General features: G+C 39.3%; 2 protein-coding genes and 1 long non-coding RNA gene across 3 annotated transcripts; 2 read left to right on the forward strand and 1 right to left on the reverse strand.

Moving 5' to 3' along the window:
- Window positions 1-17,782: 17,782 nt before the first annotated feature.
- Window positions 17,783-209,320, reverse strand: mtor (mechanistic target of rapamycin kinase). The gene is made up of 58 exons (XM_056246740.1): window positions 209,202-209,320; window positions 208,331-208,485; window positions 200,883-200,991; window positions 200,460-200,692; window positions 192,164-192,364; window positions 191,928-192,062; window positions 191,163-191,438; window positions 188,463-188,571; window positions 188,096-188,279; window positions 187,179-187,307; window positions 185,580-185,824; window positions 181,426-181,641; window positions 179,231-179,436; window positions 177,249-177,371; window positions 176,541-176,624; window positions 176,042-176,134; window positions 171,856-171,990; window positions 170,972-171,101; window positions 164,670-164,920; window positions 159,856-159,942; window positions 157,586-157,753; window positions 154,076-154,188; window positions 150,059-150,221; window positions 149,139-149,231; window positions 147,423-147,569; window positions 145,828-145,970; window positions 145,296-145,458; window positions 137,729-137,874; window positions 105,717-105,792; window positions 104,049-104,188; window positions 96,747-96,847; window positions 95,441-95,556; window positions 89,888-89,965; window positions 89,487-89,594; window positions 81,657-81,782; window positions 80,514-80,645; window positions 74,703-74,818; window positions 69,382-69,499; window positions 65,631-65,828; window positions 64,288-64,388; window positions 61,372-61,468; window positions 60,853-60,951; window positions 58,685-58,807; window positions 54,961-55,143; window positions 53,902-54,036; window positions 52,103-52,277; window positions 51,546-51,681; window positions 35,610-35,757; window positions 34,931-35,053; window positions 33,529-33,611; window positions 33,355-33,427; window positions 33,195-33,269; window positions 28,967-29,102; window positions 26,684-26,749; window positions 25,882-25,962; window positions 18,618-18,698; window positions 18,347-18,452; window positions 17,783-18,189 (listed from the first exon to the last, which is right to left on the reverse strand). The coding sequence occupies exons 2-58, from the start codon at window positions 208,448-208,450 to the stop codon at window positions 18,174-18,176; spliced, it is 7,548 nt and encodes a 2,515-aa protein (XP_056102715.1). The 5' UTR covers window positions 208,451-208,485; window positions 209,202-209,320; the 3' UTR covers window positions 17,783-18,173.
- On the forward strand, window positions 130,900-134,069 carry angptl7 (angiopoietin-like 7). Its single transcript, XM_056246743.1, has 5 exons — window positions 130,900-131,462; window positions 132,687-132,787; window positions 132,873-133,067; window positions 133,217-133,412; window positions 133,493-134,069. Exons 1-5 carry the CDS (start codon window positions 131,093-131,095, stop codon window positions 133,660-133,662), a joined length of 1,032 nt encoding a protein of 343 aa, XP_056102718.1. The 5' UTR covers window positions 130,900-131,092; the 3' UTR covers window positions 133,663-134,069.
- LOC130082005 (uncharacterized) lies at window positions 194,857-195,452 on the forward strand. Its single transcript, XR_008806736.1, has 2 exons — window positions 194,857-195,056; window positions 195,182-195,452. It is a non-coding gene; the product is annotated as an uncharacterized LOC130082005 (long non-coding RNA).
- Window positions 209,321-255,545: the final 46,225 nt, after the last annotated feature.

A 255,545-nucleotide genomic window follows, 5' to 3' on the forward strand; every position in this document is an offset into this window, starting at 1 on the left:
TTTTTTCCATGCTTACAATTTTAAATTACGCATTACAATTTCTAGTTCTCTTACGAGAGGTTCTCTTGTACTGCGTAATATCTTACGCTAGGGGAAAACCTCTTTTCCACGAGATATTGAAGCCAAAAATTATCCTTAATTTTGTATTAATGTAAAACGCGTTGCGGCAGCATGCAGACATAGGCAAGGCGGCTTGCGTGCCTATTGGCTTTTTCTGTGGCAACTGCAGCAGCCTATCGAGAGAGGCCCTTTGGTGACGGTCCAATAGACCACTGCGTCACCTTCCCGCTGAAGTAGGCGTGGCCTAGCCCTATAAGTATAGCTCAATGGGCTGATATCACTGATTTTTCATCTGTTCAGCGAAGCTCACGCATCGCTGGATCCGGAGTGAGAAGCCGAGCCGTTGACAAAGTCTTTCTGCGGGACGAGCCTCTGCATCTGAAGTCGCTGGCCTTCATCTCGCCGCCTTCAGTCGCCGTCCTGCTACGCTATCCGGCGTCTATATCCTTTACACTCTGCAAAGTGTGTGCTCGCCGTCACGACTCACACTCTCTCGCTTTATCTAAAAGAGCAGCGTCTTTTTAAAGATGCTTCGTTCCTGTGGCTCGTGCCGAGCCGCACTCAGCGACGGGGACCGCCATTTCATCTGCGTTTCCCGCCTGGGTAAGGATCATGCAGCTCTGTTGCCATGGTGACTCTGAGGACTCGCCTGGCATTTTTTCTCCGAGTCTGCACTTCCGCCCGCTCTAGTGCCGCGCCGTAAAAGCGCCGTACTCAGCGGGTCCCCGAGCCTTCTCCAGCCCGTGAAAGCTCGCCGGTTCGCCCGCCAGCTTCACTCGAGTCGCTCACTGACGGACAACGGCCGCCGCGCACCGCCGCTTCCGCCATTAATGACGACGAGATAGCTGCATCAGAGAAGGCCAGCTGCTCTGTCCTGGCGTCAGACAGTGAGGATTTGGCGAGCTCTGTGGACCTCCCCCCTTCTGTCCGCGAGTCGTCAGGGAAACGGGCCAGCATCAAAACCGCGGCTAGCTTTCTTTACGTTATAAGAAAGCTACCCCGCCCCCCGCCCCCGTGGGCATGCATCACCGGCGATATGAGGAAAGAGTGTGTTTTAGTCCCGCCGAGGCCGGACCAATCTCCATTTCTCAAACATTTCTCAGCTCCTCTTAGTTTGAGCGGCTGAAAATGTCAATATTGCAGCAATGAGCCTGTTGTATAACACGCACGCCTGCAAACAAACGCAGACACACACAAAACTGTGATGACGCTCTCTAAACCGCGGCTAGCTTTCTTTACGTTATAAGAAAGCTACCCTGCCCCCACCCCCCGTGGGCATGCGTCACCGGCGAAATGAGGAAAGAGTGTGTTTTAGTCCCGCCGAGGCCGGACCAATCTCCATTTCTCAAACATTTCTCAGCTCCTCTTAGTTTGAGTGGCTGAAAATGTCAATATTGCAGCAATGAGCCTGTTGTATAACACGCACACCTGCAAACAAACGCCGACAAACACAAAACTGTGATGAGGCTCTCTTATCTGCTCGAGCTAGTGTCGTTTCCCCCTGTGGTTCAGTGGCGGAACCCAAAGCCTTCGCACGAGAGACCCGTGTTTGATCCCGGCTCTCGCAGCAGATAAAATTTAGTCTCGCCGCGGCCAGACTTCCGCCGAAACTCTTCGCTCGTTCAGTTCCAGAAAATGCGACTGTTCCAGTGTATTTTGCAGTAAACAAGCCGGTACCACGGCCCGCTTGCCTGCACACAAATGCCGTTTCCACGGCGACCCAGAAAAATCATATAAGCATTGTATTTTCTGGTATTCCGGCCACAGCCGATGGTGTTATGAGTGTAATAAAATGCCCACAGCCCAGTGTTCATTTCTACACACAAACACAGCCCGCCACGGTACAGGGCTCGCACAAATGAAATCGACGCATGTCAATTGTGCATTAAATGTAGTGAATGTGCCCACAACCCAGTGCCCACAAACACTACACACTGCATGTACAACGGTTTCTGTAAAACGAAACCAACACAAGTCTTCCTAGCCTCCTAGGAAAACGACGGTGTTTAAAGCTATGGTATACGATTTTGAAAATCGGTCGAGAAAGCCTAAATTTTTAAAAAACGCATCCCACCCCTCCACACACACACCCCTCCCCTCTGTGCTACCTGATCCCTCCCACCGGGAAACGAACTGAACTACGTCACTCAGTCAAGCTGTGATCATCGGTAGTAAACATCGGAACTGAGATGTAATGTCAGTTCATGTAATGTTCAATCTAATGACCTCGCTATAATGACACATCATATGTAAAATTGCCTTTAGACACTTGAACTTAGTTGCTTCATCAACAATTCAATGTCACGTTTGAGTTCACGTCAACGCAAGATTAGCAACACATGAAATGTTCTAAACTCCCCACCACCATTAGAATAATCCTACTAGTATTGCTAAGGTTTTCAGTAATTGTTATTGCAGCACACAGCGCATCTTGTTCAAATTTCGATCGGCTCGAACAGAAACCCGCTAGGCCTAAGTTACTGAAATATATTCAAGGACTTCAAGAAATATAATTACTTTGACCCGTGATAGGCGACGCTAAACGGCTAACATTCCAATGCCGACCGACAGCATGAGCAAGTTGTCAAACTGATAAAAAGCTATTTATGTAACACGTCACACCATAAAAGTATAAATAAATGTTTACCTGCTCAACAAAAAGTCAGCTGTGTCAGCGTCGGTCTTCAGTCCCAGATCTTCCTGAAGCTTTCTCCAACGGTCAATGGTGGAGGGTCCATATATTTATCCTATTCAAAGTTCGGCGTTCTTCAATTTTTTTTTTTAATCTCTGCTCGTTCCTCTAATGACTTTCTCTTTCGTCCTAACTTTACTGTAGGGACAAGCAGGGGACGCTTGATGCTGTCTTTTTTTTTTTATCCATTGCTGATATGCTACTTAGCTAGCTACCATAGACTGTCAGCTGCTTACGCGCGCAATTTCATGACGCAGGAGGGGGGCGGGTGCGGTGGAGACGCGAGCGCCAGGCGGAGTTTCAAGTGGAGCTAGTGATTGGATGAGAGCAGTTGACCAATGTAAGCTGTCCGGCCGGACAGCTTACATTGGTCAACTTCTCTGCGGCCGTACAGCCAATAGAGTGAATGGATTTTTTTCATTCTTTTTTCTATTCCTATTGTTAGGATTGTACTATATAACCATAACCAGCATCTAAACGAGGATATTAATAATGAACAATCTTTGAAATCGTATACCCTAGCTTTAAGTCTCGCCGCGGCCAGACTTCCACCGAAACTTTTCGCTCGTTCAGTTCCAGAAAATGCGACTGTTCCAGTGTATTTTGCAGTAAGCAAGCCGGTACCACGGCCCGCTTGCCTGCACACAAATGCCGTTTCCACGGTGACCCAGATAAATCACATAAGCAGTGTATTTTCTGGTATTACGGCCACAGCCGATGGTGTTATGAGTGTAATAAAAATGCCCACAGCCCAGTGTTCATTTCTACACACAAACACAGCCCGCCACAGTGCAGGGCTCGCACAAATAAAATCGACTCATGTCAATTGTGCATTAAATGTAGTGAACGTGCCCACGACTCAGTGCCCACAAACACTACACACCACATGTCCCACGGTTTCTGTAAAAACTAAACCAACACACAAACAGTCAGCTCTGGCCGACGGTGTTTTCAGTGCAGTTAATGTGCCCACTGTCCCGCGCCCACATTCACTCACAGACATGTTAAGCCCCACGGGGCTCGCCCCGCTCGCTCTCTCTCAGCAAACTGCTATAAGGGAAACGCGCCCCCCGCCTCAGTCACTGCAAGCACAGTGTTTACGTTACAGCACACCACATGGTACAGCTCCCTTGTCGTCACTGTCGCGACCAGAGCCCAGATCTCATTCTACCCCTAGCTATTCATGCAAACGCGTGGGCACAGCTTCCCGGGGTATCAGAATGGGTGCTGAACACTATAAAAAGTGGCTATTCGCTACAGTTCACTCGACGCCCCCGCCGCTACACGGCGCGCGTCGAATCTACGGTAAAAACCGAAGTAGCCCATCTACTTCGAGCCGAAGTAGCGACACTATTGAGCAAAGGGGCAATAGAGCCTTTATCTCAAGCTCAGAGCGAAGGGGGTCTGTACAGCAGACATTTTCTGGTACCGAAAAAAGACAGGGGTCTCAGACCCATTCTAGATCTAAGACAGCTGAACAAAGTGCTTATGAAACGCCAGTTCAGAATGCTCACAACCAGGAAAATCCTCGCGCAAATTCGCCAAGGAGACTGGTTGATGTCAATAGATCTGAAGGACGCCTACTTCCAGATATAAGTAGCGTCACGTCACAGGCGATTCTTGAGATTCGCCTTCGAGGGCCAGGCATACCAATACACAGTCCTAACGTTCGGCCTGTCTCTTGCACCCCGTACATTTACAATGTGCATGGACGCGGCTCTCGCACCCCTGAGATTTCGGGGCAACCCGGGGCGGATTTTGAACTACTTGGACGATTGGCTGATTCTAGCTCGATCTCATTCAGAGCTCATAGAACACAGGACCATATTACTCGAGCACCTCGAGAACCTGGGTCTCACAGTCAAATGGGCGAAAAGTTTGCAGTCAGGAAATATCCTTCCTGGGCACAGAACTGAACTCGCTGTCTATGACAGCGCGACTGTCGCCAGAGCGCAGACTGAACATTCAGCGCATCACGAAATCCTTCCGCTGCGGCACTATAGTCTGAAATGCTGGGTCTCATGGCCTCAGCATCATCAGTACTCCAGCTGGGTCTGCTTCGCATGTGCCCACTGCAGTTATGGCTAATAGCACGAGTACCGCCTCGAGCTTGGGCCTCCGGTCTGTTTCGCCTCAAGGTCGATCAGAAATGCGTCACAGCTCTGATACCTTGGAGAGCGACCGACTGGTACCAGTCAGGTGTAAGCCTGGGGACTTCCTCGAGTGTGCAGGTGGTGTCCACGGACGCCTCCACCTCGGGATGGGGAGCGCTGCACGAGGGCAGACCGTTCTTCGGCCAGTGGTCAGAACGAGAGAAGCTCCTACACATAAACTGTCTAGAAATGATGGCAGTCAACAATGCGCTGAGGCGCCTTTGTCCCCGTATAAAAGGGCACCACGTCTTGGTCCGCTCGGACAACATGTCGGTAGTAGCCTACATAAATCACCAGGGTGGCGCCAGATCCCGAAACCTTTACAGGTTGACAGAACGCCTCCTGGTCTGGGCTCAGCACAATCTGCGCTCACTGAGAGCAGCACATGCGCCTGGTCGCCTGAATTTGGGGCCAGACAGACTGTCCAGAAACAATGTTCCAGCAGGAGAATGGTCTCTGCACCCGCAGACGGTCCTTCTGCTGTGGGAGACATTCGGCAGAGCGCAGGTAGACCTGTTTGCGTCCCGAGAGAACGCTCACTGTCCGAAGTTTTTTCCAAGAGCAGGGATGCGCTGGCCCATGTCTGGCCCCGCTGCCCACTCTATGCTTTTCCCCCAGTTTCGCTCCTGCCTCAGGTGTTGGAACGAATCAGGGAAAACGGATGCTCAGTGCTCCTTGTGGTTCCGCTCTGGACAAACCAAGCTTGGTTCCCAGTCCTGATGCAGCTGACGAGCACTGCCCCATGGCCAATACCGATGAGGAAAGAGCTCTCTCAGGCCAAGGGCTCGATTTGGCATCCTCGCCCAGGGCTGTGGTCCCTGCACGCATGGGCCATCAACGGGTACCCGCAAATCTCCCCGAGGGAGTGTTAAACACGATCACACAGGCTAGAGCGCCGTCTACTAGATGACTCTATGCCTCGAAATGGTCAGTGTTTGCTGGCTGGTGCAAAGCCCGAGGCTTTTCACCCCCAGACTGCGGGGTTACGGAAGTGCTCTCCTTCCTTCAAGAGCTGCTGGATAAGGGCAGAACCCCATCCACGCTCATGTGGTTTATGTGGCGGCCATAGCTGCGTTTACAGTCACTGGGGAAAAATTATCTGGTCATCCGCTTCCTAAAATGAGCTAAGAGGTTAAATCCCACCAGACCCCCCTCAATCCCCATGTGGGACCTTTCCACGGTTCTGGAAGCCATGAAAGGTGCCCCGTTTGAGCCGATCCATCTGTCGAACATGAAACACCTGTCATTCAAGACAGCGTTTCTTATGGCTCTCGCTTCAGTAAAGCGCATAGGGGATTTGCAAGCGCTCTCTGTGAGCGCAACATGTTTGGAATTTGGGCCAAATGACTCGAAAGTCATACTCAAACCAAGACATGGATATGTGCCTAAATCGCTCAACACCGTTCAGGGCCCAGGTTATTTCCCTGTCCGCCCTGCCGGTTTATAACGAGGAGATGGACGCGAGCTTCCTTTGCCCAGTCAGGGCATTAAGAGCTTATGTGTCTCGCTCGTCCGTTTTCAGACAGACTGAGCTGCTTTTCGTTTCGTTCAGCGGTCTTGCTAAGAGACTAGCCGTGTCGAAACAGAGCCTATCCAGATGGATAGTTGACGCCATAGCGCTGGCATACACGTCAAAGGGCCTTAAGTGCCCTTTAGGTGTTAGAGCGCACTCCACAAGAGGCATGGCCTCGTCGTGGGCTTGGTCTAGCGGGATTACCTTACAAGATATCTGTATGGCGGCAGGCTGGGCCTTCCCGTCTACATTTATAAGGTTTTTTAACCTAGAGGTTCCCGACTTACAGGCTAAACTACTATCGGTATAAAATCAAGTACTGTCTGCTTCGGCGCAGAATACTACAATCGCTTGAGCACCACTCGCTGACCGATAAAATTACCCCATGGGCAAAAAGTAAGACCCATACTGTTACACAGTTCAGGCCGAATGTTTCACCCTGACTGTGTGAAACACTGTGACAGTGGTTAGCTCCTTTGGGATGCTAACTTATTGGGAATGACGCTGTTAGCCTCTCTTCTCAGACTCTCTGTGAGTCCTTGGTGATTGTGCACTATATGAGCCCCGGGCACCTGCCCTTGGGACTTTGGTGTTGGATCCCAGCACGCACGGCGTTTTACACTGTGTTCCCCTAGCGTAAGATATTACGCTGTACGAGAGAACCTCTCGTAAGAGAACGTATTCGGTTACTAACCTCGGTTCTCTCTAGAAGAGGGAACGAGTACTGCGTATCTTGCCGTGCCTGCAACACACTCTGGTTCGCTTCTGCGATGAAAAACCAGTGATATCAGCCCATTGAGCTATATTTATTGGGCTAGGCCACGCCTACTTCGGCGGGAAGGTGACGCAGTGGGCGCAAAGCGCCCCCATTGGACCGTCACCAAAGGGCCTCTCTCGATAGGCAGCTGCAGTTGCCGCAGGACAGCCAATAGGCATGCAAGCCGCCTTGCCTATGTCTGCATGCTGCCGCAACGCGTTTTACATTAATACAAAATTAAGGCTAATTTTTGGCTTCAATATCTCGTGAAAAAGAGGTTTTCCCCTAGCGTAAGATATTACGAGTACTCGTTCCCTCTTCTAGAGAGAACCGAGGTTACGTTAGTAACCGGGTACGTTTTATATACTTACCTAATCTATGAAGAAAAAGAGAGCAAATATGCACATGAATTAATAGAAATCTGGGCCTATTTGCTCAAAATTGGACTTTCCTTGGGGTAGTACCTCTAATATCAAGGCCTAATGTCCAATTTAATGCATCCTTTGTGGCGGCAAAAAAAAACATGACATGAAATGGGCTGATGGCACAATATGGCTGTGTGCATTGTCCTATTTGCTAAGTCCAAGGGTCTACAAAAACACTGGTGCTTAAAAAAAAAGTGGTCAAAATTTGGCTTTCATTAGGGCAGTACATGATCCTATTTCAAGGCCTTAGGTCTGCTTTAACACATACTCTATGGCGGCCAAGAAATCGCACAGTGAAATGTTCTAATGGTGCAGGTGGCACAGTGTCCATTGTCTATGCTAAGTTTAATGGTTTCTCATGCGCACACGGAAGTCTGCATATGTTTTATTTTGCAAAGATCCTTTTAGTGGCTCTGTAAGAATGCTAAGAATATCATGAGAAGAAACCCAAAACACTTATAACCTGCATTTTTGCATAATGAAAAAGTGCACCTTGAATTCATTCAGTCGTTTTTGACAATCACTAAACAGCTGTCATGAAAACACTTCTTGTATGATACATTTTTTGGTAACACTTTATTTTGATGGTCCCTTTTGAACATTCTGTTGACTATAAGTAACTTTGCAACTACATGTCAACTACCTCTCATTAGAATATTAGTAGACTGTCTGCTTAATATCTGCCAACTCTTTATTGTGATGCTCCTCCAACAGACATTCTACAGACTATAAGTAATTTTGCAACTACATGTCAATGTATTCTATCCCTAACCCTACCAGTCTACTAATACTCTACTAACACTAGTGAGAGTTAGTAGAGATGTAGGTGCAACATTACTTATAGTCAACTGAATGTGTTAAAGGGACCATCCAAATAAAGTGAAACCCATTTTTTTTTCATTAAATTCTTAATTTTCTATTATAGAAATCTAAATATTTTTCCATACTCTGCTTTCTTTTTTCCATACTTTTCCAGGCCTGGAAATTACTCAAATCAAATTCCATACTTTTCCAAACTGCGTTGGAACCCTGGATTGAGTTAGAGACTCCAAATTTGCTCTGGTGACAGTCCAGACTCTATCAGTGTGCCAAATTTTTGTCCTCTATCAGTGTGCCAAATAACTTTCCCTAAAACGGTTTTATGGGCTGTCACAGACTTCCAGAGTGGAATAATAATAATAATAATATGAACACCAACAGATACAATTGGTGCTATCGCAACTTCGGTGCTTGGTCCCTAATAATAATAATTAAAAATCACAAGTTCCCTTTCGAGTGGTTCCTCCTATTGCGTAATAGCTTACGCTATGGGAAAACTCCTTCTCTCGAGAAATATTGAAGTCTTTATGTAAAACGCATTGCAGCTGCACAGCATACAGCAATGAGCGAGGCAAGTCGGTCATTGGCTGTGCTGCGGCAACTTGCACGAACCTATGACGGGGCGACTCTGAACCCGCTTCCAATGAGCGTGCTTCGCGCCCACGCGCGTCAGAGCCCGCCAAGATGGGCGTGGCCAAGGGCTATATATTGGGCGCCCCGTCGTCTGAGTTCTTTAGATTTAATCTCCTTCAGCAAAGACCTTCTCTTCGCTGGATCCTCCGGATTTCTTGGGAGTCTTTTCGCCGCCGCCGTCGACAAGCCTACAGCAGGACTGCTTCGAGGACGCCGGCGCCTTCAGCCGCCTTCGATCGCCTTCTGCTAAGCCATCCGGCCCGCATCATCATATATCCTTTTTCAAAGCTTTCAGTGTTCGCCCCCGCGACACTTTCTAAAAGAGCAAATTAACAAGGCGTTGTTTCAAATGCCTTCCTGCGCCTCGTGTCGAGGCCCTCTTCAGGACGGGGATCGTCACATCATTTGCACCCACTGCTTGGGACCGGACCACGCAGAGGCTGCCCTTACTCGAGGCGGATGTCCCGAGTGTGACGCCCTGGGCCTCACCGAGCTGCGCGCTCGCTTCGCCGTTTTCACCGCGAAAGAGCCCACTGCCAGAATATTTATTTTCTGGGAATAGTGCTAGACTCAGTGCAGATGACAGCGCGCCTCTCATCGGAGCGCGCGCTCACTGACCGAGCATCCTTTGAAATCGCTTGACGGGGGCGCGCGCACCTGCTCTGAACGATGTTGCAAGGCGCCGGATAGTGAGCGCGCGCTCCGATGAGAGGCGCGCTGTCATCTGCACTGAGTCTAGCACTATTCCCAGAAAAGAAATATTCTGGCTGGGGGATAGCATGCTCTTTGCAAAATTGATTCTTAGACCCAGGGAATCTAGATGACTGATAATCCAAGACCTGTGTGTCACTAACTGGCTCTCTGATTGTGCTAGGATTAGCCAATCGTCGAGATAATTTAGTATTCGCACTCCCCGCTGCCTCAGGGGGGAAAGTGCTGCATCCATACATTTCGTAAATGTACGGGGTGCCAGTAACAGGCTCCGGTTACTCGCTTCAATTCGCTCGCAGACCGCCCCGCTTCACAGCAGTGGTCGAGACGAAAGTGAGAAAAGATGTTTCACATGTTCTACGCACCGAGATGCTCAAACTGATAGAGAAAGGCGCTATAGAGACAGTCTATGAGCGAGGCAGGTTTTTACAGCCGCTATTTTCTCGTCCCAAAAAAAAAAGGATGGCGGTCTCCGCCCCATTCTAGATCTCAGACATCTGAACAAAGCTTTAATGATTCGCTCGTTCAGAATGTTAACAACCAAGCATATCCTCGCGCAAGTTCGCCCGGGGGATTGGTTTCTATCAGTGGATCTGAAAGATGCTTACTTTCACATTCCGATAGCGCCTCATCACAGGCCTTTTCTGAGATTCGCTTTCGAGGGACAGTCATACCAGTACACAGTACTACCATTCGGCCTGTCACTGGCACCCCGTACATTTACGAAATGTATGGATGCAGCACTTTCCCCCCTGAGGCAGCGGGGAGTGCGAATACTAAATTATCTCGACGATTGGCTAATCCTAGCACAATCAGAGAGCCAGTTAGTGACACACAGGTCTTGGATTATCAGTCATCTAGATTCCCTGGGTCTAAGAATCAATTTTGCAAAGAGCATGCTATCCCCCAGCCAGAATATTTCTTTTCTGGGAATAGTGCTAGACTCAGTGCAGATGACAGCGCGCCTCTCATCGGAGCGCGCGCTCACTATCCGGCGCCTTGCAACATCGTTCAGAGCGGGTGCGCGCGCCCCCGTCAAGCGATTTCAAAGGATGCTCGGTCTCATGGCCTCAGCATCAGCTGTATTTCAGCTAGGATTGTTGCACATGCGTCCTCTCCAACGCTGGCTCAAAAGCCGTGTCCCCACACACTTTTTAATCAGAGCAAACCACGGCTGCATAAATAGTAGGGTAGGAAGGGGGGGTTCACCTGCACCCGAAAGATATATTTTTTTAACCTAGTTTTTTGTAATCCTTAAGGTGTCTAGAAAAGGAATTTTGATGTTCCCCACGCCAATTATTGTCCCATATGTGATTTTTGTATCATCTTTTGTGTCTGTGCTTGATTTTCGGCTGCGGAAAATGAAAACTTTAAATCTACATAGAATCTGAACAATACATCCTACAGACACAATCTACCCCATTTTCTCTTCGTCTTTGCATGAGGAATTGATAGATATGAGGATTGTCATGATAAGATGATGTATAGTGCATACAAACTCAAATAAACACCAAAAAATGTAAAAAAATGGTAACATTGGACCACTGGAACTCCTCCCCTATGGACCCCATTGATATGTTTTCTAACTTTTGTATTTTTACAGTCTTTAAGATGTCTAAGAAGCAAATGTTGATGATCCCCACCTGAAATATTGTCACATGTATGTCTTTTCTGGCTATATTGGTTGCCACCCTGGATATCCAAAAAAGCAAAAAAGAACATTTACATAGGCAGTCTGTTTTTTCTCCTTTAGTTTTTGATTTGATAGATCTCTTCCATTTTCCATAACTGGCTATATAAATTGTTGTTGAGCACATTACTGCTTGTTTCCAACGTCAATTGTTGCACATTAAAAATATAACGTAGATATTTTAAATAAATAATACATTTTAAGATACAATGTGTTCAAAAATATACATTAATTAAAAATCACATCGTGTAATCAGGATTCACTGGTAGTAGTGTGAGGTTTATTTAACATACATTTTAAACTAACTACACATACATAGCCTACATGATGCACCAACACACAATTAGAAAGATCTTTCTAGAAGAGCATGTAGCATTATGGAAGCCCACATTAACTGGCAGATATTGGTCTCTCAAGGTTTCTGTTAAGTTAAATGTTGCTATGGCTTTTTCAGCTATTCAACTCTCAGAAGTGTTGAGGTTAACCCATTTCTTGGCACTCTGAACAAAAGATGCCCAACTCATTTGAGAAAATAAGGTTATTGGGCTTTTTGCCTTAGAAGCAACATGTATACAGCAGTTCATATTGTCGCCAACCTGCTGTCAATCACATCCCGCTTTGTTGTTATGCGGTGTATGTAAATAAATTAGGTGATAAAAGAGGTCTTCTGACGGTAAGTGCACAATGTATAGTATAGTTCGTGTAGACAAAAAGCATATAAAGCCTATTTTAATAGCAGGATTTCGTTATCAAGAGAGCAACGTTGCAATATCAACTATGCTGGTGGTCAGGGAGATGTGACAGGTTATCAAGGAGACGGGTGATTTGTTTACGTTTTCTGACTCTACGATTTAGTAGTCCTACAAATGTGCATGCTAATCATCCTCAAAAAAGAGAAGGGAGATATCGATGGTGAGTCTGAAAAATATACTCCTCTACCAAGTTTGAAGCTGCCTTGAAGACATTAGGGAAAAAGAAAGTCAACACTTTTATACTATAATAGCTAATTGGCTAGTTGGTGATCATTGCTAATCTTGCCCAAGTCAAAGTCTAAGTCAAGGAAACCCAAGGAAGAAAATGATAGTGAGTCTGAAGAGTTCAATCCTGCTACAAAGAAATCCAAGAGAGAGGATGGTTTCAAATCAAAAGACCATGGTCCTCAAAATTTTATTTTACATGTACATGGCTTTGAGCATGCAGATTTCACACCACTTAGTAAGATTAAAGGGTCTGCTACTGACAAGCTGGCTCTGCTACACAGCATTTGTGATAGACGTCTCCAAGAAGCTCTTGATTCGCCGTTTCACATGGATCATGTCTGTAATCTCATTCCAGAGAGTCTTGTAGGTGCCAATTTAGAAACAACTGGCTATCATCGAGCCTGCTACCAAAAGTTTACAAAGAACCAGGGACGCTTACAGGAAAGACTTTTTGCGAGAGAAGCAATTTACCATCAGTCATGTCGCAAGTCATTCAACCTGAAATATGCAAACCATATCACATCTCGAGGTAAAGCCCTTGCTACCAACCCTGTCAGTGAAACAGAGCAGACTACCATGGCTGCTGCACATCAGATGTCATTTAATGCTGTACTTGATGTCATTCAAGATCAAGTGATAAGACAGAGCAAGATTGTGCGGCTTGCATCACTGCGTCTTATCTACACCCAAGAGTTGGAGAGAAATGGCTTCCCCAATCCCGAGTACAGAAGTGAGAAACTGAAGAGAAAACTTGAGAAGCATGAGGGGATTGGCATTTCTATGGTCACAGCAGATTTGAAGGGTTGTATCACCCATAGCTTGATAAAAAGCCCTGACGCCCTGGAAAGCTGTCGACTGGTATCAGTCAGGCGTGAGTTTGGGCGTGAACACAAGGAGAAAAATGATCACGACAGATGCCTCCAAAATAGGCTGGGGGGCCCTTTACGAGGGCAGGCCTGTCTCCGGCTTGTGGTCAAACCCGGAGAAGCGCCTACATATAAACTGTCTGGAATTGAAAGCGGTCGCTTTGGCTCTCAGAGCCCTGCTTCCGTACCTGAAGGACGAGCACGTCCTAATCCGAACGGACAACATGACGGTAGTCTCGCATATAAATCGTCAGGGTGGACTCAGATCGAGCTCCCTGCACTCGATGGCCAGGGAGCTCCTCCTATGGTCCCAGCGCAACCTGCTCTCGCTGAGAGCAGCGCATGTGCCAGGTGTTCTGAACCAGGGAGCGGACATGCTGTCCAGAGACAAAGTTCTCCCAGGAGAATGGTCTCTCCACCCCCTGACGATTCAGTGGTTATGGCAAACCTTTGGCAGAGCAGAGGTCGACCTCTTTGCCTCCAAGGAAAATGCGCACTGCCCTCTCTTCTTTTCAAAGAGCACAGACGCGCTCGCCCAAATCTGGCCGAGCCGCCCGCTGTATGCCTTCCCTCCGGTCGCGATGCTACCTCAGGTCATCAGTCGGATCAGGGAGGAGAAATGTGTAGTGCTCCTGGTAGCCCCACTCTGGAAGAACCAGACGTGGTTTCCAGAACTGATGCAGATGATGCAATCTGCCCCATGGCCGATTCCACTGAGGCTAGACCTCCTCAGGCAGGCCAACGGGATGATCCTCCATCCCCGCCCCGATCTGTGGGCCCTCCATGCGTGGCCCCTCAACGGGTTCCCGAGAACCTCCCCAGTGGAGTGTTGAGAACCATCACTGAGGCGCGAGCGTCCTCTACGAGGCGCTTATATGCCCAGAAATGGAAGGTGTTCAGTGACTGGTGTAAACCCAGGAACCTGAACCCTGAGACATGCGAAGTACCGAGTGTGCTCGTTTTCTTACAAGAGCTGTTGGAGGCAGGCCGAACCCCCTCCACGCTCAAAGTATATGTGGCTGCCATAGCGGCATCACACGACCCTGTAGAAGGACGCACATTAGGGAAAAACTACCTAGTTGTTCGTTTCCTGAGGGGCGCCAGGAGGATAAATCCCCCACGCCCCCCCTCGGTGCCGATCTGAGACCTGGCCACGGTCCTGGACGCACTCAAGAGTGCCCCATTCGAACCCCTCCAAACTGTGCACCTTAAACAGCTCTCGCTCAAAACCGCTCTCTTGCTGGCTCTCGCCTCGGTCAAGAGAGTGGGCGACCTGCACGCGCTGTCATCAAACTCCAGGCGCTGCCTGGAGTTTGGACCTAACGACAGCAGGGTTGTCCTCAGGCCAAAACACGGGTATATTCCTAAAGTGCTCTCTACACCTTTCAGAGCACAGGTGATATCTTTGGCCGCGCTATCGTCTCCAGCAGACGAAAGCGACGCTAATTTACTCTGCCCGGTCAGGGCGCTCAGAGTATATTTGGAACGTTCTGCCCTGTTCAGACAGACAGAGCAATTGTTCGTATGCTTTGGCGGCCGCACCAAAGGTCTCGCTGTTTCAAAGCAGAGAATATCGCGCTGGATAGTTGATGCTATAGCGCTGGCTTATGAAGCCAAGGGCCTTCAGTGCCCCTTGGGCATCAGAGCTCACTCTACGAGAGGCATGGCCTCCTCGTGGGCGTGGTCGAGTGGGATACCCATTCAAGATATTTGTGCGGCAGCAGGCTGGGCCTCACCGTCAACATTTATCAGGTTTTATAACCTACAGGTCCCCTCGTTGCACTCTAACATACTGTCGGTCTAACTGTGCATAGGCTGGAGTGTGTACATGCTGAGCATTGTCTCCTCCCATAGAATCCGTCTCTGACTGATATAGAGGATTTTTCATGCATGTTAGTACATAAAAATGTGCTTGTGTGTTTCTCTGGACGCCCATTGGGCCGTTCCACGTTGTCCTTTATAAAGCCCGCCTTCGGCTGGCTCGTTGGATAATTACTTTGCTTAAAGGCTTAGGCATCTGCCTCCGGCTTAATAGAGCGAAGTCAGCACGCACGGCGTTTTACATAGCGTTCCCATAGCGTAAGCTATTACGCAATAGGAGGAACCTCTCGAAAGGGAACGACTCGGTTACTAACGTAACCTCGGTTCCCTGAGAGGAGGGAACGAGTATTGCGTAATCTGCCGTGCTTGTGCTTGGTCAGTTTGCTTCAGTCGATTGAACCTAAAGAACTCAGACGACGGGGCGCCCAATATATAGCCCTTGGCCACGCCCATCTTGGCGGGCTCTGACGCGCGTGGGTGCGAAGCACGCTCATTGGAAGCGGGTTCAGAGTCGCCCCGTCATAGGTTCGTGCAAGTTGCCGCAGCACAGCCAATGACCGAGCTGCCTTGCTCATTGCTGTATGCTGTGCAGCTGCAATGCGTTTTACATAAAAAGTCAATATTTCTCGAGAAAAGGAGTTTTCCCATAGCGTAAGCTATTACGCAATACTCGTTCCCTCCTCTCAGGGAACCGAGGTTACGTCAGTAACCGAGTCGTTATGTTATACAGCTCGCATGATTAACAAAAAGTATGACTGTTGCTTTAATCCCAAAAGGTGCTACCATCAGTAAGAAACAACTGGGAGGGTGGACCTGCTAATAGGGCTGTAACGATACACGATATAAAATCGAAATCGCGATACTCAGGTCCACGATCCTGTATCGCGATGTGAGAAGGCAGAATCGCGATCACACCCCTTCCAACTCCCAGAGTTATCCTTCCTGTCCAGAACCAGGGCTCGAATTTCGGCGCGGGATTGCGGGTATTGCGCATAATTCTAATCATTCCCGCAGGTCTCCCATTTCGTCCTCTATCTCTTCTCATAATGTGTTGTCCAAGGCAGGCATCAAGCGCTGCGGCGATAATACACACTCGCGTTGTGGAGTCGGGACCATAGACTGTAAGGTCGAGACATGACGGAATATTCACTTGCACAATCGGGCCAGCAGTGCATCGTGACTGAAGTCTTTTTAAGTCTTACCAGTTTAAACATTCAAGCGATTTTAAACTAATCAGTGCTCGCGCGCTCTCTGAGATTATTTTCTATGCGCACATTCATAGAAAATCCGCCTCAAAAACAGCTGGCTAGTAACTATTTTTCGCGGATTATATTGCTTTAACACACAAAATTGTCAATTTCGGTCTTTATGAGTAGGCTATACTCTAAATATAGTCGGTTTTGTCTTTAATAAGCATAAAACGCATGCCAGTATAATGAACACAGGATCCGTGCACTAGCTCTTAAAGTGACGGCAGCCATATGTGTCTGTCATTAATTTTGTTGTCAAAACAACAAAAGATGGCTTTAAGTTAAAGGAATCAGGATTAATAGCCTATGTATTTAATTTATTCAGGACTAAAATACATTTAATTAAACAATTTAAATCAAGCTTCCTTGTGATGTGTGAATTCTTAACAAGGCTATTACCCCATTGTAAAAATGCAATGAGCGCAAACATTTAGGCAAGATAAATGTAATAATTTTGTTTGGAAAAAATGCCCCCCCTTTCTCCCCCTCAAACAAACACCCCCCCCCCCCCCCCCCCATGAGAATCATCTAAAGGGGGGATTTCCCCCCCATTTTCCAAAACGAAATTCAGGCCCTGAGAACTACCACATCTTTAAATTACTATTTCCACTTCTCCAAACACTTCTTTACTATTCTCCCATTTTTATAATAATATGAATGAACCGTCTTGTTTAATCTTAAAGTTTTGGTGGTCAGATGCATATCTTACGGCACCATCCCGAAATCAATTTAGTTGGAGTACAGAACACAACCCAAAAGCAGCAGCCTACACTGCCTAGTATAGTTTAATAATTTGCATAGTTATTATTGTTCTTTGCTGTTTCGATTATACAGGTTTTTCCTAATGTTATTCAATAAAAATACCGGTATTTTTCTTCTTCTCTCAAAATCTCTTTTTTTCACCACAAGCCCCGCCCCCTCAAGCCACGCCCCCGTGATAGAATCGCGATACGAATCGAATCGTGGGTCAAAAATCGTGATACGAATCGAATCGTGGGTTTGGTGTATCGTTACAGCCCTACCTGCTAAGGTAATATAGTACAGTACTATAGTCTTCTCTTGGGGCTCACCCATAATATTATTATTATTATAAATTTTTTTTAACAGGGCCCTGGTAATTATAACAGTGACACAGCTCTTGCTGTTTCTCTAGCTAAGATTATCAGAGTTCTTATCATAATTGGACATTGTTATGAATTTGGACGAAACCAATTAGACTAATGGAATTCATTCACAAATATTTTTCTTAAGGAAGATTTTTTCTTGTGCAGGAGAGGTGTTTTTTTCCACTATTCTTATAAATCAATGTAGAATAGAAGTAAAAAAAACATTTTGTTAATATCAAGCGTATCTTAACATGACTATTGTTACTGGAACACTGACATTGCTAATGGAGGAGACACTGAGTAATATAAGATTGTATTGTCATCATTTAATATTCAGGTCGTCATTTATACATTTTTATTGTAAAGAACATTTAACTGTCGTGGAGATATAATAGGTTTCATTTTCTATATGAAACAGTCTCTTAATTTTCTTTAATTCTTTATTTTTTGGTGATATTTGTCCCTGTACAACTTGTACAAATCATTTCAAATAAAATAAAACATTGACAATGTGATAGTCATATTACACAATCTCCACCAAGATTAATTCTTCAGATTTTTCAGGGGTTTGCTTAGAAGAGTGACTGCTTCATTTTTTTCAAATCAATGTCAATTATCAAAGTCTGTGCTTGCATCACTGTCCAAGGTGAAGTTAACAACAAAAGAAAGAAAAATAAAGCAGTAGCAATATGAAGCTCTACCAAAAAGGGCACCTAAAGAGAATAAGAGAGAGAAAAAAAAGACTTTACACTACACATATCACAGGATAAAATAACACTTTCTTAACTATGTTGAAAAAAAAAATCCATACATTTAAATATCTGTTTTACACTCCTTACAATCTCTTAAGGAAGACAATAAAACACATACCATCCAATGTAACACTGGCACAGGTTTTCATGCGAAGTAGCTTGTTTGATGAGCAGCTCCACTTGAGTAGGTACGTCCAGGGTCTCATCATGGGAAAAGTCTCGTCCTAGGAGTAAAAAACATTCACATGAATCCATTAATATTTGTTTTACTAGCTATTGATGTTTGATAATGTACTGTATGTTAGTGCTAGAATTGTGAATGAAGTCACTTAGAAATGTGTGCTCAGTCTTCTGTGGTCTAAAAGAGAAAAGGCCAGAGTTTTGCTTACCAGTTAGCTTGTCCCGCACCCTGTTGATAATTTGGATGGCTTTCTTGTTCAAGGCTTCAGGTTGCACAAGGCCATCTCCAACTGAAGGAATAAAAAATGAAGCAACAATGTCAATGACAAACACACGGCCTGAAATCTGATTCTTACAGTAATTTACAGAGTAAGCAGATTCTTTCTTTTCTTTTCTTTTCTTTTAAGACTTAATTATTGGCTTGAGAAGCCAACATACTGATCTACTATTTCCATTCAAAATTATTATTAGTTGTGCTAGCAGAGCAAGCATATTATCATATAATTGTATCTCGTACTTTAGATAATTACACATGAAACAGGTGTGCATTATTATTTATTTATACTACGGGGCTGTTAAATGCTTGAATCTGATTGGTTGAAGAATGTTCTAAGGTGTGCAATTATTTCCAGGGTAACGCACGGCAAAATTAGAAAGCATAAACTCTTTCTCCCACTCTCTTTCCCCCTCAAACGCACAAACAAACAGTACAGACACACACTCGCACAGTAACATGTTGTAAGTGCTGGTTTGAAGATTTTATCAGTAGCCTACATTACATTTCTCACTAGCGAGGTAATAATGGCGTTTCTTTGAGCAGATAAACTTACAGTTTCGCTATTGGTCACCTGTCGTCAATTATTCCTTACATAATTGAATGAAATGAAATTTCTGCCATGAAATTTTTTCAGCCATTTTGGATTTTGATCAAAAGCTACTTTTGCGAACTAGTCCAAGGTTTTTAGCCCAATCGGAACCAAACCAGAGCAGAAATATGCTCTGGAGTCTAAATATCCATAGTTATCAATAAACACTTCAAAATTTCGATTCACGTTTGCAACAGGACGCCAAGATGTTTTAAGTGGGCGGGGCTACATTTACTAAAATGGTTATAAAAATGGTACACATATCTGAGCTCAATCTGAGGTCACAGCAAAAAATAAAATAAAAAATTGTTGAGTTTGGCCTCTTGGTGGCGCTATAACAAAAAACATGAAAATGGCTATAAACATGGGCCTAGACCCCCAAAGCATTAATGTCATAAAGAACTTGATGCTTGAACCCTGATAATTGCTGCTCGCAGATATATTTAGGGGTTCAAGCGCGTAGCGATCTAAGTGTATTTGTTTATTTGGATCCCCATTAACCCTATTGTTATTGTTAATTTTCCCATGATGCAGCATTCTCCATCTAAAACTGATCGGGCAGACCGAACCCTAAGTCGTAGAGACTTGAAACTTTGAGGGCTGGTAGTACTCACACCGCCTACAACGTCACCAAAGGCGCCCCGAACGGCCTGACGGGGGCTCTACAGCGGTCAAAGGTACAAAATGGCTCATAACTCCTAAACCGTTGGGTGTAGGCTAGAGTGTCTTATATATCGTTGGAGTCCTTGGCTCAAGGCGCATAAAATACATGCCTCGGATTTGCTCGCCCTTCAGGCACCATTTTCGAGTAAATTGAGGGTTTTTGAAAAAAACGTTTGCGAACTACTCCTAGGTTTTTGGCCTGATCGGAACCAAACCACTGCAGAAATGTTCTCTGGAGAGTGACTATCAATAATCCTTGAAAAAATCTGTTCAATAGGCACTCTCTTTACAGACAAATTTAACTTTTGATGCAATCAACTTTTGATGCAATTTGATGCAAACACAATGCTTTTGGTTTTTATCAAGTTTAGAACCAACTTATTATTCCGTACCTACTTTATGACTAATTGTATTTTCTCATCCAAAGCAGTGACAACTGCTTAATTGATGTTGCAGGTAAATATAATGTTTTATCATCAGCACACATGACTGTCCATGCACACTTGAGGAAGATCATTGGTCTTAAACAACTTCCTTGAGGCACACCACATTGCAGCTCTTTCACATCTGAATAACTTCCATTATAAAATACACATTGTCCCATTAGACAGTTAACTTTTAAACCAATGTACATTATGAGAAGTAAATTTGTAACTTTTCAGTTTCTCCAGCAATAATTTATGATCCAGTACATCAAAAGCTGAGCTAAAATCTAAGAATACTGCTCCTAACAATACTGCTCCAAGTTATTGTCATCAGTCTGTGCTCTCCTTAAAGAATAATTGAATTTGCTCACAAACTATCATTTTCAATACTTTGCTAAGAACTGGTAGCAAACTTATTGGTCAACTATTATGACCATTAAAACCCAGTGCTGCATTTTTCTGTAGATGAATAACCTTTGCATCTTTCCAAGCTAAAGGAAAAATCCCCTTTTCAATACTGATATTAAAGATGTGGCAAACTGGTTCTGCCAAAAAACATTTCTTCTCTTAATTTATAAAAAAAATCATTCAAATAATTTCCAATTTCATGTTTAAAAATAGTTAAAAATGAGTCACCTGTATCAATAAAAGAAGGAATTTGACTTGATTTCCTATCCATTATTTCATTGCGTACTCCACATTTTTTTTTACAATCATATTTACATTCACTTATTTTAATTTTGTAAAACATTCTTTTCCTTTTCCTATTAATTTTAGTTACTTCATTTCTTAATTTGCAATTGACGTCCCAGTCCTCCTTGTTCCCAGTTCTGTTTGCTGTACCCTTTGCCACAACTCTATCATACATAATGTTTTTCAACTCATTAACAATCCTTGGTGCCCTAACATTCTTCACTGTACATTTTTTCATAGGTGCATGTTTGTCCACCAAAGGGTAAAATAATCTTTCAAATGCTGACAAAGGATGAACTTCCTTATAAACATCAATCCAACATACATTATTTACGTCTGTACAAAATTATTCTTGACTGAATCTCTTATATGATCTTTTATAAATTACTTTTGGTTTTCTAAGTTTTCTAAGTGTTTACATGCTTGCTAAATAAAACATAATATCTTTTTACGCATGTGCTTAAAGGCCTTAAACCGCTTGAACCCCGATAAATGCTCCTTGCAGCTTTAATTATTTTAATGATTGTTGTTCCAACCCAATAAGACTTTCATTGATCTTGGGAAAACATTTGAAGATATTTAATTATTATTATTATTATTTAAAAAAAAATTTTTTTATTGATTTAATATGACCAAGATTTAAACCTGTTCACACTGGTGATTTAACCCACTATCTTTTGACTATAAATTCACTTTCTCTAATAATAAAATAAGCACATCGCAATACAAGTCACAATTAAATGCATTGTAATGTATCAGTGACAATAACATAATTGGACATATATAAACTGCACTAGAGAGAAATAGAAACTGGGCCAGAGAGATTCAGCATGTCCGTGCGAGTGAGAGAATCTGCGGATTCTGTGTAAATATCTCTTGAGCAGGGGCAGAAAAGAGTATCAGTAGTTTATGAGACGTTAAATTGAAATGTTATGAAACGTTAAAGGTTTGTTTAACTATACTTATTTGTACTTAACCCCCTGGGGTCGGCAATCGCGGCAATATATTTTTTTATATAAAAAACAACTATTCTCAGTTTATGTAATCTGTATGAAAAGAGAGAGATGTCAGTCTTTTTCCTTTCAGCTAATTATAGCGTATGACGTGTTAATGTGACCACGCCCACTGAGAGCGCGCGCTGTTCAAACGCAAACGTTGAGGCAAGCCATGAAAACGCCCACATCAGCTGGATAAAACATCCAAAAAGTTACCTCAGAAGTGCTGGTAGTTTCATTTCGAGGAGCGCGGATTCAGCTGATGAAGTAAGTTTATTCTTAAGTGCTTTGTTCTAATCGCGTTATTGAATAGTGTCTGTAAACTGCACAAAGACTGTTTAAATATGAATTGCGTGTCTGTGTGTGAATGAATGAATGAATGGCACAGAGAAAGAGCACAGAGAAAGCGCGCGACGTTACTACAACATCTGTGCGTTCATTCACTCTCGCTCCTACATTAGTAAACGTTATTTTTACTTGAACACATCCAAACTATATTGCTATAGCCAACTGAGATTTGTTCTAATCACGATATAGAATAGTGTCTGTAATGACAACATGTCGTTGACTAGTTTTGGATAGATTATAAAGTTTTTACTCTAAAATAGATATCAAATAAGCTTTTGTTAGACAGTTTCTGCTCATATGTTAAATATATAGTATGTTTTGTCAAAAATAAACTAATCAACTGTTATAGTGTTTGTTCCAATGCAAGCTAGGCTATATCAAAATAATGAATCCTTAACTTTGAAATATGTATGATAAAAAGTATTGGCCTACTTTAAAAAATAATACTTTATAAGAGATGTATGGAAAAAGACAATTTTCTTTTCAAGATGTTTCCAACTCTAACTTTGAACCAATTCTATAGAATGGCCCATATAACCTATTTGAACAGGATTTGTTTCCAGGTATGACTAAAAATGTGCTTTTGACTTTCATTTATATTTTGATTATTTATATATATATATATATGTATGTGTGTGGATATATGTATATATATACACTCACCGGCCACTTTATTAGGTACCCCATGCTAGTAACGGGTTGGACCCCCTTTTGCCTTCAGAACTGCCTCAATTCTTCGTGGCATAGATTCAACAAGGTGCTGGAAGCATTCCTCAGGGAGTTTGGTCCATATTGACATGATGGCATCACACAGTTGCCGCAGATTTGTCGGCTGCACATCCATGATGCGAATCTCCCGTTCCACCACATCCCAAAGATGCTCTATTGGGTTGAGATCTGGTGACTGTGGAGGCCATTTTAGTACAGTGAACTCATTGTCATGTTCAAGAAACCAATTTGAAATGATTAGAGCTTTGTGACATGGTGGAAGTAGCCATCAGAGGATGGGTACATGGTGGCCATAAAGGGATGGACATGGTCAGAAACAATGCTCAGGTAGGCCGTGGCATTTAAACGATGCCCAATTGGCACTAAGGGGCCTAAAGTGTGCCAGGAAAACATCCCCCACACCATTACACCACCACCACCAGCCTGCACAGTGGTAACAAGGCATGATGGTTCCATGTTCTCATTCTGTTTACGCCAAATTCTGACTCTAACATCTGAATGTCTCAACAGAAATCGAGACTCATCAGACCAGGCAACATTTTTCCAGTCTTCAACTGTTCAATTTTGGTGAGCTCTTGCAAATTGTAGCCTCTTTTTCCTATTTGTAGTGGAGATGAGTGGTACCCGGTGGAGTCTTCTGCTGTTGTAGCCCATCCGCCTCAAGGTTGTGCGTGTTGTGGCTTCACAAATGCTTTGCTGCATACCTCGGTTGTAACGAGTGGTTATTTCAGTCACTGTTGCCCTTCTATCAGCTCGAACCAGTCTGGCCATTCTCCTCTGACCTCTGGCATCAACAAGGCATATCCGCCCACAGAACTGCCGCTCACTGGATGTTTTTTCTTTTTCGGACCATTCTCTGTAAACCCTAGAGATGGTTGTGCGTGAAAATCCCAGTAGATTAGCAGTTTCTGAAATACTCAGACCAGCCCTTCTGGCACCAACAATCATGCCACGTTCAAAGTCACTCAAATCAACTTTCTTCCCCATACTGATGCTCGGTTTGAACTGCAGGAGATTGTCTTGACCATGTCTACATGCCTAAATGCACTGAGTTGCCGCCATGTGATTGGCTGCTTAGAAATTAAGTGTTAACGAGCAGTTGGACAGGTGTACCTAATAAAGTGGCCGGTGAGTGTATATTGTCCTTGCATTCTTTCTTGTGTGACACACCTGAATGAAAGGCTCATTATTATGCAGGTCTTTGTCTTCTCAGGTGAGAATCCCCTAATTATACATGAGGGGGTTGGGCCGTTCACACCCATTCGCATATTGCCTTTCCAAACAAAAAAATATTTTTCACAATTTATAACAATCTATTGTTTTATGTGAATGATTAGGCAGGATGATTTTCAGATCATTTTGAAGCAAAAACTCTAGGCCACAACATCCATTAGTCAAAAGCCTTGTGGACACATATTTAGTATGTGTTTTGTGGCCTTATTTCAGAAACTTTAATTTTTAGTTTTATCAATAACCATGCATAAACAATATTCTCTCAAAAATACAAACATGTACATACATGTTGCTCACATATTATGGTAGCCCTGTTTGTGCTAAATAGAGTGTAATTTCACCTGTGCCATTAATATGTTTATAAGCAACTGAAAAAAGCACAAATGTCAGGGCATGTCAAAACATCTCAAGGACCCCAAAAACACCTTAGACCCCAGAGGGTTAAACCAACAGTAAACATTAGCTTTCCTATTATGCCTGCGTTGCTAATAATTTTTTAGTTGCTAATAATTTTACTATTAAGTTCTTATAATTTTTAATTTGTGTTGATGAATTGCATTTCGTGAAGAAGTTGGAAGAAATTTTGAAGAAAAATAACACAATTTTAAAGGTTAACTTTGTTCATATCCCCTGATATTTTTGATTATCGCCTAATAATATCGATTGATTATCGCCTAATTATTAATATCGTAAATAAACTGACTGCTGCAGTCAACATTGGGACACTTGTGAGATATCTTCAATATACTTTGTATTGTCCAGCTCTACATGGTATGTGCTACGGATGTACTCGAAGCTGAATACCTTATTCAGAAATGAGCAGATAATGACTGACACGTTCAAATGAATAATGCAAAAAGTATTCGTTAGATGCTTCGTTAGAGCCAGGTGACAGCACAACATTTTACAACACAAAAGTGAGTGTTTAAAATGAATGAGGGTAACACTTTTATAATAACTTTCTTTAATAAATCATTAGCAAACATTATGTAATGCTTAACAGATCATTAGTTAATATATATTCACATAGCTAGAAATATGAGATAATATGCGTGTTAATGTTTACTAATGAATTTATTAAACATTACATGGTGATTGATTAACAGATCATAATTTAATGTACAGTCAAATTTAACGTACAGGTCTTTTAGAAGTGGTGTTTAGATGAATATGTAAATTTGTGCTACGCTTACCCAACGAACACAAGAATGAGAAAAGTGCAGTTGAGAAAGCATCTGATCATAGGGATGTAGATATGTTTGGACCGGCTCTGCAATTCGGCAGTCAGATCAAGCCAAGTCACGTTTATTTCGTAAAAAAAAATTGTTTTCCGGAAACTAAGTTATTCAGTTTCCGGAATTATAAAATAATAAACAGAAACATTCCAGGGTCCTCGCACCATTCAAACCAAAATCACTTTAGATCATAATCATGACTTCTGAGTTTGTAAATTGGAACTAGCAAGGAGGACTAGAAAGCAGCATAACTTTAAGGAGTGAAGTTAAGTCTTCAAGGACTTACTGAAGGAGTGAATTGACTCAGGCACTGTAGTTCCTGGCTTTTTGTGGGTTGTTTCTCCCAGGTCAATACCCTCCATGGCTTCTACATGAAACATAGCAAAAACATACCACAAAATTAAATCTATTACCATGAACATGCATTAGTTTTGATTTAAATTCTGGATGAGTACATTAGATACCACATCATAACGTCACTTAAGTCTTTACTGTTTGTGAGTTGTTTGTGAATGCAAGCATTGTATACAGGAAAGCTCTGGCAGTGTGAACAAAATCATGCAATGCCAGAACAGTTGCCGCAACAACTTCTCAGTACATATTTTGTAATTTCTGTGTGAACAAGACTTTAGCTTGAGGTCATCTATATACTACTGTGCTTCTAAAATAAAAAAATAAAAAACAAAAAGAGACTGGTAGCAAAGTAGCAAATCATGGATCACTGCTGTGATGTAAATTAAAGGATACTTGCTACCTTTCCATATGCCCCAACTTCCTATTTCAGAAGGAAATAAGACACATGAAAGGAAACTGGGTTTCACCTTATTTTGATGGTCCCTTTAACACATTCTGTTGACTATAAGTATCGTTGCACCTACATGTCTACTAAATCTCATTAGAGTGTTAGTAGACTGGTAGGGTTAGAAAAAATTGACATGTAGTTGCAAAGTTACTTACAGTCAACAGAATGTTCAAAAGGGACCGTCAAAATAAAGTTTTACCGAAAACTGTGCTTGTCAAGGTATTTCATAGGGGAGTTTAACCTATTATGGTATTGGTAATTAGAATGGGTTAAGGTCAAGACTCACCAACAGACTGTCCTGCCGTGTAGGAGTCAGTTCTGGTCCTGGAGCGCTTGTTTCCTTTAGTGTTTGCTGTAGGAGAGAACAGAAACATTCAGTTACTTGACATTCACACACATCTGAGGATTGACTGTCAACCTAACATCAATATTTTAGGTTAAAAGAAAGAAGAAAAAAGAATGGTGTAAGAAAAAGTATCTTTTTTAGTTGTTGTTGCTAGTTACCAAGGGACCAGGTTTTGACTGGTTTGTTTTAGTAGTTAGACTATTCCTGCTGGAAGATGATACAGTACAGTAACACTATTTTACAGTGATTTTTATTCATGTTACATGTACTTACTATAGTAAACCCAAACAAACCCTAACCATATAGACATATGAATTATTCAGCACTTCTTTGTGTTGAATTCTAACCCTAACCCTAACTTCTAACCCTAACTTGTAACAATGACACATTAAAATAGTGTATTTATCCATCCATTCTTCAAACACTTGTTTAATTACTGATAAACATGGTATCTACTGTGATTTAATGAAATAGGTTGTTTGCAACAACAACAAAAAAACACACAAAACAACAACAACAAAAGTTACAATATTTTGGGCAACATGGTGGCTCAGTGGGTAGCACTTTTGCCTCACACAAGAAAGGTGCCAGTTTCAAGTCCTGGCGGAGCCAGGAGGTGTAGCTCAGCCTGGACATGAAGGCGTCCCTGGATACACGGCCAGTCACACACAGAAACATACATTCATAACTACAGATAATTTAGTCTCCAATTCACCTATGCTGCTGTATGTTTTTATACTGTGGGGGAAACTGGAGCACCTGGAGGAAATCCCCACAGACACGAGGAGAACATGCAAACTCCACACGCCTCCTGCTTCAGCTGGGACTCGAACTGGGCACCTTCCTGCTCTGAGGCAAAAGTGCTACTCACTGTACCACCATAGCCGTGTTAAAAGGGAACGTGCTAGTGCATGCCAGGGCCAGTCGCATTTTTAATGTTGCTCTCGGGGCAAACGACCAGGGTTTTTTTGGCCCGCCGAATACCTTGGTCCAAAGTGGGCCAACTGAGGCTTGAGTTTATCATAGTCAGGAGAGGGTCAACACCACTGCTCATTTCCCATGCTTTCATATCCAGCTAACCTCGACATTTAAAATAATTTTCAGCTCAAAACACCAGCGAGTGTGTGAAAAAAAAACTTCAGATTTCGATCAGATGTGGATTCTGATCACCGTATGAGGCAGAAATATACATTTATATGTGATAAAGGCTACTTATGCTAACCATTGTCATAACACATACACATAGGATCATGGAAAATATCATAGAGTGCTTGAAGAACTTAGACAAAGCATATAGGGTGAATTCAGGTTGATTGGGACACTTTTTGCCATTGCCTGAATTCACCCCATTATAATAATTGTGTATTTATTAGGTTTCATGTTTTCTGGTTTCTGCCTCTTCCCTGTGCCTTTGTTGATACCAGACTTCTGCATCCGCAAATGTCATATTACGCTCCGGTTAAGTCATATAACTCATAACTCCTGTTTTCGGTCCGTGAGCTGCCTCTGTTGCTCTGATCCCTCAGATCGCATAATTTCGTGTAAAATTAATAGAAATGGTCATTCTCAAAAATCCCATCTCTCCCGGAAGCTCTGTGAGTCTCTTGATAATGACTCCTTGATGAGCGTGCAGGAGAGATGCCTGTTTCCACCTGGTTTTAAGATGCGTTGTTTGTGATCCCATCACAAGTGCTCAGCTAAGATGCATTGGATGCATTTCACCTGGTGTTATCATGTGTTTCAAATGCGTCGCCTGTGACCAATTGCGTTCAGATTTCCTATTATTTTATCATACTACACGGTAACACTTTACAATAAGGATCATTGCCACATGTCATAACAACCATATAATAACCACGTCTACTGGTATCTTTACAGATGGTTTTACAGATAACATGCATGGGAGAGAGATTATAACATGGATGGACGTTACAGTTCTGTCTAGCTTTATTTTCACCAGTCCATTATCTGTGAGTGATTTAATTACAAAAGCTAGTTCTTCTACCTGTCAATTAGATCTTCTTAGCCTGTTGAATGTTCAGTTTGGCTCAATTTGAAACCTTAAACAATGCTGTTTAAAAACGTTTTAGATGGAGTATAGCAAGTCACACAGCAGGTCAACTTCCCTAAAGTATATGAGCAGAGATGTTTACGACTCAACAGTAGGATTGTGTGGCTCTGGTATGTTTAAGTCTTTTGAATAAGGAAAAGTTGTGTGCTTACTATCCATAAGCCTCCAGTTGAGTAATGGGTCATAGACAAAGGCCTCCAGCACAGCCATGACACTGTCCCTGTGTTCACGCAGTACCTCCATCACCGTGTGACATGTAATACGGTAGTTACCATCCAGTCCAGTCACCTAAGAGGAAACATGATCTGTTATTCAGCCAGAAAGATAGGGAATGTCAATCATGCAAAATGGACAATGCAGGGGTTATTTTAAGTGGAAATCTGAGGCTTAGAGTGGATGTGGATGTTTCTAAGGCCATGGGCCCTATCATACACCTGGTGCAATGTAGCGTCAGGCGCGACGCAATGTCTTTTGCTAGTTTCAGCCCGACGCAGTTATCATTTTCACGTCCTGCATGGCGCAGGACGTGAAAATGATCGTCCAAGGCCTTAGAAACATCCACATCCAGTTGTTTAAATAGCAAATGTATTTTTAGCCAATTTGTTCGCCCATGGGGGTGCTGGTCTGAAAAAGAGGTGTGTTCAGGCGCATTGTTGGAGCGTTGCTATTTTGAGGCAACTGATTTTTTTTGTTATTTAAAGAGCGTGTTAGTAATGTGCGCCTATAGGCGGGTCCACAACGCGCGTACACTCTGCTTATTACACACACAGGGACGCGCAGCAGCACACACACTAGCCAAATACTAAAAAATAACCTTTGACCTTTGAATATTTAGTTCTCAAAGTTTCTGGTACATCTCCAATGCTCTTGATTCTCCTGTATCGTCCACCTAAATCTATCTAAAATTTCTTCAGTGAACTGCATGAACTGTTAACCCTTTCCTTTGCCTTATCCCCTTGTGTTATATTACTTGGCGATTTCAACGTACATGTTGATACTGATTGTGCAGAATCGCATAAACTCTTGTCATTGTTTGAATGTTTCAATCAACATGTCGATTTTGCTACTCACTCAAAAGGTCATACGCTGGATCTTGTCTGTGCTGCTGGTCTACATGTTTCAGTGCTTGGTTCTCAGATTGGACTGTCTGATCACCTCCTCATCGAACTAAACTATTACTATTACCTACCGTAACCTCAATTCTGTTAATCCATTACTGTTTTCTGAATATGTACAAACTCATCTCTCTAATATTACTGAACACACTAGCTCCCTCGATATCCTAACCAAATATAATGCCTGTATTCCCACTGCCCTGATATAATCCCCTCTTAAAAGTAGATTAGTGCCTTCTACACACACGTCTCCCTGGTTTACCCCTGCACAAAGGAAAACTGGTTTGACTGTTCACCTTACTGCTTACACTGACCATTCAGTTATACAAATCTGCTATAAATACTGCACGCTCTAGTTACTACTATTATTAATAATGCATCCTCTCGACCTAAAACACTGTTTTCTGTAGTCAAACTCATCAACCCTCCTGCACCTGTCATAAGTAACTCAGCAGACCTCTGAGAGTCATTCCTGCATATCTTTCAAAATAAAATCGATAGAATTCATAATCTCTTCCCATCCATGATCTCTCCTGTCCCCACACACGACTTCCCCACTGCTTTTACATTCTCAAAAATCCCATCTCTCCCGGAAGCTCTGTGAGTCTCTTGATAATGACTCCTTGATGAGCGTGCAGGAGAGATGCCTGTTTCCACCTGGTTTTAAGATGCGTTGTTTGTGATCCCATCACAAGTGCTCAGCTAAGATGCATTGGATGCATCATTAATGCTCTCACTAATTTGTACTTTATTGTAAAGCGACTTTAAGTTTTCTGAAAGGCGCTATATAAAATAAAAGTATTATTATTATTATTATAAATAAAAGGATTACGATGTAAAAGATTAATATTGTGTACATAAAGAAATGTTGGAATCCGGCTTGTCCCGTAGATGGTCTGCTGGTCTGCTTGCCTGCTTTAACCTCGCGCACGATCTGATCCGTTTCCTCTCTGGAGAAGCGTTCAGTCTTTCCGCTTGCAAATTCCGGCATGTAAAAAGCAATCCGCCATGGCGCAAGCACAACTGGATTTTAAAGGGAATGGGAGATGAGACTCTGATTGGTCTATTGCACATTACGCCCACAAGACACCCATTACTCATTAAGAGAATACACAAGTTTACGCGCCAAATCATGGGCGCCGCCATAACTCTACTCAAATGCACTTCATTTCCGCCGGAAGTGGTTTGCACAGCGTCTGCCGGTGTAAACACAGCGACGGTTCCACTACTTTGACTGGAGATGGCGTTACTATCCCCCACCCGAATTCAGTGCAGAACACTAACATGACGACGTGGCCCAGCATAACGTACAGCGAGATTTGCTCCTACTTCGTGCAATCCATGGCAATAGATGGAAAAGCAATTGGACAATCTGAAAGCCGAGGCATATCAATATCTGCACAGCAACAAAGTCGGTTGTGTCATGTCATACACAGCTAGATCAAACAGTAACGTGCAAATAACTATCAGTTTATGTCCGTGGTAATAGCAAATGTATCTGTGTGATACTTTAATGTTTCTTTTAACATAATAATAACAATTGTGGCCAAATAAGTGTTTGCAGTTTATAGCTTAATCAGGGATGACATTTACATGATTATAGGAAATAAAAGAAGCCTGTTGTTGCGGATGGAATACGTGTTTGTATTTGGAAAACGGACTGTAACCTATAATAACATGACTTACTGCTGAGCTATAAATAAAGACATGATCTCTTTTGCAATTATCCTTATGACTCTGCATTGTTTTGCCTGCTGTCAAAATCCAGCCCTTTTACCTGTTAAAATACCTTTAAATGTCGAAACTAACCCATAAAATGCAGTAGCATGTTCTTTCTGTCATCCTTTTGCTAGGGTTATGACCATGCTCTTATTCACGCAAATGCTTTAGTTTAAACCACTCATGCGCGACAAGACAAAAGAGAACGCGCTGTCAGTGAATGTCTTCCTGACGTTGGTATCCGAACTATATCATAGACTTCTTAGCTAGAGTGCAAAGTGTTTGTGTGTGCCATGATGATAATAATTAGGCGATCGAACTGTGTATGTGAGAGAGAGAGGCGCGGGCGCGATACTGTGTGTGAGTGTGTTTGTGTGTAAACAATGGAGCGCATGGACATTGCCTCTTTGTAGCTGGTTTGCGGTCGTAGCACTCTCTATCTAACCACTCGTTCAGGTGCTTTCTCGAGTGTTTACAACCAACTACCACACACATCGTTCCGGAACCACCTTTCTTCATGTTGTAATTGTTATGTCACTGCGATATCAGCGCTTTGTCAGAGCTAGCTAGCAAAACAAACCCAGCCCGCCAGAACGGAAGTGGGTTGCATCGACGGGAGGAGTTTAGGATGTAGAGCGGAAACGGCTCTTAAACTTGTGTATTGGGACAACCCTTTTAGACCAAGCGCCGGGCACGCCAACCATTTTTCCTGTCGATAAACTAGAAAAAGTGGATTCGGACACGTCCTAAGTGCTTGCGCCATGCGCTTTAGACCATGCTCTTAGATCGTTAAAATAGGGTGTTTTATGTACCACTGTATAATGGCAAATGCTAAATCTCCAACATCACGGAAAACTAAATTGTATTTTGCCTTAGTTGTGAATATGTGTTTGCCGTCTAAATGAAATGTACCACAAAATAATGACAAGAAAACACGTTTTCTATTGGTTGTCCTCACAGGCTGCAAGCAAAAACAAACAGTACAACCAGTGTAGTCTTCTCCCCCATTATTGACTCATTAGAGTCAATGGTTATATTTGGTGTGATTGCTGTCGTGGAGTGAAGGAGAATTACTTTAGGAAATTTTTAGTAGAGCTTCAGGTGTGCCCTGCTTATATTTCAAGTAAAATAATTATAACATATCTCCTTCTATGACTCTTATATGATCATAAATTTGTCCCGTATGTTTTTTAATGCATAGTTTGGTGTGGAGTTTGGGTACCTCAGCTTGTAATTGAGGTTATAAAAGTTCTATGCTCCTTTTGGTATCAGTGTTTACAGCAAAGTCAGTGTTTACAGCAATAAACATTGACTTTAAATGAGTAATCGTAGAATCGCAGACATAGTGGTCTGGATATGCTGGTCCATGTACAAAAAATTTAAACCCTCCTGGTTAAAGAATAGAACAAAATTACAGTGCTGAATGAATTTTATAGTGATTTTGATAAAAATTAACAGGCATGAAAAGTAGCTAGTAAAGACAGGGTGAAAAAGCTTTTAGAGCTTTAACACTCCAAATACACTCACATAAAAATGACCATCTTACCTCCATGGCATTGGTCAACATCCGGGTTAATCTGAAAGGTATTTTCTCAGGGAATTTTTCTCTGGTCATTGCAACCTTAAAATATAAAACAACATTTCAGTTATGAACGAACAAAACTACTGTATTTTGCTTATTTGTTGTAGTTTCTAAGAAAAACTACCTCAAAACAATCACCAAAATCGATATGCAGTATCTTTCCACTGAGCCTGTCCAACATTAGATTGGAAGGATGTCTGTGGTTGGAGGGAAAAAAGAGATTATTCATAATATAATAAATAATGAAACTACTTTGATAAATGCTGATAAAATGCAATAATTTTTGTTCAGTTTGTACCTGTCCCCAAGCCCTAAGATATAACCAACCATGGACATGACAGCTAGTGAGCGGGTGTAGTTGGTCCTCCTGTCGAACCAAACCTGTATAAAGAGGAAGCTATGTAAACCCATTTTTCATTTTGTAAATTAAAATAATAAAATAATACATAAATAATTGATAGTATCTTGTAGATACAATGGTATCTACAATGGCATAAATTTCACTACTAGAAAGGAGGAAAAAAGTGCGCACATCCAAAGGTGCAAGATCAAAACAAAACAAAACGAGGAAATTCTGCACACAGTTTAACTATTCCCTTTATTTGTGAAATAAAACAGCAACATTTCAGATTTTCTTGTTTATTTTCACAATTTTCACCACTCAGTATAATGCTGAATCTTTTGATGAAATGCCCAGGTCAGATTTCACACCAAAATCAAACAAAACTATATTTTATAAATAGTAAGTAAATCCTAATGTTACATAAAATAAATCTCATTTTCACTATTGTAATACGTTAAATACATAAAAATAATCCTAGCTGGACACAGCACATTTTTTAACAATACAAATTTTCTGTATTTATGGTAGTACAATTAAATGCTTAAAACTGGTACTACAATAGGCTGGTGGCTTTAGTTTCATATTTAAAATATTATTTTATTTGTTTATTTATTTTTTAAATGTAACATTTTAATGTTCAAAATATTATTTTTAAACCATCAACCATCATAGCATTATTTAAGCAATTGTAATTGCAGTGTAAATACATCTAAATGCTGCTTTAGATGCACTGCAGAAGTGACACAGAAGCAGGATTCCTTATTATTCTAATTGAATTTATTGACTAAATGCAAGAATTTGATATAATAGATAATGCATACATCTAATAAAAAATTGCCATTATAAAGGTAAAAATCCCCTGGAAATCGGTTTTAGGTTGTACGTAGTGGAAAAGTTAATTTCTTTCACTGCTGTAAACAACCCACCACACAAAATATGAAGAATATGAAAAGCTTTTGGGAGTAAGCGGTCCACAACCAGCACAAAAACACACACACTAATTATCGGTATTATCATACAAAATCTCAGAAAATATTGATATACAGTATTTTTTGTCAATATCGCACACCCCTAATTCCTGCTTTATTTAAATTTAAATGTGCTTATACAATCCTTCCCATCAGACACTCAGTAATGTTCTAGTGTAGGTGCCCTAAGCAGTCATGGAACAAAACATGCAGTGAAAATATATCTGTACTAAAATCTTGCCACATGTCGCAATGTAGAGGGGCTGCAGAAAGAGTTTAATATGAAGTGACTGGAATGGACTCTGATCACAGCTAATATGACCACCATATGCCTAATATCCAACACAACAGTTTTTTGATGAGAAGGAGAGAAGATAATGAATGCGAACCTCTGAACTGGGACTCTTAAGCCAGAGCAGTTTGGCCAGGTCGTCTCCTGCTGTATTGTTCACGGCATGCTCAAACACCTCCACCTTCTCCATGAGAGTCAAGTGATCATAGTCAGGGGCCATCTAACATAAATTACACAGTTTTAGTTAACAATTTCATTGAATAAGTTATTTCGGAGATCAGTTTTACTTCTTCAATTCTTCACTTCTTCCTACACTTTCCGCATAATGCAGACCTTTTATTTGGTCCATTTTACAGAGTGGCATAGTGTCTAAAGCTCATGGTTTGTAACCAGAAAGCATGTTGTCTCTAGCCAAGAGTTAGCACTTATGTCCTGATTTAAAGAATGTAACTCCACATTACTTCACAGGGAATTGTCCCTGTAATAATTGCCCCCACAGTTTGTTTTGGATAAAAGTGTGTACTTGACTTGATTATTTTATTTCATGCCTCACTAGCCATGTTTCCATCTAAAAAAAAAAAAAAAAAAAAAAAAAGGTTTAGCACTTCAAAATGGTAACCGATGTCGACCACAATATTTAACTTTAGCACATAAATTTTATATAGGTACTTCAAATAGTGCAAAAATGTGTTATTTTGTAAAGAAAAGGGGCTTTATCACAAATAAATGTGGTGTCACATCAGGAAGCTGTATTTGTTATGCTTAAGACGTGTTACCCTAAGCATAATGCGGTGTTCAATGTTGAGTAGGATCTTCTTCTTCTCTCGGTAGTCTCGAATCAGTGCATGCAGCGTGTCACAGTGAGGAACCCAGCCGATCAGACCAGAGTTGGTGGAAAGTGGGATCACAGCATAGCGCTGAATACTGTTAAAAGACACATTCATTAGAGGAAACATGAGCATTATATCATCATAACCTACCTACAGGGCTGGGTGATATTTTTTTAATTAGTTTTGAAAAAGCAATGCAAATAGACTACGCTTATGACTAGTGAGTATGAGCATTGTATAGAATCATCCACAAATATAAGCACCCTTGGTAAATAAAGGGCTATGCAAATGTGCCCGTTTAGACAAAAAAATCTAAGAACAAATTAATGTGAAGTTTTTTCTCCTAAATTTGAGCTACAATTATTGGCACCCCTAGAAATTCTTATGAGTAAAAATCTGAAGTATGTTTTAATTTATAATGTTTGTTTTTATGTCCTTGTAAATTATTTCCTGTTTTACTGGCAAAAATAAATATTTGGTGATAAATAGGCCAAATTCCTTTAGTCATCACTATGGGAAAGACCTGAGAACAAAATATTTACTGTTTGTAAGATGAAAGGCTGCACAAATTAGGAAATGGCTATAATTTTTTTTAATTTTTAAAAAAAATCACAACATCTATTTAAAAATAGATCCAAAATAGAGCTTTTTGGAGATGCTTTGTTGTACACACAAAGATAGCCATGCAGAAAAGTACCTCAACCCTACAGTGAAGCATGGTGGTGGATCTTTGATTTTGTGGGGCTATTTTTTAATCAAAGGTCCTGGACAACCTGTTAGGTTACATACTATCATGGATTCAAAATGGTATGACAAATTCAATTAAGCTCTTGGGAAGTCGACACTTCAGCCCAAAGTATACTTTTCATTTTCATCTTCAGGAGGGTTCGCAGACGTCCGCACACCCCGTCCGCGTGCAGCCCAATTTTTGACGGTGCACGTACAACAGCGCATGCGCAAGAAAGACATAGAAGAGTAACAACAAAAGTACTGCACATGTGTCGAAGTCAGCCATCCGCGTTCATCCGTGGTTGATTGTACTTTGAAAGCTGTGCGGACACGATTGCAAGCGAGATGCATCCAGATGCGGAAATTAAAAGTACACCTCGCCCTTTAATATAACAACACTTAATCATCTTAAAGCTGCATTTCGTAACTTTTTTGGGTTAAAAATTATCCAAAACAAATTTTTGAGCAAGTACATAACCAGCCAGTGTTCAAAACTATCTGCTTGCCTTAGCTCGATTCAAAACGGTAAGCTTGTAATAATGTTTGTAATCCCAGTGGTACTGGTGGATTTCGAACAGAGATGGCAACAAAGAGGAAAAACTACGGACTGCAGCTTTAAGTTGTGACAAATTAATACATTTTAAATTTTGTTTAAATTTAGTGCTGAAGTTGAGTCGCAAATATGGCCAAGACAAAAGAGCTCTCACAAAAGCTAAGAGAAAAGTTTTATTACATCAAAAAGGTTATAGCTATAAGAACATTCCAAGACATTAAAAGTTCCTAGAGAACTCAACCCTGGCAGCATCATTTTCAGTGCTCTGGCGAACCAGTACGCACTGGTACGCAGTACCAGCACTTCTATATGTTAAGCTGTAGTGTGCCATCACATGTTCTTGAGTACCAGAATGACGAGACCAAACTAAAAAATTTTGGACCCAAAGATAAAGAAATATGTCTGGCACAAAAAAAGGAATGGCTTATGATGAGAAGAAAACCATCCCCAAGGTCAAACATGGAGGTGGGTCAGTCTTGTTATCGGGGTGCTTTGCTGTGAAAATCTTGACCATGCGACTAGCATCATAAATTCTCTAAAGTATCATGACATTTTGGCAATTTGTTTAATGTAGAATATGTGTGTCACACAAATCCATAGATGTAGGATGGCTGAGAAGATTATTGGTTCCCCTGCCCAACCTTAAATTTCTCTATTATATTGCATTATTTTTTTTCTTATATATTTTTTTTTTTTTCATTTTTACTGTATATGCCTGCACTATCATGTTTGTCTGCACTATGTCTGTACTTTCTTCTGCACTGGAAGCTCCTGTCACCAAGACAAATTCCTTGTGTGTAAACTAGGGGTGGGAATCTCTAGGCACCTCACGATTCGATTCGATTACGATTCAGAGGGCTGCGATTCGATGCTAAATCGATTATCAGAATCTTTTTTTTGTGTGTGTGTGACTATAAATACTTTGCTTTAAAAGTACAAAGTAATGACCCATAAAGAATTAACGTACAATATATTTTATTAACATTGCAAAGAACCAACAGGAAAATACATGTGTGTCTGAACTAGCAGCAGCATATTTGTAGTAAATTAATAATATAACAACGACCGGTAACGTTACAGCCGAGTGTTTTTCCTCCTCTGGCTGGAAACGTGTCATTTGGCTTCATGTGTCTTGTTTCCGAAATATTTTAGTTTTACTCTACAAAGCTTACAACTAGTGTGGCTCTTGTCCAGCTCCTTTCCCCCTTCAACTTCAGAAGCCAAAATATTTCCACACGTCAGCTTTTAACGAGGAGGGTGTTTGGATTTGGCGCTCAGCCATCGCGTCCGCGTCTGTTATGTGCACGCCACAGACGGTCCGGCCACTGCACTTCCGCGCTTCAGAGTTCCGTCTTTCGCGTTCCGTCAATATTACGTTATTATAAATATATATAAAAATTTTTTTTTTTTTTTTTTGAAAATCGATTTTTGACAATTGTGAATCGATTCAGAATCGTCCACGTCCGCATCGCGATGCATCTAAGAATCGATTTTTTTCCCCCACCCCTAGTGTAAACATACTTGGCAAATAAAGCTCATTCTGATTCTGATGTATGGGACCCATACATTTTGAAATGGACATGGGGGGAAGAGACTGGGAGGATGAAAGTGGGTGAGGACAAAGATGATCCTGATGTGTTAAGAAATTTTATGAGATTTGCTTGCCGGAACAGAACATGATAATAAACAGACATGCATAGACAGAATATCATAATGTAAAAACCTGATGAAAGAATTCAATTAAATCATAAATTAAGTGGAAAGTGAGGACCACCAATAGATATGAAAATAGACATGAAAGTTGCCCAAGAGTTGGAAAGGATGGCCAGACTAGGAATTACTTCGGCAGTGGAGGAAGCTACTCCTTGGGTGTCTGCCATGGCAGCTGCAGTCAAAAAGGATGGTCCAGTACGCATATATACATTGACCCCGTGCATCTTAACAAGGCTCTCTTGAGGTCTCATCACCCATTAAAGACTGCAGAGCAAGTGATCGTTGATATGCCACAGGCAAAGGTCTTCATTCAGCATTCTAGATGCAAGGTATGAATTTTGGCAATTTTTTATTTATTTTATTTATTAGTTTATTTATCAGGGACCATGCACAGTTCAAACCCTGTACCAGAGTTAGCTATACGGCTAATTTACATCTGTGGTCCCTGGGCAAGGAAAAGTAAAAAGACAACATAAACACACAGTACTCACATAAAAACCAGAATACAAATATACAATATATAAAAAAGTCAATGATCACATATCTGATTCGCCTTCAGCCAAGTCTTTACGGACATTTTAAAACTGCTAAGGCTTGCACAATCTCTAATGTAATGTGGGATTAAGTTCCACTTTTCAACCACTGCAAATGAAAAAGCTGATTGTCCAAATTTAGTTTTCCTAAATTGAGTGCAACAGTCACCTCTTACAGAAGCCCTGGTGACCCTTACATTATCTCTGCAAAATGACACACATTGCTTGAGTGGGGGTGGTGCAAGATCATGTATCAATTTATACATCAGGCACATGTCAGCAAAGCTTAAAAAACGGTCAAATCCCACTGGACGTGGAATCATTGAAACTCACGACATTTATGACCTCGTTCGGGAAGATACAAATTTTTACGAATGCCATACGGGATACCAACTGGAAGTGAAGTTATTCAGAGATGCATGGAACAGCTCTTTTCTTGACAGCCACGTGAAATAGTCGTAGATGACATCTTGATCTGGGTCTCTTCTGTAGAGGAACACAACAAACCTCTTAAATGTGTGTCAGAGCCATCAATATGCAGCTGAACCTGACAAGATGAAGCTTTAGGGTCTCTGAGGCGCCATATGTGGGCCACCTTCTCACAGATAAAGGTGTCAAGCCCGACCCAGACAAAACCAAGGCAACCCTGCCCCAGAGGGCAAAGATGGTTTGCAGAGGTTTCTTGGCATGACCAATTATGACCCAGGTCATGCTGAGAGTTAAGACTGATGTTCAGGGCTCCTTTGTTCACACTTAGACAAAAAGGAAAGATCAGCCATGACAAATCGGCCAGACACCTTTCACTTCTGGAACCTGGGCATACAGTATGGATGGAGACGACCAGTAGGTTTGACAAACTGGTTACGGTTTCTGGAAAGGTCCGCCAACCCAACAGCTACATCATCCAGTCTAATAGTAAGACCTATGCAAGGAACCGCCGTCACCTTCTACGGGTAGCTGAATCGGACGGTCCTATCACTACAATGTCAGTGCCCACGATCTCTCCAGAACCCCAAGCAAAGCCATCTGCTGCGGTGCCACATGACTAGGGTTGGGTATCGTTTTTTTTTTTTTCGATACCGGTGCCAAATCGATACTTTTAAAACGGTACCGGTGCCTAAACGGTGCCTGAACCGATACTTTTTTTTTTTAAAAGAGAGCCTCATAACGATGGTGAATGACATTAAAGAACTTTTTTTATTGAAAAAATATATAAATATAAGTAGTCTAAATACAAAATACAACAAATTTACATAACAAATTCACAATAAAACCACCTAACCCAAATACAATAATTTAACACTAAATAACACTACAGTATACTTAAATACATGTAAGTGAATGTGTTTTGTCATTTAAGAAACCTTTATAATGATCATGATTCATGTTAGTTGATCTAGCTATAACACACAATGGGCGCCATGTTAGTACACACCGCAGTTCAGAGAATTGTATCTGTCAGGCTACAACACGTCAATTCATCCACTTCTCCCGACAAATACATTAAATTAAGTGGCTGGTGAAGTGTGAGAAGAATAGAGTAAATTTTATAGTTACCTACACAATGTGTATCTAAACACGTCATCAATTTATAATTGAAAGAATTGTTATTGCCGCTTCCATAGACATCAGTGTGTATTTTACAACCCCAAATCAGAAAAAGTTGGGACAGTATGGAAAACACAAATAAAAAAAGAAAGTAGTGATTTCTAAATGTACTTTGACATGTATTTCATTGCAGACAATACAACAGCACATCATTTAAAGGAGCTGTATGTAAGATTGTGGCCAAAACTGGTACTGCAATCACTTTCAAATTACTGTAGAGTGGTGTATCCCCTCCCCCTCCTCCCTGACTCGAGGTTGCCAGATCGGCTGCAGGATCCAGCAGGAACGTGACGAGCTGCAGCTGTGGTAACTAGAGCAGAGCTGGCAACCCGGATGCCGCAACACTACTGACTTTGTGTTTGGTAGATAGGTGGAGGGAGGAGCATCAGACCAAAACACAACATGACAACATCAACATCAGTTGAGGGCTGCAACTTCACTTTTTAAATGACAATATCCTGGCCGGACTACTGTTGTCAGTGATATAAGTATTTGAAATGAACATGATTTCTTAATGTCTAGTGACATATCAGGGCCATTTTATGATTAATTGAAATAAATGTCTTACATACAGCTCCTTTAAAGGTGCTCTAAGCGATGTCACGCGTTTTTTAGGCCAAAACATTTTTTGTCACATACAGCAAACATCTCCTCACTCCTCCTATTTTGGTTCTTGCAACACATTTCAAAAAAAGTTGGAACAGTAAAGCATTTACCACTTTGTAATGTTGCCATTCCTTTTCACAAGACGTTTAGGGACTGAAGACACCAAGTGATGAAGTGTTTCAGGTGTAATTTTGTCCCATTCTTGCTGCAAACAAGTCTTAAGGTGGGCAACAGTACGGGGTCTTCGCTGTCGCATTTTGCGCTTCAAAATGCGCCACACATTCTCTATTGGAGACAGGTCAGGACTGCAGGCAGGCCAGTCAAGTACCCGTATCCTCTTCCTCCGCAGCCAAGACTTTGTAATGTGTGCAGAATGTGGTTTTGCATTATCTTGTTGAAATATGCATGGACGTCCCTGGAAAATATGTCTTCTTGAAGGCAGCATATTGTGCTCCAAAATCTCTATGTACTTTTCAGCATTAATGGTGCCATCACAGAAGTGCAAGTTACCTTTGCCAAGGGCACTGACACAACCCCATACCATGACAGACCCTGGCTTTTGGACTTGTTGCTGGTAACAGTCTTGATGATCCTTTTCTTCTTTGGTCCGGAGCACACGGCGTCCATTTCTCCCCAAAAATACCTGAAATACTGATTCATCTGACCACAGTACACGTTTCCACTGTGTGATGGTCCATCCCAGATGCCTCCGAGCCCAGATAAGTCGACGGCGCTTCTGGACACTGTTAACATAGGGCTTCCTTTTGGCACAGTACAGTTTTAACTGGCATTTGTGGATGTAACTACGTATTGTGGTACTTGACAAAGGTTTGCCAAAGTAGTCCTGAGCCCATGTGGTGATATCGCTTATAGATGAATGACGATTTTTGATGCAGTGCCGCCTGAGGGATCGGAGATCACGGTTGTTCAGCTTAGGCTTGCGCCCTTGTCCTTTACGCACTGAAATTCCTCCACATTCCTTGAATCTTTTAATTATGTTATGCACTGTTGAAGGTGAAATAAGCAAATGTCTTCCTATGTTTCTTTGAGGAACATTGTTTTTAAACATTTCAATAATTTTCTCACGTATTTGTTGGCAAACTGGCGATCCTCTGCCCATCATTGCTCCTAAAGGACTAGACCTTCCTTGGATGCTGCTTTTGCACCAAATCATAATTACAATCACCTGTTGACATCACCTTTTTCAAATCACATCATTATTTAACCAATTTACCTGATTACTAGCCCTAAATTGCTCCTGTCCCAACCTTTTTTGGAATGTGTTGCAGGTCTGAATGACAGGAAAGGATGTATATTTACAAATGAAATTAAGTTGACCAGACAAAATGAAATACAAGTCAAAGTACATTTAGAAATCACTACTTTCTTTTTTTATTTGTGTTTTCCATACTGTCCCAACTTTTTCTGATTTGGGGTTGTACAAACTATAGCCTAAATGTTGTTTTGCAAGTACTTATGTGTATTTAAATGTCTGAAACCTAAAATAAAGCTTGTGTGGTTGAAAACACTAAATAGTTGTGATGACACAGCGCTGAGCGCGTCTGTCTCTGATTCAGCGCCAGCCAACATGCGAACACAGATTTGAATTCAGAAGTTGATGATCACGCGTTCTGAACATTAAGCACACCAGTGTGAACGATCGTATGCGTCAAAGAGTTAACTAGCGATCACATGCGGTGATGCTGTTTCTTGCGTCCGTTTCGGAGAACCAGAGGGCAAATATTTCAACCGACAGCTGAGGCGTTTAAGTGGCACACACACACACACACACACACACACACACACACACACACACACACACACACACACACACACACACACACACACACACACACACTCACTATGGGAAATTTAGAATGTCCAGTCCACTTGTATTGTGGGGGAAACGAGAGCACCCAGAGGAAACCCATGCTAACACGGAGGGAACATGCAAAACTGCACATAGACTTCTTGCTCAGCTGGTACTCAAATCGAGGACCTTCTTGCTGTGAGGCAACAGTGCTACCCCCAATGAGGCACCGAAATCTGCGTTTTGATTTGGTCCGGTTACATAGCGGTTACTTAGGTACCGGTTCCATATCGGTGCCCTGTTTCGGTACCCAACCCTACACATGACCCTCTAAAAAATGGATGTAACATGCCGTTACCACAAAACACTGACAGTGCCAGGCAAGATGATCCAGACTCACAAGCCCCAATTTGTCACACACTGATTACTCATACAACATGTCGTGTTTACAATATATAGGAGCACATGCTTCATGTTGTTACTGTTTATTTCTATGCTGCATCCCTTCTTTCTTTTAGTTTATGCTATGTTATGTGTTAAAAAAGAAGAGAAGATGTAGAATATGTGTCTCACATATTCATAAATGTATGGGAGCCAGATGTTTTGAAATGGACATGGAGGGCGGAGACTGGGAGGACGAAAGTGGGTGTACATCACAAAGTTTATATAACGACTATTATTGGGCACATCTACAGTTTATTTGAGGTTATAAAGTGTAAACTATTCTCTCTAAAAAATACTTTTTTGGGGGTTGAATATTTTTTTAAATATTTTACGTTTAGAACCAATTTTTTTATTTTTTTTTCATTTGAACTCAGTACCTCAACTTTACATTCTCAGATTCCATCAAATGTGTATGAATAAACATTCTATGATGGTTTACTGGTGACTTAGTGTTTTCATAAAAAAAAAATTCACAAAACCAGAATGTCTTGTCAAGGGGTTCAATAATTTTGATTGCAAACATATATTTAAATTTTTTTTTTTAGTGAAACAAAAAGATTTAGTGAATATATATATATATAAAAAGACCAAACCAACAAATCAACAACAAACAAGTTTTGCTCATATTTTACAAAGGTGCCAATATTTGAGGAGGTAAAACCAGCTCTGCTCAGTGGGTAGCACTGTTGCCTCACAGCAAGAAGGTCCTCGATTTGAGTACCAGCTGAGCAAGAAGTCTATGTGCAGTTTTGCATGTTCCCTCCGTGTTAGCATGGGTTTCCTCTGGGTGCTCTCGTTTCCCCCACAATACAAGTGGACTGGACATACTAAATTTCCCATAGGAGTGAGTGAGAGAGTATGTGTGTGTGTGTGTGTGTGTGTTTGTGTGACTGCATCCCAGTACTGGGGTTGCATGAGTTAGTGCACTCCACACCCAGAGCTGGGTTGCGTCGGGAAGGACATCTGGTGTACAACCTGTTCCAAATAAATATGTGGATGATCTATGTGGTCACTGTGGTGACCCTTAAAGGGAGCAGCCAAACGCGAGAGAAAGACTGTAAGGCCATATATGATTAAAAACATTAAAACATTAACATTAAAACATTAGTAAATTCAGTTCCCTTTCAGTCGTTCACATTCGACGTAGTCGACGTCGACTGAATGGGATCACGCCAGGGAGCCTACTGCCTACTGGTGAAGGACGCGATGCAGCCGCTCCCTCCAGCCGATATGAAGGCCGGCTTCTATACTTCATTGTACTCTAGAGAGGTGGGTCAAGACCATCTTGGTCCTGTGTTAATTGAGACGGGCCCTTTTCCGAAAGCCTCCGTTCAATTTGTTACACAGAGATGCATTTCCAAATGCTCCGTCCCCAAGATTGGTCTGCAGCGTTCGACCTGAGAGACATGTACTTCAGATCTCTATCCTTCCGCACCACAGGCCATCCTGTGTTCGTGCGTTCGAAAGGTGTGAATTATTAGTACAAAGTCCTACCCTTCAAGTGCCCATAGCCAGTTGGGTCCTCAGGTCAACTGGGAAAGAGTAAACTAGTCCACGGACTGAGGATCTCTTTTCTAGTTTGGAGATGGATTTGGTCCACCGCATCTCTGAAAAAGAGGGTGTGGTTAGTGCTGTATAGAAGTGAGAAAGGGTCCCACTGAAACTCTTCAGAGGCTCCTGGGGCATATGGTAGACGCAGCCGCTCGGCTTCCTCCATATGAAGACCGGTTCAGAGGCACGCTCCATGGGAAATCACCCTGGCCTGGCGCCAAACCCTCAGTCCGTAACAGACCTTTTGTTTCCCCGGGTCAACGGTCTGTAGAACGAGTGTCCATCAATACCGGCTGAGGGGCCAGGTACAAAGGCCATGCAGTAACGGAGGTCTGGGCGGCCCTCCGACTGCATTGGCATCCATTGCCTCGAGTTGATTGCAGTTCACCTTGCTACTCGACACCGCTACTCAGCGAATTTGTACTGGTCTGAAAAGACAACATTGCGACCGTTGCGCTACGCTTCCGTCGCATACCACAACGGTTCTAAAACGGTTCTAAAAAGAACGGGACGCAGAGGTTCTGGTTACCACCGCAAGAATTTTTATGCTGTAGAGACCATCACTTCTGTGAGAGCACCCTCTCAAAATAAGGCATGCTCCCCCTTAGAAGTGGAACCTATTCGTTGAATTGAGTCTTCTCTCTGTGAGGAGATCCCGAAGGTGTTCGATCACTTCAGTGCTTCTTTCTTGCTAATGGGTTGGAGTGAGGGCTGTCTCCTCCACCTCAAAATGTTGTTGTTTCTGTATTGACGCACATCATGATGCAGTGGATACAAATCCGTGGGAAGCACGACTTTATCGTCAGGTTCCTGAGGGGAGCAAGGAGACTGAATCCGCCTCGTTACCCTCTTGGGACTTATCTCTGGTGCTACTGGACTGCAGATACCTCCCTTGAGCCACAGGCAGTGAGTTAAAAATTAGGGATGCACCGATCCGATATTCAGTATCGGTATCGGCTCCGATACTGCCATTTTTGGCGGATCGGGTATCGGTCAGATGAGGCCGATCCAAATCCGATATTGTGCATATACTATTCTGTGTTATTGTTAAGCCCCACAAAAGGCACAAAAACATTGTAAAGCACCATAAAGTTTTCATGGACTATATTATAAGTGTTCTGAAGCCATTATATAGTATAATGTGAGATAGAAATGAATATTTAAGTCATTAAATTCAAGATCACATAAAATGTTCCCTCCGCTACAGCTGTCAATCATTCTCCATTCAGCATCAAACAGTGTGTTGCGCTCGGTTACGACACGATGAAACTCTCTCCAAGATGATTCAATGTTACTATTATTATACTTGATCTGTAGATAAAGGTCTATGGTTTCGCATAAAACCACTTTATCTTGCTGGACTTTATTGCTGTAACTTAATCATGCTACTTTCTACCGGTTGTCTGTTAGATCACATCACTAGAGTGGAGTCAGAGCACTATAATTGTTCTTCACACGCACAGTAACTGAAATTTAAAACTGTTAAAAGAAAAGGCTCAATAAACTATTGCATAGATAGATACTGTATAATACACTACGCATCAATGTCTTTCCTTTGTGCTTTGAACTTCAATGCGGACTCGACGCACTGCGCGCTGTGACTCCATGTTGCTTCAAGCGCTTTGTGCCGCACTGTATTGGAGCCTTTCATATCATAATACAGTGATGCAATGAAAGATTATTAATAGCCTTTCTGTCCTATCTATCATGTGTTGCTGCCTCATTAAACAGCTGTGCTATAAATTTAAAACATGTATCACTTTTATAGTAGCCTAGGCTATATCTAAAATAATTTATCTTTTTGATTTTTGTTATCTTGTTTTTCATGAATGTATTTTACAACAATACAAAGAGCAATGTGTAAAGTTTTACCAGATTTACACTTGTCTCTTATTTGTTCCCCACTAAATGTTTTTTTTCACTAAATGTTCAGATTTTATACAATTATTGTGCACTCATGATTTTTCCAGACAAAATTTTACTGCTGAATTATCCACTAATCTAGCATTATAATAGTATTTTTGTCATAGATTATGATCATATATTTTTTTGATTTGTTGTTTTTCTTTATAATGAAGTTGTCTGTATTAAGTAGATTGTGTTTAACACACAAAAGAGTGATTATCAGTTCAACACAGAGTTATAGAAATTCTACTTGATTTAAAAAAAAAAATGGTATCGGTGCATCCCTATTAAAAATCCTGTTTTAAGAGAAACAGTTCTCCTGCTTGCTTGGTCTCTATCTAGAGCATTCATGGGCAATATACGGCCCGGGGCCGGATCCGGCCCGCATAGTGCTTCAATTCGGCCCCCGCGATGCGCTCGATGCGCTCACAATTTGGATGAAACACACGCCACCTTTATCTGAACTGCGATCCTGAATGCGTTTCTATCTTGGAATGCATTTCACATTAAAGAAAGAGAAGGGAGAACGAAATATAACTGTGCAGTGTAACCTCTGTTTGCCAGCAACCAACCTCCTTACAGTGTCCAAAGACTCCATCTCCAACCTGAAGAAGCATCTAAAGTACTTTTTTTTTATTAGCTAGGGGTAGTCGTCTCACTCGTCTGCTGTAGTTTTACTGGTCACCTTGCTATTTTTTAGTTGTATCAGCTAGCTACCAGGGCTGTAATGATATGCGATATGAAACAGAAATCGACACTCAGAACCACGAACCTGTGTCGCGTGTGAGAAGGCAGAATCACAACATACCCCTTCCAACTCCCAGTTATCCTTCCCGTCCAGATCCAATGCTACCTCATCTTCAAATTACTATTAGAAGGCTATTATTTGAAGGTAACATTATAAAATACGTAGACCTACACTACACCACACAAAACTAGTTGAAGATAAATTCTTTAAAATTGGGCAATTCCAGCGTTATGGACGTGACATTTGCAGTCAAAACTTGAAATATAAATTCTCAGAAAATGCATTTAATACCAATATATTGAAACGTCTGTTTATATCCATACTCCCTAAATAAAAGAGTCCAGATATTAGAAAAATATCTGTCTACACATGCATTTTATATTTAATATGAGGGAAATAATCATGCGTGACACAAAACAATCTTTAACTTTTAGGTGGCAAAATATTTTTTAGTAATTCTGTGAATTACACTGCGCAAACCAAAAGTAATACTACCCACCGGATGAAGAAGGGTTGTCTCTCAGTCTCCACAGAACATAAAATATTTATTTTATTTTATTTTTTGTGTTCGCATTTATGAGGAAAAACAATGTTACGGACGTGACAGTTCTCCGTTAGGGACGTGAATGCTCTGAAAGCGGCACTAAAAGATGCTTTAAAACTTTCACAGAGACATCAAACAGAAAGCACAAAACCTTTCTTTAAAGTGAATTTCGTTTTGTATTAATTGTATCTTAATTTTAATCAATGTTTCATCAACCAATTACCTGGATTTAATAAATAAGAAGTAAATATAGCAGACGATAGATAATCACGACGGCGACGGCGCGTGAACTGGAGCTCGTCTCATAAATGAACCGAAACTCAGCGTATAAGGTAACCTACTTGCCTCACAGACATGTCTACTTTTAAACAGAAGAATTCAAAACGAAAGAAAACACTTATTTATTAATAAACAATTAAAATATCTCCTTGCTATATTTGACATATTCATAATCATTACTTTTGCCGGTTCTTTGTGACAGCTTTTAGGTGCTTTATTGGCAGCGCCACCCTTAAATGTTACATGAGCGGCCTGTTTAGTAAGCAGGATTTGATGGCCGCATTCTTACACTTAAGAAAGGCAATTCAATATGGAAGTAATCCAAGTATTCAGAATACGTTACTCAGATTGAGGAATGTAACGGAATGCGTTACAAATTGCATTTTTGGGCATGTATTCTGTAACGAAATACGTTTTGAAAGTATCCTTCCCAACACTGGAAGTCTGTATGTTAATGTAACCTGCACACATACATTTGCAGTTTTGTTAATAGTTTTCTATCTTGAATAGCTACAGCTGGTATGAATGACAGTTGAACAATATACAGGGTAGTGTAGGAAAGTAAATCAAGTTATTGTAACCTTAGAGTAGCCTAGGTCAGACAGGCCTATAGCAAAAATAAATATCAGGCAAAGTCAAAGTAACTGTAGAGTAGCCTTATACATATTTGCATTGAATTAATTTGTACCATTTAATCATGTAACCATGTTTAATTGCAATTGTCCAAAGTGTGGCCCTCACTTTATATGTGGCCCTACACAAAAATAAATATTTGTGTGTGCAGTAAAGTGGTTAGAAAAAATGAAATCGGAATCGGCTAAAATCGGTATCGGCAGGTCAAACTCAAGGAAAAATCAGAAATCGGGATCGGCCTAGAAAATTGTAATCGGTGCATCTCTAGTTCCTACCTCTCCTACGGGACCAGGTGGTGAGCCTGCAAGCGCTGCCCCGGAGGAGGCAGACCCAGCCCTGGCTTTTCTCTGTCCGTCCGCTCCATTGTGGTTATACGTGCTCAGAATGCAAAGCCTGGACCTCAGACCAGCTCTTGTTTGTTACGGAGACCAGCAGAAGGGAAGGCTGTTTCCAAGCAGAGGTTGGCCCACTATGTGGTTGCCTTCATCTTGGTGAGAAAGTTTTCCCAAGATGCACATGCCCACCTGGGTGGTGAGCTCTTCCTAAGTGAGAGTTTGCTAGGCGTTGACACCGAGTGCCTCGCTGAACAGATGTTAAATAGAGTTGGGGGCTGGGCGACACCTATCACGTTTGCTAGAGAACTAGCCTATGTGTCGAACCGCTGCCTTTCGTGGGCTCCCTTCACATGAAGCCAGTTTCACCATAAACCCGGTTCGAAGTGTCAGCTTGCTGCTCCATTCCCCTCCTATGGACTGGATACATGCGCAATTCTTGCTCCAGTAGAGTTCCCCTTATTAGCCGAACCCTGTCGAGTTCCTCCATACCCTTCAGCAACGGACGTGGCGGCCAGGCCTATCACTCGTATGCACTGGTGGAACCTGTGTTAGGCTGGGTCCATATGTTGTGATCCCTACGGCGATCCCATATGTGTATTCTTCTACGGTACAGCTCCCTGCGGCGAGCCCGTGTCTTCCCTCGGCAGAGCGTCACTGTCCGGTTGAGTCTCCCCCCTGTCATAGGTTGGAGCCACCCCAGTGACATTCCATATGTTGTACTGCCCCGTCCATATGTGTATTCTCCATGTTACCTCCCTTAGGGCAGGATGTGGTTTCTGCAGCGTCCCTTCCTTCCATTGATAGGGTACGCTTTCCCAGTGGTCCTGTGGAACAGCAGTGACTTCCCTGTCCCATCTCCGCCTCAATCGACGTCGACTATGTCTCTGTTCCCTCCTTCAGGGAACGAGGGTTGAATACGCAACCGAGACGTTCAGTTCATTTGTGGGAATCTTTTTAAACTGGCCACTTCATGGAATCAATGCAAAAGATGTTCACTTAAGTCCTTGCGTGGGATTTTTTATTAAAATGTTTTAGTAAAAATATGCAGTTGCACTCACAAGTTTGAATACTTGTTGCAGAATCTGTAAGCTGTTTTGTCATTTAAAAAATAATAATGGGGTCATACTTTTTTTTTTATTTAGTACCACCATGAATACGCCATTTCATATAACGTATGTTTACATATATTCCACAAGACCAAATAATAGCTGAAGTTACACAAACTACACAGTTCAAAAATTTACATTGCCTTGGTTTCATTTATTATGGTGTGCAGCTGCCTCGATGATCAATGATTGTGTGCATGAGTCCCTGCTTTGCACTGAGTAGTGAAGCTGCCCACTATCTGAAGCCTGCATTGGCTATATGATGATGAGATCCAGCTTTTCATACTTAGGACAATTGAGGGACTTTTACACAACTATTACAAAATGTGAACATTCATTCATGCACGTTCAAGCAGGCAACACACTACATTAATATGTTAACTTTGAACATGATGATCTGTGTAAATTGTTATTATTTTGTCTTTTGAAATATATATATCTCATCTTCCTGAAGGGCAGTAAGATGTCTGCATATGTGTCAGTGATTAAAAATGCTAAATGGTGGCCGATACTGCAAATCGGTCGACTACTAATTTGTACCCTATCACACTTCTTGCATCAAACATTCTGAATCCACTTGACAACGTCAATTGGTGATTCCACTAATCAAAAACCAAAATGATCTTTTTAAGCCATTTCAGAGAAAATACATAAAGTGAGATTATCAATGAAGATCAATATCAATATATTATTTGCTTTAGCTATGTCTTATTTGCCTGATATAATTTGTTTTAAAGAATGACACTGTGTGAGATGCTCTGATTGCATGAATGCGAGAGGCTTGCCTTAGATTCTTGCGTAAGGAGGCTGGGTCATTAGCCAGTAGAGTGTTCACTAAGCCAAAAAGCTGCATGACCCTCTCGTCTTGCCGTAGATCTTCATGGCCCTTCAGCAGGAACATGAACTCATGACCGTTGCTACCTACAGGGTGCAGAGGAGAACAGAGAAAGCTTTTGTTTCTCCATATCAAACTGAACTCCAACTTCACATTTACAACCAAGATTACAGCATGTGTATGGAAAAAAAAAAACCTCATACATCTTTACTTTGTATCTTGTATCTTTACTTTACTCTGCTTTAATTTTTTGTTTTATTTTTGCATCGAAATGCATGTGAATATAAGTGAATTTAATTTGTTAAAAATTAAATTACCTTACATTAAACAGGCAGTTTGGAAAGATATGCTGTCAGACAAACTGACAGTATAGTTGGCCATTGCTCAGAGCAAGCCATGAGCCTGATCAGATGTAAAACTGTGTCTTTTGTTGATCATTTTCTTTGCCCCTAGTATTAACCAAATTTACAGCCTATGCAAAACTGCAATTTTTTATTTGGCTCTTACCCATGATGGTGAGTTTGCGTGGCCGCTGTTTGGAGGTGATAACCTGCAGTGAGGGAGCAATGGACTGGATACGTATTATTGGCTGATTGGGGTCATATGTTCCGGGCACAGCCAACTCCAGATCACGACACATAAGCAGTTTAGGTGAGACGTACTGAAGCTCTAGAGAAGTGAGCTGTGGACAAAGCAATATGCAAGAATGTTTCAACTTTTAACACTTTTATGAATAAACATAATTATATCCTGGCAGAAACAAGAGGTTAATTTTAAAAGTACACCACTTTTATACGATTTCACATCTGACATCTTATCAACACTGTCAGATATACATGATATAATAAAATAATAAATATATCAAATCTGTGGTAACACTTTATTTTAAGGTGCTTGTAATAAGCAGTAATTAACAGTTAATAAGACACTTATAAGACCTTATAAGATGCATATAAGATGCATAATAAGCATTAACTAATGATAATAAATAAATTAAATTAAATAATAAATTTCTCAAGTATCAATACATTGCACTTTTAGAACAGCCGAACAAACATAAATGGTAACACAAACTCCCAGTCACTTAAAAATTGACCTTCCCAAGAGGGAGTAGTTTCCCTGATCTCTTCAGGGCCTGGACCTTTAATTAACCCTTATATGAAGTAGTTAATGCTTATATGCATCTTATATGCATCTTATAAGGTCTTATAAGTGTCTTATTAACTGTTAATTACTGCTTATTACAAGCACCTTAAAATAAAGTGTTACCAAATCTGTTAATATGAAAGCTAGTCTATAGTTCACCTGCTATGAGTTCAACAACATCACATATGCCTCTAGTGCAGTGGTTCTCAACTGGGGGGTTCTCACTAGATGGCCTCAGTGATCCTCCAGGGGGGCCACAAGATAACTTTAATTTAATTTAAATATATTAATATAATTAATTTTATTATTAATATGTAAAAAAAAATTGTTAAATTCTGTACGTATTCTGTAATTGTTTCAGAGCAACCCAAGCCGTTTCTCATCGCACTGAGTGAAATACAGGCTGAACTGCGGCTCAAAACACCCAACCGCTTCATTAAAGAATATGAAAACTATATCTCTCATGGTGCGTGTCCACTGCCGCAGAGCAGAGCGAACATTTTCAATTTAAGCGTGCGTGAGCGTGAAGCTCAACTTCCATAGGAATGAACTGAAAACGCTCGCTCTGCTCCGTGACAGTGGACAGGACAATCAGTTGGGTAAAGTTGGATGACAATTGTAATGAAGGTAAAGACAATTACATTTACATACAGGAGTCGTACATTAGACATGCGCCAGTCTATTATAATTGATGCGCAAACAAACCATGTATGATGCTCTCTGCATGAACACAGTTCAATATATTCGCGCAGTTGTCAAAATTAACTCAACTGTGACTGTTTTATAACGGATGCTCGCCGAAGAAGCGTGTTTTGGAGATGTTTGTGAGGATCAGTGGTGTTTATGTACACATGGGCATCAGACGAGTTGTAAAGAATGTCTGCAGTGAGATTTTTGCAAAGTATGTTGAATTTATTTTGTTTAAAAATAATAACATGGAGTTGAAAAGTAAGTAATAACACTAGAATAAAATGTTTTTGTGAATAAAAAAGGTTGAGGGGGGGATGGGGGTTGGCTGGCAGTATTGATTTGGAGAGGAGGGGGGCCTTGGAGTAAAATAGTTTTTATATGATTATGATTTATGATATTGCTGCTGGCTGATGTAGATGTCTAATGATTATTCTGAGCACTACATCATTAGGAAACAACTGTTGGCAGACCTGTGGCAGCTGTTTGGAGATCCTGCGGAACACGTGGTAGTACAGGTCCCAGGCCTGCGTCAGGTCCTTCACGTTTCCTGATCGCATGTACTTTCTGCACCAGTCCTGCGCCTCCATCAGGTCTCGGCCATAAGCCTGAAACAACAGTTATAAAATGAAAAAGTGATGCAGGTCAGCATCTTTATTCTCAGTAAAGGACTTTCTTGTATGAGATGAAAGTAGTTAACGCCAAATAAAGTGGCCATTCTAATCCAAAGAATACACAGATACGTAGTTAAGAGAAAGAAAAAGAAAAGGACAATTTTTTTATTATTTTTATTATTACATTTATTAATTGATTGTAAACTATAATTAATGTTGCATGGCAACTTAGATTGCTTTATGTTACAACATAAATGTTTACAAGGTTGATGCAGCGTAAGTGTGTGTCATTATAGAAACATTAGATTGATCTATGTCTATGGTTCTCAACCTTGTTTGGCTATACACTAGACAGCATCTTAACAGTGGATTTGACATTATTGACAACTACACTGAGAATAATTACACCGCAAACCAATTTTCACTGTGTTTTTAATTTAGTGCACTCTGATTCAATATTTTAGGACAGAGCATACTAAATAAAAATATAATAACAACAAAAAAATTCAGATTTTTCCATGACGATTTTATTCTTTTCAATAACTTTTCCAGGTCTGGAAATCACAATTTTACAATTCCACAATATTGTAGTTATCCAGGTTTTCCATGACCGTGGGAAACAATGGTAATAAATATTTGAAATGAAAGTAAAAAAAATATTTTTTCATCTAGTGGATTTTTTTCAATGATAGGCTAAGAAAGCACACATTTAGTGAAAAATGGAAACATATTACTGAAGATTAATGTATATGCACAAGAAGTCATGTGTTACAGTGGTTTTATTACTGTTGTAAACTCAAAACATCCATTAACTGAGGTAAAATAATTCCTTTAGTACATTAAGCACATAAAGGTCTTATCTTCTCAACTCTCTTACATTTTGAATAATATTCTTTTGTGAAGTATGTGCATTTTTACCTGATTAAAGGACGTTTCTTTCAAAGTTTGTGGCCCTCTCTCCATCATGGCATGAAGGGGCTCCAGGACGGCAAACATTCCCTTGACATTCCTCTCTCCAAAGTACAGACGTGACGCCTCCTCCAGCCCTTCGTGCCACATTTCATGCCACAGAATAGCCACCCTGATCAGCTCCTCACTTACCTGAACATGGACAGAAACAGGGGTCATGTGGTGCTTCTACTTAGACTAATTTCGCTTTTAGCAGATGTTTTGGATAATAATTGACCCTTGGCTAAGCTCTGCCTTAAAAGCATTGCTTACCAATGCTTCTCCTGTACCTTAGCGATTGTTGTTATTTACCATGTTATCAGACAAGCTCTTTCTCTTTTCTATTGTAAGTCTCTAGAGGATCTGCGAGTTTGAGAAGGGTCTGGCTGCTGACTTGAACTTGCACTCTCAGACTTGCGCTTCCTCTGCCAGTGACATCACTTGTAATCACTACCTGCATTTTCCACTGACTGCAACACCATCTTATATCAATGCATAGTGGGTTATGTCTCATTTAGTTAAAAAATCATTGCTGTTTGTGTACTTTTTCCCAATACATAATTATACGCTGTGTTTAGACTTTATTGCCGATATACAATAATTAAAATTTATATTGATTTATGATTTGCAGCTCCTTCTGTTTAGACATTAGGTTATTTATTATGATTTTGGTATGATGCCACTCCTTTACTATCTTGAATACATAAAATAAACAATTTGAAAGAATGGTATTCATTTTTATATTGTCTTAAGCAGTGTTAATTTTGTCAGCAAATTTTGATTTAGTTTTAGTCTTAGTCTTTTGACTAAAATGCCATTTAGTTTTAGTCATATTTTAGTCATCTGAATTGTTTTAGTTTTAGTCGACGAAATACAATAACATTTTAGTCGACTAAATCTACAGTAGATTTAGTCGACTAAAATATAATGGGTTTAGTTCAATTGTAATGCGTTAATTTAGAATTTCTCTAAAATTTCTAAACCCATATACTCCCGGAGAAAACATCTATTAACCTATTAATATAAATGACTTTTAAGTTTGAACATGCAATACAGATACAGATTTAACTGCTGTTACTTAAAAAATATCTTAAAATGAAATAAAACCACTTTTCCTAAAGTACAACACAGTCTTCTTTACAATGAATGATATATTCATTCCTTATAACTACTTACACATCATTATTTATTCTTTCAAGCAGACATATTTATTTGTATGAATTAAATATAATTAATCCTTATTAAAGCTATTAACAAACAGTGAATGCTTTTCTCTTTTTCTTTTGTTGCTTGATCAAAATTAAGGACACGGACCGCATTAGGTTTATTGCCACTGTCACTTTAAGACGTCGGATCATGTCCAATGACATGCGGATACAATTGCACTGATGCACATCCGACACACTCACAGTTTAAGACATAACCAGCATAGTTTACATGAATACTCTCCAAAAAGGACATTTAGACATACTGTTGTGTATTTCTCCATTCAGACACGAAAGAGAGCTCAATTCAGTAGCCTACTCGCGCGCTGTATTGTGCATGACTGCACGCTTCGGGTTAGGTGTGTGCGCACAGAAAACCGCACCGAATAGAGCTCTTTTTTGCATCGTCACTCTTATTCAGAGATCTATATGTCTGCCCTACTCAATCTCCCAGACTTTCACATTTTTTAACGTTTTATGACCGCGGGGTAGATCACGTTACAGTAGCCTACAAATGTGCGCATCTACCACACACGCAGGACATCAGTTCTGACGGATCGCTTCCCAAATCGTCACTATCTAACATTTTCGTCTAGTTTTTATTCGTTGACGAAAATGTCAATAGATTTTCGTCATAGTCTTTGTCATTCAAAACTAGGTTTTATTTAGTTATCGTCTCGTTTTCGTCTGTGAAAAAATGTCGTTGACGAATAATTTTCGTCGTTATTTTCGTCAACGAAATTAACACTGGTCTTAAGGTTATTATATCACTTACACATTAGCACTGTAGGCTATAGTTTACAGTCTGTTTTACTTTACATTCTCACAGTAAAAATGTGGCAGTGGAGGCAATAGTACATGTGTGAATTAAACAAAATGGAATTAAATTACAACTAAATGTAGCGTCTTTAATAGGGAAATCTGTGATTTTGGAAACACAAACACAACATTTAATGTTTAATAAAAACATTTTATATATAAAGAAAATTGCTATTTGTCTTAAAAAGTCATAAAATTAAGACAGACTAAATGTAATATACATTTGGTTGTATTATTTTTTAGGCAGATGATGGTAATATAGACATACTGCATCCTATATTGGAGAATGCACCACTTCAATCACCACAAGCTCACTACTTCTGACTGGTTTTCAAAGTTCCCTAAATGATTACAAAATATTGTGAATACTTTTAGTATGACTACTGGGCCATTCGGCTTCTATAAATACTTGATGTGGACCAGCTATGTGGTTTCTGACTTATTTCTGCCAGTGGGCTTATACATTCTAATCATTATATGAGTTTAATGATCATGACTTTTAATTAATTTATTTTCACTGTAGATATTATTTCTTGTTTTATTATTATTTGTTCTCATTTTTCTTTATGGTATTCTGATTGATGTTTTTAATGATGTGTTGTAAAGCATGTTGGTCAGCTGCTGCTGTATAAATGGTGTTATATAAATAAACTCTGACTTTGACTAGCAGTAAAGTGAAAGTTCCTTTAATATTTTTTTTATATCATTATTGTTTTTGGTTTATTGCAATTAAAAATGCCTTGTGTCATGTGTCATTAAAATAGGTGCCATGACTATTTATCACATTTTAGAATAATAAGTCCTCACAACTATAAAATAACACAAATGGTACTATAGGTGTAATATTTCTAGGTTCTTTGTCTAGATTCCAAATCTGCAAACTCATTCTGCTCCTTAAATGAGCATTGTGCTATATATTTCACAGAATTCATTCATGGTGGGTTTGAAGACAGACAGCAAGCGGTGTGTGGAACACACAAATGTCCTTGGTTCTGTTCAACTGCCCAAAATACTGTGGGCAGCTGAACAGAATCTTGTTACTGTGTAACAAGACCAAGGCAATGGCCAAGTAACTGAAAGCTGAATGTCCAGAGAACAGGAATAATGCTCTGGAACCCCTTCAGCTTTGCTTTTACTCATATGCAGGATATGCTTATGTTCTTTGAGCAATTTGTTGATGTAATGAAATGTATTATATTCCTGCAATAGACACAAGAGAAAAGCCACAAGCAGAAACAAAAATCTTTTTTGAAATAAATAAATAAAAGATAATAAATAATAGTCCGTCTCATTTTATTAATATATAACTTTTAATCATTTAACCATCTCAGCTTCTTGGCCCCACTGGCAATCCAAACAAATTGTTGGATAAATATTTTCGGTTTATTTGTGTCAAGTGTAAGTGACGACGCAGGCAGCGGAGAATGCAAGTGACGACTGCAAGTGACGAGATGAGTGAGAGTACAAGTCTGAGAGTGAGTTTGAATAGTTTATTAAAAAAATCTCAAATTCTGTTTATGCAAACCTCTAGCTCATTCTTATAGCACATTCTGTAAAGGTTGTCTGAGCAGGCAAAAGCAACCAAGAGGGAGAGGAACATAGCCAAGGGCCAATGTGTACCTAATAAAACATTTATTATTCAGACAGTCAAACTGAATGTGCACTCGTACCATAATGGCTTGCTGGACCAGGGTGTTGCAGTGCTCACACATGTTCTTCAGGATCTTGTTGGCTGCATTGTGGCGGGCAGTGGTGGTGGACTTGGAGGCCACAGTGAGTGGATAAATCAAAGCCTTTAAGTGTGCAAACAGAAAGCCTATGAATCAAACTGCTGCTAACAAAGGTCACAGGCCATATGATTCATGCACACTACCAGTAAAAAGTTTGAGCACACCTACTCAATCTTTGTCATGACTATTTATCACATTTTAGAATAATAAGACCTCACAACTATGAAATAACACAAATGGTACTATAAGTGTAACATTTGTAGGTTCTTTGTCTAGATTCCAAATCTGCATTCTGTCAAAAATCTTGAGTTTTTGTCTCTGAATTTTTCTGAGCTTTTAAAACAGCATTGAATGACTTCCCATGTGTGCTTTTTTTTTTTACTCCTGACTAAAATGTCAGTTTTGTAAAGAAATTCATACATAGACATAAACATACTGTATGTTTGTCTAATTAAACTAAAACCAGGTCAAGCAATTTGTCCAGAACCACATCACCTTAACCTCCTTATTACACACAACATCGCTGGGACCTATTATACAGGGAAATGGTTTTCCTCACTATTGCTACATGTATGCTGATGACACACAGCATACATTTTCATTGAATCTAGACAATTGCATGGTTGTGAAGACAGAACTTCGTGTCTTCCCAGCTACTGTGATGGTACAATTAAGTTTCACCATCCAGCTAGGATCATTAATAATAATGCCAACCAGGTCAGCCAGAAATCTTATCTTTAATGACCAACTGACCTTTAAAGACCACAATGCAAAGACAACACAGTCATGCAGGTTTGCATTCCACAACATCAGGAAGATCAGGACCTTCCTTAATTAGTATGCTGCAAACCTCTACAAATGATCCAAGACGCAGCAGCACGACTTTTCTCTAATGAGCCCAAGAGAGAGCCCACATCACACCTTTCTTTACCTCATTGCACTGACTATCGATTGCTTTATGCGTACAGAAAAGCCATGAGCATCACAAAATCTTACCTCCACTTACCGACTACAGGATTCTGGAGATGATGTAGACTTGAAAGAGTTTACATCCCCTCCAGAATCCTGTAGTCAGTGAGTGAGCGCCGCCTCAAAGTACCATCACATAAAGGCATAAAATCACTTTCCAGACATTTTCATTCAATGCTCCTTGGTGGTGGAATTCCTGCTAAATCCCTGTGAAAGCTCTGACAATATTCAAGAAACAGCTAAATACTCATCTCTTCTGTGAGCACTTAAAAGGATTATTTTACTACAGAATGAAAATTTCCTGATAATTTACTCACCCCCATGTCATCTCAGATGTTCATGTTTTCCTCTAAAACTTTAATTTCTTTTCGGCTGAGGAAAGAAAGACATGAACATCTTTGATAACATGGGGGTGAGGAAATTATTAGGAAATTTTAATTCTGGAGTGAACCAATACTTTAACTGCATCCTGCTGACTAAAAATAATTATTTTCTATGCTTTCACTATTTCCTATATCCTACTATTCTAGACAATGTTTGAGACCTTATATTGTTAGCTATGGGTAAAAGTGTCTGGTAAATTAATAAATTCAAAGTAAATGTAAATTCACATATTTCAGATGTCAAAAGGCGGCCATCATGAGAAACAAATTTGAGTTAGTCCAAACTTATGACTGGCAGTGTATGTGAATAAAATACCTTTACAATAACAAAGAGCAAGGAAATAAACTTGTTGGCCTACATAATCTGGAGCTTTGGTTTTGCTTGTGTTTTTAAATGATAGAAAACTATCAAGTACACAAACTATAGTCAACAACAAAAAACTCTTCTTGAATAATGTAAAAATATTTATTTTTTGCTATATGCAGTAATTAAATACACTTTCCCTTACATCACCTAATGTAACCGAATGCACTGGGTATCACTGTGAATGTGTAAAGTGTATCAAACCTCTATTCAACAGTATGTAGCTTCCCAACATAGTACTTCTAACAGACCAACTTACAGATTTTCACCAGATTTTATTTTTAAATAAGAAGATGTGAGATGATAAAAATGTGCCTTTATCATGGAGATGGAGCTTCTATGTGCATTACTCTAACAAATGCATAGTGATCATTACTCATTTTTATGTATACCTGGGGGTGGTAGCGGCCAATGTCGGTGAGTAGCTGGTGAATAAGACGTCCCACCAGAGCACGTGGGGTATCAATTCGTGCTATCAGTTGAGGGATGACCTGATTACAAGGAGGAAGATAATATATGTTCTTTTTGCAGCGATTTTAAGCTAAATTCTGCCGTTAAGCAATTTTCTTTAATATCAGTATTTTTCCCTTGTTTTCCAGTAAAAATATGTAAACATCCTTTAACGAACATACATTTGTTTGGGAAGCAAAATTGTGCAAAATAATAAGACTTCATAAATTGAGTTTATCTTTCTTACCTCATTAGCAAATTGATCTTACTTATTTTAAGCATAAAACCCAATACATTTAGCTAGATGTGTGCAGATCTACAAATCTAATCAAATCTGATAAAACCACATTTGAACACAAAGTGCTGCTGCCAATGGTAATAGATTTTAATTATTAAACGTATGAGCATTTTTGTTGCAATCAGGACCCTGCTTATGTATAGAAAGCTGGAAATGGCCTTACCTGTAACCAGGTGTCTATTTGAATGGTCTTAATACCTTCAACTAGAGCTTCATTCACCTCAGGCCAGTGGCCATAATCAAACCATAAGGTCAGGACTCTAAATGTAAAGGAACAAAGACATGATCATACACAGTCTGAAGTTACTCCATGAATTCTATTTGAATTCAATATATTTCAATTGTTTTTTGTTTGGTGCTGTACAGAAGTATCTATTGCTGCATTTCAGAGAAAGCATCTCATATCATCCCACAAGTGCAGTTTCATTCTTCCACTGCTATAGGTCAAGAAAAACCAACAATTTTTTTACAGCGTCAAAATGCCCACTAAACTACTAAAAAAGGTGCTTCCTGTAGTTTTAGAACTCTTCTCAATTCTCAATACTATGAACTGTATTCTTAGGACATGTTCCGAGAACATTCATGCTGGCAGTTATTTAAGTTGGCATGAAAAGGAAGTTGCATTTGTCTTTTCTTCCCTATTGTAATGTATATCCAAGTAAAATAGCTTCTGAAATGAGAAAAAATATAAGGTGGAACTTAATTTTGTTCATTGGGAATTGACTGGAACATTGAAATCTTTGTCATCTGCCACTGCTGTGATCTCATGTGAGTGACAGGTTGCTGGAGGGGAGAGGTTCCCCTTGTGCAGGAGAACACGTCATAAGAGAAAAGATGTCCTTGCAGGGGGAAGGGGAAGTCATTTTGATTAAAGATTATGAGGGCATAAGAATTATCCAAGTTGATTTAATGGTTACTTTAACCACTCATCAAGAAACTATAACTTAATCCTTGTTAATTATACACCCATTTCAAATTGCATTCCCTTTCTGTATAAAATATTCTAGAAAAAGTTGTGTCTGCTCAATGAGCTCTTTTTGTTGATAAATGTAATTTATGAAGAGAGTCAGGATTTAGACTCCATCAGAGGACATTGTGGACACCTGACACAAAAACATTTATATTATTCATATTCTATGCGGTGGTCAGTTCACAGCAGTGACAGAAATTAACTTTTTTTTTTTATTAAGGGGGAATATTGGCAACCCTAAATTGATTTCCAGAGGCATTTTTACCTATATAAGGTCATTTCTTTCTAAACTTAATATATGTATACATCACCTTTTATGTCAAATTCTAACATTCAAATTCAATTCAATTAGAATAACAACACAGTACAAGGCTGTTACCAATCAAATGAAATCATTATCAACAAAATCCATCTTTACAGTGCAAAATTTTAATTCAGTATTTAAATATAAAATGATTTCTAATTTTAACTTTTTAATTAAAAGGTACTTTAAATATGAAACTAAAACTGCCAGTAGATGGCGGCAAGTCACTGTCTTAATGAGTGAGTCATTCATTCAACCGATTCGTTCAAACGGCTGATTTATTCAGGAACGAAGCAAGTGACCATCTTTATTGAATGGGTTATTGAATCATTAATTAAACTGATTCGTTCAAAACGCGGATTCGATTCAGTCAGTAAAAAACAAAAACTGCATTGTGCGTCCACAGTGAAAGCATGAGTGACAAACTCTTGCATAGTTAAAACAATAATTGCGATATCATCATAGACGATACATATCACACACAACTTTTACAATTATTGAATTTACATTTACCCATTTTCTTCTCTTCCTTTTGGTTGCAGGACACAGTACATAGCCAATACGCTTTCATAAATGCTGTGAATTGTCAAGTGAAGAAGCAAATACACAAAAGAAAGAATAATACAAATAATATGTGTGCTAATTTGAGTTTTAATTTGGTAAAGGATTTAGATATGTCTAAGACAAAGTGTCATCTAAAATGTAAGACCGCAGCAGATCTTCGTTTGTGTGTGTGACAGAGGGATTCCTTTACACATTTTATAAGATCTTCACGAGTTCTCAGCCAGTCAAAATACCATCATATGCGGGCTATGCACATACAATGAGTGCATTAAGCCCAGCACACATCATTGTTTTGGAAGTTCGGTAAGTTTTGTGGCGAAATATATAAATCGGACCAAACAAACCAAGAGAACCGAACTACAAGTGTGAACACACTCTAAATAGCTGGTTCAGTAGTGTTTGATCAGTGCTGGACCTGAACTGTGCAGGAAGGTAGATTTCCAGGAACAAGATTGGGCAACAAGATTCTAAGTGAAAACTATAGTGTTTCAGCACAATTTAAAACAATATTGCAGCCTCTAAACAGACTCAGGAATATACATACAGGAATATAGTGTCACCTAGACTACTAATGGCGCTTTTCCACTGCATGGTACGGTACGGCACGGTTCGGTACGGCACGCTTAGGCGCTTTTCCACTGCATGGTACGGTACGGCTCGGCATGGCTCACTTGTGGCGCTTTTCCACTGCACGGTACGGTACGGTATATGGCTCGCTTTAAATGGTACCACCTCTGTTGATGTTCCAAGCGTACCATACCGATATTAAAATGTGACGTAAACACACTGCAGATCACTGATTGGTCAGACAGAATCGTCACTACCAGCGCCATTGTATTTGCGAGACATCAAACCCGCTAGATTTAAATAGCCAGTAACAGCCACCGCTGTAGCACCTGTTTTAAAACTACTTGCTTGAAGAAAAAAAGAAAGAAAAAAAGAAAACTTCCGAAAAAAAAATGGCTGAATCGTGGTCAGTGGACGAAGTGCAGACGTTCCTCTCGTTGGTTGCCGAGGAGCGGATAAACTATAACGATCAGACTATAATCCCACCCACTTTGAAGCGGTACTAACTGCAGTGGAAAAGCGAACCGAGCCGTGCCGTGCTGAGCCGAGCCGTACCACGCAGTGGAAAAGCGAAGCGAGCCGAACCGTGCCGCGCCGCGCCGAACCGTACTGAGCCGAGCCGAACCGTACTGAGACGTACCAGCAGTGGAAAAGCGCCATAAGTGCTGACTTACCTCAGAGTGTCCTGTAAGTTATTTCCACGTGAGAGTGAGATAGATCTGAAGAATCCTTGCACTGCAGGTACTGTGTACAGAAGGAGAGTCTTGGACAAATCCTGAAACATACAAATCATAGAATTCAACCATAAACTACATGAATGCCAACATAAATAAAAATAATTTGTAAATATTGTATATGTAAATCCATGTTATTCCCTTCGCATACCCTTTTAAGTGTGTTGCATGTGCTAACTTCTGACTTTAAGCCCTTGGGAAGGAATGGCAATGCATTTGCTGTTTATTTGCTCAAATGTCTGTTGATAAACATGATTTTACTTTCCATGCAATTCCGGGTTTTAAACTGTTGATACCTTGTTAATAGCAACGGTCTGTAGATTTGTTCATATGGCATGAAAAACACATCAGAAGATAAAAGATCCCAAATCCATTTTATTGTTTAAACTTGTTTATTACCTAGTTCTGGCAACTCTAGATGGCGCAGTCTGATAGGTCTAAAGGCTGATTTATACTTCTGCGTCGGACCTACGCCGGAGCCTCTACGCTATAGACTACGCGTTGGTTTTAATTTATACTTCTGCGTCGTTGTCCGCATTGACGCGCAATTACACATGCAGAGGGAGCATGTGAAACCCGGGGAGCGGTTTTAGCAGGCCAATTACAGCGCTTGCGGTACGCGTAGAATTGACGCGTTGTTACATTTTTGGAGAGGTGCACGTCAGGGTACGCCGAAGGGTACGCACGCTACACACAGCCTACGACGTAGCTACGGCGTGAGTTCGACGCAGAAGTATAAATTGAGCTTAACTCATTTGGTAGCAATCACGTCATTATCTACATAGCACAGCTGATTGTTTGTTGTTGCATCAACGGCCAATGAGCTGCGGCTCAACATTCTAACAAACACTGGTAGTGTTGCTGGTAGCAGTATGCAGCGAGCTTTCCCTCCAGCTTCCCCAGCTCCACCTGTATAAATCTGCTACGGGGGTTAATTCATGTATGCTGCATGTGCAGCAGCAGCAGAATGTCTTACATACTCACAGCAATGTCTGTGAAGGTATTGGCAGTGGCAAGTCTCGGTACTTGCTCTGCAGCAGCAGCAGCAGCGTAGCAGATCTATTCCGTCAAGACCAAAAACATTAACATTGCCATATCCCTTACCATGCCAATCTCTATTACCATACCAATCTCCCAAGAGTTGTTGTCATGACAGAACTTGTTTTAGAAAATTGTTTACAAGTTGTTTGGAAATGCAGTAAAGGCGAATATTGGAGAAGCTTTGCACACAAACTTCAAATAATACTTCAGTGTTTGATGTCTGGCTTTGGTTTGTTCCTCACCTCATTGACTTTCTTCTGTCCAGGGGAGGGTACAGGACTGTGCTCTGTGCTGTCTGCCTCACTGTCACTGTTACTGGCTTCGCTGTTGGCACTGGCACCACTTAAGTGTCGTAGTTTTTTCTTTTCATCCCGGCCCTGGTTCTGGTGCTTGTAGTGAAGCACAGCCTCAAAGTTCATTACTGCCCAAGCGTGCCAGGCCTGCAGAGGCAATCTCTTTTATCTCAGGTTTTGACAAAATTGAAAACAACATCACAGATCCAAATACACATAACTTTACTGAACAGTTTAGTTGTTAGCTTGCTTTTTTTTCAATCCATGTGATAGTGAAAAAAACTTGGTGAATGACTTGAAAAGGGATGTACACAGGAGATCCCCTCGCAATATGATTTGAAGCTCTTTTGCAAGGAGTGGGAAAAAAATTTAAACAAAAGTGGGATGAGCTGATGGACTCTTATTTAAAAAGATTGGCAGCTGTATCATAAGCAAAAAGTAATTAAATCAAGTATTAGCTGAGGGGGGTGTACACTTGTGCAGCCAGGTTATTTTAAGTACTTCATATTTTTGATTTTCCTTTTATATTGTTTTGCCTATATTAATTCAAAGTAATGTTTTAGAACAGCATACTGTAGTTAACCAAGATCACATGTATAGTATGTTTGGTATCTTTGTAATGCAATTTTTAATTTCCTGTATGCTCATTTACATTATATTTAGCTAACTCTTTTATATATTAGTATTGAGGTATATAGTATATGAGGATGCTGAGCTAAAAGTCTTTGAATGAAAGTTTGTGCCGGACTCCGGCGTTGATGATCAAAGATCTTCTGCATCAACCAGGTTCTGTCTCATCAATACAACGTCACTAAAGATCTACTGGAGCCCCAACAAATGGCATTAGGATTCCTTTTCAAAAAGGCAAGATGTGCAAGTATCAGAATTTTTCTTATGATTTGATATATTAAAGGTGAAGTATGTAGTTTCTGTGACACTAGTGGCAGCTAACAAAATACAAAAATAAAGCATATTTTGTAAACGCCCCCTTGGCCTTCTGCAACTAAAATATCACAAATACAGCTCTTACGGGTGCTTGTGATGGCATGTCTCAATATGTAAATGTAGCTAAATGAAATAAAAGTCCAACATATTAGGAATTTACTTTTTAGGATTACTTTTAACTGTGGTGCAATATGTTATGTGTAAGCAATTGTCTATTCTAGACTAACGTGTCTCGCTTATAATAAACCCATCCAACATATCTGCACCAGACGCATTTTTAACACAATGCGCCACAACTTGAGGCTGTGTGTTGCATTGCAATGCCCTGTTCGCTTTGATGTGTTCATGAACCAGTTCATATTTAAAGCAGGGCTCCGAACCAGTTCAAGGAAAGAAAAACAAAAACGAATGAAATTTTAACAGGAATATAAATAAAAATGAAAACAAAATCAAGTTTAAATGTTCTGAACGGACACCCTTATTCGAAATTACCATTAACCAGTTAATAATGTTATTTTATTGTTCTGCTTAAGATTTTAATTTGGTAGTCAACCAATCATGAATTCAAATAGTACGGCCTATGCAAACGTGACTTTGACGCATCCAACGTGAGTGAAATGCCCGTGCTCAGCTGTCAAGTCATCCTATGTAATTCGCGAGGCAATGTGCTGGCATTAGCAGTTGGATCGCAGAAGTTTATCTGAGGATATGTTAGCATGGTAGGTTATATCCAGCGTGGAAATTGCAGGTTAGTGTAAAACTTTTTCTTTTTCTTTTTTTTACACGATTAAACACCTTGTTGTCAAAGTTAGTATTGTGGCTTTATGTGTGGTCAGACATGTGTGTCGCTATATTATTAGCATTTTTCCAAAGTCAAGCTCAAATGGAGTTACAAGGTTTTTCACCAGCGAATGTCAGAGATTTGTGTTTTGTCCATCATTAGACAGCCACATGATCTGAGGCTGTAAGGGCATCACATTATGTTTTTATCAACTTACAGGTTACAAAGGTTATTGTAGCTATGTGGGTGGTCAGTTTTTACTGTCGTTTAATATATTTGGCAAAAAGCTTGTTATAAAAGACGAAGTGTTACGCACATGGCTACGTATTGGCTATAACTAGACGGCAAATACCAGACTAAGGCACTGTTCTCCGCTCCTCAAATACATATAACATTAGTCTTTACAGACATCGTGTTTTGAATAAAGAAATCACTGCAAACAAGCAGAGACAGTCTCTAAAATACGTGCAGGACTTAATTCACGATTGAGGCGGGTGGAGCTACTGTATGAGGTTTTGCCGACAGTTTGAGGATCCGCTGGAGTTACGAGGTTTAGTCACAAGCTCTTAGTATAAAGTTAAATTTAAGCTCTGTTATAAAGTAGAGGCAAAATTTTAAATAAATAAATAACGTTATTAACCGTATTTCTTCTAATCAAACAGAAACGTTAAAATACTGATTCTGCTCGGAGTGAACTGATTGAATTTATTCCCGTTTTTAAGCCCTGCTTTAAAGAAAAGCTGAATTAATTTTTATATTTATTTTTGAATTTATTATACACGTCAGACACGGTCCCACACCAGCTAAACTCTGAATATCAAATACTGTCAGAACGTCATGCTTTTATTCTTTACTCTGCTTCAGCTTTAACCCGCTTCCAATACCAAACTGTATACATATATGTTAGAAAAGTTTTTAGTGTTGTTATTAAAATCTTTTTTGTATCGCACTTGAGTTGTTTTTCGTTTTGCTCATAAAACGAGTCCATAATCATGCTGATCACAGCTACTTGCCCTTTAAAAAAGTGCTGGATCAGCATTAGGATATTATTGTCTATGGCAAAGAGAGTAATATCCTATAGATGTTTTCACTAGACTTCCATGGACGAGTGTTGGCAGGACGTCTAAGACCAATTCAGTCAGAAATCTCCCAAATTAGTTAAATGATCCAAATACTTTTATTGATCATAATCAAATATACATATTTCCATTTTTGGGCTAATTTGCTAAAAACACCTTCTTATTATTCAAATTCTTATTTTATTGATTAAATTTAAGGTTGTCAAAATACGATGGCTGAACTTTATAATGTTAGAAAAAAAATGTTTTCTGAAGCTTAATGAAAAAGTTAGCTAAAACAAAAACCATTAAAAAAACAAACAAACATTTTTTTTTTTTACTTGAAATAAAATAAACATTAACTCAAATAAAAGGCTAGTATCAGTTTCTGATGTGGTCTCGAGGATAGTGAAATTTCAATTGTAAAAACTTAGAAACTACAATAGAAACAAATAGACCTACTCATATTGTGATATCATATTTTGGTCAATACCGACCACTCCTACAAAAGCGAAAAACACGTACTGTCCTACAGACTGGGGTGTCTAAAATGCATTAATTTTTTGAAAAAACTCCTATACAGGTGAACTGACCTCTTCGGGGTCTGACCCCTGTTTTTTGCTATTTTCACTGGCCAAGCAAAAACCGACTGACAATGTCCATAAAATTACTACTTACTAATATTTTCATTGTTTTAAATGTTTCCTAAAATTGCTAAATCCTACATTGTTATTGGATTTGTATTTGTGGTCACAAACTGTTTTATTTAAATTGTTAAGTATTTATGCATCATGATATCATAAACATCTAATGAGGATCAATGAGAATCAGATTTTGGGGTGACAACGTGGACATGTTCTTGACAGGTTTCATGAGATTGATCCACATACATTTAAAGTTTGTGAGGTTGACATACCTTGTACCAGTTGCGATCATGCTCCGTTGAATGACTGTAATATTGTAACACTTTAGGGATGGTACTCTCATTGATACCCTGAAGGCTGAGCTGCCATTCTCCCAGCTTCAGAAAACACCTGCACAGAGGAGAAACACATTAGAAAAATGTGGAAAATGTCTTGTGTATTTCCAGTTACCACTACACAAATAATCTCACCTTAATAAACCATGAAAGCAGGGACAGCATCCTACTAAAAGTATAAGGCTTCATTCATACATTAGGTGTTTTTTTCATGGTAGGGTGTCTGACCTGGCACTGCTTTAACTGGACGGAATTTGATGGCTATGTAGGCAAGGAGCCCAGACTGCCAGGAAACTTCCTCAGAGTTTAAAGCACATCAACTGTTGTTTAAGCAATTTATTTGTTCAGCCCTGAATTGACTACTTGCACTGTGCTTTGAGATGTACTTCCGATTTAAAATAAAGTGACTCACTTTTTACCGATGTGGTGATGTGAATGTGTTGTAGTCACCAAGTTAAACACCCAAAACACCACTTAAAATCATAAAAAAGTGTGAATATGGAGCTTTTCAGAGACAGAAGTAGTAGTTTTCAGAACATCTTCAGAAATCAATGGAAGAATACATTATCAAAGTAATAATTCAGCCCAAGCTGATCTGAAAAAGCAATGAATGTCACTGCATTAAAGGAATAGTTCACCCAAAAATGAAAATGATCCCATAATGTACTCACCCTCAAGTCATTCTAGGAGTATATGACTTTCTTCTTTCAACCGAACACAATTGGAGTTATATTATAATATTCACAGCTTTGTAAAGGCATTGAATAATGCCCAACGGCCGTACTCACATTCACGAGAGAGTTACGTGGTTTCCGCAAGAGAAGTCTATTCTTACTTTGTGAATGTGTACAGCCATTGCCGGAAGCCAGTGATTATAGTTTATAAAGTTTTAAATATGGATATTTTACTTTTGTTGACGTGAACTGATAAATTTGCATATAGCACGGGAATTAAAGTTCAGAATTATATTAGTTTTGCGGAGACTCATTTATGTAGCCAAGTGTAAATGGAACCGTATTAACAAATCAGATAGCCATCCGATCAGTACAAATGCATGAAGTGAACAGGTGTTAACAGGCCCTGTGTTAACTCTGTCAGTCTAGTTTTGCTCACATTTCTCCTTTACCCAGTTTGTCCTGTGGTTGTCCGTCTCCTACAGAACACACCGGTCTCAGACTGCCCAATATAACGTTCCTGGTTCTGGATTCTAGATCCCCTTCCTGCTCTGCCTGTGGGGGCCAGTTGCATAACATAGCCATTATCTTTAGACTGTGTCTTAAGAACTAGTATGATCAACTAGAAGTTAGTTAGGGGTAATCAGTCTTACTGTTCTGTGTCAAATTAGACCAATCTATGTTTTTATGTTACTGACTTAAAAAAATTATTAACAGTCTTAAAGAAAAAAATTGGATGACTAACTTGTAAGACTAGTCTTAACTGTTTATGCAACTGGCCAACAGGTATTGCTCGCTTCTCTGGACTGTCTAACTTTCTGACTTGCGCTCGCCTGTGATTCTATATTGACCGATCTCAGGCTCTGATCTGCTTGCCCGCTTGTCCTCCTCTTTCGCTGATGATTCAGATTTGGTCATTGTTCGAATGGATATCTGGGTTGACCCTCGCCTGGCTGTCTCTTTTGCCTACACTCCTTGTGTTGGCCTGGAGGCAGGAAGCTTGTGCTGTTTCGGTTTTGAACGTTCTCGATAAAGTCTAATTAAACATCTGTCTGCTCTTGGGTCCTTCAGTAGAAAACTACAACAAAAACTACTAGCCCAACTAAGTAAACGGTAAGTAATAAACTTACTTACTAAAAAGAACACAAGAACAAATTACAAGCAATAGCAAAAATAAATACAGTAGAACAAAGATACAAATGAAAATTCAGCTCCAAGTGGCAATCATCAGGGTCCAATGGCTCATGTGGATGATTAGTAATCAAATAGAAATGTACCTTGGAAATATTTAAATTTATTTAAGAAAAATGTAAATGTATCTTTAAGTCCATCTTGAATCTTCATTGAAAGTAAGTGACACACAGCAACACACAGGTGTCAAAAGGGGCAAATTACTTGCAAACCACTCCCTCTTACTGTTAAGAGAAGAGAAGTTTGAGTAAAAAATAGTGTAAAAAAGTTTACTGTCGTAAGGCATGTGATCATTATTTGTTCTATATGTGTGGACTTCAAATTAATGTAAATTTCAAATTAATTTGAAGATATGATCTGCAGCTCAAAACTTTATTTTATCTTAAGCAGTTATCTTAAGGTCCTAAGGCATTCAGGGCATTTCAGGGCATCATAACATGCTCTTGACAATAAGGATGTTCCAAAATTAAGGGATCACCCTCATGCTAATAACTCATCTTGGCCAAATTTAAAAAATGTGGGCTGAAATCAACCACAAATGTACTTATATTTCACACAGTAGTTAGAAGAATCAATAATTGAATATTATACCCAATTCTTTGTGTCATTAGCTTAGCAAACATGCTACTGAATAAAGAGAAATGCAGACATTAAAAACATACATTTCATTCAATAAAGAAAAGTATTGCAAAAATGGACAATTTGTAATTGAGTGTGCAAATAATTTTTCTGTTTACTAGAGTGACCATCACATTGTTAGCTTAAATGTTAACATCAAACTTTTCCGTAAAGTTGCTGCTTAAAGGGATACTCCACTTTTTTTGGAAATAGGCTCATTTTACAACTCCCCCAGAGTTAAACTGTTGAGTTTTACCGTTTTTGAATCCATTCAGCCGATCTCCGGTTCTGGCGGTACCACTTTTAGCATAGCTTAGCATACATCATTGAAGTGGACAAGACCATTAGCATTTCTCATTAAAAAATGACCAAAGTGTTTCGATATTTTTCCTATTTAAAACTTGACTCTTCTGTAGTTACATCGTGCACTAAGACCGACGGAAAATGTAAAGTTGCGATTTTCTAGGCTGATATGGCTAGGAACTATACTCTCATTCCCGCGTAATAATCAAGAAACTTTACTGCCGTACCATGAGTGCAGCAGGCGTAATGATATGACGCAGCGCTGCGTCATATCATTACGCACTCAAAAGTACACACTTAAATTATTATAAAGATATATAGCTCATGCCTGGGAGAATAGTATTCGCTGAGTTTTGTTTAAGTTTAGAGACGTGCTCCAAAAAAAAGTTCACGATGATGGGGAGCCAGAAAGCACACCCTGTTTATTTTCTTTATTTTACAAAAGCACAATGTTTTGTTTCGATTGTAAGTGGACACATAAAAAAGAAGACATTTAACTGTTTATTTTTTCATATTTCTTAAGTCTATATGACCAAAAATGACAGAGTATTTTAAGTCTATTTTGCTGCTATGTGAAAAAAAAAACGAGCAAAACGCGCCGGCGCATTTGCTGACCCCAGAGGGTTAAAGGAGCACTATGCAGGATTATCCCAAAAAATAAAGTATAGACTTGGACAAAAACAATCCCTCTCAATCATTACTTGCGATCCACTAGAATTGTGTGATGTTTGCTTTTACAGAGAGACTGTCCTCTGCCTGTATATTCTTTTTTCATTCTTCTATTTCTATGCTCGGGATGTTTCTAGGCTGCAAACCAGTGTTGTCTGTGTCTGAAGCTCGGAAAGCTCTGCTAAGTTGTCGTGTCTTCATATAAAAACAATTGGCCAATGTTGCTATATATATATATCATTTAAATATTTTATTTAAATTGTAATTATATATACTTTAAATATAATAATTTTTTTAAATATTGGGTAGTGAAACCAAAAGAATATGAATCATATTAGTTGGCTTAATACGTTTAACAAATAGATATTTCCTTCTGTTATTTTCATGCTTAATTATGCCTGTTAATATGTATTGAATGAGTTTCTGTCACTTTCACTGTTCATTCTATTGCTCTATCGTATTTCATCAACAGCTCACATTTAGAGCTGCTCCAGTGCAGAGTGCAGTAATCACATGACATTTTTCTGTAATAATGTAGGGAACCACATGCTACTGTATACATAATCCACATAACAGTTCATATTTTTAGGCTACATATGAAGAGTTTGGTTCCAAAACGCGATAAACGCCATTTTGAAAAAAAAATTAGTTACTGCAAAAATCAGTATTGTATCTGGTTGGTATTGAAAAGTCAATGTTTAATCTTAAGTAAAATGCGATATCCGCCGTGTTATTCTGTCATGTTTTCTCCCTTTCTTTCCAAACCGCGACAAACGCCAGCTCTGCAGAATGCGATATATCCGCTCTCAACCAATCACAGCGCACCATTCCACGCAATGTAAACAGTAACGGAAGCGCTTTAAATACACCCGGCTTCCTAGTTTTCTTATTGATTTTGTACTTTTCGATCAACAAACAAACAAAAAAATGAATAATTTTGAGGCATTGATGAACCTGTGGTTGTTTCTGCGGTGGGTAAGAAACGCAAGGCATCGAAATCGAATCATTTACGTGAGGAGATTAAGAAGATGAGGCACTCGGGAGGAGGAAACATGTTTTCAATCTTCTTTACAGTTCTTAATAAAAATATTATACTAATAAACTTACGTTGTTGTGTATTTTCAACAGTTTCAATATGAAAAAAAAAACTTTTATATTGATTCAATGGATTAATTGCATTTGGATTATTTTTTTAAATGGATTTATTGCATTTTGGGGAAAAAAATAATCCGTTTTTATACTAAATCTTTGAAAATCAAAACCTGGATTTTAATTTTTTTTGTTATTATGACCTACAAATGCTATGTGAACGTTTGAAACAGAAAATAGTGGTTTTCATCTTTCCACTTTCTTGGTAAAGAAAACACATCCCTAAAGATTAATACTCAAATTAATCTAAATGGATTTATTGCGTTTTGGAACCAAACTCTTCATATACAATTTAGTTTTAATCTAGTGTGTGTGATGAGTGAGCGATCAGCAACCAATCGCATGCAACACTTTGTCTATCTCGCGCTCTCTCTCTCTCTCTCTCCATCCGTCAAGCAACTTTAGTAACAGGTGCACCGTGCAAAATACATTGTAACATTGAAATGTATTGTTTAATTTCTTCTCTTCCAATTTTGTTTAAAGAATGTATTTTATACAATAATCTCAAAATCAAAATAGTTTAATTATAATTCAATTACAAGAATAGACTAATATTAACAAATAATTTTAAAGTTTTGATTAAGTTTTATTTGCTATTAAATACGTTTTGTATGTTAAAAAAAGGTTTGAGATATGGTCGTGAGTTGTACTTACCGTGCCATTAGTTTGTGCAGCTCCAGTTTGTGCTGCTGGTCATCGGCTGCGATGGCGTGTTGTGCTTGCTGTTGCATCCCCTGCACAAAGTGCTGCATATGCTGGAATGCATCAATCTGAGAGAGATGAAGATAGAACAAATGCCTGAATATATCAAGTAAATCCCTGGAAAAACAGTGATGGATCATGCTCAAACCAGCAACTTGCTAGTTGCCAGCCATGAGCATTAACAACTATGCCACAACAGCTGATTTTCTAGAGACTTGAATAAGCTGGCCATTGCATTATGTAGATACAGTATTTTACTTGAGTAATACACATTCAATACAGAAATTGTTCAGCTCATTCAACAACAAACAACTAGTCAATTGTGTTTAGTGATTTCTATTAAAGTGACCATTTGCAATTCACAATTCAATATGTTTTAGTAATTTTGTGTATTTGTTTCTCATATCTTTACAGGAATATTTCAATGAGCCTGATGGCTCCAAATGTGTATGCCAAGAATTTTTAACACAATGCTGCGCTGCGTGCAGGAACTGGCTCTCTGGTTTGGTCTGGGATTTTTAGTGCCTTGCACTTGCATAGACTCTCACAGACATAACATAACTGTATTATGGGACATTGACGTGACGTCATCATACTGTCTTTAAAAGCTGCGATTTTTCCTCTTAAATTTTCACCATTTGGCAGAACAGACAAAAGTACACACTATTTTCCATCAACAAACTTGCCTATTCAAATTGTGTAGTAGTTCTTTAAACATTTCCTGAGGTGTAACAGTCCTCATAATGAACTGTAAAAAACATATTCTGTCTATTCTACTATTCTGTCACCAATGATTGAGTCTTGTGGTGCAACACAAAACAACTTTCTAACCGGGTAATCTTTTTTCATCCTTGAAAATCCTTGCTAATCAGAACCCCAAAAAGAAGCAAGCATTTTCAAGCTGCTATTACTTAATTTTTTTTATGTGGAGATATTTAAGTTTAGTTACATTTATATGGGAGCCTAAATGGCGGACATAGTGTGTCAAAATATTGTAATAGCTTGAAATGTCCTTACAACATTGTCATGTGGTGCGGCTCCATCTATTGATTCTACACTGCATTATTCTTAAATTAAAATAAGTTAGTTAGGTCTTATTCTGATTAGCTAAGAGCCTTTGCAATGCAATATTCTAGTTATAGTTTTTAGGTGAGAATGTAGTTGTTTAGACCTCAAATATGTGATTTATACTGTATATAAACATAACTGTATATAAACATAACTCAAATATGTGATTTATACTGTATATTAATTATTTATACTGTATACTACCCACCTCTGGAAAAAAGCTACATAGTAACAAAGTATGTGTACTTCGTTACTTTACACCACAGAGTTGGGGGCAATGCATTACAAGAAACTTGAGTTATGTAATCAATTACTTTTTTCAAGTAACCAGTAAAGAAATACATTACTTCTAAATTTACAACAAAATATATGAGTTACTATTTCAAATAATTAATGCAAGTTACTTGAAATCAGGAGTAAATGTACTGTGTATTGTGTACACTGTGTAAATATGATGGTCATTGTAGTTCTAGACTAAATGTGAGCATGCATTTACTCATCTCACTTGCACAAAACAGATTAATTATTCCTCAAAATAAATAAAGACAGTGAAATGCTTTAATTATTGCAGGTTTACATAAAATTCTATGTTAAATAACACAAGTATACTTTATGTTTTTAGTCAAATTTTATTAACCAATGTCTTTGCTGCAGACCTTTGATGATTCTATAAATCCAATTCAACCATATGAATAAGCAAAAATGATTTTAGATAAACATCACATTTGTGTTTATTTTTTATTTATTTATTGTAAGTAAGAGTCGAACTTCTCCTGCATCCTATTCTTCTACAATCCAGAATGACAGCACAGCTGAAAAATGGTTTAAGCTGTGCCCTGTACTGTACAGATGTGAACTTGCATTTCCTTCAGCCTGAGGTTTATTTATTTTACTTTTGGAGAAAAAGGGACTTTACATTTGCCAAAAATAGGACTTTTTTTTTTTAAACAAACAAGCAAGCCCAGGCCAGGTGAGAAAGTAACACTAAAGTAACCTTGCATTACTTTCTATAAAAAGTAACTAAGTTATGCAATTAGTTACTTTTTTAGGGAGTAACACAACATTGTAATGGATAACTTTGTATATATATACAGTATGTCCATGTTAATTTTTCATACGCTTAAGCAAAAGGCAACAGCTCTTTACAGTGCAGTAGAGTAGAGAAACAAAAAGACTGGGAAGCTGAAAAGCTGAATGTAAAGCCACACGATCTTTCCACTCGTCATAACAGTCAGTAGATTTGTTTTCTGTTAAAAAACAAGGATGTTTTTAAGAAACAAGTGTACTTTTGTGAAGTTTTTGTGAGTCAGTCTTTCTCTCTTGAAGGAATGCTTCCATTTATTTAAAATGCTATGTTAGGCACATGGAATGTTCTTGGCAAGGCAGGAATTTCCCAAAACTCACTACAGTCCTGTTCAATTAAGCAGTTTTCTTTTGACAAACTAAATGGAATCCATAAATTTCACACGATTTTGTCTTAACCTCTAACACATATCGCCTAACGCAATAGAAAATATCTATTTGACATATTTTATAATTAAAAATCCCTGCATTCCACAAACTGCTAAATTGATCTACTTCATCTTATTTTATGAACATTGCATTAGTGTTTGTTGCTATGACATCCCAGTCTTTATAATGAATACAAGGCTCAAAATTAACTTTTTTACTTGGTAGCACCTCAACAGTGCAACCTTGTTACCATCAGTATATTATAGTACGTACATTATATATTATTATACTATGGGCTGTTGAATGCTTGATTCTGATTGGTTGACGGACGTTCTAAGGTGTGCAATTATTTTCAGGGAAACGCATATCTAAAGTAGTTCCAGGCAAGTCTTGACCGCATTAAAGTTCCATATCACTTTGCCAAATGATTTCAGTTATTTCAATGGTCTTTACAGCCTACAACAAAATAATCAAAACCCACAATGACTCTGACCCAATGTTCCCTCTAAGCTGCGTGCGTGCGCGGCCGCGCACTTCTGAAGCGGCGGCCGCGCAGAAAAGAATAAAATGCCACGCAGAGGACTGACGTGAAATGTGTGGGGAAATCCATTTGATTGTAGTTTAAGTGAGAAATAATTTCAGTGCTCTGGTCAACCGCTATAGAGTGAAAACTGGTGAATGCAGTTTACAGGTTTCATAGAAAGAGAACGATGTGAGCGCGTGTGATTGGCAGTGAGTCGTGTGTGCGGACCAAATAGCTCAATATGAGAGGCAACGAGAAACGCAAAGACATGTGAAATAAAATCACATCATAATGTTTTAAAGAAGAGTGGTTTGATTAAAGTGGTGGAAATAACGGTTGACAAAGAAAGAACGGTAACAATTACACACCCACCCGCGTGCAAATTCAAAATACATCATTAGTTTAAATAGATGTTTTTGTGTGTGGGGGAGTTACAGGGATGGTTAGATTATAAAAGAGTTCGCATTCACTTTTCTTGAAAATATTTAGCTATTAGATCTATTTAAATGCTTCAGTTTGTTTTCATATTATAATAATATAATATGTAAACAAATTGAAGCATTTAAACTGATATATTATATCACTTCAAATACTTAAATTCGTTTTTTTATACTATATTATATTATATTAGGCCTATATTTTATTATATTATAAGCCTAAATAAAGAATCTCACAAGGGTATTGTTTAGGGCTCCTTGCCATTAAAAAGTTTGAAACCCCCTGCTAAAGAAACTATTGGAAATTCATAAGCAATAAACAATCATTTAACTTTGATGGTTTAATGCTTCCTGTACACAATGAATTGACTGTACAAAAACACTTTATGGTTTTCCCAAACCATGTCAGTGTAACAGCTTATCTTTCATACTATATTCTATTATTGTAAAGAATTGAACTGTCCTGCAGAAGATTTTGTAAATAATTTTTCATAGGATTTCTTGGTAAAGACTGTACAGTTAACAGCACTGTAAAAAAATATCAGGTAACCTAAAATGTGCTTCATTTAGTTACTACTTAATTAACTGCTTGTTTTTCGAAAATATGATTTAATACCAATAAGTTACATCAAGGGTCAAATAAAATAGAAATGGCACATTCAAGTTAAAAGTTACAACTGAATGTTGAAACCATTGTGTTTCTACGTATGCTGTACAGGTCAGGTATAAAGAATATTTGGTAACGCTTCCTTTTACAGTACAGTACTTACGTGTACTTACAGTGTACTTACCTAGAAAGTACTGGCTAATATAAGGTAAGTACATGGGTTAGGGGTAGGTTCAGGGTTAGTACCTAGTTATTACCCAGTAATTGTAATAACTATAATAAGTACATAGTATGTACATGGGTAACAGGACTGTAAAAGGAAGCGTTACCGAATATTTTTGCTCAGGTGGTGAAAAATGTCCGCCCAATAGGAAAAAGTTTTGCTCAGCAAGAAAAAAAATTAGAGGGAACATTGCTCTGACCAAGCAAATAAATATAGTAAACAATAGGATAAAAACGACAAATTATTTCCAAGTTTTTTACCATAAAATTACGTGTTACTATGTATTATGCATTTATTAGTTATTACGGAAAAGCACATAATCTCTTTCTTGAGCTCTCTCTGTCATTCAAACGCACACACACATACACACACATACAGTATGGACACACGCACGCACGCACGCACGTGTCAACGCTGCTCTGACGATTTTATCAGTAAAATAGTTTAGCAACTTAAAAGCTACATGACATTTCTCGCTAGGAAGGTGCAGATATAAGTAGTTTTGCTATTACTGAACACTGTTGAGAGCAGCACAGACTGAGGTAATTCCCACACGCTTAACCTCTCTCTCTCTCTCTCCCCCCTCTCTCTCTCTCTGTCTCTCTCTCTTTCTAATAACTGCATTATTAGACTGCTATCAGTGGCTCAAGTCTCCGTTAGTAGCTCTAAAATGACATTTTGGAATTAGCAACGGAGGCTTGGAAATGCATAAGAAATTAGTCCCACACACAAGAGAGTTAAGGACGAAAAACCTGACAAACATCTTGAAATACATCATCTGAACAATGTTTTGAGGTGTGGTAACCGTAGTATAAGCGGAATAATTGACTCCGGGCCGTTGAATTGTTAGAAAAATAATGCACACCGAGGTATAACAGCCACTCGCATTTCCACCTCGGGTGTGCATTATTTTTCTATTAATTTAACAGCCCAGAGTCAGTTATTCCTTACTTATCCACCACCGTCAATCGCCATTACATTAAATTAAATAAAATCAGAATCATTATTGCATTTTGATGATTCCCTAATTATTTTGATATATTGATGGTCCTTGGCAGTATGAGCTCTAATTCTGATTAAATTGTTTGCAAATTTTTTTAATTGTAAATATTTATGTTATATAGATTTTTCACCAGTGAAAACACCAATTAGCGTTGTCATGACATCATTTTCCTGTGACACCAGAATCGGATTAGTGAATAGCATTTATGTCTCCTATGAGTAGTCTATAGTCCCCATGAGCCAAGATTGCAGCACACAAGTCATGTATTTCCAGGGCTGAATTTGCTAGATACGCAACTGCTTTTAAGATGAATGGGAATGCTAATAGATGGCTTCCTCCAGATATTGCACATTTATTATTGGAGATTTTTGCACATTCAAGCAGACAGAAGCTGTACTTGACTGTACATGACTGGAAATACTGCCCAGAGGGATTGATTCAAGTGTTTACCTTGCGAGTGCTCTTCCACATGTACTTCATATAAGCGTAGGTGACATGAGGGTGTGCGGTGGGCAAGGGATGGTCAAGCTGTTTGGAGGGATCCACACCGAGTAGGAGAACAAGCGTCTTATGGGCTAGTGCCTGAGGAACACAAGATTTGACATTACATTTTTAGAAACTAACAGTTTATCAGGGTTTTAAAAATGTGTTATTGCCATTTGCCAAACTATGTTAGTTGATCAGGCTTATTCTTAATATTGATCTTTTATTTATGATGTTTCTAAAACAGGTTTGTGTGGGAACTGCAGGGGGTTTGTGAGTTGATGAAAAGCAAGTAATTAATTAAATCATACAAATTGTAAAAATCAAATAAACATATAGGGCTGCCAAATTATAAATAAATAAGTTTAAAATAAAAACAATTAAAATAAATATTTACTAAAAAAGATTTTATTTGTTTACCTGCATGTCATGTGACCATTAACTGACATCACAGAACCGTGAATGTGCAAATGCTAAATTGTTGCTAAATTAACTTAAAATCTCATGGGGGGTACTTCATGACAAAGGGGGTTCAGATGACGAAAAAACCCCAAAACAAAACAATAAATGAAAAAGCAAAGTGTCTGCTTATGTCTCTAAACTGGTGTAACGATAAAAATAAGATGGCAAACATCGACAAACTAATTGAAGTGTAAGTTCAAGCCCTCTTTAAATTTTTGTTGCCGTGTGTTTACCTTATGAAACCTTGCAAGGTCTATGTAGCAACTGATTCACGTTGTGCCTAACAAAGCCCCTTAGCTATTCTAAAATAACTGTAAACCATGGTTTATAGGGGCATATTACTGTAAATGTATAATATATCCTTGTTGGCAAACTTTCACATCAAAGCTCAGGATAGTCAGAATTTATTTAAACATGAGACATGACAAACGTAGGCATACACATAGGTACAATACAAACATCAGTTTTGTGCACAGGTTTCATTTTAGCTCTAGGTTCTAAACACTGTGCCACATTTTGAAAGACATTTAAAACTTCCACAACTGAGTTTTTTCTTTTGTGAATTTGAGCTTTGGCAATGATGTTTTATGTGTTACATAATGAGTTCAGTTCTAAGCTTGTGATTGGATGTGACACTGTTGTTCTTACTAGTCTTCCACTTTTTCCACAGAGGCTAGCGTACTTCAACCACGTCCTCATGTCCTCATGTGGACTAATGACCAGGGAGCGCACCATCAAGATCCTCTGCCAGTCCTCCACAATACGCTGGCAACCCTGAAAAAAAAAATTCAAATTTTTAGCACTTACATTTATAACCTACGCTGCAACTTGAGTTGGTTAGTTTAGATGATAAGAAATTGGTAAAGAGCAGCTGACAGCTCTAAAAATGGTGTGTTTGCCTTTAATGTAAGACAATTTGTTGACAGAGAGATGAAGACATTTTGCGTTCTCATTACCAATAGACATAGCCTACATAGCCAGACTTGACTATTGGCAAAAAGTATGGGTTAGTGTTGAGGTTATAAAGTGGGCAGTCCTTGGCTAGAATAAACTGCTTCTACAAATGACATTTAGGGTTGGGTAAAGCTGAGATTAGAGCTGCACGATCGCGATTCTCCCACGACAGACAACTAAACAAAATAAATACATGTAATTTACTAGAGGTTCTGACAAAATGTTAATTGGTGCAGTCTAAGTGTTTAAATGATTTGAATGAATTATTTATTTAAAAAAATCAGCTTGAATGAATGATTCAATGACTCACTCATGAATACTTCACTTGTTTTATTACTGGACGAATCAGTGATTTTGAATAAATCTCTTGAACAAATGATTCAATTACAAATATTTTTTTTAACAGTCACTTGTCACCACCAAGTGGCATAGCGATGCAATCGATGCAATCAATGTAATCGTTATTTAAAGCGTCAAGTTTCTGTCAAAAGTTGATTTGCTCTATTTTGATCGCTACCAAAGACATCAGTGTTTTTTATCCGAACTATCAACTTTTATCCCAGTACTTCTGAGATAATTTGAATATTTGTAACACAGAAATAACTGTTTACTGTTGTTGAAAATACTGTTTTTGAAGCTGTACTATACATGACAACTGCTTTCTATGGGTCAGTGGCAATGCCAACGCAGATCTGAATGATCCACTGTGATTTTGTTAAAGGTTTAATAAGATTGTGTGGATGTTTGAATCAAGATTGAGATTATTTAATGATTAATCGTGCAGCTCTAGCTGATATCGATGAAAAGCTGACTGTACATTAACCACTACTAATACAACTGATCACAGTGTTCTTTGCCTGTAATTCTCCTAAACTGGAGCTGAACAATTAACCGTTGACTTTGTTTGTCAATGACAGTGATGGAGTACTCGAGTCCTGGACTCGGACTCGAGTCCGACTCGAGTCCTTATTCTCTGGACTCGAGTCCGACTCGAGACTCCATTCTCTGGACTCGTGACTCGACTCGGACTCGCGGACTGATGACTATACTTGGACTCGGACTCGAGAATATATAAAATCGGACTTGAGCATTCATCAAATGAATGACATTGTTTCTGACTAAATAGGTTCTAAAAAATAGATATAAGATGTTACACTTTTCCTGTTTCGGGGTCCAAGACCGGCCGTGATCTATTTTTTCCCTCACAGACACTGCTACCGCTCGCTCTCCTTGCTTGACAACACACTCACTGACGTCACTCACTTTACGCCGCATTCTCGTGAGAGAGTTAACGTAACACTCATTTAACACTAGATAAGTTCCTCTACATCTAATCAGCAATTTCGATTTTGGCACGCTTTGCAGCAGCTGAGCTGACCACTAAAGAGCGAATGTACAGTGACGTGACATTTAAAGGTACCAGATTTAAACTGTGCTTTCGTGCTATGGCTGGCGCTGAGCCAAAATCAGACGCGCTCAGCGCTTAATTCCGCTTATCATACAATAACACAACACAATTATGTTTATTTTAGCTAACAAACTAGACGGCGACCTTGACTATGTCACACATCGCAACCACTCTTTTCCTGCGGAGTTACAACTGCTTATAGCACTGTATTTTCTGTTTTTTTTTGCCACAGTTACATTGGGATTTAGTTTGCTTTTCAAAATTTTAAAATTGTTTTTCTTTTACCATATTCGTCAAGAAGAATGCATTTCTCCTCCTCTGTCCAATTAGGCTTTCTTTTTTGTTTTCTTTATCCATTCCAGTTGACTGATCATCCAAAAATGTATTTAAACAATTAAATAAATAATCGTGCCACAGCTAGTTGACAAAGATTTGAACTAAGGTCAAAGGCAATTCTAGTGATATCATACACATTTCTAGCTGCAAGAAAGAGTGCCTGAAAAATGTTGCAAGTGTATATAATTTCGACTCGGACTCGAACACGGGACTCGAGACTCGACTCGGACTTGAACTCAGGTAATGGTGACTCGACTCGGACTCTTCTTTGGTGACTCGGACTTGGACTCGGACTCGAACACTGGGACTCGAGACTCGACTCGGACTCGACAGTTGGTGACTCGACTACAACACTGGTCAATGATACATCAGTTCTGCACTCTTACGCCTCTGTTTATGAATGGAAAAGTCTGCAGGTTTGCACCATTAGTTCACATTGTTAATGGTTTGTTTTTCCCCAGTGGCACTAGCTGAGCATATAAAAGAAATGCATGCTGACACTTCATCAAAGCACCCTGCTGAGCTTACGTCAAGCCAACCACAAAATGTTTTCTTATAAAGCCTCAGCCAGGTCAGGATAGGATTATTGATGCAGGAACACAACCACAACAACAACAACAGCATATGGAAGTTATTGGTTTGAATCAGTTTGATGAGCCAAAGTTTGTAGTTCGGTCGGATATGGCAATAACAAAGAAAGTAAAATGAGGAGCATATTACTAACATGAACTGACAGTAGAGAGAGAGTGCACTTCTGTTGCATGCTCTTGATTGCTGATCGTTCACTTAGCACACGTGTCATTTGAATTAAAGTAAAAGTAAAAACATGAACTGTTTTTTTTTCTCTATGAAATGTTTTGTTTTTGTCACAAATTGTGTTGTGAATTTTCTAGTAATCAAATGAAAACATAAAACATTAATTTAATTTATCTTTTATATGAAATTAATTTTTTTTGTCAAACAACATGAGCTTTATACTGTTAAAATTACAACATAGAAGAAAAAGAGGGATTATTCCTTAAAAAATACATTTTTGATAATTTATTATTATTAGTGTTAGTATTATTATTAAATTGAGATATATAAATTCTACTGTACAACAGTAATATATTATCAAATTAAACCGAACTTTTATTTTGACGGGTTGTGGTGAAGACCTTTGAGTTTCTGTGTGTTAATGATATAATGATAGTTTTTCTTAAAGGGACAATGTGAACTTTTTTATGTATTTTATTATTTAAAATCAATATTTTTATTCATAAATATGTCCTCAATGGTGTACAAATACCTCTGCCAATTATCTGACTTATCCTCAAAAACGAAGAATTTATTATCTTTATATACATGGGACGGGTAGGTCCACGGAGGCTTCCATGTAGTTCCGCCATCTTGAAAAACTATGATAGCAGAGAGGGACAAAAAGTACTAGGCCAACACGTTTCCACAAAGCGTTTTCGTTCAGAGCCAGCGTGACGTAACTGAAAGCAGCAGAAACGGAGGAGCAGTGCAGTGAGAGGCGCTTGTCACTGCCCCGGCAAGTTTAAAAGGCTGCATTGCAAATCCTCTTCGCCAGAAAAGTCCAACATAGATCATAAAAAGAAACGTGACCGGAGATTACAAAAAACACGAGTTAATGTCGGGATAGCTTTTTCCAGGTGAATAGAGCTAATGCAGGAGAAAGATTTCAAAAGAGAAAGCAGACGCTGAAGTCCTGCTTTCTTCTCGACAGGTAAGTCAATGTTACAGTCTTAACCCTCATGTGGTGTTCGGGTCAATTTGACCCGGAGAAGATTTTCTTTTTCCCGAAAATACTAGTTAATGTTATCGCTTTGGACTGAAACTTAGTGACTTTGTTCCCAAACGGTTTAACTAAATCTCAGGGTTTTTTTTGAAAATTTTCTTATTTTTTTGTGGGAGTTTTGTTACCTTGTTACACTTGTGGTGTTCCCGGTCAAAAATGACCGGCCTATAAAAAATAGCTTGTAAGTCACTCATTATACCATATTTTCACCCAATCTTGGATTCAATCTTTTTGTCAACTTGTTCTCTTTCAATTAGGACTGGTTTTATATTTCTGTTTGCATCTGATTAATCGTGGGCCTCATTTATCTGTGAGTGGGCATCTCATTTTTTGAGTAAAAAACAAATAATTTATGAGGAAATTTGGAAATATGAAAAAAAAAATGAAAAAAATGGCTACTGTTGATCACACTAGTCTACTCTAATGTTTCACCAGGAATTTTGTTTTGAAACTTTTGTTTTGTAAAAAATATGGCACATAGTCACACTTGTGGTGTTCCCGGTCAAAAATGACCGGCCTATAAAAAATAGCTTATAAATCACTCATTATACCATATTTTCACCCAATCTTGGATTCAATCTTTTTGTCAACTTGTTCTCTTTCAATTAGGACTGGTTTTATATTTCTGTTTGCATCTGATTAATCGTGGGCCTCATTTATCTGTGAGTGGGCATCTAATTTTTTGAGTAAAAAACAAATTATTTATGAGTAAATTTGGAAATATGAAAAAAAAATATGAAAAAAATGGCTACTGTTGATCACACTAGTCTACTCTAATGTTTCACCAGGAATTTTGTTTTGAAACTTTTGTTTTGTAAAAAATATGGCACATAGTCACACTTGTGGTGTTCCCTGTCAAAAATGACCGGCCTATAAAAAATAGCTTATAAATCACTTATAATACCATATTTTCACCCAATCTTGGATTCAATCTTTTTGTCAACTTGTTCTCTTTCAATTAGGACTGGTTTTATATTTCTGTTTGCATCTGATTAATCGTGGGCCTCATTTATCTGAGAGTAGGCATGGTCAAAAATGGTCACAATGGCCGACCATTGAAAGTGAATGGGAGAGACTGAAAATAACAGAACAATTTAGTTTTCAGGAGCATGTTCATTATTTTCATGTACACATATGAGCATGTGTGCTTGCAAACATTGAGCCCTTGGACCTGTGCATGTATCGATACATTTATACACACGCTACCCAGACACACACACGTTAAAACACACAAACTTTTTTGAGTATTACACACATTCTTTTCCACAGAGAGAAATTTGATTCTACCCTAACCTGCATCTAATATACATTTATCCATCTGACATTACCACATGCACACGCACACACACGCGCACACACACGCACACGCACACACACGCACACACACGCACACACACACACACACACACAAACTGGCCGTGACTGCAGGCTTCAAAAGAATCATGGTCTTGTTTCATCACAGCTTCCAGACAAAATATTATGACATTTTGTTTTGGAACTGTGAGGTTCTCACACAGAACTAGACAATATTTACAAATATACATCATGTGATAGCACAGGCATATATAAAATGCCTCACAGCACCTTGCTTGTCATTCATTTGTGGCAGCACAATGGCAAAACAGCTCTGCACATGATGTTATTCATCAGATTTTTGACTCAGAAACTAGTGAGGAGGAGGAAATGCAGGATGCATCTTGCAGTGAAGATGTTTCTGAAGAGGAAGGCCTTCAGAAGAAAACCTGCCTTGCCTCATAGGTGGGGATGAAGGCCAGGACAAAGTTCCATCTTTTGACCAGAATGAAACGGTAACCTCAGCTGGGCCCTCATCACTGGAAGACTGCTCCTCATCAGTTGTTTCAAGCTCCGTAGCCGATTCAGTGGTGCCTTCCTCTTCAGAAACATCTTCACTGCAAGATGCATCCTGAATTTCCTCCTCCTTACTAGTTTCTGAGTCAAAAATCTGATCACGGCCTGTGTGTGTGTGTGTGGTAATGTCAGATGGATAAATGTATATTAGATGCAGGTTAGGGTAGGATCAAATTTCTCTCTGTGGAAAAGAATGTGTGTAATATTTAAAAAAGTTTGTGTGTTTTAACGTGTGTGTGTCTGGGTAGCGTGTGTATAAATGTATCGATACATGCAAAGGTCCAAGGGCTCGATGTTTGCAAGCACACATGCTCATATGTGTACATGAAAATAATGAACATGCTCCTGAAAACTAAATTGTTCTGTTATTTTCAGTCTCTCCCATTCACTTTCAATGGTCGGCCATTGTGACCATTTTTGACCATGCCTACTCTCAGATAAATGAGGCCCATGATTAATCAGATGCAAACAGAAATATAAAACCAGTCCTAATTGAAAGAGAACAAGTTGACAAAAAGATTGAATCCAAGATTGGGTGAAAATATGGTATAATGAGTGACTTATAAGCTATTTTTTATAGGCCGGTCATTTTTGACCGGGAACACCACAAGTGTGACTATGAGCCATATTTTTTACAAAACAAAAGTTTCAAAACAAAATTCCTGGTGAAACATTAGAGTAGACTAGTGTGATCAACAGTAGCCTTTTTTTTTTTTTTTTTTTTTTTTTTTCATATTTCCAAATTTACTCATAAATTATTTGTTTTTTACTCAAAAAATGAGATGCCTACTCTCAGACAAATGAGGCCCCCGATTAATCAGATGCAAACAGAAATATAAAACCAGTCCTAATTGAAAGAGAACAAGTTGACAAAAAGATTGAATCCAAGATTGGGGGAAAATATGGTAAAATGAGTGACTTATAAGCTATTTTTTATAGGCCGGTCATTTTTGACCGGGAACACCACAAGTGTGACTATGTGCCATATTTTTTACAAAACAAAAGTATCAAAACAAAATTCCTGGTGAAAATGTTAAGTTGACTAGTGTGATCAACAATACCAATTTTCTCCAGATTTTATTTAATATTTCCAAAATTATTCAAATTTTTACAAAAAATTACTCAAAAAATGAAATGCCTACTCTCAAATAAATGAGGCCTATGATTATTCAGATGCAAATCAAAATATAAAACCAGTCCTAATTGAAAGAGAACATGTTGACAAAAAGATTGAATCCAAGATTGGGTGAAAATATGGTATTATGAGTGATTTATAAGGTTTTTTTTATGGCCCGGTCATTTTTGACCAGGAACACCACAGGTGTTATAGGGTTTTGAACACCACAAGCTTTTTTCATTGTTTGGTTGTGTAGAACATGCAGTATTCGTATTTAAATAGGCTTACTCTTGCACCCAGATGCGTTCTCAGGTACCGAAATTTGGCACCGATTGATTTAATGAGAATCGGTACTCGGTATTACCGAAGTAATTCGGTCGGTGCCGTTAAAAGTACCGAGTTCGGTACCAAACCCTAACGAGTGGTTCCCTACATTTTTACAGTAATCACATGACGTTTTCAAGAAGTTTTCTGTGCGCAAACATTCAAAGCGCGTACCCAGAATGCTGCCTTAGACAGCGCGCGAATAGCCTATTCAATTTAGTTATTTTTCATGTCTTGCACGTGAACTGACAAATTCACAAAAAATTATGTTAAAATGCCTGTAGAGGCAAGTATTCTTGTGAAACATAGTCGGTTATGTCTTAAGTAAACAGTTGAAAAGAAAACGTGCGTGTAACAGTATGTTGGATATGTGTATATGTGTATGGATGTGTGTAACAGTATATATGGATATTCTTTTGGTTTCTCTGTCCAATATTTGTAAAAATTAAAAATGCAATGAAAATACAGGTATCGGCAAGCACTAAAAATAAAAGAATCAATATCGGACTCGTTCTGGAAAAAGTGGTATCGGTGCATCCCTAGTTTGCATCATTGAATCATTTTCCTGTTATCACTGTAAAGCTGCTTTGTTTGAAACAATCTGTATTGTGTAAAGCGCTATAAATAAAGGTGACTTGACAAGGATAGAGGGAATAACATTGCTGTTACCTGCAGCCTCTCCCACCACGTTTCCCTGATGATGTCCCTCCTTTCAGGAACCAGTTTATACTGGATCACCTCCTCTAACTCAGACAACATCTGACATGACACCATGGCCTATAAGAGAGAGATAAGGAAAGAAAAAAATCATAGATTAGAAATGAAGTTCAATTATCTCACCCAATATGAGATTATGTGTGTGTGTGTGTTCATTAAGCTGAAATACTGTAATAGTCGTACTATGTAATAGTCTTTCCTGAAATGGTCTCGACTTTACCTCACATCCTGAACAGCATTTTTATCAAAGCAGTTTATGTGCGATTAAAAAGAAAATCTTTTTTTGAGTTGAATGATCATTTGACTTAAGCCTAAAAAATCAAATGTATTAAGACTGAGGTATATGTTTTTACCCCATATGCTCTACTGTAACTCTCTCCAGCCATGGCAGTGAGCTCAGCATCCAGTAGATCTCTGGCCTTGTCGATGCACTGAAATCACATGAACACACAACATTATACCCAGTGGTTAAAGTGGGATTTGGCAGGTGGGGGAACCCTAAATTTTTTTGTAGGTGCAACAGGGAAAAATGGCTCACCGTGGGACAACATATTGAGTATCGTGGTATAGCAATACTTTTTGGTATAATTATCATCCACAGCCCCACCCACAGACATGTGCATTAAAATGTGAGGTATTTAGGGGGGTTCGGGGGCATGCTCCCCCGAGAAACCCGAGTTTCTCTGACCTACAAATGTGCAATTTAAGACTTTTGAAGGCCCAAAAAATGGATAATAAATAGCTTTAAAACCATGTCATTGAGTGGGCATTAGATTATTTTGTCAATACCTTCTCTCTCCTCATCTACATCTTTCTTTTTCTCTCAGTCTCCTTATCCTGGCCTATTTCTTCCCCTCCTAAAGCTGAACTTTGACTGATAGTCTTTTCATTTTCGTCTGTGTCAGTGAAGAAAGTAAACATATGCTTAACTGATATTTATATGTTTTATGAATCATTTTCTTAAACAGGTTAATTTACTCAAGGCTACCAGGTCAGTATTGCCAATAGGAACCTTCTAGCTTTGGAATTTGAAAAGTAATTTTAAATAATACAAATTATAGGCTACGTTTAATGCAGTTGGTGGAATTGGCAGATGTTCCCTCATCATGCGCTGTGCAAACGCGTCAAAGCATTCTCAGGTATAAATATGCAGCATTAATGCACGTAGGTGATTTTGAACGAATATTTCATGTCGATATACAATGGTTACATAATGTTAAAACTAATCCTGCTATTGATATCTTTGTAAGACCCTATAGAACAGTGGCTAGGGAAAACAAATGTCAGGCGAAATATCGAACCTAAAACTAACTTTACCCCGCTCAACCACCGTGAGTGCATTTCACGCATTTGTAATCGCTCGCGTTCAGCGATGAGGGAGGGAGGGAGGTCGGTCGGTCGGCCCAGCTCGGGACCACCGAGATTCGTTGAGATTAATGAATCTATTTATTTATTTATCTGAGGTGCCGGAACACAGTTCCGGACCGTTCCGGCCCACTTTAACCCCTGATTATACCATTGCTGAATATTTTATTCTAGTTGTTTCACAGGCCTTTTTTCAGTAAACGTACATCTATGAAGTAGGTCTGTTGACTCCATTGCAGTTATTTCAGTCAGTTGACTGCAGTACAGTCACTTCAAATTATTTCAATTATTTTAAAGGGCCTTATAGCCTATAACAGCAAAAGAACCAAAAACTCACAAAGACACTGACAAAGCAAACAAGTATGACATACAATAAGAAAACTTGCCTGACACTTTTGTGATAATCAGCACAAGCTGCGACACAAACACAACATGATATGTGAACATTAGATGAACCTAGATGAAACCAGACAGAATAGCTCTGACCACACGAACTGAAGGGTTGAAGTGTAAAACTCTACACAATGGTAATTACAAGCTTATCAATCCACACAACATCAAAATATACCATGCAATACCGCTAGCACCACCTGTTTTATTTTTCAAAGAACTCAACGCGGCTATCTCTAGTTTTATCTGGATTAAGAAAAAACCCAGAATCCGACTTAAAACGATGCAGCGTAAGAAACTTGATGGAGGTCTTTCATTCCCTGATTTTAAGATTTATAATCTAGCCTTCCAAACAAGAACAATCCAAACCTGGGTTAACCCTGATTCCCGGGTTCCGTGGCGAGATTTAGAAGTGAATATCACCCATCCGGTTCGCCTACAGGATTTACCCTTTGTAAGTGTTTCTAAATCCTCTAAGAAAATGTATGGACCAATCATAGAGTACTCCCTCGAGGTATGGAAAAAGGTTGAGAAAAGTATGGGAGGCCCCTTCTTATACACTAAAGTTACACCTTTGTGGCACAACTCTTGTCTGTGTACTGGTAAAAAACCTTTTGTCTATAAAGCTTGGTCGGATGCTGGAATTTTTACCTTGAAGGACATTTTCTGTGAAAATGGCATCAAATCGTTTCAGGAATTAACCTGGATTTTCTTTTTTTTTATATTTGAGACTGAGGTCAGCTCTGAAAGCATATGGCGTTCCTTGGACCACTGACATTTTACCTCATCCATTATGGAAATGGCTGGACCCTAATACCTCCTCCAAGGGCTTAGTTTCTAAGATCTATAATTCAATTCTTGTTCTGCAATACTCATATATTCCAGCTGTCCATTCCTGGGAAAGGGATGGTTTAGCTAAACCTGACTGGGATGTGGTATGGGCCAGATGTTTCACTGCATCTAAGAACCTGGCTCACCAGATGATTCATTATAAATGTATTAATAGGGCTTATATTACTCCTAGTGTATTATTTAGGATGAAGGCTAGATCTGATCCATACTGTCATTTATGCAACTCTGCTACAATAGGTTCCTATTTACACATGTTTTGGGAATGCCCAAAGGTGGTTCCTTTTTGGACCTATGTAAATACTGTTCTTTCAAAAATCCTTCTTTTGGACATACCTCAAGACCCCTTGATTTTTCTACTTTTAGATGACTCCGCTCTTCAGCTGAATGCTCATCAAAAAAGGGCCTTACTGTCAGCTAGCACGGCTGCTAAAAAGACTATTTTAAAGCTATGGATAGAGCCATCCATACCAACATCTTTCATCTGGTTATCGTATTTCAGAGACATTGTATTGTTGGAAGGCACCACTGCCAAGGTCAATGGCGCAAATGACAATACTATTCAGAGCTGGACAAAAATTGCAAACATTCTGTTAGAAGAACTAAGATTTTGACATCCTACTGTATCTTGGATCCTGACACCCAAACACCTCTCTGTAATTCCTTATTTATATATATATTATTATTGGTATTACTATATATTTTTATTTTTTTATATATATTTTTTTATTTTTATTTTTATATACTGTATATATATATACTCTTATAGGTGGAGAGTTTTCATGGCATCTGTTTGTATATAGTTCAGTGAGCTTTGATTTGTATCTGGTATGTTAACTTAAAATAAAAAATATTGATCACAAAAAAAAAATACCATGCAGTACTTCACACTGTATAAATATGGCATTATGGCATTTATTATTAATGATCCTATTATTAGCTTTATATTAAATATTGGGCAATATAAGCCACTTTTATAGAGGTTGTTTTTATAGCTTAATGCTATTAAGATGTTTTTCATTATACCATAGTTTATTATTCATGTTATTATTGTTGTTGTTATAAAACTGTTTTTTTTTTTCCTGTGTCATGAACTTACAGTCAAACTCTGATGCTATGCAAGAGCTATGTTCACTTTTCATTAGGGCAACTAAAGGAGAATTTAAGAGCTTGTATCCAATGAATTAAGGATGAAGCTATTACATTTTCTTCTGTGTAGATATGTGCAGTTCTAATAAACTTTATGAAACTTAATTATTGAAACTATGAATTCAATAATTAAGAGCCCGCAATATTAATATTGTTCAACACATTTGCAGTATATTCAAAAATATCTATTATTATTCGTTTCTTATTTTTTCTGAAACATTTATGGAGGAACGTGTGGGCTGGATGGGCTGAATTTTAGCCCTAGTCAGGGCTGATGATTCTTCTCTTCTTGGGCCAGAAAGAAGACCTTCTAATAATAAAACTACTTAAAGCTGCAGTCCGTAGCTTTTTTTGGGTTAAAAATTATCCAAAATACATATTTGGGAAAATACATAACCAGCCAGTGTTCAAAACTATCTGCTTGCCTTAGCTCGATTCAAAGCGGTAAGCTTGTAATAATGTTTTTAATTCCAGTTGTACTGGTGGATTTCCACGGGAGATTCGAGCATGTCTTTGCGTCATTACTCCACATCTGTACACATAAAGAAGGAGTCTCGGCTATTAGGCTATATTGCATGTGAGGATGTTGGAGGTGGAGATTTATAGCCTTTTCTCACAGCACTTGATATAATTAAACTTATCAATTTGATGGCGGATCCAGAAAGGTTCAAATGACAATCACCAGTGACAACTAGAGATTCACCCGCTGTAAAATGCAAAAGACTTTTGTTCGGACTTCGAAGTGGCTACAGAAAAAAAGAGACTCCAACCGGACCCATGCGAAAACAAGGATACATATTGGAAGGACATTACATGTAGTCACGCAATGCTGACGTTGTTAACTTTAACAATTTGAGTGACCGCTTTGCACACTTTCCAGATGTTGAAAGTCGCCAACTTATTTTAGGAGATGATTTTAATTGTATACTCCACCCAGTACTGGACCAATCAAAAGCCACTTCCAGGGCACTTAGTAAATCAGCTTGATGTGTCAATGAGTTTCTGCAAACTTGTGGTATGTTTGACGAATGGACATATAAAAAACCAAAACCGCGGCAATATTCTTTTCTTTTTTTTCAGCAGTTCATCAGATCTATTCCAGGATTGACTTCATCTTTATAAACAAGAGAATGTTTCCATTACTTAGATAAAACTTTACGCAGCCATTGAACAACTGAATCAACACTGAACTGACTTCAGACTACTGAACAATGACACTACTGTCTTATTTTTTAGAGCTGCTTTACAGCATATATGAATTCGGTTTGCATCATTAATCATTACTTTCTGTGTTTATTAATAAAAATCTGCTTTGAAACAATCTGTACAGTATAAAGCGCTATATAAATAAAGGTGACTTGACTAGAAACAATGTGTTCGAATTTTTAAGACGATGCTGCCGCAGATACACAAGCATTTCATATTCTCCACACAGTGTGTACAGGCTTTGATCTTTTGCGCATGCTCACACGTTTTTTTTCTGCTATCTATCACCATAAACAACTTTTTGAAGAATTAAAATGATTGAGACCTTGTGATATGCATATTGAGATATGCACATTGGTGATATTTCAATCATTTCAATATATCATGCAGCTCTACTAACCAAAATGACCTGCTCTGACCAGAAGCACAGTTTCATCTGGATCTCATCCTGTGAATGGCTACTTTCCTTTCCAGCATTAAACTCGAATCATGCTGGGACTGCGTTTCATCATAATAACCTTTGTTACAATGTCCTCATGAGTAATAGAGCACGTGGTATGACATGATAATATTGATAAACACAAAGAGTACATGGACGTGTCTGTGATGTTCTCCATGTGTATGATCTCATCTCTCTCTCTCTTTCTCCCACACACATTCATTTTGGAAAAAGGAACATTAAATCACCACAGGGTCCAAACATTAGCCAAGTAATTTTATGTGCAGACTGAGGGTAGCCTTTTACCAATACTACATAACAGACACAATGCACCACGCCAACGTTTGTACTCCTCGTTTTGACTGAACAACTTTTCCCTTCATCTCCCTCCTTGTTGTTTCTTCCATGTACAGTGAGTTGGACATTTTAGATGATGGAAAAATAAGTTTAGAGGTAGTTTAAATCCAGCTCATTTAATAACTCTCATTAGTTGTTCATTATGTAGTACCTGTTGAGCCAATGAGAAGAGATCCTGATGTAGAGCAAGCACTGCCCTGTAAAAGGCTCCATCATGGGTGTCTCGTGGGATCATACAGGTATACTCTTCCATACTGTCCCAGTGGCCTGACAAACACACAAAGAAGCAAATTATATATATATATATATATATATATAACTATTACATCTGCTACAAAATAAAAAAATTAATAATATAAACAAATATCTGTATGCAATATCTGAGAAGAAAAATCTTTTTCAAGATAAAGTTTCCCAGCAATGTGGAGATTTTAAAAGCAGAAGAATACTCAATATAATATCCAAATGATTTCAAGGAGAAAGTGAGTATGATGAAACCACAGTAAATGCAAATTTATAGTTGTCTGTCCTCAGGTCAAAAGTCACAATAGAATCTTGTTGCTTCATTAAAACATATCTTCTCAAAAAGTACATGAAAATGAAAATCCACTTTTTTTGTGGCTGTTGTTAATTTTGCGTATTTCATATGAACTCACCCCCTTGAAATATGAGTTGTGAAATGTAGCTTTTTTTTATTATTACAGGTAAGCAGAGACAAAGACACCTACATTAGGTCTTTACATTTAAATAAATATTTACAATTTTCTTTTGGGGATTTTAAAACACAATGTTAATATTAAATAGAATATAAAACATGAACATTGCATGATTGTATGATATTTCTGTAATAACAAATATTCTAATTTGAATGGCCTTCAAAGCACTTACATTAGGAAGTTGCCTTATTGCTTCATGTAACCAACTGTAGTTAACATATAGCTTAATGTTGCTATGAATATATAGTATTGTCAGACTTGCAATTGGCTGCTGTTGCCGTCTGACATCAAGAATGTGTTGTACGTTTGTGCACTAACCCCTTGTCGCACCCCAAACAAAAACTCTAAACTACAAAAACTATGGAACTGCACGAATTATGTAAATAACCAATTTTGCTCAAAATTTTTAACAGTAAACTTTATTCTAAAGGTGAGCAGTTTGCATCTCTGTCCAATAGAAGTGTAATTTTAATTATGCATCATTGTGTTAATGTGATTATAGTGCTACCTTGTAAGTGGAAATTAAACAGGGGCTTGCTAGCAGTGTTTTATAAAAACTAGAGAAAATTGGATAAAACTGACAGTTGAAGTTGCCAGATAAACTTGTATCACACACACGTTACAGAATTCACGAATTCCTGAACTTTAACCTCATTTTAGTACAACGCAAAACACAATGATGTTTTTTTTTCTTTCTTTAATTATAATTAGGTGAAAGGTCTCATTGTTTCCTCCCCTCACCCAGTCCCCATGCTGCAGCTGCTGCCATGCGGGCCATCTTAGCTTGAGTCTCTTCACTGACCAGAGTCCACTCCTCACAGCACTGCTGATGCAGCTGACCCCTGACAAAGAAACAAGAGAAAGAGAATGAGAAAGAAAGACAGAAGAGGAAGCAACCTCACATAACCAGAATTTTGACTATCGGAGTAAAGTCTGATCCACAATAAAGCTTACTCTTGTCAAGAACCTTGGAGATTGCAATGCATGCTCATTGCCAATACTCTTCTAGTTTGCACACTTAAGAGACACTAACTAGTAACAGACGCCACAACAGATTTTTTTTTTTTCGGTTACTTTTCTGTGAAAATCAAGGTAAAAAATAAGCATAAGCCCTTCCTCCATGATGTTTGACAACATTGTCAAACTTAATCAACTCTCCCATTGCTATCTGTGTGAGTATGAGTGAGAAGGTTTCATGGACATAGCTTCGTTCAGAATAAATAAATAAAATAAAGTTGCATCAGAGTCGGTGAAACGCAATTCAAAGATTCATTTGAATCATCACTCAAAAATGTCCCTTACAATACTTAAGCAAAAACTATTAGTAAATAATAAACAGAGCAATTCCAAGAGGGTCCTCACACCATCGGTGCTCGGGCCCTAATAATTCTGTTTATTAGTTGGTGCATTCATATACAGTGCCTTGCGAGAGTATTCAGACCCCTTTATTTTTTTCACATTTAGTTGTTGCAGCCTTATATGCTACACCGCTTTACTTTTTTTCTATACCCCATAAAATCAAAAAAGCAATAACAAAAAAACAGATTTGTGATAAATGTACATTTATATAAAAAAATAAAATAAATAAATAAACAATTACATAGCATAAGTATTCAGACCCTCAGGACTCTGTATGTACTTTGGCACCTTTGGCGATGATTACAGACTCAAATATGTTGGGGTATGAATGATGCAACATATTTGACCAAGTTGTCCCTAAGTCACTTTGCATTGTCTTGGCAGTGTGCTTAGGGTCATTGTCCTGTTGGAAGGTGAGCTTTCGACCCAGTCTAAGGTCCTGGGCACTTTGAACCAGATTTTCATTACAGATATCTGTATTTTGCTTTGTTCATTTGTTCATATTCATTCTTGCCTGACTAGTCCCCAAGTCCCTGCCCCTGATAAACACAACCACAGCATGATGCTTCACAATAGAGATGGTATTGTGCAGGTGCTGAGTGGTCTCTGGTATCCTCCAGACATGATGCTTGGAATTGAGGTTAATCAGACTGACCAACTATGTCTTTTAGGTGGTTGTTTCAAGTGTGGGTATTTGCAGATCGGAGTAATGAGATTGCCGAAAGGTAGTGGGTGTGCTGAAAGCTTTACAGTTGGTCGCAAAAGCTGCCTGTTAGGGTTTGGGGTAGGGTTAGGGGTTAGTTTCTCTTTTAGCACTGTGTACCTTTCAGCATGCCCATTACGACCTGCAACTATCCCCGTCTCGTTTTTTTGAAAACTTCAACAAGTTCCTCATGTCTACACTGAGGTGAGGCTTCCATCTAAACAATCTGCTATAAAGTTCAGATCGGTGAAGTGCAGCAGTGATCTGATCCTTGTCCTTCCGTAAGTTTTTCTCATCTCCACATATGATCTCTGCGATCAGGTTCTTGGTCACCTCTCTTTATAAGGCTCTTCTCCATTGCTCAGTTTGGCTGGGCGGCCAGTTCTAGGAAGTGTCCTGGTTATTCTAAAACCTCTTCCAATAAAGAATTAAGGAGACCACTGTGGTCCTATAAACGTTTAATGCAGAAGTTTTTTTTTTTTTTTTTTTTTTTTTTTACAAAATGCTGCCTCTGTCAGTTCCTGCAGTTAGTTCCTTTGACCTCATGGCTTGGATTTTGCTCTGATATTTTCAGCTGTTAGACCTGCATAGACCTGTGTGTCTTTTTCCAAATCATGTCCAATTAATTGAATTTGAATTTCCATTTAAAGTGTAGAAACATCTCAAAGATGTTCCAGAGAAATTGGCATGCTCTTGAGCAGATTTTAAGTTTCAGAGAAATGGGTCTGAAATCTTATTTATCTCAAGTCTGAAGTATTTTTTCAGTTTTTTTATTTATTTATAAATTTGCAAAGTTATTACAAATATGTTTTTTTCTTTGTCATTATGGAGTGTGGAGTGTATACTGATGTGAAAAAGTAATTTAAAGCAGTTTAGCAACGCTCCAAGCGTGCAATATAACAAATGTGAAAAAAGGTCTGAATTTCTTCTCACTGCCTTGTATATTAAAAATTCAGTATACAATATGAAAATGATTAAATACAAATAAACAAGAATCATTATTGTGTTTATTAAATAAAAAGGGTGTTGAAAAAAGAACAGGATTTAACACTCCCATTTTTTAATGATTGTTTCTGGCAAAGCATAAGCACACCATCTAACAGTTCATAAAGACCAAAAGCAATGAACAGATGTGAAAAGTCAGTTACTCCTCAGTGAGAGCTTCTGTTTGTGTCCAAGCCGGGAACTTTTCACCCAAAAAATCCCTTGCCACAGCTCGGGCTGTGATAAACTGCAAAAAGTATTGACATCATAACACATTTAGGAATGGTGCACCTTTAAAACAAATGGGCCCTTTGAGGCTAACAGTGCTGACATAGACACAAGCAAACCATGTGTGTCGTTGCTGGGGGTTGTGAAGAAAGGGTCCCCACGATTAGCCCTGCGAGACACTGCTCATATGGGTTTCATGAGATGTGGTGGGGGATCTGAAACAAATGTGCTTTCCCTGCCACCTGGAAAAAACATTACTTATGGGGCCTTGCAAAATACAAGGTTCCAGGCTGCAGACAGGCCTAAAACACAAAGACGCACATTAACAGCGAGACAGGAAAAAGGGCTCCAGTACCTTTAGACGGGAACAGTCTATTACTCACTGGAATGGAATGTCACATGGAAATTTGACCAAAAAAAAAAAAAAAAAAACCCCTGCAGAAGTTGGATGGGCGTCACGTGAATTACACGTTTAGAGGAGAGCTGGATACTTATAGAGGTGTGCAATGTGGATACTTATGGGTAATTATGCTAGAGTAATGTATGCAGACAATTTAAACCTACATACAAGCGCTTCATTTACAGTATGGAGCGTCCTACAATACATATAGGGAAATACAATACAACGAAAGCAATATGTCGGGCCTATAAACAGCTTATAGTATAAACTTCCAGTAGACTAAATTAAATATTGGTTTGATAAAATATGTAAGATAAAATATAATAGTAAATACCGGTATTAGCTAAAACAAACAAAAAAACTAATGTTGTGAATGCTAAGGATGTTTAAAAAAATAAGTCGGTGGGGTCTAGTATTGATTTGGATTTTTGATACAACACATACATTTTTATTTTTGGTCATCTGATTCTATTTCATTTTTTTTGCTTAATGGTGTAGAACCTTTCACAATGACCAACCTTGTATAATGATTTGAAGGCTTTACCATGCAATACATAGCTTCAAAAGCAAAAATATTGTAGAGTCCAGCATATTTTTAAGCAGCATTGGAAGGAATTCTTGATAACGGATTCAGGTGTGAAATAAAAAAACGTACTACTGAGCAACAAACCATAAATCTCAGGATGATAAACCTCTGAGCTCATGACACTAACAATCATTAATCAGCTCAGTGTACATAAGAATATCATATATATATACATATATATATACATATATATCATATATAAGAACTAGAGTTAATACTGTAAGTGCTTTTATATGCACACATCAGAAAGCTGTTTTTAGTAAGATGTAAAACGACATTCATGTTCGCATTACATGCACTATGTTAGCGGTGTACTAATGAATCGCTGTATGCATGCGATTTTTAAATTTTTTAAATAGCCTAAAAAAAACATTTTAATGCAATGCGAGCAGATCTAAATGTAATGCTGCAATGCTGTAATCAAGACTTTAATTCATTTTAGCATTTAACTTTAATCATGACAGTCACAATGTTTTTAGTTTAATTGTGCGGGGCATTTTCTTTTGCCCCCATATCTTGAATTTGGGGCCATTTATGTTTATTTTGTTTGACACTTTTGCCACAAGCCCCCATTAATTTCTGACTCTGTTTCGGACTGATATATGTGTAAAAATCACCTATCAGAATGTAAAGTTAAAGGCTCACTAAAGTGACTTCAAATGCAGCATTATTCAATATGTTGACATAATTTCCACTGAAACAGGAAGACAGGTCGGGACATGTCGAACAGCTCCTCTTCTTTAAAGCTGCAGCCTGTAACTTTTTTAAGTTAAAAATAATCCACAATAATTATATTAAAAAAACATATTCTGCCAGTGGTCAAAACTATCTGCTTGCCATAGCTAGATTCAAAACGGTTAGCTTGTAATAATGATTTTAATTCCAGTGGTACTGGTGGGTTTCCGCGGGAAATTCGAGCATGTCTTTGCGTCATTACGTCACATCCGTACACATAAAGAAGGAGTTTCGGCTAGCCGGCTATACTGCGCGTGACGAGATGTTTAAATGTATAGGCTTTTCTCGCAGCACTTTACATAATTAAACTTATGGCATCCAGAGAGATCCAAACAACAATCATCAGTGTCAACTGGAGATTCAGCAGTTATAAAACCCAAAAGACTTCGTACTTCGGATTTAAGGTGGCTAGAGAAAGAGAAAGAAACCATCTCATGCGAACACAATGGATTTAAACATCGGCGGGGCTTTTGAAAAGTGCGTGAACTCCGTGTTTTGAAGGGGTTCAAAACGGAAGAAGAGACGGCTTTTTTCTGCTGAACAAGTAAGACATTTCAATAGTTCAATCGTGTAACAGTACGTTTTCTTAATTCACACAGTTAAGTTATGGAGTTTCCTTTGTTGTGCCTTTCTCGTTTTGCTATTATGGAGAATATGAATTCTGAACTACACAGGTAACCATAAAACAAATTAAATTTAACATTAGTCACGCAATGCTGATGTTGTTAACATGAACAATTTGAGAACAAAGTAGGCTATAATTTGCACGGTTGCTGTAAATCGCGTTGATTAAATCTAACGAAGCTTATCATGTCGAATGCTTTTTCCCCCTTAGTTGGTCAGAACAAAAATGGATGTTACTTACCTGTTCAGAAGACATTTTCTTATGAAAATTCTTATGTTGGTCAAACTTTCAAAAAGTGAATCTGTGATTCTGTATGCAGCACGGTGACTGACAGCACCACTCGCCTCAAAACACTGTGTTCATCCGCGCTGTTTCATGGCGATTTACAACCCACGTAAAGATGATAATTCCGCGAATCACTGCAGTTACAGATTTCGAACAGAGAGATGGCGACAAAGAGGAAAAGCTACGGACTGCAGCTTTAAAAAAAAAGGCAATAGCGTTTTGTTCATATCACAGCTCGGCCAGAGCCGTTGAGCTCAGTAAAGCCACAGTTTCCTCCTAATCTCTAACCGTTTCTCCTAATCTCCTCCATATCACTATCAAATAGCATTCTGTGTAGAATTCAAATGGGTCCGATACGTTTTGTGGTCTGCGCCGTCTCGCACATACGATCCACTCTGTCATCATTTACTTACCCTCATGTCATTTCAAACATATTATTCAAACCAATTTCTAAACCTAACTTCAAAACACAAATAAAGATTATTTTAATGTGACCTGAGATATTGTTGTCCTGGCACATCAATAAAGTATGTTTGATCCCCCCATATTTGATGTACTCCATTTATGTGCCTTGATCAATGTTTGTATGTGAATAAAAGCATAAATTCAATCTGTTTTTATGATATTTTTGAACGTCAAAGTTTTGGTAGAATGAAATCTCTCAGGTTTCAATAAAAATATCTTCATTGTGTTTTGAAGATGAACGGAAGTGTAAGTTTGGAATGACTTAAGGTTGAATAATTGATGACAGAATTTAAATTTTGGGTGAAATACACCTTTAAAAAACAAAAAGCTAACTTCTAGCACAGTGTCTACACTGGACTTATAATCAGTGATGCTGTTACACTGGATGCAGTGGTGCGGTAAGCAATGCAACCCGACAAATCCCGACAGTAAACTAATCCTCTGTTCTATTTCTGACATACTCCAAGCACCTGTGCTACACTTCTGACAGAAATGACAAATGAATTTGCAACGGCCACTTTGTTGCATCCAGCATCAGCTGTTGCGATGCGGTTTAAGACAGCATCATAACTGAAATGGCCATTTATAAGAGAGTATTTTGGAATGTTCTACATAGGCAAAATGTTTATCATGTGAAATGCACAAGAGACTTGGCTCACCAATATTTCCCAACATAACTTGCTGTTAGTATGTTGCCAAGCCAAAAGAATTATTCTTTTAAAGGCATAAAAATACAGCACAGACAAGTATGGGGCAAAATAATCATTATTAATTACAGCTAACTATTGCTATTGATTTCCTATTATTCCCCGTTTCCACTGTTGCCATCTATTCCTGTCCTATTAATGGATTCACTGACTGCAACAAATCCAGGAAGTCAGCCCTCATGCCAGGCACTCTCCCAAACAAACTGTTCCCAGTAAATGACTGTCAGTAAGATTTTTTTCTTTCAAAAGTCGAGAAAAATAATCAAATGACAGCACTGTGTTTCCATGAGGGCAAAAAGAGACGCATTAAGAACACATACTCAATCTCTGCTTTTACTCACTCCATCATATTCTCACCTCATCGTGTCACCCTGTATTAAGAATTATATTTCACATTGGAAATTGCTTTCCATAGTGTAATTTTGAATATATCAGGAACTAGAGTTAATACTGGAAGTGCTTTTATATGCACACATTAGAAAGCAAAGAAAGCTGTTTATAGTAAGACGTAAAATTACATTCATGTTTACAGTACATGCACTATGTTAGGGGTGTACTATTAAATCGCTGTATACATGCAATGCATTCAGTAACCAGAATTGTCCTCATCTTTCTGTTCTTTTATCTTTTATCGTTTGGCACAAATGTAAAATCAGTTCACAAATGAATCAGTAACTAATAACATCTGGGTAACATCTGACAGCACTACAAACTGCCTGCTTAGAAACATTGACCTGTCCATCCTATCTAGTCACAAAAAATAGACATTTACCTTCAATAAGAATATGACTACATAGAACTGTCTGAAAAAAGGGGGGTATTCAATAAATTTATCCTGCAACAAAATGTACAAATGACATGCATGAACTGACAAATGCAAATTCCAAAAAAGAACCAAAGTTGTATAAAAACAAGAATGAGCCTGCTTACTTCCAGAAACTGACAAGTTATGTAATGTGTGCATACCATTCGCCTAGCGCTTCCAGACATCTCATGCGACCCAGAATTAGCTCTGGATCATCTTTGTTCATGTCAATTTTTTTATCGTAGGCGACCAGAGCATCTTCCCACTCATGAAGTTTCTCGTACCAGGTGGCCTGAATCTCCTGTAGTGGAAGACAAAACATAAAGGGATGAATGATGGAAATAATTTAAATGAACCAAAATCTCATCATAGCACACATCATATCATTCCTAAAGGGAGCAGTCAGAAAAACCAGGGACTAAAATTTCTTTTAGATGGGAGAAGGATGAAAATTACAGTTTTTCACAATTGCTAAGACACTAAACCTCATTCTCTGAACCAAATTCTCAAAGGCTCATTTGTTGAGTAAATCACTCAACCTTAAACAAGTCCAGGCAGTTAGACACCATTTGCAAATTTCATGCACTCTTTTTGCAAAACACATTCTCACTCACTAATACTCAATACACACATTTTGCACTGTGATGCACTTGTTGCAAAAGTTACACAACTACAACACAGTTGTCATCGTTTGCACACAACGGCTCAAAATTGTTCACACTTGTTTCTAACGATGTGATCAAACCAACTGTACAAAATATAAGCCAGCTTACAGGTGGCACAGGTGCACTTAATATTGATACAGACAATGGATGGAAACAATCTGAGAATGAGAGCAGAAGAATATGTGCAAGAGGAGGTGGATGAAGAGGAATGAGATTCAAATCAGCATTCAAAGCTATTTTCATGGCAAAAATTCAATTATAAAAATACAAATATCATATAAATACAATAAAACAAAACAAATATAAACAACAAGTCATTTTATACAATATATATTTTTAAATTAACAAAAAATCCAAAACCTTTTCAGGCATAATCTCATTAAATATGTCCTTTAATGAAGTAACTTCATAAAAGAGCATTCTGCTCAACTACATCAGACATTCATAATAATAACAGAAAAAAAACTTGCCATAGTTTTGTCCTTTTGTCAGTAGCCAGTTTTGGTGTAACAAGTTGTACATTTTGTTGCCAGTTAGTAAATGTAGTCGGTGTATTAAGAGGCTACAATTTCCAAGTATGCCTAAGTGTAACTTGATTTACTCTGTTGTGTAGTGTAACTCTGATGTTACTCTGCCTTATTTGGGAAAGATGGCCTACAGTAGCCTTAAGACATCTCATTTTCTAAATACAATTAAATAAACACATTTCTACAAATGGTGCAAACTCGGCTAGATTATAGATAAAAGATTCCCATTCCCCTGCTATTCTGTGATCGGCAGTGATCGGCAATCGGCAGATCATGATTTTGGTGATCGGTAATCGGTGATCGGCCCCAAAAATGCTGATCGGAGCATCTCTACATATGATGTCTCAAAACTTCTCAACATTTAAAAAAATATATTGCTTAAAAAAAAATAAAGGTTACATAAATGTGAACAAAAGGCTTAGCTATTACAAAATGACTTTCAGATGAAGAGAGACAAATAGCTACTATTTTCCCTTAATTCCCTTAAAATAATGAGGGGAAAAGTCACAAATATTTTTTTGAGGTGCAAAATGACCAAAACCTTTCTTGACAGGCTTTGTGAAATTCACCCCAGTGCTCATCTTATGTAATCAATGCATAAATAATAAACAGATGAATAAGGGTTTAAAGCTCTTACCAGTTCTCCAAAGTGTTTCATGGCATACTCCAGCACTCCTGATGCGGCCTCTGGCTGCTGGAGCTTATTATTGATGCTATTAAAAGAAAGAAAAAATGTTTTAGTCCAGAAACACTCTAAATCTACTCTAATACTACACATATGATAATGGATACAAGTTTCAGGTTGGCTGTAAACAACACAGTCTCTATATTTCCTTCTCAGCTGAGGTCCAGACAAATACTTTTTTGTAATAGTTATAATTTCCATCTGGGCAACAGTAGTGCTTTGTAAAATAAAAATAAAATCCAAAGAGTCAAAATAGTTATCAATATGAGCTCAGTGAGTACAGCTCCGTTGTTTTGACGAGCTGCTCACTTTAAACTGTATAAACTGTAAAATAGTGCTACAGATGTCAGTATGTATCGCAGTCCAGTTGGAACACAGCCAGGATCCACTATTTGAATATGCCTGGAATAGACCCATTCAGAGACATTTTGGCATTAGTATAGTCTCAAGTTTACAAGGAGGAAAGGTCATTCTACAAACGCAGAGCAAAATCAGCTGACACGAAACAATATAACTGTAATATAATTTATAACTGTAAAAAATGGTAGTATCTCCAAGCAGATGAGCAATTACCCAGTAAATTTGCACTATAAATGTTCTGTCAAGTATTTCATTTTTATGTTTATGATGCTTCTAATGACCAATTCAAAAACTTCCCATCTGGAAGTACTCTTATGTACTGTAACACCACTCTGAAGTTTTCCATGACTGACAAACTTGCTAATACATCTTGTTTTAGAAGGGTAAGGGAATCCCAGTGAAAACAAATGATGCCATGAATCCAAACCAAAAAACGCATACATAACTAAATAGTAAAACAATAATATTTATATCAAAACTCCATCAGGTGGCAGAATGGAGAAAAAACCTTGGGAGAACCCAGGCTCAGTAGGGGGTCCAGTTCTCCTCTGGCCAATGAACGAACAGAGTATGATTATGATTCAGGCAACATTATAGGTCAAAAGTCAGATTGGTTTGGAACAATCAGAATATTATCCAGTTCCATCTAATGTGACATGGTATAACAAGAATACCTATAGTAAAGGCTCTTTTCAGTAGCTGCATTAATTTTTTCTTCTTTTTTTTCTTTGTATTCCGCTGTAACAGTATGAAATACTGTACATACATACATATACATATGTGTATATATATATACACTCATGTGAGTAAGAAAGGACACCCTTTATAATGTTATGGTTTTACGTATCACAACATAATAAATATCATCTGGTCGTTAGCAGGTCTTAAAATAAGGTAAATACAACTGCAGAAGAACAACAACAAATGACAAATTACACGGTGTCATTATTTATTTAACAGAAATAAAGCCAACTTGGAAAATCCATGGGTGACAAACTAAGTACACCCTTTGATTCAATTGCTTGTAGAGACACCTTTAACAGCAATAAGTTCTTTTTCTGTATGACAGTATCAGTCTCTCGCATCGTTCTGGAGGAATTTTGGCCTGCTCTTCTTTACAACGTGGCTTCAGTTTATTAGGGGCTTTCGCACCGGCTAGTTCAAGGAACTAGTCACCAGGGTGGTTCCCCGAGAACAAAATGTTCCCTAGGGCCATTTTCCTGGTTGCATTCGCACCGCCAGTAGGAACTTTGAATTGACGTAAGCGGCACTTCATGTTGTGACCTTTATTTTGACGGCGCTGAGAACGCCAGAGCCTGAGAACGCCAGAGCCTGAGCACACAGTGCTCGCATTCTCCGTGTTCATTAGTTTATGATCTGTTTAACAGTCCCGTCTAATACATTATTAGATAGAGCTGCAATACAAAGAAAGTAGACAGTATATGAAAAAGTATTACGGCTGTTTCACACCGCAAGCTTGAGCTTCATGTCAGCGTGAGAGTATTCTGGAAACACTGGAAGCATTTGTACAGCATCACAGCAGCGGCTGCAGGGCTAGGCTACGTATAAGCGAGCATTTCTTTACAAAGACAACTATAAAATTGTTTTTAGAAGTTGGTCTAAAACCATTTATAAACTTGATGGTCTTGAAAGTTTGTTTGGATGGGGAGGTGTACAACACTCACATGTAAATGGTAAACAACAAACACAACCAAGAAAACAGCTCCGATCTTGTCGTTTCAGTCATACTTCGATGTTTACAAGACCCAAACTCAAAAACGCACACTCTAGGTTGATTTGGGTAGTGCTAGCCTATATACCTGTCTGTGTATTACATAAACTAAAAGAAAGTTTATATATAATATTTTCTGGCTAGTTAACTTCAGTCTTTTTTATAATACACTATACTTTCACCCAAACTGAATAACTAAAAACAAGTTTAAATGGGTAAATCTTCCATTCCATAAATATTTTTGAGTCTTCATTGTCTTTTCTTATTCATTGACATGCTTATTCTGTGCATTTTGGGCACTTTTTGTGTGAAATCATATTTATTTTGTCCATCAAAAATGTGCTTTCACTTTAATTGAGCATGAGCAGCGCAGCAAAAAAAGATTCAGCGCCAAAACCCCCGCTTCACTGCTGCTCACGCGCTGCTTCTGCTCCCGGTGTGAATGCACTCATTGGTTAACATATACGCTGAAAAAAAATACATGCTGCTCACGCTTGCGGTGTAAAACGGCCGTTAGCGTTTGCCGTGTGGTTGATGATCAATGTCGCTAGCTGAGCAGAAATACATAATCATGTTTCGCTTGGTCCCCTCAAAGTTGCGTTGGATTTTTTCCTTAGTGTAATGCATAAGAGGTCCATCTTTTACCATTTTCCATGTTCATAGAGTTAGATTGTGGAGTAAATATATTGGCTATAATCTGTGTGTTTAAAAATGCTTTTTTTTTTTTTTAAATGGCGGGTGCTAGCCAATCAGCGTACGCTAACGTCACTGGTAGTTCCTATTGTGCTGGGTTAGACCCTACTCTGAAGTAGGAGCTAATTTAGTTCCCCCAAAAGGAGTTCCTAAAACTAAAATCGTTCCCAGTTCCTGCGGTGCGAACACGCCAAAAGGTGGGTACTTTCGCTATTAGTTCTAAGAATTATGAAAATGTTCCTCCGGTACAAAAGCCCTAATTGAGATGTCTTGGTCTTTGTGTATGCACAGCTGTCTTAAGGTCCAGTCGCAAAATTTCAGTCGAGTTGAGGTCTGGACTTTGACTGGGCCAGCGCAACACCTTGATTCTTTTCTTGATTCCCAATTTCGACCAAGCTTTAGCTGTCGGACAGATGACCTCACATTTGTCTCTAAAATAATTTGGTATACAGAGGAGTTCATGGTTGATTTAATGACTGCAAGGTGCCCAGTGCTGTGGCTGCAAAACAAGCCAAAAATCATCAACCCTCCATCAGCGTGATGGATAGTTGGTAAGAGGTGTTTGTGCTGATATGCTGTGTTTAGCTTTTGCATAACTTGGCGCTGTGCATTATGGCCAAACATCTCCACTTTGGTTTTGTCTGTCCAAAAAGGACATTGTTCCAGAAGTCTTGTGGTTTGCTTAGATGCAACTTTGCAAACCTAAGCAATGCTGCCATGTTCTTTTTAGAGAGAAGAATATTTCTCCTCTCAACCCTTCCAAACATGCCATAATTATTTAGTCTTTCTAAAGGTACTGCCATGAACTTTAACACTTAACATGTTAACTGAAGCCTGTAGAGTCTGAGTTGTAGTTCTTGGGTGTTTTGAGATTTCTCTGAGCATTGCACGGTCAGACAACTGTCACGGAATGGTTGTGGAAAGGAGAGCGAGGACTCAAATGCAGAGAATGAGTATTTAATTAAGATAGAAAATAAATCCAGGTATAACAAAAACAAAGCAGGCACGAAACGGGTCATAACTCAGAACACTGGTGAACATCAATAACGAACAAGCACAGGACTACAAACACAGGGAGACTAAATAGGGAAGCAAACAAGGAGGGTAACGAGAAAAGCAGGCGGGACAAATTAACCAATAATCAGATAACAAGATGGGAGGGGCTAGACAATAGACAGGGGGCCACATGGCACAAGGAAACACATGACAAGCCATGTGCTCACAACAAACAAGACTATAACACCAAAACATGGCAAACCGGGAATGTCAGAGCTCTGTCACTAAACAAAGAATAAACCAGACTGAAGTGACAGAACCGTAACATTACAATGCTCATTAGGATGAATTTGCTGGGACGTCCACTCCTAGGAAACTATCCAAGGGATTTCAGAATGGGTGCTGAGCACAATAAAGCAGGGCTATACACTTCAATTCATTCGCCGTCCCCCGCGCTTTCGAGCCCGGACCGCGACGATAGTGAATGCGGAAGTACCACAACTACTTCACGCAAAAATAGCAAAGCTGCTGTGCAAAGGGGCTATAGAAAAGGTACCGCCTTCTCTGAGCGAGTCAGGCTTTTACAGCCGATATTTTCTCGTACCCAAGAAGGACGGAGCCATCAGACCTATCCTAGATCTGAGACATTTGAACAAAGTGCTTGGGAAAAGACCGTTCGAAATGCTTACGACCAGGAAAATCCTCGCGCACGTTCGCCCGAGGGACTGGTTTATTTCTCTAGATCTGAAGGATGCCTATTTTCAGATTCAGATAATACCCCATCACAGGCAATTTTTGAGATTCGCCTTCGACGGTCAGGTATATCAATACACCGTCCTGTCGTTCGGCCTGTCTCTAGCACCGCGTACATTTACGAAGTGCATGGACGCGGCACTCGCCCCCCTGAGAAGTCAGGGGCTGCGAATAATGAACTATCTGGACGATTGGCTGATATTGGCACAGTCAGAGACAGAACTGCTATCTCACAGAACAGTGCTTCTCAGTCACCTGGAAAGCTTGGGTCTCACGGTCAACTGGACCAAGAGCTCATTAATGCCCAGCCAGTCAATTTCCTTTTTAGGAATAGAACTGGACTCGGTTACCATGATGGCTCGTTTATCGACACAGCGCGCCACCTAGCCGCATCTTTCCAGAAGGGCAGCTTTCTCCCTTTGAAAACATTTCAAAGGATGTTGGGCTGTATGGCATCAGCTGCAGCGGTGCTTCAGCTGGGCCTACTGCGCATGCGCCCGCTCCAACGCTGGTTGAATGCTCGCGCGTCCCGCCGAGCTTGGGTTTCTGGCGGCCAGAAAATCAGAGTGACTGAGACCTGCATAGTGGCTCTGCAGCCCTGGTTAGTAGCCGACTGGTACCAGCAGGGAGTGATGATGGGAACCATCTCTTATCGGAAAGTCATTTCGACAGACGTGTCCAACTCGGGTTGGGGCGCGCTGTTCGAGGGCACACCGGTCTTCGGCCAGTGGTCAGACCAAGAGAAGTATTTTCACATAAAATGTCTGGAAATGATAGCGGTCGAGAATGCGCTGAAGCGCTTCCTCCCGTTCATACAGGACCAACATGTTCTTGTCCGCTCGGACAACATGTCTGTGGTATCCTATGTAAACCGTCAGGGCGGTGTCAGATCCAAAAATCTCTGCAATCTGACGGAACGCCTCCTTATTTGGTCTCAGATGCACCTGCGCTCGCTGAGGGCGGCACATGTGCCTGGCCATTTGAACGACGGCCCAGACAAACTGTCCAGGGACAATGTTCCCCCAGGGGAATGGTCCCTGCACCCCCAAACGGTCCAGAAACTGTGGCGCCTATTCGGCAGAGCGGAAGTCGACCTATTTGCGTCAAAAGACAACGCTCAATGCCCGACGTTCTTCTCGAAGGACGAGGACGCGCTGGCCCAGGTTTGGCCCAGCCTCCCGCTATATGCTTTCCCTCCGGTCTCTCTGTTACCACAGGTGATCAAGAGAATCAGGGAAACGCGCCACTCGGTGCTCCTCATAGCCCTGCGTTGGGAGAATCAGATTTGGTTCCCGGAACTAGCACGACTGTCACATACAGCTCCGTGGTCGATTCCGGTGAGGCAGATCTCCTCTCTCAGGCTCGCGGCGTGATCTGGCATCCCCATCCAGAGCGCTGGTCTCTGCACGCATGGTTGATCAACGGGTACTCGTTGCCCTGCCAGAAGGAGTGATGAACACGATCACGCAGTCTAGAGCTCCTTCCACGAGAAGGCTCTACGCGTCTAAATGGTCGGTGTTCTCCGGATGGTGCACCGACAGAGGTCTGGACCCACGGACATGCGGGGTGGCGCATCTGCTCACTTTCCTAAAAGAGCTTTTGGATAAGGGGAGGTCCCCATCCACGCTCAAAGTATACGTGGCGGCCGTGGCAGTGTTCGCAGAATCGACGCACGGCCAGTCACTGGGAAGACATGAGTTGGTCATCCGCTTCCTTAGAGGAGCTAGAAGGATGAACCCGCCGCGCCCCCCGTCGGTTCCTATGTGGGATCTTTCATTGGTCCTCGAGGCCCTGAAAGCCTTTCCATTTGAACCACTAGACTCCGTGGGGTTGAAATATCTATCACTGAAAACCGTCTTTCTGACTGCACTGTCGTCAGTAAAACGTGTGGGGGACCTGCACGCGCTGTCTGTCAGCGCGTCGAGTCTTGAGTTCGGGCCGAATGACTCTAAAGTCATCCTCAGACCTAGACATGGCGATGTTCCTAAAGTGATGGGCACTCCATTCAGAGCGCAAGTTATTTCGCTGTCAGCTCTGCCAGCATCTGACAGCGAAAGTGATGTGAATCTCCTCTGCCCTGTCAGGGCGCTGAGATTTTACATTACGCGCTCCGCCTCCTTCAGGCGTTCAGAACAGCTTTTTGTTTCGTTTGGTGGGCGCACCAAGTGTCTCGCCTCCTCGAAACAGAGCCTGTCCAGATGGATAGTGGACGCTATAGCAGCTGCTTACGCGTCAAAAGGTCTGCAATGCCCTCTGGGCATCAGGGCTCATTCCACGAGAGGCGTGGCCTCGTCGTGGGCGTGGTCCAGTGGGATTTCTATCCATGACATATGTGTAGCGGCGGGCTGGGGCTCCCCGTCTACCTTTGTCAGGTTTTATAACCTAGAAGTTCCTGCCTTGCAGGCTAAACTTTTGTCAGTTTGAAGGAGATGTGTATTCTGCCCAGATCTTCCTGCTCAGATCACTCTCACATGACTCAGCTCTCCTGGTTGAGCTGCACTAGTAGGGTATGTGCCATGTGCCTATACAGACCGGCGCGCTGCTCTGTATTCCTTATGTGTGCTTATGTACAAGTGATGGCCCGCGTGGCTGGCCACCTTATTTTTTCCACTTATGGGGTTCCCCTGAAAGTTCGGGGTCTCATGGTGGATGCTTGGCGCGCACGGCGTTGACAAAGTGTTCCCGTAGCGTAAGCTAAACTTACGCAGTACGAGAGAACCTCTCGTAAGAGAACGATACTCGGTTACTAACGTAACCTCGGTTCTCTCTAGAGAGGGAACGAGTATTGCGTAACCGGCTGTGCTCGCGCCACGAGCGACTTCGCTTCAGTCGAAGAAAAACCAGGGAAGTCAGCCTACAGCCCCTACTTTTATACGCTAAGCCACGCCCATTCTGGCGGGCTGTGACGCTATGAAGGCACGGGCGCCCTTCATTGGGCGTGACGTCACGCCCGGCTCACTGGTAGGCTGCAGCAGTTGCCCGCAGGGCAGCCAATGAGCACGCGAGATGGCCTGCTCTAGGTCTGCTAGCTGCTGCACTGCGTTGACAATGAATACAAAATTAAGGATAATTTTTTGGCTTCAATATCTCAAGAAGATGAATCTTTCCCGTAGTGTAAGCTAAACTTACGCAATACTCGTTCCCTCTCTAGAGAGAACCGAGGTTACGTTAGTAACCGAGTATCGTTTTTTCTGTTCCTTCTTGTATTAACCGATGATGGTGAGATCAGATCTCCGTGTGGTGCAAAACGGCTGTGCAGACTCCTTGTGCATACAAAAATCTCACTGGATTATAACAATTAATGGCAAAATGATTGTTTGGAAATGTAAACTGTAAAACAAATCCCTTGAGGATTTCCAGGAAATCCCTTATATGCAAAGTATATAAAATGCAAATGAATTACTTAAAAATCATACAATGTGATTTTCTGGATTTTTGTTTTAGATTCTGTCACTCACAGTTGAAGAGTACCTATGATAAAAATTACAGACTTCTACATACTTCTACTACATGCATGGGAAAACCTGCCGATTTTGTTCTCCCCACTGTATATATTTCCTTGAGTCATTGTAATGCTTACGCATGTTAAAATGTATTGTATGAGCTTCTGTTACTTTCACTGTTCATTCTATAGCTCTATCATATTTTATCTATCATTTAATTGCACAGCACATATTTAGAGCTGCTCAAGCAGGGCTCAGTGCTAAGGATTGGGTCACTGGATCAAATATTTTAGACACCAGTGAAATATAACAATTATCTATTTTAATTTCGATACTACAGCAAAAACTACTAGCCTAATGCATTTAAAATTAAAACATTATTAAAGTAAGCAGTCAATAATAAAATAAGAATGGACAGACGGACGGATGGATGGATTTGTTACCCATATTGTCATTATTTGTTGTATGGTCTGTGATATGAAAAGTGTGATATGAAAAGTGTAGTGCAGCTTTAGCTTTAGTTAAGTACAATGAACAATTTTTTGTAGGGTGTGGGGTGGAATTGGCAGCACAACCAGTTCTCTCTGAGAAACGTCTGGACATTAAAAAGAACATTCAAACCATTGCATGCTCGATTAGTTAGAACCAGAACACAATTACCTGCTCAGGGCAGTTTGCTTTAAAAAAAGAAAGAAGGAACCGCTTAAAATGAGAAAGAGGTTAGTCTAGAGTAGTGCTTAATTTGTAAATAAATAATTGCCGGATAAAAAACAGCAATTAAAAGGCACTGTGACCGACACTGAAGTTTTCCTGGAACATACAGTACAATAACGCCACTAAACAGTGAAAGCACAACTGTAAAATATCATTCACAAGTTTCTGCACAGTCCTAACTACAGCTTAGTGTATTATTCTGTCACGTATGTAGCCATGTTGAGACCAAAAATCATTCAGTTGATCAGTGATATTCTCTCACCGACGACGTCATTGCCTTTTCCATTATCGATTTCTGATTCTGACTGATCTAAACCCAGTTGCTCGTTTCTCCTGCTATCCTGATTATTATTAGCAGTTCTATCTTCGGGATCTCTTTTGATCAGAAATACTACCAGCTTTACTCGTGGAAATGAAAAATGAAAATATGCTTGACTGTCTTTTTAACATTTTGGCGATATGAACTTATTTATAATAGAATAATTCATCAGGTACACTCTCTTTAAACTTGATGCTACTCTACAAACGTTACGCATTACTGCGTGCAAAACAATAAGCAGTAAGAACCAAACAATGATAGTGATTTTGAACTTAAGAGAGCTTATCAAAAATATATTTGCTGAGGGCCAATAGCAAAACATAACCTCCAAATAAATTTTTGCATTAACCCATGCTCGCTCTGTCTCTCACGGTGTGTGCACCCTGGCGCGAAGTGAGCGGTTTCAATTAATTCCAATGGAAACTGAGCTTTACGCTCACGCACGAGAACTGAACTGAAAATGCTCGCTTCATGCACTGTCACCATGTAATGCACTTGTTTATGCCGGATCGTTTAAAAATAAAGCCGGAACACAAAAATCCAAAATCTGACATTTTCCAAAGCAGGATCCGGCTCAAATTAAGTACTGGTCTAGAGAAAACAGTAATGTCACACTTGCACAAAAATATCCTTGTGCAAGAAGTAGAAGTAGAAAGCAGGAAGGTGTCTGGTTAAAGCTCCATTTAGGTTAAATGCCCATAATGGTGATAGTTTCACAAATCAACCTTTGCAGAATCTAGACTAAACCTAGATTATTTTGTGGCATTATGTCATTTTTATTGAAAGCAATATTGCAGAGAAAACATTAAGTGAGAAGGAGAAGCCTGGACTCAAATTTGTGTTGACTGTTAGAGCACTGCTTAATGTATCGGACCTTTAACCACAAGATTATACCATCGCCGTAATAAATACAAAGGAGCCAACATTTAAGTGATGTTTCTGACAAAACCTCGATTTTTATGTTTTTTCCCCCTCTATTTGATAGGTTGATGTGATTATAATAGATCACAAACAGAAGAAATTTAGTATTGGTATCACAGTACAACAACTAGTTCAGCTGCTTGTTTCTACACTTAGTTTTAAAATAATTGTGTTTAACAGCAGAATTTGTGGTGAAAAAACCATGATGCTGTACAGAAAGTTCCACCACAGAGTCGAAACAAGCAAAATGTGGCAAAATATCTCGTTAGCTCCCATGAAGCACACTGCAAATGACGTAATCGAGTTGGTCTTCCTATGCTCTCAAAATACTTAAATGTTTGAATATATATGCATATTTTGCACTAAACTTAAAATATTTAGTTTTATATATATAATCAACATTTTTAAATCAGTAGTATTATATTTCATACTTTATATAATTTGATTATGTTGTTCACAATGGTTCATGGGATTGAAGTTATTTCTATCACTAAAACCGTATTTTTGTCCGATTTTCAAATAATTTTTACTTTTAAGTTTGTAACGTTTCACCTCGTAGCTGGTTGGCTTGGTTCGTTGCTTATAACACTTTAGTGAAGACTTTTTTGAAATCCCAATGGGAGAAATGAACGGAGAAACCTGAATAACAAGGCTCTCACACCACAAAGACTTTGTGCTATTGGTCTGTTAATTCAACCTTCACACTCTGCTTTTACTGATGGAATCTGTAATCAGTGAAGATTGGTGGAACGGTGGAAAAGCAGCTAAATGCCAACATAGAATATTTGTTCTCACAATCTGACAGTCTTTTAGGGGGTCATCGGGTTTATGCTCACCTCTCCAAGGCCCTTTTCTGGCCAGGAGTCCAGGTCAAGGAAGATTCCTGGTTGTTTCAAACTTCTTTCATGTAAGAGTTATGGAGGCCATTGTGCTCTTCAGAACCTTAGATGCAACAGATTTTTTGTAGCCTTCCCCAGATCCCACAATTCTGTCTCTGAACTTTGCAAGCAGTTCTTTTGACCTTATGGCTTGGTTTTTGCTGATATGCATTTTCAGCTGTTAGACCTTAAAGACAGATGTGTGGCTTTCTAATCAATTTACCACAGGTGGACAAAAAAATTAAATAAATATGACTCTGATGACAATGATGGCAGACTGTATGATGGATTAAAAAAAAGTACTTGCTTGAACAGAACAAAAACAACAAGGATACTTTTATGGTACTGTTGTGTCTCAGCTGACAGAAAGTAAATAGTGTTTTTAAACCAGTTAAAGACTATGGGCCCTATCATACACCCAGTGCAATGCGGCGCCAGGTGCGACGCAAGTGTTTTTGCTTTTGCAAATGCATTTGCGCCGATTTGTGCGCCCATGGGCGTGCTGGTCTGAAATCTAGGTGTGTTCAGGCACATTGTTGGCACGTTGCTATTTTAATGCAACTGAAATAGACTGCGCCATTGACCAACTGAAACCTGGTCTAAAGTCAATGACCGAATATTTTTTTTTGTTATTTAAAGAGTGCGTTATTAATATTAGCCTATAGGCGGGCCCACAACACGTGTACACTGCGTATTACACACAGAGGGACAAGTCGCAGCACACAAACTAGCCAAATATTAAAAATAAAAGTTACAATGTAAAAGATTAATATTGTGTACATAAAGATATGGTGGAATCCGGCTTATCACGTAGATGGTGTTCTTGCGCACTTTAACCTCGGGCACGAGCAGATCCATTTGCTCTCTGCAGAAGCGTTCAGTCTTTCCGCTTGCAAATTCTGCCATGTAAATAGCAATCCACCTTGTGCAAGTGCAACTGGCTTTTAAAGGGAATGGGAGATGAGACTCTGATTGGTTTACTGCACGTTACGCCCAAAACACACCCATTACTCATTAAGAGAATAGGGACACACGTTTTAGACCATGCGTGCCAACCATTTTTAAACTAGCAAAAGTGGAATCGGACACGCTCTAAGTGAACTTGCGCCGTGCGCTTTAGACCATGCGCTTAGATCGTTAAAATAGGGCCCTATGTAGTCAAATTCCATGTCCATGTCTGCACCAGAACAGAACATGTCTGCTGCTACAGCTGCATGAAAGCACTTATGTTTACAGTATATTATATGTTCATCAGTAGCAGTGGCTGCCCATCGTTTGAACTATATTATGGGTAGGACTAATAGCATTAGTGGTCACAATATGTCAAAACTGCACTGTAATAGAGGACAGATGTGTTCACCTTTGGCTTTAGTGTGATGAAATAGTCCGGTTATGATGTCTTTCTCTGAGAATTACAGTATCAGCGCAATAAGACTCGAAAGATTAGTCCAGTATGCAGGCGCTGTGACAGGCTTTTAGGTCCTGTGAGCGTCGCGTGTACGCGCTCAGAAAAGCGGATGTTAGAACAGCGCATCAGCACGTGAATGACATGTTTACCTAGCAAGACTTTGACGCACATGCAAACAATGAACTTTTGTGAATTGCAGTGTCCCGTGAGTGTAACTCTACCTCTGCGTTTACATGTGATGTGAATGTACGTCGCGTTGTACAGTATGTTGAGATGAAGGCGCCAGAATTGAACTGATAGAATGCACGATAATATGATTTTTTTTCAAAAGCAGATCGTGGAGACATTTTAATCGTCCACGATCAAAAACCGTGAGACGCGCACCCCTAGTTGGAAGTTTAAGTTGCTGCCGCTCATGCTTCGTTCACGGCCGTCACGTGCGCATAGGAAACGCCACCCTATCGGCAAGACTCATCGGCAGAAATATTCATATCGGCCGATGCCGATGATGGTCATTTTAAGCTTTTATCGGCCGATACCGATGTTGTCCCGATATCATCGTGCATCCCTAATTATTAATGAAGCTGACTGCACAATGAATCTTTCATAATATCCACACTTTGTTCGTTATAATTAGAGGATTCGCCAGCATACAGAATTCAGCACTGAACAAAAACGTCAGTTTTGAGCGGTGAGGGGAGTCTATCTTAAATGCTTCTGATTGGCCATTGCGTTCAAGAAATCAACACATATGTCTGTGATTGGCTATATCGCTCAACGCTGCAAACACGTTATGAATAGAAATTCTGGCCAGTAAATCGTTTCTATTTGGTTTTAGTAGAGTGAGTGCATTACCGCACGCGCCCGCGCTCGCACTCGGCCATCAAATCTAGTCCCGCGCCGCACTCTATTCCGTTGGGAGTGCTCAGCTATCTTTCTCTTTTTCCCCTTGGGATCCATGGCCCATGACACACCCGCCTGTTTGTTTGTTTGTTTGTCAGCCACCGGTCTAGCATCACGCCGATCTGACAGACACGTGTGTCACAGTCTATGACGTAAATTCTTCGTTGACAGAAATGTTGAAATTAAATATTTATTATACACATTTTTACAACGTTGAAAAACTTTAAGAATATTTGTCATGTTTTTCCTCCTACAGAAATTATATTAAAACAAAAAATATTTTTTCCATTTTCAAATTTTTGAAAAAGCTCCAGGGAGCCACTAGGGCGGCGCTTAAGAGCCGCATGCGGCTCTAGAGCCGCGGGTTGCCGACCTATGCTCTAGAAATATTCATGAAAGGTGTGACATGCAGCTTAGACAATAGTTTCCATTTGATTCCATTTGATCCAATGGCATTTTTCTGACGTGCTATTTCTGACACAAGGTTGTACATGTGGATCTACTTGTGGTCTGACCACAAACACCACTGGAAGAAGTGATATTGTGTTATGTAAGCTGTATTATTGTCAGGGTCATGTTCAGTTTCTTAGTTTTCATTGTGTTCAGACTATGTTAGCATGTTTTTCTTTTCTCCTGTGTTAACTATTGTTCAATCTCTTTCACCTGTGCCCTGGTAATTTTGCCCTCTTGTATTTAACCCCTCAGTTTCTGTTTGTCCCTTGTCCTGGATTGTTTTGCGTTGATGGTTATGTGGTCATTTTATCTCCAAGTTATTCTCCTGCTCCTTGTTTAAAGTAAGAATAAAAGATTATTCCCTTGGACTCCTTCGTCTTGCGCTTTGTACAGCTACTAACCATTACAATTATAGCTAGTTCATCATAATAATACGCCTGCTGGAGAGGTGGATATAAGAACTTAAGACTCAAGCATGCACAAACACACGCCACAATAACCACAGGTAAAACAATGAATAGCACCTCATTACCATGGTAAAGCCTTCAGATACGCGGATGGGCAATATGTTATTCAGTGTTGCTATTGACGACGGTTGTTATCTTGGAATTACACACCTCGGAATGTCATGACTGACTAATCAGAATCAAGTATTCCAGAGAGCCATGTAATAAACTAGTTTAAATCACAGAGACTTTTGTGGTTTGTATTGGAGAACACTGCACCGAACTCGTACACTTCTCACTGGATCACACTGCGCTCTTTAGTGGTCGCTTTCGTTCTAAACAAGCGCTGAACTGTCTTTAAAGCCAAGCGGATACATGGTCCAAGTGGTGGGGTTCAAACCAGTAGTGCTGTTTCGTTCTGCTTTTGGCATATTTGCTGTTTGTAGTTTCTTATACGCAACAGAAATGGCAGCGCTTACCAGTTAGTCAAATTGTTATGGCACTAGTGCAACCTCTGTATTGTATAACAGTGCACAGTATTGCATAACTATAGCATAGTATATATTTTTTGTATAGCTTCTTTGAAATAGTAGTAGTAGTTTATTGTCATTCCAAAACATGCGGTACATGAAAGGAACAATTTCGTACACAGGTCTCAGCAATAACAATAGATAACAACATTAATAATAATAATAGAATACAAATTTGTATAAATAATAATATGCATAAAATAAAAGCTAAATAAAGCATATGTGTGCGTGATGACGTAAAAACTTATTACAGATAGCGAACTGTGCTTGATGATTTTCTGGGCAGACTTAACTACTCTCTAGTTCCCTCCGGTCAGCAACAGAACAATTTCCCCACCACACAGTGATACAACAGGTGAGGACACTCGACCATACATCTGTAAAAGGATGTGAGGACTGTAATGCTTCAATTTCCTCAAGAAACAAAGGCCTTATTTATCAGACTGGCCTTACAGATACTCCAAGTGAGTTCCTTACTATGCAGTCCCAAGTAGCTGGAGACCCCCTCAACAGCTACTCCTCCAATATCTAGAAGAGGAAGGATGTTGCAACTTTTCCTAAAGTCCACAATCATCTCTCTTTTGACTTTTTCACATTAATGCAGAGGGTTGTCTATATTACAGAGAATACAAATACATTTTACTTGACAAGCAATAAAATACACTGTTTTGCTCATAATACAATACAAAAAACACATAAAAAATGTTTCAATCATTTAATTAATCTAGAAACGAATTAATGTAATAAATGTAATGTGGCATCATGAAAAATTTGGAGAAACCACCTTCTCATAAGATACTGGAATATTCTTCTGTTCAGTAAATGCTCAAAAACGCGTGCACCTCACTATCAGTTTTTTGATGGAATACTTCTCCACATGTAGCTTTAGAAATAAAATTAAACATATGTTGACTCTTCTATATTGGTTTGTGCATCTTATGTTTGGCTACTGACAGACTGTAGCACCTCACATAGTTATTCTGTTAGAGAGTATTTAGTCCAAAGGAAAAGATAAAATAGTTCAACAAAACAACAAACAAACTTAGTTCCTCTAACTGCTCTGACATGAGAATTTATTTTTGAAGTGGAAAATTGGAAAATGTAAGAAATTAGAAGTGGTCACAGAAAACACCAGGGACCTAATGTATAAACGTTGTGTACGCACAAAATGGGCATAGAAACGTGCATATGCAATTTTGCACGCACATATTGTATATATACACACAATACATTTTTTTATGGAAAAAATGTAAATAAAAAATAAACTAGGCGTAAATATGCACGCACCGTACGAACACTCTAGGCCGTGCGTACGCACTCTTTTACTGGTGCTAGCAAATTAATGAAGTAAACAGAATTATTTTAAACTCTGGTTTCATTTTGATATACACATTTAGATTAAATATGCCACTCTCATTAATGGAGTTATGCACTCAAATTACATGAAATCAATATCCAGATTTTTTTATTATATATATATATATATATATATATGAATATAACTACAGCGAGGATTGCAGCGAGGATACAGCGCCTGATAATTCTGCTTTAAATTGTGTTCTAAATAGCAGAACTCTGAGAAAAATATTATGATTTTATATTATATTATGAAATATTATGAAAAATACCACTGTATTTGAACAATAGAATTTGAAGGAAATAACTCTTCTTTGAAAACTTTCTCTGAAAAGTATTTTATACAAATTTGATTTAATTACTCTAAAACAAGACAAGGATACTGAATGATTTTAGCAATGTAATGTGATGGCACAAATTGCATTTTTAGTCAGTATCTTATATTTTCCTAATATCTTGTATCGTTAAACATGGTATCACGTGGATGGCAATATTTATATGGAAATGATATGCAGATGACGTTATGCATGGTAAAACTAGGCATGGTAAGCTCCATATATGGTTAGTTTGCGGAAGAGACGGGGTGGAGATGCATGTATACACAATCTTCCGCTGACTGGGAATTTTGTGCAGGTTCTGGCGTAATCTAGTGTGCACTTTTAGCATGAAATCTACGGAAAGTTTTATACATGAGGCCCCAGGTGTAAAGAGTGATGGGTCTCAGATGACCACTTGTGACTGGATCACCCACAACGCATTTCATTACTAGAGGTAAACAGAATCTAAAAGTTTATTGTGGTCCGATTGAAGAAAAAAAAAAGAAAAGAAAAAAAGAAGTGACCAAGAAATTATACTGAAAAAAGTTGCACCAACCTCAAAGTGGTTTCAACAGAAAAATTTGACATTTCAGAATTGGCACAAGCCTTACCCATTGGGTCAGTATACAAACATACATGACAGTGAAATGCTGAGGGTCAGCCTGCAGATGTCTGGCTGAGGATGTGAAGATAATAATCTTGATTCATTTCATGGTAAAATACTCACAGATGTGCAGACTCTGAAAATAAATCGTTGCATGATGTTTGGAAATAAGCAAGACACAGCGACAGGCGATATGACATCAACACCTCCAGACTGTTTATGTCATTCATTTGGTAATAAATGTGGGGTGTCAAGAGAATCTCTAGCGCCATCTGTTCCACTGTTAATGGTGATGTGAACAGATACATTGTGAACAGCTACAGAATCAGTTTTTTCTGATAAATTTTTTTTAAAGGGGAGCTAATGCAGAATTCAAGTGTTGTGTTTTGGGATGTACCAATGCACATAAGAGTCTCCATAGACTCACGCCATCTGAGTCACTGAGTCACAATAGTCTTATACGTTTGCGCCAATCATTTTGCGCTGGACTGCTTCACAAACAAGGGTCATTTCAAAGCTGGATTTTCAAAAAGGTTGATTCTGAAAGATGGGTCAAAACCAACGCTTTGTGCGCAAACTTCAGATTCAGACAAAGTAAGTATCACACGTCATATGTAGTGAGTCCTTCCAAATTGCCCTTTGAAAGAGCTTGTTGGCTCAGCTAATGTTGCTTAAACTAGTTAAAAATTGCGCATGAACGCCCTTTGAAGTCGCCCACTTGAATGTGACGAGCTCGTAATCCCGTCTTCGGAAGTAGAAATTATGAAATTTCTGATAGCACGTGAAGGCACCAGGAAACCATAGCTATGTCGTAATTTTTATCCCGCCATTTCTGTGTAATTCATAAACACGCATTATACTTTTGAACATATAAGGCTGAACACAGCTACTGACAGTTTCTGACATTTTCAGTTTGTGAGATTGTCTTGCTTTGTTGTAGCGGGTATGCCGGAGCATGAGCTCTTGAAGCTCCCCCCTCTTCTTGAAAGGGGGCCAGGAGCACCAGCTCATTTGCATTTAACCCTCTGGGGACGGCAAACGCACCGGTGCGTTTTGGCAGATTTTTTTCACATAGCAATAAAATAGACTTAAACTACTCCATCATTTCTGGTCATACAGAGTTAAGAAATATTAAAAAATAAACTGTTAAATGTCTACTTTTTTATGTGCCCACCTACAATCGAAACAAAATATTGTGCTTTTGTAAAATAAAGAAAATAAACAGGATGTGCGTTCTGCCTCTCCGTGTCCGTGAACTTTTTTTCTGGAGCACGTCTCTAAACTTAAACAAAACTCAGCGATTACTATTCACCCAGACATGAGCAATATAAGTTTATGTTCATTTTAGTTTGTACTTTTAAATTATCTAATTTAAAACTAAAATAACTATTCTCTGTTTATGTAATCTATATAAAAAGAGAGAGGTGTCAGCCGTTCTCATTATCGTTCTCTCAGCTCATTATTTTCCTAATGTGACACGGAGAGCGCGCGCTATTCAAACGCTAATGATCTGAAGCAACACATTGAGACGTGTAAACGCCCACATAAACTCGGTAAACACACTATATTTAGTCAGATTAATGTACTGTCGTCTTGCGCGGCTGTGAGGAATAATTCTGGGACATTTACCTCAGAACAAGTGCTGGTTTATTTTCACTTCGAGGAGCGAGCTGAGCTGTAAGTGTTTTATTCTTGTGCTTTGTTCTAATCGCGATATATAGTAACGTTAGTGTCTGTAAACGCAAAAATAGCCTACTGTTTAAATTTGAATCATGTTTCTGTGTGTGTGTGTGACTAGTTTTGGATAGATTATAAAGTTAACTCTAAAATAGACATCAAATAAGCTTTTGTTAGCAGTTTCTGCTCATATGTTAAATATATAGTATGTTTTGTCAATAAACTAATCAACTAAGATGGTATAGTGTTTGTTCCAATGCAAGCTATATCAAAATAATGAATCCTTAACTTTGAAATATGTATGATAAAATGTATTGGCCTACTAAGACATTTATGGAAAAAGACAATTTTCTTTTCAAGATGTTTCCAACTCTAACTTTGAAACAATTCTGTAGAATGGCCCATATAACCTATTTGAACAGGATTTGTTTCCAGGTATGACTAAAAATGTGCTTTTGACTTTCATTTATATTTTGATTTCATATATATATATATATATAATATATATATATATATATATATATATATATATGTATGTGTGTGTGTGTATATTGTCCTTGCATTCTTTCTTGTGTGACACACCTGAATGAAAGGCTCATTATTATGCAGGTCTTTGTCTTCTCAGGTGAGAACCACCTAATTATTAGGGACACACACAAATGCGTTTTTGCTCACCCCCAAAAAGTGGCAATTTTAACATGCTATAAAAAATTATCTGTGGGGTATTTTGAGCTAAAACTACACATACACACTCTGGGGACATTAGATACTCATTTTACATCTTGTATAATAGGTCCCCTTTAAGTTTAGTTTTTATGAGTTAAGTTAAGGATACGTTTTGTTAGTTTGAAGCTTCAGAGGCAGATAGCTGGATAGCTTTGTGACTTGAAAGATAAAAAATGCAGCTCTTCAACCCGAGTACATTTCAGGGGTACTGAAGAACGTTAACCCTCTGGGGACCAGAAACGCGCGGGCGCGTTTTGCTCGTTTTTTTTCACATAGCAGAAAAATAGACTTAAAGTACTACCATCATTTCTGTTCATATAGAGTTAAGAAATATGAGAAAATAATCTGTTAAATGTCTACTTTTTTATGTGCCCACATACAATCGAAATAAAATATTGTGCTTTTGTAAAATAAAGAAAATAAACAGGGTGTGCGTTCTGCCTCTCAGTCACCGTGAACTTTTTTTCTGGAGCACGTCTCTAATCTTCAACACAACTCAGCTAATACTATTCACCCAGCCATAAGCAATATATCTTTTAAATCGTTTGAGTTTGTACTTTTAAATGATCCGATTCAAAACTAAAATTAATATTCTCCGTTTATGTCATCTATATAAAAAGAGAGACGTGTCAGCCCGTCTCATTATCGTTCTCTCAGCTGATTATCCCTGGTAATGTGACACGCCCACGGAGAGCACGCGCTATTCAAACGCAAATATGTGAAGCAACACATTGAGACGCGTTAACGCCCATAAACTCTGAAAACACACATTATTTTTTAGTCAGATTAATCTACTGTCGTCTTGCGCGGCTATATGAGGAACAATCCTGGGACATTTACCACTGGGTTTATTTTCACTGCGAGGATGAACAGATTCAGCTGAGAAGTAAGTGTTTTTTGCAAGTGCTTTGTTCTAATCGCGATATAGAATAACGTTAGTGTCTGTAAACGGAAAAATAGCGTACTGTTAAATGTGAATCATGTTTGTGTGTGTGTGTGTGTGTGTGTGTGTGTGTGTGTGTGTGTGTGTGTGTGTGTGTGTGTGTGTGTGTGTGTGTGTGTGTGTGTGTGTGTGTGTGTGTGTGTGTGTGTGTGTGTGTGTGTGTGAATGAATGAATGAATGAACGCACAGATACGCACTGTTACAGACTAAATAACATTTCGTTGACTCGTTTTGGATAAAGTTTTTACTCTAAAATAGACATCAAATAAGCTTTTTTTAGGAGTTTCTGCTCATATGTTAAATATATAGTATGTTTTGTCAATAAACTAATCAACTAAGATGTTATAGTGTTTGTTCAAGCTATATCAAAATAATGAATCCTCAACTTTGAAATATGTATGATCAAACTAAGACATTTATGGAGAAAGACAATTTTCTTTTCAAGATGTTTCCAACTCTAAATTTGAACTTTGAACTGAAATAAAACCATGTCTATATGGTGAAGGGTGTGTGATAGAAGTGTCCAGACTTATGGTAAATGGTAAATGGACTGCATTTATATAGCGCTTTCACAGACCCAATGGCCACCAAAGCGCTTTACAATTTGCCTCACATTCACCCATTCACTCACTCATTCATACACCGACGGGCGACAGCAGCCATGCAAGGCGCCATCCAGCTCGGGGTTAGGTGTCTTGCTCATGGACACCTCGACACTTGGTCAGGTGGAACCGGGGATTGAACCACCAACCTTCCGGTTTGTAGACAACCAACATGAACCACTGAGCCACTGCCGCCCCACCTTATGCCTTATGCACCCTGTATTTTCCTTATATAAATCCAAACAATCTAAAAGCCATTCTTTTTTAAATCTCCTCATTCTTTGTGCAAGGCTCCTGTAATGATATGGCCTGATAGCACCTAATAGGGCCATTATGGGGAGGGTCTTTGTCTTTCTCAGGTGTGAAATTCCACACATATTAATGAGAGACCACGCCTCCTGCATAAAGCTTTCTCAAACAAAACACGTCATTAAAAATGTAAAAGACTTTATTGACTTATCTGAATGAGTAGTCAGGATGATTCTCACATAGTTTTGGAGCAAATATTCTAGGCTATGTGATACAATTTTCAAAAGTCTTGTGAAGAAATAATCAATATGTGTTTTGTGGTCTTATTTCAGCAACTTTCATTTTTATTTTTTTCAATAACCACGCATAAACATTATTCTATTAAAAATACAAACATGTACATACATGTTGCTCACTCATCATGGTAGCCAAGTTTGTGCTATATAGAGTGAATTTACACCTTTGCCATTAACATGTTTATAAATAACTGAAAAAAGCACAAATGTCAGTGCATGTCAAAACATCCCAAGGGCCCCAAAAACACTCTGGTCCCCAGAGGGTTAATTAGCAGACACTTGGGGTCTCACAACAGTCTGAAGCTCACCAAAACTGCTGGGAAAACATCTGGATGCCTGGCTGTGGCCTATGGCAATCAGACAACATCCTCATTGACTTCAGCTGTGCTAATAGTACCTTTGAGTTGTGGAGCACATTCCTGAATATTTTCTGCAATAAAATATATTCAAAAACAAATCTGCTTTACTCTTTTAAAAAACGTACACTAGTATACAAATTTGAATGAAATTGATAATCCTGTTATGTACACACAGTGCGTAGATGTGTACATATAGCTCATTATGAGCACAATAAAAAAAGAAAACAAGCTTGCATGCAAAGACCCTGTCTAAGATGTTTTGCCATTTGCCTCTTTTGCATACTTTCACCAGACTTTTGCAGACTCACACAGCAGTATGACATCGTAAACAGCTTCCTAACACCCTCTCAAGAGTATCTTTACTGCTACAAGAGCATGTCTTGTATATAAGTGTTTTTTTTTTTTTTGGAGTCAGCTCCCTGACATCTGTTTTCTTTTGTTGTCTGAACCAGAGGGAACATCAACCTGTGATCAGTGTTGTCACGATATCAACATTTCAGTAGTCGGTACCAATACCAGTAACATTTCATGATTCTCTGTAATGCGACCATAGCATATTTTTTAACGGTTTAGAAAATATATTAAATTAAATGTAAATTATTAACGTTAATAATAATAGACAATAATAAGTAATAATACATTAATTTGGAATACAGCCTTTTCATACATATTTATAAGTAAACACTGTTTCATAAAGGTTAAGTGAAAAGTCAGTAATAAAATAAAGAACAAAGCTTTTATTCACATATAAACATTGATCAGCAAACATAAACAGAAGATCAACCGTACTTGCTTGACAAGTGAGAACAAACCTCATTGGTTCTTGCACGTCAAGCAAGCATGCTTGGGCTTTCGTTTACCACAACTAATTTAGCACGCTAAATATCTCACGGGACAACTCAGGATTCTCTCCAAACCCTGTCATCAAAATCACTTGTTTGCTCCCTCATTTAAGAATACAATATTTGATTATTGGTTTGAAAAAGGAATTCATAGCTTTACAGAAATATTTATTGATAAAGTATTTCCATCATTTGAGCAGGTACAAAATAAATACATACCTCTGTGACATTTAAAACAAAAATACTTGCCAGTGCAAAACTTCCATTCTATCCTAACTCTCCAAACTAATCCATAATGGAAATGATACTTATGCGCAATCCCCACAATAGAGGAGGTTGTAATGGATTTTCCCTTGACCTAACTATTCTGCCAATAACACTTACTCTAATCAGATCAGCCAAGTCCTACTCTATACCCTCAGCGCATCTACACATCGACGTCCGCCGGGTTCTAAAACTATACCCTAGCGCGTCTACTCATCGACGTCGGCCGGGTTCTAAAACTATACCCTAGCGCGTCTACTCATCGACGTCGGCCGGGTGCTAATAATTCTAACTTACTTGTTCTCTTGCTGCGCAGCTTTAATGACAGACAGACTTGAGTAATTGTCCTTTAAATGTTCTTTATTACGGCCGGGAGTCTCGAGCAGTTCTCAGAGAATCTCCCAAAAAGAAGCAATAAGCATGGCCGGTGGATCTCAGACAAATCCCATTGAGTATCCCCCAAGTAAACACAAATACAACAGTTTTATAGAATAAGGAGGTATGGCAAAATGACATGAAACATTACTTAATTTGATTGGTTCTTCATTGACAATCTCTTCTGTTACTGGGTAGAGGAGACTTTGTTTTAATGATTACTTCATTGATCACAAGTTCTAACCTAGTCATCTGTCTAGTTTCATTTCCCAAATTATGTTATTTATACACACAGTCATGGGTTTTCTTCCAAGAGACATATATACATTCATCCAAAGGACAAAACGTCTTAGTACATTGTTTCAGAGTGTTAGCATGTCAAATAAGGTCAAATGTTAAAACATGGTCAGCCCAACATTCAGCCTAAAATTTCCACGACAAGGTATATCATATATGAGAAGCTATTTCAGTTGACAAGTACATCAACTTTAGAACACTTAAAATCTGCCTGGGAGGATGATTTTGGATTTGAGATTGCAAAGGGAAAATAGCAGGTAGTCATTAAACAGATATACTGTATAGCTCATCAGTGTGTGCAAGACATGGCCTCATACAATTGAAAGTAATACATCGGTTACATAAGTCTAAACAAAAACTCAAGGATATTTCCAGATGCAGCCCCTTCGTGTAATGTGGCTTGCACCGGCATCATTAGCTCATTCAGTGTGTTTTCAATAAACCAGAACAGTGTTTTTGTCAAGAATACTGCATAGGCTTATTGATTTAGATCCCCTGATGGTGGTTTTAGGAATTGTTGAGTCAAATATAGTTAAAAACAGTGCAGAACATAGTATGGTTTCATTCGTCAATCTACTCTGGGGTTTAATATTATTTAATTGAAAAGCTACAACAAAACATATAAATCTGATAAGGGATAATGAAATATTTGGTGCTAAGGAAAATTAGTTTCTCCATGAAAAAGAAAGAATGGTGAAAGTTAAATTGGTCACATTGGTGTCACATTAGTACAAGTAATAAGCAAACTAAGAAAAGGAATAAATGAACAAATAGAATGTTGAGGTATCCATTAACTCATTTTATGAAAATAGGTTTCCGAAGTCTTGCCTTAATTTAACTTAAAGTTACGTGTCAGTAACTTATTTAATCAGTTAGATCATTTAGTCTGAAGTATAGTGCTCTAGTTTATTATATTGAAATCTCTACATGGCATAAAGATAAAGATATTACAAACATTAACATCATGATTGTCTGTAAAGCTCTTTTAAAATTATAAGTTATAAGCATAAGAAGTAGTTATATTTATAATTAATTATAAGAAGTTATAAGCCCTATACAAATAAAATCAACTTGGCTTTACAATAACAAAACAGCAGTTTCAGCAAAAGTATGGATCGTGGCTCAAGACAGGATTGATACCAAGGATGTCAATTGGAAAATTAAGCAGTCCGATTTTTTGTGGTACATCACCTGAAAAAAGTTTAAGAACCACTCTTTTAAATCTTATATTTAAAATCTAATATCGTCTCAATAGTTATCTAGCACTTACTCCAATTATTACAAGTTGTTTTTGAGAAATTAAAAGAATGAAAGCACATCTTCCTCTCACGAGTCTTCCTCTTTGATAAGAGGTCGTCACACAGAAAAGTACTTTTCTTTTAAAGGAAAGGTCAGAGTATAAGACAGTGTATGACCTTCACAGAACAAAGAGTCTTCATGCAATCTTCAGTTTACAAATAAAGCATTGTGCGGTGCATTGCACACGTGTTGACGGGTGGGACCAGACAAAAGGCGGAGGAAAATTTTTTGCAAGGGGGAGAGGGTGGGGAGGGCCGAGTGGTGGTAGGTGGTGGGGGGGTCAATGACTGTGGGCCTGACAAAAAGGGGAGGGCACAGCACACGTGAAAAAAATATTTAAGCTGCATCCGCTGCAGGCCCTCGGTGTGAGCAGACATTTGATTCTGAACTGAAGAGAAGAGACTTGCCTGGAAAATATTCTACAGTTCTAAAGAGTTCTATTCTAAAGAGTTTTTCTTACATTTTTCTTGTGTCACTAAAATCTGACAAACATTCAAAAGAGCAACACAGCCAGGATCAATCAACATCTTCCTCAAAGCAAGAGCACTCAAACTTTCTCCACACATAAGAATAATGAAAAGCATGAAGATGACAGCTACAGCATTGGCTCTTTTACTTCTAGTCCTGGGTCACGCGATGGCTCAGGGTGGCCTCAAGAAGAACTTGGCAACAACCAAACCGGCAAAACCAGCACAATGCTGCGATGAGGTGCGCTCCCTGAAGGTCCAGGTGGCCAATCTGAGCAGCATGTTGGAAGAAATGAACAAGAAACAGGAGTCTGATCTTATGAAGGTTGTGCGGCAGATGATGGAGCTGGAAAAGCACAACCAGCAGCATGAGGCCCGTGTCACAGAGGCCGAGAGCAAATATTCAGAAATCTACAATCAGATTGAAATCATGCAGCTGCAGGCAGCCCAGTCTGCCCCACAGCAGAGCACCTCAGGTGAGTCTTGACACAACTCAACATTTGTTCGAAAGCTTTTTTTCAAGCACACACCATGTGTTATTCTACTCTCTGCAGGGTCACAGGTCACATATGCTGGTTGTTGACATACCTCAGAGTGTCAGTGATTGTCCTCTAAAGTCATGGGATAATGTAGCCCACCTACTTAGAATGTGAGATTTGCTATGTTAAAGAAAGATTGAAAGATTGTAAATATGGCTTGGGCAATCTATGTATAAGTATGGTACCCTGTATGTTCATTTACCAGGCATTATTCATTTTAAAAATAAGCCATATTTCCTGGCAAAATCAAGCAAGAAATAGCAGAAGACTGTTGTTGTACTATTCTCTTCATTTAGACCATTTAATTTAATTTAAATTACATTGGCAGCCATTCACAACTCTCCAACTCTCTCCAAACTGTTGGGTAATAGAGGGTTATATCTGAATTCATCTTTGCCATCAAGTCTTTCCTGCAAAGCTACATTTCCAAATTCTACTTTGGAAGCAGACCTCTACTTTGGAATGAAGGATAGCAGCTCTATTATCATGGTACACTATCCAGTAAACGTCAAGATTACAGAAAAGTGTAGTGTACTATAAAGACATAGAAACTCAGAGAGGAAAATAAAAACAAAGGTTTGTGTAGTTTTATCCGGACAGAATGCTTTAATGTATTTACATTGGAATTCTTCAGACACACACGTTTCATTTGAAGAAATTTTAACATAGTTGTACCCAAGCTGTGAAATGTCTGGGCAGCAGTTGGAGGTAATTAGTAGGTAATAATACAGGTTACCTTGTGCAGGAATGTCTGGCTTTCCAACAGTAGCCAAGTCACAGCAGGTAATGTGGGCTTCTTACTCTGAACCCACAAGAACAAAGGAGCCTTTTTCCCTCAAAACTATTAGACTAATAATCTTTCAAACCAGAAAGAGATGTTAAACGAAGCAAGTTGCAAAGCTGTAGTTTAATACCCAATTAATTATTTGTCACGCTGTTTCCTTTTTACTAGCGGCAACCGCACACACAGTGAAGCTTTGTTAGGAATGTGCTAGTTTCACAGAGACACATAGCCTAAAGTCAGCAGGAGTGCACACTAAATTAAGATTCTTCAGTTGGTTTGAAGGTGGATCCTGATGGATCCCATTAGGGTTAAATCCTTTGTTTTTCAAAAGCACCTGGTTTTTGAGACCCTAAACTAAGGAATTCTCCCTCCCTTAGATGCAATCTATGATTGCGCATCCCTATACAGCAGAAGCTACAAAATATCTGGAGAGTATAAACTACCAAAAGATGACTTCCTTGGAACACCTGAACTAAATGTAAGTCTGAATATCATAGTCTTCATACAAGAAGCAACTTCAGTTTGAAAGAAGATTTGTCATTGACCCCAGATTGTTTCTTCAGGTATATTGTGACATGGAAAACAATGGTGGTGGCTGGACTGTCATTCAGAGACGCAAGATTGGTCTGACAAGCTTCAACCGCGACTGGAAGCAGTACAAGACTGGTTTTGGTACAATCCGTGGTGACTTCTGGCTCGGCAACGAACACATCTTCCGTCTGACCAGACAGCCCACAGTGCTGAGAATAGAGATGGAGGCAAGTATGCACCAAGCACAACATTAGGATAAATGTGGAATCACACAAAGTAACACTTCATCCTCATTAAAGTTGATCTTAATATTAATCCATGAATAATGCCTAAAGCACGACACATTAAATTACACATTATTTTTATATTCTGCTAGGACTGGGAGGGTAAGACACGCTACGCTGAATACGGCTTCTTCACGGTGAGCAATGAGATGAACAGCTACAAGCTTTTCATTGCCAACTACAGCGGGAACGCTGGTGACTCTCTGCGTTACCACAATAATACCAACTTCAGCACTAAGAACAAAGACAATGACAAGTGTGTAGACAACTGCGCACAACTTCGCCACGGTAAAAAGAAACAACCACCAGACATGTTTCTGCTGTGCTAATGAACTTCATGTTTTAACCTTAACAGCTTTATTTCACAGGTGGATACTGGTACAACTGCTGCACTGACTCCAATCTGAATGGTGTGTTTCACCGCTATGGGTCACATACCAAGAATCCAGATGGCATCTCTTGGTATGGATGGCATGGACCAAACTACTCACTGAAACGAGTGGAGATGAAGATCCGGCCCCAGAGCTTTGTACCGTAAAGACTTTCCAAAACCAAACTTATGTTCCTGCTCACCACTAAACCTTGGATCATCATATTCTACAGCTTAAACTGGGCAAACATTTCAGGGGGAATGCATTTGTAAAACAGAGTTTTGAATATGTGAAAAAAGATGTTTGATTGTAAATTGCATTTTATACAAGGTATTTATCTCTTAAATATTTTTATTTTCTTTAGCCTTTTCTAGAAGATTTTATGCACATGATCATTGAGTACAGCAAGACTTAGCAAAAGCTGATGTAAGTCATTCAGACAATATGTTCGATTTTTGTAAAATTACAAACAATTTGACAGTTCAGAAACATTACGGTAAATTCACTGGTAGAGTAAATGAACTCTGTAAAAAGTAAAATATTGAATGATTAATAAATTGTATTTAAAAAAATCTTTTTTGCTTTACCTAAATGATGTGTGTCTGCATTAGTGCAAAATGAACTAACACATAGTCAAAATTAGTAGTGACAAACATGAAAAATACAACGAAATACACAAAACAGTGAGATTGTCCCTACCTAGGAGTACTAAAAGTACTTGTCTGGACCTTCAAGAATGGCCACCCTATTCATTTGACTTTGTCAAGATTAGGGATGGCCCGATACCATTTTTTTTCAAACCGATACGAGTACGAGTATTTACATTTGTGTACTTGCCGATACCGAGTACCGATACCGATATTTCTACCGCAAAAGTAATAGGCTCCCAGAAAAGAAGACGACTATTTTAGAACAGAGGTTAGAAGACTGTTTTTATTTTCTTCTCTGCTTGTTTTAACAAGTCTAAAAATAAATAAAAATTAGTAAAATAATAAATGTATTAACACACAAACCACTGTTAATTTAACATAAAAGCAAGCAGGCTACTGCGTGCATTGTCTGGCATGACTGAATGCGCGCAAAGTGCGCTCCCTTAATAAATCCTAAAAGCTGACAGTTCATCGCGATCTCACACATCTCTGTTATTATCAATGAAGCTGACTGCACAATCAATCTTTCATAATATCCACACTTTGTTTGTTATAATTAGAGGATTTGCCAGCATACAGAATTCAGCACTGAACAAAAAAGTCCGTTTTGAGCAGTGAGGGGAGTCTATCTTAAATGCTTCTGATTGGCCATTGCGTTCCAGAAATCAACACATATGTCTGTGATTGGCTACATCGCTCAACGCTGTAACCATGTTATGAATAGAAACTCTGGCCTGTAAATCGTTTCTATTTTGTTGTAGTTGTTCTTGTTGCTTTTCTGCAAGAGATGAATAAAAATCTTTTAGTTTTTATGTTTTATTCATAGATATTTCTAGTTTGCGGGAGTCCCGCGAATCGTTTTATTCTCCCGTAACCCGCACACACAGAGTGAGTGCATTACCGCCCGCGCGCGCGCTCGGCCATCAGATCTATGATGCGTCTTCAGATGTTTAATTAGATTGCTGGTGTTAAACGATGTACTTTCTTTCCCTCCTCTCGACACCTTAGCTGAACATAACTCACAGTCTGCCTTGCTGTTGTCATCATCCCTTATCTTGAAATGAGCCCAAACCGCCGACATTATACTTTCCTATGCCTCAGTTCACCTCGACAAAGCACTCGCGGCGGCCAGTTTCGTTTTGCAAAATGTACGTGGTATCGGTGCGTGGTATCGGCGAATTTTTATGAGTACGAGTACGAGTATATTAGGACAGTATCGGCCCGATCCCCGATGCCAGTATCGGTATCGGGCCATCCCTAGTCAAGATCAGTTCACACAACTATAACAGGCCAAATAAAATGGAGCAAGCACTTTGGTTATGCAGATAGCATGGCCATAAACCTTCAAAGGGCAAACACAAAAATACATAAAGATTACATTCAAAAAGCTAATAATGAGCAACCAGCAAAGGTAAAGGGTGAAAACTCATGAAGAAACCACCACAGCGATTAAACTAAAACATATATCCATTAATTCCTTGCCATTAATACCCAAAACCTGGGTCAACATGAGCAGATTCCACATGATCATTTTAACTGATGCAGAATCTCTGGGCATTTTGTGAGGTCCAGATAAGGTTACACTTCCAAGAACTGTATGGCCTTACATGACCTTTCAGTGCATTGGAGGACTTCCTGTGCCCAACTGGTTGACACACTTCGTTTCTCAAAGCCGTTTTTCATGTCATATAAGACCTGGCACGAAACCCTAGCTTAAGTTTTTTTTTAATTGACTATATTAATTGAGTTCTTAATAAAATACTGATCAAAACTAAGCATATAATCTAGTTTTAAAAAAATACATTTCTTAAAAGTTTTTCAGTTAAGGAGTTTGCCACAGAAGAGTCCCTTTGTGAAGCAGCCAAGCAGAAACTATGTGCTTGTAAACGTACAAATTTTGTTCAACAGAGAGCACCATTTAACACTTAAATGCAAAGCAAATTTGATCATCATCATGCGTAGAAAAAAATAAAATATACCAGAGCAATATGCAAATGAGCACTGCCACTTACAGTACATTTTGTTTAAAGACACAAAAGTTGAAAAGGAACCATTAACCATTTGATTACCCTCATGTCATTGCAGACCCTTATGACCCTTATGAGGTGTATATTAATCTTGCAGATATATTTCTTAGGCAATAAAAACCAGAAGTAAATTTCAAAAGACAACATTGCATCTTATTTCAAATTAGACTTTTTCTCTAATGTTCTCAGCATTGCTCAGCATCTTTATTCTGCCACACAAAAGAATATTATACTGACAAAACAAAAAAGACCAAACAACACCAAGGACCCAAGACAGAACTCAATCAGTACCAGGACTGAGGACTGGCTCAGTCTTCAAAGTGTATTTGAAATTCCATGAGAAAACGCCTTACCACCAATTCAGAGACGCATTATTTGACAAAGGTGGACAAAGTTAAGTAAAAAACAGCAACAAAGCACCTTTAATTTTATATCAAGCACAACAAAGATAATAAAGGTGGTTTTGTTACTGCCAATCTGGACAGTATCAAATGTCTATATGTCTTTATATGTATATGTGGTGTTTTTAATGTGCTTTAAGACAAACCATGTACAAATGCATGTCAACACCATTGCTGAGTATTTTCTCCTTAAAACTGTTGTCTCAAAAATGCGGTTTGAAATCGCTGGTGTTTCTGACGTCACAAACTACCTTGTGACAAATCACGTCAACGTGCGATCGTCAGCGAGTGAATCTCTGAGCTGGTGTGAGTGAGTGGAGGTGGGGCTAATTTGTATATTCATAGAACCGCTTATACTAAATGAGGCACGGGTGAAGAGTTAAATTCACGCTATTTTAAGGCATAAAGAATTTTTTTCAAGGAATAAACTTTTAAATATGTCATTTTGATTATCAAAGATGATTTTTGAGGTATAAATTATAAATCAATTTTAAGGGGCATATGACCTTTTTAAAAACTCAATGAGGAGAGAGTACAGTGTACAAGAGTTTGAACGAGAGATGCAGTTTACAGCTTTCTTATTCTTGCTTTTAACATTTTTCACACTGGTCTTTTTTATGAATCATTACATGATTAAAACATTAAAATATAGAGAGAATATTATATACATGAATTTTGCACAAAAAAAAGTTAAAAGTTAATTGTTAAAATATTCTACATAATTTGTTAATCACCTGTACAGGGTATCTACAGGGCTTAAAATAGATTTTTAGGCTTTTAAGACCTTTTTCAAGATCTGCACAAATAAAATTAATACCGTGTTAGGGGGGAGAACAGGGTTTATAGTAACATCCTAAACCATAAAATGACTGTAAAAATTATGATTTAAACAACTTTTATAAAAATATATATAAAAATACTTTTTGTAATAGCACCAATGCTACTCTATCAAATTTATTTCACTTTCAAGGACCTACGTTGGTTTTCACATACTATCCAGTCCTTGAATCCATGTATCAGAAATTTAAGTACTTATAAATACTTTCAAGAAGCGTGTGAACCCTGAACTGACAATTTTTTTTTTTTTAAATAAACTTTCATAACGCTGAAATACTTCTTTGGAGGACAAATTGGGATATACTTTAAGTTTCCTACCTGATCAGAGATTCTAAAATGAGCGGTGAAGGGCCCTTTTGAAACTCAAGTTCCTTGTAGTGCAGGGCCTTTGCGTAGGCCCGACATTTAGCAGCTCTCTCCCCCAGCAGAACAATCCCATTGTCATCTCTCAAAGGAAGTGGGCCCTGACAAAATAAAGAAAAGAAAGATTTTGGATATAGAAGAGAAGAACTGAATGGAATAGCATATTAAACAGGCCAAAAATGAGCATCTAGCCCTGAAAATGCTGGAATAAAACTGAACAAATGTACCATTCATTCAGACTTCAACACAATGAGATCATTCTAAATATGGAAAAAAAATGTAATCGCCCAAGTGCACAGGAGAAGAACAAACTATTGTGCTCCTTTCAGGCTTGATTCGTGCTGTAAAAAAAAAAGATGTATATTTATTAACATGAATGACCTCTCTGGATAGGATATATAAATTAGGGTTCGTTCACATTTCTACCAATAAACTTTTGAGGGAAATATTATAACCTAACGTTCCATGAAATGTCTGTGTATACATGCAAAATAAGAATAAAAAATCCATGTTCAAATTTCAAATCACAGCATATCTCAACTTATTAACGACAAGCTTTAATACAAAATAAACACTGACACACAAGTAAGACGGTTAAATAAAATACTGTCTGACCCTCAGAACTCCACTATGTAGCAATAAATTGACATGCATCAATGGAATGCAACAATGTTAAACAAGTAAATAAAAGACTCCAGTAACCCTGAAATTTACACCCAAGTACAAACTGCAACTGCCAGGCATTACTCCATGCCAGGGTCAGAAATGAACATTTCCATTAAGGGGGCCCTTGCAATTGATTTCCAGGTTCCAGGCAATTTTTATGATTACCTGCGTTGTCTTTTATGTCAAATGCTGAAATTTAACCAATTACTTAAATCAATCAGAATACTATATAGACTCCTACCAATAAATGTTTTATCATTAACATAAGCCATCTTTACACTGCAAAGGTGGAACAGAAGCTGCATCTGAAATAGCATAAATGTTTATTTACACAGATTGTTTAATGTTACTCATAAATTATAAAATTATCAGGAACTCATTACAGGATCATTATTGTCAATTAATGCTCTTGATATTGTAATAACGATTATTAATGTCGATTAATAGAATACATAAAAATGTTTTTGTGTTTGGGGAAACTGCACATCATATTCTGGCTACACAGATAAAACAATCTAAGCATCGAACCATTTATTTAAATGCTTTTTACACATTAGAAAACAAAGACTTCACATAATCTTGTCAGCATGAGGAATAACTATATTAACTGGAATAAACTGTATACAGAAAGGGAGTAGAGAATGTGACTGACCGTGAGGCTGTTCATAACTTTGGTGTATAGCGCGAGTTTAAGCACTCTCACAAACACTACTGTTAATATCACAGAAGGTGACTACACTGCGACATGAATCTCTTACATCGAATCTGCACTTTGTTGTGGGAGAAGTTAGACGACAAGCAGTGGAAGGGTTGAAGAGCATAAACAGCTGTGCTCTACCTGGCAAACTAAAACTCTGGTCCTTTCAGTTTGGTCTACTGCAGAGGTTGCTGTGGCCACTGACCATGTACGACGTTTCTTTGACAACAGTGGATAAGCTGGAAGCGTTGATAAGTTCATACATCAGGAAATGGTTGGCAGTTCCACGCAGTCTCAGCAGAGTGGGACTTTATAGTAAAGGAATATTGCAGCTGCCAGTCTCTGCTTTAACCGAGGAGTTTAAGTGTGCCAAGGTCAGACTGGAAATGACCTTAGTAGAGTCACGCGACAAATGTGTAAGGGAGGCAGCCCCTGTGTTAAAAACTGGTAGAAAGTGGTCAGCAAAGAAATCTGTAGTAATTCAAATTGGGGATATCGTGGGACAGGTACAGCATGGAAGAGGGGGCTTTGGGCTCAGTTTAGCTCCTCCTAAATGGCACAAGGCAGGCCCAACTCAAAGGAGGAAGCTGGTAGTCAACGAGGTGCGAAAGCAGGAGGAGAGGATGAGGTGTATAAAGGCCATTTCCCAGGCCAAGCAGGGAGAGTGGATGAGATGGGAGAGTGTGGAACAACGCAAGATGGGCTGGCAAGACCTTTGGTCAATGGAAGAGAGTAGGATCAGTTTCCTTATTAGGTCAACATATGATGTTCTCCCATCACCGCAGAACCTAAACCTCTGGGTAGGAGAGGATCCCTCTTGTCCTTTGTGTTCATCACCTGCCACAGTAAGGCACATTTTGACAGGATGTAAGGTCACTCTTAGCCAAGGTCGGTTTACTTGGCGCCATGACCAAGTACTGCGATGTTTGGCTTTAACATTGGAAGGCAAGCGTAGTATGACCAATAAGTTGCCACCTGTTCTAGCAAAACATTACACGCAGAAGACAATATTCCTCCGCCCAGGCGAGCAACCACCAAGAAAAGGTGTTAACACCAATTCTCGCCCAGGACAACTGGAAGCTGCTAGGGAGGTGGAAGATGCTGGCTGATCTTGATCAACGGCTTATTTTTCCACCTGAGATTGCCACCACTAACCTACGACCAGATATTGTTTTGTGGTCTGGATCAGCACGCATTGTTCAACTGATAGAGTTAACAGTGCCATGGGAGGATGCGGTAGATGAGGCATATGAGAGGAAGAAACTGCGGTATGCTCATCTGGCCACTGAAGCAGAACAGCGAGGATGGAGAGTCCAGGTTTACCCAGTGGAAGTGGGTTGTCGAGGTTTTGTGGCACACTCTACAACCCGGTTCCTCAGAGACGTCGGATTCAGCGGCCAAGAGTTGCGTCGCACAGTAGAGAACTTATCTGAAGCAGCAGAAAGGAGCAGCAACTGGCTGTGGTTGAGACGGAAAGATTCTAGCTGACTGTGTACAGGCCGGCACGCTACGGTTTCGTAGAATTCTTGAAAACTTGAAGAGTCTGCTGGTTTACGATCCTGTGGATATTGCGTGAATGACGGGTAGTTGGGCAGATATTGTGTTTTGCGGTAGGTGGTATGCCATACGGAACCGTTGCCACTGAAACCGCATATTAACGCACCAGTGGGGCTCGACAGCCTTAGTCAAACGGGTTGGCGCGTATGGTTGGGTTGCGGAGAGTTTGTGAGATTGTGGTTAGGTCTCAGCAGCAGGAGGGATGTAGAGGTCAGTAAGCTGGGCTGAGTTGAGTGGGGGACGGAGGGGGGTGACTCTGGGACGCCAGAGTCACTGTCGAGCCCTCTTGAGGTGTCGTGGGCTAGTCGACGAAACACTGAGGACGGAAGGTGCCCACTTAAAGACCCTAGAGATGTCCCCTACTCGGCTCAATCCAGACGGTTGTCGTGCTGGTCCTGTAGTTGCAGCCGTCGCGTGTGCTGACGCGCCAAGTACACTGCAGCCGTTAACGCCGGACAGAAGGGGAGTCACACCACCATATGGAAAGAAGCGTAAATGGATGGAGAAGCATAGTTTACTGTAAAGCTACGTCTTAGTTTTGCTTATCTTGGCGAAAGCCGAGTACAAATCAGCATGAAGTTTTAACATCTACTCTCGTGTAATGGAAATCATTTATGATGGGAGGATTCACAATTTCTTTCAGTCAGAATTCAGTCAGAGAGAGCGTGCACTGAACAAAACTCTTCGTTTCAGCGATGACTAATCTGAATGCCTCTGATTGGTCCTCACATTCATAAGCTCAACAGAAACATGTGTGATTGGTTATAATGCTCAACGCTGCAAAACGAAATCTGATGGAATGCGGCAGTTAGATGGATTGAATGAACGTTGTAGTTTGTTTAACCAACATTATCACTTATAACATATATTCTATTATATAAATATTTTTAAACTAATTTCTAAGACTTTCCCAAAACTTTCTGGCTTTATTTATTTTGCCAAAACTTTTCCAGGCCTGAACATTGCTATTTTGAAATTCCATGACTTTTCCAGGTTTTTCATAACTGTACGAACCCTGAGAATCATCTGGCATTTAGTTTCAAATTTAGTTTTTTAAAATTATTATTATTTAGTTTTGTTTTTTTCTTCACTATGAAGAAAAATCTTCAAACAGTAGCCTTCATTTGCGAAATGATACTGAATGCATGAAGATAATGCATGTTCTTTTCAGGACAGAAGTGTCTAAACTTAAAAGCTGTATTTATGCCTTATTTTCAGATGTTTTAACCCCCTGGGGTCGGCTATCACGCCGGCGCGATTGTCTCTCTTTTTTTCTTATCAGTGCAAAAGAGACTCAAATAATTGTTGAGATACAGGCAAGTGTTATACATCATTCAAAACTGTTAAATGTCTACTTTTATTTGTGTAGACTAATAATAAAAACAAAATGTTGTGTTTTTCATAAAATAAGCGCGTTCTGTCGTCTCTCTCAATGTGAAGTTCATTCTGAAACGCGACAGAAAATTATCTTTAACTCTGCAAATACTTGCCACCCACACGTGAGAGTTATGTCTTTACAAAGCTTTAAGTCTCCATTTTTAAATGATGTAAATCATACCAAAAACAAATATTCTCTGTTTAAGTAATCCGTATGAAAGCAGCGACATGTACAGTTTCTCAAACGCGTCCTAATTAACTCTAATGTGACCCCACCCACGCACGCAAGAGCTGTTCAGATGCAAATGATCCACGCGGAGGAACGCAGAGCTGTTAACGCCCTCTTCACCTCAAAACAAAGAATCGGAGACTAGACTTCAGTAACTTACTCCTCTCTGCTTTTCATCGAGTTTGGATGTGTTTGTGCTGTGTTGTTTCACTTGGATTTACCTCAGAAGAATTAGAAGAACGCAATTTGAAGATGAGAAGATTTTTAAGGTAAGACATGTTAAACTGGTGCCAGACTAAAATGGACGTTATGAAATGAAATTGGAGTAAAAAGGCCTAATGTCGTACATGTATGTGTATCTATATGTAGACAGAAACATGTTGAAATGTGAACTAGACTGGTAGGCAACCTTTCAATGCTAAATGTATATACATGAACCACACGAGGATATTTTTATGTTCGATAATAAAACAGCATGATAAAAGTAGGCTTGCGAGTGTTTACTCTAACATGGTGAATATTATAATGTTTAGACCCGTGTTTACTGTTAAATACTGTGAATGTGGATATCTGCTCAAACCCCAGATGTATAATATGGTAACAATAATGTTTAATAGTTTGGAGCGGCTAGATCGCTTCAGTAAATGTTATCTGCACGCGCTGTGAGTTTGAGTCAGTTTGAAAGGAAAACGCGACAAACATTAGGCTTTATGTTTTTACTCCAAATGTTTCCATTCGTTATGATGTTATGAAATGAGATGTGTATGTATGTGTGTGTGTGTGCATTTTGTACATTTTAAAAAGCAATTTTAACCAGAAATATCTAAAATGTATTCCCAAAATCATGCAGCCCTATAGTTTCTCTGGAAATCAGCATGTTCACAGCTGGTGTTTTTTTATTTTTATTTTTTTTATACAGGGACCAGATGCCCCACTGATGAGTCCTGCTGACTTCAACATTCACATGAGTCTCTGTACATGAACATGGTAAAGTGAAAAATCAAACACCTTGGAAATGACAGCTATGTACTATGTTTCAATGGCACAAAGGTGTGTGACTGTTCAAGTCTCTGTCTTTAGATCTGTCTCTGTTCAATAATGTGCTTTTTTTGTCATTTGTTGCGTATCTTTGGATTATGTTGTGTTGTAAATAAATCCAAACAATCTAAAAGCCATTCTTTTTTAAGTCTCTCCTCATTCTTTGTGCAAGGCTCCTCATGATGATAGCACCGTATAGGGCCATTAGGGAAGGGTCTTTGTCTTTCTCAGGAGTGAAACACTATATATTAATGGATGGTTAACGCCTCCCCGCATAAAGCTTTCTTACACAAAACATGTCTTTCAAATTTTAAATCATTATAATGTTTTATCTGAATGAGTAGGCAGGATGATTTTTACATAGTTTTGGAGCAAATATTCTAGGCTACGTGATACAATTTTCAAAAGTCTTGTGAAGAAATAATTAGTATGGGTTTCATGACCTTATTTCAGTGACAATTACGTCATTACGTCATGATAAACGTCATTATCTTAAAACTACAAACTTTTACATACATCCTGCTGACATATTATTGTAGCAGAGTTTGTGCTGAATACAGTGTAATCAGACTTTAGCCATGAAAATTAGGGATGTCCCGATCAGGTTTTTTTGCCCTCGAGTCCGAGTCCGAGTCATTTGATTTTGAGTATCTACCGATACCGAGTCCCGATCCGATACTTATATAATACATAAAAAAAGAATAAAGAAGAGAGAAAAAACAGTATTTTTTATTTAATTCACCTTATTTTAACATTCAACAACTCTGTTAACAAACAGAGCACTTCTGTGAGGTAGCTTGAACAATCAAGTAATAAATAACATAAAATCTTCACTTTTGGACTTTAGTGCAACAGTAAATATAGAAAAAGTCTAATATAAAAACAAATAGCACCTCAACTTAAAATACCCGGCAGGCATGTAAACAAAAAAGTTTTTAAAGTGTATAAAAAAATAATGAGAATATATATATACATTAGGGGTGTAACAGTTCACAAAATTTGCGGTTCGATGCAATACAGCAAAAAGAAAGAAATGCCAGAGAAATTGCCTATTTATTAAAAGAAAAACTATTTTTAAATAAGTTTGAGTTTTCCTACATCTTGAAACTTTCAGGTTTATAAATGGGGGTAATCTTTGAAGGATGAACAAATAATGTTTTGGTAATCACATTAAAAATAACATTTAAATATATATTTATATAATATTTGAGTTTTGAAGTGCAACATTAAATCCATGTTCATTCACGGCACATGTTTCTCCTGGTTCCCACGTCAGCGCTGAGATCTACAGTTAATAACGGAGAAATGTGAATGCTTCTCACTAGATCTTGCAGCAATGTTATTATACATCAGTGGCGAATTCAAATGTTTTCTTTACTGGATCTCTTAGCGCTGTGTAGTAACAGTGTCGCTTGATCAAGATCGGCTCGCGCTGCACAGATGTTGCTGGTCCGAACTGATAAACAGTCCGTGAAGCACAATATAATGAGTAGCGCAGTTTCGTTCCTCTTTCATTACGTTTGCCATTTGATGTTGCGCAACGTTGTGGTGATCGCGCCAGCGCGGATTTTGTCTGCAGGAAAAATGGTCCTAGGAATCGTTCGGTTTGTATGCGTACCGAACCGGAAGCCTCGTACCGAAACGGTTCAATAATTACGAATACCGTTACACCCCTAATTTACATATATCCGAGTCCTGATCGGGAGGTAACGTCCGATTCCGATCGCGTGATCGGATCGGGACATCCCTAATGAAAATGTCACAAGTATCAGAAATAAACACAAATGTCAGAGCTTGTCAGAACACCTTCAGGACCCTGAAAACACCTCAGACCCCAGAGGGTTAAAAAGCCTTTACTCTCTTGGCTTGTAAGGTTAGTTATTTGACCAAACGTACGATGTGGATCAGACATTATGCCTAATGTCAAATGTCTAGAGACAATAGACTTCTTTACTGACCTTATCACTGTGCTCCATGAATTCTGCAAGATTGAGCAGCGTCTGTGTGACCTCAGCAATATCCTGAGAAGTCAGAGCCAGCTCAATACTGCGTATCAGTTCATCCTGCTGGTCTTCACTCAGCTCTGACCAGCAGGATAAAAATGCAGCATTAAAAAGATCCCTACAGAAAAGAGAAAATGTACACACAGGCTTTGATAATTGTGCAGGGTTATGTCCATACAATAGTCTACATAGGTTTTTTTCTGTGGTATTGTCCAAACAACATATAGCAAAGATGGTTGTGCTGCTATTTGAATGAGATGGCACTCTGTTGTCACATTGTCAACCTATCACTGCAGGTATGATTACAGATTTAATTGTCCCAAACAGCCCATTCCTGTCCAAGTTAGCGGTTCTTGCCGAAAGAGACCGTACTCACAGAATTAAGGCTACTGAAAATGTTGCCAATCACAGAAAAATTCTACAAAAATAATGGGTTTCTGAAATGTTAATTTAACAGAAGAACAGAGACAGAGGAGGGAAGGTTTACCTGGCGAGTGGTATATATGTCTGCGCCAGAGACCAGCAGGAGCGCAGGGCAGGTGAGGATGATTCTTTTAGCAAGACCACACTGAGACGTCTTAACCACTCCAGCCAGTCATCTTTGGACACCTTTCTGGCTGCACCCCAAGCCTGCACATAGCAGAAACAGGACTAATAAACAGATAAAAGAACCACTAGAGCTCTGTTCTAGCTATCTGCCTCAAAGCCTACATAGAGAGCTGCCTTCTGGAACTGCATATGTGACTGATTTGAAATGCTCTATATAGACTCCAACTTCAACACAAAATGGGGCTGTTGACATAAAGTGCAGGGGAGATTTGACTCACAATTGATTACAATAGTTTGATGTTAGCATGTCTTAAAGGTAATTGTACATATATAAGATTTAAAATACACAGATCTCATTCACACACACAAACGCATATACTAATATATATATATATATATATATATATATATATATATATATATACACAGTATAGTATCTTATGCTCACCAAGGCTGCATTTATTTGATCCAAAATACAGCTAAAGCAGTAATATTGTGAAATTTTTGTACAATTTAAAATAACTTTTCTATTTGAGTATATTTTACAATGCTATTTATTCCTGTGATGGCAAGGCCGAAATTTCAGCATCATTACTCAGTCTTCAGTGTCACATGATCCTTCAGTAATCATTCTAAAATGCTGATTTGCTGCTCAAGAAACATTTATTATTATTATCAATGTAGAAAACAGTTTTTTCCAGAATTCTTTGATTAATAGAAAATTCAAAAGAACAGCATTTATCTGAAATAGAAACCTTTTGTAACTTTATACACTACCGTTCAAAGGGGATGTTATAATTTTTTTTTTTTTTTTTTTTTGGAAATAAATTAAGGAAATACGTACTTTTATTCAGTAAGGATGTATTAAGACTAAAAGCCAAGACACTAAAGTCCATCCATGGGTGAATGTTCAACATTTAGGCAACAGAAAACTGAATAATGAAGGTAATGGTGGAGAAGATCAGGCAACTCAGGCAACACATGTAAATGATTATGATGAGTTCATGAATCAGAGAGAACAGACAATCCCTTCAACACTGTCCCCCGAAAGACACATCAAAAATCTCTGTCTGAAAAAGACGATCAAGTGTGGTGTTGAAGACAGATGTAGCTATGTTTCAAACCATACAAAATACAAAAAAGGAGTTCAATGAATATACTGGGCATGCCTTTAAGGGGAATCATTTCCTCCAAGTGTAAACAGTTTCCCATTCTTTACAAACTTAGGAACAAGTCAAATTTATTTTATGAAAGACAGTGTGATTCAATTTCATCAATTCAATATGTGATAAATGAGCACTCATTCAACCAATACACCACAAACAATACCATTATGTTTAAAAAAAAGTAAAAAAAAAAAAATGTGAATGAGGACATTATAAACTAGATATAATCAGATTTCCAACAGTAGAGCCGAAGTTGATTTTATTGAGATCAGAATGTCTGATATTAATAGACTGGTCTGCTTCAATATCTACATTAATACCAATCTATTAATGGCACATGCAAATATTAACACATAATTCTACAAACCTTCTGCAGAGCAGTTGTGCTGACGTGCAATTTCTTCATGGGTCCTGATTCGACCGGGTTACTAACCAGAGTGTCGCTTTGATTAGCACGTAATTGTCTATGCTGAAATATTAAAGGGTCCTCTTCCTCTTCCGCCAAAGTATAGCCCTGAGAAAGAGGCACACAGGTCAGCAAAGACAAATCAAACACACACACACAAATCTACATTTGTGTCAGCTTGAAAAAACCTAAATGCCCAAAACTTTCCACAGATAAGGGACATGTAGGTCTTGAAACTCTAAATATAGTGTAAAATGTTCATTTTTTAACAAAACGTCTACTGACCACTGATTTGTGTGATCATTTACTAGCAACATGCATAAAAAAATAAAAATAAATAAAAATAAAACGCTTTCATTCAATTTCCCCCTTTAAAAAAAAGTTACAAAAATAAAATAAAATACATTCGACAGCAAACAAACATTTTCATGTAATACTGATTTTACACATCAAACATTTCAAACATATGAATAGCATCAAATCAGCATCTCTATAATCAAATCTGTGCCTTTATGCTTTAAAAAAATAATGGGACACCAACTATTTAGGTTTTGTTGGCAAAAGGAGACAGAAATATATTTGTAATTATACTGCGGGGCTGTTGAATGCTTGACTCTGATTGGCTGACGAACATTCTAAGGTGTGCGATTATTTTCCTGGAAACACACGGCTAAAGTAGTTCCCGGAAGGGCTTGACCGCATTACAGTTCCATTTCACTTCGCCAAATTTCAAAGTATTTCAAAGTTCTTTACAGCCTACAACAGCAAAAAGAACCAAAACCCAATAAAAGCAAATAAATAACAAATAAGACAATAACGACAAAAACTAACACATATACTTTGTGTCAGCTCTGCCCCGGGACTTTATCAAAAAAAAAAAAAAAAAAGTTTCTCAACTGAAAAGCTACATGAAGACTTACAGCTTTGCAATTAGTAGAGACGCTGCTGCTGAACACTGTTAAGATCTGCACAGACTGAGGTAATTCACACACACTTAATCTCTCTCTCTCTAATAACTGCATTATTCTGCATATTAATAGATTAAGCCTCCATTACTAGCTCTAAAATTATGTTTTGGAATTAGCAATGGAGGCTTGAAATGAGATGCATAAGTAATTAGACTAACACACAAAAGCGTTTTATGGACAAAAACCTAACAAATGTCTTGAAATAAAACATCTGAACAATGCCTTAAAGTGTGGTAGGCATAGTATAAGCTGAATAATTGACTATTTCCCCCTCGGGTGTGTATCATTTTCTAATAATTTAACGGCCTTTCTTCAATTGTTCCTTTCATTAAACACTTCTTCTTGAAAGAGGGGCAAGAACCTTTCTTTTACACCAGCATTCCGTGTTGGTAATTCTATGCCAGTAGGAAAAACCATACATCTCAAAGCCAAAGACAAGATTAGATATGGATTCCAAGAGGCCACGTGCTGGAACAGGAAGTCTGGGTTCACTAGCAAAGAATGAGTGGTGGTTCACACAGGGGGCCAAATTTAGGAAATGGAGGCAGGCTTCTCCATCAGAACACACGAGCTGGTTTGTTTCAGACAAGTTCTTCTAACAAGAACGTGACTGAATAGTCATCAGGGACCTAGTTTATGTAGAATTTTTTTAATGTTCTTTTGCAAAGAAACATTATATCCACAGACGTGGAGAGGGTAGGATGCTGACCTTGACAATTCGACAGATGAGCACATCGTAGCGCTGGTGATTGATGCGATGTTTCAACATCACTTTATTAACCATAGGAATGAAGATCTGGTACTGTGAAAGAAATATGCAGAAAAAAAAAAAATTTTGTACTAATACTAATATTCATGTCAACACAGCAAAAAACTATTATGCTATTAAACATACTAATTTATTTAAAAAGTTCAATATTAATATAAATATTAACAAATGAAATTAAAACAATTACAAAGCCTTCAAGTATTTCTCAATTAAGTTAATACTGCTTCATGTTTTTAAATAATTATTCAAGACAAGTTTACAGCCAGTAAAAAAAACTAAAAACAAAGAAAAAAAGAAGTACCACATGTGTACTGAATCAAGTCATTGTACTCAGTACTAGCATTGTAGAAATATTTGTATTGTTACTTCTTTTTATTTTAGCATCAACTTGGTAGCAGTACTTCTCACATGAAGAGGAGGAAAAGCATACTGGATTTATTTAGACTAAAAAGCTTTTGAGTATTGGGAGTGCACATGTGTATACATGTGACTAAACCCCATCAACTAGGAAGTACACAAATAAAGTGTTGTTCCTCTAACACAGGAAACTGAGGATTGTGGCCAGCAGTGATCAAAGGAATCAGAACTTGTGTCTGGTGCTCATGGTGGCCACATGTTGACTGGTAATTTTAAAAGGATTTTAAGAGGAATGGTTAAAGCAATGACCTCATCCCTCTCTCTGATTGAAAACGTCTTTGTGCATTAGCGAGACACTAGGGAATAATTAGAAGGCTACTTCAGAAGATCAGTTAATGACATATAACTATGAGAATTATGGTAATTTAATAGTTTATTTCCGAACGATGAGGACAGCATTACAGATCCACTCCCTAGACTTGAACTAGGCTTTAAGATTGTACCTTTTTGCCAAGCTGAAAGACTAGTGAGGACAGCGTGTCCATGGAGGTGCTCCGCAGCTCTGGAGTAACGTCGAGTGCGCGCACAATGGGGTGAATAATTCTGGAAGCATAATCCGTGAAGTCTAAAGACTCAGTCAGGCGATCTAAAGTCTCCAAGGCAACCCTAAACACCAAAAATAAAACAACCAAACGTTCATTGAAACATTTATTGGCATTTTGTCACATTTTGTTAATAAATTGTAAAATAACAAGTAATAGACTGATATATCGGCCAGTATTTAGACATTTTAAAAATATTGGTAGCAGAAACCATATTGTCTTGGCTGATTTACAGAAGTGAACATTCCACCAAACGTTGGTTTCAAAATTTACCAACAATCTTGTTCAGAAATTTTTATAAAAAAATAAAAATAAAATAATAATAATAATAATAATAAAGTCAAATGACAAAAATAAGTGTTTAACCCTCTTCACGTATTGGTCAAAAATGACCGAAATTATTTTTTTATTTCAATGAAAATAATGTTCTATATTTTTGTCCGATAATGTTTTTTATTTATATGTTTATGGTACTAAATTATATTTATAATCCATTTATTCACTTTCTAAGCATAGACCTGAAAATTAAATTTCCAACTTAAACTGTCATAAATCTTGAATGCTTTACAGTACAGACTTAAGTTTGATCTCTTTTCAAAGACGACACTTGGCAGATGAACTTAACAAAAGTTACAGAATTTTGTTTATTGTTATGAAAAATTGTTATCAAAAATAGTATTTTAAATTTTTATATGAAATATACAGGTCCTTCTCAAAAAATTTGCATATTGTGATAAAGTTCATTATTTTCTATAATGTAATGATAAAAATTTAACTTTCATATATTTTAGATTCATTGCACACCAACTGAAATATTTCAGGTCTTTTATTGTTTTAATACTGATGATTTTGGCATACAGCTCATGAAAACCCAAAATTCCTGTCTCAAAAAATTAGCATATCATGAAAAGGGTCTCTAAACGAGCTATTAACCTAATCATCTGAATCAACTAATTAACTCTAAACACCTGCAAAAGATTCCTGAGGCTTTTAAAAACTCCCAGCCTGTTTCATTACTCAAAACCGCAATCATGGGTAAGACTGCCGACCTGACTGCTGTCCAGAAGGCCATCATTGACACCCTCAAGCAAGAGGGTAAGACAGAAAGAAATTTCTGAACAAATAGGCTGTTCCCAGAGTGCTGTATCAAGGCACCTCAGTGGGAAGTCTGTGGGAAGGAAAAAGTGTGGCAAAAAACGCTGCACAACGAGAAGAGGTGACCGGACCCTGAGGAAGATTGTGGAGAAGGACCGATTCCAGACCTTGGGGGACCTGCGGAAGCAGTGGACTGAGTCTGGAGTAGAAACATCCAGAGCCACCGTGCACAGGCGTGTGCAGGAAATGGGCTACAGGTGCCGCATTCCCCAGGTCAAGCCACTTTTGAACCAGAAACAGCGGCAGAAGCGCCTGACCTGGGCTACAGAGAAGCAGCACTGGACTGTTGCTCAGTTTTGCATGTCATTCGGAAATCAAGGTGCCAGAGTCTGGAGGAAGACTGGGGAGAAGGAAATGCCAAAATGCCTGAAGTCCAGTGTCAAGTACCCACAGTCAGTGATGGTCTGGGGTGCCATGTCAGCTGCTGGTGTTGGTGCACTGTGTTTTAACAAGGGCAGGGTCAATGCAGCTAGCTATCAGGAGATTTTGGAGCACTTCATGCTTCCATCTGCTGAAAAGCTTTATGGAGATGAAGATTTCATTTTTCAGCACGACCTGGCACCTGCTCACAGTGCCAAAACCACTGGTAAATGATTTACTGACCATGGTATTACTGTGCTCAATTGGCCTGCCAGCTCTCCTGACCTGAACCCCATAGAGAATCTGTGGGATATTGTGAAGAGAAAGTTGAGAGACGCAAGACCCAACACTCTGGATGAGCTTAAGGCCGCTATCGAAGCATCCTGGGCCTCCATAACACCTCAGCAGTGCCACAGGCTGATTGCCTCCATGCCACGCCGCATTGAAGTCATTTCTGCAAAAGGATTCCCGACCAAGTATTGACTATTGAGTGCATAACTGAACATAATTATTTGAAGGTTGACTTTTTTTTTTTTTGTATTAAAAACACTTCTTTTATTGGTCGGATAAAATATGCAAATTTTTTGAGACAGGAATTTTGGGTTTTCATGAGCTGTACGCCAAAATCATCAGTATTAAAACAATAAAAGACCTGAAATATTTCAGTTGGTGTGCAATGAATCTAAAATATATGAAAGTTTAATTTTTATCATTACATTATGGAAAATAATGAACTTTATTACAATATGCTAATTTTTTGAGAAGGACCTGTATATTTTCAAAAACATGTTTTACTCTAAAACTGTGAGAAAATCAAATCAAACAAGTTGTGTTAAAAATTAGAGCCTGATATCTAAAAAAAAAAAGAGCTTTCAGTAAGATTTTGTTTGGCCACAGTACCAAAAGTTTTCACTAAATGAAATTTGTCTCCCATTCATTTCTAATGTGGTCAAAAAATTGACCGCGAGGAGCATAAGTGTGACTATTTTTTTCAGGACCAATTAACCTGTTTGAATCATGTCCACGATTGTTTTTGTGTTCACATAGCAAGTGCCAATACCTTTACCAAGTTTCGTACAATTCCGATGAAGAAGAAAAAGGGAGGGGGGGGGGGAAAGGACAGAAGAGCACCATTGCAGCAAATGTGCACATATTTGCTTTTTTAAATTATATTACATATAATTTCATTTGGCCACCCTGCTCTGTATATTGCCATTGGCATCCGAATAGCTTTTAAAAAAATATTTGTATCAGTAAAGGAGACACGATCTAGTTAATTGTTTGAGGTTTTAAAACCGAGTTTCCAAATATAAAAATATAGAAAGCCCTACCAACACACCCGCACTGTGGTGCAGCCAACAAAATCAAGCACATTAATAAAATAAGATCCGTCTACCTTTCTCTTCAAAATTCTTTCTTAAACTCAGCCCATTACTTATTCAGTAAAACAATACAGATTCTGTAAAAAAAAAAAAAGTCTGTAAAAAAAACGCTTCACTGAGAGTAATAGCAGAGGAAAAGCTGGCCAAAGCCACTTTGTTAATGTGATCCTGTATTCATAGACTGGGGTTACCCGATTCACATTCGTCCTTACCACTGCTGCCAAAACACTCGCACTACCTCAAATGACCTATGCCCACATTTAAGTCAACATGAAATCAAAATTAAACACATTTACTTTAATATATGTTCTTGATCTCATTGTTTATCAGTGTACATCAGGGATGGGCAACGTCGGTCCTGGAGGGCCACTGTCCTACAGAGTTTAGCTCCAACCCTGAAAAAAATCACCTGCCTGCAACTTTCTAGTAATTCTGAAGACCTTGATTGGCTTGTTCAGGTGTGTTTGATTAGGGTTGAAGCTAAACTCTGTAGGACAGTGGCCCTCCAGGACCAAAGTTGCCCATCCCTGGTGTACATTATAATATTTTTTTTTAATCCCTAAAAAAAATGTCATTTTTTTCCCCACTAATGTACACAGAGCAAAATAACTACTTAGGCATTTCTTAATTATTATTTAATTAACTATTTAATTCAGGTGTGGCTCCAATCTGGTAAGCTTCTTTTTTTTTTTCATCACACCAATTCCCTAATAATTAAAATCAAGCCTAGTCGCCCTACATTTTTGAATTTAATATATTCTGTTTTACTTGCAAACATTTCATATCACAGTAATAACATGGGTTGCAAATAGTGGTTCATGTTGACCTGAAGTTGAGACTTTAGATAGTATAGCAAATTAAGTAAAACAAACACAACAGTTTTCCACATTTCAAACCAACTACTGTAGCAACACACAATTTATGTTTACTTTCACTACTTCACTGGTTTGAATAACACTTGTTTGAAAAGAAAAGTGATTTCTTATGGAGCTTGACCAGAGCAGAAGATTTTCATACTGACTTGCGGGCCTGCAGGGGGACATCGGGGGCATCGAACAGTTTAACTACAGGAGGCAGCAGAAGGTGGAGGTAGTCGTCCAGGTTAGCTCCAAACAGCTGGATGGCCATGAGCAGCTAGGACACAGAAGGAAGAAAACTGCCTGAAAACTGTGAAACTGGTGGTGCATCAAGAAAAACAGTACATCTCTGGAAAAAAACGGTTAAATACATCAGAGCTGCATATAGCACTTGGCACACAGTAAGCCATGATATAGAAATCCATTATGTATATCCGCTCATGAATTTGTTTTAAAAATTATTGAAAAAATAATCACAATTATTAAGAGTCATCTACATCGCAATGAACACATTAAAGCATTTGTTTTAACCCTATAGCAAACCACTAATCACAAATTTCTTTATCTTATCCACAAATGAGGAACACAAGAAAGCGAACAAGTGCTAATAGGAAAACTTAACAGCATTAGAAACAGTGACTACAGTGAGTAAGGGTTTAGTGGAAGGTCAGTTCTCCGTCACACAACTTCTAACAAGCTTACCTCATTTTGTGACTGGACGCTACAAACCAGTACTTAAAAACAGACTTAATTTACAAAAAAAAATTATTATAATTGTTCCATATTAATATGAAATGTGACTTGAGGATACTTTTCCAGAGAAATGGCTATAAAGGGGCCATCTTTAGAATAAACCCTTTTTTTTAAAATCAAAATATTGTCCCTCACAAGGTCAAAATCTTGCCAGCGCAGCTCACATGACTGATTGAGCTTTTGTTTTCTTATTCGGCCCATAACAACTGGTAGGCAGTTTAAGAGCTCCTTTAGGGTGACCTCACTGCTCCCAGTGATGCAGACGGTAGTTATGGGCTCTACAGGCGCGCAGAGAGAAGACTCATGTGGATATAGGAATTACTGAATTACTTGAGTGGGATTTGTGGGTTTGGCCTGGAGCAACACACATCTGTCAGGAGCTGAAGACTGCCGGAGAACATGTCTAATGATGAAGGAGCTCTGGGAAGCTCTGATATTCATTGACTTTTTAAAATGTGAAGGGGGATTATATGCATGTATGAATGTATGTACGCATGCATGTATCTATTTATTTATTTATATTACATGTCTGGAATACATGAGTCTGAAGCATTGTCTGCATAATCATTTTAGTATAAAATGATTATCTAGTACTGTACATCTGCTAGTCACATCACACTTCATCTATAATCGAATTCATCTGTGATGGTGGTCAACCAATGTACAGTTTCTGGTGGAGATACTGAAATCTTGACATTCCAATCTCTTTGAGCCGATATAAATATACTATTTAATTATAGAGAGTAAATAACACATGCTGCAATGATATTTATATTTATTTTAAATAACATTTACTCAATTAGAAATAAATCATTTGTAAATGAAACAATATAAAAATGTAATTTCAACTTCTTTAGACAGCAACTTCTTGATCTTGTAATTGTATTTTTTTTTTAAATATATAAATAAAAGAACCGTTAAAAACATGAATTTCAAAAAGTAGATTGTAATCTCATTTTCTGGAGAGAAAAAAATAAAACTAATTTTACAAACAGTACACAGTGAATGATTATGATGACAAAGGCAAATTGGATATAGAGCAACATAGTTTGAAATCAAGATTTTAAAGTTTTGCCAGAACTCTCCTGACCCCACTGAATTCACACAGATGGACTGTCACGCAGAGTACACATACTTTTGTACAATATGCACACTTCAGAGAATCTAACAGCTGGATTAGCAGAAGTTTGCAATGTTCATTGAGTAAAAATATTTATTAGATATTTCAAGACTTCTTTACATGAAATAAATGCTAATGTACAGAATGACGATGGTATATGAGAAAGATATTATAAATAACAGAAAGACAAACACTATTATACATTTATATATATTTAAATATACCGTTTAGTCTGTGGATATTCACTAGTCTGTGAATACAAAAATGATGCCTCCTAAACTGTTCTGAAATACAGGTTATCAGATTACCTAAATACAGACAGAGGGGAAGGTTTGCTGGTCGTCAGAGGACCGCAAGGTTTAGATCACAAGGTTTAGATGAGATCATCCGACACCCGAAGGTGAACTCAGCACATATTGAAATAATGTGAAACAGGTGGCACAGACAGCAGACGTAGAGTGCTTACACACATTAAATTACCATAAAATACCATAAAATATCCATATTGACTTTTTAGGTAAATCCATAAATGTGTTTAGACAAGCAGCAGCATTCCATCTTTTTACTGTTAAAATACCATTTCACACATCAGAACTAAAATACCAGTAAACTCTGTTATATCAATCAACAGAAATGATCTTTAAACGCTGCACTGTTTTCTTCATCTGCCTGGGTGAGGAGAAGTGCTTTAGTTTTACTCTCGGTCTAATCTGGCAACACTGTTTGACTTCTTATGGACAGGCATAGGGGGCTCACAGAACAAATTTCTGCTTTTAAAAATGAGACACTAAAATAGTTTGAATATGTAAATTGCCAAGACAAAACACGTCCAAATGATAAACTTACACTCTATGATGGTTAAACTTAGCAGTTAATCCGCGAATCACATGCGTGCCGAACGGTAAGGCCTGATCCGTATGGATCACAGATCAACTGCGATCCGTTGCACCCCTAGTAGATGCTCAGTGTGATAAACTCCCGACTCCCAAGACCATATAACTGCATGACGTAAATTACGTGAAATGCACGTCATCAGATTTTAATAGTCTGAAGGACAATATGCAACCTGAGACGTTCTAGTGGAGTCTTAACTCCTAGAGGCGAAGAATGTGACCGAAGCGGGGGCACGGCGTCACATCTCCTAAATTGATTTCCTGACATTTTACAGACTAACTCCTATTCTTAGTCCAAACACACACACTTAACAATCATATTCTTAAACACACGCTGAACAGACATGTGGCTCCTGAAGACAAAGAAGCTGATGACGTGCATTTCAGGCATCTATTTATGGCTTCAGTGACGCGCTGTGCCATGTCATCACGCCATACGCTCACAATTGACTTGCCGCGTGTATACACTTGCTTCAGACACTGGTTCACACAGAAGTGTTCCCATAGTGTCAATGCATGAAGCAGTGGCAAAGTTCCTATTCGAAAAGGAACACTGATTTTGAAAAGAAAATAGAAAGTCACCTCTGAAACTGTGACTACGCAAGAAGTGTGCACCACTTTGCTATATGACAAAACTCAATTGCTCCCATGGAATTTAAACCCTGATTTAAGAAAATTGTGCATAAATATGCATGATATTGATGGAAAACAGAACAGAACTTCACATAATGTTAATATAAAATATGTAAAAAAAAAAAAAAAAAAAAAAACATGTAGGCTTATATGCAGTTGTAACAATACTATGTGTATCAATCTAGAACATTTTTGATGCATTGGTAAATCAATTATTCCCCAAACCTAGTAAGAAGCATTGCTACTTTAACACTCATATCAGTGTATGCATTTACCTTAATGGTGACGCTACGTCCAGGGCTGTTGTCGTGCATGAAGACTCGCAGCATATGTGGGATGAGTTGTGGCAGGTAGAGTTTGAATTCTCCACCTAGAGCCACCACTATCTGCTCAATCAGCAAAATAATGGTGTTCTGCATGGGATTGTTTGGAGTCCAGTATTCCTGTAGAAGAGAAAACACCATATCCCAGTGTTCCCTACATGAGTTTGTTTTTGCAGTGGGGGCCAACATCTCCCCCAAGTTGTATGTTATGTTATGAAATATATTTTGTTTTTTTAATAATAAAATACTATTTACACAAACAAATAAAACTCCAGAACTGTATAACTCAGTCTAGACAGTATTCACACCACTGATTCTTGGTTAATTGCATTTTGCAAGTCGATTTAGCTGTCCAACTAATCTAGTTCATGATTCAGACTGCTTTGATTCTGCCTCCAATCAGTTAAACCGGTTAATTAAAAAAAGAATCAAGTGATAAATTCGCAAAACATTGAGCTATATGTTCCTTTTAGCATTCTTGTAATAAAGCAACTTAATAGAAATTTGTGTTGTCAGTATATTACCGCATATATTAATATTGTTTTTTCGCAGCACAGTTTTTCTCTCTCATTACACACAGTTAAAAAATTCACAAACAAATTAAAATAAATAAACGAATAACTAGCAAATTAATAAATAAATATTTTTTGTACTGTGGCATTGCAAGTTCAACAGTGAAAAAAATGTGGAATTGGGAGTTGTGATTATGCGAGTGGAAAGAGTGAATGAGGTACTTCATAAAGCTCCCAATATTCTCTACTTGTTGAGTACTAAAGACAGCCACAAAAGGACAAAGTGTCAAAGACTCTAGGGGCCTATTGACACTTGTCACTTAATGTGTTTTTACTAATAAGTTAAAACAGCTAAAATGGTTTCATTTACACTTTTCCACATAAATGTCTCCACAAAAAGAATACAAATCCGATCTTAAATTCACACGATATATGCAAATTCAAGAGTTCACGTTACTGAACGCAACAGATTGGTGACATAAGCACTGGTGAGAGAATATAGTGCTCAACACTTTTAAAGGGATCATGAATTGAGAAATTTTCTCTGATCTTTTGACATTTAAGAGGTCATTGTACTATTAAAAATATCCTGTAGGTTACAGAACTCTAAACTGTCTTGTTAGTCCAAACACAGCTTTTAAGGAAACCTAGCTCAGAAAACGACTTGCTTCTGATTTTGTCACATTATTACATCATAGTGCAACGAAAGACTGCCTCTGCAGAAGAAGATCAATGCCTACTTCTACATCATTTCCTCTTTAGCCCCGCCCACCGATTTGCGCATGTCATGTGCACTTTGTTGGCAAATTTTTCAACTATGTAACTATTTTTTTAAATCAGAAGTTTCCAAAACAATTCCACCTGTAATGGTAGGGAATAGGGATGTTGAAAATGATTTTAATATGCAAAACTATTACCCAATCACAGCAGTAGGCGTTTACTTCCAAGTCTTGAATGCGCACACCTATCAAAACGGAGTGTTCGAAAGAGTGGCTCAAAAACAGGATAGAAAATAGCTTGTTTCTTCTAAATTAGAATGTGTTTTGATGTAAAAATCTTGCAGTAGCTCAGTCATTTCTGGCTACCGGGAGACAATAATACGCTCTAAAATGTGTCCCTGTTAAACTCTTCTGTTCACTGTATCATATTTCATACAGCACATATTTTCCTGTAATAACGTTATACAAAAATCACGTAACAGTTTTTACTTTACATGTCCAATTTAGTTTTAATCCAACTGACACGTGTGCTGAGTGAGCAATCAGCAATCAAGCGTATCCAACAGAAGTTCTCTCTCTCTCTCTCTCTCTCTCTCTCTCTCTCTCTCTCTCTCTCTCTCTCTCTCTCTCTCTCTCTCTCTCTCTCTCTCTCTCTCTCTCTCTCTCTCTCTCTCTCTCTCTCTCTCTCTCTCTCTCTCTCTCTCTCTCTCTCTCTCTCTCTCTCTCTCTCTCTCTCTCTCTCTCTCTCTCTCATCTCGGTTTGTTCAGTTGTCTGTGTTTCTTTGTCTGGACACAACACTGTACTCTGCACATACTGTGTGGTATCGGTTTTTGGTATTGGAGCATTTTAATGAGTACGAGTACAAGTACATGAGCGCAGTATTGGGCCCGATATCGATACCGGTACTGAACAGTGCATCCCTAATTAAGTGCACAATTTTGAGGCCTAAAATTTTGTTTCAGTGGGAAAATGTGTGAATGAATCTCTCACCCGGATTAGTGTGAAGATATCATCCATGTACGGCCGGATATGGATCTTGACAAAGCACACAACCATCCCCATCTGCTGGAAAAGGAACTGAAAAAAAAAAAAATCTGATTAAAATTAGAGAAAGACACACAGAGAAATAGACGACGGAATAGGTACAACCAAAACTTGATTGCTAAAGAAATTCCAAAATCAGAAGTAGGCTACTCAACATGAGGTTAATTTGATGTCAAAATGTTAAATGCAATTTAATTTCCTCACATAATGAAGCATCAACTATATATTTTATAAAATAAAATGAAATATTTTGTGTATATTTCATTATCAATCCAGTATAATCCTGTCATAATTAAATGTACATTTCAATGTCTGGTAACAATTTACAATAAGGTCTCATATGTTAAGAAAGCTGTTTATGTTAATGTTAAGCATCATTAATTAATGTATTAACTAAGATGAACTAAAAATGAGCAATACATTTGTTGTAGTATTTATTCTTTTTTAAAATCTTTGTTAGTAAATAAAATACAGCTGTTCATCGTTTGTTCATGTTCATTCAACTTTTGATTTTAATAAAGTATTAGTAAATGTTGAAATTAACATAAACTAAGATTAATAAATGCTGTAGAAGTATTGTTAATTCTTAATTCAGGTAAACTAAAGTAGTTAACTAATGTTAACTAATGAAACCTTATTTTAAAGTGTTACCCAACATCCAAATGATAAATCAATTATTTAAACCATCTCAAACAATAATATCAAATGCTCAAACCGACATTTCAAATCGCAAATCAAATGCTCAAAATAACAAAGCAAATGATAAATAAAATTAAAACGAGATATTCCCCTGAGACGTCAATCAAGGGCTATGGGGGGAGCTCGTCAACATGACTAGCCAGTGCAATGGATTTTTAAAGTTATTTATTTGCCCTGTCCCAATTTGGTAAGACCAACTCACAATATTCCCGCACAGACCATCGAGGCATACCTAAAGAATCCTGTCAATGCTGCAGAAAACGAAAAGTTGTTCTCTATGAAGATCGAGTTGCTGGCTACTTAAATCTAGTTACTTATTCCATTTAGCCTATGCTCGCCATCTATGTCACATGAAACTAACTGTATGGACCTTATAACAAGTCCATTGGGGCTAGACACAAAGCTAATCTGATGGTTAAACAAAATCCACAGTGATTTTTTTCAGTACCAATTTTTTAAAGACTCTACAACGTCATGTATTGCATGAAATTAACGACCCTCCATGCTTTTGGGATAGGCAGCCGAGGTAAATTCGGGGACAGCCTAAGTTCATGAATCACAATGATTCATTAAATGGCAAAAGTGCCAGAAGCGGGACAAAACAGAGCTGCTCGTTTGAACCGCGAGCCACATGGAACATTTATCAGCTCGGCTCAAAACATACGGCAGTGTGAGCTTTGAGTCGGTCAGTGACCACTAAACAGAGCTGTGAGATCCAGTGAGAAGTGCTCGAGATCGGTACAGATTTCTCCCACACACCCCACAAATCAAATTGTATTCTATTATTAATGTACACGTTAAATTTATTAAAGGTAAAGGAGTAAGGGAATAAGTAAAAGTAAGGGAATATAACTGCAGTATATTTTGGTTACTAAGCTATAGCTTTTGTGCATTTGTATTCATAACAAAATACCAAAGCAACAAAAAGTTACTATTTTACCATGGTTGTGAGGTGCAATGCATGGTTATAACTGTGGTTAACATGATCCGAACACTATGGAAGACCAAATGTTCTGCTATAAAAATGAGTAAAAAACAGATGCTACTGTTTTCGTTAATGAACATACATTTTCATTTGCATCTCAACTCAAGCTACTGCCACTCCACTCAAACTACTGTCAGAGACAAAACATGTTATATTAATTTGTGAAACATTCACTCTTTGGCAAGTGTTTGTCATGTTCTGATAATAAAACCTGGTTTCTACAACTTTCACTCAGGAGCAAAAATGTGCCTTTAAACTTGAAAGAAATAAAGAGTTAACATTTATCATGATAATTATCTATGGTGATAAAAAATGGTGATAATTAGCCTTAATTTGGCCATAAGCTCCACCCATAGCCCTTGACTGACACTCCTTAAGGTGCATCTCATTTGAATTTGATTCGTCTTTGGTGATTTCAATTTAAGCATTGACTCTTTTGAGAACTAAATTATAGTTTAATTGTGACAGGTTTATACTGAATTGATAGTGAAAATAAAATATCAAACACAAACAAGATTGTAAAGTTTGACCAGAAAAACTTTGATGATGGCTTGACAAAGCTTTGTCTAAAAGTTTTAAATTGTTTTAAAAGCTTTAAGTTTAAAAGAAAAAAAACATCAGATCCTAAGAACCCACATTATAAAACATTAGAACCCCATTAGACATTAGAAATTTCTAAGAGTCTTCTGTTTGTTGGAAAGTTAGCATGTTTCTAGCATGTTGTTAAGCATTGCTAGGATGCTTTAGGGTTTTACTAGATTGTTTTTAACATGTTAAGCAGTTTGCTGGTTTTTCAGTATTTAGCTAAGCATTGCTATGTTCATTGAAGTTGTTAAAGTGGGAATGAAACGGAATTTGCGATAGTCTTGTCTATACTATTGTGATGTATATCCGAGTATAATGCCTTCTTAAACTATAAAAATAGGCGGGAGTAGATTTTGTCCACAGGAATTTATTGGATCATTGGATTGTTGTTGTTTGCTATTGCCACATTCTCATTTGAGTGGCAGGTTTTCCAGCCCTCATGTTGGTAAACACGAGAAGAGAAAGGATGTCTTTGCAAGAGGGAGGGGAAGTTATTTTGATTAAAGATTACAGGGACATGAATTTTAAACAAATACTGATGTGCACGGATAAATCATTTATAATAAATACTGCACTATTTATAAAAAATAAGAATTGTCCATTTTGATTGCTAGCATGTTTTAACATGTTGCTGTAAGTTCACATGTAGCATTTTGCAAAGTGTTGTTCCCATGTTCTTGCATGAAGCTAGCACATTACAAGAATGTATTAGTATGTTTAGATAGATAGATAGATTAATTCATTATTTATGGTTTATGGTTTTTGATTTGTTTATTATGGTTAAGACTATTTAAATGTTTTATATAGGTTTATGTTTTATATGTTTTATATAGGGTCTATCTTAGTATTGTAATTGTTATTTATTCTGTATTTACGCTGCTGGACCTGGGAAACGAATTTCGTTCCTTCATGTTTGAATGACAATAAAGAGAACTGAACTGAATTTACGCATTGTCAGCAGATCACTCGCAGAACTTTCCCCTTCCACTGATGCTTTTATTAGATTGCAGCCGCATTGTCGAACATTGTATTGTAATTACCGCATTGTAATTTGCCCTGTTCAGTAATTTATGAGAGACAAAACTGCATTCTACAAACAAATTAACTCCTGAAAAAATTCAGGTAGTGACAACAGCATTTACAAAATACTACGCAGTGTGTACTGAACAACTAGTTGCTAATGATTTATATAAGCACGCATCAGAGATGTCTCTCTTATGTGCAAGAAAACCACAGGAAAAGAGTTACGAGCCTCGACTCATTGGTGTTGCCAGATATTGCTAGAAAAAAAATAGCAAACAAAAACAAACCCATTTATTACAGCCCTGCCCCCTTTTTTTCCTCTTCAGTTTCTTTAGTGAGACCTCTAGGACAGAGACTCCTCCGTAGTGGGCGGGACAGCACTTGTGGCAACCAATTTAAGAAGCTGGATTTTGAAAGTGAGAGTGATAAGTGAAAGTCTCAAATTTGTCTTTCAATTTTCTTTATTGAAACAATCTTGTGAAGTGTCCTCTTTATGTTGTGAATTTGAGCTGGGTCATAACACCATAATAATAAATTCAAATGCTTTATATTGGAAATAAGACCAAAATATTGCAACCTGCACCTGCCCCCTTTATTAACTCTATAAACTGGATTGCTTTATGAGCCGAGCAAAAATATCAAGCCAAAAGACGCTTATTATAATAAGTGGACATACCGCTAGTATTAGTTCAAGAGAGTGTTCTGTGAAGCAGTCTTCCAAGCATAAACAAAACACAGTGCATCTTTCAAAGGTGGTTTGGTAAAATGTGCCGAACATAATGAGTTTTTAGTAGCTATAATATGACTTTTGTCAAAAATAGTGGATAACAGGGAGCGAGTTGTTCCGTACACACACAAAAACTGCAAATTAGGGGATTCAATCCAGTATTTAAATGTAGCTGTTGCTCCTGAAACTTTACAGTCTGTGCTTGGCCAATTTTAATTTAAACTGCTTTACAGATCAAATAATACACAAGTTTTAACAGAAGAATGAATTTAAATGCTTTTATAAAATAATTATCTTCACATTTATGCTTTTAAATCCTTCAAAATTTAGCCCCAATTTACTGAAAGTGCCTCACTTTAACCCTGATTTTTTGCTAATAATATAAATAGAGGGTCAAACTTATTTTTTCTGGTAGCTAACATTGTCATAAATAATGTTGATTTAGCTTAACTTGTATTGAACCCAGATTATTCCTTTGAAAAAAAACAAGCCTCATTGACTGATTGTCACAGACGATACACCACAGTAAAAGAAGAACATGTTATGTGTTGCAATGCCTTGGCAAAGCATCAACATGTTTTTGCACTTCTGTTTGATACATTTCTGGATTTCATTTGATTTATGCTTTAACGTTCAATTCTAAATATTTTTTGTACAAAGCATTACCTCATAAACAAGAGAGTGTCCAGAAAGATCAACAGATACTCATTGCACTGAAAAAGTACATTTACAGAACTGTACCTCTCTGATGCTGGCATCACACACTCTGATGACGTTGAGAAAGGTGGGCATAACCTGAGGCAGGAACTGCACACATTTCAGGCCAAGCGATTTGAAAATGAAGGTGACGGCCTGCACCACCATGGTGTGGTGATTGGACAACGACGGGTCACGCAGGATACGCATCAGAGTCACTATGGCAACTGCTGGGTAAAACTCATCTAGTGGCAGGTTGCCCATGTTGACCAGCATCTCACTGGTACTGTAGTCAGCTGTTGAGAATAATAACATTCAAAATGTTAGATGGTAAAGAATATTTTGTATTCCCAAATCATTCGTTTCTAATGAATATTCTCAACTTTTTTAAAAAGATTGTTCTAAAAACAAAACTCAAAAAGAATTTAAATTCTTGAAAAGGATATTTTTTTAAATCAGCATAAATACAGTATCTCACAAAAGTGAGTACACCCCTCACATTTCAGCCAACATTTTAGTATATCTTCTCAAGGGACAATACTATAGAAATTAAACTTGGATATATTTCAGAGTAGTCAATGTGCTGCTTGTATAGCAGTATATTTACTGTCCTATGAAATAACAGCATACAGCCATTATTGTCAAACAGCATCGCCACACATGCTGGACACCATCTGAGCCAAACAAGTTTAGCTCAGTCTCATCAGACCACAGGACATGGTTCCAGTAATTCATGCTCTTGGACAGGTTGCTTTCAGCAAACTGTTTGCGGGCTTTCTTGTGAGCCAGCTTCAGAAGAGGCTTCCTTCTGGGACGATGGCCATGCAAACTGACTTGTTGCAGTGTGCGGCGTATGGTCTGAGCACTGACAAGCTGACCGTCCGCTTCTGCAACCTCTAAACCTCATTCATCACATATGAGAGCACCCATACACAAAATGTGTTTACTCTGGCAGCACACACAATTTTTTTCCCTTAACAGTTTTCAAATATGTTTATTAAATATTCTTCTCCAATCTTGACAGAACATTATACTACAACTGCAATATGTAGTATACTATAATTCATGAATATATACGGTACAGTGCAAAAGTCTTCTGTGCTTTTGATTTTTCAACAAAAATGTTAAGAATTGTAAGATATATATTTGCAATTCTTAAAGCTGCAGTCCGTAGCTTTTTTGGGGTTAAAAATTATCCAAAATACATATTTGAGAAAATACATAACCCGCAAGTGTTTAAAACTACCTGCTTGCCTTAGCTCGATTCAAATCGGTAAGCTTGTAATAATGTTTTTAATTCCAGTGGTACTGGTGGATTTCCACGGGAGACTCGAGCATGTCTTTGCGTCATTACATCACATCTGTAACGTTACACATAAAGAAGAGTCTCGGCTAGTAGGCTATATTGCGTGTGAGGATGTTGGAGGTGGAGATTTATAGCCTTTTCTCACAGCACTTGATATAATTAAACTTATCAATTTGATGGCGGATCCAGAAAGGTTCAAACGACAATCACCAGTGACAACAGATTCACCCATTGTAAAATGCAAAAGACTTCGTTCGAACTTCGGAGTGGCTACAGAAAAAAAGAGACTGCAACCGGACCCATGCAAAAACAAGGATACATATCGGAAGGACATTTCATGTAGTCACGCAATGCTTGCTTACGTTGTTAACATTAACAATTTGAGAACAAAGTATAATTTGCACGGTTTTGCATGATAACTTATAAGCGATTGTTAGAGTTAATCAGCGCGATTTACTGCAATGTCAGAACCAGAACAAAGGTGGATGTTTCTTACTAGTTCAGATGACATTTTCCGGTGAAAATTCTTATGTTGGTCATACTTCCAAAAAGAATATCGTCTATATCGAATAACGTCGTCATCGTCTTGCTGCTCCCTCCCCATTCTGTGATTGGTCCCCGCGCTGAGGCGAAAATTTGGTCCATGGTATCCAGACTGCCTAGCAGCGTGAATAAAATCGCGCTGCGCAAAGGCAGTATGGGGAAACCCAGGCTAGTGTGCAGGTGTACCTTGGAAAAAAGCAGACTAAAAGCCAGAATGTGGTTATACTAAATATCGATTTGACGGCATTGTAATTTGATCTTACGCAGTAGTGGCGCCAAAACTATGGGATAGCCTGTCAGTTAGTATTAGAAATGTCACAACAGTATATAATTTTAAATCAAACCTTAAGTCTTATCTATTTGCCATTCTTTTAATCAATAATGCAGTGTCATATTATTTGGTTTATTGTTTGTTAGTTGTTATATTCTTAAGGCCCTGATATACTTCAAGCGAAACCGAAGAATGAACTGATGTGACGTCATTTCGAACAAAATCAGGCTGAAACAAAGTTCGTTTGGAGTTAATTTTTGGAGTTCGAAACAGCTTGCCAAAGCGAACTTTCCGGAAAAAATAGCTTTGGCTGGTAAACACCTTTTTACTACCATTGGTCTGTGGTGATTAGGTAATCGGTGTAATCGGCTCCGCCTGCTCTCACATGAAAATATTTTCTGGTTCATTGGCCCTGTTCAGTCGGTTGAGATGAGACCTATTTTTTTACAGTCTATGGGTGAGACATCAGCGAGTGAAAACATGAACGCACTGATATATAAATAGTGATATATAAATAAATGTGAAGTGACTTTACTGGAGGGCCGTAGAGCTTGTGCAAACATATCCACATTGCTATGATCATATGCTTTCCTTAAGCTTTATTAAAATGCTTGCTGTTTTCTCAATTTTGTTGTGTATTTAATTTTGTTACTGAAAGCATGGGAAAACGTACAGGAAAGCGTGCAGCACATATTTACATATTCATCTAAACACCACTCTCAGCAGAGTAGGCGGCGTCGGATATTCGATAACAGTATATCGCTGCTCACGTATTTCGAAATTCGTTTTACCCCTAAACGAAGAACGAAAAAGAACTTCGCCGTAAGTATATCGGGGCCTTTATTGTGTTTTATGCTATATTATGTAAAGCACATTGGTCAACAGTTGTTGTTTTAATTGGTGCTTTATAAATAAAGTGACATTGACTTAGTTAATAGAAGCTAATTGATAAACAAAATCTACTAAGAACATTATTTTTGAAAACATTCCTCACATTATAAATTTTTTCACAAGTGGCTAAAATGTTATACAGTACTGTAGCTTTGCAGGTAGATTTCTCCAATTGTCTTGGATATGCTGCCAAAGTTCTTATGGATTTAGTCTGTATCAGTTTTCTTCTGTCTCTTAATGAGAGAGTTATTTTATATGTTAGAATTGGAGAAATAAAATATTAGTAATGGAAGTCTTCTAAATAGGCTACTGACCAAAATTATTCAAGATCCTGAGAGCCGTGTATAAACTTTCTTCCTGCCCACCATTCACTGAGCTCACCTTCAGCACTAAACTTCCCATTGCTCTGTTATCACAATAAGAGGGTCAGCAGACAGTTCTCAGCCTATGAGAAGATATTTTTCTTAAAGTGGGACAGGAGAAAAAGTACAGACCCAGACAGAGCTTCCCCAGACGGTGACCTTTACTTTATCCTAATGCATCACTGGAGAGATATCTATACTTCCTGCTGCATGCTTCTTTATGAGGCCCTGCTGTTAAAACTATTTATTCTCTCTGCACAACAGGAGATGAAGGTTTGAGCTGCTGGACACTGATACTCTGAAGAATGACTAATGAGGCCAGACACTTGCCATGAGGAGCTGTAATACATATAATGACCCACTCAATCTTCGCTCATGGAACCACGAGCCAATATTTTAAGCCAATATTGTCAAGTGTCATGTGACTAGTACAGCTAAATGTATGTGACTCTAGAGCCTAAATAAAATGGCATCAAAACGATGGTGATCTGGTGGCACCTTAGCAGCCAGATGGTGTAGTTACAGTATCTACCAGCTGGCAGGGGCCAATGGAGCAATGATAATCAAGAAAGCCTTAACCCCTTGGTTTTAAAAGTTCTACAAATTCATACAACTGCAACAGTAATTGTTCTTTTCAATCTCAATTTCAAGTAGAAAGACGAAATATATAGCTAGCTATAAGCTATAACTTGTATTCAGGGAACATCTATCTATAAATTACAGGAATGTCTGTCTGTCTGTGTGTGTGTGTGTGTGTGTGTGTGTGTGTGTCTGTCTGTCTGTTAATCGCATATCTCTCGAACCGTTAGTCCGATGGATCTCAAACTTGACAGGTGTCTTGCTACGGGCACGAGTAAGTGCAGTGCCGAGTTTGACGTTGTTTGGATTAGAAATGCAAAAGATATCGCTAAATATATCGCTAAAAGAAGCACACATTGGTTTTTGCCGCTCTAGCCGCTGGCCACTCCCCCTCTCACACTGCACACTGAGTGAGCACAGCGCAGGACCAGAGACAGAGGGACGAAGAAAGCAGATTTGCTCCCTGAATCGTCGCGCTTATTCATTTGTTAACTGAATCTGTAAGCCTCCTGTAAGTTTACTTCTTAATATTATATTTAATGCGTTCGCAGTCTCTTTCACGGCCATCATTTGTAGTAAATGCTATTAACGTTATGTGTCATGCGCGCTGAAGTTAGCATGTATATGTTAACTATGTGATGTTTAATGTGCTATGTTAACTATGTGATGTTTAATATGCTATGGTAAATAGTTGCCCTGCCTATTCAACAGTATATAGAAGGCTTTAACGAGCTTAACGAGTATAGTAATCCTCTTACCGATCGTGTGACAGCAAATCTATGAAGGTAAAATTATGACATAAAGAATCGCATGCACAGGGTAAGGCCATTGCACACTGAGTCCGAAATTCGTGTCCGAAATTTCCGCACGTTAAAAAATAAATACGACCTCACGTTATGTCAATCACGCTTGCACACTGCCTCCGAAACTTTCGTCCGTCATAAAAAAAATCGAATCGGGTTCGATTTTCTGCGTTGTTCGCATCCGTAGCAAGCAGTTTGAATGGTGTTTTGACAATTCAGAGCCACCTAATCACGAATACGAAAAAACGCATACGAAAATTTCGGACTCTGTGTGCAATGGCCTTAAGATTTGTGAAAGCGTACATAAGATTGCAAGCGTAAATTAAATTTGCATGTGGAAGAGAAGATTTGTAAAGGTGTAAATCGCCCTTCAAGTGTAAGAAATACATATTTGCAGCATTTAACTGTTATTCGTAAGTGTAATTCATGCATTTTGAAGCTGCAGCTTCATGCTAATGCAAAATAAATAGGATCTGTATTCTTCAAACTTTCATTTTTCCGCGCTTATACTTTTGGCACGGTTTTTGCGCACAAATGCGGCCAAAAGCACTGCAAGCCTGTGAACAGCAATTTGCAACCGAAAACAACAAAGGCACGAACTGCAAAACAGATTAACTGCGTAAAAGTTTAATATGTTTATTTAAAGCTACGCTGTTTACTTCTTAATATCTATCTATCTATAAATAGATATTAAGAAGTAAACAGCGTAGCTGTTTTTACTTCTTAATATATTATTTAATTATGGTGCGCTTAACATTATCACTATCTTTCACGGCCATGTAAATATATTACTGTCATGCTTAACATTATCGCTATCTTTCACGGGCATGTATCTGTATCCACTCTAAATATATCCTCCAATGCATCATTATGTCAGTATCAGTATGCTTTCTACCATGCACAAATAAAAATGTCACTGAACTTTTGCTGTGTAATTGTAATAATGAGCACTCAAACACACCAAACCAACAATTGCTAAAAACACACACAAAAAAATTCTTTTGCACGGGCATTTTGCACTAGTTCCATTTAAATTCTGGATTAAGAAATAGTGAACATGTTGTACTTAGGCACTGTGTTCACAACAGTGGGAGAAGAAATGTCTTCGTCTAATAACTGAGAACTGTTTGTTCTGATTTTTGGGCACATGCATATGAAATTAGGAAAAGAATGATATGGGTGGGAAACGAGTGTGTAAAACGACTTATGAAAACGGCATTGTAATTTGATCTACTTTAATTATACCTTTAAAAGACTTTATTGTACTCAGGCAGAGCACGGAATTGCAAAAAAAAAAAAAAAGAAATTCTACAAAGAAAGTCACCAATAAAAGGATGAAATGTTTGTACAAATTTTTGTGAAAGGCCAAACAATCTGTGAGCACGCTACCCAGGAGTATTGGCTGTCTTTCTGGAAAGAAAAGGATAAAATGAAGATGTGCTCTGTTTGCTCTGGAGAACACGTGTGTTGGATGACCGGCCTCTTCTATGCATCTGTGATTAATTGTGTTGATGTGAACTCACATTGGTGTGCTGAAAACCCACTGTGTCTAGATGTGCATGCTCAAACAAGCTATGGGTGCATATGATCACCTGAATCCTGGCTGGACTTGGACTCTGAGAGGCTGACAGCCGAAGCATCACGAGACTGGTCAATCATACCGATGTTCACCTTGTGTTTGTAGGGATCCAGAGCTCCAAGCAGACCTAACACACGTATAGCCTAACAAAAGTGACAGAAGCACAACTTCAACTTAAAAATGGAAATGGTTTCATATTCTAGGGTACAAGTGCAATACATTTTTTAAAAGCAAATTCCATCTTCTATATAGAGTAAACTATTAAATATGTAAGAAAAAAATATGAACTAACATAAATTTAGCATAGATGAAAAGCAGCCATTTTAAGCACATTAAATGCATGTACACTCTTGTATTAAACAATTATCAATTATCACACAACAGTATCATAATTTAAGATATGTTCTACTGATAACCAAATTATAGTAACATTTTAATGATTTACCAAAAATAATTTGTAAGAAAATTGAATGAGATATATTTTGCATACATCCTTGTAAAAGCATAAATTCCCCCATTAAAAAGTAGAATCACATTAAATGGTCTTAATTTTTATACAAATTGTATTGACTACATTCATCAAGCTAAAAAAAAAAAATCTCTATTGAAAAAAAATATTTTATCAAAACCTACAAAACAACATTTGGTCCCAAACTATCTAGCCCCTAATGAGTAATCGTTGATTTTATGCTAAATGTGTAAGCCCATTATCCATTCTTTTTTTTGTTTTATTTATTGCACACGTTTTCTTCCTTTTTAAGGTTAATCAATGATCATTGCTAAAATAATAATAATAAAATAACTAAAACAACTAAACTTTAAACTGAGGTGGAATTTCCTACATTGAACCCCAATTCATGGAATGTGGCATTCAATGACAAGAATAGAAATCAATACCTCTCTCCTAATCCCCTGGTTCTGTTCTGTCTTCAGGAAGTTGAGTAGCACCTCCAGTAGAGATGGGTACTTCCTGTATGGCTCCACCACATACCCAGTACTGGCTACTTGTTGACCCAAAGTCCAAAGTGCCACCTGGTGGGACAGAAGACAAAAGTGTGTTATTGTGTATTTTATTTATGATTACCAAATATTCATTATAGGTGTTTGGCTATCATGATGATTTTAATAGGTTTTGTGTTTGGTCTGTAACATTTCTAAATGCTGAATCATTACATTACTTCACTATCTTTTCCCAGTATTTCCTGACAGTGTATGAGAAATATATATTGTTGGATATAAATGAAAGTGGAAAACATGTCACATCATTTTTTATTCGATTTTACTGTTTTATTTCTCAATACATTAAACATCGAAGCTATTCTGCAACAGTTAATTTGTTGAAATTATGGTTTCTCTGAGAGAAAGAAAAAAGTAAATAATTTTTAAACAATTTTAGAACAAATGCATAAACATCAAGATAATAAATATCATCAAAATAATTAAAGATATTCAAATATTTTTTAGCAACATTGGTCAGCTTTATGTGGCAATATTAAAAGTGCACTCCGTGTGTCGAAATATGTCTACTTCCCACCTATATAGTAGGTGAAAATCCGTATGTGGAATGAGTTAGTATGTCCGAATTCATAGTATTTATAAAACAGATAGGGAGAAAGTACTAGAAAAACCTAATAGTTCCGTCGAGATTCTGAAGTATGCATCCAATAGACACTTTACTATCCCATGAGGGAACTGACGCTGTAGATCACATGAAAAATACACATGGTGGATATAATGTATCTGGATTTCATTCCACATTCAAACTATATAGAACATACGTTTTTAAGCTTGTTCTTCATTAAATGTAGTACTCAGACAGTATTGGATTTCAGATAAATAGTTTTGGGTTCACTGATATTGCAGTCATTTTGGACTTGTACTGAAACCATGAAACCAACCTCATTGAAAAGCTTCCTTCCAAAGCTGCAAATTTAACTTTGTGCCAAATTGGAATATCACATAAAACATTTGCGAATAAAGCACTGTTTTCCATCCCATGTATTCAAGAGAACAAAATCATCACTTCCTGGGAAAATGGTGCAAAATATCTGTAATAAAACTGGAAGTTGCTGTAATCGGTGAAGCCACTGTGGCTTTGCATCCCTACATAAATCACTTGCGTCTCAGAGTGCGCAGACGAAACGCAATAAACGCTGTCATGTTATCTTGCGTTTAGATGCCTGGTGTTTGGTAATGCAATGATGTGAGACACTTCTGGGAGGGAATTACCCCAAATCATTTTGATGACAAACTTTGGCTCAGGCATTTCAGAATGATCAAATCAACATTTAAGATGCTGTGCAATGAAATTAGTCCGCTGGTTAAGTTTTCCAATCACATCCACTGTTGAGGCAAAGTCACTTGAGTTTTTTGTTGCATATCGAGGAATTTAGCCGGTAAATGTATTTTACTATAAATGTATATTTTCTATATACTGTAAGTTTTTTTTATGTGCATTTTTAGTATTCTTGTCTTTCCATCCAGCATTTTTGAATACAATATATCAAAATGCGCATAAAAATAGTTGAAAACGGCTACTGAGATGAAGTGAGCTGTATTCAGCTGGTCATCTGATCTCAATATGCTTGTCTTCATGAGGTTACCTGCTACTTGTAAATTTTTTATTTTATTCGATTAATCTACTGACAGGACTGGAGCCTTTATCATGTGAGTGTGCATTATTTTAAACCTATTTAAACAAAAGTACTATACATTTATTTCTTTGTTTTTTTTTTTCCAATAAGGAAATATTACTGAGTGCACTTTTAAGCTGTTTTATTGAGAAAATGACTTTTAAAGATTGATCTAAAAAGACAAATAAAGCCCCAGACACAGTCCAAAGAAGGTAAAGTATTTAGTTACATGAGCTTCTGTGAACCTCAGGCAACCTAAAACATCCAAACTACAACACTCCTGATTGCTAAAGCAGAATCTCACAACGTCACACCAAGAATGAAAGCCTTGTGTAAAAGTTTTGTAAATGTTGAAGACATCTGACCGCACCTCATAACGGGACTATAAAACCTTTTAGACTTAAAGTGTGCACTCTAGACTGCCTCCAAATATTACTGAAGTATGCAAGTATGTCAGAATGTTTCCATTGTTGTTATGGAGAAGGGAAAGTAAAGTGCCTTTAAATAACCCATAATGCTTTGCAAAGGACAAAAACCAAACTGCTTCAGAGGCAAGAAAATAGATGTGCATAAAAATCTAAATGTTTTTTTTGTTATTAATGAGTTAAAAAAAACATTAACATGTTATTAATGAGTTTAAAAAAAACTTTTCCATTCAAACCATGTCTTTCCTTTACCCAAATATACTTTGATCAACCTATAATAACGTTTTACATTTTAGAGCTGTTAGGACAGATTTCGCTGGAAATTGCATACATTTGTTTCTCATTACAATTGGCTGCCCTCCAAGCACCAGGGAATTATAGGTAGCACTGTTGCTCTTCTGTATGGACCAGGTTTTTAAGAATACTGAGCAGGTGTTGATATATAAATGTCGTCATATGTTAATGAGCTAAAGGTTGTGACATCTAAAAAATGATGACTTTTGAGTCATTTTTGCAGTTTAGCTTTAATAAATGGTCAATAATTTGATAAAGAGCAATCCGTGACATATAACATTGAAAGCAAACAAAATCTATTTTCTGAGTTTTCTACAGTATTGAGAGAGTTTGGCCCAATCTCACTAGCCGTGTTTCCACTGTCGGGCCAAAAGTGAGCGTGCTAGTGCGTGCCAGGGCCTGTCACTGTCACTTCCGGGGCTTGATTGGGCCACGTCGGAGCTTCATCGCGGCCAGGGTAATTTGGCCCGCCGAATACCTTGGTCCAAAGCGGGTCAAGTGGGACTTGAGGAGTGGTAATGAACAAAGGCGGAGTTTATTGGAGCAGAAGACGGTCAACACCGCTGCACATTTCCCATGTTATCATACCAGGCTACCAGCTAACTTCAACATTTTAAACAATTTTCAGCTCAAAACTCACTTTCAGACACCAGCGAGTGTTTGAAATAACGTCCTTGCGATCCGATGGCGGTTCTGATCACCATATGAGGCAGACATATATTTATTTGGGATGCTAAAGGATACCGTAACCATTGCGATAATAAATACAAGTTTATGAAAAATACCAGAGACTGCTTGAAGAATGTAGACAAATCATATATGATTATTTTCGTGTATTTTTTCAGTTTAATGTTTTATCTGTCTCTTCCCTGTGGCTTTATTGATACCGGACTAATGCATCTGCATATTTCATAAAAAACATGCACTCCTGTTAACTAGTATAACTAATAACTCCTGTTTTCTTCTCGTGAGCTCCCTCTGTTGCTCTGGCAGAAAGGATAACAGTATAGTGAGGCAGGAGAGATCGCTCAAATCTCCTCAGTTCGCATCATTTCATGGAAAATTAATAAATGCTCACGCTTTCTAAAGAAATGTGACGTAAACATATTTTATCATAATATTTTTCTAATTGTGTAAGCCTTTGAACTTAAACGCCTTATTGTAGAGTGTTTTGTGCATTCCTGTGAACAAATAAATGAAAGCAGGTGCAACTGAATAGGTATATGTTCTTTTATGTGAAATGGTAAATACCAGTTTGATTCAGCATGATTGATGTGCACTCCTGATAAAAATGAATAAATTACTGTCACTGTAAAAAAAAACATTTGTACAACATATGTCAAATATCAATTCTGGAATTTTAAATCTTTAAGTAAAGACTAAACGTTTGCTTCTGTCATGCTCATTTTGCGATCGAGATCGTTTTCAGTCAGCTGGTAAAATGATGATGTCGTTCTATGGAGGCGTGTTTAAGGCGGGCTTTAGGGTTGTGCTGCGGGGCTACTGGCCCGACAGTGGAAACCGAACTTGATTTTGAGCTCGGTGCTTGAGGTCCGAGGCTATTGGCCCTGACTGGCACGTCTTTAGCCCTGGCTTGCACAGGCCCGACAGTGGAAAAGCGGCTACTGAGGTTAATGAAACTGCCAAATCTCAGATCACACTACCAAATGAAAAAATATAAAAATACAAGCATAACGATGGGCCTAAAGTTTAACATGGGAATGAGCAAACCTGTCGCTTGGCTAATGAAGATGAGTCCTGCAGCATGTCCATAATGATGGGGAACAGCTCATCCATCCATTTCCTCATCTCCAGTCCACTCACCTGGTACATATTAAATAAAGGGACACGGTTGACAACATTTCAACTGAACAAAATCAATGAGCTTTCAGGGTTGACTTTTTGAGTGTTGTGTCATTTTGAATGTGAATCATCCAGGTGGCTCTAGTCCATTGTTTAATACCAAACGTAGTAGTCATATCTAACGTCACCATTTATCTGCTTTGGAAAAAACTATTCGCTCTTACACTTAATCCATTTTCTCCAACCTCCTTCTCACCCATTGTCCAAAAACATTCACTCTCTATGTTTGTCTTCTCAACAGAGCTACCCTGACCATTCTCCTGAAAGTTTCCTAAATATTGTGCAGCACTGAGTAGGAAGTAGACATGGTTATTTTAAAGGTACTGTAGATGATGTCAAAAGATCAGGCTAGAAAATGATCAATTACCTGGGCAAGTTCTCCAATGGTAGCTAAAACACTGATAACGACTGCAGGGTTTGGATCGGGATCTTTCAGCTTTAAGATGAGGGCCTGTGTGAAGAACAAAATTGGAAACCAAACATTTAGTCACACTTTCAGACCATCACAATATCTACATCCAGAAAAGGGACTGGCAAGTTATATGGGAATCATAATGAATAAAAAATTTACCTCAATAATTATGCTTAGTATAAAGCACTATTAATAGCAACAAAACTATACTGAAAACAAATTCTTAAACAACACATTGTCACATGAACGAGACAGTAATTAATCTGTTGCTAAGCCCCACTTTGCAAAAAAATACTGACCAGTCCTGCATTATATGCTGACCATATTAAACAAGTTTTTCTCTTTTCTAATGAAAGTCGGTGTTTATCTAGTTTTACAAAATTTTTGAAAAAATAAATAAGTTAAAACAATGTTTACAGGGCACTTTAAGAAAATTAATATTGATTCTTGAAAATTCATGCTGTGGATTAAACTGTGAAAGTCTTCATTCTGAAATTAACGTATAATACTAGTAGGAACACTAACATTTCACGAATCTCAACTGCAGAAATTATTTTGGCTATTTTCCAAGTACAAACAAATAAACTTCCTGTTACAAAATTTCACAACACATTTGACAACATCCCTAAAACACATGCAGAGGTATTAAGGATGTGACTGTACCTTGAGAATGGGCTCCATGTATGGGCGGATGAGTCTGGGGGCATTAGACACCAAGTGACCCAACATGCGGGCGCTTTGCTCTTTGTTTCGGCCCACACCGCTATGTTCCAGCTCAGTCAGGATCTGGACAACGTTTTATTGCATTGGACAGTACCGAGTTTGACATTATTCAGTGTTACTACAGACACATTCATTACAGATGTGTGACAAAACAATTAATATTTGATCTAAACAGAGACTGTATTATATTATAATAAAAACAAATAAAACAATAACTCTTCTAATGAGAAGGCAGTAATAGCACCACACTTAACATTAAAGGTTTCCAAGCAATATGAAATCTGTATAAGTTGCTAGCCAACAGTTAAGTGAATTTGTTGAGGTGCCAGGGAAAACAGAGTCAGACAAGCCTGACTAGAGCTATGGTGAAACAAAACAGCTGCTATTTCAGCAGAAAAACATTTACTCACTGCCATCTGTTGGTAACTGAGATGAAGTAAAGTCATAGAAAAGAATGGCTACAACTCCTCATAACAATTCTGCAGTGTTTAGTATGAGTATATTATAACCTACTACATTTGGCAAAATGTGCAGTATATAAAAAAGAGAACATTGTGTGGAATAGTCCCACAATCTTTAACATCTCTATTTTAACTAATGTTATTGGTCTTCCAAGACTGAAGACATTTTTACACTAAATTTAGATACAGTAACTGTACTGCAGAAGTGATCTGTACTGAAGTACCTTTGAACCTAAGGCTTCCCCTACTAGAGGATAACTCTGTGTTTAAGAAACAAAATTATATTAATTTTAGTTTTGTAGAAATGACAAAGTGTCTTGGTTTATATTATACATTACATATGATGTATAATATATAAAAATTGACATAATTAACAGTTTTCTGAATGTATTAACTGTATGTTTAAAGTCATTATTTCGAGAAACTCACAATACATTTTTTTTTACAAATATTTAGTAAAAGGATTTGAAAAATCTATTAATTCCAAATTCACGTGGTTTCTGCAGGTATTCACAAGATAATGTACATAAATATTTCTCAATTGAGCGAGTTGATTTAATATTACTATAAAACTACAACAACTTGAGTGATGCAACAATTGTCTTATTTCATGCATATTTTTATCCAATCTACAATCACATTTGTACTAAACGTCTTTTCAAGTGAGTTATTTCTAAAAGGGCTTTAAATTACATTCACTTATAATTACAAATTACAGTTACTTTATAATAATGAGATCGCTAGGTTTGTATAAAAAGTTATTCTTAGAAATTCCTAAAAATACAATACAGTATATATCAGCAGTTGTCCTAAAATTTTTACTTTCTTTCAAGTGTTTTTACAAACACATTGGGAAATACGAGATAAAATAAGTATATAATAAAAGACACAGTTGTGAGATATACAGTGTCAAGTGGCAATTTCAGTCTCAAGCCAAATAACAAGACAATATCACTAGGGCTTGTGTTGTTTAATACACTTAAGAGATGCTTTTCTCCAGCGCACAACTAACATTTTACCTTTATTTTATATACTCTATAAATGTTATGAATTGAATTTCATGCATATATTTCCATTTTGCAAAACAATTAGTCATAACAGCAACAGAGTCATTGTTCAACTTTAAAGATGGAGAAAAATAAGTACAATAAGTTAATCTAAAATATGCATTTTAAACAAATATTTGTTGTTGGATATCAAATTTACACACTGATTAGAATTATTTTTTTTTTAAAATAAAAACCATTTGGCTGTATTTTTGTATTATCGCTAGTATTATTATTAGTTCTGACTTTAATTTTTTTAATGCTGGTGCTAACACATCAGCTGTTGGTGATACCATCTGTACACTCTCATATGTTAGTCAGGAGCACTGAATATTGAAAATATATAAGAGTAGTATGAGTAGTATGGTAGGATGCCATTTCAAATATAGCCATGTGCTGTGAAAAATGTAAATACCTGAATAAGCATCTTGCGCAGGAAGGGCATGACAAAGGCAGGGTTCATACTGCTAAGACGGCCAATAGTGCAGATGGCCAGTTCACGAATCTCAAACACTTCATCATTAAGTGCCACAAACAGAGCCTGGAGGTTCTCTGCTTGTGCCAGGTGGGCATCAAAGCGTTCGTCCAGGGAGGCCAGCACACAGTATCGAATATCAGGGTCTGAGAGGAAGCCACATGTACAGTGCACAGCATAAATGAGTACACCCCCTCTGAACTTACAATTTAGCAATTTCTTTTCACAAAGAAGATTTTACATTAAAAATCTGGTAGATCAATTACCAAAAAAGCATGTCAATATTAAAGAGGAAAATAAGATATATATTTTTTTCAAAGTGATAAAACGTTGTTTTGGAAAAATGAGTAAACTCTCCAGAAGTTACAAAATTAAAACTTAATAAAACATGCAAGTTAAATGAAAATTTTTGAGTATATTGAAGTAAAAATTAAAGTAGGAGTGCTTTCTTCGTTACGTATCTGTTACTGAATCATTCTTAGATTCATGCTGACAACAAAGAAACCACATTGAAGAGAATGGTCAGATTTATTTATTTATACAAAATAGGAGAACGGTCAAATAGTATTAAAAATCTTGTTGCACAATGGTGAGGATTCTATAAAATAAAATAAAAATGGGAAGGGACTTGTAACAAGGTCCCTGAAATAATAAGGCCTTCACTTTAAGCTTCTTGTGATTTTTTGCTAAGAAAAGAGCAGTAAAATGCCAAGCAAGTGTCTAAGAGCTGGCGAAAGCTATGAGAAGTGTATCGACTATTTCATCTCACACAGTAAGACGCAACAGCAGTGAAATACATGGTTGTTGTCCAAAAAAAAAGAAAGTACCTAAAGTACTCTCTCTTCAAGTCAAGCATTTTGGATCGAACAGCATCCAAAATGTATGTCGTTGTAAGGGGGAGGAGTACAGTGAGAAGTAGCTGGTCCTCACAGTGAACATGGCAGTTTGAATGGCAGTTTGTAGTTTAAATAAACCATACATATTATATATTTCAACAGGACATCTTGCTTTATTAATATTTATTGTGAATTCTCTAACCAAAGTTTGACAACATAAGGGCAAATCCCTTGAGCGGAGCTGATGACGCTTTAAAATGATGCTTAAGTGATCAAGAACATTCCAATGTACAAAAAAAGATTTCTTTTTATTCCTACATCTTCATCTTTCTTTCCTTGTATACTTCCCTCACATCCTAAGGTGGTGGAGTTAGGAAGCGATGAAAAAAAGCAAGGGTGCACAAATAAGAAATGAGAAGCACCCATTAACTCTATTCTCCCAAAGTGAGAAGTATTTCACCTGACCTTAACACTACTGAGCACCATTTTGTAGAGACAAGTTGAGCAACACTTCCCATTAAACAAGGAAGTCATCCTTGAGGAATTAAACAGGATAGATGTGACAATCTTTAGGGCTTCCGAAAACGAATGACATTAGGAATCATTGGTTAGGTTTTATTTTTTAATGGTAACGCTGTACCTGAGTGGTACAACCCAAAAGTTAGTTTGTGTACAGCGCATTTTATGGAGTACAGCTTCCTGAACCTGGGAGAGTACAACGCCGGCACTACACAAGTCGTGCTTGCAAGGTTGCTTCCGATCGATCTGCTTGATCATTCACGTTTTCAGAATCTGACTCGGGCTTGAACTGATATCGTAAAACCGACGACATTAACTGTTTGCCGTTTACAATTGCTTAAGAAGCCATGGAAGCTGAAGCTTGTGTTATGGAAAAAGGGGCTTTGTAGAAACTGGAACTCAATCAAAGTGTTTCAGACAAACTGGGAATAGAGTTACTGCAACAATGTACAGTATGTGAAAAATAATGTGTTTTTTGAATATTAAAGCATGTTAACCTATTCTAATACACCCAATAATCATAATTATGAACTTTTAAAATAGCATTATATGACACCTTTAATAATTTAAACTATTAACAGAACCCCAGATTATATGCATTAAACCTTACTGGCTAAAACTCAACTTATGTAATTCTATTTCTTAAGTCTTCTAGTTGTTAATTTTCTCCACTATGCAACACGTTTTCATTAAATTTATGGTATAAACCTATTTGCACACAGAAATGTGTGTATATATAATCTATAAGCTAACATGCATGTAAACAGCTGTGTCTCTCACCTGGGTCAGTGATGCCAACCACCAGTAACTTGCTGAGAACATCAGCCACCACCTGTACAGCGGTTTGACTGACCACATGTCCGTGGCCGCTGATCAGGTGAATGGACGGGGTGAGCAGACGTGAGCAGGTACGTGCTGCCTCCATGCGGATCTCCTTGTGCTCGCTGTTTAGGAAGTGGTCAGCACAGTGGCGCACAAACTGGGTCAAGGAGTGACCTAAAAATGAACCAAACAGGAAAGAAAAAAACATTATATTTTCTAAAGAAAATGTAAGTGATCAGTTGAGCCCAATTAGATATGAATATTAAAAGGTAATACATATGCCTTACATATGTATTACACATGTAAGGCAGAATGCCATGGGACAGAAAATAGGGTTCAGAGTTGTTTTTCTTGAACTCTGGACTATTTTTATATTTTGCTTAAAATAAGTATCTACAAAAAACAAACAAACATTGTACATAATAATCTAAATGCCCTTATCATGAGCAGAAAAAAAAGTGAACTAGAAATTTCAAAGTTTTTGTTGTCTTTCCATCTACAAAGAATTTTCCCAATTATAGAAATCATGTGTGTGTGTGTGTGTTTTTTAATGCTCTTACATGCTGATTAATAATGCTAAATCTAAAAAATAAAAAAACGTCTTGTCACAAACCTGGTTTGAACGGTCAGAGTCATATATGCCAGATAAAATAACTATCTTTGCAGCATTGCTGTTTTCTGCAGTGTTTTAGCAAAAGTATCCATCTATTTTACTGATCAGTGTGTTTCTACTACTGTTGTTAAAATAACCACGTCATCTGCAGCTCTTCCAGGTGCTTTAGTGTCTTTAGCAAGGGAAAACAACACGCATGGAACGGAAAGAGCTTGAATGAAGCGATTTTATTTCTGGATAAAATTATTAGAGCATATAGCGCCGAAAGCTCATTACCATAAAGGACCCTGAGCACTTGTGGTTTGAACCGCTCCGTTGTTTTGACATGTTGCTCACTTTAACTGGAAATGGTAAAATGGTTGTCATTAAGTCTCGCGGGACGGTTGGAACCAAGCCAGGGTCCGGACCCGGATCGCGGTCTGCCATTTGAATATGTCTAATTTAGGGAATATTAGTGTCTATGTCTAGATTATTTATTTTTTTAAACTGTTGACTTTGCAGTAAACAATTTGTATATACTTTACAGCAATAACTGTTCTATCCAGACCATCAAATCATAATTTGATGATCATTTTTTCAGGTTGCTCCTTTGCGCTTAAAGAATTGTATACTGTTCTGAAGAATTGAATACAGTATTGTATACTGTTTTAGGCATGCCTTATGATGGAATACTAGTTATTGTAACCTCATCTATATCTTGCTGCCTATCAAAATCATCTTTGTTTAACATTGGTGTATATCTCCTCCTTGTAACATGCATTGTACGCTTGTTATATTAATCAGACTAAGGGACACAAAACTGCCAGCCCACTCTGATCACGCAAACAAGTCAGCTTCCAAACAAAGGAACTTTTCCCGCTTGAAAATTACACCTTTCTCGGTCAAGCCAAATTCGAGAGGTGTGACCTGCACAGAAGTTAAAGGGCACTGTTTTAGTGCTCTCCCTATTCCGCCGCCTTCTGGTTGCTGTTCGTGTGAAAAGAGTGGCGACATCCGGTCTAATTGCGGGACCTTTCCACCAGTGCGCAAGTACATGTAGTAAAATGTAACTACATCACCTTAAAATAAAGTGTTACCAAAACATCTATTTAACCTGGCATACACATAACACATGATCAAATTTCTATAATTCACCTCCGTTAAAGGATTGTTAGGTTGAATAAATTAGGTCAACCCAACCGGAACCGGGAACACTTCCCATAACACCCAATGTACTTGTTAGATCGTAAGAAGAATGGCATCTATCCTAATATTAGTCTCTCTGTTTATCCTGAGGTTACCGTAGTCAGCCATATCCACTTTGTACCCAGATCAGATGGTGGACCTGCACCTAGACACGACCACAACACAGCCCTGAACATCAGCTGAGATCCTGTCAACTAAACAATCCCCTGTGAAGGCCTCGTCGACACGACAGCCATTGGCACAGATCCTTAGCAAAGACCACAAGAGGCAGACAGGCCCTCTGCACAGACCTATGACCAGTTTCGTCTCCATACTGGCATGATGAATCCGATCTTCAAGAAAAAGTAACTGGATGAAATATTTGAATGCTACGATCCACAATCTGATTTCTGACGAGTGATGCTGCCTGAATCATAATCACACCGTGTTTGTTCTTTGGCCAAATGACAACTGGCCAGGTTCTCTCAAGGTTTTTTTCCCCATTCTTTCACCTGATGGAATTTGGGTTTCTTGCCACTGTCCCCTCTGGCTTGCATAGTTGAGGTCACTCAATATTCAACAATATTATTGATTTGACTGAACCACTGATCTATATAGAATGACTGGATAGCTCATGACGTCATAAACAGTGAAGCCACCGCGCCGCCATATTGTGATTCCCTAGTGAGCTCACGCGTTCTATTGAATCAATAGGAAATTGTATGATTTGACTGAGAAAACATTGCATAACGAGACACCGTCTTTAAATCTAAAGTCTCCCTGAACAGTCTTACAACGCAAACATCCTAAGCATTTAAATGGGTATTTGTTTAAAGTCGGAAATTATTCCTGCTTAATAAAAATTAAGTATATGTGAATTGTGAACTTTTAAAATTTAGCTCTTTCTGATTGTGTTTTACAGATAGATCAGTAGTCTGTTCAAGTATTTGATTAGTTAGCAAGAACATGTCCAGGAAATGCATAATACAAATTGTATGGGTTAATGTACACCTGTTTCACCTCTTATTTACACCTTATTTACACTGCACACGTCTGCGGCGCGTTTACAGCTGCGACACGGCTACCGGAGCTGATCGCGCCCACAAATCGGCAAATTACGTGGAAATGCTCCTGGTGTGAGTTGACACCGCGTGAAGGTAGGAATAAAACATTGTCGGAGCCATAATGCGCCGCAGATGTGTGCAGTGTAAATAAGGGGTTTACACATAGGTCTACTCCGTTTGCAGTGCATATTTTTTACCATACCCATGTCAACAGGTTGGAGCTTTCACTGCACGCGGATGCCCGTTTGTGCTGCAGGCGCTGAATTAAAGTGACAGTGCATGGTTCGTGGTCAAACTGAGCACGGATTGACATGAAAATATTAAATATATGCATTTAATTAAATTTATAAGAAGTAATGCATTGAATAATACGTTTATTGGGTTTAAACTTGAATACGTCTGTGAAAGAATGCATAGTAGGCTATACATTTTTTTTTTAAACAACACGGAAATAGCGACAATTGTGCATATAAATTACTATATATGGGCTTAAAGTACAACCTGTGAGCAGTTTTTCAAGATCCTTTTGTGATCTTCGTTTTACACTTGTTGATGCGCAGCGGGTCATCTTAAAAGTGCCGTCGGAGCTACCTATCTCTGTATAACGGCCGTTGGAGCCCTCTGCTGGTAGGGAATCGTAAGATGGCCGCTCGAACACTTCCGGTGGCTTCACTGCCTGGTGGCAGTTTAGAACGTCATGAGCTATCCAGTCATTATATAGATCAGTGGACTGAACCGACACTATTGGAAGAGATCTAAACTGAGCTGGACGATGACCTCACTATTTTCTGCAGAAGTACTTTATAGATGAAATTAACTAATTTAATAATTAATGATCTTTACACTGGAACTGAATCAACACTGAACTGACTTCAGCTGAACAATGACAGTATTTTCTTTTAGAGCTGCTGTACAGCCGAAATGAACTGTTTGCATCATTGAATCATTTTCCTGTTATCACTGTAAAGCTGCTTTGAAACAATCTGTATAAAGCGCTAAATAAAAAAGGTGACTTGACTACAGTAGGTGATAGTCCAGGTTACTAGAAACTTCCAGGCTGGTGTGTTGGGAAAAGGTTGTAGTAAAACTTTGCAGGACATTGGTCAGCAAAAATATCTCTGCCCTTGACCAATATGTGCCTTTTAAGACACTATTAATGAAAGTACATAATTAATAGTAGATCTTTGCAAAAAAAAAAAAGTCATAATTTATAAATAAACTGAAAAGAAAATGGCATTTTAACCTAAAGTGTCATCTAAAGTGTCTTGTACCTTCAAATTCAAAGCTGCCGAGAGTACGCAGTGCCAGGGTGATGCTGCCCACATCGCTAGCCTCAGGGATGTTGGTCAGGCTGGGTGATGCTAACTGGTATGCCAGGCCCTTGGGCATACCTGGGTGACGCAGAGGCTTATGCATGAGCACAAGTGAAAGCATCTTTAGCAGACCGTCCTGTATGTCCTTCTTCAGCTGTGGGATCTGCCTGCTCAGGTCGTAAAGTACTGCGGTGAGGGCAGGACTAAAGAGAAGAGAGGGACAGAATCAGATAGATGACACAGGAAATGATGTCTGAATCTTCTGGCATGTAGAATAGAGGTCTGCACAGGACCCGAACCCGTTTGACCCGACCCAAACGGTAGTGTTAAAGTTTAAGACCGAACCCGAAATCTCGCTGTAGAGATGTAAGCCAAGACAGCTTTGTAAGACCTACACTACAAGTAACCGCTGAGCTTTTATTGGTTGAAACGACAAGATCATATGGTACAAGGTTTAAAACATAATAGACACATCAAGTGGTAGAGACACAGAGAGACGGCAACAAGGTTATTTGACTACCTATCGCGCTTTCTTTCATGCATATAGTTTGAACTCATTTATTTATCATATCGTACAATGATTTAAACATTTAAATACACATATCAAACAGTAGAAAATGTGTATGTATGTATGTAGTTTTAGTTGATAGCAGCCTTTTGACAAAGTTGATTTCTGAGAGAAGCGAGAGAAACAAGGCTATTTGATTTACGAAAGCACGTGCTCATTTCATTCATAGTTTTCACTCATTTGTGTATCATAATATCGTCTATCATATCGTCTCTCAAGGTTTAAAACATTTAAATATACATATCAAATAGTAGAAAATGTTTATAATGCAGTATTTTATTGATAGAAGGACTACTCTTGACAAAGCTCTGATTTCTGAGAGACACAGAGACGGTAGCGCAGCTATTTGATTTCCACTGTGCTTAGTTTACACTCATTCACTTCACACACACATTATTGCGTAGTAATTCTAGAGATTTATGTATAATTTTGTGCTATCCCCAAGCTCACCTGTTATCCAAATATTTTTCCTTTTAGGCCTATTCAGTATTATTCGTTGCAGTGCAGCTTTCCTTGCATCATTTGGCACTGTAATGCGTTTTCCCTCAGTAATTGTTTGCTTTAATCGCACTCATAGTTAAGGTTTGAGTGTCGTCTGCTGTGTTGTGACTGAAAGGGCGCGCGAGGGCACACGCATAAAACAGTTCTGTTATTATATAAATAATATATATATGTAAGCTCTTTCGGTCACAACACAGTAGACGGCACTCAAGCCTTAACTACATATAGTTTTTCTTAGTTACAAACCCGAACCAGACCCGAAGCCGAAGATATTCATGAAACATTAACCCAAACCCAGCCTGAAAGCCGTAAATTCTTCGGGACACGTCGGGCTCAGGTCGGGTAGCAGACTTCTGATGTAGAATTCAAGCAAAACGTTTTTGCACAATCAACTGCATTTATGTTTAGGAGTTTTATTATTAGTTAATAATAACTAAGAAAAATTTTGAATAAAACACTAACTCAAAGTAGTTTGACTGGTACAGTACCTGAGACCAACAGCTAACATTGGCTCCAGAAGTTCTTTGACATCCTGTTGGATGCTAGGCCCCATAGCTCTGGACAGCATACTTATACAAGTAAACACAGTAGCATCCACCTGCATAGTCTTCTGCCTCCTAAAAGATTACAACACAGGAGAAAAAGAAAAGAAAAGACAACATTCTTAACTTTTCATGTTTAGTTAAACAGTAACAATACTAGTACATTTGGAGAGATTCAAAATCTGATTGTGTTTGTAGGTTCAAAGTCATGATTTAACATATATGAGCTAAATTTTATATTGAACTCCGATCATGTTGCCTGGCACTAATAAACATTGGACAGCAAACTTACTAACTTAATATTACTAAAAGTTGTACTCCTAGAAGTTGACGAAATGAAATGTTATCAGATTTTGTACTTGTTAAAATTTACAGTCTTTTGCTTCCAGGGAAATACAAAATATTCTCTAGAATGAATACGCCCCCCATTCTGAAAATTATAAATACAGGCTGCAGCTGAACATAGCAAATAATGCTAGCAAATTAGCAACAAAAAAAAAGCAAATAATAAATCAGAGTATCTGACTCTTGGTTGTACTAACAGTTGTAATAAAACATTATGATAGTGGCTTCATTACTTTTGTCTATGGTACAAGCTGTCAAGTGAAAATGCTGTACATGAACAAAAGAAATAAACTGATCAACAGCCAATTGCATGGGATCAACTGTAATTTATTTAGCATGGATCATAACGTTGCCATAGTCTTTAAACAAACAATAAATCATTTTAAGCTGTATGGTTCATCTGCTTAATAATCACTGTATGCCCTCTTATTGCTTTCATTTTTTTGGCCTCTATATAGTGCTTGGATCAGAGCTGTGCACTGAAGAAGGTTTGGATTTGGATGGTTTCAGATTCTTACTTGTGTGCAAAGTCTTTAGGTGGCAGTGCAGCTTTAATAATCTCCAGGATCTTGGTGAGGAAGGGCTGAATTTCGGCCCTCACAGCCACCACCAGCAGACCCAATGCTTGAAACGCTGCCGTCCGTTCCTTTTCTTTTTTCAGGCAGCCCAGCAGGTGCCCCATAGTGTCCTGCAAATACTGATCTGAGGGTAGAAGAAAAAAACACATAGTCAATAAAAAAAAAAGTAAAGCCAAACTAAAGTATTATTGTAATATGCACAGTAGCACCACAATATATTAAAAAAATTAAGCTTTGTTAAAAATAAAGTGTCACTGAATTAGAAAGACATTTAATTATTGATATCAAAAATCAGTTGGTGGGTTACCAGTAAAAATGTGAGGCTGGAAGGCAGCGAGTCGAGGCAGAAGGTTTAGGATAGTCATCTGGATTAGTGGATTCTTACTGGTCCTGTATTTTAGCACCCAACGGCACACCTGATACAACAGCAGAGCCATAATGTCATAACATTTGTGCACTTTGTTCTATTCATGACACTATTCAGAAACATAATTGCAACATAAAATTCTATTATAAATGCGAAAAGTTCAGAAACTGAAACACAGATGTTTTGGGCCATTTAGACAATATAGATCATTTCTGAATCATATATTAGCTCAAATTTGACAAATCAAAAAAAAATTTAAAAGATTTTAATCTTTAAATACATTCCAATTTCCAAGTGAGTTAGACAATCACCCTTTTTTGAAAAAGTATGTTTTTCAGAAAATTTTGGAATTCTATATGACCATTTGATTTGAGGGTATTAATTCTAGCCCATACATTTCTGCAATCATTGGCACACATGTAAATTTGCTTATTATAGCGCCAGCTAGACTCAGTGGGAAGAAAAACGTCATATGATAATGGCCGCGTGGAATTGTGATAAACCATTTTTTAGTTGCAAAGGGTTAGTCAAATGGTTGGTAACAAATGGTTAATAACAGTTTACAGAACTTTTGAGGACATAAGAAAAATTTATATTTTTTTAAATTTAAAGGAAATCAAATATAAACAAAAAAAAGTTTTCTAAACTCAAGAACCATTCACTTAGAAAAGGACACTGCAAAAACTGTAATTTAAGGAACAAAGTAATTTCAAACAAACTGAAATCACCCTTTTTTGTGCACTTTTGAGGCTATATATATAATATATATATATATATATATATATATATATATATATATATATATATATATATATACACTCACCTAAAGGATTATTAGGAACACCATACTAATACTGTGTTTGACCCCCTTTCGCCTTCAGAACTGCCTTTATTCTACGTGGCATTGATTCAACAAGGTGCTGAAAGCATTCTTTAGAAATGTTGGCCCATATTGATAGGATAGCATCTTGCAGTTGATGGAGATTTGTGGGATGCACATCCAGGGCACGAAGCTCCCGTTCCACCACATCCCAAAGATGCTCTATTGGGTTGAGATCTGGTGACTGTGGGGGCCATTTTAGTACAGTGAACTCATTGTCATGTTCAAGAAACCAATTTGAAATGATTCGAGCTTTTTGACATGGTGCATCATCCTGCTGGAAGTAGCCATCAGAGGATGGGTACATGGTGGCCATAAAGGGATGGACATGGTCAGAAACAATGCTCAGGTAGGCCGTGGCATTTAAACGATGCCCAATTGGCACTAAGGGGCCTAAAGTGTGCCAAGAAAACATCCCCCACACCATTACACCACCACCACCAGCCTGCACAGTGGTAACAAGGCATGATGGATCCATGTTCTCATTCTGTTTACGCCAAATTCTGACTCTACCATCTGAATGTCTCAACAGAAATCGAGACTCATCAGACCAGGCAACATTTTTCCAGTCTTCAACTGTCCAATTTTGGTGAGCTCTTGCAAATTGTAGCCTCTTTTTCCTATTTGTAGTGGAGATGAGTGGTACCCGGTGGGGTCTTCTGCTGTTGTAGCCCATCAGCCTCAAGGTTGTGCGTGTTGTGGCTTCACAAATGCTTTGCTGCATACCTCGGTTGTAACGAGTGGTTATTTCAGTCAAAGTTGCTCTTCTATCAGCTTGAATCAGTCGGCCCATTCTCCTCTGACCTCTAGCATCAACAAGGCATTTTCGCCCACAGGACTGCCGCATACTGGATGTTTTTCCCTTTTCACACCATTCTTTGTAAACCCTAGAAATGGTTGTGCGTGAAAATCCCAGTAACTGAGCAGATTGTGAAATACTCAGACCGGCCCGTCTGGCACCAACAACCACACCACGCTCAAAATTGCTTAAATCACCTTTCTTTCCCATTCTGACATTCAGTTTTGAGTTCAGGAGATTGTCTTGACCAGGACCACACCCCTAAATGCATTGAAGCAACTGCCATGTGATTGGTTGATTAGATAATTGCATTAATGAGAAATTGAACAGGTGTTCCTAATAATCCTTTAGGTGAGTGTATATATAGCCTCGAAAGTTTACCGTTTCAGTTTGTTTGAAATTTTTCTCAAGAGTTCACCTCTGATTAAAGCTACAAAAGTTATTTAGTCAAGAGCAGTGATTAAGTTTCTCTGTTCCCTTTGTTCTTTGAATAACTTTACTGACAGAAAGTCAAAACTGATATTTTGGCATAATTGTGTGTGTTATTGTTCGTTCAAGGGTGAAAGAGTCTGTGCGCACGATACTGGCGCGTGTCTTTCTGTGCGTCTTGTGTGTCACAAACAGGACATTCACAGGCAGCGCGTTCTCTTTTGTCTTGTCGCGCTTGAATGGTTTAAAAGCATTTGCATGAATAAGAGTGGGATCAAATAATGCAACGCTACCCAAAGGATGACAAAAATTAATGGATGCTGCGTTAATTGCGTTAAATATTTTAACGCGTTAAACTGGGAAAAAATTAATCGCATGCGTTAACAGCCCTAAAAAATATATATTTTCTTCAATGCACATACAACGTACCCTAAATGGTAGACTGACTCAAAAAGAAAGAAAACAGATAAAAATGCTACAGTCTCTTCCAAAACATTAATTTCCTCTTCACTACAGTAATAAATACAATCACCTGGTCAAAACGCTCCTCCATCAGTTCTCTGCAGTACCGGCTCTCCACCAGCGTGCTTTTAGAGGGAACAGGTGCAGCTCCAAAACTTAGAAAGCCCTGTGGTGTGCTATATCCCAGCAGCCCCAGCAGAGCATTGGACTGCTGTGGCTGCACTGACTGAAAGCTGGTGAAGGGTGTGATGTGCCGAGGCTTAGTGCTGAAACCCATCAACTCCTTACAGTACTTATCATGAACCATCTGCTGCTGCGTGATCTCCTCCATCTCTTCTCTCATACGCTTCAGGAATAAAAGAACCAAAATCATTAATCAAATAAGTGAAAATATTGAAGCAATGAATAATGCCAAATGAGTGAAAGATCAAACAAAAAGAAAAATACAAAGAAACAAAAATAAACAAAGCAAGCAAAAATTGTGAAACAAAAGTTAAATAAACAAACAGAAACGAACATGCAAAAGGAAAACAAGATCAACCAAATGAACGACTGAAGATGGCAAAAGATAACAAAGATAACAAAGTAGCACGAAAGAAAGAACAAAGAAAAAGTAAAAGGCAAAAAACAAGAGAAAGAACAAACGAAAGAACCAAATAGAACAAAGAAAAATAAGAAATTAACAAATTTACAATAAAAATAAGCAAAACAATAAGAAAAAGAACCAATAAAATAGAACAAAGAAAATAAAAGAAACAGTAAAAAAGCTTTAGTAAGGCAGTGTAACGTGAGGTAATCATGTGTCATGCTGCCCGTAGCATGTTCAATGTCATACCTCTCCCTCCATACTGCTTATTCGCACTAGTTCATTGAGAATGAGTAGAGCTCCATGCACACGGTCATCCTTATTCATGCCTTTCTCTTTAGCCAGAGTTTCATCAAAACCCTTCTCGGCTTCCTCAAATGTTTGCTGTTAATGACAACAAAACACATAGAATGTGTGAGTGCCCATATACCCATAGCATTCATGCAAACATATTTGTAAACAGGTAAAGCTGTGTTGATTCTGACCTTGTACCACTGTGGTTTCTGCATCTCTTTGGTCTCTCTCTGTGTGGTGAGGATCAGACAGGCTCTGAGTGCAGATACTGCACCCTCACGAATGGCCTGTTTGGAGTCCCACACAGCATAGAAAATGTTATCAAAGAACGGTTGCACCTGCTGGAAGAAGAATGTAGGTGCGCTAACGGCGAGCTCTCGCAAAACCAGCACCTGAAACAAAAACACAGTGCCAAGTGGGGTCAGTGGAGTCACACAGTGGTCACTGAGGAGAGCAATGAGATCACATAGACTGAGACTAGTACTGTTCAGGAAACAAAAATAACCAATAAAATTGAAGAGATTCTGATATTAAGTTTGTATCGCAACATATCCGTGGCATTACCCAAGTGGAAAAAAAGTATACTTTATTATATTTGAAATATATTCCCTTTTTCAATAGTACATTGCAAATATACTAACAAAAAGTGTACTATCTTTAAATATATTAAAAGTATATTAGCATCATCCTTTTTACCTATTTTTACAATACAACTTTTAACACACTTTAAAATAATTGTACTTTAGTATATTTTCTAAAAGTATATTGAAAAACAAGCATACTTTTAACATATTTCTAAAAAGTCCACTATAAGTACATTGGATAAAAATATATGCTTTGTTACACTTTTAAGAAATATGCTAAACACAAGTATACTTTTAATATATTTCTAACAAGTGCACTAGAAGTGCATTGGTAATAAATACATGTTTAATTATACTTTTAAAAATATGCTAAAAACAAGCATAATTTTAACATATTTCTAAAAAGTGCACGATAAGTATACTTTGGTAATAATAATATGCTTAGTTGCATTTTTAAGAAATATGCTAAACACAAGAATACTTTTAGTCAAGTTTTAGTGCATTTAAAGAAAACATACTTATGTTGCTCTTACTTACAATACATTTTTGGAGTACTTTGTGTAAGAACATAGCAAAATGATTAAGCTTTTAGTGTGTTTAAAATATATGAACTTTATAAACACTTAGGCCTAACTGCAATATATTTTAAATATGTATGTATTTATCATTTTAATATTTAAAAATATATATATTTACAATGTACCAACTTATAATGTATTAGAAACATTTGTCAACTATTATTAAGCATTGCAATAAGCATACCTAATTAATGTTGTTCACTTTTACTTGTTTTAGGCTACTTGTAAAAGGCTGTTGTCCACTGCATGCTACGTTTGTACTACTAAAATTCCCACAAGAATTTCAACATCATATTATTTGAAATTGATCATAGATACATTTTCCAGAGAAGTTAAAAAAAGTTTGTACTTAGTTAAATTCAAACAATAGCATAATACACGTGACTAGTCCTGATTGGTTCCAGAGCCGTTAAGTGGTTGTGATTGGTTCTTATGATAATGAGCTCGTTCGCACCTCACTCAGAGCTTCCGTTTATCAGATAATATGCTGTGCGTGTATGTTACTTGAATGTGATTAGATTTAGAAGTCTAAATTTAAACTGTTAAAAATATATAGAGCGATCGTGTCTCTTTAGAGGAGTAGGAGGAAACCACGCGATTCATATGGATTAGGTGGTATTTTTTGTGATTAACTTTTTGAAACGTAGCGTTATGACAAACGTGATTTTACCCAGCTTCTTCAAGTTTGCATGGCGTGTGACATTTGGAACCTCATTATGTTGTGATTCTTCTAGGTAAGATTTGTATTACATTAACGTTACTTGTCTTTGCCAGTCGTATTTTTGACACAAAGTGTAACAGCACGTCTTTTTCAGTTCAGCTACATTCAATTTGACCAATCAGAGCCAAGCTTTTCACGTCAAAGCAGACTCGAAGAGATGAAGATACTGCCTCAGAAGTTACTGGTAAGTTTTAGTTGCTGTTTGCATAAATAAAAAGCTCACTGTTTAGTTTTTTAATCTTAATAAATCTATGTGGAGACATTTGTTTGTCTTAAAACAAATATAAAACATTGTCCAATGCATCTGCAAAAAACATAATTAGTCATTATAACATGTACAACATTGCATTAACATTATTTTTATTTGCAAAATGAAGCTGTGTGTTTATTTCTGATTTCCTGAAAAATGTGGCTTCATTATGTAAATGATCTTTCTTTGAAAAGTTTGGGGAAAAAATACATGTTATGAACAAAGTTACTTTGTTTTAAGCTGACCAGACAATTATGGTAAGAGTGTGTTGATTGGTGTTTATAGTAGTTCAAGCTTGACAACATTATTGCCATATGTATGCATATATAATTTTTTTTTTTTTTCATATTAGTATTTGTTGTTTTTCAGACCAGCTGCTATAGAAGAAAAACTGAAATCTGAGAGCAGAGACAAGCGAAGAAGAGAGTAGTAAGTATGGTTTGATCTCATATCACCTCTATTATAGAGATGTTTGAATCCGGCCTATTGAGCGGTGGTCGACAGTTAGGAAAATGTTAGCGACGCGTGTCCATTTCAGGTGTCTAATTTGTGCTGCCTTTGAGTCATTCATGTAAAAATCTGTTTATTTAATTGTGTTTTTTAGTAAAGCTGTAAGTCACTTGTCCTAGTTGTCCTTGCATACAATATTTTTAACAACTTCTAATTTCCTTAAATCTTTAGATCTTTCTTTACAATAGACAGGTTCATGGGAAATACCCTAGGTTTTAAATAAACCACAATTATCAATATAAAACATATCCTCTAATACTCACAGGTCGCTTTATTGCTGCAAATAACTATATCTGTAACTTTTTGATTGAACTTTGCTCACTGTAAATTGTGTTGGGCTTCTTCTAATCTCATGTTCAATGTAACTCATAGAGTGCTGTACAGTGACGACAGACAAGAGGATAAAGCTTGCTGAGGAGGATATAGCCAAAGCTTTTAAAGGTAAACTGAGAAGTCAACAGAATTCTAATGCATTTCTATGCAAATTATTATACATATATTGAAACATGGATACAAAAATGTTAATCATTGGTTAATTTTATATTAATTCTTCTTCCCTTTCAAAGATCCTCTGATAAAGCAGTCTTCAAATACTACAAGCCCCAGTTGCAGAAAATGAGTCGAACTCAGAGAAGTGATCGTCTACTTGAAGATGAAGATGTGACATTCAAACTCTTCTGTTTCTTTGGTTCAGCCATTTGTAGGCCTAAGTTTGTAAATAATGCATTATTCACTTCTGCACATTATTTTTCTGAAACTTTTTTTTTTTTTTTTCAGAAAATTGCATTGTGATGCTTATTTAGTGATGTAAAATTCATAGTGTACTTTTCAGTAATACATGTATAACTGAAATGTTCTACAAAAAAATTATAAATAGCTCTGCCATAGCATTTCACTGATCTTTTTAATTTACTTTTATTTCTTTTTTTACTCTTATGTAATTTACACAAGATACTATATTAAAGTTTTCTTGATTTTCAAAGTCTGTGCATGTCTTAATGTTTATATTTAATTATTTTTGCACTTTTAATATACCATTTTTAATACTGAATAAAACAGCTTTATAATAAGCTATTAGTGTAATGCTAATACACTTTTAATGCTATTTAAATGTTCTTGAAGTACATTAAAATTATGCTTCACATATATTATAACTAGTTTAAGACATATGAAAGTATATTTTTAATGAACTGCAAAGAAATACACTTAAATGTACTGGAAGTGGTTCCATTTTAGCATAATTTAGTATATTAAAATATAGTACAAATATGTTTCGAAGACACTCATAATGATTTTGTAATGTACTTGTAACACAAATAAAGTACACTTTAAGCATGAAAATACACATGTACTTAAAGTGTACTAAGTATACTTGAAATTGTCTCAATTTAGCATCAAAAAGTACACTAAATACACTTAAAGTTACACTTTAGTATAATTTAATTATAACTAAAATACACTTAGTACAAAAAAAATGTATCCAAAATAGCACACTTCAAGTTAACTAATCATTAACACACTTGAAGTATACTGACAATTAGTCTGGCTGCAAGTATACTTAGCATACTTTTTTTTCACTAGGGTAATCTAAAATAATCCTAGGAAAAATGCTACTTTTAGTCTACTGTATCATATTTGATACGGAAATTTCTATGGCCTATAAATTATCAACATGATCAAAACTGCTGAAAATGTATTGACCACAATCTACTACATGCCTTCTGTTGTCTGATGTGGTAGTTTATCATTTTTAGCAAGTTAAAAGCCTTTTAGTATAATTTTAAAATGACCCACTTCAGGTTGTGGTACAGACGTCTTTTTGCTGTGAAATCTTTACTGATATTTATAAAGTTTATGTAAGAATAACTTTTTTATTGTTCAATTACAAGATGTACACAATAATCTGATCCAACTTAAGTTTACTTGACTATCTATAAAATACTTTTTTTTTAAATCATGTAAAATGCGAGTATCAATTATGAAAGATCAAGCTTTTGAGGAACGTTTGTTTGTACATCTCTAAATCATCATGGTATTGCATTGCATTGCATTACATGTTTGCACCCCACAATAAAAACTACATAGCTTTAAATCATAACACTAAGCATTTAAATATCATCTTACTAAGACAAATTCTTGGAGAAATAGAGTGACAACTGATATGTCTATGCATTTTATGTTGTCTGCTATACTGCTATACAGATCTCATTGTTTTACATTACAAGCGATCAGAATTTAATCTTATTTTTGGCAATATGAATATCGGTATTCGGTAACCACACCAAATCTCCTATTTTTGCTCAGTTTTGCTCAGTTTGGACCTCTGTGTATTTTTTTTCTTCCTTCCTTGAGTGTGAGTTTTATATTCTCCTATATCATACTATCAGGGCTTGACATTAAAGCAACACTAAGTAAGATTTTTTTACCTTAAAATAATGTTTTCAAAATCGTTTCAGTGGTTCATCAAGTCGTGACATGGTGAAATGCACTTATGCCACCGCTGTGCGGTCCTTTATCTGATATATCCACGCTATGTAAGATTGCCAGATCGGGTCACGTTTCTGTAGTCCGAATGAGAAATAAGAAAACTACAAATTTGACTTGCTTACGTCAAGCGTTACAATTGCCGTTAGGTGGAGCGTACTCGACAGTAGACTACAACTACATGTAAGATACCTAGCAGCCGGGTAGCTTTTGAATTGTCATCATGATTCCAAAGCCGGTGCTGGATACAGAGAGCATGTGCGTGCGTGCGTGTGCGTGCGACAGTAGGATGCGGTAGGCTAAATTATTTACGACAGCAGTAATGGACAATTATGCTTCCAACCTGTAGGGCGACCGCAGAGGAAAAGTTACTTGGTGTTGCTTTAACACCAGCCAACCCGCTAAATGCAGGTGGATTGTAACATACCGTAGTCACACCTATTAGCCACTTTGGCTGGTCGAATTTTATATAACATTTCTCAATTGTAGTCTTTTAAAAAGGCATCTGGAATATAAAACTAAGTGCAATGTAGTGTTGTCAAAAATAAATAAAAAATAAATACATATCGATACTGAAATATCTGAAACGCTTCCAATACTTATTTTCCGCAGAATAGATACACAATACCAGCTGCGCTTTCTCTCTCTCTTATCTCTCCGACAGCGAGCTACACACAAACCTCCTTCCCCTCACTCACTCTTTTCATTTGCTCCAGATAAATATTGTTGGTGTTAAAGGGGTTGAATTTTGGTGTGGGATTGCGCGTATTGTGCATCATTTTGCTCACACAAAGCCGTCTCTCAGTACTAAATTGAGTATTATTTTGCTGCTTATTGTGCTTAAACAGTCAAATATACACAAAATAATGTCAAAAAATGCTGGTCTTGGTAATTATTCACGTAAACACATTCAGTTCTGTTTTGAATGAACGTAAACATTTGAGAAAGAAAATGCATGTGTAACAGTATAATGAATCTGTGTGCCAGGTCTTAAAGTGACAGCAGCCTAATATATCTGCTGCCAAATTATAATTTGGATAATACCGTAAAACTTCAAATAATAGCCGAGTCCCAAATAGACGCCTGTCTCTTTTACACGCCTAGTGTGGCTGCAGGTTTGGGTAAATAAAGGCCGGTCTCAAATAGAGGCCGGGTCTGTTTTTTAGTTTCGGGTTATATTTAATCCTCTAAAACCGTCAGATCGTCCGCTTTTTGGCGGCCGCCAAAGCAAATTGTTGTCCCTCCAAAGCATTTTTTGATCGATGAGTGATGTAGAATAGAATGACTGCTGCGCCTGACAGGGCGCGTTACGAGCAGAGAGAGAGAGAGAGCGCCCCGGCCGCGCGCGCGCACTCTCACGTCTTCAAACAACACGAGCGCTGTCTTGCTCTCTCTCCCTCGCGCATATTAATCAAAATCAATTGACACGATAGTAAAAGGTCGGAAGACCGCAGTTTCACGTGGAGCATTTGGAGATTTTTAGAGATTAGAGACAGGCCTATACACTCAATGAACAACATCTCAACACTAAATTATAAAGGCCTGTCTCATATAGACGCCTGTCTCAAATACAAGCCGGTGCAGTTCGACGATTTGGGAAAATAAAAGCCCGGGCTACTATTTGAAGTTTTACGGTATTAAAAATATCTATATGGCCCCATGGTTTTTCCCCATGGTATGGATGTCAAAATTGTGGCCAGTGAAAATGCTGAGTGGCTAGTAACTTTGGAAAACCACTAGCCACAGTGGCTAGTGAGTAAAAAAGTAGGGCTGCATGATTAATTGCAACGAAACTGCAACGTGATTTGCGATTATGTCAGTGCAGTGCGGCTGATCGGTAGTAAATACTGCTTCATCTGAACGCCAGAGGGCGCTCTCACGTAGACACGCCAAATATGAAGTACAATAACACACACATCATTCCAGGAAATCCCTATCGGGCATCATCGCTGTAGCTGAATAAACATTAGATTTAAATGCTTTGTTACGTTCCACGTGTGTTTTGTATGTTCTTTCTCTTGTGTTTGTAAACTCTTTTTGTTAGGTCGCGATCATTGGATCATCTGGCTGTCAATCATACCTGTGACGTCAGGAATGCTCGACGTCATGACCGGCGCGACCCATGGGGCGCGACCAATCCGCTGGCGTGCCGGCAGTTTAAAAGGCCGTGCACCATGAATGTGTAGTGAGGGATCAGCGTCAGACCTCACTCACAGCCTGTGTCCTTAGTCGAGCCGATCAGATGTTTACTGTGTTTATGGTTTGTTTGATGTGGTTTTGTTGCTGGGTGATGTGGATATTACACGCTGGTAGACCAGGAAAGACGTGATGGGTTGTAACAAGCCACTCGGTTTAGTTTAATTTATATTTGTTTCTGTTTGCCAGTGTTCAAAACTATCTGCTTGCCTTAGCTCGATTCAAAGCGGTAAGCTTGTAATAATGTTTTTAATTCCAGTGGTACTGGTGGATTTCCGCGGGAGATTCGAGCATGTCTTTGCGTCATTACGTCACATCTGTACACATAAAGAAGGAGTCTCGGCTAGTAGGCTATATTGCGTGTGAGGATGCTGGAGGTGGAGATTTAGCCTTTTCTCACAGCACTTGATATAATTAAACTTAGCAATTTGATGGCGGATCCAGAAAGGTTCAAATGACAATCACCAGTGACAACAGATTCACGCGCTGTAAAATGCAAAAGACTTCGTTCGGGCTTCGGAGTGGCTACAGAAAAAGAGAGACTGCAACCGGACCCATGCGAAAACAAGGATACATATCGGAAGGACATTACATGTAGTCACGCAATGCTGACGTTGTTAACATTAACAATTTGAGAACAAAGTATAATTTGCACGGTTTTGCGTGATATGATAACTTATAAGCGATTGTTAGATTTAATCAGCGCGATTTACTGCAATGTCAGAACCAGAACAAAAGTGGATGTTTCTTACTAGTTCAGATGACATTTTCCGGTGAAAATTCTAATCTTGGTCATACTTCCAAAAAGAATAATCTGTGATTCTGAATGCCAGTCTCCACATCAGCGCGGTGACTGACAGCTGCACAGCACACTCTCCTCAAACACTGTGTTCATCCGCGCTGTGCCGTGTCAAGGGTGTTGAAGTACAACTCACGTAAAGTTGATAATTCCGTGAATGACTGCAATTGCAGATTTCAAACAGAGATGGCGACAAAGAGGAAAAATGCCGGACTGCAGCTTTAAGCACGTAACAGGTTCAATAAACTGTTCCATTTAAAAAAACAAAATGTATTTCATGTCAGGGTCTACAATGTTAAGAGCTTCAAACAGACTGCAATTCACTGTTACTATATAATATGATGCAGTTAAGTGTCTCTACGCACCGCTGCATGCCGTCTTCCTTCATTCCTGTCTGCTCCCAGCCATTCGAGAGCTCTCTTCACCTCAAACTCCACATACTCTGCAGTGAAGGTGTCTCCCGCCATGGACAGGTGACCCATGGCCTTAGAGGCCATCTCCATGACCACTGAGTCACTGGAGGGAAGCAGATTCCGTAGGTAGTTTGCAAATCGGCTGATACGGGTGGCATTTCCCCCCTCCACACCAATCAAACTCACTGTAGAGAAAGCCATTACACAATAACATCACTTCAAACCAAGCAATGCAATGGTGAGTCACTTTCAAAGCGAAATTAGTTCAATCCGGCAAAATGGAAACATAAGGTAACATAAGTTTACATGTTCCATTATTTTATTAAAAATAAAAAATATGAAGTAGAGAGTGATTTTCATTTGATTCATACTCACCTATGGCAAGGATACCGCCTTTTTTCTCATTCACATCTGAGCTGGAAACCAACTCGAATATGTGGTGGTTCAGCTCATCATAGAAAGTAGTGGCTTCGTCTTGGCTCAGCTTGAGTCAGAAGTAAAAACAGAACACAAAACATGACTTTTCCTAATATTTGTGTACTTTAAAGTAAGGACGTACTCACATTTGGCACAGTTACATTGTACCGTGCTCAAGCACAATTGTACCCCCTTCCCCACAGGCCTGCACTCACATTGCACTTAACGTTCCGGGCCTGAGCATGCATACGTCATTAAGATGAAACTTCATGTTTTGAAGAAAACAGGAAGAAAGGAGCTCTTGTCCAAGTAGTAATAGAAGATGTTTGTTGTAATGATTACAGCAGAGCACACACAAGTAGTAGCTGTTCAATGCTCCGGCACAGTTAGTGATCACACTTCATGCATACCTCAGCCCACCTCTTCAAGCAGGCCAGGGCACGGTTCAGCATATTGCACCCATGACCAGTATGGAGTGATAACACTAGTAAAACAAACTGGACCTTGGGTGTCAAATTGGGTGCTCGAGCACGGTTCCGATCACCAAGTGTGAATAACACCTAAACACACTTCAAAAATTCTCTACTTATATACTGTACATGATGTGCTCAATTAATCAATCGCAAATAACTGTATGTTAATATTTACTAAGAAAATCCCACAAATTAAGAAAATTCTAAAACATTACATTAGTCACAGAAAAAGCACTAAACAGACATTACAAACATTGGCTTTAGAGGTCGATATATTGTTTGTTGTATTTACATATGAGAGAACTTAAGCCTGTCACTGGTCTGCGGTAAACAGAAAATGAGCACAGCATTATTTTTTTTAAATAATTTGTAGTTCAAAGTAGTCAAAACTCCCATGTTATGTTGCATTCTGTTTTTGAATACAAGTAGGGGGGTCTTTCGGAATCTCACAATTCAAATAAAATCGATTCTTGAGGTCCCGGTTTTATTTTTTTATCGAATTTCGATTCAATATATGCATAGATTTGATTCCAAACATGATTTTGAATGTTATTTTACTGTCCCTGTAGACCCCGATTGATTGAAAAAAAATCTAACCGTACCGTTCACCACCCAAGGTTCGGCACGCACTTGCACCGCGGTTCATCTTAAATCTGACGTTGCACCTATAATATGCTTTGTTGAAAATAACGTGTAAAACAGACAGACAGAGTTCCGCTAATGGATGTTGCAGTCGATGGATACGCATTCTGGCTTCCCAATACGTTACAACTAGGGTTGGGTATTGTTTAAATTTTAACGATTCCGATTTCAATTCTGCTTATCGATTCCTAATTTCGATTCCAATAAGGTAAAAAAAAGAAAAAGAAAAACTTACATATTCACATTATCATTTAGTCTTATTGCAAAACTTTTAATTGTAGCTGAATATCATGAACAAAAATAAACAGACTTAAGAACACTTAAGCAAGGAACGTTTGCTTGTGGTTTAAAAAAACATAGAAAAACAACTAGCCTAACTAATACAATTTTCAAGAATTTTATATTATATTAAAGACAAGTCAAATATTAAAGAAAAAGTAAACACTCAGTAATTAAAAAAGAACAAACAAATTTGCAATCGCAACACACATAGATACAACTGAAAGATTTTAAGATTTTCAGGTATTCAGGTACAGAAACTGTAATCAAATAAAAAAATAACACTGCATTTCATAAATAAAATATACATTACACATATAGTTACAAAAGTTATTCAGTCATGAACGAGTGAATTTTCTCTTTTGTTGTTTGATTAGTGTTATTATAGAGACAGCTGCTGTCACTTTAAGAGTTGCACAGATCCAATATAGTTACACATGCCTGCAGCACTGAAAACAGCGTGAGTCGTCTCGCGCTTGAATGGTTTAAAATCACATTAAAATCACTTTTTCTGTACGCACGTTTTGGATGTGTGTGCAGCACATGAAACACCTTGTGAGTCGTCTCACGCTTGAATGGTTTAAAATCACTTTTTCTGTGAGCGAGCTTTGGATCTGTGTGCAGCACATAAAACAGCATGTGAGTCTTTGATTTTCGATTCCCAACCCTAGTTACAACAGATATGATCAAAAACAGGCAAAACAAAACTGTGTTCAATGCGAGTGCCGTATGCTCTAATTATATGACCAGTTGTTTAAGCAGTCATCACCCGGCGTGAGAGCAGGTGAGACCTGAACGGTAGGGATGCACCAATATGAACATTTTGGTCGATACCGATAATTATTTACATATGAAAGCCGATAACCGATATATTGGCCGATAAATCTAAATCCAAATTTTTATATACATTTTGAAAGCCTGATTCCAAAAACAAAAATCTCACCATTAAAAGCCATGCCCCAAGCACACAATAATAATAACGTTCTCATTATAATTTTATGTAGCCTAAATGCCAGACAAGCGCTGGACATGTTGCACTTAACTGTATTTTCCTTTTTTAAAGTGATTTCAATCATATTTCAAGCAATCTGAAGTGGCTCAGCTGAAGGAAATAATCCATTATTTATCTGCTTTAATATATCAGCCAAATTGTCTTATCGGGCCGATAACGATAACATAAAAAAATTATTCATATATGCCGATATTTCGTGCATCCCTACAGATCAGCATGTTGCTATCAGTGTTTAAACTAAACTCATTTGTGTGTGTTTTAAAACCATGTCAATTTAAACAAACGCAAAAGAGCATGCACGCACTGTGAGAAGATTTGCACGCGCACATATCCGAAGAGCGCACAGGGAAATTCGCGTTTCATACAACGCGCAAATATATAAAAAACATTTAAAAAGTGTTCTTTTTCAAGTCTTATTGCGCTTTAACAGACAAATTCACACAACAATGATGTCAACATGCCCGTCTTGGCGAGTATGTCTTAAGAGAACAGTTGAGAAAGACAATATTCCTGCTGTGTGTTTTTAATGTTAATTAAACAACAAAAGACAAGGAAATCACTCACTGCTCTTGACTGAATAGCTTTTGCAACTTTAATAAGGATTAATCTTTATTTAATTTATACAGTGCAGTGTTATTTTACATTTGGTTACTTTATTAAATGTCTGTACCTGAAAACTGTTACATACCTGAAAAACACAGTTTATTTTATTTGTATCTTTGCTCTATTGTATTTATTTGCGCTATTGCTTTTAGTTTGATTATTTGTTCTTATTTTTATTTGACAGTAGTCCTTTTTTCCCCCTGAACATAGCACATCCCGAACGTACAGAAACCGTGACTCTAAAACCGTGATACAAACCGAACCATGAGAAATTTGAACCGTTACACTTCTAATATCTTGTGAAAGAAATCGTGTGTGTATCAGATTATTGGATCCGTGCAGGTCTGAATCAAGTGACAGCAGCCTAATAAACCTGCTGCTGACACAGCTGCTATCTGTGTCATTAATGTTAATCAAACAACAAAAGAAAATAGAAAATTTCCCACTGCTTGACTGAATAACTGTAATATATTTATCAAGAATCAGTGTATAGTTCATTTATACAGTGAAGATTATGCAGTGTTTTTTTTTACATTTGATTAATTAATGTGAATGCTACTGTTAAAGGTCCCATGACATGGGGTTATTTTATTATTTTATAATGTTTCCTGGGTTGCCCTTATAATGTTAGTATGTTTTTTAGATCAAAAATAGTCATAATTTAGAAATAAAAGGCATTTTTCCTAGGCTGATTTTAGCCTCTGATTTGAACGCTCTGTTTGAAGGGGCGTGTCTGCTGTGGGATTCAGTGTAACGGCCACTGCTGTGATTGGCTGACATGCTTGCATATGAAATAGCTACGTATTACATGTGAAACTCTCTCAAATACTTTTACTACAGCTATTATACGTTTTTACTATTACAGCTATCGAGATTAACGAATCGTGAGAAGTTTTTAGATCTATTCCCATCACATAAAATGTTGCCGTGATGAGCATTGAGCAAGCAGATGACAGTGTTGATCGCGAGAATGAAGATCTTATCATTGCAACGCAGTTTCTGCACTCTCTCTAATGCTTTCACCAATGCAAACACGATGATGTACATACAGTAAGAGCTTTGTTGCGCAGTGTAACGTGCGTCATTGATTTCATAACGAGTTGTGCAGATAAACTCGCGCTGTGTGGAAAGATTGTTCTTTGATCGCTTTCTGTATATAATTTGTTCACAATTTAAATAAGACTATTTTCATCCTACTAAAAGAAACGATGTGAAGTTGATATTTTAGTCACTGGCTTGACTTACTGATGCATAAACAGTATTGAACGATTTTGAGAGAAAGATTACCTGTCTGAACTTGAACAATTAGGCTACACATCAGAAATTGTTGCTTGGTAGCTCGATCGATTTATTTTCAGGCGTTCATCGAGGCAAGCTCTGTATTAGCCGATGTTGAGGAAACAGTCGTCGGTGAAATGTTTGGACCATACAAAACTTTGGGAAGTTGTGTCGGCGCATTTCCAGAGAAAATAAAATTAACCCATTGTTTCTTCAGAGGCTCGGATGAAGGAACTACTAAAAAATACTTTTGTGTTCATTTGTACATCCGAACACTGATCAACTGCCATGCTTCGCTCGTTTGCATGCCATGATATCTCTTGAGGAAAAACTAAAATCGCGTTCGTACTTCCTAGCTCATTTTCTCATGGGCGAGCCAAATTCTCTGGGCGGGCAAAGCAGAGAAAGAGGAGGTTACCTTTCCTCCATATGACGTCATACGGAGGAGATTCAAGATCAGCCCATCTGAGCTTTCATTTTCTCAAAGGCAGAGAAAGATAGCCAAAGCTCGGTTTACACCGATTGAAATTTCTAGCCACTGAGGGACCATATACAGGCTAGGGGAGCTCATATTAATGTTAAAAAAACTCATTAAGTGAAAATTTCATGTCATGGGACCTTTAAATAGACCTACTTTAGCATACCTAAAAAAAGCACTGTTTATTTAATTTGTATCTTTCTTATATTTAATGTCATAGTGTCTGTAATTTGCATTTGTGCTTATTTTAAATACCAAAGATAAAATTAAACTAAATGATTATATTATGATATAAAATTACAAAAGAAAAAATTACATTACTCATATTGTGAAATAAGATTTTAGTCATATCACCCACCCAACCTCTTCAGAACTGTAAAAGGTTAGCGAATGTGATTGATAACATGATTTATAATGTGATTGTAGCAAAAATCTCTGTAAGGATGTGCACACTGGCATGCAATTAATTTTTAAATAAAGGTGAGGGAAAGCAGGGCAGGAACATGTGAGTTTTTTTATTTTGTTTATTAATTTAGAAAACAATGAATTTTAAGTTGTTATATTATTAGATTGCTTTTACTGTTTTCTTTTTTTGCCGTGGTATCGATTCAATATCAGTTTAGAGGTATTTTAGTCAGGTATCGTATCAAAGTCATAATTTTGGTATTGTGACAACACTAACCCGGTCCGCAACACACCACAGATAACACCAACTCATTCTGCACAGAGCAGTTTTTAACAACGTTTACTAACTTAAAAATATAACACAATAAAGAAATATAAATTATATTTAAAATTTTAACTGAAATAAAACAAATATTTTTTGTGTACCATTAACATTAATAAATGACTGGCATACTTTGTTATAATTTGTCTAGTCTTTCCTGGTGATCATTTCAAATAGAATTTTGAAGACTTTTTACACAGCTCTTTCCATACAGGGACAATTTATTATCAATAAAGCTGAACTATGGAATACCATAACATCAGTTTAAATTTGACAAATTGCCCTTTTATGGTCTCAGAAGACATTGAATGTACTGCAGAAATTATGTGGACAGTCTTTATTGTGCCTTTCTAGTGGTTATAGTATTTGTCCACCTTTGGAGAAATTCGCTAAAGGTGAGCAGTAGTTTGCCCTGGACATTACTGTCAATCATTTAACATTAGGGAGGCCATATCTATAAGACCAAAAAGGAGAACACTTTGCAGAAAACAGTGATGCCAGGATAAAAACTGAAAAATAATCCCAAACCTATAAGCAGTGACAGAAACTTTTCCAGAACATTTCCATTAAGACTAAGAGGTGATTTCTTTAATCGATTTCCAGGGTCATTTTTACTTTTATAAAGGCAACTTTTTTAACCTTTTTAAATGCGTGTCCCCATTTATTTAAATGTTTTAATTTAATCAATAAATGCAATTAGAATAATAAGACATTATAGGGCTATCAGACTAAATCTATCTTTGCATTGCAGAGGTGGCACGAAAGCTGCATCTGAAGTGGCATTTAGATGTATTAACACAGACTGTCTACAAATGCATAAATAATGGAATAAGATAAAATATATAAGAAAAAATATATTGAATATAGGAATATAAAATTGAGAAAAAATGTTTTAATTAAAATTAAATATGAAACTAAAATCGACAATAGGTGGAAACAAGTCACTGTCTTAATGAATTAGTCTTTCATTCATTCCTTCAACCAATTTGTTCAAATAGTCTGATTCATTCAGGAACGAAGCAAGTGAATTCTTTAAGAATGGGTCATGGGCTGCATTTAACTCCACTTTTTGACATACACTAGCAAGCAAACTTCCCTATACATACTTCCCCTCGGGGGAATCCCCACTGCCATTATGAAGTGCATTCAACTTCGTCTAGTGGACGAGGGAAGTTTATTTGGACAGATCCTCGAACAACACTCGAATTTGACACAGGGGTTGAGTCTACTCAACATGTACACTTTAGGCAGATCCATAGACCACAAAGCAACACGATTGTGACGTCACAGTAGAGCGCACTTAATTAACCCTGTGGTGGAAATTTTAAACTATATATCAAACCATGTTAGACTAACATCTAACCTTATTCAACATCTAACATTTGAACAAGATGTAGAATGTGTGTGTGTGTGTGTGTGTGTGTGTGTGTGTGTGTATAAATATCAAATATGGAAAATGAAACAAGACAGATGTCTAAACTCGAAACCAAAAACAGAGTTTGGTTACCTAGTAACAAGAGGGCTTGTCTATAAAGAACCAATCAAATTAAGTAATGTTTCATGTCATTTTTATGTCAGTAAATAGCTGTAAAATCAAAATCATCCTATTAAAGTAGTACTATTTGTTACTGGCAGTATTCCTGTTAATGGATCTTGCAGAACATCTACAAAAGCCTGTGGTCATGACTCATGCACATGCAGTTATGCTTCCATAAGTGTATTTACTGTAAATATGTTTCCTTTCTTGTTTGTTTAAATACACTGAAGGACGAGTCTATGTTTTCTGACAGCCACAGATGTGGTACCTAAACATTACATTTAGTAAAATATATAGAATATTCCTTTGACTGTGGTCAAACCTAGGCTTCTGAGTCTGCTGATGAAGTTTAATTATGTAAATAGATCAAAGTTTACCTCTCTTAGTTCTGTAGTGACATAGTGCTGGAGGTCTTTGGCAGATTTGGCACGTGTGTCTTCATTGCGACTCTTAAGACCACTCACAAACTGCTGCAGAACTGTGGCAGTGCCAGACATGCTGGCGGCTGAGATACAGCTATCAGTAGATCTACCTGTAATTCAAACAACATGTCATATCAGAAACAACTGTTATTGTGACTGTAGAAACTAAAGTGAAGAAATATTTTGATGTCCAGGATAAGCAGTGCTGTCTGAGACTGTACTTCGGAAATTAAGAAGCTTTTACAACTTCCAGGAAATAAAAAGCATTCCATTGAACATATATTTGACATTTAGTATCCCTTTATGAAAAATGTGTCAATTCAATTAAAGTATATAAAAGTACAGTATGCTAATGTCTACAGTAAAACTAATTCAACCCTTGAAGGGTTTGAACCAACAGTCTTTCGGTTAACAGCTCAGATTTTCACCACTACAAAGCCCATCCCCATTTCATTAATAAATAGACACATTAGTTACAGGAGCTTACAATTTTAAGTGATTCAATACCCAAAATTAGGTGTCCTGATCAAGGATTTAACCTACAATCTCACAGCTCCTAGCCCAGATCTTTAACCACAAAGGCTACAAAATCTCGACTGTATAACACGTCATATTATCATTATCAAAGCATGCTCAGATGAAAATAAGAGACGCGCATGTAGAATAATATAGAATAATGGAAGAACACAATAACAGGACGCATAGTGGTTAGCCAAAGGTGCTAACCTACAATCATCATTTAGCACCAGTGACTGTTAACCGTTTACGTAATATCAAACAGAACATTAAAAAGGATTCATGTATTTTAAAATGCAATATTTCTTACTTGTGTTAAGGGTTTTGCAGTAGATGTGTTGCACTCGTGAAACCGCAAATACAGAAGGCGGGCACACAAAAACTAAGTGACGTCGCTTCCGTCTAACCAACCATTCGCTCGGACGGAAACAGGAGGAAAGACACATAGGGGGATTTCAATTCACATACAAGCACTACGTACTAAAAATGAGTAAATTATTGGTAATGGCATAAAAAGAAGCAATAAGGTAGTAAGACAGAACGCCAGTGTTTTGAATAATAAAAGGTTCAGTTAAAAACTGCGAGGCCAGCCTCTACTTTGAAAAACGGTCAACCACCGTTGTTTTTGTGGTACGTGCAGATAGACATTACGGTAGCATGTAAAAACCAGGTAAAAACTAATTTCAAAAATGAAAGCGATCTTCCTCTGAACATGATTTCGCATACATTTATTCAGTCAGTCTTTCTGTCAAAAAATTAATTAATTATTAAATAACGTCATAAAGTAAATAAATATAAAATAATACAAATGCAACGCATGATAATGTTCAAATAAATGTAAATATTAAATGTTGAATTTCAAAATTACTGTCTGATGTGGAATTACAAAATAAAGCCCATCCAAAAACTCATATAACCTGTTTTGTCTAAAAATGAAACTTATAAAGTCAATGTAGAATTCTTATTGACACTTTTTATACCAATCAGAATTTATAGGGAAAAAACAGCTTATAGGCCTATATGAGTTTTTAGAGGGCTTTTCTTTTTTTCTTTTTCTTTTGGCTACATCAGACAGTGCCTTTTTGAGTGACACTCTGAGGAGGTATTAGCAGGCATATTTGTATTTATTTATTTATTGACAGACAAACTGACTGAATAAATATTTTATGTATGTAGCTCCGCCCCTTTTCAGCGCCACGCTCATTGGGTCTCATTCATGAAACACGAGCAGAACGAATTTTTGTGTAAATCGTGTGTAAAGTGGTTCTGGCGTAAATTTTCGGATTCATTAAAATGTCGTATTTTCCAAATGTTAGTTGGTACACAAGAAATCTACACCTGCTCCCAGCCACGCGTAAATAGTGCGCTTAACACCCGCACGTTTTGCTCATTAATAAGGCTGCATTTTAATTCACCTTAACCGGGTACATATTTGCACAGCATTTTGAAAAAATATTATATATAGTAATTACATACGGTTTTTCTTATTATGAGAGCCAGTAATAGCATCTGCGATGGTGGTCCTTCTCCAGTTTGAATACTATTTTTCCAAAGTGAACTAATTCGTTTTTTGCTCTCAAGCTTAATGTCGAACCATTTTCTTCTCACTTCTGGGAATGTTCGATTAACAGAAGAAACTCCATTTAACTGCATCTAATATGCTGCCAAGCTTCCTTTTTTGTAGGACCCGATACGCCACTATGTACGCTTGAAAATAAAATGTGGCGTTTTGAACGAACTTCTGAGAATAAAACTTCAATTTCTGCATCTGAGAATTTTTTTTTCGCATTCATGTCATATTATAATGCCCATATATAGTTGTCAGTCGGATTTAATGGGCGGGATTTATGGTAATTGAGAATGAACGTGCACGCGCATCCCATTTACGACTGATTGGAATTCATTAACACACACACACATTTCACTATCACATCTGACGTTTACGAAGTATTTGTGAATCAGGAGAAGAGTTTTCGGGAAGGTCTCTTTACGCGCAAATCACTCGCATATTTACTCGTATATTTACGAATGTTTCATGAATGAGACCCATTGTGTTTTGTCTTCCGATTTCTCTTTCCACAGCATGACAGTAAGATCTTACAAATTTATGAATTAACCACTCGTTTTAAAGAGGTCACTGTTAAGTCTACAATAAGTAAATCCATTTCATCAATTAATTAGCCTACTTTTCGACAGTAATGCCACAGATTGTTTCTCTGGCGAATAAGGTCTATAATGAAAAGTCTCAGGTCACTTAACGTTACATGGTTCCCTGAGAGTAGGGAACGAAACATTCCGTCGTAGCTGATGTTTTGGGGAAATTCCTTCACCGAAAATACTGAAGCCTGATTGAATTGCGCTATTGCAACTGCAATAGCCAATGGCACTCACACGATCGAGCGTGGGGTGAGCCCAACTGCTATTTATCTCAGTCAGCGCTGAGCGCTATTGCCTCAGAATCTTTCTACGAGTGAGAGCATGCAAAGACTCTGAGGAGGTTTTACACTGCAACTTATGCAATGTCTCATTCCCTACTCCCAGGGAACCATGGTTGCATTAAGTAATCTGAGACGTTCCTTTTCGAGGTAGGTATCTCGAAATTACGTCACTAGCTGACGCTTCTGGGAATGTATAAAATCCCTGCCGTGAGAGCGGTGTGAAAAGTTTGTAAGATACGCCAGGTCTAAAAAGTCCTTGGTGTGGTCCACAAGGCTCCGTTGCCCTGCTCTATAAAGATCAGATGGACAGCTGGTAAGTCCATTATTTTATTTTCGGTTCAGTCTTCTGTCACAGCTGGTCTGGTAAGCAACACGCACAAACAGGGATACAAACTCAGGAACACACAATCAAGTCAATACACAAATCAATACAAACACACAATCAAGGGAAAACAGACCAGGTGTGGTACTAATTCGAAATTACAGAAACTAATGACCAGGAACAAATAGGAACAGGGAAAACAAAACCAAAACACAATGAAACTAAAAAGAAACAAGGCTGTATTTTATGTATGGGAGTTTAAATAAGTTTCATTAGTAATGTGTTGAATAGTAGATATGTTAGTTAAATGTGACTATGCAGAGTCCAAAGAGGAGACAGCAAGTTTTAAAGTTGAGAGACACACTCACACACACACGTCTGGTTTACAATCTTTGTGGGGACGTTATTGTTTTTATACTGTACAGACTGTATAATCTATCCCCTTACACTAACCGGTAACGCTTCCCACAGTCCATGTACTTACTATTTACTTATTATAGTAATTATAATTACTGGGTAATAACTAGGTACTAACCCTGAACCTACCCCTAAACCTACCCCTAACCCATGTACTTACCTTATATTAGCCAGTACTTTCTAGCAGGGATGGAAATTAGCACCCGCCACCAGCCAAATGCGGGGTGATTTTGTGTTGTGGCGGGTAAACTCGCTTCACCTACCGGCCACCGTGGCGGGTAAATAAAAATAGCATACTGTTTCACCCGGACGGCGGACACTTTTAGAGGAGGCACACCTTCAAACAAAAATGTGGCGTTTAGAAGGAGGTCTCTGCCTGTCTATGGTCTCTGCAGAGCAACAAGGGGCGTGCCTCAATTTGGGGGCGTTTTACAACCAGGTAGGCGTTTTACAATCTCTCTGCCTGGTTTGCTAAAACTTGAGTGGGCGATACTTGAATACGCTTTCCCCATCAGATATTCAGATATTAGTGATAAAGCGAGAAAACGGTACAGTCTATGGGTGAAATGAGGAGAGAGGTCACCTGTCCTGCATATTATGGATGTAAGTGGATTTGTGTAAATTCTCATTTTACGTCAGTTAACGTTAATTAGTTTGTGTAAACTTGCTTGCAACACGATTAAGTAAAGCTCAAATGAGGTCCCAGCAAACAAGGGACGTCCCCCGGACGTTTCAAACGTCCCCTTAGGTCCGCATTAGGTCCGCTTTGTAACGTTCCCGATCGGACGTTCGGAGGACGTCCGCACTTGGTCCCATTTGTAACGTTCGCTGACGGACATTCCGATGACGTTCGCATTTGGTCCGCTTTGTAACGTTCGCTGAAGGACATTCCGATAACGTTCGCATTTGGTCCATTTTGTAACGTTCGCTGACGGACATTCCGATGACGTTCGCATTTGGTCCATTTTATAACGTTCGCTGACGGACGTTCTGAGGACATTTGTCCGGGCCAGTTTGCGAACGTCCCTATTTCGTCCCTCACCTGGCATTTCCATGACAACACTTGCAAAATCCAGTCGCCCATGCGTTTGCCATCATCAACTGACACTTTGCAACTCAGACAAACGAATAATTAAACTAAAATATAAATGCAAATATTTGCATTAATTGTAAAATTAAGTTCATGCTAAAAATGTTAGTGTTTTAATGTTAAGATAATAACTTTCATGTTACTTCATGTAAATTATATCACTAATTAAAGATGTAATAAAACCACGAGTCTGTTTTCACCCGTTATAATTTAAACATCAAAAACATGAAAATTGATTCAATTGAATATGAGCTACAATTTATAAAGGCTATTCCACATGCACGAAGAGGTTGAATCCCAGGAGCTCTAAAAGAATGCATCGACTTCAAATGATGAATGCAGCCAAGGAAAACATGAAGAATGAAAAAATGCTGGAAAGAAAGTGGAAAGTACACGGTAAGACAAATAAAAGTATCCTTAACATTTACCTGTCAAACTGTTGGTCAGGCGAAGGTGACTGGTTTTATTAAAAATAATATATTTTAGGAAAAATATTGTTCTAATTATTGATAGCACATGCAGATCAAATAACACAATTTTTTTTTGGAGAAACAAGCAAGTGACGATCAAATCATAGGATCAAATGCACCTAAGCGAGTGACGTCATTCCTTATGTACGCGGTTTGTATCACAGTCTATGGTTTGTATCCATGGCAACGCTCAGCTGCGTAGCGTAGTGACAGACAGTTAACGGTCCTCCTCAGACGCAGCCTTATTGTGTTTTCTCTGTCCGTCGTCTATCTAAAGGTATTTTTAATTTTTAGGTTATTATAAATTAGTTACCATAACCACTGTCCGTCTTTAAATTATATGAAAATGTTACCTTTTAAAACGTTTGCTGAAGTTGTCCGCAATGTAGGCCTACCGCTGATAACCGTTATGCCTAACACTACGAAGCTAACGTTAAATGTAGCTGAAATGAGACAACGTTATATTTCACTTGGATAAAATCATAACTGAATATGTTTATTTTGTTGTTTTAGGGCCAAAGGGGGAGAATTGCCATCGGATTAATCCCACAGCTGACCGACAAACACACACACAGCTGCCAGCGCATTTGAAGACACATGTGAACTTCGTTTCAGCTGGAAACTTGGCAACTAGACACGCAACACACACACACGCACTTTTTTTGTTTATGAAAATAAAAGTATTTTTGTTTCCTGATATTCCTTGTTGTGTGTTTGTTCCTTGGTTGTTCGATTTTGTGTTATCAGACTAATGCTACACTATAGGGTCTTAAGATGTTAAAAGGACTTCTAGTGAACGTTCCGTAAAGGTCCCCGAAAGTTTTCTAAACGTCCCGCGAAGGTCCCTCGGGACGTCCCGCGAACGTCCCCCACGACGTCCTGCGAACGTTTAAAGAACCCTACACGAAGACGTTCAGGGGACGTTCGCAGTGGACGTTCAGGGGACGTTCTGGGGACGTTTTTTTGTTAGCTGGGGTCTGCCACTTACAATCTATCGCTAACCACTATTAGCAAACATTCGCTAACTTTTTGGTGCATGCGTTTGTTACTTTAGTGTTGATAGTGGTAGTTTGCTTACTGTCGGCGTATTGTAATATAAAAAAATAGTTAACGTTAGCTTGTCAGACTAGAAAACAATAGTTGTAAACAAATATTAGTGGGCTATTCCACCGAATTATGGCCCGGTTTCACAGACAGGGACAGGGTTTAGCCTAAACCAGGATTAGTCCATAGTTCAATTAGGACATTTAAATAATTTTCATAAACATGCTTAGAAAAAAAAAAAAAACATTACTGGTGTTCATCTTGAGACAAAACAAAGACACTGATATATTTTAAGATCAGTCAGTGCAAGTGTATTTCAGTTGGAACAGCTCAGACTTATTTGGTCTAGGACTAGGCTTTAAAATTGTTTGTGAAACCAGGGGATATAGGTAGCCTACTAATATGTACTATAAATACAATAATAAAAAAATAAATAACTATAAATACATTTTAAGGAAAGTGTTGTGCACATTAATCTAACTGCAAATTCTGTCTAATTAAAAATGATTAAAAACGATTACATTTTTTTTTGGATAAATTACGTTTTCATTCAGTCCAGAACCCACTCCCTTCATATAAGAAATGGTGTTTGAGTGTGAGGTGCGCTGTAAGAAAACAAGAAAAGCTGAAAAAGCATTGCTTGTTAAGTTTATTATTTTTAATATCAATTTTAATGTAATATTTATTACATTAAAATTTAATATTTATCTGTTATTTATATTATATCTCATAACCCTAACAAAAACCTCTGCAGACACCTAGATTTAAATAGAAACATGATTTGACCTTTTTTAGCTGTGAGATCAGCTCACTAGTCAATGTTCAACACTCTTCATTATATCAGTGCAGGCATTAATACCTCACATGTGTAGTCAAACCTATAGACTAACATAATTATGTACAGTGGAGGAAACTTTTTAAATTAAAATGGATGAATTTGTTGTCTATTCACCACATCACAATTCAGCGGAGAGGACAAAAGCCTCAACCACAGCGCTACCTTGCAGGTACTAATTTATTCACATGCCCCTTCTGCACATCTCAAATATGTAAACCCAGACAGTATCATCAAATAGTGGCCCATATAGCTGGGCATAAAATAAGGCCCCAGCAGCACCTGATCCACCACAACAAACTCCTTCGCTGGCCCCAGCAGCACCTGATCAATGAAACTTGATATACTGTATTATTAATGTGTTTTTCTTTTTATGTCATAAATTTATCAAGATCGGTCATGGAAATCCAGCAAAGAAAGAGAAGGCGGACTGACAAGCCACACAAAACTGGTATGATTTATTTTGTTTGAGGTGCTCTATTATTTATAGTAAATGTTGACTGTCATTTACTGATGTTCTTCATTTGTCCCTTCATAGTGGCAACTGTTGACCAACCCCTGAACATACAGGAAGCATGTATTTGTTATTACTCAATTTATAAAATGCAAGGGAATCATTATAACCACAAGAAGTTCAGATTATGTTTTGTTCATGTATAGCTTCCTCCGCTGGTCCTTCGTGAAATCTTACTGGAGGTTGTGCTTCAAGATGGTGATGTTGCAATTGGCTCCCTTGCCCTCACCTGCAGGTGCTTCAACAGCATTGTGAGCATGGAAAGTTTCCGCCGAGAGGCTCACTTTCGGTGGTTGGACAGTAAGTTTTATTAGTGTCACTGTTTGGTTAATCACAGCTCTCTCTGTTTTTTCTCAGTTATGTATGGTTGAATATTAAGACAATGATGAGGTCAGCTGACAACTTTTTTTTTTTTAGGTGTCGTGAACTGGAAGGCATTCAGTGAAAATGTCAGAAACCTGTACAGGGTTCCATACAGTCTATCCAGATGTCTCCATTTTGATACTACATACAAAGACTGTGGCTAAGGCTACAGAGGAAGAGGGCAAAGAGGTGTGTTGCAGGGGTTCTATGGCTCTGATGACTCCCCAGGATACTGCGGAGACTGTTTCTATGTGGCTGGAGGGAGCATCTAATGTTTCATGCAATGTGTTCCTCATGTTTGAACTTGCCACATTTATTGCTTATTTTATTTGATTGGATTGGATGCTCTCTTTTTTACTATTACATTAAATAGAGAATGCTGCATTTATCAATACAGTTTTTCATCATATTGGTTACAGTATCTATACGGTCAATAAAGTGATGCTAATGTTTAAAGTTTTCAGAGTCATTATTCTAAGTAAACACATTTTACCTTAATCTAAAGGTCAATACGTTTTACTTTATATATCATTTAATGTAAGCTACAAATATCACTTAAATATCAGTCATTACATATAAATATATTTTGAAAAATACAGGTGAGAAAGACCAATACAAACATTTTCACCATTGCTTTACAGTAGGATTTGGTAACTTTATTGGAAATTAAATTTTTCCTTGTTAATCACCGTTACAACTTGATTTATGTTGTGTTGTTCTCACACACACACACACACACACAAAACGAAAATAAAACTAATGTAATTATAAATAGTTGAGTAATAAAGTAATTTTTAATACTTTTACCTTTTAAGGTTTACATTTAGAGAAAAACTGCATGTAGGTAGGAGAGAATATTATAAAATATAATACACACTCACAGGCTATAACAACATTTACATATACATCGCGATAACATTTATGTCAAAATAAAATCCAGCTACCTATTTTCTTTAAAAAGGAATTCTTTCATAAACCAAATTTCCCGTTATGTTATAAGATACAGATCTTGTATAACAGATCTTATGAAAGAATTCCTTTTTAAAGAAAATAGGTAGTTGTAGCCTGTGTTTTATTTGTACATAAATCAAATGTTGCGATATAGACATAATAGTAAAAATCAAGAAAAAAACCCGAGAAATAATAATAACGCATTTCCGCTTTTGAAAGTGCTATAATAATAAAATTTCCGCTTCTGAAAGGGCTTCCGAATCCGTACGGTTATGATTGGATGGTTGGAAAATGCCTAGACCGGTTTGAAAACGCCCATTAATTGGGAAACACCTTCTTGTTGTTCCGCAGAGACCTCTATTTGCATCGCAGGCGTAGAGGTCTGCAGAGAAAACATCATGGTGCGTTCACACCAGACGAGAATAGAGCGTCTGGCGCGAGTGATTTCATTGTTATGGTGTGTTCACACCGAACGCGTTTAGAGCGTCAAATACGCGTCTATCGCGTCTAGTTAGACGCTTGAACATTCGCTCGAGTTCAAATTGTTCAACTTGCGCGGAAGACATTCGCGGCAAACGCGTCGCCCAATTCGCCTCATTCGCAACGCCCGGCGCGAATGATGCGTCTATTCGCGTCTTTGCATTGACTTTGTATGCAATCTACTCGCGCAAATAATTAAATTCGCGTTCGGTGTGAACACACCATTAAGTCAATGCAAAGACGCGTTAAGGGGCTTTCACACAGGACGCGGAATGGGCTGTGCTGCGCTGCGCTGGCCGCTGGGTTCAGCGTTGCCCTTCAGATACAACGCGATTTGCGCTGCGCTATGCCAGAGCAAAGTAGGCGGAGTTTTCAAAAACCTTTTAAGCGGGAGTTCTATTTATTATATATATATATATATACACACACACACACACATATAACATCGAAATCAACACACGAATCATGAGCTCAGTTCTTTTTTAGAATAAAACATTTATTCAAACATTAAAGCTGACACAAAATAACAAATTATATATATATATTAAAACACACCTGACATGCCAACTTGAATGGAGATATGTCTCCATGACACCGCTTTTCTGCCGATGTCCCTATACGACCTCAAACTTGTATCATAGAGCTCAGGAAATTCCGATACACACAGTACTAGCCGTTCATCCATTTTGATTTCCGTGTTTGTTTGGATGTCCCGTTTCTATTGGCCGCGCTGATAATCGTCACAGAGCGCAGCGGCAAAAGTTAAACTATTTTGAACTTTGACCGCGGCGTGCGCGCGAGCAAGTCAATGGTGCGCACCGCTGTGCTTGCACTTTGCTCGACACAGCAACAAAACGTATTCGCGCGGCGCAAGCCATTGAAATGAATGGGTTTCATAGCGCAGCGCAGCGCTTTCCGCGTCCTGTGTGAAAGGCCCATTACGCGCGTAAAAAATTCCTGCGGCGCGAATGAGGTGTAGAGCGCGCCGTGGTAGATCCGAATACGCCTCATTCGCGCGGCAAGTTCGAGCGTCTGACGCGTTCCGCGCGCATGATTTTATTGAGTGCTTTTGTGCATTCACGCGTTTGACGCGAATTCGCGTCTGCCGCCCGAGTTGAAAATCTGAACTTTGGCGTCAATTCGCACCGCGTTGACCAATCAGGAGCCTAGCTGCTGTCACGTGGTGAAGTATCTGGATGCTTCAATAAATTATTTTGTACTAAATGCCTGATGTGGTTTTAATGCACAACAAAGCAAATATTTTATCACATAAAACTTGATTTCAATATATGAGACATATTCATTTTGTATTGAATGCTATTTATTCCATTTCATATCTAGATTATATTAAATATTATTCTAATGTAAAGGCAACCAACATACTATAGCTCATAAATCCGTGTCTGGAGAGTGTTGTGTGAGAGAAAAAAAAATCACAGGACAGGTTAATTACTTTTGGAGGCTGGCTCAATTTATCATCAAAACAAAAATAAATGACAGATTAGGTGGATGAGGCCGAGGGTGAGAGAAAGAGAAAATGTCAGTATTTCATTGAGACTTGAGATTAAATAAACTGCTTAAGTATTCTTGTAGTATTAATTTTCACATGCAGTTACACATTGTCGGTTAAAAACAAGAAAGTGGCTGGTAAAAACATTGAGTGGCTGGTAGATTTTGAAATCCACCAGCCACAGTGGCCGGTGTACAAAAAAGTTAATTTCCATCCCTGCTTTCTAGGTAAGTACACTGTAAGTACACGTAAGTACTGTACTGTAAAAGGAAGCGTTACTCACTAACCCTACCCCAAAACCTGCCCATCACATAAAGTTTTCTGCATTTTTACATTTTCAAAAAAACTCATTCTGAATGATTTCATTCAGAAGCTTGTTTCTGCATGGGGACCTCAATTTAGGTCCTCACCGTGACACACGTCCCCATAAGTCGTTGTGCATTCAGTTTGAAGTCTCCACCGGGATAGAAAAACATGTACAATCTCTAGCTCCTTACCCTAACTTTACCCATCACAACTAACTGCCTAACCCAAACCCTTACCCGGGCCTTAACCTAATTATAACCTTATCCCTAAAACAAAGTCTTGAACCTCACACAAGCCTTTAAAGTTGTTTCATGAGAACCACCCAACATGTCCTCACTTTACTCTCTTTCCTCACTCCGATGGTCTCAAACCACTAATGAGGTGGTGGACGCCACGCTGCGTTCCAGGTGAAGATAATGAGGAAATTGCAATGTCTTTCATCCCTTAGAGTTAACACTTTTGGAAAAAAATACTTTTTTAAAAAAAGTCTTATTATTAACTTGCTTTCCATTCATTTAATACAGTGAATGACAACTGTCTGTGGTGTCCCAGTGGCTTACATTATTGGCAGTTTAGTGTGAAGTGATTAATTTACATCAAAACAAAAGATAACATGTATGCCTTCATCTCTGAAAACATTATTTTTTCTAGCATTTAACACTTCATAATAAACTCAGTTCCGACTCGTTTTCCATCAATTCCTTTTCATGTGTTATGACTGGACAAATCAAACACACCATTGTTACACTTAATCTTCACAACTCCTCACCCAGGCAGACTCCGTGATGTCTGGTTGCCCCATTGTGAATTATCACTCTTTTGCTCCACTCATACACTTCAAAAGACACTTAGGACATTGATTGTTCTCAATGAGAGACCAGTACTGGCTACAACAAACAGACATGCAGTCCCATAGAAATGAAATTATCTCCACTAATTCATTGACAGTCTGTCTAATAAATGAACATGCATTTCCCCAGTACATTTTGTTTATTATTACTGTTTGTATATTGTCTTTTTATATAGTTGCACAGCTGTTTCCTGTCTGCCTGAGTGAATTGCGTTGTAGCTCTGTATAGCTTTGTTTTTAAACTCTATTTTCCATCTTTCCTGTCGTTTATATTGCTTAAAATTTAATCATCACAGTTGACGAATGATGGACACATAACTCAGTTTTGAATGACGTTAATTCTTTTCTAGAGAACTGGGTATAAATCACATGTAGTTTCAGACAAACTACTGTACACCTTCGGGGCAAACACTGACGTCATAACTATACCCATAAGGTACAATTGCGATTAAATAATATATATAATATATAATCAATGTTCTACATCCCCTTTCTTTAGTAATCTTTCATCAGTTCATAACAACAAATATCCACATCAATTCAAAATCAAAGCATGTATAACTAAATATGCTATTGGCACTTAGTGTCGCATTTTATGATCAAATGAAACTCAGAACATTTTACTCCAAATGATTTAACAGTCTCTCACAAATGCTTAACCATCTCTAAGCAGGTCACTGGATATACAGTTACAGTACAGTTGCCTCCTATGTTAATTTAGAGTCAGTAGATGTCACTTGATGAAACTTTGATCTTTTCCTGGTGTACAAACTTTCGGGTGATCCGCAGGGTTGTATTCATCATTTTATGATGGCAAGGTTTCAGGGACAGGCAAGATATGTCACGGTTCGTGAATCTACTGTGTCCTTCTTGTCTTGTGTCATTGTTATTGTGTGTGTGTGCAGGCCCGCCGACAGGGGGGGACAAACGGGTCTGTTGTCCCGGGCCCAGGGTAGGTAGGGGGGCCCAGAATTGGGCCCTCATTAAAATATGGAATAATTGTAAAAAAAAATAAAAAAAAATAGGCATATTTGTTGAAAAAATATCTAATATTTGAGTTACATAAAAGCTTTTTATTCGTTTTCTTCCTAATTGTCCTTGAAATAGTGGTCAAGATTACGCGTTGGGCGCGCAAGACCCCATTTCGCTTGGCTGTGTGCACAGCTTTTTTTGTAACAGCGCGCGCGGCGCCGCATCCGAGGATGAACGACTTCAAGCCGAATCTGCCCGAGCATGTACGGCTCACACAATCAGAGCGTAAAAATACGGGATATTTTACGGGAAAATAATAAAACGGGAAGACAGCGGGAAAAGAGCTAAAATACGTGAGAAACCCGGAAAAAACGGGAGGGTTGACAGCTATGTAATAGATAGGAGGGGACACACAACTAGTAAAGTTGGATCTGCTGGGAATCCTTATAAATGCTGACAAAGGGTCGGCCAGGCTTGGAAAATAATACTCTTCCCAAATCCCGTCGGCAAACAGGCTAAAATATCTCTTTTTGTCTCCACTAAGTGCCTCAAACAAAACTCCTGGACATCTCTTAAAGAGTCTACGCCGTGAACCTCGCATACTTTTGAGAATCCTACGTTTAGCTGATCTTGATAAATGCTCATTGTCACTCATGTAAACACAACAGTTTTTCTTCCGCAATCACACGTCTGCGCTTTGTTTCCCGGCAGACCGAAAATAAACGCGACACTCGCACCCCCCGGAAATCCGATAAAATTCAACCAATCAGATGACGACTTCGACATTCCTGAAGTGTTTCCAGTTAAGTGTACCATATGCATCAGACGTTTAGCCAACGTTCCGTGGGCGTGACGTCTGAGGCTGAGACTAGGTTTTCTCAAACCCGGGATGCGCGTGCATGCCTAAAGCACGTGCAGTTGCGTCCTCTTCATAAAAGCGCTGAGACATGGCGACCGGCGGTGCTGCTGCTGTGGTGGCTGTATGCTGTAAATCCACTTGTTGATAAGAAAGGAGGAAAGAGCCACATATGGAAATATTTTGGATATTAGCTCATAATAGCGACGCGGCGCGCTCGTTTTTACAGGCGCGCCTAAGTTCATTGTTGCATAGCAACGACAGACGCCACGGGAGAGCAAACGCTTGTGGAAAGGAGAAAGCGGTGCGAACGGCGCTCTCCATGATGACGAGGAAGTATTAGCAAAGAATTCATTGATTTCTAGCCCTTGGATTAGCTTTACTACTATTTATGGAGATGAGAAATAAAAAGCCGGCTGAAATGCATCACTGTCATCATCGGTGAACAGATAATGGGTCAGATCCGAGTCTATTTTTGCTGTGCTGCTCATGCTTAAAAGTGAAAGCACACTTTTGATGGACAAAAAATAAATATGATTTCACACAAAAAGTGCCCAAAATGCACAGATTATGTATGTCTAGTGTGTTTTAACAAGAACTGCAGTAGGCTATGTCAGAAAAGAAAATGAAGACATTTATAGAAAATGTACCCATTTAAACGTGTTTTTATTATTCATTTTGGGTAAAAGTATATGGTGTTTTATAAAAAATAAAAAAAAATCGTGGGGGGGGGGCCCATCTAAGATTATCTTGTCCCGGGCCCAGGCAAGACTGTCAGCTGGCCTGTGTGTGTGTGTGTGTGTGTGTGTGTGGGCGTGGTCACTGATCACTACCGCTGATCAGCGGCGCTAGCTGCATATCCTGCGTGGGCTGGCTGACCGTGTCCAGAAGGAGATCTACGCGCTGGATATACCCACAAGCTTGAACGGCCTCGTCGACCTGGCTCTCAGGGTGGACGCATGTCTTGCCAGGATGGAACGTCGTGTTCTTCCGGTCCGTTTTCCAGGAGGCACAGGGGATCCCAGAACCAGCGGCGGGGACACGGTCAGCCCAGTATTCGATCACGAGCCCATGCAGGTGGGTAGGGCTCGGCTTTCCTGGGAGGAGAAGGAGAGGCGGAGGTCCCTCAGACTCTGCCTTTACTGTGGGGAGGCGGGCCACTTCCTACACGCCTTTCCGGTAAAAGGCCAAGCCCGGTAGTAAACCTGAGGCTACTATCGGGTTTTATCTCCGCCGAGAAGACCTCATCACTATCGTCCACGCTCAGACTGAGATGGACAACCGGCACTCATGACTGTCACGCCTTACTGGACTCAGGAGCGGAGGGGAACTTCATGGACCGTAAGCTTGCTCAGAAGCTACTCATTCCTGTCACATCACTTACTCACAGCATATCCGTCAACGCTCTTAATGGTCAAAGACTTCCCAACATTGCTCTCACCACCAGACCCATGACACTCACCACATCAGGCAATCATTCTGAAACTTTGTCATTTCTTCTGTTGGACTCACCCTTGGCACCCGTAGTCCTTGGTCATCCCTGGCTCACATTACAGATTTACTGCCAGTTAAGTCTCCGCCTAAGGGCAAACTTTATTCGCTTTCTGTACCAGAAAGGGAGGCTATGGAGAAATATATTTCTGATTCTCTAGCATCCAAATTCATCCAGCCTTCCTCTTCACCGGCGGGGGCGGGGTTCTTTTTTGTGGGCAAGAAGGATGGTTCTCTGCGACCTTACATTGATTACCGGGGGTTGAACAACATCACGGTAAAGAATACTTATCCTTTGCCGTTGATGTCTTCAGCCTTCGAGAGGTTACAGGGAGCATCGATCTTCACAAAACTGGATTTACGTAATGCCTATCATTTGGTTCGCATTAGGGAGGGGGATGAATGGAAAACCGCTTTTAACACCCCCAGGGGGCACTTTGAATATTTGTTTATGCCGTTTGGGCTGTCCAACTTCCCAGCGGTTTTCCAGGCACTTGTCAACGACGTGCTGCAAGATATGGTAGATCAGTTCATATATGTTTTTTCCCATCGGTTGTCTCCCGCTGAACGTAACCATGACATTGGTAACAGAGAGTTGTTGGCGGTCAAGCTAGCGTTAGAGGAGTGGCGTCATTGGTTAGAAGGGTCGGGGGTACCTTTTATTGTCTGGACCGATCACAAGAACTTAGAATATATCAGCACTGCCAAAAGACTCAACTTCAGGCAGGCTCGGTGGGCTCTTTGTTTAGGTCGTTTTGATTTTTCTCTATCGTACCGCCCGGGTTCCAAGACATCAAACACGATTCTTTATCACGTATTTTTGACCATTCCGAATGCCCGTCCACTCCCGAGTGCATTTTACCAGAGACCCTATTCATCTCCACACTCACATGGGAGATCAAGTCGAAGGTCAAGACGGCCTTAGAAGGGGTAACGCCTCTGCCCGGTAGCCCACCGAATCGATTATTTGTGCTGGATTATTTGTTTACGGTCTGACATTATTCGATGGGGGCATTGTTCTAACGTGGCTTGTCATCCAGGGGTTAATCGCACCAGTTTTTTGGTTAAGCAACGATTCTGGTGGCCATTAATGGCTCGTGACATTCGCAGTTTCGTCTTGGCTTGCTCGGTTTGTGCCACTGGTAAGACTTCCAATCGACCCCCAGATGGGTTACTCCAACCGCTGTCTGTCCCTTCGAGACCCTGGTCCCACATTGCGCTAGATTTTATCATCGCCCTCCCACGGCAAGACGGTTGTTTTGACCATAGTGGACCGGTTCTCGAAGTCGGCTCATTTCATTCCCTTGCCCAAATTACCCTCTGCCAAGGAGACAGCGGAGACTGTGGTTGACCACGTTTTTCGCTTACATGGCCTCCCGATTGATGTGGTTTCCGACAGGGGTCCCCAATTTGTGTCCAAATTTTGGCGAGAATTTTGTAAATTACTGGGAGCGACTGTCAGTCTGTCCTCTGGGTTTCATCCCCAGAGCAATGGCTAAACCGAGAGAGCCAACCAGGATCTGGAAAGAATGTTGCGATGTTTGGTATCCAAGAATCCTTCCTCCTGGTGTCAGCAGCTCTCAATGGTTGAGTACGCTCATAACTCGCTACCAGTGTCATCCACGAGCCTATCTCCGTTTGAGGGTAGGTTAGGTTACCAGCCACCAATTTTTCCTAGTCTGGAATCCGAAGTCGCGGTCCCCTCTGCTCACGCCTTCGTCTAGAGGTGCCACTGCACATGGACCAGAGCCAGAGAGACTCTGCTCCAGGTGGGGGCGCGCTCTAAGGCTAAAGCCGATCGCCACCGGTCGAAGCCTCCCGTATACGTCGTTGGTCAAAAAGTGTGGCTTTCAACTAAGAACATTCCACTCCGCTCCGTTTCTAATAAATTAGCTCCTAAATTTATCGGCCCGTTTACTGTCACCAAGATTATTAGTCCGGTGGCAGTCCGACTCAAACTTCCTCCTGCGTACAGGAGAATTCATCCCGCCTTTCATGTGTCTAAATTAAAACCAGTGTTTTATATTCACTTTAATCCGCCTGCCCCGGTTCCTCCCCCGCCGCGACTCGTAGATGGGAAACCTACATATTCGGTTAATCGCATTCTGGACTCTAGGCGGAGGGGACGCGGATTCCAGTATCTGGTGGACTGGGAAGGTTACGGTCCGGAGGAGAGAAGTTGGGTACCTGCTAGGGACATCCTGGACCACTCCCTTATCGATGATTACAATCGACAGGTAAGGACGTCTGGTAACGCCAGGAGGCGTTCCTAGGAGGGAGGGTACTGTCACGGTTCGTGAATCTACTGTGTCCTTCTTGTCTCGTGTCATTGTTATTGTGTGTGTGTGGGCATGGTCACTGATCACTACCGCTGATCAGCGGCGCCAGCTGCATATCATCTATGGCGCCAGCTGCATCTGATCAGCGGTGCCTATATAGACTCACTGTTTGCGTCTTGTCTTTGTCAGATCGTTGTGGTGTGTTCCGGTGTCGTTCCTGTTCCTGTCTGGTCTTCGCTCGTGGTCTCTGTTCCCGTCTTGGATTGTACGTCGTGTCTTCTCACCTGTTCATCATCAGTACTGTCTGGATCTGGATACTTCTCATCATCACTCATCACCTTCTGTCCGGTTCCATCGAGGTCCCTGCGTCACTTGCCCGTCCTGTGTGTCGTTCTTGATGTGGACCTGACCCTGATTGTTTATTTAATAAACGTGATTATACCTGCTTTTGCCTTCTCTCCATTTCTCCGCGTGACAAGATGTGTCTACGATTCCTTTATTATCCCTCCCCTCTGATTCCACCACATACAATCTTGGTTTCTTGCAGATGTCTTTGATGATTCCCACTTTATTGTACCCTTGAGGTGTTTGTAACCTGACTACTTCACCTTTGAAAAGAGGACGGAGAGGCTTGCTGCTTTTGTCATAATACAGCTTCTGTTGATGAAGCTTGTGAGCAAGTCGTTTTCTGACCGAGACATGGCTGCTGGGATTTTGCGTGCAGGTTTTACAACTGGGTGCCCTGCTGGGTTCAGTTTCATTGAATATATGTTACTGGAAGCTTACCAATCTCATCCTTGAAAAGGTCTGAATATTCAGAATGAATTTGGCTTGCAAAGCTTGAAGCTTCATCTGCTGCCACATGATGAATTTCTTTGTTGAACGAGACCAGTTTCATTTGTAAGCAGTCTGGCAGACCTATCAATGGTTGCACATTTCTCTTTATAACGTAGAACGAGAGGTCATATGCCCTTTCTGATGAGTGGCAGGTGAAAATAGCAAAGCCTGCTGTGCGTATCTCCTCACCCCCATAGGCTATAAGCTTGGTGTTTTTCGATGAGCTTAAATCCTCTCCATTTTTAATCTTCATGAACAAAGCCTCAGAAATTACATTACATTTGGCCCCTGTGTCTACTTTAAGATCAACTGAATGTCCATTTATGTGCACAGTGTAAATTAGCTCAGTCTTTTGGGGAGTTTTCTTTTCCACTGTTTGTACAGCAGCCTTTTCAAGTGACACTCCATCCACATTGTAGGATTCATCTGCAGTATCTGTGGAAGTTTCTTTTGGTTTGAGCTGGTCTACTGCTTTTCTCCATCTATTCGGCATGTGCTTTGCTGTAGTTCTCTTACGAGAGGTTCTCTCAGTTAAGTACACTGTAAGTACACGTAAGTACTGTACTGTAAAAGGAAGCGTTACTCACTAACCCTACCCCAAAACCTGCCCATCACATAAAGTTTTCTGCATTTTTACATTTTCAAAAAAACTCATTCTGAATGATTTCATTCAGAAGCTTGTTTCTGCATGGGGACCTCAATTTAGGTCCTCACCGTGACACACGTCCCCATAAGTCGTTGTGCATTCAGTTTGAAGTCTCCACCGGGATAGAAAAACATGTACAATCTCTAGCTCCTTACCCTAACTTTACCCATCACAACTAACTGCCTAACCCAAACCCTTACCCGGGCCTTAACCTAATTATAACCTTATCCCTAAAACAAAGTCTTGAACCTCACACAAGCCTTTAAAGTTGTTTCATGAGAACCACCCAACATGTCCTCACTTTACTCTCTTTCCTCACTCCGATGGTCTCAAACCACTAATGAGGTGGTGGACGCCACGCTGCGTTCCAGGTGAAGATAATGAGGAAATTGCAATGTCTTTCATCCCTTAGAGTTAACACTTTTGGAAAAAAATACTTTTTTTAAAAAAGTCTTATTATTAACTTGCTTTCCATTCATTTAATACAGTGAATGACAACTGTCTGTGGTGTCCCAGTGGCTTACATTATTGGCAGTTTAGTGTGAAGTGATTAATTTACATCAAAACAAAAGATAACATGTATGCCTTCATCTCTGAAAACATTATTTTTTCTAGCATTTAACACTTCATAATAAACTCAGTTCCGACTCGTTTTCCATCAATTCCTTTTCATGTGTTATGACTGGACAAATCAAACACACCATTGTTACACTTAATCTTCACAACTCCTCACCCAGGCAGACTCCGTGATGTCTGGTTGCCCCATTGTGAATTATCACTCTTTTGCTCCACTCATACACTTCAAAAGACACTTAGGACATTGATTGTTCTCAATGAGAGACCAGTACTGGCTACAACAAACAGACATGCAGTCCCATAGAAATGAAATTATCTCCACTAATTCATTGACAGTCTGTCTAATAAATGAACATGCATTTCCCCAGTACATTTTGTTTATTATTACTGTTTGTATATTGTCTTTTTATATAGTTGCACAGCTGTTTCCTGTCTGCCTGAGTGAATTGCGTTGTAGCTCTGTATAGCTTTGTTTTTAAACTCTATTTTCCATCTTTCCTGTCGTTTATATTGCTTAAAATTTAATCATCACAGTTGACGAATGATGGACACATAACTCAGTTTTGAATGACGTTAATTCTTTTCTAGAGAACTGGGTATAAATCACATGTAGTTTCAGACAAACTACTGTACACCTTCGGGGCAAACACTGACGTCATAACTATACCCATAAGGTACAATTGCGATTAAATAATATATATAATATATAATCAATGTTCTACATCCCCTTTCTTTAGTAATCTTTCATCAGTTCATAACAACAAATATCCACATCAATTCAAAATCAAAGCATGTATAACTAAATATGCTATTGGCACTTAGTGTCGCATTTTATGATCAAATGAAACTCAGAACATTTTACTCCAAATGATTTAACAGTCTCTCACAAATGCTTAACCATCTCTAAGCAGGTCACTGGATATACAGTTACAGTACAGTTGCCTCCTATGTTAATTTAGAGTCAGTAGATGTCACTTGATGAAACTTTGATCTTTTCCTGGTGTACAAACTTTCGGGTGATCCGCAGGGTTGTATTCATCATTTTATGATGGCAAGGTTTCAGGGACAGGCAAGATATGTCACGGTTCGTGAATCTACTGTGTCCTTCTTGTCTTGTGTCATTGTTATTGTGTGTGTGTGCAGGCCCGCCGACAGGGGGGGACAAACGGGTCTGTTGTCCCGGGCCCAGGGTAGGTAGGGGGGCCCAGAATTGGGCCCTCATTAAAATATGGAATAATTGTAAAAAAAAAATAAAAAAAATAGGCATATTTGTTGAAAAAATATCTAATATTTGAGTTACATAAAAGCTTTTTATTCGTTTTCTTCCTAATTGTCCTTGAAATAGTGGTCAAGATTACGCGTTGGGCGCGCAAGACCCCATTTCGCTTGGCTGTGTGCACAGCTTTTTTTTGTAACAGCGCGCGCGGCGCCGCATCCGAGGATGAACGACTTCAAGCCGAATCTGCCCGAGCATGTACGGCTCACACAATCAGAGCGTAAAAATACGGGATATTTTACGGGAAAATAATAAAACGGGAAGACAGCGGGAAAAGAGCTAAAATACGTGAGAAACCCGGAAAAAACGGGAGGGTTGACAGCTATGTAATAGATAGGAGGGGACACACAACTAGTAAAGTTGGATCTGCTGGGAATCCTTATAAATGCTGACAAAGGGTCGGCCAGGCTTGGAAAATAATACTCTTCCCAAATCCCGTCGGCAAACAGGCTAAAATATCTCTTTTTGTCTCCACTAAGTGCCTCAAACAAAACTCCTGGACATCTCTTAAAGAGTCTACGCCGTGAACCTCGCATACTTTTGAGAATCCTACGTTTAGCTGATCTTGATAAATGCTCATTGTCACTCATGTAAACACAACAGTTTTTCTTCCGCAATCACACGTCTGCGCTTTGTTTCCCGGCAGACCGAAAATAAACGCGACACTCGCACCCCCCGGAAATCCGATAAAATTCAACCAATCAGATGACGACTTCGACATTCCTGAAGTGTTTCCAGTTAAGTGTACCATATGCATCAGACGTTTAGCCAACGTTCCGTGGGCGTGACGTCTGAGGCTGAGACTAGGTTTTCTCAAACCCGGGATGCGCGTGCATGCCTAAAGCACGTGCAGTTGCGTCCTCTTCATAAAAGCGCTGAGACATGGCGACCGGCGGTGCTGCTGCTGTGGTGGCTGTATGCTGTAAATCCACTTGTTGATAAGAAAGGAGGAAAGAGCCACATATGGAAATATTTTGGATATTAGCTCATAATAGCGACGCGGCGCGCTCGTTTTTAAAGGCGCGCCTAAGTTCATTGTTGCATAGCAACGACAGACGCCACGGGAGAGCAAACGCTTGTGGAAAGGAGAAAGCGGTGCGAACGGCGCTCTCCATGATGACGAGGAAGTATTAGCAAAGAATTCATTGATTTCTAGCCCTTGGATTAGCTTTACTACTATTTATGGAGATGAGAAATAAAAAGCCGGCTGAAATGCATCACTGTCATCATCGGTGAACAGATAATGGGTCAGATCCGAGTCTATTTTTGCTGTGCTGCTCATGCTTAAAAGTGAAAGCACACTTTTGATGGACAAAAAATAAATATGATTTCACACAAAAAGTGCCCAAAATGCACAGATTATGTATGTCTAGTGTGTTTTAACAAGAACTGCAGTAGGCTATGTCAGAAAAGAAAATGGAGACATTTATAGAAAATGTACCCATTTAAACGTGTTTTTATTATTCATTTTGGGTAAAAGTATATGGTGTTTTATAAAAAATAAAAAAAAATCGTGGGGGGGGGGCCCATCTAAGATTATCTTGTCCCGGGCCCAGGCAAGACTGTCAGCTGGCCTGTGTGTGTGTGTGTGTGTGTGTGTGTGGGTGTGGTCACTGATCACTACCGCTGATCAGCGGCGCTAGCTGCATATCCTGCGTGGGCTGGCTGACCGTGTCCAGAAGGAGATCTACGCGCTGGATATACCCACAAGCTTGAACGGCCTTGTCGACCTGGCTCTCAGGGTGGACGCATGTCTTGCCAGGATGGAACGTCGTGTTCTTCCGGTCCGTTTTCCAGGAGGCACAGGGGATCCCAGAACCAGCGGCGGGGACACGGTCAGCCCAGTATTCGATCACGAGCCCATGCAGGTGGGTAGGGCTCGGCTTTCCTGGGAGGAGAAGGAGAGGCGGAGGTCCCTCAGACTCTGCCTTTACTGTGGGGAGGCGGGCCACTTCCTACACGCCTTTCCGGTAAAAGGCCAAGCCCGGTAGTAAACCTGAGGCTACTATCGGGTTGGATCTCCGCCGAGAAGACCTCATCACTATCGTCCACGCTCAGACTGAGATGGACAACCGGCACTCATGACTGTCACGCCTTACTGGACTCAGGAGCGGAGGGGAACTTCATGGACCGTAAGCTTGCTCAGAAGCTACTCATTCCTGTGACATCACTTACTCACAGCATATCCGTCAACGCTCTTAATGGTCAAAGACTTCCCAACATTGCTCTCACCACCAGACCCATGACACTCACCACATCAGGCAATCATTCTGAAACTTTGTCATTTCTTCTGTTGGACTCACCCTTGGCACCCGTAGTCCTTGGTCATCCCTGGCTCACATTACAGATTTACTGCCAGTTAAGTCTCCGCCTAAGGGCAAACTTTATTCGCTTTCTGTACCAGAAAGGGAGGCTATGGAGAAATATATTTCTGATTCTCTAGCATCCAAATTCATCCAGCCTTCCTCTTCACCGGCGGGGGCGGGGTTCTTTTTTGTGGGCAAGAAGGATGGTTCTCTGCGACCTTACATTGATTACCGGGGGTTGAACAACATCACGGTAAAGAATACTTATCCTTTGCCGTTGATGTCTTCAGCCTTCGAGAGGTTACAGGGAGCATCGATCTTCACAAAACTGGATTTACGTAATGCCTATCATTTGGTTCGCATTAGGGAGGGGGATGAATGGAAAACCGCTTTTAACACCCCCAGGGGGCACTTTGAATATTTGTTTATGCCGTTTGGGCTGTCCAACTTCCCAGCGGTTTTCCAGGCACTTGTCAACGACGTGCTGCAAGATATGGTAGATCAGTTCATATATGTTTTTTCCCATCGGTTGTCTCCCGCTGAACGTAACCATGACATTGGTAACAGAGAGTTGTTGGCGGTCAAGCTAGCGTTAGAGGAGTGGCGTCATTGGTTAGAAGGGTCGGGGGTACCTTTTATTGTCTGGACCGATCACAAGAACTTAGAATATATCAGCACTGCCAAAAGACTCAACTTCAGGCAGGCTCGGTGGGCTCTTTGTTTAGGTCGTTTTGATTTTTCTCTATCGTACCGCCCGGGTTCCAAGACATCAAACACGATTCTTTATCACGTATTTTTGACCATTCCGAATGCCCGTCCACTCCCGAGTGCATTTTACCAGAGACCCTATTCATCTCCACACTCACATGGGAGATCAAGTCGAAGGTCAAGACGGCCTTAGAAGGGGTAACGCCTCTGCCCGGTAGCCCACCGAATCGATTATTTGTGCTGGATTATTTGTTTACGGTCTGACATTATTCGATGGGGGCATTGTTCTAACGTGGCTTGTCATCCAGGGGTTAATCGCACCAGTTTTTTGGTTAAGCAACGATTCTGGTGGCCATTAATGGCTCGTGACATTCGCAGTTTCGTCTTGGCTTGCTCGGTTTGTGCCACTGGTAAGACTTCCAATCGACCCCCAGATGGGTTACTCCAACCGCTGTCTGTCCCTTCGAGACCCTGGTCCCACATTGCGCTAGATTTTATCATCGCCCTCCCACGGCAAGACGGTTGTTTTGACCATAGTGGACCGGTTCTCGAAGTCGGCTCATTTCATTCCCTTGCCCAAATTACCCTCTGCCAAGGAGACAGCGGAGACTGTGGTTGACCACGTTTTTCGCTTACATGGCCTCCCGATTGATGTGGTTTCCGACAGGGGTCCCCAATTTGTGTCCAAATTTTGGCGAGAATTTTGTAAATTACTGGGAGCGACTGTCAGTCTGTCCTCTGGGTTTCATCCCCAGAGCAATGGCTAAACCGAGAGAGCCAACCAGGATCTGGAAAGAATGTTGCGATGTTTGGTATCCAAGAATCCTTCCTCCTGGTGTCAGCAGCTCTCAATGGTTGAGTACGCTCATAACTCGCTACCAGTGTCATCCACGAGCCTATCTCCGTTTGAGGGTAGGTTAGGTTACCAGCCACCAATTTTTCCTAGTCTGGAATCCGAAGTCGCGGTCCCCTCTGCTCACGCCTTCGTCTAGAGGTGCCACTGCACATGGACCAGAGCCAGAGAGACTCTGCTCCAGGTGGGGGCGCGCACTAAGGCTAAAGCCGATCGCCACCGGTCGAAGCCTCCCGTATACGTCGTTGGTCAAAAAGTGTGGCTTTCAACTAAGAACATTCCACTCCGCTCCGTTTCTAATAAATTAGCTCCTAAATTTATCGGCCCGTTTACTGTCACCAAGATTATTAGTCCGGTGGCAGTCCGACTCAAACTTCCTCCTGCGTACAGGAGAATTCATCCCGCCTTTCATGTGTCTAAATTAAAACCAGTGTTTTATATTCACTTTAATCCGCCTGCCCCGGTTCCTCCCCCGCCGCGACTCGTAGATGGGAAACCTACATATTCGGTTAATCGCATTCTGGACTCTAGGCGGAGGGGACGCGGATTCCAGTATCTGGTGGACTGGGAAGGTTACGGTCCGGAGGAGAGAAGTTGGGTACCTGCTAGGGACATCCTGGACCACTCCCTTATCGATGATTACAATCGACAGGTAAGGACGTCTGGTAACGCCAGGAGGCGTTCCTAGGAGGGAGGGTACTGTCACGGTTCGTGAATCTACTGTGTCCTTCTTGTCTCGTGTCATTGTTATTGTGTGTGTGTGGGCATGGTCACTGATCACTACCGCTGATCAGCGGCGCCAGCTGCATATCATCTATGGCGCCAGCTGCATCTGATCAGCGGTGCCTATATAGACTCACTGTTTGCGTCTTGTCTTTGTCAGATCGTTGTGGTGTGTTCCGGTGTCGTTCCTGTTCCTGTCTGGTCTTCGCTCGTGGTCTCTGTTCCCGTCTTGGATTGTACGTCGTGTCTTCTCACCTGTTCATCATCAGTACTGTCTGGATCTGGATACTTCTCATCATCACTCATCACCTTCTGTCCGGTTCCATCGAGGTCCCTGCGTCACTTGCCCGTCCTGTGTGTCGTTCTTGATGTGGACCTGACCCTGATTGTTTATTTAATAAACGTGATTATACCTGCTTTTGCCTTCTCTCCATTTCTCCGCGTGACAAGATGTGTCTACGATTCCTTTATTATCCCTCCCCTCTGATTCCACCACATACAATCTTGGTTTCTTGCAGATGTCTTTGATGATTCCCACTTTATTGTACCCTTGAGGTGTTTGTAACCTGACTACTTCACCTTTGAAAAGAGGACGGAGAGGCTTGCTGCTTTTGTCATAATACAGCTTCTGTTGATGAAGCTTGTGAGCAAGTCGTTTTCTGACCGAGACATGGCTGCTGGGATTTTGCGTGCAGGTTTTACAACTGGGTGCCCTGCTGGGTTCAGTTTCATTGAATATATGTTACTGGAAGCTTACCAATCTCATCCTTGAAAAGGTCTGAATATTCAGAATGAATTTGGCTTGCAAAGCTTGAAGCTTCATCTGCTGCCACATGATGAATTTCTTTGTTGAACGAGACCAGTTTCATTTGTAAGCAGTCTGGCAGACCTATCAATGGTTGCACATTTCTCTTTATAACGTAGAACGAGAGGTCATATGCCCTTTCTGATGAGTGGCAGGTGAAAATAGCAAAGCCTGCTGTGCGTATCTCCTCACCCCCATAGGCTATAAGCTTGGTGTTTTTCGATGAGCTTAAATCCTCTCCATTTTTAATCTTCATGAACAAAGCCTCAGAAATTACATTACATTTGGCCCCTGTGTCTACTTTAAGATCAACTGAATGTCCATTTATGTGCACAGTGTAAATTAGCTCAGTCTTTTGGGGAGTTTTCTTTTCCACTGTTTGTACAGCAGCCTTTTCAAGTGACACTCCATCCACATTGTAGGATTCATCTGCAGTATCTGTGGAAGTTTCTTTTGGTTTGAGCTGGTCTACTGCTTTTCTCCATCTATTCGGCATGTGCTTTGCTGTAGTTCTCTTACGAGAGGTTCTCTCAGTTAAGTACACTGTAAGTACACGTAAGTACTGTACTGTAAAAGGAAGCGTTACTCACTAACCCTACCCCAAAACCTGCCCATCACATAAAGTTTTCTGCATTTTTACATTTTCAAAAAAACTCATTCTGAATGATTTCATTCAGAAGCTTGTTTCTGCATGGGGACCTCAATTTAGGTCCTCACCGTGACACACGTCCCCATAAGTCGTTGTGCATTCAGTTTGAAGTCTCCACCGGGATAGAAAAACATGTACAATCTCTAGCTCCTTACCCTAACTTTACCCATCACAACTAACTGCCTAACCCAAACCCTTACCCGGGCCTTAACCTAATTATAACCTTATCCCTAAAACAAAGTCTTGAACCTCACACAAGCCTTTAAAGTTGTTTCATGAGAACCACCCAACATGTCCTCACTTTACTCTCTTTCCTCACTCCGATGGTCTCAAACCACTAATGAGGTGGTGGACGCCACGCTGCGTTCCAGGTGAAGATAATGAGGAAATTGCAATGTCTTTCATCCCTTAGAGTTAACACTTTTGGAAAAAAATACTTTTTTAAAAAAAGTCTTATTATTAACTTGCTTTCCATTCATTTAATACAGTGAATGACAACTGTCTGTGGTGTCCCAGTGGCTTACATTATTGGCAGTTTAGTGTGAAGTGATTAATTTACATCAAAACAAAAGATAACATGTATGCCTTCATCTCTGAAAACATTATTTTTTCTAGCATTTAACACTTCATAATAAACTCAGTTCCGACTCGTTTTCCATCAATTCCTTTTCATGTGTTATGACTGGACAAATCAAACACACCATTGTTACACTTAATCTTCACAACTCCTCACCCAGGCAGACTCCGTGATGTCTGGTTGCCCCATTGTGAATTATCACTCTTTTGCTCCACTCATACACTTCAAAAGACACTTAGGACATTGATTGTTCTCAATGAGAGACCAGTACTGGCTACAACAAACAGACATGCAGTCCCATAGAAATGAAATTATCTCCACTAATTCATTGACAGTCTGTCTAATAAATGAACATGCATTTCCCCAGTACATTTTGTTTATTATTACTGTTTGTATATTGTCTTTTTATATAGTTGCACAGCTGTTTCCTGTCTGCCTGAGTGAATTGCGTTGTAGCTCTGTATAGCTTTGTTTTTAAACTCTATTTTCCATCTTTCCTGTCGTTTATATTGCTTAAAATTTAATCATCACAGTTGACGAATGATGGACACATAACTCAGTTTTGAATGACGTTAATTCTTTTCTAGAGAACTGGGTATAAATCACATGTAGTTTCAGACAAACTACTGTACACCTTCGGGGCAAACACTGACGTCATAACTATACCCATAAGGTACAATTGCGATTAAATAATATATATAATATATAATCAATGTTCTACATCCCCTTTCTTTAGTAATCTTTCATCAGTTCATAACAACAAATATCCACATCAATTCAAAATCAAAGCATGTATAACTAAATATGCTATTGGCACTTAGTGTCGCATTTTATGATCAAATGAAACTCAGAACATTTTACTCCAAATGATTTAACAGTCTCTCACAAATGCTTAACCATCTCTAAGCAGGTCACTGGATATACAGTTACAGTACAGTTGCCTCCTATGTTAATTTAGAGTCAGTAGATGTCACTTGATGAAACTTTGATCTTTTCCTGGTGTACAAACTTTCGGGTGATCCGCAGGGTTGTATTCATCATTTTATGATGGCAAGGTTTCAGGGACAGGCAAGATATGTCACGGTTCGTGAATCTACTGTGTCCTTCTTGTCTTGTGTCATTGTTATTGTGTGTGTGTGCAGGCCCGCCGACAGGGGGGGACAAACGGGTCTGTTGTCCCGGGCCCAGGGTAGGTAGGGGGGCCCAGAATTGGGCCCTCATTAAAATATGGAATAATTGTAAAAAAAAATAAAAAAAAATAGGCATATTTGTTGAAAAAATATCTAATATTTGAGTTACATAAAAGCTTTTTATTCGTTTTCTTCCTAATTGTCCTTGAAATAGTGGTCAAGATTACGCGTTGGGCGCGCAAGACCGGCAAGACCCCATTTCGCTTGGCTGTGTGCACAGCTTTTTTTGTAACAGCGCGCGCGGCGCCGCATCCGAGGATGAACGACTTCAAGCCGAATCTGCCCGAGCATGTACGGCTCACACAATCAGAGCGTAAAAATACGGGATATTTTACGGGAAAATAATAAAACGGGAAGACAGCGGGAAAAGAGCTAAAATACGTGAGAAACCCGGAAAAAACGGGAGGGTTGACAGCTATGTAATAGATAGGAGGGGACACACAACTAGTAAAGTTGGATCTGCTGGGAATCCTTATAAATGCTGACAAAGGGTCGGCCAGGCTTGGAAAATAATACTCTTCCCAAATCCCGTCGGCAAACAGGCTAAAATATCTCTTTTTGTCTCCACTAAGTGCCTCAAACAAAACTCCTGGACATCTCTTAAAGAGTCTACGCCGTGAACCTCGCATACTTTTGAGAATCCTACGTTTAGCTGATCTTGATAAATGCTCATTGTCACTCATGTAAACACAACAGTTTTTCTTCCGCAATCACACGTCTGCGCTTTGTTTCCCGGCAGACCGAAAATAAACGCGACACTCGCACCCCCCGGAAATCCGATAAAATTCAACCAATCAGATGACGACTTCGACATTCCTGAAGTGTTTCCAGTTAAGTGTACCATATGCATCAGACGTTTAGCCAACGTTCCGTGGGCGTGACGTCTGAGGCTGAGACTAGGTTTTCTCAAACCCGGGATGCGCGTGCATGCCTAAAGCACGTGCAGTTGCGTCCTCTTCATAAAAGCGCTGAGACATGGCGACCGGCGGTGCTGCTGCTGTGGTGGCTGTATGCTGTAAATCCACTTGTTGATAAGAAAGGAGGAAAGAGCCACATATGGAAATATTTTGGATATTAGCTCATAATAGCGACGCGGCGCGCTCGTTTTTACAGGCGCGCCTAAGTTCATTGTTGCATAGCAACGACAGACGCCACGGGAGAGCAAACGCTTGTGGAAAGGAGAAAGCGGTGCGAACGGCGCTCTCCATGATGACGAGGAAGTATTAGCAAAGAATTCATTGATTTCTAGCCCTTGGATTAGCTTTACTACTATTTATGGAGATGAGAAATAAAAAGCCGGCTGAAATGCATCACTGTCATCATCGGTGAACAGATAATGGGTCAGATCCGAGTCTATTTTTGCTGTGCTGCTCATGCTTAAAAGTGAAAGCACACTTTTGATGGACAAAAAATAAATATGATTTCACACAAAAAGTGCCCAAAATGCACAGATTATGTATGTCTAGTGTGTTTTAACAAGAACTGCAGTAGGCTATGTCAGAAAAGAAAATGAAGACATTTATAGAAAATGTACCCATTTAAACGTGTTTTTATTATTCATTTTGGGTAAAAGTATATGGTGTTTTATAAAAAATAAAAAAAAATCGTGGGGGGGGGGCCCATCTAAGATTATCTTGTCCCGGGCCCAGGCAAGACTGTCAGCTGGCCTGTGTGTGTGTGTGTGTGTGTGTGTGTGGGCGTGGTCACTGATCACTACCGCTGATCAGCGGCGCTAGCTGCATATCCTGCGTGGGCTGGCTGACCGTGTCCAGAAGGAGATCTACGCGCTGGATATACCCACAAGCTTGAACGGCCTCGTCGACCTGGCTCTCAGGGTGGACGCATGTCTTGCCAGGATGGAACGTCGTGTTCTTCCGGTCCGTTTTCCAGGAGGCACAGGGGATCCCAGAACCAGCGGCGGGGACACGGTCAGCCCAGTATTCGATCACGAGCCCATGCAGGTGGGTAGGGCTCGGCTTTCCTGGGAGGAGAAGGAGAGGCGGAGGTCCCTCAGACTCTGCCTTTACTGTGGGGAGGCGGGCCACTTCCTACACGCCTTTCCGGTAAAAGGCCAAGCCCGGTAGTAAACCTGAGGCTACTATCGGGTTGGATCTCCGCCGAGAAGACCTCATCACTATCGTCCACGCTCAGACTGAGATGGACAACCGGCACTCATGACTGTCACGCCTTACTGGACTCAGGAGCGGAGGGGAACTTCATGGACCGTAAGCTTGCTCAGAAGCTACTCATTCCTGTCACATCACTTACTCACAGCATATCCGTCAACGCTCTTAATGGTCAAAGACTTCCCAACATTGCTCTCACCACCAGACCCATGACACTCACCACATCAGGCAATCATTCTGAAACTTTGTCATTTCTTCTGTTGGACTCACCCTTGGCACCCGTAGTCCTTGGTCATCCCTGGCTCACATTACAGATTTACTGCCAGTTAAGTCTCCGCCTAAGGGCAAACTTTATTCGCTTTCTGTACCAGAAAGGGAGGCTATGGAGAAATATATTTCTGATTCTCTAGCATCCAAATTCATCCAGCCTTCCTCTTCACCGGCGGGGGCGGGGTTCTTTTTTGTGGGCAAGAAGGATGGTTCTCTGCGACCTTACATTGATTACCGGGGGTTGAACAACATCACGGTAAAGAATACTTATCCTTTGCCGTTGATGTCTTCAGCCTTCGAGAGGTTACAGGGAGCATCGATCTTCACAAAACTGGATTTACGTAATGCCTATCATTTGGTTCGCATTAGGGAGGGGGATGAATGGAAAACCGCTTTTAACACCCCCAGGGGGCACTTTGAATATTTGTTTATGCCGTTTGGGCTGTCCAACTTCCCAGCGGTTTTCCAGGCACTTGTCAACGACGTGCTGCAAGATATGGTAGATCAGTTCATATATGTTTTTTCCCATCGGTTGTCTCCCGCTGAACGTAACCATGACATTGGTAACAGAGAGTTGTTGGCGGTCAAGCTAGCGTTAGAGGAGTGGCGTCATTGGTTAGAAGGGTCGGGGGTACCTTTTATTGTCTGGACCGATCACAAGAACTTAGAATATATCAGCACTGCCAAAAGACTCAACTTCAGGCAGGCTCGGTGGGCTCTTTGTTTAGGTCGTTTTGATTTTTCTCTATCGTACCGCCCGGGTTCCAAGACATCAAACACGATTCTTTATCACGTATTTTTGACCATTCCGAATGCCCGTCCACTCCCGAGTGCATTTTACCAGAGACCCTATTCATCTCCACACTCACATGGGAGATCAAGTCGAAGGTCAAGACGGCCTTAGAAGGGGTAACGCCTCTGCCCGGTAGCCCACCGAATCGATTATTTGTGCTGGATTATTTGTTTACGGTCTGACATTATTCGATGGGGGCATTGTTCTAACGTGGCTTGTCATCCAGGGGTTAATCGCACCAGTTTTTTGGTTAAGCAACGATTCTGGTGGCCATTAATGGCTCGTGACATTCGCAGTTTCGTCTTGGCTTGCTCGGTTTGTGCCACTGGTAAGACTTCCAATCGACCCCCAGATGGGTTACTCCAACCGCTGTCTGTCCCTTCGAGACCCTGGTCCCACATTGCGCTAGATTTTATCATCGCCCTCCCACGGCAAGACGGTTGTTTTGACCATAGTGGACCGGTTCTCGAAGTCGGCTCATTTCATTCCCTTGCCCAAATTACCCTCTGCCAAGGAGACAGCGGAGACTGTGGTTGACCACGTTTTTCGCTTACATGGCCTCCCGATTGATGTGGTTTCCGACAGGGGTCCCCAATTTGTGTCCAAATTTTGGCGAGAATTTTGTAAATTACTGGGAGCGACTGTCAGTCTGTCCTCTGGGTTTCATCCCCAGAGCAATGGCTAAACCGAGAGAGCCAACCAGGATCTGGAAAGAATGTTGCGATGTTTGGTATCCAAGAATCCTTCCTCCTGGTGTCAGCAGCTCTCAATGGTTGAGTACGCTCATAACTCGCTACCAGTGTCATCCACGAGCCTATCTCCGTTTGAGGGTAGGTTAGGTTACCAGCCACCAATTTTTCCTAGTCTGGAATCCGAAGTCGCGGTCCCCTCTGCTCACGCCTTCGTCTAGAGGTGCCACTGCACATGGACCAGAGCCAGAGAGACTCTGCTCCAGGTGGGGGCGCGCACTAAGGCTAAAGCCGATCGCCACCGGTCGAAGCCTCCCGTATACGTCGTTGGTCAAAAAGTGTGGCTTTCAACTAAGAACATTCCACTCCGCTCCGTTTCTAATAAATTAGCTCCTAAATTTATCGGCCCGTTTACTGTCACCAAGATTATTAGTCCGGTGGCAGTCCGACTCAAACTTCCTCCTGCGTACAGGAGAATTCATCCCGCCTTTCATGTGTCTAAATTAAAACCAGTGTTTTATATTCACTTTAATCCGCCTGCCCCGGTTCCTCCCCCGCCGCGACTCGTAGATGGGAAACCTACATATTCGGTTAATCGCATTCTGGACTCTAGGCGGAGGGGACGCGGATTCCAGTATCTGGTGGACTGGGAAGGTTACGGTCCGGAGGAGAGAAGTTGGGTACCTGCTAGGGACATCCTGGACCACTCCCTTATCGATGATTACAATCGACAGGTAAGGACGTCTGGTAACGCCAGGAGGCGTTCCTAGGAGGGAGGGTACTGTCACGGTTCGTGAATCTACTGTGTCCTTCTTGTCTCGTGTCATTGTTATTGTGTGTGTGTGGGCATGGTCACTGATCACTACCGCTGATCAGCGGCGCCAGCTGCATATCATCTATGGCGCCAGCTGCATCTGATCAGCGGTGCCTATATAGACTCACTGTTTGCGTCTTGTCTTTGTCAGATCGTTGTGGTGTGTTCCGGTGTCGTTCCTGTTCCTGTCTGGTCTTCGCTCGTGGTCTCTGTTCCCGTCTTGGATTGTACGTCGTGTCTTCTCACCTGTTCATCATCAGTACTGTCTGGATCTGGATACTTCTCATCATCACTCATCACCTTCTGTCCGGTTCCATCGAGGTCCCTGCGTCACTTGCCCGTCCTGTGTGTCGTTCTTGATGTGGACCTGACCCTGATTGTTTATTTAATAAACGTGATTATACCTGCTTTTGCCTTCTCTCCATTTCTCCGCGTGACAAGATGTGTCTACGATTCCTTTATTATCCCTCCCCTCTGATTCCACCACATACAATCTTGGTTTCTTGCAGATGTCTTTGATGATTCCCACTTTATTGTACCCTTGAGGTGTTTGTAACCTGACTACTTCACCTTTGAAAAGAGGACGGAGAGGCTTGCTGCTTTTGTCATAATACAGCTTCTGTTGATGAAGCTTGTGAGCAAGTCGTTTTCTGACCGAGACATGGCTGCTGGGATTTTGCGTGCAGGTTTTACAACTGGGTGCCCTGCTGGGTTCAGTTTCATTGAATATATGTTACTGGAAGCTTACCAATCTCATCCTTGAAAAGGTCTGAATATTCAGAATGAATTTGGCTTGCAAAGCTTGAAGCTTCATCTGCTGCCACATGATGAATTTCTTTGTTGAACGAGACCAGTTTCATTTGTAAGCAGTCTGGCAGACCTATCAATGGTTGCACATTTCTCTTTATAACGTAGAACGAGAGGTCATATGCCCTTTCTGATGAGTGGCAGGTGAAAATAGCAAAGCCTGCTGTGCGTATCTCCTCACCCCCATAGGCTATAAGCTTGGTGTTTTTCGATGAGCTTAAATCCTCTCCATTTTTAATCTTCATGAACAAAGCCTCAGAAATTACATTACATTTGGCCCCTGTGTCTACTTTAAGATCAACTGAATGTCCATTTATGTGCACAGTGTAAATTAGCTCAGTCTTTTGGGGAGTTTTCTTTTCCACTGTTTGTACAGCAGCCTTTTCAAGTGACACTCCATCCACATTGTAGGATTCATCTGCAGTATCTGTGGAAGTTTCTTTTGGTTTGAGCTGGTCTACTGCTTTTCTCCATCTATTCGGCATGTGCTTTGCTGTAGTTCTCTTACGAGAGGTTCTCTCGTACTGCGTAATATCTTACGCTCGGGGAAAACCTCTTTTCCTCGAGATATTGAAGCCAAAAAATTATCCTTAATTTTGTATTAATGCAAAACGCATTGAAACAGCAAGCAGACATAGGCAAGGCGGCTTAGCGCGCCTATTGGCTGGCCTGTGGCAATTGCAGCAGCCTATCGAGAGAGGCCAGTGACAGTCCAATTCCAATTCGACAGTCCAATGGGCTTCGCGCCCATTGCGTCACGCTCCCGCCGTAACGGCCGTGGCCTAGCCTTATAAATACGGCTCGATGGGCTGATATACTCTGATTTTCATCTCTTCAGCGAAGCGTTCGCACCGCTGGATCCAGAGTGAGAAGCCGCGCCGTCGAAACAGCTTTCTGCGGGACGAGCCTCTGCAACTGAAGTCGCTGGCCTTCACCTCGCCGCCTTCAGCCGCCGTTCCTGCTACGCTATCCGGCGTACTATATATCCTTTACTCTGCTCTGTATGTGTGTATGTGTGTGTGTTCGCCCCGCGACTCACACGTCTATCATCTAAAAGAGCCGCGTCTTTTTAAAGATGCCATCCTCCTGTGGCTCGTGCCGAGTGAGGATTGGGCGAGCTCTGTGGACCTCCCCTCCTTCTGTCCGCGAGTCGTCAGGGAAACGGGCCAGCATCAAGACCGCGGCTAGCTTTCTTTACGTTATAAGAAAGCTACCCCGCCCTCGCCCCCCATGGGTGTGCGTCATCGGCAAAATGAGGAAAGAGTGTGTTTTAGTCCCGCCGAGGCCGGACTAATCTCCATTTCTCAAACATTTCTCAGCTCCTCTTAGTTTGAGCGGCTGTAAATGTCAATATTGCAGCAACGAGCCTGTTGTATAACACGCACGCCTGCAAATAAACGCCGACACACACAAAACTGTGATGACACTCTCTTATGTGCTCAAGCTAATGTCGTTCCCCCTGTGGCTCAGTGGCGGAACACAAAGCCTTCGCACGAGAGACCCGTGTTCGATCCCGGCTCTCGCAGCAGATAAAAATTTAGTCTCGCCGCGGCCAGACTTCCACCGAAACTTTTCGCTCGTTCAGTTCCAGAAAATGCGACTGTTCCAGTGTATTTTGCAGTAAACAAGACGGCCCGCTTGCCTGCACACAAATGCCGTTTCCACGGCGACCCAGAAAAATCATTTAAACATTGTATTTTCTGGTATTCCGGCCACAGCCGATGGTGTTATGAGTGTAATAAAATGCCCACAGCCCAGTGTTCATTTCTACACACAAACACAGCCCGCCACGGTACAGGGCTCGCACAAATGAAATCGACGCATGTCAATTGTGCATTAAATGTAGTGAATGTCCCCACAACCCAGTGCCCACAAACACTACACACTGCATGTACCACGGTTTTCTGTAAAACGAAACCAACACAAGTCTTCCTAGCCTCCTAGGAAAATGCCGGTGTTTCAGTCTCGCCGCGGCCAGACTTCCACCGAAATTTTTCGCTCGTTCAGTTCCAGAAAATGGGACTGTTCCAGTGTATTTTGCAGTAAGCAAGCCGGTACCACGGCCCGATTGCCTGCACACAAATGCCGTTTCCACGGTGACCTAGATAAATCATATAATCAGTGTATTTTCTGGTATTCCGGCCACAGCCGATGGTGTTATGAGTGTAATAAAAATGCCCACAACCCAGTGCTCATTTCTACACACAAACACAGCCCGCAAAAATGCAGGGCTCGCACAAACAAAATCGCCTCATGTCGCCCGCTGCCCCGCGCCCACATTCACTCACAGACATGTTAAGCCCCACGGGGCTCGCCCCGCTCTCTCTCTCCCTCAGCAAACTGCTATAAGGGATTTGAGCGCGGCCAGGCTGCCCGTCGCGATCGGCGCGCCCCCGCCTCACACACTGTAAACACAGTGTCTGCGTTACAGCACGCCGGAGCTCCCTTGCCGTCACTATGTCACGGCCAGAGCCCAAATCTCATTCTACCCCTAGCTATTCACGCGAAAGCGTGGGCACAGCTTCCCGGGGTATCAGAATGGGTGCTGAACACTATAAAAAGAGGCTATTCGCTACAGTTCGCTCGACGCCCCCGCCGTTACACGGCGCGCGTCGAATCCACGGTGAAAACAGAAGTAGCACATCTACTTCGAGCCGAAATAGCGACACTATTGAGCAAAGGGGCATTAGAGCCCGTATCTCAAGCTCAGAGCGAAGGGGGTCTGTTCAGCAGATATTTCCTGGTACCAAAGAAAGACGGGGGTCTGAGACCCTTTTTAGATCTAAGACATCTGAACAGAGCGCTTATGAAACGCCAGTTCAGAATGCTCACAACCAGCAAAATCCTCGCGCAGATTTGCCAAGGGGACTGGTTTATGTCAATAGATCTGAAGGACGCATTTTTTTTTTCAGACACATATAGCGTCACGTCACAGGCGTTTTTTGAGATTCGCCTTCGAGGGCCAGGCATATCAATACACAGTCCTTCCGTTCGGCCTGTCCCTTGCACCCCGTACATTTACGATGTGCATGGACACGGTGCTCGCGCCTCTGAGACTTCAGGGCATGCGAGTCTTGAACTATTTGGGCAATTGGCTGATTCTAGCTCGATCTCGTTCAGAGCTCATAGAACACAGGACCATGCTACTCGAACACCTCGAGAATTTTGGTCTCACAGTGAACTGGGCGAAGAGTTCGCTGTTCCCCAGCCAGGAAATATCCTTTCTGGGCACAGAGCTGAACTCGCTGTCAATGACAGCGCGACTATCGCCAGAGCGCAGACTGAACATTCAGCGCTTTGCGAAATCCTTCCACTGCGGCACTATTGTCCCGCTCAGGAGGTTTCAGAAAATGCTGGGCCTCATGGCCTCAGCGTCATCAACACTCCAGCTGGGTCTGTTTCGCATGCGCCCACTGCAGTGGTGGCTGAAAGCACGAGTGCCGCCTCGGGCTTGGGCCTCCGGTCAGTTTCGCCTCTGGGTCAACCAGGAATGCGTCTCAGCCCTGAAACCTTGGGAGGCGAACGACTGGTACCAGTCAGGTGTAAACCTGGGGACTTCCTCGAGAGTGCAGGTAGTGTCCACGGACGCCTCCACCTCGGGATGGGGAGCGCTGCTCGAGGGCAGACCGCTCTTCGGCCAGTAGTCAGAACGGGGGAAGCTCCTACACATAATCTGTCTAGAAATGATGGCAGTCGATCTCGCGCTGAGGCGCTTCTGTCCCCGAATACAAGGCCATCACGTCCTAAGTCCGCTCGGACAACATGTCAGTGGTGGCCTACATAAATCGCCAGGGCGGTGTCAGATCCCGAAACCTTTGCAGGTTAACGGAACGCCTCCTGGTATGGGCCCAGCACAATTTTTGCTCACTGAGAGCAGCACATGTGCCTGGTCACCTGAACTTGGGACCGGACAGATTGTCCAGGAACAATGTTCCAGCAGAGTAATAGTCTCTGCACCCGCAGACGATCCTTCTGCTATGGGAGACATTCGGCAGAGCGCAGGTAGACCTGTTTGCGTCTCAAGAGAACGCTCAATGCCCGAAGTTTTTCTCCAAGAGCAGGAAAGCGCTGGCCCACGTCTGGCCCCGCTGCCCCCTCTATGCTTTTCCCCCCATTTCGCTCCTGCCTCAGGTGTTGGAACGAATAAGGGAAAACGGATGCTCAGTGCTCCTTGTGGCGCCGCTCTGGACGTACCAAGCATGGTTTCCAGTCCTGATGCAGCTGGCGAGCACTGCCCCATGGCGTATACCGATGAGGACGGACCTCCTCTCTCAAGCCAGGGGTTCAATCTGGCATCCCTACCCGGAGCAATGGTCCCTGCACGCATGGGCCATCAACGGGTACCTGCAAACCTCCCCGAGGGAGTGCTGAACACGATCGCACAGGCTAGAGCACCGTCTACTAGGCGACTCTATGCCTCAAAATGGTCGGTGTTTTCTGGATGGTGCAAAGCCCATGATTTTTCACCTCCAGACTGCGGGGTCAAGGAAGTTCTTTCCTTCCTTCAAGAGCTAATGGAAAAGGGCAGAACCCCATCCAAATATAAGCTCAAAGTATATGTGGCGGCCATAGCTGCGTTCACAGAACCTGCGACTGGCCGATCACTGGGAAGAAATGATCTGGTCATCCGCTTCCTTAAAGGAGCTAAGAGGCTGAATCCTCCCAGACCCCCCTCAGTCCCCATATGGGACCTTTCCACGGTTCTGGAAGCCATGAAAGGTGCCCCATTCGAGCCAATCCGCTCGTCGGATGAAACACCTGTCATTCAAAACAGCGTTTCTCATGGCTCTCGCTTCAGTGAAGCGCGTAGGGGATCTGCAAGCGCTCTCTGTGAGCGCGACATGTCTGGAATTTGGGCCAAATGACTCAAAAGTCATACTCAAACCGAGACATGGATATGTTCCCAAGTCTCTCAATACACCGTTCAGAGCCCAGGTTATCTCCCTGTCCGCTCTGCCGGTCTGTAGCGAGGAAAGGGACGTGAGCTTCCTTTGCCCAGTCAGGGCATTAAGAGCTTATGCGTCTCGCTCGTCAGCTTTCAGACAGACTGAGCAGCTTTTCGTTTCGTTCAGCGGGCGTTCTAAGGGACTAGCCGCTTCGAAACAAAGCCTATCCAGATGGATAGTCGATGCCATAGCGCTGGCATACGCGTCATTGGGCCTCGAGTGCCCTATAGGCGTTAAAGCGCATTCCACGAGGGGTATGGCCTCGTCGTGGGCTTGGTCTAGCGGAGTTACACTTCAAGATATCTGTATGGCGGCAGGCTGGGCCTCCCCGTCTACATTTATCAGGTTCTATAACCTGGAAGTTCCCGCCTTACAGGCCAAGCTGTTGTCGGTTAAATAAGTATTATCTGCCCCGAACTTCGGCTCAGAATGCTGCATCCGCTTGAGCACGGCTCGCGGCCGACTAAAGCTAACATGGGCAACTAGACCTGTGATTTTTTGCACAGTTCAGGCTGAATGCTTCACCCTGGCTGTGTGGAACACTTAAGTGACTAGCTCCCTTAGGATGCTAAATGTTATTGAGAATGATGCTTCCAGCCTCTCTTCTCGGACTCTGTGTGAGTCCCTGGTGATTGTGCACTATATGAGCCCCGGGCACATGCCCTTGGGACTTTGGTGTCGGATCCCAGCATGCACGGCGTTTTGCATTGTGTTCCCCTAGCGTAAGATATTACGCAGTACGAGAGAACCTCTCTCTAGAGAGGGAACGAGTACTGCGTATCTTGCCGTGCATGCAGTACGCTGGTTCGCTTCAGCGATGAAAACCAGAGTATATCAGCCCATCGAGCCGTATTTATAAGGCTAGGCCACGCCCGTTACGGCGGGAGCGTGACGCAGTGACGCTCATTGGACTGTCACTGAATGGCCTCTCTCGATAGGCTGCTGCAATTGCCACAGGCCAGCCAATAGGCGCGCTAAGCCGCCTTGCCTATGTCTGCTTGCTGTTGCAATGCGTTTTGCATTAATACAAAATGAAGGATAAGTTTTTGGCTTCAATATCTCGAGGAAAAGAGGTTTTCCCCGAGCGTAAGATATTACGCAGTACTCGTTCCCTCTCTAGAGAGAACCGAGGTTACGTTAGTAACCGAGTACGTTTTACAGCACTTTTTGAAATTATTCAGTTTTTTACATTTGTGGCACTGCTGACCATAAGCTAAGCATTTTTTCTTTTTTGCTTCATGCTTGCCTCCACAACTATTATAATTCGATATGATCTGAGAGCCTGTGTGATCAGAGTTGGATTTTTGTTTAAATCCTTGTGTCATTTTAGTCTTTGTCTTGTGGTACACGCTGTCCGCGTTAGTGTTGCTTTTAGTCGCTGCAAGAGTCTTTGTGTGCAGATCAGTCAGTTCGTGGATTTGACACAATTCTATTGCTTTGGCTAGTGTTAACTCACTGTCTCTTAGTAGAATTTTTCTCATGCCATCATTGGTCACGCCACACACGAGTCTGTCTCATGAGTTCATCTGTTAGATCAGTGGTTCCCAACCTTTTTTTGTCTGAGACCCCATTTTTCCCAAGAAAATATTTTAGGGCCCCCCTTCACATTTAATGATGTTATCGCTCTTGTAAGCTTGCAGCAAGGATGACAAAAAATGTTGTTCTCAAACAAACTAGTGCCCAGATATGTTTATGCACAAATAATAGCCTATAATATTGAAAATACAATTACAAAAACATCAGTAGGCTATTTGTAATTTAAAAACACAAGCCTAGGAGTAGCCTATAAATTAGCCCTATTTGAAATGCAACCACAAAAATATCAGTATTCACACTTGTGTGTAGGAAAAAAAGAATGAATACAAAATGACTGCTGTCTGGGACCTCAATACTTGCATGTTATTTGTGAGGCTTATCAATCAGTGTGAGGATAGGGCAAGATGCATATCATCCTCAGGGGTCAGTCTGGCCCTTAAGGCCTGTCATGGTCCAGCGCCTTGGTTAAAGGCGCTATATAAATATAAATAAATAAATAAATAAATAAATAAAAATTGTTGAAAACCCAGGTTCACAAAGGTAGGTCGTCCTGAAGGGAATCAGCACCTTCATTGCAGCTGTGTGACAGAGTGGGTGTTTTTCTGCCATTTCAGACCAGAATGATTCCAATAGGACCTCACTGAAACAGGCTCTCAGGCTGGCATCAGAGGATATTTCTATAAGCTCTTCCAGAAGTCTTGATGGCAGAGTAGCTGGAAGCTTTGCTTCAATGTTCTCAGTGAAGGGGTTTCTTTTCCACAGAAAATCAGCTGCCTGCTCCTCAGTTAGAGCTGGGAAATAACTATCAAATTTCTTCAGGACCTTTGATAGATGCACTGTTATTTGATGTTGAATGATGAAGTAAAATTCAAGTGTCTGTCTGCAATAAATGCATAGGTGTGCTCGAACATGTCACTGATTCCGGAGGAGACATGGGTTTTACACATGTGTAGTTTTCTTTTGAAAGCCTCTCCTCGTTCATGCTGCACCAGTGTTTATGTTTGCACCTTGCATTGCTCTGTTAAGCTTGTTCATTGTTCAGAATATGTCTGAAAGGTAGCTGAGTTGAGCGAGCCATTTGTCATTGTCCAAAAACTCAGCAAGGTCTAGTCTCTTGTCCGCAAGAAAGTCACGCAACTCCTCCCTCAGGCTGAACAGACGCATCAGCACCCGGCCTCTGGACAGCCACCTCACGTCAGTATCCAGGTCAGTATCCGCCGGATCCAGGCCGAATCCAGATCTGATGCAGGACCTTCGCCTAGACACGATCACAACGCAGTCCTGACGTGTCAACCAGTCCCTTCCCTGTTTACTGAAGTCAGCCGGATCCCGGCCGTATCCAGATCAGATGGTGGACCTGCACCTGGACCCATCCATGACGCATCCCTGAAGTGCCAGCCTCATCAGCCCTGTGAAGGCCTCATCGACACGACAGCCATCGGCACTGATCCTCAACAAACTCGTCTCCATACCGGCGGGATGACTGCGACTTCCAACCAGATGGAATTGGATAAATATTGTGAATGTTCTGATCCAATCTGACTTCTGACATGTACTGCTGCCTGGATCATAATCATACACTGTTCGCTCGTTGGCCAGAGGAGAACTGGCCCCCGACTGAGCCTGGGTTCTCCCAAGGTTTTTTTCTCCATTCTGTCACCTGATGGAGTTTTGGTTCCTTGCCACTGTTGCCTTGGCTTTTGGCTTGCTTAGTTGGGGACATTTAATATTCAACAATATTATTGATCTGCCTTACTTAAGGTGGACGATGATGCAATTTTCTTCTAGAAACAAACTTTGTTGTATTATGTTCATGTTATCACTGTCAAGCTGCTTTGATAAAATCTGTATTGTAAAAAGCGCTATATAAATAAAGGTGACTTGACTTGACTTGACAGTGTGCATCAGCAGGGTATGGTAATCAGCACATACCTCTTTGCAGAGAGCAGTGAATAACCGGGAGTTGGTGGCTCTGGCTTTCTCAAAGTTCACGATTTTTACGACCACATCTAAAACTCCAGGAAGACTGGGTTCCATTTCTTTTGTAGCAAGCACCTCTCTGTGCAGAAAGCAGTGCGTTGAAATCGCAAGGGGAGCAACACCTTTGATACGCTGAACTACCCCGGACTGCCTGCCAGTCATTGCAGCAGCTCCATCAGTACAGACCCCAATACAGTCGTTCCAGTTTAATATCATTTGATCTCATGAAACCATCCAAAGTTTCAAAAATATAGTTTGCCGTCGTCGTGGTACACAGCTCTCTACAAAACAAAAAATCTTCTTTTATTTAATTTTCCGATTCATAACGAACGTATGCAAGGAGTTGTGCCATCTTTGACACGTTGGTAGACTCGTCTATTTGAAGTGCGAAGTTATTACCACGAAGTCGCGCAGAAAGCTGATCCCTCATGTCTTCTGACATTGTTGCGATGCAATGTTTGACTGTATTATTTGATAATGGTATCTTAGCCAATTTTTTTTACTTATCCTCTTCAAAATAGTTCCTTGACAATCTCTGTTGCGCATGGCAAAATCAAAGTTTCTGCAATTGTATGCCCTTTCTTTGCTTTGGCGATTTTTTTCAGCAACTTTACACAATATTTTTAAAAAGTTTCTTGTCTGTGACTTCCCTCATCTCATTTTGGGAGAGTGTCAATTATTTTGCCTAGCGCTCAAAAATGCCCTGGGCTTGTCGAGGTATTGTGGATGAGTTGTCTGCAAATGTCTTATTAGTATGGACGGCCTCATTCGTCAGCAAGGACTTTGGTGCAGATAATGCACTGTGGCTGGGGCAGGGACTACGAGAAAATGAAATAAAATCATAGTTCAGGTAACTATCTTGGTATTTCCTGCATTTCGTGTTTCCAGTATTGCTAGCACTGCGACCAGACTTGTTGGGAGCTTCCTCACTATCAGCAGCTGTAATTTTTTTTTGTGGAGGACGAATAACAAATTTGTAAATTTTTTGGTCAGACAGGGGATCATGGATAAAATTAGCTAATGTAATATGATCGTTCTCCTTAATGCTCACTGCTCTGGCAAATTAAGGAGAATAAATGCCTGCTTCCTGGCATCTTTGTCTGAGTGAGCAGGCAGCTGCTATAAATACATCGGATTCTTGGTTGAATACTCGCCAGTTCTCACTAATGTTGTCATCAAACACTAGCGGTTCGGGTCTTCGGAAGCCTTCCGCCATTTCTGACGAGATTAGTGAAACTTTCTCGTATCAAGTCTTTTCGATGAAGCTTGACTTTCTTCAAAGGCATTCTCTTTTCCATGAACCATCAACTAATCAACAAAAAATTAAAATGATGATAAGAAGATGGTTCGTGGAAAAGAGAACGCCTTTGAAGAAAGAAAAGACTTCGTCTTTTCATCGAAAAGACTTGATACAAGAAAGTTTCACTAATCTCGTCAGAAATGGCGGAAGGCTTCCGAAGACCCGAACCACTAGTGTTTGATGGCAACATTAGTTGATTAGTTGACACCATGATGATTAGTTGATGTTGAATGATGGACACATAACTCAGTTTTGAATGATGTTAATTCTATGTAGTTTCAGACAAACTACCGTACACCTTTGGGGCAAACACTGATGTCATAACTATAGATACCCATAAGGTACAATTGCAATTCAGTTATAACTAAGAACATATAATCAATGTTCTACAACAGTATATCTGATAGTATCTAATTTTGTCTGTCACATTGATCTGACATCGCAGATCAATGCTAGCTTTAATCTACAATCGCTATCCCTAGCACAACGCACTAGCATTTCGCTAGCCAGTCAAGTCAAGTCACCTTTATTTATATAGCACTTTTTACAATACAGGTTGTATCAAAGCAGCTTCACAGTGATAACATGAACATAATACAACAAAGTTTGTTTCTAGAAGAAAATTGCGTCATCGTCCACCTTAAATACGGCAGATCAATAATATTGTTGAATATAAAATTAAATGTCCCCAACTAAGCAAGCCAAAAGCCAAGGCAACAGTGGCAAGGAACCAAAACTCTATCAGGTGACAGAATGGAGAAAAAAACCTTGGAGAAACCAGGCTCAGTCGGGGGCCAGTTCTCCTCTGGCCAACGAACGAACTGTATATGATTATGATTCAGGCAACATTAAAGGTCAGAAGTCAGATTGGATCAGAATATTTATCCAGTTCCATCTGGTTGGAAGTCAGAGTCATCACGCCGGTATGAAGACGAGTTTGTTAAGTGCCGATGGCCGATGAGGCCTTCACAGGGCTGATGAGGCTGGCACTTCAGGGATGCGTTGTGAATCCCAGTCAACCTGCCATCCTTGCTTACCGTGCTATTCTCTTTCGTGCTCACGCCTTTTACGAGTCCATCAAACAACTGTGGTGAGTTGGATCAGTCAACAAACAGGTGGAGTCATGTCATCTCATGTTATTGTCACTAACACTGCCTGCCACATGTATAGTATAGCCTTCTCTGTCAGCGGTGAGGGCTTCAAAAAAAACAAAAATAACGACTTTATTCGACTATTCCATTGCTTCCTTGTGGGCCTGAGACGAGAGTTCAAGAGATTTCCAGGACGCATGCGCGAGAACTGACATTCTTCTTCTACTACACAGCGCGCGTCTTACAAGCAGAGGAAGACGCGTGCTGTACATAGTAGTAGAAGAAGAATGTCAGTTCTCGCGCATGCGTCCTGGAAATCTCTTGAACTCTCGTCTCAGGCCCACAAGGAAGCAATGGAATAGTCGAATAAAGTCGAATAAAGTATTCTCGTCGCTTGATAAACTTATAGTGGAGCCACTGTAGGCACATGAAATATTTAAACATTTTCTTTAATGACTTTCTGGGCCGTCAAGTATCATTCCCTTTGGCAGCCTATGTAGCAGTGATCCACCTCTCAGATTTAATCAAAAATATCTTCATTTGTGTTCCGAAGATGAACGAAGGTCTTACAGGGTTGGTACAGCATGGGGGTGAGTAATTAATGATTTAATTTTCATTTTTGGGTGAACTAACCCTTTAAGTCATCTGCTACAGCAAGAAAATAATTTATCAAAACTCAAACGGTAAATAATATGCTGTATATTTTCTAGATCATGAATAGTATATTTTTACCATTCATGACTCTCGCGTTGCTCTCCGCCATTTTGAAAAGGTCAAAGGTTATCTCATCTCGGCAACTCGTGCATCGAAATATTCTACGAGCTGCCCAGTGGAAAATACCACATGAGGGGGTGTTCATGTGCATTTTCCACGTCGGCTTTTGGTATTTACCATAATTACCATAGCACGTGAACGCACCATGAAAACACAAGGAGAATAAATAGTCAGGTTCACTATATATTTTTGTGGGAATTTTGGGGGGATTTGCTAAACTATACATTTTTGGAAAGGTAATTGTATAAGGAGTCAGAAAATCAATGTTTGCATTTGCCCAGATGTCTATGTGGCGGCCATATTGGATTTTTTTTAAATGGCCGCCGTAAAACTTTAATTTGTAATATCTCGGCTTCTGAATAAGCTGGAATGTTGATTTTAACTGATAAACCCACATTTTCAGGGTCAGGGAATCCAATGGTGCTAGTTAAAAAGCTACAAGACGTTACCACATTAACCCAAAGATGCCTAAATGGGTCAAAAATGACCCGGTGTGGTTGTTTTCTTGCAACATCATTGTAATGAAAAGTTGTTCGCATTTAATATTCCATGTTCCTTAAAAACAATGTTTTTTTTTTAATCATCCCATTGAAATACATCCACAATATGGGTAAAAAAAACTACACATCACAAGCAGTTGGTCAGATAACTCAGAGTTCCTTTTATTGAAGAGTTTAAAATTAGCTAATGTAAAACGTGGATGTTCTGGAACTATCAACATGCACATTTAGACCACAGTATGATTAAGCAACCTTTTTAATTATACAGTTTCTATACATCATCATAATCATCATCGCTTTCATACATCACGGCTTGGGAATCGTCATCGTTCTGGCACTGGCTGCTGCACTGACACATGTCAGTACAGGCTAAGTCCTTAGCTCTGCAGGAGCACCTCCCAGAAGAGCAGTCATATTTACACTTGCATTGAACCAACTCAAGGATGGCCTTTGGGGCTGGGAGGACCTCCGTGGTCACTGGTTTGAGCATCCCATCTGAGTGTTTGAAGTATCCGTTTTGCAGAGGATCCAGCGGTGGATCCTGCAGAGCAATGGCTGCCTGTGCCCATACTCTTGTTTGGACATGGACTCTCAAGATGTGCTGCTTCAGAGTTCCAAGTGTTGGAGGGAGCTTGTCACTTTCTGCCCTATGTTTGCAGAAGAGATGCCATCGCAGTTGAGGGATTGCCTTGAT

Source organism: Rhinichthys klamathensis, unplaced genomic scaffold, assembly GCF_029890125.1.
Source record: "Rhinichthys klamathensis goyatoka isolate OS25496 unplaced genomic scaffold, OSU_Roscu_1.1 h1tg000040l_1, whole genome shotgun sequence".
Taxonomy (NCBI): Eukaryota; Metazoa; Chordata; class Actinopteri; order Cypriniformes; family Leuciscidae; genus Rhinichthys; species Rhinichthys klamathensis.

What these genes read in the sequence shown, in the direction of transcription:
- angptl7 (XM_056246743.1), top strand. Translation starts at nt 131,093, where the DNA reads ATGAAAAGCATGAAGATGACAGCTACAGCATTGGCTCTTTTACTTCTA. An exon ending in TGCTGAGAATAGAGATGGAG is followed by an intron (nt 133,068 to 133,216) that starts GCAAGTATGCAC and finishes ATATTCTGCTAG; the next exon opens with GACTGGGAGGGTAAGACACG. An exon ending in CTGCGCACAACTTCGCCACG is followed by an intron (nt 133,413 to 133,492) that starts GTAAAAAGAAAC and finishes TTTATTTCACAG; the next exon opens with GTGGATACTGGTACAACTGC.
- mtor (XM_056246740.1), bottom strand. Translation starts at nt 208,450, where the DNA reads ATGTCTGGCACTGCCACAGTTCTGCAGCAGTTTGTGAGTGGTCTTAAG. An exon ending in TCTTTCAGCTTGGCAAAAAG is followed by an intron (nt 149,232 to 150,058) that starts GTACAATCTTAA and finishes TTTCTTTCACAG; the next exon opens with TACCAGATCTTCATTCCTAT. An exon ending in AAGAAACGTCCTTTAATCAG is followed by an intron (nt 54,037 to 54,960) that starts GTAAAAATGCAC and finishes CTGTTGTTTCAG; the next exon opens with GCTTATGGCCGAGACCTGAT.